At 43.6% G+C, this 288,358-nt stretch overlaps 2 protein-coding genes across 2 annotated transcripts; both read left to right on the top strand.

Moving 5' to 3' along the window:
• The first annotated feature begins 78,493 nt into the window (after window positions 1-78,493).
• On the top strand, window positions 78,494-91,893 carry CCDC28A (coiled-coil domain containing 28A). Its single transcript, XM_069725942.1, has 6 exons — window positions 78,494-78,582; window positions 80,853-81,039; window positions 82,965-83,125; window positions 88,574-88,728; window positions 88,959-88,981; window positions 90,471-91,893. Exons 2-6 carry the CDS (start codon window positions 80,882-80,884, stop codon window positions 90,523-90,525), a joined length of 552 nt encoding a protein of 183 aa, XP_069582043.1. The 5' UTR covers window positions 78,494-78,582; window positions 80,853-80,881; the 3' UTR covers window positions 90,526-91,893.
• A 6,961-nt stretch (window positions 91,894-98,854) lies between these two features.
• Window positions 98,855-275,441, top strand: ECT2L (epithelial cell transforming 2 like). Its single transcript, XM_069725941.1, has 23 exons — window positions 98,855-98,869; window positions 154,778-154,983; window positions 157,888-158,000; window positions 166,389-166,551; window positions 167,423-167,666; window positions 208,514-208,647; window positions 208,987-209,114; window positions 210,109-210,247; window positions 210,318-210,486; window positions 217,321-217,449; window positions 219,311-219,403; window positions 220,929-221,114; window positions 221,232-221,335; window positions 221,458-221,580; window positions 233,421-233,510; window positions 237,112-237,326; window positions 245,130-245,277; window positions 245,812-245,885; window positions 247,356-247,512; window positions 247,838-247,903; window positions 252,752-252,840; window positions 256,113-256,285; window positions 275,247-275,441. Exons 2-23 carry the CDS (start codon window positions 154,804-154,806, stop codon window positions 275,375-275,377), a joined length of 3,048 nt encoding a protein of 1,015 aa, XP_069582042.1. The 5' UTR covers window positions 98,855-98,869; window positions 154,778-154,803; the 3' UTR covers window positions 275,378-275,441.
• The last annotated feature ends 12,917 nt before the right edge of the window (window positions 275,442-288,358 follow it).

The following is a 288,358-nucleotide window of genomic DNA, read 5'->3' as shown; positions in this document are numbered from 1 at the left end:
TGGATACTATACAGTATATTATGTTTATGTGAAAGGCAATTACAAGTTCTGAAAAATTCTGGGCTAAGAATGACAGACATATGAAATACTTTTATAGGTTCAGATTGTCTGCACTGTCCCCACTTTGGGCCTACATCTTGCAGACAACCATGTATTCCATTCTCTCACCCTTAACCGTAAAGTCATCCATGGTGCTGGACCCATATTCTAAAAAATTCTGGAAGCCTATAGGTGAATAATTTCAAGGCCACCTAAAAAAAATCTGAACCTCCCTTAACTCTCACTCAACGAAACCTTACCAATTATGTCCTTTTTGACATTTTATAGGAAATATTAGATTGAATACACACCCAAAAGATTTAGATGTGAAACTGGTACATCTTAAACCCACGTGGTAGGCTACCAAAGATGCACACCTGATGAGCTAACTCGATCTTTTGTCACAATGCCATATGTCCGACATATATGTCTAACAAATACTGTGAAATTCTCATTTGATCCTTATAATATTTTAAAGAAATATTTACTAATATTTAGAAAAATTTTTAGAAAAAAACTATATATAAAGGAAATTCATCTTTGGAATGTAAAGACACTGTACTAAAACTACAGAGATAGCTTACTTATTAACTATAGTGTGTATTTTTCACAATGTAATTGGATGACAATTATTGGGCTCGGCTCATCTCAAGGGAATTTCATCATCTTTGGTTAATAAAGCTGTATGCGAATTACATGGTCTAGTAAAACCAGTTACCATAAAGAAACATGCCCAAACCGGAGATAATTCAGCTCATTTTTATGGGATTTTAAAAGTTAAAAAAAGTAATAATTAAGTTAGTAGACATGCAGGAGCATGATAACCCACTGGATTGTTGGGTTGAGCTCAAACATAATAACACAACACCCTGTTCTTTTGGTAATGGCCCCTCTATAGCTAAAGTAGTTGTGCAAAAGCTTTTGCTCTATATTAGCATATGGAATAGGCAGTGGATCTTGTTCTACAAACACAATAACAAGAGTGCTTTATAGCATTTTTACATTTAACTACCTCTGGACGAGAAATGGGAGAGTAAAAGTCAGTACAGTTGAAAAGTCAAACTTTCAGAAATTAAAATATACCTTCATCCTGTGTTTCCATATCTGCATGGATAACACCTCTTGAACTGAGTTCGAAAGTGAGTTTGGTTATTGTGACTACACAGCATTTATCTTAATTAACCAGATGTCTATTTTCAGTAATGGTACCGTTACACTAAACGATTTACCAACGATCATGACCAGTGATACGACCTGGCCGTGATCGTTGGTAAGTCGTTGTGTGGTCGCTGGAGAGCTGTCACACAGACAGCTCTCCAGCGACCAACGATGCCGAAGTCCCCAGGTAACCAGGGTAAACATCGGGTTACTAAGCGCACACTACATTCCTTCCGGTGCCTGTCATGTCCCTCGCCGTCAGCTTCCCGCACTGACTGTGAGGGCTGGCCGTAAAGCAGAGCACAGCGGTGACGAGTATGTAGTGTTTAGTCCATAATCAGCCATTTTGCCGTCCACTTCCGGACTTTAGCATGTGAGCTGGAGTGGTCGGATAAAGCCCTCATCCCTGTATTTTGGAGGGGGCTGGCTGACCATGTGAAGGACACTTTGACCACTAGGGAGACTCACGCCACACTGGAGGAGCTAATATGTTGTGAATTCAGCTGTTGGGCTCCCTCCGGTGGTTGTAGAGGGTAATGCAGTTGTGCCTGGACTGCAGGAGTGGACATGTGTATCTACTAATTGCAAAACTGACTGGGGTATATAGCTTTGCAAAAGAGGGGAGAAGCCAGCGCAGCCTAAGGTTAAGACGCAATACATAAAGTGCAAGTGCACATATTAATTTCTAACTGTATTTTCAAAATGAGACATTTAGCAAACAATTGATCAATTCTTTGAGCCACCCCCACTCTTCACGGCATTCTCATATTGGGGCAGTCCTATACTACGTTTTTTTTATATTCGCTGTGCCATAAAGGCCTCCTAAATGAACTAAAAGCAGGACCACATTAAATGCAAGCTGTACCTGGAGCATTACTGAGTCACCCCCATGGAGCCAGAGAAGGCAAGCGAGGATAAAGGTTGACCAGGTCCAAACAGACATTTCAGATCCAACCTCCACACTGCCCATCCAGAACCACAGATAAAGAGTGAGACAGGCTGAGACACACGTGCATAATTAAACAAAGCCTAAGGCTTTGATACAATCTATACCAACTGGGCAGTTCCTACAACTTCGGAGACTGTGCTCTACGGAGAGTGATTTTCTGGCGCAGGCACAGGAACTGAAAGGTAGGTTAGTAGAACGTGGGTATAGTAACCACATGATAAAAAAGGCCTTTAATAGGGCCAAACATGCGTCCAGGCATGGGCTCCTATATGAGTCTAAAGTCAAAAAAGATCAGGAGATTGTCAGATTCGTTACTAACTTCCACTCTCAATTTCCCATGATGAGGAGAATCTTGGATAGGTCCTGGCATATTTTAAAAGCGGACCCAATAATCTCTCGGTTTATTCCTGAGAGGGCAGGCATTGCGGCCAGGCGGTCCAAGAACCTACGTGATCTGTTGGTTCATAGCCACTATTCTAGTGAGCCGAGAACCACATTCTTGGATAATTCAACGAAGCAAGAAAAGAAAAGAAAACAGTGCGGCACTCACCCTTAGGAAGCTGTGAAATCGTGCTCTTTATTGGAGATAGATATTTAAAACATCCGTTAGGACATCAGGTCTATGAGAGGGTGCGGGAGTGGAGTGTGGACGACGGCCGTTTCGCACTCTGTGTGCTTCAACGGGTCCAGATCATCGATTACCATACGTCACTTCCTTATAAAGGATTTCTGACGTGTGTTTGCCTCCCCTTCACCTGCTGCGATCGCGGTCTTGCGCTGAGGGTGCTATGGATACGGAACGACACTTCCGGTTTTCGTGTGTTACGTACTTCCGGTCTCGGCCTTTTTAAACTCACGGTTTATGCATTATGGTATGCCCCCTGACGAAAGTGCTTCACCGAAACGCGCGTTGGGGCGGACGCACATCCCCTGGACACCCTGACCGCATCAGTTGTAAGTAATTACTACTATTATGCATTTATGAGATGTGGGAACTGCTGGTAATTATGGTAACTATGATATATGGGGAGATCTCCGCAGTTCTGGCCCCTTAGCTCTTTTTTCAGCGGCAATTGCTTTTGATATAATGGTGGCCACATACCAATTTGGTATGGAGTGGGTATGTCCAGGGTCTGTGCTCCCCTGCGTTCTCTGTGCATAGCATTTTTTAGGATATGGTTCATATACTGTACTTCATTTCTGTTCACAAGTGTCTGTCATATTTTATTAATAAAGTGGATTTATATTTTTTGCATATAATCTTGACTTTAGTATCGTTCTTTTTGTGGTGTGTTGTTTTCAACATTGACGATTAGTCATATTGTCCTCTGCTATTTGGGTCTTATTGAGGACTACCTTTATAATGCGGTTACGCCTTATGAGCTATTGTTCATGTCAATAACTAAGCCAGCTTCCTTTTTTGTCACAGGCCATTTATAGACCGAAAAGGGGTCTGACTTAGCTAGTAAAATGAGAATTCATTCAACCCCCTTCACAGCAACAATAAGATGCTGCCCAAGAACACTCCCTGTGTGACTCTGCTATGTATCTGAGCCGGTGCTTGAAGGTGAAGATTTGGGCATCATTAGAGTAGCATAATTTAATAATTTAGGCTGATTTAAAAACATTTATACAAAAGTTTTATAAACATAAAATGCTGTCAATGTGTGACAGGGGCAAACACTGACAGTTTGGGGCCCCTGTGCAAGAAATGTGTTTGGTTCCCCCTTCTTTTATGATGACAAAGCTACATATATATGTATAGACACACACAAACATGGATATATATATATTACATAGTCTCTTTTGCCATGAATATTGCCGTCCCTTATTACCCAGGTCCCTCTCTTGTTATATACAGCACTGTCCCTTACGTATCGGATTATATAGAACCCTGTCTTTATTACATACCATCCTCTCTTGTTACGTGTATAATGCAATGTTGGCTGATGGAGCATGGGAAAGCTTCTTTTTTAAGGGAGGAGCTGATGAACGGGTCGTCTGGTAAGGCCGGCCTCACACTAGCGAGTTTTACGGACGTATGAGAGGTGCAGAAAATACGGATTGCATACGGTACAATGATTCTCTATGGCCCAGCTCCTATCTGCCGTATTTTACTGATCTGTATTATACGGTCTTCTATGGCCGTAGAAAATCGCAGCATGCTGCGTTTGTCACCGTATTGCGCCAAAAATACGCCAATGAAAGTTTATGGGGGCAAGAAAAATATGGATTACACACGGACCAACAGTGTGACTTGCGAGAAATACGCAGCGGTGTTCTATAGAAAAGCCGGTAATTCAGTGCGGTGTACAGTAAAATCACACTGACAGGTTAGAATAGAATAGCTAAGATAAATGTCTACACATAGTATAGGGGTATATATATATATATATGTCAGTGAGACACATATATGTATATATATTATTACTTCATACAGCGCTAGATAGCTTAAAAGCCGGTAATTCAATTGCCGGCTTTTCCTATCTCCTTCTCAAACCCGACATGATATGAAACATGGTTTACATACAGTAAACCATCTCATATCCCTTTTTTTTTTGCATATTCCACACTACTAATGTTAGTAGTGTGTATGTCCAAAATTTGGGCGCTCTAGCTATTAAAGGGTTAAATCGCGGAAAAAATTGGCGTGGGCTCCCGCACAATTTTCTCCGCCAGAATGGTAAAGCCAGTGACTGAGGGCAAATATTAATAGCCTGGAGAGGGTCCACGGTTATTGGCCCCCCCTTGGCTAAAAACATCTGCCCCCAGCCACCCCAGAAAAGGCACATCTGGAAGATGCGCCTATTCTGGCACTTGGCCACTCTCTTCCCATTCCCGTGTAGCGGTGGGATATGGGGTAATGAAGGGTTAATGTCACCTTGCTATTGTAAGGTGACATTAAGCCAGATTAATAATGGAGAGGCGTCAATTATGACATCTATCCATTATTAATCCAATAGTATGAAATGGTTAAAAAAAACCACACACATTATTACAAAGTATTTTAATGAAATAAATACGCAGGTTGTTGTAATATTTTATTATACTGGTAATCCACCTGAAGACCCTTGTCAACTGGAACAAATGTAAAAAAAACAAACAACAATATTCCATACCTTCCGACGATCAGTCACGTCCCACGCTGTAAATCCATCTGAAAGGGTCAACTAATTTTACAAGCAGAAGCCTGCTAATGCAGCTGCCCCTGCCTGTAAAAACCCGGCGAATGAATGGTATGTAGGTGAATGACCTGTAGTTACCTCGAGTTACGGTGATGCGCCCTCTGCTGGATGTCCTCATATGAACTCGAGCCTAGGAACCTTTCTGAATATATGTGTGCCATCCAATAAAAAAATCTGGCAGCACACAGACATTTCACACAAATGTGATAATGTAGAATAAGGGATTTTACAAAAAAACATTATCACTCCACATCACACAGTAAAAATACTGAATAATATCTACATCCAAGCACTTACCGCTGACGTTTTCTCCTGTTTCGTCTCCATCTGGTCAGACCTTCATGTCAACATCTCCCAGCCATGACTCATCTTGCCACGATGATCTGAAAATAACAAGGTCACATATATTGTATACATACATCTCCCTCCTGAGTACAGATATGTACCCCACCATTAATATGCTATTAGTCACGCAACATTAGAAATATAATGTGATAAGCAGCACTGTTCCCCCCATTAACTGTAATCTCTGACTCCTAATAATATAAATTATTTAGTCTCTGACTCTCCCCAATTATCTGTAAAGCTATGTGCACATGGAAAATATGCAAGGTTTTACAGTACAGGAAAAGTGAATGAGATCCCTGAAGTCTCATAATAATAATAATAATAATAATCTTTATTTTTATATAGCGCTAACATATTCCGCAGCGCTTTACATTTTTGCACACGTTATCATCACTGTCCCCGATGGGGCTCACAATCTAAATTCCCTATCAGTATGTCTTTGGAATGTGGGAGGAAACCAGAGTGCCCGGAGGAAACCCACGCAAACACGGAGAGAACATACAAACTCTTTGCAGATGTTGTCCTTGGTGGGGTTTGAACCCAGGACTCCAGCGCTGCAAGGCTGCTGTGCTAACCACTGCGCCACCGTGCCTCATGCACAGGTTGCTTATTTTTTCCATGCAGATTTGCAGCAGATTAAAATCTGTATAATGTTAATTCTTGCAGCGTACTTCACCCTTACTAATGGGGGAAAATACGTAACAAAACAATGGCAAAAATGTGAAAAAAAATTAATGTATTTTACGCAACTTTGTTCCTGCCAACACATTAGGATATGCAGAAGAATTTTCTGTCCTGTGTTCCTTCCCCCCCCCCCCCCCCCATTCATTATAAGTTCTTGATTTTGAGGTGGCAGAACACTCGCCACTACATCATCATTACAAGTCCCTGACAGCGTCTTCTCCCACCTTTCAGTTCATTATAAAGGGTCCTTTGCACCTTTGCCGTGTAGATCTTGAGAAATTCATTTATAATGTATGTTATATGCTAATGATTTCTCCCAGGCTTCGGGGCGTGCGGTAACTGAAAGAAATCCCTGCCTCCTGAATTCATTATAACGGTACCCTCCTCGCATTAGCGTCACACTTACCTGTTCGGCGCTGTAATCCCGCGCATGCGCCATGCACATTTACGTGAACCTTGTCTGGCTTTCTATGGGCAGTGTCTGCATTGATCTTCTGCAGGTGCGGGGAGTCACATTAAAGTGGAAAAATGTTCTGCAACGATTTTTCTTGGTATGATTGTTTTACATGACAAAAATCTGGCATTTTTACTAGGCTGCGTAGACTTCTTACAGCCACCGGAGGCCACATCTATGGGACAGCACACCTACACAAGCTCTGTAGAAATTTTGGATGATGACAATACTCAATCATATACTGGACCTTGTGCCTTTCTTGTCACATCACTGTAAATAGGCACTGTTCTGCCCAATATGATCTACTGGGAGGCACGTTGATATTTAGAGTAACATTTATTATAATAAAAGCCTACATACTGACTGTTTGTTGTCAGCTGTAGTATAACACTATTGCCAGTTCTCTGAAATGGGGGAACATGCCAAATTATTTCCAGATGCCTTAATCATAGTGTCTGGATCCTGAATGCTTTATATTGCATTGATAATGTATTGCATGCGGCGCTACTTGTTAAATCGTTTGTGTCAAAAGTACATTCAGCTTCAGAACATTGGAAATTACATTTAGTCCAAAGTGAACTCTTAAGTAAGATTTTACACTCTATAGAAGAGAGAGGACCCTGCTGACCAGTGGCATAACTGGAGTCCAATGGGCCCTGATGTAAAATTTTGACCTGGGTCCCCGCTTGCATTTTGGTCAGATGTATGGGTCTTTGCAGTATTATAGATCCTATAAAGACATATGTATTCATCCCCCATGTGAAAATGTTCACCATCCTTGCAATAATCTCCCCCATCCTGGGCCCCTTCCAGTAATAATGCCCACCGTTCTGCCCCCTAACCAATAATATTTTCTTCCATCCTGGACCCCTTCCTGATATAATGCCCCCCATTCTGGTATAATGTCTCCCATGATATTATAATGTCCCCCATCCTTCTATAATATCCCTCATTCTGCTATAAAGTCCCCCATTCTGGTATAAAGCCCCCCATTCTGGCATAATGTCCCCATTTTGGTGTAATGTCACACATCATGCTATAATATCCCCCATCCTGGCATAATGTCCCCATTCTCTTACAATGTACCTCATCCTAGTACAAGGTCTCCCATCCTGGTATGATATCCCCATTCTGGTATAATGTCCTCCATTCTAGTATAATATCTCCCCACCAGCCAACACAGACAGAAGAGGGCCCATGTAGAAGAACAGTATATGAGCCCCTTTCAGGCCAATAGTTTGTCATAATGTACAATTATCCATGCTTTGAAGGCGAAAATGCCATCACTGCCATGCACAGCGTGTTACTGGCAAGGTACTGGCCTTTGATTGGCCGGCGGCATGTATTGCTGTGCAGAGAGCCGGCTGCCTGATTGTGCATCCAAGGAGGCCTCTATACCACACAGGCCCTCTCACATTCGCACCCTCTGTGATCGACATTGTTTGGCCCCTGCTGCTTACACTCTACAGGAAAAAGGACCCTTCTGACCATAAGAGCTTACATTCTACAGGAGAGAAAAAAAGAGAGGACTTTGCTGACCATAAGAACGAAATCTCTACAGGAGAGAGAGGACCTTGCTGACCAGTGGAATAACTAGAGTCCAATGGGCTCCAATGCAAAAATTTGACCTAGGCCCCCACTTGAATTTTGGTCAGATGTATGGGCCTTTGTAGCATGACAAATTTTTTGCCCATGACAAGGCTCCAACCTGCAAAGCTGATCTGGCAACAGAAATCAGAGAAAGTTGGAGCCATATTGGTGAAGAGTACTGTTTGACACTCATTATATCCATGCCTCAGAGACTGCAAGCTGTTATAAAAGCCAGAGGTGGTGCGACAAAATACTAGTGATGTTTTGGAGTGTTTTTGTTTGTTTGTTTTTCAGGATTCTATAATTTTTTCCTCAGAATTGAATAATTCCATAATTTTTTCCCTATGCTTGGTTAAAAAAAGTAACCATTACTGACTACCACATTTTTTGTTCTTGATTTCTTTTAGTGTTTCTTAAAGCCAGAAAGTTGCCATCTGAAATGACTTTAGTTTTGTGCCATGTCTGTGATCTGCTTTTTTTCTACAAAATTAAACAACTGAATGAACATCCTCCAAGGCCGGTGATTCCATAATTTTTGCCTGGAGTTGTAGTACTTACGCATGCACAGCGTTGCTAGTAAGCGCTGATAAAGAGACTTACCGCTATGTGCACTGACTACCTCAATTTGTGGCCAAATATATCGTCTGAACTCTGAACATCCCACGTCTGGTGAATGTGCACTATACTATACTTCAGTAAGTCAACATTCCAGTATATCCTAAATGACAAAGAAGGGTGCCTTGTTGTGCTCTCTGGTATAGTGGGGTGCTGAAACAATGGTGCATACATGCCCACCAAACTGGATTACTGCAGGTGGACCTTACCTACAACAACAAAATTCCTACCTAAAGGTGACACATCGAGGAGATGTAAGTTCCTGTTCTTTGAACCATGAAATACAATCAAAAATATATTTTTTGATCATGCATCAACTTAACAATAGTTCCCTTAATGGGAACATCCCTGTAATGGAAAATACCATGTAAACTAAATATTTGTAATTTCTGCGAGGAGAAACAAAGCAAGAAAGCGGAAAGAAACATTGGGAAAGTTCTTCTAGCTTCCATACAGCACCATCTAGTGGTTTTAGGTATTTTATTGGTCTCCCTGTTCTCTCCTTGCTCTATAGAACAGTGAAAGAGAGAACCCCACTGATCGTAAAAGCTTACACTCTACAGGAGATAGAGTGGACCCTGCTGACCATAAGTGACCATAAGTGACACTCGCCACATGGAGAAACCTTACCCCTTAGATCTCTTTTTACTGAACACTTTGGAAGTATAATATTTTGTTAATTGATAAAATGTGGATATATACCCACTAAATAGAGTTAATATATAGGAATAAGTGGGGTGAGGGGGATGCCCATCGAATTGCAAAGCAGCAGAAGGTATGGTACACACCTGTCAATTGTGTACTGCAGAAAGGATTGCAACCAATAAAGAATAATTCCTCGCACAGTCATTTGTATGAAGCACAATTATATATAGGGATCAGCTGTAGTGCTGGGGTATTATTCTTTATTGGTTGGAACGTTTTGTTTATTATTTGTGGAAAATGAGAAAAACCAGTGCCAAACAACTTAAAACATACATTTTCAAGCCTACTCTGTGGACCAGCAACACCTGAAACGATCAGCGTTGTACAAAGTCCAGGCCAAAGAGGAAAATAGGTGGCACTCAGTGATGCAGTAAATCAATCCCTTCTTTTTTCAATGCAAGTAGTACATGGATGCAGGGGAGCAGGTGCAGCGAAGGACGACGGCCGTTTCGCATCGATCAGACACTTCAACAGGTCCTGTTGAAATAACATACTTAGTAGCGCTGTATATAGATTGTCACGACTAACAATTACATTCAGTGTTAATGTAAGGATATATTAAAGGGGTATTCTAGTAACATAGTAACATAGTAACATAGTTAGTAAGGCCGAAAAAAGACATTTGTCCATCCAGTTCAGCCTATATTCCATCATAATAAATCCCCAGATCTACGTCCTTCTACAGAACCTAATTGTATGATACAATATTGTTCTGCTCCAGGAAGACATCCAGGCCTCTCTTGAACCCCTCGACTGAGTTCGCCATCACCACCTCCTCAGGCAAGCAATTCCAGATTCTCACTGCCCTAAGAGTAAAGAATCCTCTTCTATGTTGGTGGAAAAACCTTCTCTCCTCCAGACGCAAAGAATGCCCCCTTGTGCCCGTCACCTTCCTTGGTATAAACAGATCCTCAGCGAGATATTTGTATTGTCCCCTTATTCTAATTACAAGAAGTTAACATTTATCCTTGAACTGTCGAGCATGTCCATTCTGATGGAGGAGCAAGTGTGCCATTCTGTACTGGAAGTTTCATCGATTGGACCCCAACCGAACTAGAAGAATAGTTCATAACGTCTACAAGAAGGGGGTTTTGACCCCTGAGACCTGTCAATGATCGCCAGAAAGGCACACTTCACCTCACGATTAGGATGGAGCATTCGTGCCCATGCAAAGGATAGGTGGTAACTTCTAGATTAGTGGGGTCCAACTGCTGAGAACCGCAATGATCGCCAGAATGGGACACTTTGCTGTTGTGAATTCTGTGGCAGAGCTCCCTCCTGTGGTCACAAGTGGTACTTCGGCTGATTCTCTCTGGGAGCTTCCGTTTGTGGAGGAAAGTGGTACTGCGGCTTCTGAGTTTCCTCCCTCAGGTGATCTGGTGAGGTCGTTAGGTGCTTCTCTACTTAACTCCACCTAATGCTTTGATCCTGGCTTCCTGTCAATGTTCCAGTGTTGGACTTGTTTTTCCCTGGATCATTCCTGTGGCCTGCTGCTCTGCATAGCTAAGTGCTTCTTTGCTATTTGTTTGCTATTTTTTCTGTCCAGCTTGTCTAATTGTTTTGCTGGAAGCTCTGGGACGCAAAGGGTGTACCTCCGTGCCGTTAGTTCGGTACGGAGGGTCTTTTTGCCCCCTTTGCGTGGTTTTCTTTAGGGTTTTGTGTAGACCGCAAAGTTATCTTTCCTATCCTCGCTCTGTTAAGAAAGTCGGGCCTCACTTTGCTGAATCTATTTCATCCCTACGTTTGTCTTTTCATCTTACTCACAGTCATTATATGTGGGGGGCTGCCTTTTCCTTTGGGGTATTTTTCTGAGGTAAGGTAGGCTTATTTTCTATCTTCAGGCTAGTTAGTTTCTCAGGCTGTGCCGAGTTGCATAGGCAGAGTTAGGCGCAATCCACGGCTGCCTCTAGTGTTGTTTGGAGAGGATTAGGGACTGCGGTCTGCAGAGTTCCCACGTCTCAGAGCTCGTTCTATTATTTTGGGTTATTGTCAGATCACTGTATGTGCTCTGACCGCTATGTCCATTGTGATACTGAATTGTCTATCACAACAGTACAGGAAGCCAAAAGTGCTAATGATTCTCAATAGAGGGAAAAAAGAAGTTCTGAGACCATTTTTTTTTCTTTGCACTGTGTTTTGCCTTTTTTTTCCCCTAGACATTTGGGTGGTTCAGGACACAGGTGTAGCAATGGACATTAAAGGTCTGTCTTCATGTGTGGATCAGCTCACGGAAAGAGTTCAAAATATTCAAGATTTTGTGGTTCAGAATTCTTTGTTAGAACCGAGAATTCCTATTCCAGATTTGTTTTTTGGAGATAGAACTAAATTTCTGAGCTTCAAAAATAATTGTAAACTATTTCTGGCTTTGAAACCTCGCTCCTCTGGTGACCCAGTTCAACAGGTTAGGATCGTCATTTCTTTTTTGCGTGGCGACCCTCAGGACTGGGCATTTTCTCTTGCGTCAGGAGATCCTGCATTAAGTAATATCGATGCGTTTTTCCTGGCGCTTGGATTGCTGTACGATGAGCCTAATTCAGTGGATCAGGCAGAAAAAATTTTGCTGGCTCTTTGTCAGGCTCAGGATGAGATAGGGGTATATTGTCAGAAATTTAGAAAGTGGTCCGTGCTCACTCAATGGAATGAATCTGCGCTGGCAGCTATATTCAGAAAGGGTCTCTCTGAAGCCCTTAAGGATGTCATGGTGGGATTTCCTATGCCTGCTGGTTTGAATGAGTCTATGTCTTTGGCCATTCAGATCGGTCGACGCTTGCGTGAGCGTAAATCTGTGCACCATTTGGCGGTATTACCTGAGCTTAAACCTGAGCCTATGCAGTGCGATAGGACTTTGACCAGAGTTGAACGGCAAGAACACAGACGTCTGAATGGGCTGTGTTTCTACTGTGGTGATTCCACTCATGCTATCTCTGATTGTCCTAAGCGCACTAAGCGGTTCGCTAGGTCTGCCACCATTGGTACAGTACAGTCAAAATTTCTTCTGTCCGTTACCTTGATCTGCTCTTTGTCATCGTATTCTGTCATGGCGTTTGTGGATTCAGGCGCTGCCCTGAATTTGATGGACTTGGAATATGCTAAGCGTTGTGGGTTTTTCTTGGAGTCCTTGCAGTGTCCTATTCCATTGAGAGGAATTGATGCTACGCCTTTGGCCAAGAATAAGCCTCAATACTGGACCCAGCTGACCATGTGCATGGCTCCTGCACATCAGGAGGTTATTCGCTTTCTGGTGTTGCATAATCTGCATGATGTGGTCGTGTTGGGGTTGCCATGGCTACAAGCCCATAATCCAGTATTGGATTGGAAATCCATGTCGGTGTCCAGCTGGGGTTGTCAGGGGGTACATGGTGATGTTCCATTTCTGTCAATTTCGTCATCCACCCCTTCTGAGGTTCCAGAGTTCTTGTCTGATTACCGGGATGTATTTGATGAGCCCAAGTCCGATACCCTACCTCCGCATAGGGATTGTGATTGTGCTATCAATTTGATTCCTGGTAGTAAATTCCCAAAAGGTCGACTGTTTAATTTATCCGTGCCTGAGCACACCGCTATGCGCAGTTATGTGAAGGAATCCCTGGAGAAGGGGCATATTCGCCCGTCATCGTCGCCATTAGGAGCAGGGTTCTTTTTTGTAGCCAAGAAGGATGGTTCGCTGAGACCTTGTATAGATTACCGCCTTCTTAATAAGATCACGGTTAAATTTCAGTACCCCTTGCCATTGTTATCTGATTTGTTTGCTCGGATTAAGGGGGCTAGTTGGTTCACCAAGATAGATCTTCGTGGTGCGTATAATCTGGTGCGTATCAGGCGAGGCGATGAATGGAAAACTGCATTTAATACGCCCGAGGGTCATTTTGAGTATCTAGTGATGCCATTCGGACTTGCCAATGCTCCATCAGTGTTTCAGTCCTTTATGCATGACATCTTCCGAGAGTACCTGGATAAATTCCTGATTGTGTACTTAGATGACATTTTGATCTTCTCGGATGATTGGGAGTCTCATGTGAAGCAGGTCAGAACGGTTTTTCAGGTCCTGCGTGCTAATTCTTTGTTTGTGAAGGGATCAAAGTGTCTCTTTGGTGTGCAGAAGGTTTCATTTTTGGGGTTCATCTTTTCCCCTTCTACTATCGAGATGGATCCTGTTAAGGTCCAAGCCATCCATGATTGGACTCAGCCGACATCTCTGAAAAGTCTGCAAAAGTTCCTGGGCTTTGCTAATTTTTATCGTCGCTTCATCTGCAATTTTTCTAGTATTGCCAAACCATTGACCGATTTGACCAAGAAGGGTGCTGATTTGGTCAATTGGTCTTCTGCTGCTGTGGAGGCTTTTCAGGAGTTGAAGCGTCGTTTTTCTTCTGCCCCTGTGTTGTGTCAACCAGATGTTTCTCTTCCGTTCCAGGTCGAGGTTGATGCTTCTGAGATTGGAGCAGGGGCTGTTTTGTCGCAGAGAGGTTCTGATTGCTCAGTGATGAAACCATGCGCTTTTTTTTCCAAGAAGTTTTCGCCTGCTGAGCGAAATTATGATGTGGGCAACCGAGAGTTGCTGGCCATGAAGTGGGCATTCGAGGAGTGGCGTCATTGGCTTGAAGGAGCTAAGCATCGCGTGGTGGTATTGACTGATCATAAGAACTTGACTTATCTCGAGTCTGCTAAGCGGTTGAATCCTAGACAGGCTCGTTGGTCGCTGTTTTTTGCCCGTTTTGACTTTGTGATTTCGTACCTTCCGGGCTCTAAAAATGTGAAGGCGGATGCTCTGTCTAGGAGTTTTGTGCCCGACTCTCCGGGTTTGTCTGAGCCGGCGGGTATCCTCAAGGAAGGAGTAATTGTGTCTGCCATCTCCCCTGATTTGCGGCGGGTGCTGCAAAAATTTCAGGCTAATAAACCTGATCGTTGTCCTGCAGAGAAACTGTTTGTTCCTGATAGGTGGACGAATAAAGTTCTCTCTGAGGTTCATTGTTCGGTGTTGGCTGGTCATCCTGGAATCTTTGGTACTAGAGAGTTAGTGGCTAGATCCTTTTGGTGGCCATCTCTGTCGCGGGATGTGCGTACTTTTGTGCAGTCCTGTGGGATTTGTGCTCGGGCTAAGCCCTGCTGTTCTCGTGCCAGTGGGTTGCTTTTGCCCTTGCCGGTCCCGAAGAGGCCTTGGACACATATCTCTATGGATTTTATTTCAGATCTTCCCGTTTCTCAAAAGATGTCAGTCATTTGGGTGGTCTGTGATCGCTTTTCTAAGATGGTCCATCTGGTACCCTTGTCTAAATTGCCTTCCTCCTCTGATTTGGTGCCATTGTTCTTCCAGCATGTGGTTCATTTACATGGCATTCCAGAGAATATCGTTTCTGACAGAGGTTCCCAGTTTGTTTCGAGGTTTTGGCGAGCCTTTTGTGGTAGGATGGGCATTGACTTGTCTTTTTCCTCGGCTTTCCATCCTCAGACTAATGGCCAGACCGAACGAACCAATCAGACCTTGGAAACATATCTGAGATGTTTTGTTTCTGCTGATCAGGATGACTGGGTGTCCTTTTTGCCTTTGGCTGAGTTCGCCCTTAATAATCGGGCCAGCTCGGCTACCTTGGTTTCGCCATTTTTCTGCAATTCTGGGTTCCATCCTCGTTTCTCTTCAGGACAGGTTGAGTCTTCGGACTGTCCTGGTGTGGATACTGTGGTGGACAGGTTGCAACAGATTTGGACTCATGTAGTGGACAATTTGACCTTGTCCCAGGAGAAGGCTCAAGGTTTCGCTAATCGCAGACGCCGTGTGGGTCCCCGACTTCGTGTTGGGGATCTGGTTTGGTTATCTTCTCGTCATATTCCTATGAAGGTGTCCTCTCCTAAGTTTAAACCTCATTTCAATGGTCAGTATAGGATTTCTGAGGTTCCTAATCCTGTGTCTTTTCGTCTGACCCTTCCAGATTCTTTTTCCATACATAACGTATTCCATAGATCATTGTTGCGGAGATACGTGGCACCTATGGTTCCATCTGTTGACCCTCCTGCCCCGGTTTTGGTGGAGGGGGAGTTGGAGTATATTGTGGAGAAGATTTTGGATTCTCGTGTTTCAAGACGGAAACTCCAGTATCTGGTTAAATGGAAGGGTTATGCTCAGGAAGATAATTCCTGGGTTTTTGCCTCTGATGTCCATGCTCCCGATTTTGTTCGTGCCTTTCATGTGGCTCATCCTGGTCGGCCTGGGGGCTCTGGTGAGGGTTCGGTGACCCCTCCTCAAGGGGGGGGTACTGTTGTGAATTCTGTGGCAGAGCTCCCTCCTGTGGTCACAAGTGGTACTTCGGCTGATTCTCTCTGGGAGCTTCCGTTTGTGGAGGAAAGTGGTACTGCGGCTTCTGAGTTTCCTCCCTCAGGTGATCTGGTGAGGTCGTTAGGTGCTTCTCTACTTAACTCCACCTAATGCTTTGATCCTGGCTTCCTGTCAATGTTCCAGTGTTGGACTTGTTTTTCCCTGGATCATTCCTGTGGCCTGCTGCTCTGCATAGCTAAGTGCTTCTTTGCTATTTGTTTGCTATTTTTTCTGTCCAGCTTGTCTAATTGTTTTGCTGGAAGCTCTGGGACGCAAAGGGTGTACCTCCGTGCCGTTAGTTCGGTACGGAGGGTCTTTTTGCCCCCTTTGCGTGGTTTTCTTTAGGGTTTTGTGTAGACCGCAAAGTTATCTTTCCTATCCTCGCTCTGTTAAGAAAGTCGGGCCTCACTTTGCTGAATCTATTTCATCCCTACGTTTGTCTTTTCATCTTACTCACAGTCATTATATGTGGGGGGCTGCCTTTTCCTTTGGGGTATTTTTCTGAGGTAAGGTAGGCTTATTTTCTATCTTCAGGCTAGTTAGTTTCTCAGGCTGTGCCGAGTTGCATAGGCAGAGTTAGGCGCAATCCACGGCTGCCTCTAGTGTTGTTTGGAGAGGATTAGGGATTGCGGTCTGCAGAGTTCCCACGTCTCAGAGCTCGTTCTATTATTTTGGGTTATTGTCAGATCACTGTATGTGCTCTGACCGCTATGTCCATTGTGATACTGAATTGTCTATCACAACACTTTGCTCCCTTTGGAGTGGTCATGCACAGGATGGGTGATAACTTGCGGATTGGTAATAACGTCTACAGAGGCGTAGCTAGGGTTTTGGTTTAGGGGGGGCGAAGCTTCTGAGTGGGTTCCTAACCAGGTAACCTTGATAACAACTGGGTGACGCACCCTAATAGTGGTGGAGAACCTCAGCAGATGACCGCACTATTACTGAAAATAATCTCTATATAAAGACCAGCACTGATATTACCGCCATATGGTCAGTGGTAGATACCACTCCTACAGAACATATAAGAGATCACAGCACAGTTACAGATAATGTCTTACCGCTGATGTCCTTTCTGATGGAATAGTTCACTTTTCCCGACTTTTCCATATGGCCCAGACCGACATGACAACTTCTCCAGCCAGGACTCGGCTGCAGAGAATACAACAAAGCCACATCTGACTTCTCATATTCCAGCCCAATCACCATCTATTCCCAACCTGCACAAACTCCTCATCCTACTGATACCCCAATACTAAGCCACTGCTGCCGTATGTGCCCCTATTACTGCCCCTGATACCCCAATACTGAGCCGCTGCTGCCATGTGTCCCTATTACTGCACTTGATACCCCAATACTGAGCCGCTGCTGCCATATGTGTCCCTATTACTGCACCTGATACCCCAATACTGATCCACTGCTGCCATATGTGTCCCTATTACTGCACCTGATATCCCAATAATGAGCCGCTGCTGCCGTATGTGTCCCTATTACTGCACCTGATACCCCAATACTGAGCTGCTGCTGCCATATGTGTCCCTATTACTGCACCTGATACCCCAATACTGAGCCGCTGCTGCCGTATGTGTCCTTATTACTGCACCTGATACCCCAATACTGAGTCACTGCTGCTGTGTGTGTCCCTATTACTGCCCCTGATACCCCAATACTGAGCCGTTGCTGCCGTATGTGTCCGTATTACTGCACCTGATACCCCAATACTGAGCCGCTGCTGCCATATGTGTCCCTATTACTGCACCTGATACCCCAATACTGAGCCGCTGCTGCCGTATGTGTCCCTATTACTGCATCTGATACCCCAAATACTGAGCCGCTGCTGTCCTATATGACCCTATTACTGCCCCTGATAACCCAATACTGAGCCGCTGCTGCCGTATGTGTCCCTATTACTGCACCTGATACCCCAATACTGAGCCGATGCTGCCATATGTGTCCCTATTACTGCACCCGATATCCCAATACTGAGCCGCTGCTGCCGTATGTGTCCCTATTACTGCTCCTGATACCCCAATACTGAGCCTCTGCTGCCGTATGTGCCCCATATTACTGCATCTGATACCCCAATACTGAGGCGCTGTTGCCGTATGTGACCCTATTACTGCACCTGATACCCCGATACTGAGCCTCTGCTGCCGTATGTGTCCCTATTACTGCACCTGCTGTGTGGTTCTCTGTACCCTCTAAATTCTAAAGTAACCCTCTATAATATAGTAATGCCGGGTGCAAGTGCCCTAGAAAACAGCGCCCACATTTTGCCCCCTAGAAAGTAATATTGCCCTGTGTGCCCCTTTGATAGTCACAGTAACCTGAGTTCCCCTATAACAATAAGTGTCCACTTTACATTTAATAATGTCCCGAGTCTCCCCCTGTACAGCTCCCCTATACACAGTATGATGCTCTCTTATACACAGTATAAAGCCCCCTCACTGTATAGTAGCACCCACACAGTTTACTGACCCTTTAGTAGCTTCCAAACTGTTTGATGGCTCCAGCACTGTATAATGGCCCCTTCACTGTAATTTCCACACTGTATGATGGCCCCCATAGATAACCTCCATATAGTATAATGTTCCAGATAATCCTCAATATAATACAAGGCAGATCCTGTATATAAGGCAGCACCCCCCATAGGCAGATCCTGTATATAAGGCAGCACCCCCATAGGCAGATCCTGTATATAAGGCAGCACCCCCCCCAAAGGCAGATCCTATATATAAGGTAGCACCCCATAGGCAGATCCTATATATAAGGCAGCATCCCCCCATAGGCAGATCCTGTATATAAGGCCGCACCCCCCATAGGCAGATCCTGTATATAAGGCAGCACACCCCCCATAGGCAGATCCTGTGTGTAAGGCAGCCCTCCCATAGGCAGATCCTGTATATAAGGCAGCACCCCATAGTCAGATCCTGTACATAAGGCAGCCCCCCATAGGCAGATCCTGTATATAAGGCAGCACCCCCCATAGGCAGATCCTGTATATAAGGCAGCCCCCCCATAGGCAGAACCCTGTATATAAGGCAGCCCCCCCATAGGCAGATCCTGTATGTAAGGCAGCACCCCCCCATAGGCAGATCCTGTATGTAAGGCAGCACCCCCCATAGGCAGATCCTGTATGTAAGGCAGCACACCCCCCATAGGCAGATCCTGTATATAAGGCAGCACTCCCCTATAGGCAGATTCTGTAAGGTAGCACCCCCTAAAGGCAGATCCTATATCTAAGGCAGCACCCCCCATAGGTAGATCCTGTTTGTAAGGCAGCACACCCCCCATAGGCAGATCCAGTATATAAGACAGCACCCCCATAAAAAAACACAATAAATACTCACCTCTCTTCCTCCTTGTTCCAGCGGCGCTCCCTGCTCCCGCTCATCTCCTGACAGCGGGCACCGGGCGGTGACGTCATCGCGCCCGCTGTCAGATGATGTGGGGGATGATGGGAGAAGGAGCGCAGCTCTCCTTCCCTCATCACCGCGGTCAGCTGACCTTGTGATGATGGCGGGGGGCCCACTGCTGGCAGTGGGCCCCCCGCCTGCTCAGGGGCTCACTGCTGGCAGCGGGCCCCCCGCCTGCTCAGGGGCCCCATAGCAGAAGAGCAGGGAGATTGATTCTCCCTGCTCTGCCGCAGAATGTATCTGTATCAGCGCGCTGATACAGTTGCAGTGGCGTAGCTCCGGGTGGGCCCCCTCAGAGCACCTGTCTCGGGGCACCCGCCCCCTCTGCCCCCTGGTAGCTATGCTACTGAACGTCTAGATTGGTGGAGTCTGACAACTGAGAGCCCCAGTGATCCCAGAAAAGAACACGTTGGTCCCCCATCAGACTGGGGAAATGTAAAAGTAGGTATCATTTTGTTATACAGTTCATGTGGCACTTACTACTGATTTATTTAATTATTTAAAAGGGTTGTTTTTCACAGTAAAAGCTCTATAGACAACACCAGAAAAAATAACGTAGACGTAATTATTATGCTTTGCCTAATTAGTGCCATCATATTCCACAGTGCTTTATAGACATTGTCATCACTGTCCCCATTGGGGGCTCACAATCTAGATTCCCCATCAGTATGTCTTTGGAGTGTGGAAGGAAACTGGAGTATCTGGCGGGAACCCACACAAACACGGAGAACATACAAAGTCCTTGCAGATGTTACCCTTGGTTGGGTTTGAACCCAGAACCCCAGTACTGCAAAGCTACCTTGTAATAATCTAATAATAATATAATAATTTCCTAACAAATCTGTTTCAGAAATTCTAAAACTAAAATGTTAGTAGTATATTTCTAAAGGGGGTTAGAAATACAGGAAATACATAGAAACAGGAAATACAAAACCAGGAAGCACTGAAAGCTTTTAGACCATATGACAATGAGTACACAATATGTATACGTGCTTCCGAGTTCTGCTCTTTACTTATTTACTTCTGACTAAGACTTCTTCTAAAACCTCATGATTCATTTTAATGTGTGACTATTCACATGGACTAATATAACACGTGTACACTACACTCAACATTGAAATTGTAACACCAAGAAGGAAAAGTCGTAGATTTATGGAAATCACAGAATGGATAGACATGTTAATTATATGTAAATGACGAATAGATGGAAACAACATTTTCAAAACATTTCAAGTAAGAGCTACATGTACAGAAATAACTTACATCACTTGGCTATTATCAATGAGGTCATTACTGGCCGTCTGAGGAATGTTCTGCCACTCTGAATGAATTGGGCTTGCTAATCATCGAGAACCTACCAGTGGCCGCTCCCTATGTGATTGTCAACCAATGATGTGCCAGATGTACTTGATGGGAGACAAGTCCAGCAAGGTTTAAGGCCATGTTAACATGTTTAGGCCATGTAGGCTGCTCATAGTAGAACCAGCAGCATGCGGCCTGGTGTTGCCTTGTTGACATATTGCTCCTTGGACATTTAAGAGAAACAGCCTATCACTGCTTCGATGACCAAATCAATGTAACGTAGAGTTAGCGTACCTCGAATAAGCTGTCAGGCTGCTATACATTACGCAACCTCTCACCATAATCCAGGGAGTAGGACAGATGTGGTGTTTGATCTCCAGATCAATTTCCAGCAATCATGGCATCCAAGAAAAAAAGTGGGATTCGTAGCTGAAGAGGAAAAGCCTCCATTCTAGTCTCCATTGTCATTTTTCTCCGTGCCATGATAGTATTTGAGGGCAGAGGAGTGAGGTCAATGCAACACCTGTAGCTGGACACTTCGCTCCTAGCCCAATGTTGTGCAAACACTTTCTTATGGCTTGTTTAGACACTGTTTGACACCTTACGGTTGTGGCATGTGATGATCCATTTCACATGCAGTAAAGAATGGATTAATTGTGGAATCAATGATACAGCAATTTCTCCAAAATGTCTCAGGAGCCATATTTAATACAACAAAGCAAGGCCGCAAGTTGCTCGTACTAATGTGAGCAACAAAATAAAAACAACTAATAATGTTGTGCACCTTATCTATTTAGCTATCCACATGCAGGTATAAAACAGTCAGGCCCATGTCTTTCTTTGACCCGCCTTTCTGTTTTGAGGCCTGCTGTCACGTAGCAAGGTGAGTTACTAGAGTAAGGGACCATCATGATTGGGTACACCTTGTCGCATTGGGGTAGCTTTTGCCCTTTAACTAAGTACCCTATGTTATTTGTTATGAACAGGTGATTCAGAACCACAATGGACCTAGTGGTTAAGAGCACACAAAGTGACCTCATAGTTACTAACATAGGACGAGCTCTGAGACGTGGGAACTCTGCTGACCGCAATCCCTAATCCTATCATACCACACTAAAGGTAGCCGTGGAGCGCTCCTGACCAGACCTATGCGCCTCGGGCACAGCCTGAGAAACTAGCTAGCCCTGAAGATAGAAAAATAAGCCTACCTTGCCTCAGAGAAATTCCCCAAAGGAAAAGGCAGCCCCCCACATATAATGACTGTGAGTAAAGATGAAAATACAAACACAGAGATGAAATAGATTTTAGCAAAGTGAGGCCCGACTTACTGAATAGACCGAGGATAGGAAAGATAGCTTTGCGGTCAGCACAAAAACCTACAAACAACCACGCAGAGGGGGCAAAAAGACCCTCCGCACCGACTAACGGTACGGAGGTGCTCCCTCTGCATCTCAGAGCTTCCAGCAAGCAAGAAAAACCAATATAGCAAGCTGGACAGAAAATATAGCGAACAAAAGTAACACAAGCAAAACTTAGCTTATGCAGGGCAGACAGGCCACAAGAACGATCAAGGAGAAAGCAAGACCAATACTGGAACATTGACTGGAGGCCAGGAACAAAGAACTAGGTGGAGTTAAATAGAGCAGCACCTAACGACTTAACCTCGTCACCTGAGGAAGGAAACTCAGAAGCCGCAGCCCCACTCACATCCACCAGAGGAAGCTCATAGACAGAACCAGCCGAAGTACCACTCATGACCACAGGAGGGAGCTTGACCACAGAATTCACAACAGTACCCCCCCCTTGAGGAGGGGTCACCGAACCCTCACCAGAGCCCCCAGGCCGACCAGGATGAGCCAAATGAAAGGCACGAACCAGATCGGCAGCATGAACATCAGAGGCAAAGACCCAGGAATTATCTTCCTGACCATAACCCTTCCACTTAACCAGGTACTGGAGTTTCCATCTCGAAATACGAGAATCCAAAATCTTCTCCACTATATACTCCAACTCTCCCTCAACCAAAACAGGGGCAGGAGGATTAACGGATGGAACCACAGGTGCCACGTATCTCCGCAACAATGACCTATGGAATACGTTATGGATGGAAAAAGAAGCTGGAAGGGTCAAACGAAAAGACACAGGATTAAGAACCTCAGAAATCCTATACGGACCAATGAAACGAGGCTTAAACTTAGGAGAGGAAACTTTCATAGGAATATAACGAGATGACAACCAAACCAAATCCCCAACACAAAGTCGGGGACCCACACAGCGCCTGCGGTTAGCGAAACATTGAGCCTTCTCCTGAGACAATGTCAAATTGTCCACCACATGAGTCCAAATCTGCTGCAACCTATCCACCACAGTATCCACACCAGGACAGTCAGAAGACTCAACCTGCCCTGAAGAGAAACGAGGATGGAAACCAGAATTGCAGAAAAACGGCGAAACTAAAGTAGCCGAGCTGGCCCGATTATTAAGGGCGAACTCAGCCAAAGGCAAAAAGGACACCCAATCATCCTGATCGGCAGAAACAAAACATCTCAGATATGTTTCCAAGGTCTGATTGGTTCGTTCAGTCTGGCCATTTGTCTGAGGATGGAAAGCCGAGGAAAAAGACAAATCAATGCCCATCCTAGCACAAAAGGCTCGCCAAAACCTCGAAACAAACTGGGAACCTCTGTCAGAAACGATGTTCTCCGGAATGCCATGTAAACGAACCACATGCTGGAAGAACAATGGCACCAAATCAGAGGAGGAAGGCAATTTAGACAAGGGTACCAAATGGACCATCTTAGAGAAGCGATTACAAACAACCCAAATGACCGACATTTTTTGAGAGACGGGGAGATTTGAAATAAAATCCATAGAGATATGTGTCCAGGGCCTCTTCGGGACTGGCAAGGGCAAAAGCAACCCACTGGCACGAGAACAGCAGGGCTTAGCCCGAGCACAAATCCCACAGGACTGCACAAACGAACGCACATCCCGCGACAGAGACGGCCACCAAAAGGATCTAGCCACCAAATCTCTGGTACCAAAGATTCCAGGATGACCAGCCAACACCGAACAATGAACCTCAGAGATAACTCTACTCGTCCATTTATCAGGGACAAACAGTTTCTCCGCTGGGCAACGGTCAGGTCTATTAGCCTGAAATTTTTGCAGCACCCGCCGCAGATCAGGGGAGATGGCAGACAAAATTTCCCCCTCTTTGAGAATACCCGCCGGCTCAGACAAACCCGGAGAGTCGGGCACAAAACTCCTAGACAGGGCATCCGCCTTCACATTTTTAGAGCCCGGAAGGTACGTAACCACAAAGTCAAAACGGGAGAAAAACAGCGACCAACGAGCCTGTCTAGGATTCAACCGTTTGGCAGACTCGAGATAAGTCAAGTTCTTGTGATCAGTCAAGACCACCACGCGATGCTTAGCTCCTTCAAGCCAATGACACCACTCCTCGAATGCCCACTTCATGGCCAGCAACTCTCGATTGCCAACATCATAATTACGCTCAGCAGGCGAAAACTTCCTGGAAAAGAAGGTGCATGGTTTCATCACCGAGCCATCAGAACTTCTTTGCGACAAAACAGCCCCTGCTCCAATCTCAGAAGCATCAACCTCGACCTGGAACGGGAGCGAAACATCTGGTTGGCACAACACAGGGGCAGAAGAAAAACGACGCTTCAACTCTTGAAAAGCTTCCACAGCAGCAGAAGACCAATTGACCACATCAGCACCCTTCTTGGTTAAATCAGTCAACGGTTTAGCAATACTAGAAAAATTATTGATGAAGCGACGATAAAAATTAGCAAAGCCCAGGAACTTTTGCAGACTCTTCAGAGATGTCGGCTGAGTCCAATCATAAATGGCCTGAACTTTAACAGGGTCCATCTCGATAGTAGAAGGGGAAAAAATGAAACCCAAAAATGAAACCTTCTGAACACCAAAGAGACACTTTGACCCCTTCACAAACAAAGAATTCGCACGCAGGACCTGGAACACCATTCTGACCTGCTTCACGTGAGACTCCCAATCATCCGAGAAGACCAAAATATCATCCAAGTATACAATCAGGAATTTATCCAGGTACTCTCGGAAGATGTCATGCATAAAGGACTGAAACACTGATGGAGCATTAGAATGCCCGAATGGCATAACCAGGTACTCAAAATGGCCCTCGGGCGTATTAAATGCTGTTTTCCATTCATCGCCTTGTTTAATACGCACAAGATTATACGCACCACGAAGATCTATCTTGGTGAACCAACTAGCCCCCTTAATCCGAGCAAACAAATCAGACAGCAGCGGCAAGGGGTACTGAAATTTGACCGTGATTTTATTTAGAAGGCGGTAATCAATACAAGGTCTCAGTGAACCATCCTTCTTGGCCACAAAAAAGAACCCTGCTCCCAATGGCGACGACGACGGGTGAATATGACCCTGCTCCAAGGATTCCTTTACGTAACTCCGCATAGCGGCGTGCTCAGGCACAGACAAATTAAACAGTCGACCTTTAGGAAACTTACTACCAGGAATCAAATCGATAGCACAATCACAATCCCTATGCGGAGGTAGGGCACTGGACTTGGGCTCATCAAATACATCCCGGTAATCCGACAAGAATTCTGGGACCTCAGAAGGAGTGGATGATGAAATAGACAGAAATGGAACATCACCATGTACCCCCTGACAACCCCAGCTGGACACAGACATTGATTTCCAATCCAAAACTGGATTATGGACTTGTAGCCATGGCAACCCCAACACGACCACATCATGCAGATTATGCAACACCAAAAAGCGAATATCCTCCTGATGCGCAGGAGCCATGCACATGGTCAGCTGGGTCCAGTACTGAGGCTTATTCTTGGCCAAAGGAGTAGCATCAATTCCTCTCAATGGAATAGGATACTGCAAGGGCTCCAAGAAAAACCCACAGCGCCTAGCATACTCCAAGTCCATCAAATTCAGGGCAGCGCCTGAATCCACAAATGCCATGACAGAATAGGATGACAAAGAGCAGATCAAAGTAACGGACAAAAGAAATTTCGACTGTACCGTACCAATGGTGGCAGACCTAGCGAACCGCTTAGTGCGCTTAGGACAATCGGAGATAGCATGAGTGGAATCACCACAGTAAAAACACAGCCCATTCTGACGTCTGTGTTCTTGCCGTTCAGCTCTGGTCAAAGTCCTATCGCACTGCATAGGCTCAGGTCCATGCTCAGATAATACCGCCAAATGGTGCACAGATTTACGCTCACGCAAGCGTCGACCGATCTGAATGGCCAAAGACATAGACTCATTCAAACCAGCAGGCATAGGAAATCCCACCATGACATCCTTAAGGGCTTCAGAGAGACCTTTTCTGAAAATAGCTGCCAGCGCACATTCATTCCATTGAGTGAGCACAGACCACTTCCTAAACTTCTGACAATATATCTCTACCTCATCCTGACCCTGACACAGAGCCAGCAAATTTTTCTCTGCCTGATCCACTGAATTAGGTTCATCATACAGCAATCCGAGCGCCAGAAAAAACGCATCAATATTACATAATGCAGGATCTCCTGGCGCAAGGGAAAATGCCCAGTCTTGAGGGTCGCCACGTAATAAAGAAATAATGATCTTAACTTGTTGAACTGGGTCACCAGAGGTGCGGGGTTTCAAAGCCAGAAACAGTTTACAATTATTCTTAAAACTCAGAAACTTAGCTCTATCTCCAGAAAACAAATCAGGGATAGGAATTCTTGGTTCTAACATAGAATTCTGAACCACAAAGTCTTGAATATTTTGTACTCTTGCAGTGAGATGATCCATACAAGAAGACAGACCTTTAATGTCCATCACTACACCTGTGTCCTGAACCACCCAAATGTCTAGGGGAAAAGAAAGACAAAACACAGTACAGAGAAAAAAAAATGGTCTCAGAACTTCTCTTTTCCCTCTATTGAGAAGCATTAGTACTTTGGGCCTCCAGTACTGTTATGAACAGGTGATTCAGAACCACAATGGACCTAGTGGTTAAGAGCACACAAAGTGACCTCATAGTTACTAACATAGGACGAGCTCTGAGACGTGGGAACTCTGCTGACCGCAATCCCTAATCCTATCATACCACACTAAAGGTAGCCGTGGAGCGCTCCTGACCAGACCTATGCGCCTCGGGCACAGCCTGAGAAACTAGCTAGCCCTGAAGATAGAAAAATAAGCCTACCTTGCCTCAGAGAAATTCCCCAAAGGAAAAGGCAGCCCCCCACATATAATGACTGTGAGTAAAGATGAAAATACAAACACAGAGATGAAATAGATTTTAGCAAAGTGAGGCCCGACTTACTGAATAGACCGAGGATAGGAAAGATAGCTTTGCGGTCAGCACAAAAACCTACAAACAACCACGCAGAGGGGGCAAAAAGACCCTCCGCACCGACTAACGGTACGGAGGTGCTCCCTCTGCGTCTCAGAGCTTCCAGCAAGCAAGAAAAACCAATATAGCAAGCTGGACAGAAAATATAGCGAACAAAAGTAACACAAGCAAAACTTAGCTTATGCAGGGCAGACAGGCCACAAGAACGATCCAGGAGAAAGCAAGACCAATACTGGAACATTGACTGGAGGCCAGGAACAAAGAACTAGGTGGAGTTAAATAGAGCAGCACCTAACGACTTAACCTCGTCACCTGAGGAAGGAAACTCAGAAGCCGCAGCCCCACTCACATCCACCAGAGGAAGCTCATAGACAGAACCAGCCGAAGTACCACTCATGACCACAGGAGGGAGCTTGACCACAGAATTCACAACAGTTATTTACTACTTTTTATTTTCTTACTACCGTGCACATATATCAATTGCTTTTACTCTAGGTTGTGTTTGTCTGTTAGTGACCACAGTGTAAATGTGCGTCTACACATTGCACTTATATGAACATTAGTTCTTATAAAGCACTTATATGAGCTTTAGTTCTTTGTATGTTTGGGGGGTGTCTTCCCACTTTCCCCTTTGGGCTATGCTTTCAATGGGCAGATGTAAAACATAGTCAGGCCCAATTCCTTCTCTGCCCCCTGTCTATTTTGAGGCCTTCTGCCACATTGTGATGTGAGTTACTAGAGTAAGAGACGATAATGATTGGGTACACCTTATCACAGTGGGATGGCTTTTACACTTTTTTTTATTAAAAAAAAAAGTCAACTAAGTACCCTAAGCTTTTATTCTAGGTTATGTTCGGCTATTAATGGCCACAGTGTGAATGTGCACCTACATATCACACTTATACCAACAGGTGTGCTTGCCCATGTTTTCAGTTTTTCGATATATCAATAGTTGATACAGACTTGTCACAGACACGACATGTTCATCAGCACAGAATACACTTTTGGGCCGACTGCTTGAAATGACTCTGAAATCCCCCTCTCTACCATGCAGATCGTACAGTAGCGACCGAAAGTTTTGCATTTTTTTCAAAGTGTGATTGCGTCGGTCTTGTTGTTGTGATGCCATTTTCCTGGTGATTTTAGTAAACTGGAAGCAAATGGTTGTCAGCTAAAAGGATGAAAATTGTGTTTGACATTGCTTTATCCCTTTATATGTTAGTTTTCAATATTTGCTGGGACAAATGTTTTGCATATTTTGTCATGGATAGTCAAGTTTTGCTTACAATTTTTTTTTCTTTTTTAGTCAAAACATGGCAAAGACAAAGCCAAATATATCACCAGATGTCAGGAAGCTTATTATTCTGAGAGTGAAGTCAGGTAAAAGCCAAAAAAGAGGTAGTTATGGAATTCAACTGCTCTCAGAGGCAAGTGTCAAGAATAATATAGAAAGAAATAGAAGGTTAAGGAACAGCTGACAAACCTTGAAGTGGACGACCACTGAAAACTTCCTCCAAAGTTGATCACAATATTAAGAAAAAGTCTGATGTCCATAAAAGTGCTATACAGATTTTGCACAAAATGAATCAAGAATATGGGGTCAAAGTGAGTCGCCAAACTGTGGTGGGATGGCTAAGAGTAGTAGGGTTGAATGCACAAGTTCCAGTCAAGAAGCCTTTCATCTCTGCAGAGAACCGGAAGGTCCGACTTGAGTTTGCCAAAGAACACAGTCAATGTAAAGAGGCAGATTGGTCTAAGATGTTGTGGTTGTTGTGAATTCAAGTTCAATCTGTTTGGTATTGATGGCAAGCACTATATATTCTGCCCATTTGGAAAGTATGATGATGTTAGGTACCAACCACCTACAGTGAAACATGGTGGTAGCAATGTTATGGTTTGGGGGTGTTTTTTTGCATTTGCCATTGGCCCTCTGCATAGATTTAATGGAAATATGAATGCTACTGTGTACAAGGATATAGTGGAGAGTGTAATGCTGCCACACGGTAAAACCAAATTAGGCAGGGGCTGGAAATTCCAGGAAGACAATGATCCTAAGCACACATCCAGTTTAGTGAAAAATGGGTTACCAAAGAAAAATAATCGCCTGTTGCAATGACCAAGCCAATCACCTGATTGAACCCTATAGCGCACCTTTGGGATGAGGTAGGGTGACCAGTTGGGGCCTGTATCCAAAACAATAAAGATGATATGCAAATGGAATGGAGTAAGATCCCTCAGGATGTCTTGAATACCCAAGTCACGTTGAGGCCCCGCGGGTTGGGGTGTGGTGCAGTAATTAAAGCAAGAGGTTATGCTACAAAATACTACGTTATGGCATTGTAAAAAATGAATTACTATCTATGTTGTGATCAATAAATAGTATATGCAAAACTTGTGGCAGTCAGTTTACTTTAAATTTCTGTACCTATATTCTAAAGCATTTTGGTTAAAATTAAGGTCTTGCATGATGACAACTTCATGCACTTACAATTCATCACCAAGAAAATGGCATCACAACAACTAGAGAGAAGTAATCACATTTTAAAAAAAATGCAAAATTTTGGTCGGCACTGTACAGTATGCAAATCAACAATAATAATTTTATTTATATAGCGCCAACATATTCCACAGCACTTTACATTATAAAGTTAACAACATAAACTTTATCACTGTATACATAGGTCATATCTACACTGTATACATAGGTCATATGTACAGTATGTAATCTAATAGGTTACTTGGATCAATCCATAATAAATGGATGCTAGTGCAAGTTATTAGCTCCAACTATAGTTTGGTCATTTAGGACCCATTATTGAGCCTGTGTTTGTTTTGTATTAGAGGTGGGGATGTCTACGACTGAGCATGTTTTAACATTTATGCAGCCTGTTCCTGAAATGTGAAAAGGATCTGGGGAATTCCATTCTTTCACACGTGTTGTGCTATCTAATCTTCAGAACCCAACATAATAGTACTAAAAGTACTTTCTTGAAAAGTATAATGTTGCAGAGTATATATACTAGATTCCTTGATAAGGCGTTGATCCAGGGAACTAGTCTGATTGCCGTATGTGGAGTCGGGAAGAATTTTTTTCACCAGTGTGGAGCTTACTCTTTGCCACATGGGTTTTTTTTTTCCTTCCTCTGGATCAACATGTTAGGTCATGTTAGGTTAGGCTGTGGGTTGAACTAGATGGACTTAGTCTTCCTTCAACCTTAATAACTATGTTACTATGTAAAAGTGAAGGAAGCTTCAGTCAATGTGCATTTTAACATGCTCTGTGCATCTACATGTAGAAAAATTTCGAATTAAAGAGCTAACATAGAACTACCTTGGAGACTCTGTACTTCTTTTTAAATCATAGTCATGTTAAAAAAACTGAAACCACAATACTTCATATATCGCTCCTCAATACATAGTAACATAGTAACATAGTAACATAGTTAGTAAGGCCGAAAAAAGACATTTGTCCATCCAGTTCAGCCTATATTCCATCATAATAAATACCCAGATCTACGTCCTTCTACAGAACCTAATAATTGTATGATACAATATTGTTCTGCTCCAGGAAGACATCCAGGCCTCTCTTGAACCCCTCGACTGAGTTCGCCATCACCACCTCCTCAGGCAAGCAATTCCAGATTCTCACTGCCCTAACAGTAAAGAATCCTCTTCTATGTTGGTGGAAAAACCTTCTCTCCTCCAGACGCAAAGAATGCCCCCTTGTGCCCGTCACCTTCCTTGGTATAAACAGATCCTCAGCGAGATATTTACGCTAATAATATATGATACGAGATATTTACGCTAATAATAATATGATAATACGAGACTTTCTAAGAAAGAAGAAGGAATTAAAAAGAATTTATGACTTGAAGTGGAACTGTCAATGATGTAGAAGCATGTGATGAGTAAAACACTCCAGACATTGTATACACTTCTAAGGAGATAAGGCTGTGAGAGTACACAAGGTTTTGTACAAATGTACTTTGTGTGTATAGTGGAATGTTCCTGGGAATAAAAATTGTAACATTTGTGGTTTGCTTCTGCATTTCTTGTATTGAGTGTGAGCCTATGAGGTTTCAGAATATTAAACTTATGTTTTAAAGATGTCATTATTAAATAGGTGGAGCGCCCCCTGACACAGGGCCACAGGTTCTCTCGGTACCAGTCCTCTCTGTCTCAGTCCTAGGATTGTCACGGTGGCTGGACCCGGTCCGTGACCCTGCTAAGGGGCGCCCAATGAAAGGGTGGTAAAAGTTGTTAGGTGTTTGTGACGCCACCTGTGGTGTTCGGTCAGAGTGACCGACGCTGCTTGGGGTCCGCTGGGGGTGATGTGATAGCAGCTAGATGGCATATCTTCCCATAGGTGAAGTAGATCCCCACGGCTTCCCAGTGGTGTATGTGGCGATGGTGTGAGGCACAGTTAATAACGAGGACACAGGGTTGCAGTCTCTTTACCTCTTTACTGGTGACTTCAGGATCCTCAATCCGGAGCACTGTCAACAGGGCTGGCTGAGACCGGCCGGTCCGAAGGCACATCCAGAGTTCCCTTTGCAGGTGGAAATCAGTGCCTACCAACTAGCGCCTGTGTGTTGCAGTCCTTCCCTGCTGAGCATTCGGGATAGTCCTCACAACTGTCATTTCTATTCTGATGTTCTGCTTTGTCCCCCTGTTTGTTATGGCTAGGACGCACCCGTTTGACGGGAAGGCTCGGAGCTATTCTGGGACCCTAGAGACGGCCCTCTCCACGCTTGCCCCCTATGTCTTCTTAGGTGATGTATGTTAGACAGCCAACCTGTAATCAACTGTCCTGCCTCTGTTTGAAGTACTGCTTGGAGTCAGTTACTTCCTCGGTGTTTTGGCCTCAGTAGGATGTTGCCGATCTCGGGGTACGACTCCTACTGGTTCTCCTTTGTGCTTTGATCTCGTTTCTCACTTCTCCACAATATACTTTGCTTCGTGTCCTTCCTTTAGATGCCGCCGCAAGGCCCCTCTGAATCTTCCCCGCAACACCCCCTGCCATGAGATGTTGCCTGGTCAAAACCCAGCCAGCTTCTGACTAACTTCCTATCCAATCCCCAGTTTTACCAAAGTGTGAGGAGTGGCCTAATAAATAGAACCTTTTGCTCCCTCTAGTGGCTGGAGTGTGAAGTGTAGTGTGTGACTGTGATACCTGGTCAGGTGAACTCCTTTAGTGCCATCAGACGTACCATCACTCCCCTTAGTGGCAGAGCGACATTACTGCAACGACCAGGTCTCTGGGGCGCTGCATAGGTATAATGTCTGTTTTTGATAGAATTAAAAGGGTTTTCTAGCATAGTATTCAATGGCATATGGTCAGTTTAGCCCATACTTTATGATAGGGGTCAGTCTGATCTCTGAGTACCTACCTGGTCTACAGGGCTGGTAAAACACCACTGCTCCTAAAGGTTATCTTAGGACTAAATTGTAATTCTCTGTACAGCACAAAGTGGAAATTGATACGCTAAGGCTTCTTTCATACTTCCGTCGGTACGGGGCCATCACAAAGCATCAGCGCAACGTACCGACGGACAGTGGAGATTTTCTGCACAACATGGGCAGCAGACGCAGTGTTTCAACGCGTCCGCTGCCCATAGTAAACTCCCAGGGAGGAGGGGGTGGAGTTCCATCCACGCATGCCCAGTTTAAAATGCAGGACACGACATACAAAAAAGTTCCCTTCAACGTTTTTTCACTGCGAGGGTCTGCCAAATACCGACCCATCCAGTGCACGACGGACGCGACATGTGGTCATATGTCGTGATCTGTCGGCAATACAAGTCTATGGGAGAAAAACGCATCCTGCGGGCACATTTGCATTGCAATGCGTTTTTTTCCCCAAAACGAGGCATTGTGACAGATCTAAAAAGACGGAAGTGTGAAAGTAGCCTTAGGAGGAAAATCTGGAGGGGCGAAGATCAAAGCCCAAGGTGATCTTTTCGCAAGTATTTTTTATGGGATTTCCTAACTGAATTTGCTGATTCCATAATTTCTTTGCATCACCTAATGACCCTTAGCTTTTGTTTAAAATTTTGTAGACATCGCATCTCCTGACATCTCTGGCCATCCAGTATATTTAACCCCTTATCCAGGCACTTTGGTGAAAAGGGATGATTTGCCCTGAATGTGCACAAGCAATGAGGCCCCATTCCACACCATGCTAAAACCCCTGCTGTTGTGAATTCTGTGGCTGAATTCACTCCTGTGGTCACAAGTGGTACTGCAGCTTCTGAGCTTCCTTCCTCAGGTGTTCTGGTGAGCTCGTTAACTGCTTCATTACTTAACTCCGCCTGATGCTGCTATCCTTGCTCCTTGTCAATGTTTCAGTGTTGGATCTGAGCTTCTCCTGATTGTTCCTGTGACCTGCTGCTCTGTATAGCTAAGTGCCTTTTGCTTTTTTGTTGCTTTTTTTCTGTCCAGCTTGTCTTTTGTTTTGCTGGAAGCTCTGAGACGCAAAGGGTGTACCGCCGTGCCGTTAGTTCGGCACGGTGGGTTTTTTTTTGCCCCCTTTGCGTGGTTTTGCTTTAGGGTTTTTTGTAGACTGCAAAGTTCGCTTTACTGTCCTCGCTCTGTCCTAGAATATCGGGCCCCACTTTGCTGAATCTATTTCATCCCTACGTTTTGTCTTTTCATCTTACTCACAGTCATTATATGTGGGGGGCTGCCTTTTCCTTTGGGGAATTTCTCTGGGGCAAGTCAGGCCTATTTTTCTATCTTCAGGCTAGCTAGTTTCTTAGGCTGTGCCGAGTTGCCTAGGTAGTTGTTAGGCGCAATCCACAGCCGCTTTTAGTTGTGTTTAGGATAGGATCAGGTGTGCAGTCTACAGAGTTTCCACGTCTCAGAGCTCGTTCTTGTATTTTCGGGTATTTGTCAGATCACTGTGTGCGCTCTGATCGCTAAGCACACTGTGTTTCTGGATTGCCTTCATAACACCTGTCATTAGCAAACATAACAGTACAAGGAGCCAAACTAATGATTCTCAATAGAGGGAAAGAAAAAGTTCTGACATCATTTTTTTTTTTCTGCTCTGTGTTCACTTTTTTTTTTTCCCCCTAGACATTTGGGTGATTCTGGACACAGGTGTGGACATGGATATTCAGGGTCTGTGCTCTTCAATGGATAATCTCGTTATAAATGTACAAAAAATTCAAGATACTATTGATCAGAAATCTATGTTAGAACCAAGAATTCCTATTCCTGATTTGTTTTTTGGAGATAGAACTAAGCTTCTAAGTTTCAAAAATAATTGTAAGCTATTTCTGGCCTTGAAACCTCATTCTTCTGGTAATCCTATTCAACAGGTTTTGATTATTATTTCTTTTTTGCGCGGCGACCCTCAAGACTGGGCATTTTCTCTTGCGCCAGGAGACCCTGCATTGAGTAGTGTCGATGCATTTTTCCTGGCGCTCGGATTGCTGTACGATGAGCCTAATTCAGTGGATCAGGCTGAGAAAAATTTGCTGGCTTTGTGCCAGGGTCAGGATGATATAGAAGTATATTGTCAGAAATTTAGGAAATGGTCAGTACTCACTCAGTGGAATGAATCTGCGCTGGCAGCTTTGTTCAGAAAGGGTCTCTCTGAGGCTCTTAAGGATGTCATGGTGGGATTTCCTATGCCTGCTGGTTTGAATGAGTCTTTGTCTTTGGCCATTCAGATCGGTCGACGCTTGCGCGAGCGTAAATCTGTGCACCATTTGGCGGTACTGCCTGAGGTTAAACCTGAGCCTATGCAGTGCGATAGGACTATGACTAGAGTTGAACGGCAGGAATACAGACGTCTGAATGGTCTGTGTTTCTACTGTGGTGATTCCACTCATGCTATTTCTGATTGTCCTAAGCGCACTAAGCGGTCCGCTAGGTCTGCCGTCATTGGTACTGTACAGTCCAAATTCCTTCTGTCCATTACCTTGATATGCTCTTTGTCGTCGTTTTCTGTCATGGCGTTTGTGGATTCGGGCGCTGCCCTGAATCTGATGGATTTGGATTATGCTAAACGTTGTGGGTTTTTCTTGGAGCCTTTGCGGTGTCCTATTCCATTGAGAGGAATTGATGCTACACCTTTGGCCAAGAATAAACCTCAATACTGGGCCCAGCTGACCATGTGCATGGCTCCTGCACATCAGGAAGTTATTCGCTTTCTGGTGTTGCATAATCTGCATGATGTGGTCGTGTTGGGGTTGCCATGGCTACAAACCCATAATCCAGTATTGGATTGGAATTCCATGTCGGTATCCAGCTGGGGTTGTCAGGGGGTACATGGTGATGTTCCATTTTTGTCGATTTCGTCATCCACCCCTTCTGAGGTCCCAGAGTTCTTGTCTGATTATCAGGATGTATTTGAAGAGCCCAAGTCCGATGCTCTACCTCCGCATAGGGATTGTGATTGTGCTATCAATTTGATTCCTGGTAGTAAATTCCCTAAAGGTCGATTATTTAATTTATCCGTGCCCGAACACGCCGCTATGCGCAGTTATGTGAAGGAATCCCTGGAGAAGGGACATATTCGCCCATCGTCATCACCACTGGGAGCAGGGTTCTTCTTTGTAGCCAAGAAGGATGGTTCGCTGAGACCGTGTATTGATTACCGCCTTCTTAATAAGATCACTGTTAAATTTCAGTATCCCTTGCCATTGTTATCTGACTTGTTTGCTCGGATTAAGGGGGCTAGTTGGTTCACTAAGATAGATCTTCGTGGTGCGTATAATCTGGTGAGAATCAGGCAAGGAGATGAATGGAAAACTGCATTCAATACGCCCGAGGGTCATTTTGAGTATCTAGTAATGCCGTTCGGACTTGCCAATGCTCCATCTGTGTTTCAGTCTTTTATGCATGACATCTTCCGTGAGTATCTGGATAAATTCCTGATTGTTTACTTGGATGACATTTTGATCTTCTCAGATGATTGGGAGTCTCATGTGAAGCAGGTCAGAATGGTTTTTCAGGTCCTGCGTGCTAACTCTTTGTTTGTGAAGGGATCAAAGTGTCTCTTCGGTGTGCAGAAAGTTTCATTTTTAGGGTTCATCTTTACCCCTTCTACTATCGAGATGTATCCAGTTAAGGTCCAAGCCATCCAGGATTGGATTCAGCCGACATCTCTGAAAAGTCTGCAAAAGTTCCTGGGCTTTGCTAATTTTTATCGTCGCTTCATCTGTAATTTTTCTAGCATTGCCAAACCATTGACCGATTTGACCAAGAAGGGTGCTGATTTGGTTAATTGGTCTTCTGCTGCTGTGGAAGCTTTTCAGGAGTTGAAGCGTCGTTTTTGTTCTGCCCCTGTGTTGTGTCAGCCAGATGTTTCTCTTCCGTTCCAGGTCGAGGTTGATGCTTCTGAGATTGGAGCAGGGGCGGTTTTGTCACAGAGAGGTTCTGATTGCTCAGTGATGAAACCATGTGCTTTCTTTTCCAGGAAGTTTTCGCCCGCTGAGCGTAATTATGATGTGGGCAATCGAGAGTTGCTGGCCATGAAGTGGGCATTCGAGGAGTGGCGTCATTGGCTTGAAGGAGCTAAGCATCGCGTGGTGGTATTGACTGATCATAAGAACTTGACTTATCTCGAGTCTGCCAAGCGCTTAAATCCTAGACAGGCCCGCTGGTCGTTATTTTTTGCCCGCTTCGACTTTGTGATTTCGTACCTTCCGGGCTCTAAAAATGTGAAGGCGGATGCTCTGTCTAGGAGTTTTGTGCCCGACTCTCCGGGTTTATCTGAGCCAGCGGGTATCCTCAAGGAAGGAGTCATTGTGTCTGCCATCTCCCCTGATTTGCGGCGGGTGCTGCAAAAATTTCAGGCGAATAAACCTGATCGTTGTCCAGCAGAGAAACTGTTCGTCCCTGATAGGTGGACTAATAAACTTATCTCTGAACTTCATTGTTCGGTGTTGGCTGGTCATCCTGGAATCTTTGGTACCAGAGAGTTAGTGGCTAGATCCTTCTGTTGGCCATCTCTGTCACGGGATGTACGTACTTTTGTGCAGTCCTGAGGGATTTGTGCTAGGGCTAAGCCATGCTGTTCTCGTGCCAGTGGGTTGCTTTTGCCCTTGCCGGTCCCAAAGAGGCCTTGGACACATATTTCGATGGATTTCATTTCTGACCTTCCCGTTTCTCAAAAGATGTCAGTCATTTGGGTGGTCTGTGATCGCTTTTCTAAAATGGTCCATCTGGTGCCCTTGGCTAAATTGCCTTCCTCCTCTGATTTGGTACCTTTGTTCTTTCAGCATGTGGTTCGGTTGCATGGCATTCCTGAGAATATTGTTTCTGACAGAGGTTCCCAGTTTGTTTCGAGGTTTTGGCGAGCCTTTTGTGGTAGGATGGGCATTGACCTATCCATTTCCTCGGCTTTCCATCCTCAGACTAATGGCCAGACCGAACGAACCAATCAGACCTTGGAAACATATCTGAGATGTTTTGTTTCTGCAGACCAGGATGATTGGGTGTCCTTTTTGCCGTTGGCTGAGTTCGCCCTTAATAATCGGGCCAGCTCGGCTACCTTGGTTTCTCCATTTTTTTGCAATTCTGGGTTCCATCCTCGTTTCTCTTCAGGACAGGTTGAGTCTTCGGACTGTCCTGGTGTGGATTCTGTGGTGGATAGGTTGCAGCAGATCTGGACTCAGGTAGTGGACAATTTGATCTTGTCCCAGGAGAAAGCTCAACTTTTCGCTAATCGCAGACGCCGTGTGGGTCCCCGACTTCGTGTTGGGGATCTGGTTTGGTTATCTTCTCGTCATATTCCTATGAAGGTTTCCTCTCCTAAGTTTAAACCTCGTTTTATTGGTCCGTATAGGATTTCTGAGGTTCTCAATCCTGTGTCTTTTCGTTTGACCCTCCCGGACTCCTTTTCCATACATAATGTATGCCATAGGTCGTTGTTGCGGAGATACGTGGCACCTATGGTTCCATCTGTTGAGCCTCCTGCCCCGGTTTTGGTGGAGGGGGAATTGGAGTATATTGTGGAGAAGATTTTGGATTCTCGTGTTTCTAGACGGAAACTCCAGTATCTGGTTAAATGGAAGGGTTATGCTCAGGAAGAAAATTCCTGGGTTTTTGCCTCTGATGTTCATGCTTCCGATCTTGTTCGTGCCTTTCATGCGGCTCATCCTGGTCGGCCTGGGGGCTCTGGTGAGGGTTCGGTGACCCCTCCTCAAGGGGGGGGTACTGTTGTGAATTCTGTGGCTGAATTCACTCCTGTGGTCACAAGTGGTACTGCAGCTTCTGAGCTTCCTTCCTCAGGTGTTCTGGTGAGCTCGTTAACTGCTTCATTACTTAACTCCACCTGATGCTGCTATCCTTGCTCCTTGTCAATGTTTCAGTGTTGGATCTGAGCTTCTCCTGATTGTTCCTGTGATCTGCTGCTCTGTATAGCTAAGTGCCTTTTGCTTTTTTGTTGCTTTTTTTCTGTCCAGCTTGTCTTTTGTTTTGCTGGAAGCTCTGAGACGCAAAGGGTGTACCGCCGTGCCGTTAGTTCGGCACGGTGGGTTTTTTTTTGCCCCCTTTGCGTGGTTTTGCTTTAGGGTTTTTTGTAGACTGCAAAGTTCGCTTTACTGTCCTCGCTCTGTCCTAGAATATCGGGCCCCACTTTGCTGAATCTATTTCATCCCTACGTTTTGTCTTTTCATCTTACTCACAGTCATTATATGTGGGGGGCTGCCTTTTCCTTTGGGGAATTTCTCTGGGGCAAGTCAGGCCTATTTTTCTATCTTCAGGCTAGCTAGTTTCTTAGGCTGTGCCGAGTTGCCTAGGTAGTTGTTAGGCGCAATCCACAGCCGCTTTTAGTTGTGTTTAGGATAGGATCAGGTGTGCAGTCTACAGAGTTTCCACGTCTCAGAGCTCGTTCTTGTATTTTCGGGTATTTGTCAGATCACTGTGTGCGCTCTGATCGCTAAGCACACTGTGTTTCTGGATTGCCTTCATAACACCTGTCATTAGCAAACATAACACCCTGCTATGCCGTCTCCTGTGGCAACAGCGCCGCCATCAAGACAACTACCACTACAACCACCACTACTGTCACTCCTACCTGCACCTTCACAAGGACCACAGTGTGCACTGTTACAACCACAGAAACTATTGTGGCCACAGAGCCAACTCCAACGGTAACCTGTGCTAAGGTTACCCGTGAACTGAACTCAGTGGGCACTCAGACCCCCATCTGGAGTGAGGGAGCCCAATATGTAGCACCTGGTAGCCGCCAGTACCCAGAAGGACTACCTCCACCGGTGCTACCACCAGAGTTGCAATAAAAGAACACACAAAAAGAATGTAAATAGTTCTCAAACCTTCCTTTTTCTACTTTAAACCCGCCTAGGATTAATTCTTAAAGGGGTCCTCAGTTCTAGGAGGATCCCAGGAGTTTGCACCAGTTGTGGCACAAAGTTCATCATTGTTTCAAAGAACTGCAGAATCATGAACTGCGCATGATCACAAACTGTACTTGTAAATAGACCTTCTTAAGGGTGCTTCCTACTGGTTTTACAATGGAGGCTTTTTCAGAGACTGCCTCCATTGGAGACTACTACTAATCTTGTTGTAAAAATTGCTTTGCTTTTCAGACCTGAAAAAAACCTCGTTGGTGTGGCAGAATTCCAGGTCAGGATACACGTCTTGTAGCCCACCCAAGACCAACGTTGGGAGTTCGTTACGGGTCCCTCGCATCACGTCACTCATGTTGCTAAAACTGACTTGAATATTGATGATGTGATTGTTTGCACTACCTCATTGAAAGACTTGAGTTCGCCCTTAAAGGGAATGTTGAATCTTTGCACTTTGTTAAGAAGTTGGTGTATTACAGGATAATATAGCAAATAAAGTTAGAAATTTAGCTTCAGATAGTAATAATGTTTGCATAAAGTTAAAGTTAGATAATCTGGTATGATGTACTTTGAATAAAATTAAGGTTAAGATAAATGATAGGTTGAATAAATTGAAGGAAAATGCAGTGAGCCTGTGGGGGTTGCTAGATAGTCCTGCATGTGTAGAAGAATAAAGAAAAATGTTGAATTGCATTCTGAGATTCTATATTAGTATACCCTTAGAGGGTACTTGCACTTAATAGATAGTATACCTGTTCGGGTAATTGTGTTTTATAGCTAGTTAATACTGTTTCCTACTTGTATTAAAGTCGTACGCACAATGTAAATATGTTGTTATTGTTATGTAACGTTCAAGTGTCCTCACCTCCCATTAAGGGAAGCACAGTTACATTAACTTGTTTTATAGCATTTCAAAAATTTTCCATGTCTTTTTGCTAATGTATTGTTGTTTTCTTTTCCCAGTCCCAGAGTACTGGATTTAACGAGGGGTGGGGGGCATGGGTTATAGTGCAGCGCCCCAGGGTCCTGGTCGTTGCAGTAATATCATTCTCCTCTAGGGGGCAGTGATGTTACGTCTGAAGGCAATAAAGGAGATCACTTTACCAGGTATCACAAACCATGCAACACACTTCACATTCCAGTCCACCAGGGGGAGCTATGCTCCTATTTATTAGGGCACTCTTCACAATTAGGTAAAACTGGTGGTCTGGATAGGAAGTTAGTCAGAAGCTGACTGGGCTTCGCTCAGTGAGTTCCTGTCAGGCGCTAGAGGAAGGAGGAACATCTAGCAGTTGCCAACAGAGTGGTCCCTGACAGGGGTGGGATCCTGTCAGAGGCCTAGACAGAAGGCCACGGAGCTGTGCCTGCCTGACGTGCGGCAGCATCCTAAGAAAGAGACACGAACAGCGAATTGTATTGTAGAGGGTGAGAAACTAAGTCATAGCAAAGGGAGAGGGAACCAGAAGGAGTTCTGCCCTATACAGACTGCCTCCTTCTGAGGCGCAGGATCCGGTAGCCGGAACACCGGAAAAGCAACAGTCTCTATGCCTTGCTCCAGAGACCGGCAGGACAGCTAATTCCATGTTACCTACCTGACCTATACCCAGGAGGCACGGTGGCAACTTGTGGGGGCTGGGGCATGCTAGAGTCCCTGTAAAAATCCTCAGGCCACCAGTCATATGGGTTGTTACTATCCATCTGGGGGACAGAGAGAGACATAACATCTAGAACATCTACAACAGTTATGAGGACCTTATGAGAGGCTCAGCAGTAAGGTACTACAACACCCAGGCGCTAGAAGAAAGCTACTGATTTCCACCTGGATAAGGGGACTCTGGATTTGCATTCAGACCGGCCGGACTCTGCCTGCCCTGTGATCTGGTGCTCTGGACTGTGGATGCTGAAGCCTTCACTAAAAAAGGTAAAGAGACTGCAACCTCGTGTCCTCGTTCTTCACTGCGCCTTACACCATCCACCATCTACATACTGGGAAGCCCTGGGGACATACTTCACCTGTGGTAAGGTATACCATCTAGCTGCCATATCATCACCCCAGCGGACCCCTAAGCAGCGTCGGTCACCCTGACCGAATACCACAGGTGGCGTCATGAACATATCCCTTTAAAGACCTTTCCCTTTTATTAACGGACGTCCCGAGGGCCACGGACCGGGTCAGCCACCGTGACATCCCCCTTGAGAACCGAAGGACCCGGTACCGAGTACCCCACTGCCTTCGGGGGCGATCCACATGAGTACAAGAAATCCGACACTACGGTCTTCTAGTCTCTCTCTGTTACGGTAAATCAGTGACAGAACGCCCCCTTCTACGAGAGACTTCTGGAATCTCAGGGCCGGGTCTATCATGGTGTTTAGCATGAAAAGACCAGATCAACCTGGCCGCAAGGACTTCAGATGCTGGTACACGCATTATATCTTCAGAACCATAACCCTTCCAGTTTATCAGATACTGAAGCGACTGACAAACCAAGTGAGAATCAACTGTCTTGGCTATCTGAAACTCCATATTCCCATCAACAATAACCGAGGATTGAGGTGCTGGTGATGGTTCAGAAGATGCAACATATTTTTCCAGCAGAGACCATGAAACACGTTATGAATCTTAAAGGTGGGTGGCAAAGCAAGGCGGATTGCTATAGGATTGACGATGACAACAATCTTATAAGGGCCGATGAACCTGGGTTCCAGTTTCCAATAAGGAACCTTCAACTAAATGTTCCTCGAGGACAACAACACCAAATCTCCAAACATCTCCGATCAGCCACACGTTTATATTTGGAACACATCCTCTTCAAATTATTCAAAACCCCTTTCCACACAGATATAATGGATGATGAAAACTGTTTCTCTTCAGGTACTCCTGAAGAATAATTCATTTTAAAAGAGCAGAACTGAGGATGAAACTCATATGCGCTGAAGATTGGGATCTTACCAGTAGACTCATGACAACAGCTATTAACTGTAAACTTAGCTATAGGTAAGTAAATAACACAATCCTCCTGCTTCTCAGGCACAAAGCACCTAAGATAAGTCTCAAGATTCCGGTTAACATGTTTACTTTGCCCACTAGACTGTGGATGAAAGGCTGAACAAAACAACAGGTGGATCTCCAGATGAGTGCAAAACGCTTTCCAAAATTTGACAATAAATTGCATCCACCTTAATGTTCTTATTCCCCGGCCTATATGTTACAAAAAAAGTTAAATCTGGTGTAGAACAACAACCATCTTTCCTGTCTAGGCATCAGACACTTTGCAGATTCTAAATATAAAATTTTTTTATGACCAGTGGTTGCCATAACCGGATGAACTGCCCCCTGAAGAAAATGAATCCTCTCTTCAAAAGCTCACCCAATTGACAAGGGTTCCATGTTACCAATGTCATTGTTTTTCTCAGCGGACGACAGCTTCTTAGAAAAATACAGTTATGCTCAGAAGTTTACATACCCCGGCAGACTTTTTGCTTTCTTGGCCTTTTTTCAGAGAATATTATTGAGTCGCCCCCAAGGCAGTGGGGTACTCGGTACTGGGTCCGGTCGCAAATGGGGGATGTCACGGTGGCTGCGACCCGGTCCATGGCCCTGGGCCTAACGTTAAAGGGGAAAATGTTCAAGGTTTGTCGTGACGCCACTTGTGGAGTTCGGTCAGTAGTTGGACCAATACTGCATTAAAGGGGTCCCCTGGGGGATGTTGCGGCAGCACAGATGTTACACTTCCCACAAGTGAAGCGGGGTCACCAGGGGTCCTATGGGGTAGGGCGTAGATGGTATAGCGGGTGAATAAATGAGAGGAGACAAGTTGTAAGTCTTTACCTGGTTTACTTGTGGTTGACAGGCCAGAATCCAGGGCACGGGCACAGGTGATGGTGGTCCGGCCGGCTCAGAGGCAATAGAAGGTTCCCTTCTCCAGTAGAGATCCGAGAGCCTTTCCAACTAGCGCCATTAAAGGTGAGGTCCCTGCTGCCTGAAGCTTCCTACAAGGTCCTCCAGTTTCCCCCTGTCCTGGGACAGGTACCTGCATGACAGGCAACTTGAACCTTTTTGCAGGGACTCTAACATGCCCCGGGCTCCTCAGGTGCTGCTGCGTCTCAGGTGTGGTGCGGGCAGTTAACATGTAGTGTAGTGCCCTCCGCTTCTGCTCTGTGTCCTAGAGTCCCACAAAAGCCTCGGGCTCCCGGTTCCCGGAATCTGCGCTCCAGCTCTGAAGTTGCCCTGCCACAGTTCCCCTCTGAGCTCTGTTCCTCTCCTGTGCTCCTTCCCTTCCGGCTACTCCACATACAACAACCATTCCTGGTCTTCCTTCTTCCAGAGGCTGCAGCTCCCTCATGGCTGCCAGGCCTCTCTGTCTCTCCTCTGCATCCCTCCTGGACGTCTGTTCTCCTTGGTCTCCCTTGACCAACTCCCTAGCTCCTCCTCCAGTTCAGGATACATAAAGCCTAGGGAAGCTTCCCTGAATCCGGGTACTGAGCTCCCCCTCCGGGCCTGGATTCAGAATGTGTTGCATGTGTGTGCCTTACCTGGTGAAGAGAATTCTATTGCCTCTGAGCATGACATTACCTTCCCTGAAGGAAAGGCAACATCACTGCAGCGACCGGTTACCTGGGGTGCTGCATTATTATTATTTTTTTATAGCGCCATGTATATGAATGATAACACAACAACATTTTCTCCACACATGGTTAGTGGTTGGGTGAAGCCATTTATTGTCAAACTAGTGTGTTTTCTAGTTTTAAATCATAATCACAACCCAAAACATCCAAATGACCCTGATCAAAAGTTCACATACCCCATTTCTTAATACGTGTATTGCCCCCTCTAACATCAATGGTAGCTTGAAGTCTTTTGTGGTAGTTGTGGATGAGGTTCTTTATTTTCTCAGATGGTAAAGCTGCCCACTCTTCTTGACAAAAAGCCTCCAGATTCTGTAAATTCCTGGGCTGTCTAGCATGAACTGCGTGTATGAGCTTTCCGCAGAGTTGTTCAATGATATTGAGGTCAGGAGACTGAAATGGCCACTCCAGAACCTTCACTTTGTTCTGCTGTAGCCAATGACAAGTCGACTTGGCCTTGTGTTTTGAATCGTTGTCATGTTGGAACGCCCAAGTCCGTCCCATGCACAGCTTCTGGGCTGATGAGTGCAAATTTGCCTCCAGTCAGTATTTGCTTTTGACGTGCTGCATTCATCTTTCCTTCAACTTTGACCAAGTTTCCTGTGCCTTTGTAGTTCACAGATCCCCAACACATTAGCGATCCACCTCCGTGCATTACAGTAGAAATCGTGTTCCTTTCATCATAGGCCTTGTTGACCTCTCTTCAAATGTAACATTTATGGTTGTGGCCACAAAGTTCAATTTTGGTCTCATCACTCCAAATTACCTTGTTCCAGAGGTTTTGAGGCTTGTCTCTGTGATGTTTTGCGTATTGTAGGCGAGATACTTTGTGGCATTTGTGCAGTAATGGGTTTCTTAAGGCGACTCGACCATGCAGCCCATTTTTCTTCAAGTGCTTCCTCATTGTGCATCTTGAAACAGCCACACCACTAGTTTTCAGAGAGTCCTGTATATCAGCTGATGTTACTGTGGGTTTTTCTTTGCATCCTGAACAGTTTTCCTGTGTGGATGACATTTTCATTGGTCTACCTGACCGTGGTTTTGTTTTTATATAGCTCCTGATTTTCCATTTGTTAATCCCAGTTTGAACACTGCTGACTGGCATTATCAATTCCTTGGATATCTTTTTGTATCCCTTTCCTGTTTTATACAGTTCAACTACCTTTTCCCATAGATCAGTTGAGAATTATTTTGCTTTCCCCATGACCCACAATCCAGAAATGTCAGTGGCTGTATGAAAGATGCAAAAATATGTCTGGATCCCAGAAACTCACTCAACTTTTATGCACACACTGATTACAAGCAAACAGGTCACTGGTGAGGATGTCACCTTTAGTAGCCATTGAAAACCATTTGTGTCAGCTTCTGTACATGTTATCAAGCCAAATCACAAGGGTATGTGAACTTTTGATCAGGGTCATTTGGACGTTTTGGGTTGTCATTACGTTTTAAAAAGAGAAAACACAGTAGTTTGACAATAAATGGCTTTACCTAACCACTAACCATGAGTGGAGAAAAAGTTTTGGTGTTATCATTCATATTCTCTGAAAAAAAGGCCAAGAAATCAAAAATTCTGCAGGGGTATGTAAACTTTTCAGCACAAGTGTATGCACACTGACGCCATTTACTAGAAGACACATCCTGTGACAATACAGCCCCCACTTCAGACGTGTCAACTTCTACAATAAAAAGCTGAGTGACGTAATGCTGAAAAAGAAGCGGCGCAGAGGCATAACACTTTTTCAAGGTATCAAACACTTCTCTGCACAGACTGGACCAATTTAAAAAGTCCATCCCTTTCGTGATCAGAGGTTTGGCCACTACCAAAAAGTTTTTGATGAACTTATGGTAGTAGTTGGTAAAACCGAAAAATCTTTGTAATGCCTTTAAGTCCTCAGGACAATCCCAGTGTAGAACCGCCCTGACTTTCGCCGGATCCAGGCCAAAACCAGTGGACGATAAGAAATAATCCAGAAAAGAGATCTTCTGAACCGAGAACATATATTTCTCTGGTTTGACAAATAATTTATTGTCTCTGTGTATCTGTAAGACTTGCCTGACATGTACTTGATGTGACTCAAGGTCAGGTGAATAAATTAATACATCATCAAGATGCATCACAGTAAATCAACCTGCCAGGTGACTATAAAATGTAACTTACAAAGTGCTGAAAGACAGCGGGAGCATTAATCAACCCAAATGGCATCACAAGTTTTTCATAGTATTTCTCAGGTGTATTCAAGACTGTCTTCCATTCATCCCCCTACTTAATTTGAATGAGATTATACGCCCATTCTGAGGTTCAGTTTAGAAAAACATTTTGCTCCTACAATCTGGTTAAAGAGGTCCGGGTTGTGAGGGAGAGGATAGGGATCTTGACCCTTGATCCGATTAAGTTTGCAAGACTCTAGGCAAGGGCATAACCCCCATGTTATTTCTGAACAAAGAAAAATCCTGCAGCAACGGGAGATGAAGATGGTCTGATATGACCCTTCTCCAGACTTTCAGAGATATAGTCCTTCATGGCCTGCCTCTCTGGACGAGATATATTATATAACCTGCTTTTTGGTAGCTTAACCCCAAGAATAACGTTAACGGCGTAATCTATAAGGATGATGGGGAGGACGTTTTTGGCACCCCTGTTCCGAAAACACATCCCCAAAGTCAGATAGGTATTCATGCAAAGACTGGGTACCCACCATCGCTAGCTAGGTGCCCAAGCAATGTCCTCGAAAATATTCACTCCTCCTTACCACCTCCAGAGTCTGCCAATCTACCACAGAGTTGTGCAGTGTAGGCCAAGTTAGTCCAAGAACCACAGGAGAGGGCAAGCCTTCTAGCACATAGCAATCAATAAACTCTGAGTGCATGTACCTGTAGATGTATCCCTCAAATGACTTGAGTGAAATACCCATGGCTCCAGGGTGCAGAGTTAATGATGACTATCCCCATTGGTCTTGACAATGTATATGGTTTGAGGCCCTGGACCTGGACGAACCTAGCATCGATCAAATTAAACCCCATCCTACTGTCCAGAAAGGCTGAAGTAACCACCTTATTTTTGTTCAGATGGATCTCAGCCGGAAAAAAAATTGTGACCTACCCACAGAAGAAATATGTGCACCCGGGTTGCCATCCAACCTTAGTTTTTCAGTGGCTGTTTACCGTGTGGTAGGGAAGGACAAGCACCCACAAAATTAACCTTTCCCTCACATAAAAAACACTCCGCTTTACGCCAAACTACAGTTGGACCAATAGAACAATTCGCTCACCCTAACCGCATGGGTTCCTCAGTAGACTCAGACAATGGTTAACTTGACCCCAGCCCCTCCCCTCCCCCACAAATTGGAGTGCCTCTTTATGTCTCTGGCAAACACACTCGTCCATATGGATAGCCATAGAAATGACCGCCTCAAGGGAAACTGGAGTCTCATAAAGAGCAAAGGCATCCTTTACCCTTACAGAGAGCCCTTGACGGAATAGGCTACGGAGCGTGGGGTCATTCCACTTAGTATCTGGGGACCACATCTGAAACTCGAAGCAATACTCTGCTGGCTGTCTTCCTGCTGAAGCTAACGTAGCGTAGACTCACTAGGGAGATGCGGTCGGGGTCGTCGTGTATATGACCCAGCATTTGAAAAAATATCTCAGTTGTCCAAAGTCCGCCGTGAGAGAAAATGCCCAGGCTTGGGGGTCACTCTGAAGTAAAGAAATTACGATCCCCACAAGTTGCTCCTCGGTTCCTGAGGAGTGAGGATGGAATTTAAAGTAAAGCTTACATGTCTGTCTTGATTGCAGCGTCTCGGTCTCCAACGGTGGTACCGACAACAGCGGCATGTGATGTCCTGGGGTCGCCCTGTGTAGGTGGAGGACCAGTTCCATGATGCAGGCAGAGAGTCTTTGCTGTACTAGGCGGGTTCCCGTTCCTGCGTTTTCCTTATACTGATCTCAGCTCTATATGCGATACCGCTGGAGCGTGGCTCTGCTCTGCAGTGTATGCGGGTGAGGAGTCGGAATACTTTGGCCCAGTCACCTGATCTCGGCTAGGCCACACGCACGCAGCAGTCACTGGTCTCACGTGTGAGTCATCTCCAGGAATGGAGGGTGACGGGTGCATAACAGTCTGATGTCCGCGAGCAGTGGACACAATCACACGGGATGTGCAAGGTGGCCTACGCTCACAAGATGCTCCGCTAACAAGGCCTGCAACTCACCCTGCTGCGCGCTCCGTCTTTCCGACAGGACTCCTGTCTTTTTCCCATGCGCAGCCCTTTTAATCTCTGACCAGCCCCCTGTTAACAAGTGCATAGGTCGGTCCAGGCCAGAAAGCTCTCCCCTGTGCAATATTGGTGACGGTCCCGACAGTTCCGGAACCAGCGCCAAAGACATACCCCCGGTTCGGTTCATCTTCTTACATTGACAAAGGGACAAACGGAATAATAAGACATGATCACATAAGCACTCTATAAAGTACAAGGTAACATTGCGATTGAATGTATATAATGACAAAACAAAGAAGAAGGAAGGATGGATAAGCTGCAACATTATATTAAGCCAAAATATACATTTCTGTGTATATAGTTAAAAATATTTCAAATAAAATAAAATTATGCCAGGTGAAATATATCTCAAGTACATGCCTTCATATGCTGTATTTCAGTAATTCAGGTATAACATACTTACCTCAATCTGTTTCATATTTTCTTAGACTTTTGCTCTTTCACCATTTTAGTGATTTGCAGTCACCCTTACCTGTACTTGACCTGGTGCGCTCTTATTTGAGATATACTTTACTTGGCATAATTTTATTTTATTTTGAATGTACATACACTGTTCTTGGTAACTAGCAGTTAAACGGCTGTTAATGCCTTATGTCTCAACTTAACGGGCACCACTCTCAGCACTAGGCCCATCCCCGTCATACTCTTTGTAAACAACTCTGATCGTTACACTGGCCCAGCAGGGATATTTCCTGCTAGGCCACAAGTCCTAGATTTGAGTGTCACTGGGCATACATTACAATGAAACCCTGCAAAGTGACCTGGATGAAATTGCACCTCCTATATATAGAACAACTCGGCACAGACGGCGACAACCGTGGCACATGCTGCAAACACGTTTCCTGCAGCGGTGCTCCAGGTGCGCCGAACGTCTGTAGAGAAAATCTAATCTACCCGAAGATTTCATCCATTACAAGTTCATGCTTAAAACATACAACTCTGTCCTTCACCTCTCCAAACAAACCTATTTCAACACCCTCATAACCTCACTGTCCAATAACCCTAAATGTCTCTTTGACACTTTTCATTCCCTACTCAACCCAAGATTGCAGGCCCCAACCACGGATCTCCGCACTGACGATCTGGCCAACTACTTCAAAGAAAAAATTTACCACATCTAACAGGAAATTATCTCCCAATCCCCTCATATCATGCACTGTCCTCCCTCCCCCACTGCATCTAGCTCACTCTCTGACTTTGAACCAGTCACAGAAGAAGAAGTAATCAGGCTCCTTGCATCTTCTCTCCCGACCACTTGCACCAGTGACCCCATTCCGTCACATCTCCTCCAGTCCCTTTCCCCTGCTGTCACCTCTCACCTAACAAAAATATTCAACCTCTCTCTCTTCTGGTATCTTTCCCTTCTCATTTAAGCAGGCCATCATACATCCATTGCTTAAAAAACCATCCCTTGACCATAACTGTGCCGCTAATTATAGACCTGTCTCTAATATTCCCTTCATCTCCAAAGTCCTCGAACGCCGGGTCCACTCACATCTTATCCGCTATCTCTCAGATAACTCTCTTTGGGACCCTCTTCAATCTGGTTTCTGCTCTTTACGCTCTACTGAAACCGCCCTCACTAAAGTCTCTAATGATCTACTAACAGCTAAATCTAATGGTCACTACTCCATGCTAATTCTCTTGGATCTCCCTGCAGCATTCGATACTGTGGATCATCAGCTCCTCCTCACTATGCTACACTCAACCGGCCTCAAGGACATCGTACTCTCCTGGTTCTCCTCCTATCTCTCTGACCGCTCTTTCACTGGTTCCTCCTCCTCTCACTTTCCCCTTACTGTTGGGGTTCCTCAAGGATCAGTCCTAGGCCCCCTCCTCTTCTCTTTGTATACTGCAGCTATTGGAAAACAATCAGTCGATTTAGTTTCCAGTACCATCTCTATGCTGATGACACCCAATTATACACTTCTTCTCCTGATATCACGCCTGCCTTTTTAGAAAACACCAGTGATTGTCTTACCGCTGTCTCTAACATCATGTCCTCCCTCTATCTGAAACTGAACCTGTAAAAAAACTGAACTGAACATGTTTTCACCCTCTGGGCTATTGTAACTCTCTACTAATCAACCTCCCTCTTACCAAACTCTCCTGTCTCCAATCTGTCCTGAATGCTGCAGCCAGGATCATATTCCTCACAAATCGTTATACCGATGCCTCTACCTTGTGCCAGTCATTACACTGGTTACCCATCCATTCCAGAATCCAGTACAAACTTATTACCCTCATCCACAAAGCACTCCATGGCTCAGCACCGCCCTACATCTCCTCCCTGGTCTCAGCCTTCCACCCTACCTGTGCTCTTCGTTCTGCTAATGACCTGAGGTTAACATTCTCAATAATCAGAAGCTCCCACTCCTGTCTCCAAGACTTTTCACGTGCTACGCCAATTCTTTGGAATGCACTACCCAGGTTAATATGATTAATCCCCAATCCCCACAGTTTTAAGCGTGCCCTAAAAATGCATTCGTTCAGACTGGCCTACCGCCTCAACGCACTAACCTAACTATCCCTGTGTGGCCCATTCAAAAAACTTAAACCAAAATCAGGTTCCTTGCATCATGTTCTCATACACTTTATGCATTTAATTAGCCCTCTGTGTCTATACTGTTACATATTTAGGCAGTTAACTGGTTCATGCAGCCTTACATGAACACCCGATTTATTACACTATGGCTGGTTCGAACAACAAAAGCAATTGTTACCATCCACCTCTCGTGTCTCCCTTTTTCCTCATAGTTTGTAAGCTTGCGAGCACTGCTCTCACTCCTCTTGGTATCTGTTTTGAACTGTGTTTATTGTTATGCTGTAATGTCTGTTGTCTGTACAAGTCCCCTCTATAATGTAAAGTGTTGCGGAATATGTAGGCGCTGTATAAATAAAATTATTATTATTATTATAATACAGTGCGCTTGGTGCTCTGGGCATCTTTGATCCCTGAAGCACAACCCCAGCCCACACCATGTACTGTACGTCTACACTAAGAATAATGGCCCACAGGAACGGTCCTCTGCTACATCCTTATTGTCTCCCAAACCTGGTTCGGATCTGGTCACGGTCTTCTACTGGTGCGGAGTACAGATTTTCTATTGGCGTGGGGTACAAATCTTCTACTGGCGTGGAGTACAGATCATCTACTGGCCCAGGGTACAAATTTTCTACTGGCACGAGGTATGACTCTTCCTCACAGCTTAGGCCTTATTTGGCATCTGTTCGCTTTTGGATCCTTCTGTGGCTATAAACCCACCTAGCAGCCACACTACTTGTCTTGGTACAGGTTTTGGCACCAACTGCTTCTTTTTGGTCTGGCTGGGTCTTTCATAATTAGTAACTGTGACACAGGTGTCACCTGACTTGGTGTCTTCAAATCCTTCCTGTGGGAATATGGGTTCCAACTATTAGGTTCCTACTACTTTAATTCTCCCTTTATTTTCACTTTGGCCTTTGGCAGGGTTTGCTTGCAGTTACTCAGCTGGAATCAACTCTACTCATTTTTTCTCTTGTCCACTTCCTTACACTGACTCAAGAGTCTGCTTTTTTTCCCCTGCCATTCCTGAGAGGTTTCCTCAGTAGTCCAGCCTGAAAACGGGAGAAGTGTAAGGGGGGATCTCTGTCACAGTGGTAAGTTGTATATCTCCTTAGCCCCTTACCATGGTCATTACAGCTTAACAACATGACTTGTTTACCCATCCTGTCTGACCTCTCTGCTCCTGACCACATCTATATTTGCTGATCATTTGCTGCCTGCCCTGACTTCAAACTATCTGATTATGTCTCCTTTTTTGCCCCTATGTTCCTGGAACCCATGCCTCTAACCCTCCGCTTAGCTGCTGCAGACTCGGGGACTGCCCTGGAGTTGTACATGGTGACTACAGGCAGCAAACCCTATCCTCGCTATGAAAACCCAGTAGTCAGTTAGTTACGCCCCTCCAGTGTAAGCCCACCCCATGGCGGAGATGAAGCCCTGTAGAAGTGTTTTTTTAATTCTAGTTAGCTTAGGGTACTGTGAAGCCTCATTCAGTTTTTTTTACTTGATTTTCAAGGATAGAACACATATCCATTATAGTCTATGGGGCTATTCAAGTGTCTGTGTTTTTTGCAGACCATGTGTTCGTTCAAAAATTATGCAGACATGTCAGGGTTTTTTTTATCAGTGTCAAGGATGAAGAGTGGAAGATGGGAGTGGTAATCTACACTTGCTGGGAGACTTCCAATAGGATCCAACAGATGTGATGCCAGCTGAATCTAAAATGGTTTTGTTTGTTAGGCTTCTTTCACACTAGCGTCGGAATCTCCCCGTCGCAATGCGTCGGGGAGAGATTCCGACGCTAGCGTTTAACGCTTTGCACAATGGGTGCAGCGGATGCATTTTTCCGGCGCATCCGCTGCCCCATTGTAAGGTGCGGGGAGGTGGGGGCGGAGTTCCGGCCGCGCATGCGCGGTCGGAAAAAGCGGTCCGTCGGGAGAAAAAAACGTTACATGCAGGGTTTTTTTTTCCCGACGGTCCGCCAAAGCACGACGCATTCGTCGCAAGACGGATGCGAAGTGTGCAAATCCGTCGCAAATGCGTCGCCAATAGAAGTCTATGGGGAAAAAACGCATCCTGCAAGCACTTTTGCAGGATGCGTTTTTTCTGCAAAACGACGCATTGTGACGGATTTACAAAAAACGCTAGTGTGAAAGTACCCTTAGTTTGTGGTTCTCCAGATGAAGAAGTTAGTCCAACTTCAAAACGCGTTGATAATAAACCACTGTTAGGTTCCGCTGGCTGTTGGATCATAATGGAAATCTCCCAACAAGTGCAGATTACCACTCCCATCCTCCCAACTACTATCTATATGACAGTTTTCTTCTGTCCTGGGGGTGCTGCAGCAGCTAAATTTGCTTTGATGCTTCAGTTGAGGGTTTCACAGCTCCAGAAGGCGAGCAGTTCCCTGATATCATATACATTTATCTTACTGAATAAGACCTTATTTGCGCTTGTTTTCTCCCAATTTTACCAAGTATAAAAAGTAGCGATACAAGTCTATGGGTCCGTGAACATTGCGGACAGCACATGGATGGCATTAGTGTGCAGTCCGTCTGCTGCCCCACATTAATATTGCAATGGATAGGAGAAGCATTGTAATTTATATATTTATCCATATGTGAAAATCACTAATGAGACACTAACAACTGACAACTGACCAAACACTGATGAAACTCGGATAAAAAATACTAATAACACTTGTACCATTTTTTACATATGTTAAAAATCTCGGATGTTTTAATGAGGTCTTAAAAGGTCTAGTTTTGAGAGGAAAACCTACAGACCTCTGAATCATGTACTCTAAACCAACAACACGCAGTTATACTACTTTTATCAAAATTCTCCATTAAAACATTAAGTAGAAAAAAAAGTTTACATATAGCACATGGTAAATTATATTATTATTATTATTATTATTATTATTACTATTTATTATTATAGTGCCATTTATTCCATGGCACTTTACATGTGCAAAAAAGGGGTGTCATGGGTTTACCACGACAGAGAGGAGCCAGAAGCCTGCATTATCTGATGTCTCCTACTCCTGCACTGATTAGAAGCACTTCACCTTGATATTAAATGGCGCAGTTTCTTTCAGCATTGCAGGGGTTAATCTGCTCTGTTGAGAGCTCCTGGAAGCTTTCCTGTGATAAAGCTCTCAGCTGTGCAATGTTAGCCACTCCCATCTCCTATATAACCTGTGCCCTGGCTAGCTCTCATTGTCAGAGCTAGCTTTTGCTGGAGGTTGTTGGTTATTGTTGGAGAAGGCGTTTGGTGGATTTATCTGTGCCCGTTGCTAGGTTCTGAATTTGTGATAATTCCCTTTCTTCTCCTACTTTGGTTTAACCCCAACCTGCACTCCTCAGTGCACTCTTCTGTTGTCTTTGTGAGTATATTTGTATTTTGATATTTTCTATTACCCCTGTTCATATTACCTTATTAGTCAGGTTGGTGTTTTATAGTGCATTACTACTCCCCTCTTTCCTGGGTGGGGGAAGGGTACAGACTGAAGGTGGATTCAGGAGTTAAGGCAAGGTATGACGCCCTGGCATCTTCACCATCAGAAGTAATCCAGCGAACAGGGCGAGCTACGGTGCCCCTAGCAGTAGGGACAGAGAAGGAGCCACTCATCCCAGGACACCCGATAATAGAGTAGTGACAAGCGGTATACAAAATAAAAACAAGTACAATAATCATGAACAATACAAGTCACCAACTGGTACAGAAGGAGAGAGGACCCTGCCTGTGAGGGCTCACAGTGTACAAGGGATGGGTGAGAATACAGTAGGTGAGGGAAGAGCTGGTCATGCAGCGGTATTATGGAACGAGGGTTACTGCAGGTTGTAGGATGTCGGAAGTGGTGGGGCTTCAGGTTCCTTTTTGAAGGTTTCCACGATAAGCAAGAGTCTGATAAGTTGGGGTAGAGAGTTCCAGAATAGGGGGGATGCACTGGAGACATTTTGTATGTGATTGTGAGAAGAGGAGATGAGAGGTGAGTAGAGATCTTATGAGGATCGTATGTTGTGTGCAGGTAAGTACCGAGAGACTAGGTCACAGATGTATGGAGGAGACAGGTTGTGGATGGCTTTGTATGTCATGGTCAGATGTGAGGTGCTGGTGTAACGGGTTAAGTGGCCCCAGTACAACATGCTAAAACTTCACTGTGTTCTCTTAGGTTCTGGTGACGCAAATATTTATTAGGATCAAGCCCATGAAACAAGGGAGGAAAAATTATAATGCAAAGCGACAACTTAACATTTGTAGATGTTTCGACCCATCCTGGGTCTTAATCATTATGTAATAGAGTGCAGGGTTGAGTATGTCACCACGGAACAGACAGACCAACTGTTGAGGGGAATTTATTAACAGGAGTAAGATTCTCCTCGCAGGGAGTAAACAGGGAGTTATTAGAGATAAAACCAACAGTAAACAGTTAAGCAGAATCGAAATGGTTAACGAGTGTTCTTGTAATTTATCAGTCCAGGGAGGTCCTGACTGGAGGGTCCATATTCCAATGTGGGTATAGTGACCAGCAGCGCTTGAGATCCTGAAGTCTCTCCTCTGTCTCCTGGGAACTGGAGACTCCGGGGTTAAATCTTTTGAAATAGGAGAACAATAACGGAGCATTGATGAAAAAATATCACAAATATTTATTAAATAAATAGTATCAATACAGCGTGAAATTAAACATCACTTATATCATGCAGTAACATACACAGATGCAATGCCTAGAGATGCTGAAACCCTCCTCCCCAAAATACCCACAAATAGTACTCCCACAGTGGAAAATGGCGCAACCTCCCCCCCTCCAACGTGGCAGAGAGAGAAGGGAAGGGTAACATAAGAGCAGGCGCACTATAATAGGCAAGTCACAAACGGCGTAGCTCAATAAAAAATTGCACATATCCCAAAGTCAATGTCCCAAATGGGATCAGAGAGAAAAGTAATATAAGAGCAAACACCCATAAATGAACAAGCCGCAGTGAGCCAAGCTCAATAGCCAGTGCCCATAGCCCAAAAGCAGCGTCCCTCAGTAGGAAAAAGCGACCGCTGCTGAAATAGAAAATTAGTAATGAGGACCGGGCTTACCAACAGTGAGGGCAAAGTGGGGAGACAGCCGGGCAGGGGACCCCGACGCGCATTTCGCGGAAACACGCAGCCGCTTCCTCAGGGAGATGCTAGACCTGGGGCCTCCCCCAACTGCTTGGTATGCCCTTTCCGCGCTACCGTGTGACATCCTGCTGACTACGCCAAGTGTAATAGAGTGCAGGGTTGAGTATGCCACCACGGAACAGACAGACCAACTGTTGAGGGGAATTTATTAACAGGAGTAAGATTCTCCCTGCAGGGAGTAAACAGGGAGTTATTAGAGATAAAGCCAACAGTAAACAGTTAAGCGGAATCGAAATGGTTAACGAGTGTTCTTGTAATTTATCAGTCCAGGGAGGTTCTGACTGGAGGGTCCGTATTCCAATGTGGGTACAGTGACCAGCAGCGCTTGAGATCCTGAAGTCTCTCCTCTGTCTCCTGGGAACTGGAGACTCCGGGGTTAAATCTTTGCAGTCTTTTCTCCCAGTGCAGTTGGAAGCAGGAAGTAACACAGCACACTGCTGCAAGTCTCTGTATATTAGGCTGGCAGTCTCTCTCTCTGCAGCAGCAATGCTACACACACATTGAGCAGTTTACTTTATCACACTCAGGGGTCCTGGCTTGTCACTGCGGTCACCGGGGCTGCGTGCTCAGGTCACTGTCAGGGGATACGTCTTCTCTGATTATGGAGGCTTCCAAGTCCATACTCTCACATCCGGCCTTCACTACAGCTGGTATGTCAGCCTCAGTGCCCTCACGGGGAGCACTCTCTTTCGGGGAGCACGGTGCTGCAGCCTGCACTCTTTCTACCGCGCTGTCCCCTCTGTCTCGCGCGCTCTGCTCTTCCACTCTTTTCTGACCGCACCTCTCTCTCTTCCTCTCTGCCCCCAGCAGTCACATGGTCCCTTCTGTCCAGGGCAGAAAGTCTTCCCCGAGCAACCCAGCTGTCTGACTAAGTGGTTCCAGGTAAGGAGCAGGGAAAGCAACCTCCTTACATTCCCCCTCTCTTGAAGCTCGCCATTCCACGGGCGGGAGGACTCTTCGTTCTTCTCTTTGCTCCTTTGAAGGGAGTCAGATACCTGCAATTCTCGCATCTCCTTCTGCCTTTCTTTTTTCACATACTGCCAAAGTAAATGGTCTAGGAGTTGTTCATCAGTCAGGTTGAGATATTCTTCCTCTACCTCGTCGGCAGCCATAGAAGAAAATTCATCAGACGAATTTTGTGTTGTCACATTAGATTTTCCAACGGCATCCACTGTTCTCTTTTTCTTCTTCTTTTTGGCTTTGCTGCTAGCAGATGCTTGCATAGACGATTCGTCATTTCGCTTGTTGTTATCGGAAACTTTAGGGACTTCTTGCCCGGCCTCCTCAGTCTGGGGGTTGAGTACAAGTAATTCTTCTCCATAGCTCCCCCTCTATTTGACAGGAGCATTCTCTTGAAACTAGAATCAGATGGATTAAGACCATGCAGACCGGACTCTTCGTCATCTGTGCCGGGCTCTGCGGGTATCACTTCCCAGGACTTCTCAGCCATATGCCCTGTCTCATGCAGCTGTTCTATTTCCTCTGTCCGATCAGGAACTGGTGAGCTGACAGCCAGCACACTCTTCACCTCAGGGGATGACATCAGTGGTTCCTCCTTCTCATCGACTCGGACCTTGAAAATGAGCGTCGCAGGAACACTTGGCTCTTTCTCCCCTTCTCCTGGGCATCCGACATTGTGTTACTGTCTTGCTCTAGGTGGGGATCTTCTCTTCCTGCCGTACCACTCTCTCCAGGGGTGACGTTCCCTCCAGTTAGCAGGACCCTCAGAGGGGTGAGCGTATCTCTGCCACTGCTCTTCTCGGGTAGGGCAATTTCTGGACATGTGTCCCACCCTTCTGCATGACCAGCACTCATGTCTGTGTCTGTCTGGAGGGCACTTCAGTCTGGATCATCGACCTCGGCGGGAGACATCTCTCATCTGCTTTTGCTCTTCACTTCAGGATACCGAGTTACACTCTGGGGCCACCACTGAAGCCTTCTTCATGCTGCGCACCTCTCAGCTATCTCTTTCTGGCTGCTTCCACACGTTACCTCGGGGTATGCGACTGGTCCCCAAAATGGCAGTCAGGGCTTTCCTCAGACTCTCAATCTCTTCCCAGATTCTTCTTATCTTCAACCGGGAATCCCGGGTTCATGTCATCTCCTCTTCATTCTGACTGGGTGCCGAGTGGCACTAGTCTCACTTTGGGGGCAGTCTCTCTTTCTCGCACCGGAGGGCTGTACCCGCTTAACCTCTTTCTTCAAGTCTTGTACCCATTGAGGGGCGGTTACCTCCCCGCTCCATACCTTCCCCACTGACACTACCACCCCTTGCTCTTGCTCGCGTGTGCGTGCCTCACTCCCGACCTCAGAGAAAGTCATATCTAGCTTTAGACGCATGCACTCTCGCAGAGCCTGTTTCATCAACACATCTCGCAAGCCTGTCACCAGTTGGTCTCGTAGCACAACGTCAATTGACCTCACACCTACACTGTCCTTCTGTATAATGACAGTATGAAGCTCCTGCAGTGCATTCATATTTTGCGTCACGGTCTCCCCCTCTCTTTGTACCTGGTGAAACAGTCGCATGCGCAGCTCCCCTACGTCAGTGGGGTCCCCATGTGTCTCCTCAAGTATACGTAATACTTTGTCCAGGGTATCTCTCGCCTGGGGGGGTCTGAGCATAACAGAGTCCCGTGCATCCCCCTCTAGGGCCATCACAGCTATTTCCACCTGCAGAGCTGGCGTCGTAGGATGCATCCGCATCATCCCTCGGATGCGCTCCGTCCAACTCCACAACATGACATTGCTCCCTGAGAATTTTGGCAGGTTAACTAACATGGCTCCCAGGGAGATGCTAGACCTGGGGCCTCCCCCAACTGCTTGGTCTGCCCTTTCCGCGCTACCATGTGACATCCTGCCGACTACGCCAAGTGTAATAGAGTGCAGGGTTGAGTATGTCACCACGGAACAGACAGACCAACTGTTGAAGGGAATTTATTAACAGGAGTAAGATTCTCCCCGCAGGGAGTAAACAGGGAGTTATTAGCGATAAAGCCAACAGTAAACAGTTAAGAGGAATCGAAATGGTTAACGAGTGTTCTTGTAACTTATCAGTCCAGGGAGGTCCTGACTGGAGGGTCCATATTCCAAAGTGGGTACAATTGCGTCGTTGTTTATTGAGGTTTTAAGCAATGGGACACGGAAAACCCAGTTCAGGGTACTATAAATGAATTGCTGGACAGCTATCAATGCTGGGTGTGGGATGAGGAGTGTTTGGTATCCTTTTTACTGCTGCACTCCTGCATACCTCCCAAGTTTTGAAGATGGGAAAGAAGGACAAAGACTGCGGCACGCAATGCGGCAAATTTTAGGCCACGCCTCTGACCACACCCATTCATAACTAGTCACACCCATATCCACGTCCCAACCACACCCATTTAGCACTGCTGATCACACTGTTTCATAAAGAATAATTCTAAACAAAAAAATATGGCTACACAGTGCTCCATACTGTATAATGGCCACACATGATGCTCCATACTGTATAATGCCCCCACATGATGCTCCATACTGTATAATGACCACACATGTTGCTCCATACTGTATAATGGCCCCACATGATGCTCCATACTGTATAATGACTGCACATGATGCTCCATACTGTATAATGGCCACACATGATGCTCCATACTGTATAATGGCCACACATGATGCTCAATACTGTATAATGGCCACACATGATGCTCCATGCTGTATAATGGCCCCACATGATGCTCCATACTGTATAATAGCCCCACATGATGCTCCATACTGTATAATGACCACACATGTTGCTCCATACTGTATAATGGCCCCACATGATGCTCCATACTGTATAATGACTGCACATGATGCTCCATACTGTATATTGGCCGCACATGATGCTCCATACTGTATAATATCCGCACATGATGCTCCATACTGTATAATGGCCACACATGATGCTCCATACTGTATAATGGCCACAAATGATGTTCCATACTGTATAATGGCCACACATGATGCTCCATACTGTATAATGGCCATACATGATGCTCAATACTGTATAATGGCCACACATGATGCTCCATACTGTATAATGGCCCCACATGATGCTCCATACTGTATAATAGCCCCACATGATGCTCCATACTGTATTATGACCACACATGTTGCTCCATACTGTATAATGGCCCCACATGATGCTCCATACTGTATAATGACTGCACATGATGCTCCATACTGTATATTGGCCGCACATGATACTTCGTACCGTATAATGGCCACACATAGCTACTCCTACACATGCGGCTGCACTCCGTACACTTTGCACACACGGCTCCGTTCCGCACACACGGCTCCACTCCATACACCTCATACACACATGGCTCTGCTCCATACACCTCGTACACATTTAGCTCCGCTCCATACACCTCATACACACACGGCTCTGCTCCATACACCTCATACACACAATGCTCCGCTCCATACACCTCATACACACACGGCTCCGCTCCATACACCTCGTACACATTTAGCTCTGCTGCATACACCTCATACACACACGGCTCCGCTCCATACACCTCATAAACACAAGGCTTTGCTCCATACACCTCGTACACATTTAGCTCCGCTCCATACACCTGACCTCGTACACACACGGCTCCGCTCCATACACCTCGCACACATTTAGCTCCGCTCCATACACCTCATACACACACGGCTAACTGCACAGACTTCTCCATACCTGATACGTCGATCTGCAATCACAGCAGCAGAGGCCAGTAACAGAGGAGGCTGTGAGTGTTTCCATCCCACCCTGCTTGGCCCCACTCATTCCACGTACGATTAGTTTACTAGCCAGGCATGGTTAGCTCAGCAGTCCACTGGTCTGCTGCTTATTGTGGCACCCAGGGCTGTGTTCGGCAGATAAGCCCTGGAGGTGGTGACTGACTGTGTTGTAACTTATGTACCTCAAAGAACAGAAGTGTCCCCTCTCAGTGTCTCCCTCTCTGAAGTTCTGTACCGCACGCACACTGGAAACTCACTCAGGAACATACCGGGAAGGGGCGTGGCCTAACACAAGGGGGCGTGACACGTACCTCAAAAATGTCCCCTCTCTCCCTCTGAGCTGTACCATGCACACTGGAAGAAAAACAGACTGCAGGGGAAGGGGCATGGCTTAACACAAGGGGCGTGTCAGCTGCTTCTCCTGCTCTCTGAGGGAAACAGAGCGTCCCATGCTGGACAGCGGGGGAAAGCATCAAAACCGGGACAGTCCCACACAATGAGGGATGGTTGGGAGCTATGCTCCCGCGCCTGACTGAACCAAGGCAGAGGACAGGTCCAGGAGGAGGACAGAGTAGTGTCAATTGGATTTGGCAGTTAGTAGGTCATTGGTGACTTTAGTCAGGGCAGTTTCAGTTGAATGGTGCTGTCGGAAGCCAGATTTTAAGTGCTCAAAGAGGAAGCAGGAGGGGAGATGGGAGAAGAGTTTAAAATGGACATGTTGTTCCAGTAGTTTTGAGGCATAGGGGAAAAGTGATATGGGGCGATAGCTAGATTTAGAGGATGGGTGAAGAGAGGGCTTTTTAAGGATGGGTGTGTTAGGTCTCGAGTTCCCGCTTCTGCACAGGGGGAATCTCGAGCCATCTCCGCTGCGGTCTCCCATTCTTATCCAGCCGCAGTGGAGTCTGCTCAGCAGGGACGTCGGTCCCAGCGTCTTGCTCAGTCTCACTCTGTACAGAGAGTTACTGCTGCTTCTTCAGCTTCTGCCATTAAAGCCAGTGCTGGTCAGCAGCGAGCAGACTTCTCTGGGACTTGTCTGCACACACTGAGCATGCCCAGGGCAAGATCTCCCGTTGGAGATCGAGGGTCATGTGCTCAGGCCCTGCAGTACATTCCATTGGTCCTCTTGGCAGGTCTTGGAAGGGCAAAGTTTCTGTGGCCACTTCCTGTGCTGCAACTATATAAACTGCGCATGACCGCACGGCCATGCGCTAGTGTACATTTGCATACGTGTGTTTGTTGTGAGTGCAAGTCGTCCTTGGATACCCCTTCCCTATTGAATGTCTGTTCGCGGAAGGTGTATGGTTGCTATCTAGCGCCCGACTTATCCAACAGCACGAATCACACATTACAGCGTCCAGTTGCTGTGACCGCCAGTACGGCGCCGTGCACTTCCTCTGTGCTTTCCTTACCCAAGCCTGGGTGGTTAGTGGTGTTCGTCAGTGCGGCACCGCATGCACTCTTGTGCCCTAATATTGTTATTGAGCTTCCTTACACACCCAGTTGCAGTGTTGTGCCAGCAAGGGTCTAATCGGACTTCAATCCTAGTTGGGGTTGAGTTCGTAGACTACTTGCTCGCGCTCTATGTGCGGTACCGCGATCCTGTGACGCAACAGGATCGCTTCCTTCACGCTGGGTGAAGTTTAACCCACGTGTGTATACTTATGAGTACCGCCATATAGTCCGTCATTACTTGGCAGCAGGTTCCATCTCTGCACGGTGGACCCCGGGCTGCGAACGCACCATACTCTATCTGTCTTAGTATTTGGTGCGTTCCGCTAGCCCTAACATTACACTAGCGCCAGGGTCTGGCTAGTAATGACGGACAAACAGCAATCCTTGCGGTATATCCAGCAGCTGGAGGGTAGGTTGGCGGCTCTTGAGAGCGCAACCTCAGCTGTGGATGTTACCGCAGTTGCTGTACAGGCTGCTAAAGTGGCTGCAGCAACCCTGTCCATTGCCACCCCTGCTCCGACATTTTCTCGCCTCCCGCTGCCAGAAAAATTTTCTGGTGATAGCAAATTTTGTAGGGGATTTGTGAGTCAGTGCTCTATTCACCTCGAGCTCCTGGCTGCACGTTTTCCCACAGAGCGGGCTAAGGTGGGATTTATAGTGTCTCTCTTGTCGGACAGGGCATTGGAATAGGCTACGCTGCTGTGGGAGCGTGGCGATCATGTGGTGCAGAGTGCTCCGCTGTTTCTGAGCACTCTGAAACAGGTCTTTTTAGGACCTCAAGTCACCCATGATACTGCGCTCCAACTGCTGGCAGTGAGTGCGTCCTTGGTCAGTCATTTTGCCATCCAATTTCGCACTTTAGCTTCTGAGCTGGATTGGTCGGATAAAGCTCTTATCCCCATATTTTGGAGGGGCCTGGCTGACCACGTTAAGGACGCTCTGGCCACTAGGGAGATTCCTGCCACACTGGAGGAGTTAATAACTGTCTCCACTCGAATTGACCTCCGTTTTAACGAGCGGAGGTTAGAGCGAGCCCAGTGTAGGCAGAGGTTTCGGCTGGCTCCTACCTTCGCCAAACCTCTGGAATCTCCGGTCCTGGTTCCTGAGTCACATGAGGCCAGGGAAGTGTCACAAGCGGGATCTAAGTCCCGGACCGCTTGTGCACTCAAGGTCTGTCATGTTTGCCAGCAGTCAGGACATCTAGCCACCAGATGTTCTCAGCGGTCGAGGAAACGTCAGCGTCTAGTGGTAGTAGGTGGAGGTACACTAGACACGGCGACGTTTGCCTCTAAATTGTCCTTTAAGGGGACAATTACTATAGGCTCATTCTCCCACTCGGTAGAGCTCTGCGTGGATTCTGGGGCGGAGGGCAATTTTATGTCTTCTGCCTTCGCCCAACGTCACGCAATACCCCTGGTTATGCTAGCTCAACCAGTAACGGTACGAGTGGTGAATGGGTCGACACTGCCCTCACAGATAACACACCAGACCATCCCTTTTACTCTGTCCATGTCGCCATCTTATCAGGAGATTATATCTCTGCTCGTCATTCCTGAGGGAATTGATGAGGTCCTGTTGGGAATACCTTGGCTACGGTACCACTCTCCTCATATCGAGTGGTCCTCTGGCAGAATCCTGGGATGGGGCGAATCTTGTGGGGGTAGGTGTCAGAGGGAGTGCGTTCAGGTTGCTACTACAGAGGTACCCGCAGATCTTTCCTCTCTCCCCAAGCAGTATTGGTCTTATGCAGACGTGTTCTCCAAAAAGGCGGCGGAGATCCTTCCGCCCCATCGCCCCTATGACTGTCCTATTGATCTCTTGCCTGGTGCTGAGCCTCCCCGGGGTCGGGTCTATCCGCTATCTCTCCCGGAGACGGAGGCAATGTCACAGTACATCCAGGAAAATCGGGCAAGAGGATTCATTAGGAAGTCAGTGTCACCTGCTGGGGCAGGGTTCTTCTTCGTGCAGAAGAAGAATGGGGAATTGCGTCCATGCATAGACTACAGGGGTCTTAATGCCATCACCGTTAAAAATAAGTATCCTTTGCCCTTGATATCTGAGCTCTTCGATAGGCTTCGGGGAGCAAGGGTATTTACTAAACTAGATCTGCGGGGTGCTTACAACCTGATTCGCATCCGTGAGGGGGACGAATGGAAGACGGCTTTTAACACCAGGGATGGGCACTATGAGTATCTGGTGATGCCCTTCGGGCTCTGTAATGCCCCAGCCGTTTTCCAAGACTTTGTGAACATTATCTTCCGGGATATGCTTTCCACCTCGGTCGTAGTCTATCTGGATGATATTCTCATCTACTCTCCAGATATTGACTCCCACCGGAGAGATGTTTGCAAAGTCTTCGACCTCCTACGGGCAAACTCCCTCTATGCCAAGTTGGAGAAGTGTATGTTTGAGCAGGAGTCCTTACCTTTCCTAGGCTACATCATCTCTGCCCAGGGATTGGCTATGGTTCCTGCCAAACTACAGGCTGTGATGGACTGGCAGGAACCCCATTCTCTTAAAGCGGTGCAGCGCTTTATGGGGTTCATTAATTATTATCGCCAGTTCATTCCGCACTTCTCAACTTTGGTAGCTCCCTTGGTTGCCCTCACCAAGAAGGGGGCGAATCCCAAATTGTGGTCTGAGGAGGTCTCCAAGGCCTTTAACTCTATAAAGTCACACTTCGCTAGCGCTCCCATCCTACATCGCCCCGATGTTGATAAGCCATTTATCATGGAGGTGGATGCCTCTTCTGTTGGTGCTGGAGCAGTCCTCTTCCAAAAGGATGCTCAAGGTCGGAAGCATCCTTGCTTCTTTTTCTCCAAGACCTTCTCACCAGCAGAGAGGAATTATTCCATCGGGGACAGGGAGTTGCTAGCCATGAAGTTGGCTTTCTCGGAGTGGAGACATCTCTTGGAGGGAGCACGTTTTCCCTTCCAAGTCTTCACAGACCATAAAAATTTGGTGTACCTTCAGACAACCCAGCGGTTGAATTCTCGCCAGGCCAGATGGTCCTTATTCTTCTCCCGGTTTCATTTCACCCTCCATTTTCTTTCTGGGGAGAGGAACATTCGGGCCGACGCTCTCTCTCGCTCCATTGTGTCATCTGCGGAGGAGGAGGAGGAGCCTCGGCTTATTGTCCCCACCGAGAGCTTGAGAACTGTGGCCCCGGTTTCGCTAGAGTCTGTGCCTCCGGTCAAGACTTTTGTACCATCCAGTTTGCGACCGGAGGTTCTCTCTTGGGCACACTCGTCCAGGGTGGGTGGACATTTTGGTACCAAAAGGACATCTGAGTTACTGGCGAGGACATACTGGTGGCCGCATATGGCTCGTGATGTCGCAGAGTATGTTCGGGCGTGTGTCTCTTGTGCCAAGAACAAGACTCCTCGGCAACGGCCAGCTGGTTTGCTTTATCCTCTGCCGGTGGCGGACAGGCCCTGGGAGATGGTCGGGATGGACTTTGTGGTGGGCTTACCCAAGTCTCGTAACTGCACCATTATCTGGGTGATCACCGACCATTTTTCCAAAATGGTGCACTTGGTGCCTCTTCCACGGCTACCTTCTGCACGGGCGTTGGCTGTCTTGTTTGTCAAGCATATCTTTCGCCTACACGGTATGCCAGACAAAATTGTTAGTGACCGGGGTCCCCAGTTTGCGTCTCGATTCTGGAGAGAGCTTTGTCGTCTACTCAGTATTGAGTTGAATCTCTCTTCGGCATGTCATCCCGAGACGAATGGGTTGGTAGAGAGGGCCAACCAGACCTTGGTCACATATTTACGACATTTTGTTTCTGCCAGGCAGGATGACTGGGCATCCTTGCTACCGTGGGCAGAGTTTGCACTTAACAATGCCGTAGCCGACTCCACCGGTCAGACTCCATTCCTCCTAAATTACGGCCAGCATCCGCGTGTTCCTGTGCCCATGCCTGTGTCTTCTGCTGACTCCAGGGTGGCAGACTGGGCTGTGGAGGCACGGGACATTTGGGACCGCACGCAAGATGCCATTCGGGCCTCCAAGGAGAGAATGAGGTCCTCCGCCGATGTTCATCGGGGCCCCGCTCCGACCTTTGCTCCTGGCGACTTGGTGTGGCTCTTCGCCCGTAACATCAGGCTGCGAGTTGAGTCCACTAAGTTTGCTCCTCGCTACTTGGGTCCCTTCAAGGTTCTTGAACAGGTTAATCCTGTGGTCTATCGTTTGGCTCTTCCTCCACGCTTGGGTATCACCGACACCTTTCATGTGTCCCTCTTGAAACCCGTATACATGTCCCGGTTTTCCGAGTCATCTGCTGGGACATCGGGTTCGTCTACGGACGATTACGAGGTGAACGCTATTTTGGGGTGCAAGGTGGTACGCGGCAAAAAGTTCTATCTGGTGGATTGGAAGGGTTATGGCCCAGAGGACAGGTCATGGGAGCCTGCTGAAAACATTCGGGCCCCACAGCTCATTGCTGCCTTCGAGCGTAGCGAGGCCCAAGGAGGGGGGGTAATGTTAGGTCTCGAGTTCCCGCTTCTGCACAGGGGGAATCTCGAGCCATCTCCGCTGCGGTCTCCCATTCTTATCCAGCCGCAGTGGAGTCTGCTCAGCAGGGACGTCGGTCCCAGCGTCTTGCTCAGTCTCACTCTGTACAGAGAGTTACTGCTGCTTCTTCAGCTTCTGCCATTAAAGCCAGTGCTGGTCAGCAGCGAGCAGACTTCTCTGGGACTAAGTCCTTGTCTGCACACACTGAGCATGCCCAGGGCAAGATCTCCCGTTGGAGATCGAGGGTCATGTGCTCAGGCCCTGCAGCACATTCCATTGGTCCTCTTGGCAGGTCTTGGAAGGGCAAAGTTTCTGTGGCCACTTCCTGTGCTGCAACTATATAAACTGCGCATGACCGCACGGCCATGCGCTAGTGTACATTTGCATACGTGTGTTTGTTGTGAGTGCAAGTCGTCCTTGGATACCCCTTCCCTATTGAATGTCTGTTCGCGGAAGGTGTATGGTTGCTATCTAGCGCCCGACTTATCCTACAGCACGAATCACACATTACAGCGTCCAGTTGCTGTGACCGCCAGTACGGCGCCGTGCACTTCCTCTGTGCTTTCCTTACCCAAGCCTGGGTGGTTAGTGGCGTTCGTCAGTGCGGCACCGCATGCACTCTTGTGCCCTAATATTGTTATTGAGCTTCCTTACACACCCAGTTGCAGTGTTGTGCCAGCAAGGGTCTAATCGGACTTCAATCCTAGTTGGGGTTGAGTTCGCTGACTACTTGCTCGCGCTCTATGTGCGGTACCGCGATCCTGTGACGCAACAGGATCGCTTCCTTCACGCTGGGTGAAGTTTAACCCACGTGTGTATACTTATGAGTACCGCCATATAGTTCGTCATTACTTGGCAGCAGGTTCCATCTCTGCACGGTGGACCCCGGGCTGCGAACGCACCATACTCTATCTGTCTTAGTATTTGGTGCGTTCCGCTAGCCCTAACAGGGTGTGATCGAGGCATGTATATCTAAATTATTGGTGAAGTGTCTGACACTATCCAGAGTTCACATAAGATATACTAAAATAAAAGAAAACAGCCGCACTCAAACAAATTATGCTTTGCAAAAGTAGTAGTGCATTTATTCACATGTGTAGAAAAATAAGGAAAAAATATATCATACAGCAGGCTAATAATGGCAAAGTAACGTTTCGACCCTGCTCAGGGTCTTTCTCAAACTTCACTGAAAAATAAATATACAAACAAAAGTAGGGTATGTGTCCACGTTGAGGAATACATCCGGATTAGCTGCGGATTGAACGCTGCGTACAGCCGCAGCTTTAGCTCTGTGGACCCCGGGGGACGTGACAGACATCAGAATGTGAGTATGTATTGTTTTTTTTTTAACTTTTACAATGGTAACCAAGGTAAATATCGGATTACTAAGCGCGGCCCTGCGCTTAGTAACCCGATATTTACCCTGGTTACCCGATATTTACCCTGGTTACAAGTGAACACATCGCTGGATCGGCGTCACACACGCCGATCCAGCGATGACAGCAGGTGATCAGCGACCAAAAAATGGTCCTCATCATTCCCCAACGACCAACAATCTCCCAGCAGGGGCCTGATCGTTGGTCGCTGTCACACATAACGAGATCGTTAGCGGGATCGTTGCTACGTCACCAAAAGCGTGACGCTGCAACGATATCGTTAACGATATCGTTATGTGTGACTCCAGCTTTAGAGAAACAGGCCATACAGTCACTTAGAAATAACAAAAATATAATCATCAAGCCTGCGGATAAAGGTGGGGCTATTGTCATTCTTAATCGGATAGACTACATCAGAGAGATAATGAACCAATTATCCGACACACAGAAATACAGAAAGATCTCTTATGACCCCACCCATGACATTAATAGGAAGACTGAATCAACACTGAAGAAATATTTGACCTCCAATACTATAGATCAAAGTACAGTAACCTTTCTCATTAATCAGCATCCCGTCACTCTGTTTTTTACACCCTACCCAAGATACACAAATCCCTCAGTAACCCCCCCCCCGGCAGACCCATAGTCACATCCACAGATTCCATCCTGTCCCTCTTGTCAATATTCCTGGAAAAAATCCTCACTCCACTCACAAAGAAAACAAGATCCTTTATCTTGGACCCCGGTCATTTCCTCGAGACCATTAAGAAATTCACTAATCTTCCACAGTGTATTTTGGCCACGTTTGATGTCAAAAGCATCTATACAACATACACTTGGCATTAAGGCAGTGCAGGACCTCCTGAACACTTCCAACCTTCCACACAATTCTCAACAACTATGTTTGGACCTACTCACTATTGTTTTATATAACAACCTTTTTCTTTTCGGTGATCAATATTATCTGCAGATTTGCGGCACCGCGATGGGCTCGAACGTAACGCCTGCGTACGTAAATTCATATATGGATGCATTTGAATGCTTCTTTGGCTACACAAATGACCTATTTAGAGCCCACGCCAAAAGTTGGATCAGATTCATAGATGATATCTTCTGTCTTTGGGATGGTACCCCAGAGAGTTTGTCTTCTTTCCACAATTTCCTTAACTCAGTGAGGCCTGAACTTCAATTTACCCTTAGCTGGGATCTTACTAAGATTATGTTTCTAGACACATTGGTCACCATGGAGGAGATGGGCAAGCTCACAACGGATATATTTACTAAACTGACCAATTCAAATAATTTCTTACTTTATTCCAGTTATCATCCGAGATCCACCAAAAGCAGCCTTTCCCGCTCACAGTTTCAAAGAGTGAAAAAAGTAGTTTCTGATAGGAATTTAATACAAACTCGCCTTAGTGAAATGTCTGATTGTGGTTGATTGTGCTGGTTGATTGTGACTTGTAGGATCGCTACTTCCAACAGGTGGCGCTATAGAGTTTAAGTCCTCTTTTTCCCAGAAGAGGCAATTTGCACATGAAATGTCTGACAAATTCAGAGACAGGAATTACCCAGAACAACTTCTAGAGAAAGACAGAGGGTTCTAGAACCCCTCCCTCCCTAAGACCGTCCACCAGACCTAAACACATCCCCTTCATTCATACTCATCACCCGATAATGCCTAAACTCTATAATGTCATAAACAAACATTGGCCACTCCTTCATAGAGCATATCCCAAGGTAGAAGCCTTCAAAATTCCAGCGCTCATGTGCAAACGAAAGCCTCCAAACCTCAAAAACAAATTAGTAAGAGCTGACATTGGCAGTTTGACTAAACATTCCAAACAGAATTTTATTGGGACGGAACGAGTGGGCACTTTTCCGTGTTTGGGATGTGCTTGTTGCTCTGACGTAATTAAAGGCGAAGACATAACTCACTCCCATACTGGTAAGAGATATAAAGTTAGAGGGGTTTTTTTACATGTGAATCAAACTTTGTGGTATACGCGGTCAAACGCCCTTGTGGCCTTCTCTACGTAGGCGAGACAACGCAGCACGTCTGTGACAGTATATCTAGTCACAAATCCACGATTAGGTGCAAAAAAACATGGCTCCTCCTTCCACAGCACTTCTCAGTGGCCAAATACTCGGTTTCACAACTAAAATTCCAAGTAGTGGAACAGGTTGAAAGACCCAGAAGGGGTGGTGACCACATCAGACTACTCAAAGAAAGGGAATCTTACTGGATACACACACTGCAAACTCTCTCTCCCAAGGGTCTCAACAGAGAATTGGATCACTTAAATTATTCATTCGCCACCGCTGGGGTGTACTCTGTCCATTTAACTATGTGTAAACCATATGATTGGGGATGCGTTTATTGTTATTTCATACATTATGTGTGATATATTTTGTGGTGGATAGATGCAAACATATGTGAGCCATACTTCTCCTTCTAACTTTGTTTTCACTTTTCTAGACTCACTAACTCTACGAGCAATGCTCATAGTTCCCCCATGGGTAAGTGCAATTTTCTAACCTAAATGGTTATTTTTTCTTATTTTTTTCTCTTTTTTATTTATTTATTTATTTTTCCTAGCTTATTTTTTCTTATAATTTTTATTTTATTTCACTCTCTTCATCATTTTTTTGAATTTGTGGTTCATATACTCGATTTCTTTTGATTTTTTCTATTTTTTTTAATTTCTTGATTTTTTATTTTTATTTTCATTTTCATTTATATTTTCAATTTTGTTTTCAATTTTATTTGTTTTTTTCATTTTTTCCATTTTTTAAATTTTTTTTAAAATTTTTCTGCATTTCTTTATTTTAACTTGTTTTTCATTTTTTTTACTTTTTTCATTTCTTTTGTTTTTTTTATTTTTTGGGCTCATCTTTTTCATTACTATTCTTACCAATTTTATTTTTCCAGTGTTTTCATTCTCCTTTTGCCATCTCATTTCCATTCATTTAACCAAAAATACCGGTTTTTCTACCAAACCACTTTCATACCACACAACACCATCAACGAATAATTTATTTATTAATTTATTATTTTTTATTTTTTTCTACTATTTTCTTTATTTATTTTTTCATTTTTTTTAATTTTTGTTCATTTTTTCTATATTTTCTTCCAATTTATTTGCATAATTTCTCTATTTTTTGTAGGTACTTACCCCATTTTTCAGTTACATACCCCTTTCAACTTTAAGTATTTTTCTTTTTGGTTCATTATTCCAAATACCGAAATATCAGAATATCATTACCCTGTTTTCATAGCCTATTCTGCTTCACTGCCAATTTTTTTACAGCACAGATACACTGATCTCCATACTACTACACACTGCTCTCCACCGTACGCGCCGCGCATGCGCAGTGGCACGGTATAGATACCTAGACACACAAGATTCCAAGCCTCATCTTCATTCTCTGCATTACGCATGCGCGGCAACTGCAGCGCGAACACCACTCTCCTCATTCTGACAGTCACAGCCTCATTGTGACTACGCGGTATACAACCCCTGGCAAAAATTATGGAATCACTGGCCTTGGATGATGTTCATTCAGTTGTTTAATTTTGTAGAAAAAAAGCAGATCATAGACATGGCACAAAACTAAAGTCATTTTAAATAACAACTTTCTGGCTTTAAGAAACACTTAAAGAAATCAAGAACAAAAAATGTGTTAGTCAGTAATGGTTACTTTTTTTAACCAGGGATAGGGGAAAAATTATGGAATCACTCATATCTGAGGAAAAAATTATGGAATCACCCTGTAAATTTTCATACCCAAAAATAACACCTGGATCAAATTAGATCTGTGCATCTAAAAAGGAGTGATCACACCTTGGAGAGCTGTTGCACCAAGTGGACTGACATGAATCATGGCTCCAACGCGAGAGATGTCAATTGAAACAAAGGAGAGGATTATCAAACACTTAAAAGAGGGCAAATCATCACGCAATATTGCAAAAGATGTTGGTTGTTCACAGTCAGCTGTGTCTAAAATCTGGACCAAATACAAACAACATGGGAAGGTGGTTAAAAGCAAACATACTGGTAGACCAAGGAAGACATCAAAGCGTCAGGACTGGAAACTTAAAGCAATATGTCTCCAAAACAGGAAATGCACAACAAAACAAATGAGGAACGAATGTGTGGAAACTGGAGTCAACGTCTGTGACCGAACTGTAAGAAACACCTAAAGCAAATGGGATTTACATACAGAAAAACTAAATGAAAGTCATCATTAACACTAAATAGAAAAAAACAAGGTAGCAATGGGTTAAGGAAAAGCAATGGTGGACTATGGATGGCTGGATGAAAGTCATATTCAGTGATGAATCACGAATCTGCATTGGGCACGGTGATGATGCTGGAACTTTTGTTTGGTGCCGTTCCAATTAGATTTATAAAGATGACTGCCTGAAGAGAACATGCAAATTTCCACAGCCATTGATGATATGGGGCTGCATGTCAGGTAAAGGCACTGGGGAGATGGCTGTCATTACATCTTCAATAAATGCACAAGTTTATGTTGATATTTTGGACACTTTTCTTATCCCGTCAATTGAAAGGATGTTTGGGGATGATGAAATCATTTTTTTCAGGATGATAATGCATCCTGCCATAGAGCAAAAATTGTGAAAACATTCCTTGAAAAAAGACACATAAGGTCAATGTCATGGCCTGCAAATAGTCCAGATCTCAATCCAATTGAAAATCTTTGGTGGAAGTTGAAGAAATCAGAGAAAGTTGGAGCCAGATTGATGAAGAGTACTGTTTGACACTCATTAAGTCCATGCCTCAGAGACTGCAAGCTGTTATAAAAGCCAGAGGTGGTGCATCAAAATACTACTGATGTGTTGGAGTCTTGAGTTGTTTCTTTATTTTTCATGATTCCATAATTTTTTCCTCAGAATTGGGTGATTTCATAATTTTTCCCCTATCCTAGGTTAAAAAAAGTAACCATTACTGACCACCACATTTTTTGTTGTTGATTTCTTTTAGTGTTTCTTAAAGCCAGAAAGTTGCCATTTTAAATTACTTTAGTTTTGTGCTATGTCTGTGATCTGTGTTTTTTTCTACAAAATTAAGCAACTGAATGAACATCCTCCAAGGCCGGTGATTCCATAATTTTTGCCAGGGGTTGTGTAAGAACCACTGCCACCAATGCAGGCAGACACCAGCATAGAAGCAGGGTATCTTACCACTCTACCAAACGGAGGTCAGTACCAGAGGATCTATATGCACCCCCTGCAGGATCATTACTTCCTTTTTTTCTTTTTTCTCATTTTATTTATACATCTTACCAGATTCCTTTCTTCCCACAGCCCTTAAAGGGACCTTACCTACTTTTTCCTACGCAACACTTCAGGTTGGTCATTTACTGATTTTTATCCATATACCTTGCTATTAAGGCTCGCACTATCCACCACCGTTTATTGACTTAGGTTTTTATCCATGCATTCGTTATTTACCCTAATTTGCATTATATTACAATGTCTAGCCTATAAAGGGCCGCAGTCTGGATCCCTCGGATAGCAGTCTACTATATATAAAGGTTTTCTTGGGATTGTCATTTGCCTTTTTTTCTGTATATTTGCATATAGGTACTTTTATGTTGTTTTATCATGTCAAATTCATGTCAAATTCTATACAGAACACTAATTTTGTTTGTATATTTATTTTTCAGTGAAGTTTGAGAAAGACCCTGAGCAGGGTTGAAACGTTACTTTGCCATTATTATCCTGCTGTATGATATATTTTTTCCTTATTTTTCCACCACTTTTGCGAAGTATAATTTGTTGGAGTGCGGCTGTTTTCTTTTATCTGATATTTTTGGGTTCTGCCAAGTACAGCCTGCACCGCCCAGTGAGCAGAGTGCGCTTCTTTTTTATTCATCCTCATAAGATATACTGGCTACTGCTTCATCGGACTCTTCTCATTAATTTTCTCCACTAATTTGCATATATTGCCCTCTACATTAACTTATTTTCTGTATCACCATGAGCCCCATCAGCATAAACACATGCTTGTGGTTACCTGCTTCCACCAGAGGGAGCATGGGAGCTCAATAATAAACCTGTTTGATGAAAGCTTCAGTGCTCCCTCTAGTGGTGGCTGCAGGTAATAGCAATCAATAGTCATGAAATACAACACTAGATAAGATCCAGCTTCAAGTGTTCAGAAATTGCCAGCAACACGGATAGGATAAAGCCAACACCAGTGTGCCGATACCTTCACTCTAGTGTATTTTCAGTCCGACTGTTGAAAGAACTGACATTACATGGACAGCACTCGGACCAATGTTATTCAATTAGGTTATTCAGATGAGCATTTTTTTTTCATGGACCGAATCAGTGCTTGTAAAAAATTCCAGCATGCTTTCTCAATATGTTAGGCCTGTTTCACACGTCCTGATATTTCCAGTACCGGAAAAACCAGTACCGGAGATATCAGTGTCCCTGTTTGTAACACTTGCGGCACACGTGGGGCAACGGTGTGCTGCATCAGTACCATACGTACTAGCAATAGGGAAGCAGCGGTACTGTTAGACGACACAACATTCTCCCCTGCTCTACCGGTGATCAGCGCGAGAAGGGGAGAATGTTGAGACATATATAACTGACAACTGCGAGAGCAGACGGCGGTTGATGGGAGTACTACTCCCATCAGCCAACACCTGCTGCAGCTAATAACAGTGAGAGTAGGCGGCGGCTGATGGGAGAATTCATCAGCGCGGGGACCCCTCTATTCTTGATAACAAGCCTTACTGAAGCTGACAGCTGAGGGTTGCAGCCCGCAGCTGTCACTTTTGCCTGGTTGGTTATCAAAAATACAGGGGAACCCACGCTGGTTGTTTTATTTATTTATAGCGTAGGTGGCGGCTGATGAATACTCTCAACAGCCGTTGCCTGCTCTCACTGTTATTAGCGGCAGCAGGTGTAGGCTGATGGGAGTAGTAGTCCCATCAGCTGCCGCTTGCTCTTGTTGTTATCAGTTGAATATAACATTTAACATTCTCCCTCCTTGCACTGATCGCCGGCAGAGCAGGAGAGAGTGAAGGCAGCCACCTTCAGCACCCAGGAACAGCGCTTACTGTAGTGCTTCTTCCCAGGCGGACATTCATGTGTCATCAGTGTTCAGGATGTTTTGCGGCCCATGCTGCTAGTAAAAACAGACATGTTAAGGCCCCTTCACATTAAGCGACGCTGCAGCGATACCGACAACGATCCGGATCGCTGCAGCGTCGCTGTTTGGTCGCTGGAGAGCTGTCACACAGACCGCTCTCCAGCGACCAACGATGCCGGTAACCAGGGTAAACATCGGGTAACTAAGCGCAGGGCCGCGCTTAGTAACCCGATGTTTACCCTGGTTACCATCCTAAAAGTAAAAAAAACAAACACTACATACTTACCTAACGCTGTCTGTCCTCCAGCACTGTGCTCTGCACTCCTCCTGTACTGGCTGTGAGCACAGCGGCCGGAAAGCAGAGCGGTGACGTCACCGCTCTGCTTTCCGGCTGACCGACGCTCACAGCCAGTACAGGAGGAGAGCAGAGCACAGCGCTGGAGGACAGACAGCGTTAGGTAAGTATGTAGTGTTTGTTTTTTTTACTTTTAGGATGGTAACCAGGGTAAACATCGGGTTACTAAGCGCGGCCCTGAGCTTAGTTACCCGATGTTTACCCTGGTTACCAGTGAAGACATCGCTGGATCGGTGTCACACACGCCGATCCAGCGATGTCAGCAGGGAGTCCAGCGACTAAATAAAGTTCTGGACTTTCTTCAGCGACCAACGATCTCCCAGCAGGGGCCTGATCGTTGGTCGCTGTCACACATAACGATTTTATTAACGATATCGTTGCTACGTCACAAAAAGCAACGATATCGTTAACAATATCGTTATGTGTGAAGGTACCTGTTAGGACTGGCGGAACGCACCAAGACAGATGGTATAGATGCGTTCGCAGTCCGGGGTCCACCGTGCAGGTGAAAACCTGCTGCTAGCAATTAGCAGACTATATGGCGGTACACTAGAGTATACACGCGTGAGTTAACCTCACCCAGCGTGAAAGAAGCAATCCTGTTAAGGCACAGGACCGCGGTACCGCACCTAAAGCGCGAGCAAGTAGTCAGCGAACTCAACCCCAACTGGGATTGAAGTCCGATTAGACCCTCGCTGGCACTACACCACAACTGGGTGTGAAATGAAACAGAAGAGCATGCAGTGCCGCACTGACGAACGCCACTAACCACCCAGGCTTGGGTAAGGAAAGCACAGAGGAAGTGCACGGCGCCGTACTGGCGGTCACAGCAACTGGACGCTATAATGTGTGACTAGTGCTGTAGGATAAGTCGGGCGCTAGGTAGCAGCCATACACCTTCCGCGAACAGTCATACTATAGGGTAGGGGTATCCAAGGACGACTTGCACTCACAACATACACACATTAGCAATTGTTTGACAATACTAGCGCATGGCCGTGCGGTCATGCGCAGTTTATATAGCAGCAGCACAGGAAGTGGCCACAGCACTTTTCCCCTTTTAGGACCTGCCAAGAGGACCAATGGAATGTGCTGCAGAGCCTGAGCACATGACCCTCGATCTCCAACGGGAGACCTTACGCTGGGCATGCTCTGTACGTGCAGACAAGGACTTGGTCCCAGAGAAGTCCGCTCGCTGCTGACCAGCACAGACTTTAATAGCAGAGACTGGAGAAGCAGCAGTAACTCTCAGAACAGAGTGAGAATGAGCAAGACGCTGGGACCGACGTCTTTGCTGAGCAGACTCCACTGCGGCTGGACAAGAATGGGAGACCGCAGCGGAGGTGGCTCGAGATTCCCCCTGTGCAGAAGCGGGAACTTGACCCCTAACAGTACCTTTAGTGTATTTTTCCCATGGACACACGGTCTGTGGAAACACAGTGACATGTGCACTGACCCATTTACTTGAATGGGTCTACGTATGTCAGTGTCTCTGGTATGTGTGAAAACTGTCACCACATGGTTGGGACACACTGACCTCTGAAAGAGGCCTTAGGCTAGGGTCACATTGCGTTAGAGCAATCCGTTTAGCGCTAGCGGATTGCGCTAACGCAATGTTTTCTATGGGGCTGCGGTCGGGGTCGCGGTAACGTCCCCGCTCTCGCAGATCCCCGATCTGCGAGAGCGGGGAACGGACCGCGGGCGCGCCTCAGACGCTGCAAGCAGCGTCCGCGGCGCGCCAGGAATCCCCGGCGCGTCGCTAGCGCGTGCCGAACATGGCACGCGCTAGTGAAGCGCGTTCCCATTAGCGTGAATGGGCGCGTTAACGGCCGCGTTGCACGGCGTTAATTTTGCCGTGCAACGCTGTCCGTTTAACGCGGTCCCATAACGCAATGGGAACCCAGCCTTAGATGAAGCCACTGAAAAACAAATTGGATCCCCTACAGATCAACCGTATAGTATCTGCTTTTAACAATACATTGCAATTCTCTATAGGAAACTGCATCTGGCCTTGTAAATGTGAACAAGTAAAAGATGGATCTCATACAGATTGGATCCAGTGACAATGGAGATGAAAAATCACCTGTTTTTTCTGAATGGAATTCGGACAGTTTACGGTCTGAGAATAAATACTCGCCTCATGAAATACTTGGATTCGTATTATCACTCGATGGCTGCAGAAAGAACAGATCACATACAGGTTAGTGTCCGCATGACGTGGGTTTTACACAGGTTCCAGTATAATTATTCAGTTAGGAAACTTATTTGTCCTTTATTAAAAATTGTTCATGTAAAAGCTGAATGCCATACACATGTAGAAAACGGACATATGGCGGCACATAGGACAGACACATGGATGCAATACGGATAAGTGGGCAGTGTTCACAGCCTATGCCAATCACTGCTGTACGGGCAGACGTCAGCTATGTCTATGGCCACATTCACACGGTCAGTATTTGGTCAGTATTTTACCTCAGTATTTCTCAGCCAAAACCAGGAGTGGGTGATAAATACAGAAGTGGTGCATATGTTTCTATTATACTTTTCATCTGATTGTTCCACTCCTGGTTTTGGCTTACACATACTGAGGTAACATACTGACCAAATACTGACTGTGTGAACGTGGCCATATACACGTGCCCATTCAGGTCCTCATTTGTCATGCACTTCTGTATAACATAATAGTGGCATCCTGGACACAAGACACTTGCAGGCTGTGGAAATGACTGCTGAGCTCGTCACTGTTTTCTTAGTGCTGGCGCAATTCCTGCTCTGTCCACTAGGTGTCCGCACAACCTGCTTTTCCTCCCAGCCCTGTCACTTGTTTTGCTAGGAACCTTGATTCACAGCCGTTGTTTCCCCATGTCCGGGGTGCTCAGCAGACAGCACACTGCAATGTCTAAGCCTGAGAACGCCTGAATGGTGAGTCTCTATGGGAGTTGCTATGCATTCTGCTTGGTGTGTGGCGAGTGTCCGCTGTGGGTGTACTCTGTGCTCTGCTTCCTCAGACTTGTCAGCACGTCATAGGCTCGCTGCCATAGCATACTGGGACTTGTAGTTCCACACTTCATATAAGCACAATGGTGGTCAGCAGGAAGTTTTAGAGTCTATGAGGAAGAGTTATTGACATCAGGAAAAGCGTATACATATGTAGCTGACAGTGAGGTCACTGGTTCCTACTGAGGCTTGTGTTATGTGCAGGTGACACATACATAGTATTATACTATGGCCACAGTCACACTAGCAGTATTTGGTCAGTTTTTTACCTCAGTATTTGTAGCCAAAACCAGGAGTGGGTGATAAATCCAGAAGTGGTGCAAATGTTTCTATTATACTTTTCCTCTATTTGTTCCACTCCTGGTTTTGGCTACAAATACTGAGGTAAAATACTGACCAAATACTGAGTGTGAACACGGCCTAATAGCCACATCAATGATGTAATTACACCCACTAACCAGGCCCTCAAACACGGAAACTGAGCCAAAAACATTGCATTGGGTGCCACGTCCCAGCCAGTCAGCAGCTCTGACAATGATCACCTGACCTAATTCAGTTGCTCACTGCTGTGTTTCGTTAGGGACAGTTTTCATAGTGATGCCATCATTTGGGTGATAGCTGCTGTACGATGGCCACGTGGTCTGCCTGAGGGTCCCAATTTGGACGGTTCCCCTTGCTGGTGCCTGTGGAAAAAAGAAATAATTCTCAGCTCTTGTACACAATTGCCTACTTATTTAAAGGGAACATGTCATCATAAATAACTCTAAGCTGCAGGTACGGGGTTAATCTGCAGGTTAACAGTGTTATGATGCTGCCTGGCGCATGCGCGCAGCCGAGTACAGCGGGGAGTAAATGATCTTTATTCTACCGCCAGTGTTCGGTATTGAGGGCAGCACCGGTTCAGTCACCACTGAGTATACAGAGCGGCCGCTGTAACCGCATCCCCGGCCGTGACTGACAGCTGGCCGCAATGTAATCAGGGGCGCAGCTCTGTGTACTCAGTGGTGACTGAACCAACGCCGCCTCCATGACTGAATACCGAATGCTGGCAGGAGAATAAAGATCATTTTCTCCCCGCTGCATTCAGCAGCAGCATATTACTGTTAACCTGTAGATTAACCCCATATCTGCAAGTTAACAGCATTATTCCTGGTGACAGGTTCCCTTTAAAGGGAATCTGTCACCTAATGTTGGCCCTATAAGCTTTCTGTAATGCTGTAGATAATAAGCCCCCGATGTAACCTGAAAGATAAGAAAAACAAGTTAGATTATACTCACCTGGGGCGGTCCGGGTCCGGCGCCTCCCATCTTCATAGGATGACGTCGTCTTCCTTGCTGCCATTGCGGCTCCTGCGCAGGCGTACTTCTCTGCCCTGTTGAGGGCAGAGCAAATTACTGCAGTGCGCAGGAGCCGGGCCTCTCTGACCTTTCCCGGCGCCTGCACACTGCAGTACAGAGCAGCAGGGCAAATCAGTACGCCTGCGCAGGAGCCGCAACAGCAGCAAGGAGGATGACAACATGTGAGGTGCCGGACTGCGACGCCCATCGGACCAGACCACCCCTGGGTGAGTATAATCTAACTTGTTTTTCTTATCTTTCAGGTTACATCGGGGCTTATCTACAGCATTCCAGAATGCTGTAGATAAACCCCTGATGGCGGTGGCCGAAGCTTATAGGGCCAAAATTAGGTGACAGATTCCCTTTAATAGGGGGATACACAACTACCATCACTGGAGAACCATGGAGCATTACATAAAATGGAATCTGTCAGCAGGTTATTGCTGCCCCATTTCAGAGCATCCTAATGTAGGTGTGATTTATACAGCGCTCGTGAATATGGTTGATTACATGGCAGTGGTTTGCTAGTCTTCTACTGATAATTTCCTGCTGATACAACAGTGCTTTTATCAAAACTACAGCAAGTATCCCAATAAGTGACACATAGCTGGAATCAGGATCCCTGTTTCTACTTTATGCTGGTCTCCGTTTAGGGAGCAGAAACCTGGTGATAAACTCCCCTTAATACTTGGCTGCAATGTAGATATACACTCCTCAATATGTAGAACACGACAACAAAAATTAATGGTGGGTTGCTGCATTGCAATATGGGTAGAGAAAGTGGGACGTCAAGGTGGTTCTGTTGCTCAAAATAAATTCCATTTGGAAGAGTTTTAACACCTTTGTCTTCATTCCAGCAGGAAGATAGGAAGGAAGTTTGGTCTCAATGGATGAGAGGAAGATGAAAAGGAGGAGTCCCAAGTCCTCCACTAGTCACCCTCCACCTCTTGTCAACTCTAAGAAAAACTCTGTGCCGCTCAGCAGGAGCACTGGCTTCTCAAATGTTGCACCACAACCAACCGGGCAAAAGCCAAAGCTGAAAAGGTGAGTGTGAGTTATGGGTTGGGAGACAAGATCTCGCTGTAACTTTGCGGAAATATTGTGGCCAACCTGAGACACATCCTGAAACAACTCACAGGGCAGAGCCACGTTAGATATTCAGGTGCAAGAACTGCATATGTAAGTTCATTGACAACGTCAGGCCTAATGGCAGGCTTATCACAAAGGATTTGTTTTGTCTGGAGTGTTCCTTTTAAAGAACATGAGCAACTTTTTGTTTTTTGTTTAAAGGGACTGTCGGCACAGAATGACTATTCAAACCAAGTATAGGTGCTCAGTGCACTCTTGGCATGGCCGAACATTTAATGGCGCCTTCTCAGCTGTTTGTTTCCATGTATCTTCACCCCAACTCCTTTTTGACAGCTCTGAATTTATAGGGCCAGAGAAGGGCAGAGATAGATGGAAACCAAGCAGGTGGGAATGTGCAGTAAATTATTGGCCCTGCCTTTTTGCAGGAAGTGCCTGTACTTGGTTTGAACTGTCATTCTGTACTAACAGTGTCCTGTTTAATTCATACTGTAGACTTCCATACAAATATTCCACAATTTGTCTTCCACAGACTGTAAGTATCATAGCCGGCAGCGGAAGAAGTTACCGGTCATATCCATTAGTGTGCTGGTCTGATGGCTATGGGCTGTATCCCTAACCTCATATCTCCTGATCTTTTATGAGGCCAGTTTTACACCCCTGTTTTTGTCATTTTTAACCGCCTCACTTTTTTATATTGTAAACAAAAATACTGATCTATTGTAAATTCATAGAATCATAGAATGGTAGAGTTGGGAGGGACCTCTAGGGTCATCTGGTCCAACCCCCTGCTCAATGCAGGATTCACTAAATCATCCCAGACAGATGTCTGTCCAGCCTCCGATGACTTCCATTGACGGAGAATTCACCACCACTTGTGGCAGCCTGTTCCACTCAATGAACACCCTCACTGTCAAAAAGTTTTTTCTAATATCTAATCTGTGTCTCCTCCCATTCAGTTTTATTCCATTGCTTCTCCTCTTTCCTTGTGCAAATGAGTAAAATGCCGATCCCTCTACACTGTGCCATCCCTTCAGATATTTTAGACAGCTAATAAGTCTCCTCTCAGTCTTCTCTTTTGTAAGCTAAACATTGCCAGATCCTCTAACCGTTTCTCTTAGGACATACTTTGTAGTCTGCTCACCATTCTGGTTGCTCTTTTCAGAACTTGCTGATACAATCTTATGCAACAGATACACTTTAAAGCAAGAATATCAATTTTTTAATCATAAACAGATGCAAAAGAAATGCAAGGTATATCGTTTCTCAAGAAGTTGTCAAAATTAGAATTAAGCGAACCTGAACTGTAAAGTTCCGTATTCGTACCAAACACCTAGTGGCCTGTTCTGAACACTGACTTCTCCCGGAAGTCCGTTTTAGAGTTCAGAGGAGAGAGATGACCATTTTACAGCACCAAACTTTGGGTCCCCATTGACGTCTATGGGTTCTGGTTCACGTTCGGGTAGAGTTTTGGGACCCAACCCGCACTTTTGACTAAAGTCTGGTCAAACCCGACGAACCAGATCATCCACAAGCTTGCTCATCCCTAGTCAAAATGTCTCCTAGTCATGTGAAGACCTCTGATAACAGGGCTGTAACTAGCCAGTGACCGTCCCATACCCAGGACAGGTTTTTATCCTCTCAATGGTGACCGTGAGGGATCCCATTGAATGTCTGCAAGCAGACATTTTGGAAACTGTGTGGCTTTAATACAGAAAGTACATTAAGAAAACCAGAAAACATTTTTTTAATATACAATGGATAAACTTGATTTACTGGAATTGAAAAAGGCCATCTAGAAATCTTTCTAAGGATTTGTTTTGCATTTCTCCATTTTGGGTCTGAACTGTTTTGTATTTAATTTTTTCAATTTTCTTTTTCAGAGCCATTAAGGAGAAATCAAAATCTCAGGGAGAAAGTAAAGGCGCTGCTTCTGCACCTATTCAGCACTCTTTCCTTACAGATGTTTCTGATGTTCAGGAGATGGAGAAGGGCCTTCTGAGTCTGTTGAATGACTTCCACTCAGGCAAACTTCAAGCTTTTGGTAAGTATTTCCAGCATTAGTGATTACAGAGATAGTAATGACTGTGTGTGTACTATAAATATATATATATATATATATATATATATATATATATATATATATATATATATATATATATACAGTGGGGCAAAAAAGTATTTAGTCAGTCAGCAATAGTGCAAGTTCCACCACTTAAAAAGATGAGAGGCGTCTGTAATTTACATCATAGGTAGACCTCAACTATGGGAGACAAACTGAGAAAAAAAAATCCAGAAAATCACATTGTCTGTTTTTTTAACAATTTATTTGCATATTATGGTGGAAAATAAGTATTTGGTCAGAAACAAAATTTCATCTCAATACTTTGTAATATATCCTTTGTTGGCAATGACAGAGGTCAAACATTTTCTGTAAGTCTTCACAAGGTTGCCACACACTGTTGTTGCTATGTTGGCCCATTCCTCCATGCAGATCTCCTCTAGAGCAGTGATGTTTTTGGCTTTTCGCTTGACAACACAGACTTTCAACTCCCTCCAAAGGTTTTCTATAGGGTTGAGATCTGGAGACTGGCTAGGCCACTCCAGGACCTTGAAATGCTTCTTACGAAGCCACTCCTTCGTTGCCCTGGCGGTGTGCTTTGGATCATTGTCATGTTGAAAGACCCAGCCACGTTTCATCTTCAATGCCCTTGCTGATGGAAGGAGGTTTGCACTCAAAATCTCATGATACATGGCCCCATTCATTCTTTCATGTACCCGGATCAGTCATCCTGGCCCCTTTCCAGAGAAACAGCCCCAAAGCATGATGTTTCCACCACCATGCTTTACAGTAGGTATGGTGTTTGATGGATGCAACTCAGTATTCTTTTTCCTCCAAACACGACAAGTTGTGTTTCTACCAAACAGTTCCAGTTTGGTTTCATCAGATCATAGGACATTCTCCCAAAACTCCTCTGGATCATCCAAATGCTCTCTAGCAAACTTCAGATGGGCCCGGACATGTACTGGCTTAAGCAGTGGGACACGTCTGGCACTGCAGGATCTGAGTCCATGGTGGCGTAGTGTGTTACTTATGGTAGGCCTTGTTACATTGGTCCCAGCTCTCTGCAGTTCATTCACTAGGTCCCCCCGCGTGGTTCTGGGATTTTTGCTCACCGTTCTTGTGATCATTCTGACCCCACGGGGTGGAATTTTGCGTGGAGCCCCAGATCAAGGGAGATTATCAGTGGTCTTGTATGTCTTCCATTTTCTAATTATTGCTCCCACTGTTGATTTCTTCACTCCAAGCTGGTTGGCTATTGCAGATTCAGTCTTCCCAGCCTGGTGCAGGGCTACAATTTTGTTTCTGGTGTCCTTTGACAGCTCTTTGGTCTTCACCATAGTGGAGTTTAGAGTCAGACTGTTTGAGGGTGTGCACAGGTGTCTTTTTATACTGATAACAAGTTTAAACAGGTGCCATTACTACAGGTAATGAGTGGAGGAAAGAGGAGACTCTTAAAGAAGAAGTTACAGGTCTGTGAGAGCCAGAAATCTTGATTGTTTGTTTCTGACCAAATACTTATTTTCCACCATAATATGCAAATAAATTGTTAAAAAAACAGACAATGTGATTTTCTGTATTTTTTTTCCTCAGTTTGTCTCCCATAGTTGAGGTCTACCTATGATGTAAATTACAGACGCCTCTCATCTTTTTAAGTGGTGGAACTTGCACTATTGCTGACTGACTAAATACTTTTTTGCCCCACTGTATATATATATGTGCTTTCTAGCAATATTCCTGAAATTTGTCACTTAGTACAATCAAAAGTAAGAAAAAATAATCAAGAATTGTTGTTTTAGTAAATTTCAACTCCCAAATTGTGTGATAAAAAATTTGTATGCACCAATGAAAACTACAGTTTGTCACATAACAAATTATGCTTTCATAACCTATTAACCCCTTAACGACCAGAGGTATTTTTGATTTTGCATTTTCATTTTTTGCTCGGCTTCTTCCCAGAGCCATAACTTTTTTATTTTTTGTCAATATGGCCACGTGAGGGCTTATTTTTAGCGGGACTAGTTGTACTTTTGAACAACACCATTGGTTTTAACAGATCGTGTACTGGCAAATGGGAAAAAAAATTCCAAGTGCTGTGAAATTGCAAAAAAGTGCAATTCCACAGTTGTTTTTTTTTTCACTATGTTCAAGAAATGCAAAAACTGACCTGCGAATAAGATTCTCCAGGTGATTACGAGTTTATAGACACCAAACCGGTGTAGGTTCTTTTTTATCTAAGTGGTGAAAAAAAAATCCAAACTTTGTTAAAAAAATAAATAAAAATTGCGCCATTTTCATATACCCGTAGCGTCTCCATTTTCGTGATCTCAGGTCGGGTGAGGGCTTATCTTTTGCGTGCCGAGCTGGCATTTTTAATGATACCACTTTTGTGCAGATATGTTCTTTTGATCACCCGTTATTGCATTCTAATGCAATGTCGTGGCGACCAAAAAAACTTAATTTTGGTGTTTTGTCTTTTTTTCTTGTTACACCGTTTAGTGATCCGGTCAATCCTTTTTTTATTGCTAGATTGGGCAATTCTGAAAGCGGCAATACCAAATATGTGTAGGTTTGTTTTTTTATTTTTTTTATTTTTTTGTTTTATTTTGAATGGGGCGAAAGGGGGAAGATTTGAACTTTTATGTATTTATTTTTTTATTTATTTTTAAAACTTTTTTTTTTTACTTTTGTCATGGTTCAATAGTCTAGAGGAGACTAGAAGCTGCCATAACCCAATCAGCTCTGCTACATACAGGCGATGATCAGATCACCTGTATGTAGCAGAATAGCTCACTTGCTTTGAGCGCAGACCACTGGGCGGCACTCATAGCAAGCTGGCAGTGGCACCCATAGAGGTCTCCAGGAGACCTCTGGTTGTCATGCCAACCCATCGGTGACTCGCAATCACGTGATGGGGTCACCGATGGACAGATTTCCGGCGGGAATGCCGGAAGTGCATGTTAAATGCCGCTGTCAAGAGTTTGACAGCGACATATAATGGGTTAATACAGGTGGTCCACCTGTGGCTGTTCCGGGCACATGTCAGGTGTTCAAAACAGCTGACATGTGCCGGGAAAGATGTGGGCTCACCGCAGGAGCCCACATCAAAAGGAAGGTGTCTGAGATCAGCGTACATTTGTGTCCGATGTCGGAAAGGGGTTAACAGAAGAATGTAAATCCTCAGAATATGGCATAGAAACAAATTTCTTCATTGATGTATTTATTGTGCAAAAATAATGAAACTAAATGAATTTGATATCATCATAATTGTGCTGGCCCAAATAATTAAATTATCACTTCATTTGAGCACCACATCAGTAGCAAAGGATTTGAAAGGTTTTTCCCCAGATACGAAGTTATCCATAGAATAGACGGTAACTTACTGATGGCTGAGGGTATGACCACTGCAAGCGATACCCAGAACAAGGCTGTGGAACCTGGCCCTGCAGAGCCACATCCTTAATAGAGTAGAGGTGCGCATGCTTGATGTCTGCTCCATTCATTGTGTAAGGGACTGCTGGAGAAAGCAGAGTACAAGCATTCCCGGGGTTATGAATTAGACATGTACTGTAGGTTTGTTCATAAACTTGGTATGTATATAAGTTGGTTCAGGTCCGGGGAAAAAAACCTAAAAACTAATACCTCACCGACGCATCGCTGGTCTCTCCGACCATCCTCCAGCTCACTGCCCTCCATCCGGTGGTCTTCTTTGTCTTGAGGCGTACCACATCTCCTGGCTTCTTCACTATAGGCCAGTACGCATAGCTAAAGGCTACTGCGTGCCATAAAGGTGCGATGCTGACACAACCTTTTGATGCATGGTGAGATTCAGTGCATGACAGCAGGAAGAAGAGTAAAGAACGACGGCTGGAGAAGTCATCGTGAGGTGAGTATATAACTAGGAGTTGTAAATCTGGGACTCCCTGTTCAGTATTTGGCTATTTACAAAGTATCACCAATTCTGCTTTATCAGGAAAGATATATATCTTTGTACCGTGTTAGCAAGTAGAAAACCAGTCAATATTGAGAGTCCTCAGTGGTTGATGCCTTTTAATGATTAACTGAAAAGATGGTAACAAATAGCGAACTTTCAAGACTACTCGGGTCTCTGAAGAGTCACTTATTGCTTATATTGTGTATGTGACTCTTCCCATTTAGTGTTCTATGCCTGACCTAGAGACCTGAATAGTCTTGAAAGCTTGTCTTTTCAGATTGTTGATACTTTTTAATGACTATTTTCATCTTCTCTGAAGAACAGTAGAGCCAGGTTTTTTGAATCTGCAAGTGACACATGGAATGTTCTATTTCCCAGTTAATAACCTGGCGTCCTCAGGGGCCAAGGCACACGTTAGTGGCGGCACACGTTAGTGGCGACACGCGTTGGGCACTCTTTGCCCTGTCAGCCGCATGGACCTTTTGTTGACCCAGGTTATTATGCTCTCTTTTTGGCACACACAATTGATATCATAAATGTGCTTTATACAGGCACTTTCTTTTCTGTATTTCCATCTTCCCCAGCAACGTTGTTCCATTAACCCAGCATTGGTTTCATCATGATCTATCTTGTGTTGAATAAGGTTCTAAATGGCTGATATTCTGATATCTTCTACCTATATTTGCCATCCTTTCGTTGCTCAGTTCATCTCTTTTATTTAGTTATCAGGATGTGTATTTGATTATCTCCAGCAACGTAGCCTAGCTGACACCTATGCTTGATTCATTTACTTGCTGCAGGGGGTAATTTCCAGTGAGTCTCTTGTGAGAGATTTATGTATTAGGGTCTTGTGTGTATTCTACCTGGGCTATATTCACTGTATATGAGAGGCTATACTCTTTACGGTCTGCCGGACAGGGTTGATCAACTTACCCTGTTGTTCAGTTAGTCTTGTTATTGACTTTTTAATTGTTTTTCTCTATTTTTCTTTGTGTAGATGTTCATTAATAAAGAACTTGTTTTATTGTATACTGTCTGGTGATGTCATTTCATATGGCTTGTCTTTTTCATTGTAATAGTTTAAATTACTTTCCACAGGTGATCCCAGCATTATTTGGAGTGGTGCCTTCTGCCCTGTCTCTTTGTCTTAAAGATTGCAAATGAACAACGGAAGGATTCCGCTCTGTTGCCCGCTTGTGCGGTCGTCACTTGACTGCAAGTATGTCATTTGTATACTTAAGTTCATGTGCCGACTAGCAACTGTTCCTGCCTCTCTGTGTACCACTATTGAGACGTGGATAAGAATCTAGTCGGCACATGACTATAAGTATGACAACCAACCAAGCAGGCAACATAGTGGATCCCTGACAGTGTGCAAATACCAGACACTCTGTAGTTACATGTAGTGACTACAGAAATGTATGTTCAGCCCGGAAAACCCCTTTATGTCCCAGTATATACTATCACTCTAAGCCTGTGCATTGTTGTTCTTTCAGGTAATGAGTGCTCGATAGAACAGATGGAACATGTTCGCGGGTTGCAGGAGAAGCTGGCGCGTCTGCATTTAGATTTGTATGGTGAACTGGAGGAAATGACAGAAGACAAACGCAAGATGGCCAGGGATTCCAATCTAGACAGACTTCTCTCGGACGTATGTGTGACTATAGACAATACGCTGGTCAATGATATTTATAGTCGTTTCAAAGTATAGCCCATGTTTTAGTGCAGCCATTACTTTGATTTTGTGTGGTAAGCAAGCCATTCCCAGGCATTATCTGTACCAAACACTGGTAGCTACATTTATCTATGATTGCTGTGCTTGTATGATCAATCTGTTATATGACATATTTTGTTAACAAGTTTTTTCCTTTTTGCTTGCAGCTAGAAGAGCTGAATTCCTCTATGTATCCTTTTCATTTCATGGTTTCCCAACCTTCATATTGTGTGTACATAGCTGAAACAGTGCACGTATGTGTGTCTGTACATCTAATAACTGTAAAGTACACCATGCATATAAGGCTATGTTCACATTTGCGTTGTTGGGCACAGCGTCGTCGACGCAACCAACAACGCAAAACACAAATGTTTTTTGACGCATGCGTTGCCTTAAACTAGTAATGTTCTTGAATTTTGGCGCAGGGAAAACGCTACAAGACGCTACAAGCGTCTTCCGCGCCCTGTCTGGTGCGTCAAATTGACGCATGCGTAGTAAAACGCAATACAACGCATACCAGCGCATGTCCATGTGCCCCCCCCCCCATGTTAAAGATAGGGGCGCATGACGCATGCGTCGGTATGCGTCGACGACGCTGCACCCAACAACGCAAATGTGAACGTAGCCTTAGATTGTCAGCCAAACTCCCATTTGGCTAACAGCTACAGTGGGGAAAGTAAGTAATTGACACACTGTTGATTTGCAAGGTTTCCCACCTACAAAGTATGGAGGGCTGTAATTTTATTGTAGGTACACTTCAACTGTGAGAGACACAATCTAAAAATAAAAAACAGAAAATCACATTGTATGATTTTTACATAATTAAGTTGCAATTTATTGCATGAAATAAGTATGTGCTCATCTAACAACCAGCAAGAATTCTGGCTCAGAGACCTGTTAGTTTTTCTTTAAGAAGCCGTTCTCCTCTGCACTCATTACCTGTATGAACTCGTTACCTATTGTTGACTGGAAAACGGCAGTAAAATAGACAGCACAAAAATGCTATTGAAAAAAAGTATCAAAGTCAAAAATGAGTACAGGAGACGGAAAAAAAATGGTAAAAAAGACACTTTAGATTAAAAAAAAATACATCAGTGTTTCCTAAACCATCTTCCTTTTGAAAAACTCAGTGGAATGCACATACCCTTATAGTTCAACCAAAATCGGGCATATGAGACTCATGTTATTTTAAATTCAATGTCTATAGACTTTTAGTGAAGTACTAAACTAGTGGATGTGAAAAGCTGTCCAAAATAATTTTTAAAACCATAGTTTTTGAGGGCAACATCCTATGTTTGACCTCCTGCTAAAAAGGACATTTGAGAGGAGCCTTGTGAGGAGTACCCACCAATTGGCACAATTGAGGATGCCTCATACTATTCTCATTGTTGAAGAGACAATAAAAATAGACAACAGCCAATTCGCCAAATTTTTCTGTTCTAGCTCGATGCCAGTGTCTGAGGACAATGCAGCTCTACCAGAAAATAGAAGCAAATGTTGCACGTCACCTGAATGGTGAAGTGTCCTAGCAAGTTGTAGAGAAGACCTTCCTGGTCTGTGGACTATTGTATATAGTAGATTTACTATGTTCCCTATTCCTGTGAGAAGCCAGACGTCAGTGATGTGGACTTTTAAGTAAATTTTTTGTTATCTAGTCTACCCTTAACTTCTCAATTCAGACAAAAACTTCACCTGGCAGATGCCCAAGATATCCCAAAAACCACAGCTAACTGAAGACGTGATCTCACATGCTTATTGAACACCATATATCATGTGCTATCAGTATTCTGTACAGTGTCTATTTGTTAGTAAAGCTGCTTTGTGAAATGATCCATTCATATCTTCCATACCTCATATTTTCACACGAGTGAAATACATGATTAAAGTATAAGCGGTTTCAGTCCCGATTTGTGAAATTCATGATCTTGGGGGACGTGGACTGTGACCACCCAAATAGTCAGTTGAATTCATTCCTTTTGCGATGATGTAGCATGTACAGAATAGCTACTGCACAGAAATCTACTGTATCATTGGTCCAAATATGTGAAGCGTTTGATAAACTTGATACTGTTGTTATATGGGGTATTGCAATACCATTCTGTCTCTTTGGGAATGGCTCGCCCAGCCTATGTATCCATGTTGTTTACTTGCTGACAATCAAACGCTACTGTGTATAGTAAGAGGCAGATGGCGTGGGTGGCACTGCTGCACCTCCACTGTGTATATAGTTTATAAATACAAGCAGAATAGTATATGCTTTTTATTGGAGTGTTTGCAGCAATGATTTATTGGAGGTTTGTTTCATTTTGATATTTAAAGTTAATTTCTAGCCAAAAACAGAAAAGTTTGCATTGGTATTGGACGTCCCAATTACCCTTCTTTTCCCTGTGGTCTGTTTTGAGAATTTCATTATTCTCCAGGTAGTGCTGGACGGACGGGGTCTGCTCATAACCTACAGCCTGGAAAATGGTTCCTTCCGGTAACTAGAGGCCCCCATGGTCATTAAAGTCAGATCAATAAAACTGATTTCCTGGATAGGGGTTGTCGGGACATAATAATGGGGCGGATTATACGTACGCCCAATCTTTTTTCATTTCATTGCAGATAAGCTGCAGCCAGAAGTGGCTGGCAATGATAATCTTCTTTCTTCCAATTGAAAACCAATGAGCACTCTGCTCACTAAATCACTCGAGTGCATGGGGAAGTCGGAAGAGATTGCTACTTGTGAAACAAACGTTCTGCCGACCGCTATCTCATGTGTACAGCCAGCTTTAGAGCTATCCCTCACAAGTTTATTATTAACTTTTCAGGGCAGATAAGACACCGCCAAAATGTCTGGCGTCGTCTTTTTCATTTTTATGTGTGGAAAACAGATAAATGTACAGACGTCCCAATTGTTGTTTAGCATTTGGTTGACAACTATCAAAGGTTATGGGGCACTGTAAGACACATAAGAGTAGCACTAAGGAGTCCAAACAAAAGTCATTCTATTTTGGCAGGAATTTGCCTTTAAAAAAGATGGTAATACCAGCATTCTAGTATATTATGACATTGCTCATTTTTCTGATTGCATTTACCAAATAAAAACAATTTACAGCTTTCTCTTGTTGTTGTTTTTTTCATAGCTTTATTTAATTGTAATAGAATAAGTGACTTTTTCACCGGACACTATTGGATCCAAACAATACATTATTATTCTATATGTAATACATAATTATTTAGTTTGTTTTGGTATCTTTTCCACGTAAGTTGATTTAGCAAAGGCTAACAATTGCTATTACGGCTCCAGAAAATAAAGGTTGTCCCTTTAAGGGAACCTGTCATGTCACTAAACGCTATTAATGTGCAGATCTGAAGTCAATTTGCTGGTTAATTGCATTCCCAAAGCTGTGTGGCCGCCTCACTGAAAGTACGGATACCAGAGGGAAATTAACTTTATTTCCCCTACAGCCTTCGGCTTTCAGCAATAGTGAAGTGCCAGCGTGGCTTCAGTCACTGTATACAGTCAGCAGCGGTTGTAAGCACGTCCTGACACGTTGGCTGACAGCCGGCTCAGCTGTGTATCGGTGCGATCCAACTGTCATTAAATATGCCAGGGTGCGCTTACAGTCACTGTATCACGACTCGGCTGTCCGGTGACCCGGGACCAGGGGCTCCTTCCCTGTCCCTAACACTAGGGGGCGTCCTAGCTCACCCTATTGCCCAGGATACTTCTGAAGGTGAAGATGCCGGGGCCTCCACTCTTGCCTTATCTCCTGAATCAGCCTTCTGTATGTTCCCTTCCCCCACCCAGGAAGGAGGGGAGCTGCGGTGTACCGCAGTACATCAACCTGACGAATAAGGCAACACAAATCAGGTGTAACAGAAAATACCAGGCATACAAATATACACTCACATATAACAGAGGAATGCATCGGGGAGTGGAGGATGGGGAAAATCCAAAGTAAGTGGAGGGAAGGGGATTATCACACTTAAAAACTAAAACAGTCACTGATAACTCCTCCAAAACTCCTCATATAAGCTAAACACCTCTCCTCAAAGCCATGCCTCATAAGCTAGCTTTGACATGGGTTTCACTCAAGACCCAGATTATATGGAAGGCAATATCAATAGCCTTAAATATCAAGAAGTATTAGCTACCTCTTATATTCCAAATTATAAAGGGGGTCAAATTCTGCAGCAGGATGGTGCTCCATCTCATACATCCATCTCTACAACAAAGTTCCTCCAGTCAAAAAAGATCAAGGTGCTCAAGGACTGGCCAGCCCAGTCACCAGACATGAACATCATTGAGCATGTTTGGGGTAGGATGAAAGAGGAAGCTTGGAAGACAAAACCAAAGAATCTAGATGAACTCTGGGAGGCATGTAAGACTGCATTCTTTGCTATTCCTGATGACTTCATTAATAAATTGTATGAATCATTGTTGAACTGCATGGATACAGTCCTTCAAGCTCAATATCACATTACTTTCTGTGGGCGACAAAACTTGTCTTGCCAAAATCTGACCATTCTGTGTCCATTAACTGATCAATATTTCTGCATTGATGCCAATTTATTTTCTTAACCTAAACCACATTTTGGAGGGTTTCAGCTTTCAAAAGAATAATTTATACAACCAATGGATGAATTTAACGTCGGGTTATAAGCTTTTATTTACATAATATGGATAAGCAACATAACTTCTGTCAGGGAGTGTATACTGAGCAGTGACTGTAGCCACTCCAGCATGCCTCTATGACTGAAAGCCAGAGGCTGCCGGTTGGAATAAACCTCATTTCCTCCTGGAAGCCGTGCTTTCAGTTTAGCTTTAGATTGCTATTAACCTGCAGATTAACACCATATCTGAAGGTTAATTGCATTTTGGGACATGACAGGATCCCATTAAGCAAGTACGGTAAATAACAGAAATATACCATTTTCAATTCTTTACCCTCTTAGATTTCTCCTTGTAGTTGTGTTACAGGGTTTCTCTGCAGTCCTGTTTCTTACCAGTAGAAATGGTAGGGGTTCTCTGCACCATTTCCCCTCTGTTCCGCCATTGCCTGCGTGTGCTTACTTCCTACCCATGCTAGGCCCCTTGTGCCTTCTGCTGGCAAGAAATTACACACCGCATATTCCTGGCTGCTGCATGTACTTATGCATTAATCTGCGCACACAGATCAGTGCTGAAGAAACTTTTTTTATTTTTAAATTGACCTGGCGACAGGGTTTTATACAGTCATGTACTGCTACCTGAACCACCTGTATGTAAAAAAAAAAGCAGAGTAGATCGACATTAGGACAATTTCTTCATTTACCTGTGTTTACATTTAAGATTGTACTATTACTTACCGGATATATAGCAGATCTGTTTATGACTGATCAATGGTTGCATGACGTAGTCTCATGTAGAAAGCCAATTTCTACAATTCTGGCCACTGTCACTTTATGATGTTATAGTTCTGCAACGCTTCAATGGATCCTACTGATTCTAAGATTGTTTTTTCATGGCATATTGTACTTCATGTTAGTGATAACATTTCTTCAATATAACTTGGCGTTTATGAAACAAAAATGAAATTTGGCAAACATTTTGAAAATTTAGCAATTTTCTAAATTTTAATATTTGTGCCCTTAAATCAGAGAGTCATATCGCCAAAATAGTTAATAAATAACATTTCCCACATGTCTACTTTTACATCAGCAAAATTTTGGAAGCATAATTTTTATTTGTTAGGACGTTATAAGGGTTAAAATTTGACCAGCGATTTCTCATTTTTCCAACAAAATTTACACAACCATTTTTTTAGGGACCACCTCACATCTGAAGTGAGTTTGGGGGGTCAATATAACAGAAAATACCCAAAAGTGACACCATTATAAAAATTGCAGCCCTCAAGGTGCGCAAAACCACATTCAAAAAGATTATTAACTCTTTAGGTGCTTCACGAGAACTAAAGCAACGTGGAAGAAAAAAATGAACATTTTACTTTTTTCACAAAAAATTTACTTTAGAGCCAAGCTGTTTTATTTTGACAAGGGTGTCAGGAGAATGTGGGCCACAATTTGTTGTGCAATTTCTCCTGAGTATACCGATACCCTGCCACAGTTTGGGCGAATGTCAGGGCTCAGGGGAGGGAGCACCGTTTGACTTTTTGAACTCAAAATTGGCTGGAATCAATGGCGGGCACCATGTCATGTCTGGAGACCCCCTGATGTACCCAAATAGTGAAACCCCCAATTCTAACTCCAACCCTAACACAGACCTAACCCCAACACACCCCTAACCCTAATACCAACCATAACCACAACACCACCCTAACCCGAACACTACAACATTAACCCCAACACAACCCTAACCCTAGCCCAACCTTAACACTAGTTCTAACCCTAGCTCTAACCCAAACTTTATCCCCAACCCTAAACCTAGCTCTAACCCTAATGGAAAAATGGAAATAAATACTTTTTTTATTTTATTATTTTTAAGGGGGTGATAAAGGGGGGTTTGATTCACTGTTTTTTATTGTGATCACTGTGATAGGCCCTATCACAGTGATCAAAATGAACCAATAGGAGAAATCTACTGTTGCCGAGTGCCGGCCGACAGATCTCGGCGGCTGCACAGCGCATGCGCCCGCCATTTTCTTCTCAGAAGAAGATGCCAAGGGCTGGGGGACACCGGAGGTACTGGGGGAGACTTGGGGAACCCCTTTTCTCTTTCCTCTGATGTGCTAGATCATATCAGAGGATAGAGAAATAAATAGGAAATCAGAGCCGAGACCCCGGAGATTTTCCGATGCTGGAAGGTGCTATAACCTTATTTCTCAGCGTCGTTAAAAAGCGGCGCTGAAGAATAAGTACCCGTATCTGCCGCAGTTAACAGACGTATCTGCAGTCGTTAAGGGGTTAAAGAATGGCCTAATCTCTAAGCGCTAAGCAATGTAGAACCAGTTTTCTAATAAGCAGGTTCACAGAATCCTAGGAATCAGGTAATACATTGGTAAAGAAATCCCTTCTTCCTCATTCACACATTTAAGTACAGCCTCGAAGGTCATCACTTGGGGGCCAAATTTTAACATGGCATATACATAAGGAATTAAATAATCTGTCAGTACAAAATGACTGTTCAAACCAAGGGCACTCACTACAACCTCGGTATGGTTCTGTAATACAAAAAAGAATGTACAAAAAGAGTACAATGTCCACAGCACGTAATTCAGTAAAAAATATATAAATTTATTAAATGACTCAAAAGTATATCAATCAATATTACTAATAAATAACATCAAGCTTTAGAATCAGGTAGACATGTGGCAGCAGTGTCTGCAACAAATCATCTGTATCAATATAGTATCATGATTTCAGTATATGTTAGAGTAAGTAGGGGAGAATATCCTATAGACTAATATCACCGCTAAAGTGCGCATAAGAATTTTTCAATCCTCAAGAAACCCCCATTGCTGTCTACAAGCGCTTACTCATGATAAATAGAGCAGGACCCGACCCGCGCCACGCTGCCGTTGACGCGCATTTTGCTTACGCTTCTTCAGAATGCATTCTGAAGAAGCGTAAGCTAAACGCACGTCAGCATGGCGTACCGTGGGTCCTGCTCTATTTATCGTGAACCAAAAGTTTGGACACACCTTCTCATTTAAAGATTTTTCTGTATTTTAATGACTGTGAAAATTGTAAATTCACACTGAAGGCATCAAAACTATCAATTAACACATGTGGAATTATATACTTAACAAAAGAGTCCAGAAGGAGGTCAACAACTGCGCTGCCTTCTTGATAAGTTTGTAGAGCTCATTAGCGTCAGATACTCGCACACTACTGCCCCAGCATATGATAGCAAAAAAATGGTGCTTGCTGCAACGGACTGGTAGAACATTTCCAGCATTTTACTGCACACATTGATGACCTGAGCTTCCGAAGAAAGTACAGTCTGCTCATTCCCTTCTTGTAAACCTTTTCTGTATGACACCTCCAATCGAGTTTACTGTCAAGGTGAACCCCCAAATATTTGTAGCTCTCAACCATCTCAACCTCCTGGCCAGCAATATTGATCGGTAAGTAATCCTCCTTTTTCTTTCTATAACTTACCACCAACTCCTTGGTTTTCTTTACATTTAGTTCTAGACAGTTAGTCGAGCACCAATCCACAAAGTCAGAAACCACCCTTCTATATTCCTCCTCCCCCTGGCCCCCCCACAATGCCCCCTGCAATCACCGAGTCATCAGAGAATTTTTGGAGGTGACAAAAATCTGATTTATACTGAAAGTCAGCTGTATACAATGGAAAGAGTAAGGGCGACATCACTTTACCCTGAGGGGCTCCAATACTGCTCCGTACACTGCCAAATACCACCTTCCCCATCCTTACAAACTGCGGCCTGTCCGTCAGGTAGTTGTTTATCCAGTTCACCATCCCGTCTTCTACCGCCATATCAGTCAACTTATTACATAGTAAGGGCGGCTGTAAGGTATTGAAAGCACTTGAGAAGTCAAAGAACATGGCGCGCACTGCAGTTCCATCATTGTCCAAGGATGAATGTACTGTATGTAGCAGAGACACTACAGCATCAACCCCCAATCTCTGCTGGTACGCAAACTGCAGGGGGTCAGTAACAGCTCTCGGACACAAGTAGGCGAGTATTATTCTCTCCAAGGACTTCATATCATGTGATGTTAAGGCCACTGGATGATAGTCTTGTAGGAAGTTGGAAAAGTGGTGTTAGGCATCGACACCAGGCAGGTGGTCTTCCACAGTTCTGGTACACCCTGTGATTGAAAGCTCCAGATAAACAGGTGCTGGAAGACGGTACACAGTTGGTTTGCACACGCTCTGAGGACACGTGGGCTGAGGCCATCAGGCCCAGCTGCTTTGCCTATAACAAGTTTACTAAACTGTTTTCTCACGTCGCTTTGAGAGACAGTGAAAGCAGGCAGCTTATCCCCCAATGTCAATGCTGCCGATCCTTTCCCAGCTCCATCCCCCATTCCTGATAGTGTTGGTGAAGCTGTTGAAAAACTCGTTCATTTCATTAACCAAGGGCAGATCCACTTCCCCACGCTCCGGCTTTGCCTTAAACCCAGTTAGCTGTTTCATGCCCGGCCACACCTCCATGGAATTGTTGTGTGACAATTTATTTTCTAATTTAATTCGGAACACCTCACGGGCATTCTTAATTTCCCCCTTTAAATCCCTTTGTATCAATTTCAGATTCTTTGTATCCTTAATTTTAAATGCCATTTTTTCTTGTTTAGTAAGTGGTTCAATTCTTTTGTAATCCAAATGTTCTATGCTTTACTTCTAGACTGCCTAAACTGTAAAAAACATTATGGAAAGTGAACTGGATAAAAACACTATCATGATTAGGGGGGAATAAATAAAAAATTGCATATCTTAAAATTCCCCCCAAAAAATTTGCGATTCAACAAGCAGTTTTCACCAATTTTCTGGCATAAAACAGCTTAAAATGTCACACAATTTTGTGCAGCTTGTGCCTGTGCAAACAATTACCGACTTTTGGAGTGTTTGGCACTTTTGGCTAGATGTGCCAACATTTTAAAACATTGGCTGAGCTTAAGCAAAAAATGCATCATCATTTAGACCAACAAGATGGTGTAAATTACGACAGAAGAGAGCTCCAGTCCATGCAAGCCTCTTAATGAATTTACTCTTCATAACGACTGCCATACAATATGCCATTGTTTATGAATCACGGTCAATGTGTGAATAGGATTTTAGCTAATAACACATATGTTAATCCATTGGCCTGGTTTCTAAATAGTTAATTAAAATGTCTTCATTGTTTGTGCGATTGTTCACTGCAGAATAACACAAATTAAAGTGGGATATTCAAAAGAGGAATCAGTAATGTTGAGAGGAATATAAAGATTATTAGGAAAAGTTGTCTTGGTATGCTTTGAAGCTCTTATCTCTTCATCCGTGTACAAATAATTGCTCATCTGATCACCCAGCCAACTATAACTATATTTCATCGTGTCAGATCTGAGGCAAGGAGCGTCTGTAAGTCCCCTAGGTAACACAATGCAGTTCCACCCCTTCCAGTAGACAGACGATCTCCGACAGGTAAGGTCATGTTCTTACAGCATTAGTAGTTGGGCAAAGTTTAGTTGTGTTGGATACACTTGTGTTAGATGGCTGAATTAATAAATTGTGTTTAGTATATACCTAATTCTGTGGTGAGAAGAAGTATATTCTTGTATTGTAACAGTGGTCTCTAGTTTTCTGTACTTTTATATATCTTGTAATGCATTTGGTAACTAAGACAAGTAAACGATATTGTGCAATGTACGTTCAATAAAGGGAGGCAGATTTCATAAGGATGGCAGAATTTGCTGCTGGTGTCTAAAAACTAATATTTTTAATAAGAAGTCTGATATTAAATTGTTTAGGAAGAAACAACAAAAACTTTAAAAAGTGTGTCTCTGACTCCAAATGTATACTTCAAACTAACCGCTTAACCTGTTAGGCGACAGAGCAACAATTAAAAACGTTTTAGTTTCTAAATTCGTACCACCAAAGAACTTAATTGTGATATGCACGTGACGGTGCTGAGTGCACCCCGAGGCATGGCTACACACTTTGGCACACCAATCCATCTACTTATTTAGATTGCCACCAATCCTTCTATATTATAGCTTTCTCAGAGCTGGAGCTGTCTGCAGATATACCTCCATTATGTGTGCACTGTCCGTATGCAGGTGTGAGCACAGAAATCGCTCTCTCCTCGCTGCTGACATCGCTCCCAACAACTATACCCAATCGATGACAGCAGAGACAAAAAAGTGATTTCCGTGCTCACTCCTTCACTGAAGTGACAGCAGTGGAGTTGATCCATGTCAGCAGCCAGGAGGGAGTGTTTTGTGTTCTGTCCCCTGTGTAGAGACAGTGCGCACATAACGGAGATTTATCTTCAGATAACGCTGTCAGTCAGCATAGGACCTATTACTAGAATGTACTGACAAGCTCATTTGCATATTATAATAAAGTTATTTGTGTGAAACGGAGGAAGAAATGTAAAAAAAAAAAAGGAAAAAAGAATGCTTTTTATTGTTGCACCATTTCTTACAAGGCTATGTCGTTAATTCAAAGTGTAAATTTTGGGGTACCAGTCTCACTTCAACTCCTTTACGACCTTAGAAATATCATTATGCCCAGGTGACGTGGTATTTACCAACCTTGGACGTTTGGATATGTCTAGGCGATTTTGTGCTCACAGAGGCTGTGCGTGTTCGCGATCGCCGCCGGGGGGGGTCTTCACTTGATTCTGATAGCTAACAACCGGCTCTTAGTGCCAGGAGCTTTGCCCGCACCGCTCTCAGGACTTTAAACCCATAAATACTGTGCTCCTGCATTGCTATACCTAATAACTGTGATCAGACTGGAGAAATTGAAAGTCCCATAACGAGTCTAAGTAAAAAAAAATTGTAAAAATATTTTTTTTTAAATCACACTATAAAAAAAAATAATAAAAAAATATATTGTACCCATAAATATTATTTTGAAAAACAAAAAAAGCAAAAGTACACATATTGGTATTGCCGCTTCCGGAACAACCCAACCTTTATAACTGTACCACAAGTTAACCCCTATCCCCTCCCCCCCAGGCTGTTTGCACGTTAAAGACCAGGGAAATTTTTATAATTCTCACCACTGTCACTTTATGAGGAAAAAACTTTGGAACGCTTCAATGGATCCCATTGATTCTCACACAGTGGTAAAATTTCTTCGATATAACGTGCGTTGATTTGTAAAAAAAATTGAAATTTGGTGAAACGTTATGTCACACAAAATAGTTATTAAATAACATTTACCACATGCCTACTTTACATCAGCACAATGTTTGAAACAATTTTCTTTATAGAGGGGTCTATATGGCAGAAAATACCCAACACTAACACCATTCTAAAAACTGCACCCCTCAGGGTATGTGCACACGTTGCGGAAAGGTGTGCAGATTTTTCCGCACTGATTTTGGTAAATCCGCAGGAAATCCGCACTGCGAAATTACTGCGGATTTACCGCGGATTTTGTGCAGATTCCACCTGCGGTTTTACACCTGCGGATTCCTATTATGGAGCAGGTGTAAACCGCTGCGGATTCCACACAAAGAATTGACATGCTGCGGAATAAACAACGCAGTGTTTCCGCATTTTTTTCCGCAGCATGTGCACTGCGGATTTTGTTTTCCATAGGTTTACATGGTACTGTAAACTCATGGAAAACTGCAGTCAATCCGCAGCGGCCAATCCGCTGCAGATCCGCAGCAAAATCCACAACGTGTGCACATAGCCTTAAGGTTCTCAAAACCACATTCAAGAAGTTTATTAACCCTTCAGGTCCTTCACAGGAATTTTTGCAATGTGGAAGAAAAAATTGAACAGACTTCCTGGACTTCGTCTGCTCTCTGTTCAGCGGTGTCCTTTTTTCCAGAAGTGCACAAAACTGTGGCCGACAGCACTTTTATGCAATCCTAATAAAAAGATGGACACCACAGAATCACAGGTCCTATGGCATCCATAGTGCCGCCATCTGCCTCATTATAGGAAATCTCCCACCGCAGGTTCTGTCTGAATCCCGTATTTCAGAGATTTACACAGAAACCACGTTGTAAGTGCTCAGCGCAGAGCGCAGGATAAATGTGAGCTGAACTTACTGTGATCTTTCGGAGGCAGAATTTAAAAATCAACAATATTTGAAGAACTGATTTAATTAATTTTTATGCCGTTCTTCGTGCAGTAAAAGTGATTGGGCGACTTTATTCTTCGGGTCGGTGCGATTACAGCGATACCAGATTTATATTGAGCATTTCTGTTTGGCTGCTGTCACACACTAAAAGACACTTTAAGAAAAAACAAAAAACAAAAAACAAATTTTTGCATCGCCATATTTTGAGAGCTATAATTTTTCCATATTTCGGCAGCAAGTCATGTGATGGCTTATTTTGGGGGGGCAAGTTTATGTTTTTATTGGTACCATTTTCGGGTTCATGCCATTTTTTGATCACTTTCTATTCCGATTTTTGGGAGGCAAAACAAAAAATAATTAAGAAATTTTTTTTTGGGGGGGTTTATGTCGTTTTGCATATGATAAAATTGATCAGGCAACGTTATTCTTCGGGTCAGTATGTTTACACCGATACCACATTTATATATATATTTTTTAAAGTTATGGTGCTTTTGCACAATAAAAACAGTTGTATACATTTTTTTTTAATTATTTTTGCATCGCTTTATTTTTAGAGCTGTAACTTTTTTATTTTTTGGCTGATGGAGCTGTATGGCAGCTTGTTTTTTGCGAGGCAAGATGGCGTTTTCAGTGGTACCATTTCTATTTGCATTTGATAGCGTTTTATTCCACTTTGATTGGTGGTAGATGATAAAGTATTGTTTTTTGCCTCGTTTTTTTTTATGGTGCTCACTAAAAAAGGGGTTTTCCCAGAAACAAAAGTTAATTTCAATCAATAGATCTTGGAACAATAATATCTGCCACAATTAGATGTGTATAAATAAAATGTTCCTGTGCTGAGATAATCTTATAAATGTGCCCCTGTTGTCTGATCATACCATATCTCTTGCACGATCACACAGCACACAGCAGGGGCACATGCACAGGAACATTTTTTTTTCCAATTGTGGAAATTATTATTATTCCAAGATCTATTGATTAACCTTCGTCCGGCTGAGTAGGTACAATTGTAACTATTCCGTTTTAAAATTGCAATAACTTTTTTTTCGAAAAGCCGTAGAGGACTGAAATTTCGTTACATCTCTGCAGTTTTAGTCCAGAATATATTGGCCAAATTTCAATAAAATATATATGAAGGTACAATTGTACCTCTGCAGCCTGTTAACGTTGTAAAATTATGCAGTCTGACGAAGGTTAAGATTGTTTTGTTCATGGGAAAACCCCTTTACGAGAGAGCGTTCAGCTTTTTAAGTAAATTTAGAAACCAACATATCTTTTCATCTCCAAGTTTTTATCCTGTTATCATTTCATTTTGAGGCAGTTGATGGTATTGATGTTTAACCCCTTTCTGACATTAGACGTACTATCCTGTCGAGGTGGTCTGGGCCCCTATGACCACCAACGGGATAGTATATCATCACCGGTCAGCCGCGCTCACAGGGAGAGCATGGCCAGGTGTAAGCTAATTATGACAGCTGACATCCGGCACTATGTCCCAGGAGTGGTCACTGACCGCTCCCGGCACATTACCCCTCAACACTGCGATCAAACATGATCGCAGTGTTCCAGCAGCATAGGGAAGCATCGCGCAGGGAGGGGGCTCCCTGTGTGCTTCCCTGAGAAACTCAGAACAACGTGATGTGATGTCTCCTCCTTCCTCCTTCCTGCAAGCCCTGGATCCAAAATGGCCACAGGGGTCCTTCCGGGTCCTGGAGGGAGGTGGCTTGCAAGTGCCTGCTGAGAGCAGGCGCCGGCAAGCCTCCTGCACTGCCTCTCAGATCGCTGATCTGACACAGTACTTTGCAAAGAGTCAGATCAGCGATCTGACTTTACACAGTGATGTCCCCCCTGGGACAAAGTAAAAAAGTTAAAAAAAATAAAAATTAACATGTGTAAAAAAATAATAATTCCTAAATAAAGAAAAAAAAATATTGTTTCAATAAATACATTTCTTCTTGTGTATATATATATATATGTATATAAACAATAAAAGTACACATATTTAGTATCACCGCGTCCGTAACGACCCAACCTATAAATCTGTCCCACTAGTTAACACCTTCAGTGAACACAGTAAAAAAAAAAAACCTAGGCAAAAAACAATGCTTTATATTCATACCGCCGAACAAAAAGTGGAATAACACGCGATCAAAAAGATGGATATAAATAAACATGGTACCGCTGAAAACGTCATCTTGTCCCGCAAAAAACGAACTGCCACACAGTGTCATTAGCAATAAAGTTATAGCCCTCAGAATAAAGCGATGCAAAAATAATTATCTTTTCTATAAAATTCTGCGTTGACAAAGTAAAACGGCGCTCCTTCCCTTCCAAGCTCTGCTGTGCCCCAAACAGTGGTTTACCCCCACATATGGGGTATCAGCGTACTCAGGACAAATTGGACAACAACATTAGGGGTACAATTTCTCCTGTTACCCTTGGGGAACATAAAAAATTGGGGCGAAAAGATCATTTTGGGGAAAAAAATATGATTTTTTATTTTTACGGCTCTACATTATAAAGTTCTGTGAAGCACTTGGGGGTTCAAAGTGCTCATTACACATCTAGATAAGTTCCTTAGGGGGTCTACTTTCCAAAATGGTGTCACTTGTGGGGGGTTTCCACTGTTTAGGCACATCAAGGGCTCTCCAAACACCACATGGCGTCCTATCTCAATTCCAGTCAATTTTGCATTGAAAAGTCAAACAGCGCTCCTTCTCTTCTGAGCTCTGCCATGTGCCCAAACAATGGTTTACCCCCACATATGGGGTACTCTGGACAAATTGTACAAAAACTTTTGGGGTCCAATTTCTCCTGTTACCCTTGGTAAAAGAAAACAAATTGGATCTGAATTAATTTTTTTGTGAAAAAAAGTTAAATCTTAATTTTTTTTAAACATTCCAAAAATTCATGTGAAGCACCTGAAGGGTTAGTAAACTTCTTAAATGTGGTTTTGAGCACCTTGAGGGGTGCAGTTTTTAGAATGGTGTCACTTTTTGCTATTTTGCTGGTCAACTTTTAACCCTTATAACTCCCTAACAAAAAAAAATTGGTTCCAAAATTGTGCTGATGTAAAGTAGACATGTGGGAAATGTTACTTATTAAGTATTTTGTGTGACATATCTCTGTGATTTAAGGGCATGAAAATTTAAAGTTGGAAAATTGCGAAATTTTCAAAATATTCTCCAAATTTCCATTTTTTTCACAAATAAACACAAGTAATATAAAATAAATTCTACCACTGTCATGAAGTACAATATGTCACAAGAAAACAATGTCAGAATCATCGGGATCCGTTGAATCATTCCAGAGTTATAACCTCATAAAGGGACACTGGTCAGATTTGTAAAAATTGGCTCGGTCATTAAGGCTACTTTCACATTTCCATCGGTACGGGTCCGTCGCAATGCATCGGGCCGACGTACCAATGGACGTTGTGAAATAACTGCAAGACGTGGGCAGCGGATGCAGTTTTTCAACGCATCCGCTGCCCATTCTGCAGTCCGGGGAGGAGGGGCGGAGTTTTGGCCGCGCATGCGCAGTCAAAAATGGTGGACACGTCGCACAAAAAAAGTTACACTGAACGTTGTTTTGTGCGTCACGTCTGCCAAAACACGACGGATCCGTGGCACGACGAATGCGACGTGTGCCCATCCGTCGCTAATACAAGTGTATGGGCAAAAAACACATCCTGCAAGCACATTTGCAGGATCCGTTTTTTGCCCATAAAGACGGAAGTGTGAAAGTAGCCTAACGTGCAAACCACCCTTTGAGGTAAAGAAGTTAAGTAAACACTGTTACCTTTGTAAAGGGCCTTTTGTAGTGTGATATTGCACCAGCCACAGCATATTCTTTGTGTAAACGAGTCCTTCTTATGTTCCGTACATGTAAATGAGAGTAGACGAGCACTGATTGACTTCCTGTCAGCAGCAGTTGCTGACAATTTATTACTGTATAAAAGGATTCTTAGGCTAAGTTCCCACGATGACATGTTATGCGGCATATTTAACCCCTTAAGCCCCGAGGGTGGTTTGCACGTTAATGACCTTGCCAATTTTTACAATTCTGACCACTGTCCCTTTATGAGGTTATAACTCTGGAACGCTTAAACGGATCTTGGCGATTCTGACACTGTTTTCTCGTGACATATTGTACTTCATTTTAGTGGTAACATTTATTCGATATAACTTGCGTTTATTTGTGAAAAAAACGGAAATTTGGCGAAAATTTAGAAAATTTCGCAATTTTCCAACTTTAAATTTTTATGCCCTTAAATCACAGAGATATGTCACGCAAAATACTTAATAAGTAACATTTCCCACATGTCTACTTTACATCAGCACAATTTTGGAACCAAAATTTTTTTTTGTTAGGGAGTTATAAGGGTTAAAAGTTGACCAGCAATTTCTCATTTTTACAACACCATTTTTTTTTAGGGACCACATCTCATTTGAAGTCATTTTGAGGGGTCTATATGATAGAAAATACCCAAGTGTGACACCATTCTAAAAACTGCACCCCTCAAGGTGCTCAAAACCACATTCAAGAAGTTTATTAACCCTTCAGGGGTTTCACAGGAATTTTTGGAATGTTTAAATAAAAATGAATATTTAACTTTTTTTCCACACAAAATTTATTTCAGCTCCAATTTGTTTTATTTTACCAAGGGTAACAGGATAAAATGGATGCCAAACGTTGTTGTACAATCTGTATTGAGTACGCTGATACCCCATATGTGGGGGTAAACCACTGTTTGGGCGCATGGCAGAGCTCGGAAGGAAAGGAGCGCCATTTGACTTTTCAATGCAAAATTGACAGGAATTGAGATGGGACGCCATGTTGCGTTTGGAGAGCCCCTCATGTGCCTAAACATTGAAACCCCCCACAAGTGACACCATTTTGGAAAGTAGACACCCTAAGGAACTTATCTAGATGTGTGGTGACCACTTTGACCGACCAATTGCTTCACAGAAGTTTATAATGCAGAACCGTAAAAATAAAAAATCATATTTTTTCACAAAAATGATTTTTTCGCCCCCAATTTTTTATTTTCCCAAGGGTAAGAGAAGAAATTAGACCACAAAAGTTGTTGTGCAATTTGTCTTGAGTGCGACGATACCCCATATGTGGGGGTAAACCACTTTTTGGGCGCAAAGCAGAGCTCGGAAGGGAAGGAGCGCCATTTGACTTTTCAATGCAAAATTGACTGGAATTAAGATGGGACGCCATGTTGGTTTGGAGAGCTCCTGATGTGCCTAAACATTAAAACCCCCCACAAGTGACACCATTTTGGAAACTAGACCCCCTAAGGAACTTATCTAGATGTGGTTTGAGAGCTTTGAACCCCCAAGTGTTTCACTACAGTTTATAACGCAGAGCCGTTAAAATAATTTTTTCTTTTTTCGCAAAAATTATTTTTTAGCCCCCAGTTTTGTATTTTCACAAGGGTAACAGAATAAATTGGACCCCAAAAGTTGTTGTCCAATTTGTCCTGAGTACGCTGATACCCAATATGTGGGGGGGAACCACTGTTTGGGCGCATGGCAGAGCTCGGAAGGGAAGGAGCGCCATTTGGAATGCAGACTTAGATGGATTGGTCTGCAGGAGTCACGTTGCATTTGCAGAGCCCCTGATGTACCCAAACAGTACAAACCCCCCACAAGTGACCCCATATTAGAAACTAGACCTCCCAAGGAACTTATCTAGATGTGTTGTGAGAACTTTGAACCCCTAAGTGTTTCACTACAGTTTATAACGCAGAGCCGTGAAAATAAAAATTCTTTTTTTTTCACAAAAATGATTTTTTAGCCCCCAGCTTTGTATTTTTACAAGGGTAACAGAATAAATTGGACCCCAAAAGTTGTTGTCCAATTTGTCCTGAGTACGCTGATACCCCATATGTGGGGGGGAACCACTGTTTGGGCGCATGGCAGAGCTCGGAAGGGAAGGAGCGCCATTTGGAATGCAGACTTAGATGGATTGGTCTGCAGGAGTCACGTTGCATTTGCAGAGCCCCTGATGTACCTAAACAGTACAAACCTCCCACAAGTGACCCCATATTAAAAACTAGACCTCCCAAGGAACTTATCTAGATGTGTTGTGAGAACTTTGAACCCCTAAGTGTTTCACTACAGTTTATAACGCAGAGCCGTGAAAATAAAAATTCTTTTTTTTTCACAAAAATGATTTTTTAGGCCCCAGCTTTGTATTTTTACAAGGGTAACAGAATAAATTGGACCCCAAAAGTTGTTGTGCAATTTGTCCTGAGTACGCTGATACCCCATATGTGGGGGGGAACCACTGTTTGGGCGCATAGCAGAGCTCGGAAGGGAAGGAGCGCCATTTGGAATGCAGACTTAGATGGATTGGTCTGCAGGAGTCACGTTGCATTTGCAGAGCCCCTGATGTACCCAAACAGTACAAACCCCCCACAAGTGACCTCACATTGGAAACTAGACCTCCCACGGAACTTATCTAGATGTGTTGTGAAAACTTTGAACCCCCAAGTGTTTCACTACAGTTTACAACGCAGAGCCGTGAAAATAAAAAATCCTTTTTTTTCCCACAAAAATGATTTTTAGCCCCCCAAATTTTTATTTTCCCAAGGATAACAAGAGAACTTGGACCCAAAAAGTTGTTGTCCAATTTGTCTCGAGTACGATGATACCCCATATGTTGGATTAAACCCCTGTTTGGGCGCACGGGAGAGCTCGGAAGTGAAGGAGCACTGTTTTACTTTTCCAATGCAGAATTGGCAGGAATTTAGATCGGACGCCATGTCGTGTTTGGAGAGCCCCTGATGTGCCTAAACAGTGGAAACCCCCCCAATTATAAATGAAACCCTAATCCAAACGCACCCCTAACCCTAATCCCAACTGTAACCCTAACCACACACCTAACCCTGACACACCCCTAATTCTAATCCCAACCCTAATCCCAACCGTAAATGTAATCCAAACCCTAACCCTAGCCCTAACCCTAGCCCTAACCCTATCCCTAGCCCTAACCCTAGCCCTAACCCTAATGGGAAAATGGAAATAAATACATTTTTTTTAATTTTATTATTTTTCCCTAAGGCTAGGTTCACATTGCGTTAGGGAAATCCGTTTAGCGCTAACGCAATGTCTTTTTAGGTGTCGTGTTTAGTGGTCGCGTTAACGTCCCCGCTCTGGAAGATCGGGGATCGGACCTCGGGCGCGCCGCGGACGCTGCAAGCAGCGTCCGAGGCGCGCCACAAAAGAACGGCACCTTGCTAGCGCGAGCCGAAAATGGCACGCTCTAGCGATGCGCTACACCCGAAAATCACATTGCTGTCAATGGGTGTGCTAACGGACCCGTTGCACGGCGTTAATTGTGACATTTTCGCCTTGCAACGCTGTCCGTTAGCGTTAACCCATTAACGCAATGTGAACCTAGCCTAACTAAGGGGGTGATGAAGGGGGGTTTGATTTACTTTTATAGCGTTTTTTATATCGGATTTTTATGATTGGCAGCCGTCACACACTAAAAGACGCTTTTTATAGCAAAAAAGTTTTTGCGTCTCCACATTTTGAGACCTATAATTTTTCCATATTTTGGTCCACAGAGTCATGTGAGGTCTTGTTTTTTGCGGGACGAGTTGACGTTTTTATCGGTTACATTTTCGGACACGTGACAGTTTTTGATCGCCTTTTATTCCGATTTTTTTGAGGCAGAATGACCAAAAACCAGCTATTCATGAATTTCTTTTGGGGGAGGCGTTTATATCGTTCCGCGTTTGGTAAAATTGATGAAGCAGTTTTATTCTTCGGGTCAGTACGATTACAGCGATACCTCATTTATATCATTTTTTTTATGTTTTGGCGCTTTTATACGATAAAAGCTATTTTATAGAAAAAATAATTATTTTGGCATCGCTTTATTCTGAGGACTATAACTTTGTTATTTTTTTGGTTATGATCCTATGTGGTGGCTCGTTTTTTGCGGGACAAGATGACATTTTCAGCGGTACCATGGTTATTTATATCCGTCTTTTTGATCGCGTGTTATTCCACTTTTTGTCCAGCGTTATGATAATAAAGCGTTTTTTGGCTCGTTTTTTTTTTTTTTTTTCTTACGGTGTTCACTGAAGGGGTTAACTAGAGGGCCAGTTTTATAGGTCGGGTCGTCACGGACGCGGCGATACTAAATATGTGTACTTTTATTGTTTTTTTGTTTTTTTTTTAGATAAAGAAATGTATTTATGGGAATAATATTTTTTTTTTCTTCTTTATTTAGGAATTTTTTTTTTTTTTTTTTTACACGTGTGGAAATTTTTTTTTTTACTTTTTCACTTTGTCCCAGGGGGGGGACATCACAGATCACCGATCTGACAGTGTGCACAGCACTCTGTTAGATCGGTGATCTGACATACAGCCGGGCAGGATTAGAGCTGCAGTTGCAGCCTGATCCTGACCCGGAAGTGCTCCCTGCAGGACCCGGATGCAGCCCCGCGGCCATTTTGGATCCGGGGACTGCAGGGAGAAGATGCTCGGTACACGGTGAGTACATCACCGTGTACCGATCGTCTCAGGGAAGCACGCAGGGAGCCCCTTCCCTGCGTGATGCTTCCCTGCACCGCCGGCACACCGCGATCATCTTTGATCGCGGTGTGCCGGGGGTTAATGTGCCGGGAGCGGTCCGTGACCGCTCCTGGCACATAGTGCCGGATGTCAGCTGCGATAGGCAGCTGACACCCAGCCGCGATCGGCCGCGCTCCCCCCGTGAGCGCGGCCGATCGCATATGACGTACTATCCCGTCACTGGGAATTAAGTCCCAGGTCACCTGGACGGGATAGTATGTCATATGGGATTAAGGGGTTAAAAAAAAAATGCAAGTAACCTATTTTACTTAATGGATGCAGAAATGGTTTAAAAAATCTTCAGCATCAAAAACTCATCGTGGGAACGTAGTCCTGGTTCCCTCAATGAGCTTTTGGTGATTTCTGCGCCTATTAAGTAAATTAGATTACTTGTTTTTTATCATTGCATTTTTTTTGTGTTTTTCACACTGCGGTGTTAGTCTCTTTTCGATATATCATGTTTTAAATAAAGCTGCTTTGATTTTGATACTTCCTCGTATTTGACAAAACTGTATAGATGCTGTCATAGGTGGATTACATTTGTTTTTTATGTGTTTTGGAAACGCACTAAAATGCATGTGTTTTTACCTGCGGATTTTCCGCATCTAATGCAAATCTATGGGAAAAATCTGCACATAAAACTTAGCATACTCACAAGAGAATTTGACATGTTGCAGGTGTAGTACATGCTGAAAGTAAGATTACACTGAAGTAAAAGTTTAGAAAAAAAAAATTGGGCATGAGATTTCTATAAATCCCATCCACTTTGCTTGAACTGTAAGAAGCTGCATTGTTGACATAAAGGGAAAGTATTATCAAAAAATGACCTGTAGTTTGAATCAAGTTTTTTATGTTTTATGTATTTATTTTATAGCACCACTCCAGTGTTTGTTCTTTATTGCACCGCTGAAGTGGTGCCCCATGACTCATACTCATCTACCTCTGCCTTCATCGTTTTCCAGCGTCGCTCCTGTCGGTCTTCGACAAAAAGAGATCTACCGGGAGCTACAGTGTTTCATAAAGTGGCGCAGAGGTCACTTTTCAGTACAAGTCTATTGGAGCCTGGTTCTGGCTTTCATAGAATTGCATTGAGCTCTTGTGACTTAGCAGCTTCTCACTGGCCGGATGTCAGAAACTGTCACAAGATGGCACTACAAGACCAGAGCAGTGCAGAAAAACGGGATGACGCTGGACGGGGAGTATATGACCAGGGGACTTAGAGTTACAGCGCCAGTCCAGTGCTGGGACAAAAATGCTGGAGTGATGCTTTAAATTTGGCAGTGTTTTGTATCTTCTTTTTCATATCACTATCTTAATTGAAAATATAACAAAATTTGTATTCTTGCTATTTTCATTCTATCCAATCCAGTTTTTCCTCTTTGGAATCATCCTTAGGCCGTGTTCACACGTTCAGTATTTAGTCAGTATTTTACATCACTATTTGTAAGCCAAAACCAGGAGTGGGTGAAAAAAAAATGCAGAAGTCGTGACATGTTTCTAATATAAAAAAATAATAATAAAAATAAAGAGAACACTAAAATCCCACATCCTAGATATCACTGAATGAAATATTCCAGTTGCAAATCTTTATTCATTACATAGTAGAATGCGTTGAGAACAATGAAACATAAAATTGATCAATGTAAATCAAAATTAATATCCCATGGAGGTGTGGATTTGGAATGATACTCAAAATCAAAGTGAGAAATTAAATTACAGGCTTATCCAACTTCGATGGAAATGCGTCACGACAAGGAATTGATGCTCAGTAGTGTGTGTGGCCTCCACGTGCCTGTATGACCTCCCTACAATGCCTGGGCATGCTCCTGATGAGGCGACGAATGTTTTCCTGAGGGATATCCTCCCAGACCTAGATTAAAGCATCAGTCAACTCCTGGACAGTGTGTGGGGCAATTGTTATGATCAGGTGGCCTTGGAGCAGCATGAAAACTTTCACTGTAGTAGGTGGTAACTATACTGACCGCAAACCCTGATCTAACACCGCAACTAGAAGTAGCCGTGTGGTGTGCCTAACAAAACCTAGACACCTCGACACAGCCGGAGGACTAAATACCCCTATAGATAGAAATAGGAATTCTACCTTGCCTCAGAGCAGAACCCCAAAGGATAGGCAGCCCCCCACAACTATTGACTGTGAGTAGTAGAGGAAAAGACACACGCAGGCAGGAAACCGGATTTAGCAAATGAGGCCACACTAGCTAAACAGGAAAGGATAGGACAGGATACTAAGCGGTCAGTATTAAAAATCCTTCCAAAAATATCCACAGCAGAAAATACAAAAACTCCACCATCTAACTAAAGATGTGGAGCATATATCTGCAACTCCAGAGAATCCAACAAGACTGAGAAAACACTGACACAATCTAAGCTGGACAAGAGAAAAACAAATGAATAGCACAGAATATAACCACACTGCATGTGTGCCACAGAAAAAGAAACAGACACTTATCTTTGCTGAATTGGCAGCTAAGCAGGAGAAGCCAGAAAGTGATCCAACACTTCACAAGAAACATTGACAACTGGCAAGGACTAAAGAATTCTGCACACCTAAATATCCCAGTCAGAACTGCAATCAGCAGATACACCTGGCCAGGACTGTGACTCAGAGACAACTACATTCCCACCTACAACCACTGGAGGGAACCCAAAAGCAGAATTCACAACAGTACCCTCCCCCTTGAGGAGGGGTCACCAAACCCTCACCAGGGCCCCCAGGACGATCAGGATAAGCCAGATGAAAGGCACGGACCAAATCAGCAGCATGGACATCAGAGTCAAAAACCCAAGAATTATCCTCCTGGCCATAACTCTTCCATTTGATAAGGAACTAAAGCCTCCGCATCGAAAAACGAGAATCCAAAATCTTCTCAACCACATACTCCAACTCTCCATCAACCAACACAGGGGCCGGAGGATCAACAGAGGGAACAACGGGCACCACATATTTCCGCAATAAAGATCTATGGAAGACATTATGGATAGCAAAAGAGGCCGGAAGCGCCAAACAAAAAGACACCGGATTAATAATCTCAGAAATCTTATAAGGACCAATAAACCGAGGCTTAAACTTAGGGGAAGAAACCTTCATAGGAACATGACGGGAAGACAACCAGACCAGATCCCCAACCCGAATCCGGGAACCAACACACCGACGACGGTTAGCAAAACGTTGAGCCTCCTCCTGAGACAACACCAAATTGTCCAGCACATGAGCCCAAATCTGCTGCAACCTGTCAACCACAGAATCCACACCAGGACAGTCAGAAGGCTCAACCTGCCCAGAAGAAAAACGAGGATGAAAACCAAAATTACAAAAGAAAGCCGAAACCAAAGTAGCCGAACTAGGCCGATTATTAAGGGCAAACTCGGCCAATGGCAAGAAGGCCACCCAATCATCCTGATCAGCAGACACAAAGCATCTCAAATAAGTCTCCAAAGTCTGATTAGTTCGCTCGGTCTGGCCATTTGTCTGAGGATGAAATGCAGAAGAAAAAGACAAATCAACGCCCAGCCTAGCACAAAAGGCCCGCCAAAACCTAGAAACAAACTGGGAACCTCTGTCGGACACAATATTCTCCGGAATACCATGCAAACGAACCACATGCTGAAAAAACAACAGAACCAAATCTGAAGAGGAAGGCAATTTAGGCAAATGAACCATCTTAGAGAACCGGTCACAAACAACCCAGATAACAGACATCTTCTGGGAGACCGGAAGATCAGAAATAAAATCCATCGAAATATGCATCCAGGGCCTCTCAGGGACTGGCAATGGCAAAAGCAACCCACTAGCACGGGAACAACAAGGCGTGGCCCGCGCACAAGTCCCACAGGACTGCACAAAAAACGCACATCACGCGACAAAGGCCACCAAAAGGACCTACCAACCAAGTCTCTGGTACCAAAAATGCCAGGATGACCAGCCAACACGGAACAGTGAACCTCAGAAATCACTCTACTAGTCCATCTGTCAGGAACAAACAGTTTCCCCACAGGACAGCGGTCAGGTTTGTCAGCCTGAAATTCCTGAAGAACCCGTCGTAAATCAGGGGAAATGGCAGAAAGGACCACCCCTTCTTTCAGAATACCGAACGGTTCTAAGACCTCAGGAGAATCAGGCAAAAAACTCCTAGAGAGGGCATCAGCCTTAATATTCTTAGAACCCGGAAGGTACGAGACCACAAAATCAAAACGGGAAAAAAACAAGGACCATTGAGCCTGTCTAGGATTCAGCCGTTTGGCAGACTCGAGGTAAATCAGATTCTTATGATCGGTCAAGACCACAATACGGTGCTTAGCTCCCTCAAGCCAATGTTGCCACTCCTCAAACGCCCACTTCATAGCCAACAACTCCCGATTGCCGACATCATAATTGCGTTCAGCAGGTGAAAACTTACGGGATAAGAAGGCACACGGTTTCATTAAGGAACCAACAGGATCCCTCTGAGACAAAACGGCCCCTGCCCCAATCTCAGAAGCGTCAACCTCAACCTGAAACGGAAGAGAAACATCTGGTTGGCGCAACACCTGAGCAGAAGTAAATCGACGTTTAAGCTCCTGAAAGGCAGAGACAGCCACAGAGGACCAATTCGCCACATCAGCGCCTTTCTTCGTCAAATCGGTCAAGGGTTTAACCACGCTGGAAAAATTAGCAATGAAAAGGCGATAAAAATTAGCAAAACCCAAAAATTTCTGAAGGCTCTTCACGGATGTGGGCTGAATCCAATCATGAATGGCCTGAACCTTAACCGTATCCATCTCTATAGACAAGGGAGAAAAAATAAAGCCCAAAAAAGAAACCTTCTGCACCCCAAAGAGACAATTAGACCCTTTCACAAACAAAGCATTGTCACGAAGGATCTGAAATACCATCCTGACCTGTTGCACATGAGACTCCCAATCATCGGAAAAAATCAAAATATTGTCCAAATATACAATCAAGAATTTATCAAGATAAGTCCGGAAGATATCATGCATGAAGGACTGAAAAACAGATGGAGCATTAGAGTCCGAATGGCATCACAAGTGATATGGAAATTTGGGTTGGATAAATCTACCCGTGTGTGCTGCGGCCGCTCCCAATTATTTCTGAGCCCTTAAAGAATGAGTCTGACACGTGGTGACAGCTTGACATTCAATCAAAGACTGGCCATTTATTTCCTGATACATAGTTTTTATAATAGCATATAGAAAGGTGTGGTTGGGGCGGTTAGTTAATTAACATACAATTCAGTTATTGGTTATCTGACATATATGGAATATTGTGATTAATGCGCATATGACTGCTGATTATGCAACTAAAATGTAGCTCTCGGTATGTAGGGCAAAGTTGAGGCATCTGACCAGGACTTAGTTGAGACAACTCATCAGCACTTAATACATCTGGAGATCTTCTGCTTTTTTGGTGGAAAACACCGAACAGTCTGTCTGGCTTATATTAGTTTATGTCAGCCATTTTAAGCAATTGATTATAAAGTAGCTGAGTAGATAGATATATATATTTGCTTTGTGTAAGTATATGTGATTTAAAGGAATATACATGCAAGTGAGATCTACATGATATAAATATTTCTATCACAAGCCCCCCTTAGATATCACTTGCCCTAAGCCTAGCCTCCTGTCCCAAAGCGCTGCAACTCTTTTGTGCTGCCGGCGATCCGACGCAAACCTAGGGTCTACGCCCTACACCGTACAGTCTTTCGCAATGAGCGATCAGGAGATCTGTCCCTAAACGGGGGTAGAAACATGCATGGTCTCATATTGGCGACTCTGTGCGATCAGTTCCACATATTCGTCGTCATCAGGATTGGAGGAGCCATCAGGTGGGTGAATCTGAATTCGGATAGGTTCGTCCAGGAGGAGATGCGGCATCAAGTTTGTTGTTTCCTTGACTGTCTTTTCCATCATCAGGATCATTCTGGCTTAGGCGTATCTTCTGGTATGGGAGCCTTCTTGCAGTGCGATGCGTGGATCCAAGTGGGCCTTCCCTCTAGTTTCACAGAGGTTGGTGTCGTCAGCAGCACTTGGAAGGGACCGTCAAATCTGGGGTCGAGCGATCTCCTCACAAACTTCTTCACCAACACCCAGTCTCCTGGTTTCAGGGAGTGTGAACCGGGTACCGATCCTGGATCTGGTAATGAAGAGAAAACTCGAGAATGGATGTTAGCAAGTTTCTTGGTGAGTTCAATTACATAAGCAGACAAAGTATCATATTGCATTGTCAACTGCTGAGGGAAGAATACCCCTAATCGAGGGCTGGACCCAAACAGAATCTCATGAGGTGACAACTTTTCTGGGCCCCGGGGAGTGTGCCTGACACTAAACAGTACGATGGGGAGTGTTTCATGCCATGGTTTGCTTGTCTCTTGGGCAACTTTTAACATCCTGTTTTTGAGTGTCCCATTCAGTCTTTCTACTTTCCCGCTACTCTGGGGGTGGTAGGGAGTGTGTAGGCCTAAGTCTGACCCTACTGCTGACCAGATCTCCCTTGTGAGGTTTGCTGTGAATGCGGGCCCCTGATCACTCTCTATCACTTCTGGGACCCCGTATCTGCACACGATCTCTGAGAGTAGCTTCTTTGCAGTAGTCTTTGCTGACTGATTCCTCACTGGGAAAGCTTCTGGCCATCCTGAAAACACGTCCACGACCACAAGGGCATATTCGAATCCTCTACTTGGCGGCATCTGGATGTGGTCTATCTGGATCCTCTGGAAAAAGTACAGCGGTCTGGCAAGATGATGTGTGGGAACTTTCTCCATTCTTCCAGGGTTGCATTTGCCGCAGGTCAGACAGCTGCTAGTGAACTTGGCTGTTAGGGTGGAGATCCCTGGAGCGAACCAGTAAGCACCAATCAGATCATTCATCTGTGTCTTTGATCTGTGCGTGGGCCCATGTGCCCACTGGACCACCATAGGGTACATGCTTCGGGGTAAACAGGGTTTGTAGTCCATTGAGTATACTCTTCCTTCTTGATGTGTTGCACCCTTCCGCATCCAATTCTCCTTCTCCTCCTTTGGGGCTTGTTCTTGCAACTTCTTGAATAGATCCCAAGACGTCATCTCATCTGGTGTCTTGTCCTCAGTTGCCACGTAGTAGCCGTCCGGCTCCACGACCTCTCCCATTTCTCCATACTGTCTTCCTTTTGCGGCTTCTTTGGCTGCCATATCCGCCATGTTGTTGCCCCGTGCCTCTACTGTGTTCAGTTTTCCATGTGCTTTGACCTTCAGTACTGCCACCATTTTTGGGAGTTGGAGTGCGCTCAGTAGGTCTTTAATAGCTCCATGATGCTTTACGGTTGTTCTGCTTGCTGTGATGAAGTCTCTTGCAGCCCAGATGGGTCCGAAGTCGTGTGCTATGCCATGCGAATACCTTGAATCGGTGTAAATGTTCGCAGTTTTGCCTTCTGCAATCTGACAAGCCTTCGTCAGCGCTATCAGTTCTGCTTCTTGGGCTGACAGGCTAGGTGGTAGACTCCTGGACCACAGGATTTCTTGATTGCTGGTCACTGCACATCCCGTGTGAAATCTTCCTTCATCATCTGCAAATCTGGAGCCATCTACATAGAGGATCAACTCTGGGTTGGCCAGTGGCTCTTCTGCCACATTGGGTAGTCCTGCTGTTTCCTGTTGCATGATGCTGAAACAATCATGATCATCTGGTCGGAGCAAATCCAGATCCTTGTGGAAGGTATCATGCAGATTTTGATCTGGAGGGTCCATATCTGTATCCCCCCTTGGGAGTGGGAGTAGAGTGGCCAGATTGAGGACTGTACATCTGGAGATGGTGACGTTGTCAGGCAGTAGTAGTGAGCACTGTAGACGAAGATGTCTTGCGGTGGAGAGATGTTTTGGCTGGGTTTGATTGAGAATTGCTGAGATGTCATGTGGAGCCAGGATTTCCAGTGGATGTCCAAGAATGATGTCAGCTGTTTTGTCCAGGAGGGCGTGTGCTGCAAATACTGCTCTCATGCAGGAGGGGGCTCCCCTTGCAACTGGATCCAGGCAAGCTGAAAAATAGCCTAGAGGTCTCTGTCTTCCCCCGTGAGTCTGGGTCAGGACTCCAGTAGCATGGCCTTCTTTCTCCATCAGGTAGAGACGGAATGGCTTCTCGTAGTCGGGTAGGCCTAGCGCTGGCGCTGAGACTACTGAGTCTTTTAGCTTCTTGAACGAACTGAAGGCCACATCTGTTAGCAGGAACGGGGTTACGCAGTCATACAGAGGTTGCATTAGGACTGCGGCATCAGGGATCCAGGTTCTGCAGTACGATACTAGACCAAGAAAAGCTTGTAGTGCCTTTGGAGATGTTGGGGGAGCCATCCTCTCCACTGTGGTCTTCCGGTCATCTGTCAGGTGTTTAGTCTGGTGAGCAATGCAGTGCCCAAGGAATGTAACTCGCTTCAGACACCACTGGACTTTGTTCTTCGAGACCTTGCAGTGTTGTTTCGCCAGGTAGAGTAGGAGAGACACGGAATGTGCTTTACACGTGTCAAAGTCAACTGCACAAAGGAGTAGATCGTCCACGTATTGTAGCAGGGTCACTTCTGCATGTTCTGTGATCCAGTTGGCGAGAACTGTGGACATTGCTTTGGTGAATTGCGAGGGGCTGTTCTGGGCCCCCTGGGGCATCACCGCCCATGTGTACTGTGCCCCCTGATGCGTGAAGGCAAACAGGAACTGGTCATCTGGATGGAGGGGAACACTGAAGAAAGCATTTGCCAGGTCGATCACCGTGAACACTGTTGCTGTGGAAGGCACATTTGAGAGCAGGGTGTGTGGATTCGTCACAATTGGAGTTTCAAATACTGTAGCGTCATTCACCGCTCTTAGGTCATGTACCATTCTGAACTTGGCTGGCTCTCCTTTTACAGTCTTTTTCTTTACAGGGAAAAGCGGGGTATTGCAAGGAGAGGTGCAAGGGACAACGACCCCTATTTCCAGGAACACCTTCAATTGGTCTGAGACGGCTGGACAAGGGATACTGGGCCTTACGAGGATATGGAGTACCTGGCTTGAGTGATACCCACACCGGGGCAACTTGAAGTTTTCCTACATCTTGGGGTCCCTTAGACCATAGACTTTCTGGTACTACGTCCAGTACCTCCTTGGGTAGGCCTTCATGGGTTGTTTGAGGTTCCTGTAAGGCTGCCAGCATGACTGACTCTTCCTGGGTCAGAGGTGAAGAAAGGGTCACGGTCCCATCTTCCTGGAACACTATGGTTGCTTTTAGTTTCTGTAGAAGGTCTGCCCCCAGTAGGTTGAGTGGGCAGGTTCTTGACACCACAAACTGGGACAGGATAGAGTGTCCTGGCTGAGTGCACATGCTCAGAGGCTTTGTAAGCTGAGAATTTCTGACTTGACCGTCGATGCCTACGCAAGACACAGAGGATTCTGATAGGCAGGTAGGGTCAGGGAGTTCCACATGTCTCATCACACTTCTGGCTGCACCAGTGTCCACAAGAAAAGACCTGACAACGCCATCCACTTTCAGGGCAATTTCAAGTATTGGTCCTGCAGACGGGGTTTTACATGTCAGGAGCGTAGTGTCTTGCAGACCTGGCTTGCTTACCCCTGTCCCATGGACGGGGTACTTCACTGCCTTCTGTACTTCTTCCTTGACCTGTTTCTCTGGACCAACTCTTGGGTTGCATGGGTGCTCTGCACTGGTTCCAGAAATGGCCAAACTTGCCACAGTTGCTACACTTGACACTTCTTCTGTCTTTGTAGGGTGGTTGCGCTTCCAGGTCAGTGGTCACCATGAGAGGGGCTGTCTTCTGCATTCCTGGTTGGGACTCAATCCCTTTGGCTACTGTGGACAACGGCATGACGGACACTATAGCGGCAGCGGGGTCCGGCCTGCTGATTGAAGCTGCGGTGGTAAGATGGGGCCTGCAGGTGCGTCCGTGGCGAGGTCCGGGGGTGCCATGAGACCGGTGGCTGCATCCAACCCAAGGTCTTGGGGCATTACAGGGGCTGCGGCTGCATCTGCCATCACTTCTTCCCCCTGCTTTGACATAGCTTCTCCCCTTTGCTAACCTTGAGGTTGGTGTCTCCTCTCCGGAGTCTGCAGCGGTTCTTCCGGTGTGTCGTTCGGCACTTTGCAGCGTCTTCACTTCTGGCTCCCCTTCCGGCGTTCTCAGCAGCACTGCACCCGTTTCCTTCTTCGCGCTCTTTGTGGTGCTATAATGGCAGCAGTTTTGGTGACAATTGACAATACACAGTCTCCTAGGTGCACATAACCTGTTTTGCTGGGTCAGTCCACTGCTATTGACCTGTTCTCGGGCCTAGCCACTATCAGTGGTTTCCTGATTGGCTGTCTCAATCCATGCACAAAGGCCTGTGCCCACATCTGTCTGTGTATCTGATCATGAATGGTGAAGCCCAGGTCCTGGAAAACCTGCATTACTCTGCCATGGAACTTCTCCACAGACTCTGTCTTCTCCTGACTCATGTCATGTAAGCTGAGGGCCTGTCCGGCCAGCCTGCCTTTGGCCCACTCTCTGAGTTGTTCAATCAGCTTCGGCCCTGACTCCCAGGCATGTACGTCTAAGTCTGCTGAAAGCTTGAAGTGTTCTTTCATGATTGGCCAGAAGGCATCACCTGCCTTTATCTCCATCACTGCCCACAGATCATTCCAGGTGGCTGCATATGTGCGCTGGTTCTGCTGCATTCTTCTGTAGAATGGCATGGGGTGCATCTCTGGATCTGGAAGATTGTTGAGGATGCTGGTCACCTGACTTGGGGTGAAGTGCACATAGTGTAATGGTGGTGCTTCTATCTGCCCCTGTCTCCTAGGTGCCCTGTCTCTCTCTGGAGGCGTGGGTTTTTCTTTCTAGTACTGGGTAGCATGTATGAAGTCCCCTCTTCATCCTCATCAGAGGAATAGTTGTGATAGAGTGCACTGGGGTCCTGCAGTGGCTGATAAGCGGTCTTGGATATTGTCTTTTTGTGAGAGGATGTGTCCCCACCCTGCTGAGGCTGTGGAGGATTATAGTTCCATTGTGGTGTGAATGTTGGCTGCTCTGACCGGGGATACTGATCACCATCTGATGGTGATGCCTGTCTCCCCCCCCCCCCCCCCCTGTCCCCGGACCTGAGCTGCCTGCAGCCGGGTTTGCCTGGGGGAAGCCTGCTGCGGCTTGGGGGGTGCTTTCTACTGGGGGATCTCCACCCTCCTCCCCCGATACCATGACTGTCAGAGGCTGGGCTGTATTGGGAACATAGAATGTGCCTTGTGCTGTGAGCACTGGATACTGAGACACCACACTGCCTGGACTCGGCACCTGCCTGACAGGCAGCAGATCAGGAGAAGGAGAGTGTGACACAGAGTAAGGAAAAGATGGGTGAGTTAGAGGAAGGGGAGAGTGCTTCAGAGAGAGAGAGAGAGGAGGAGATGAAAAGTGTGAAGGAGGTGGGTGTGGTGTAGGAGGAGGAGGTGAAGAAGAAGAAGAAGGAGGTGGGTGTGGTGTAGGAGGAGGAGGTGCGGAATAAGAAGAAGGAGGGTGTGGTAGAGAAAGAGGAGGAGGTGAAGAAGAAGAAGAAGAAGAAGAAGGGTGTGGTGTAGGAGGAGGAGGTGCGGAATAAGAAGAAGGAGGGTGTGATAGAGAAAGAGGAGGAGAAAGAGGTGGAGATGAAAGAGGAGGAGGAGAGGGCAGTGCAGAAGACAGAGAGTAAAAAGATGGAGGAGAAAGACAAGAAGAGAATTCCTTCTTCTTTGATGCAGCCCATGTCGGCATTGTCAGAGTAACAGTGCCATCTCCCTGTACCAAGTTTGGGCGGGGCGCACCACATGCTGAGCAAGTCTCCCTGTACAATGGATTCTGCTGAGTGCAGACTGCACACACCCAATATTTTTCATCCCCATAAGGGGGAGGTGCTGATGGTTTAACACCTTTCCCTACTTTGTACACATAAAAATCACTTCCTGACTCCTTCACATATCTTTCAGTGCTCCCTAGACGTTGTAAGTCTGTAGCCACCTTATACCATGCTGTTACAGTGGGCAGCAAGTTAGTATCAACTAGCTTTCCTTTCTTTCTTTTTAAGACATCATGCCACTCTGCAGCTCTAAGTCTGCCTCCCTTATGGATTTCACATACTTTCATGAGCTGCCTGTAGTTCTTCACATATCTGACACCTTCATGCTGCGCTACTATTTGAGGAGCCGTTTTCTCATCAGGAAGCAAAAGGCTCTCCTGTTGCTTGGCCAAATTATTCCCCATTGCAAAAAGAAAAAAAGAAATAAAAAACACAACAACAAAAATCTCAAGTAGGTAAGTATATAAAAACACGAAAAGTAGAAGAAAAAAGGGAGCTTTCAAAAAAATTGATGCAAGATGTTGAAATCAAAACATAAAAGAACCATAAAAAAACTGGGTACACGATCCAAAACTCAGGATCTTCACAGAGAAGGAAAAAAAATAAATAAATAAAAACCCCTTTTAAACAAAAAGGTGAAGAGACAGAAAAGAAAAGAAACTTTGAAAAACTTATAAAAAGTCTAAAAACTTAAAAAATGTAACAAAAAACAGAAAATAAAATAAAATTAAAACGGCTTCTCCTCTCCCCCCTCCTTTTTTTTTTTTTTTCTGTACGCAGCGCTCAAATGCAGTCAGACACACTTCCCCTTTTTACCAGCAGCTGCTGTTATACCAAAAATCACGTATGTCACAGCAAAAAATGATAGATATCATTTAGTTTCACCTCTTCAAATAAATGTCATATATATGCAAAAACAGAAAACTTAGCAACAAAAAAGAATAGAAAAAAAAAGACAAAAAAAAAAAACGGTTGTGACCGTGTGATTTACAATGCATATATTTCTCCTAACTGCATGGAGGAGGGGAAGTTCTAAATAGAGAACAGACGGGGAGAGAGAAGAGAGAAAAAAAAACTTCTTTTTCGATTCTACACAGTTAAGCGACAGTACGTGACATTAACAGACAAAGAACATTGACATCCAGGAGATTCGACACCCTCTATTATTTTGTGACACGTGCAGGAAGCTCTGGGAAACAGACTACTGCCAATCACACTGAGCACACCTATGCCCAGGCCACCTGAGTGAGAAACACAACAGGTGGGATTTCTACCACCCCGTTCCAACCTATCTAACTAGATAGTCGGCACTACGGGAATCTGCAGTAGCCCTCTAAGATATCACTACCCGTGCCTGGAGCCTGGGGTCAGCTGCCCCGGGATTAACTATCCCTCCTTTTTTTTTTTTTTTTTATATAAATATTTCTATCACACAAGGTATTCAAAATGGCCTTCGGGCGTGTTAAACGCAGTTTTCCATTCATCACCCTGCTTAATATGAACAAGATTATATGCCCCCGAAGGTCAATCTTCATAAACCAACTAGCTCCCTTAATCCTAGCAAACAAATCGGAAAGCAAAGGTAAAGGGTATTGAAACTTAACCGTGATCTTATTCAAGAGGCGATAATCAATACAGGGTCTCAAGGAACCATCTTTTTTAGCAACAAAAAAGAACCCCGCTCCCAACGGTGAAGAAGATGGTCGAATATGCCCTTTCTCCAAAGACTCCTTAATATAGCTCCGCATAGCGGTATGTTCAGGCACAGACAGGTTGAAAAGTCGACCCTTAGGAAACTTACAGCCTGGAATTAAGTCAATAGCACAATCGCAGTCCCTGTGCGGTGGAAGGAAACTGGACTTGGGCTAATCGAATACATCCTGAAAATCAGACACAAACTCTGGAATTTCAGAAGAGGAAGAAGAGGGGATTGACATCAAAGGAACATCATTATAAACCCCCTGACAACCCCAACTAGTCACAGACATGGACTTCCAATCCAACACAGGATTATGTACCTGCAACCATGGAAAACCCAGCACGATAGCATCATGCAAATTATGCAACACCAGAAATCGACAATCTTCCTGATGGGCTGGTGCCATGCGCATGGTTACCTGTGTCCAAAACTGGGGCTTATTTTTAGCCAAGGGCGTAGCATCAATGCCCCTTAAAGGAATAGGGTTCTGAAAAGGCTGCAAGGGAAAACCACAACGCTTGGCAAATTCAAAGTCCATTAAGTTCAAGGCGGCGCCTGAATCCACAAACGCCATGACAGAAAATGATGGCAATGAGCAGATCAAGGACACAGATAACAAAAATGTAGGTTGTACAGTACTGATGGTAATTGAACAGCGATCCTCTTTGTCCGCTTAGGGCAGACAGAAATGACATGAGAAGCGTCGCCACAATAAAAACACAACCTATTCTGACGTCTGAAACCTTGTAGTTCCATTCTAGACAGAATCCTATCACACTGCATTGGCTCAGGAATTTGCTCTGAGGATAACGCCACAGCGCGCACAGTTCTGCGCTCCCGCAAGCGCCGGTCAATCTGAATGGCCAGAGACATAGAATCACTCAGACCGGAAGGCGTGGGAAACCATAACCATAACATCTTTAACAGATTCAGAAAGACCCTTTCTGAAAATTGCCGCCAAGGCATCATTATTCCATTTAGTCAACACCGACCATTTTCTGAATTTCTGACAATACAATTCTGCCGCCTCTTGACCCTGAGACAGGGCCAACAAGGTCTTCTCAGCTTGATCCACAGAATTAGGTTCATCATATAACAATCCCAAAGCCTGAAAAAAGGAGTCTACATCAAGCAAAGCCGGATTCCCAGATTCCAGGGAAAATGCCCAATCCTGCGGGTCGCCACGCAGCAGGGAGATGACGATTTTAATCTGCTGAATGGAATCACCGGAGGATCGAGGTCTCAAAGCAAAAAACAGTTTACAGTTGTTTTTAAAACTCAAAAATTTGGACCTGTCACCAAAAAACAAATCAGGAGTAGGAATCTTCGGTTCTAAAACAGGAGTCTGAACAATATAATCAGAAATACCCTGTACCCTAGCAGCAAGCTGGTCTACACGAGAAGCTAATTCCTGAACATTCATGCTAGCACAAGGCTCTTCAGCCACCCAGAGATAAAGAGGGAGGAGAAGACAAAGTAGACTGAAGAAAAAAAAATGGCTCAAGACCTTTCTTCCCTTCTTCTGAGATGCATTTAACTCATTATGGGCCAGTTGCACTGTTGTGATCAGGTGGCCTTGGAGCAGCATGAAAACTTTCACTGGAGTAGGTGGTAACTATACTGACCGCAAACCCTGATCTAACACCGCAACTAGAAGTAGCCGTGGGGTGTGCCTAACAAAACCTAGACACCTCGACACAGCCGGAGGACTAAATACCCCTATAGATAGAAATAGGAATTCTACCTTGCCTCAGAGCAGAACCCCAAAGGATAGGCAGCCCCCCACAAATATTGACTGTGAGTAGTAGAGGAAAAGATACACGCAAATGAGGCCACACTAGCTAAACAGGAAAGGATAGGACAGGATACTAAGCGGTCAGTATTAAAAGTCCTTCCAAAAATATCCACAGCAGAAAATACAAAAACTCCACCATCTAACTAAAGATGTGGAGCGTATATCTGCAACTCCAGAGAATCCAACAAGACTGAGAAAACACTGACACAATCTAAGCTGGACAAGAGAAAAACAAATGAATAGCACAGAATATAAGCACACTGCATGTGTGCCACAGAAAAAGAAACATACACTTTTCTTTGCTGAATTGGCAGCTAAGCAGGAGAAGCCAGAAAGTGATCCAACACTTCACAAGAAAAATTGACAACTGGCAAGGACTAAAGAATTCTGCACACCTAAATATCCCAGTCAGAACTGCAATCAGCAGATACACCTGGCCAGGACTGCGACTAAGAGACAACTGCATTCCCACCTACAACCACTGGAGGGAACCCAAAAGCAGAATTCACAACAGGCAATGTGGCATTGGTGGATGGAATGAGACATGATGTCTTAGATGTGGTTGATTGGATTCAGTTCTGGGTAACAGGCAGGTCAATCCATATCAACAATACCTTTATCTTGCAGGAACCGCTGACACACTTCAGCCACATGTGGTCTGGCATTGTCCTGCATTAGGATGAACCCAGGGCCAACCACACCAGCATATGGCCTCGCAATGGGTTTGAGGATCTGATCCCGATACCTAATGGCAGTCAGGGTACCTATGGCTAGCACATGAAGGGCTGGGCGGCCCTCCAAAGAAATGCCTCCCCACAGTATTACTGACCCACTGCCAAACCAGTCATGCTGGAGGATGATGCAGGCAGCAGAACGTTCTCCCCGACGTCTCCAGACTCTGTCACATGCTCTGTGTGAACCTGCTCTCTTCCATGAAAAGCACAGGGTGCCAATGTTGAATCTGCCAATCTTGATGTTCTCTGGTAAATGCCAATCGCTCTGCATGGTGTTGAGCTGTAAGCACAACACCCACTTGTGAACGTCTGGCACTCATACCACCTTCATGGATTCTGTTTCTGACACTTTGAGCAGACACATTTATGTTAGTGGCCTGCTTGGGGTCATGTTGCTGAGCTCTGGCACTGCTCCACCTTGCACAAAGGAGGAGGTAGTGGTTCTGCTGCTGGCTTGTTGTCATCCAACAGCCCCCTCCATGTCTCCTGGTGTACTGGCCTGTCTCCTGGTATCTGCTCCATGCTCAGAACAGTGCTGACAGACACAGCTACTCTTCTTTCCACAGCTCACATCGCCATACCTGATGAGCTGCGCTACCTGATCAACTTCTGTGAGTTGCAGACACCGCCTCATGCTACTGTACCTCTAGGGGCAAGATCAATTCCAAAATGCCAAAGTGACCAAAACAGCAGCCAAAACAGATGAGAGCAGATAAATCGTCTGAGGTCACCCCTGAAGAGCCACTCCTTTATAGGGGGTGTCTTGCTAATTGCCTATAATGTCTACCTGTTGTCTGTTCTATTTGCACAACAACAGGAGAAATTGATCCACAATCAGTGTTGCTTCATAACTGGACATGATGATTTCACAGAAGTGTGATTGACTTGGAGTTATATTCTGTTTAAGTGTTCAATTTATTTTTTTGAGCAGTATATTATACTTTTCCTCTGACTGTTCCACTCCTGATTTTGACTTACAAATACTGAGGTAGAATACTGAACATGTGAACATGGTTTTACTGTTGTTTCAGGAAGAGTTTACAGCATATTATCACAGGCAGGATTACAATGACAGGTAACACCTCTATGCACAATTGATAACACAGGATCCACCAATCACAAATTGAAATGTCATAGCTGACCCGCCTACCCTCCCTTCACAATGACCTTTGCACATGCTCATTAGATGCTTCAGTACAAAAAAATTAGCTTCAGGATCCAACCATTGTGGTTAGGTACATGTATTATTTGCTGAAACAGGAAGTTAGAGTATAAAAAAGCCCTATTGGCTAGTGCAAAAAACTGCAAGATTTTTATACTTAATCTAGATTGATATATATGACAAAAAGTGTTGTGAATTCTGTTGTCGGGCTCCCTCCTGTGGTCATGAATGGTACTTCGGCTGGTTCTGTCCATGGACTTCCTCTGGTGGGTGTTTCTGAGTTTCCTTCCACAGGTGACGAGGTTAATTAGTTAGCTGGCTGCTCTATTTAACTCCACTTAGATCTTTGCTCCATGCCATCTGTCAATGTTCCAGTATTGGTCTAGTTCACTCCTGGATCGTTCTTGTGACCTGTCTTCCCAGCAGAAGCTAAGTTCCTGCTTGTATTTCTTTGGTTTGCTATTTTTCTGTCCAGCTTGCTATTTTTATTGTTGTCTTGCTTGCTGGAAGCTCTGGGACGCAGAGGGAGCGCCTCCGCACCGTGAGTCGGTGCGGAGGGTCTTTTTGCGCCCTCTGCATGGTCTTTTTGTAGGTTTTTGTGCTGACCGCAAAGCAACCTTTCCTATCCTCGGTCTGTTCAGTAAGTCGGGCCTCACTTTGCTAAATCTATTTAATCTCTGTGTTTGTATTTTCATCTTTACTCACAGTCATTATATGTGGGGGGCTGCCTTTTCCTTTGGGGAATTTCTCTGAGGCAAGGTAGGCTTTATTTTTCTATCTTCAGGGCTGGCTAGTTCCTTAGGCTGTGCCGAGTTGCATAGGGAGCATTAGGAGCAATCCACGGCTATTTCTAGTGTGTTTTGATAGGATTAGGGATTGCGGTCAGCAGAGTTCCCACGTCCCAGAGCTCGTCCTTTATTATCAGTAACTATCAGGTCATTCTGTGTGCTCTTAACCACCAGGTCCATTATTGTCCTGACCACCAGGTCATAACAGTACAGGTGGCCCAAAGTACTAATTCATCTCAATAGAGGGATAAGAGAAGTTCTGAGACCATTTTTTTTTCTTTGCAGTGTGTTTTGTCTCTCTTTTCCCCTTTACCTCTGGGTGGTTCAGGACACAGGTGTAAACATGGACATTCAAGGTCTGTCCTCTTGGATGGATAATCTCACTACAAGGGTACAAAACATTCAAGATTTTGTGGTTCAGAATCCGATGTCAGAGCCTAGGATTCCAATTCCTGATTTGTTTTTTGGTGATAGATCTAAGTTCTTGAATTTCAAAAATAATTGTAAATTGTTTCTTGCCTTGAAACCTCGCTGCTCAGGTGACCCTGTTCAACAAGTAAAGATCATTATTTCTTTGTTACGTGGTGACCCTCAAGACTGGGCATTTTCCCTTGCGCCAGGAGATCCGACATTGCGTGATGTTGATGTGTTTTTCCTGGCGCTTGGATTGCTTTATGACGAACCTAATTCAGTGGATCAGGCAGAGAAAATCTTGCTGGCTCTGTGTCAGGGTCAGGATGAAGCGGAGATATATTGTCAGAAGTTTAGAAAGTGGTCTGTGCTCACTCAGTGGAATGAATGTGCCCTGGCAGCAATCTTCAGAAAGGGTCTCTCTGAAGCCCTTAAAGGGAAGGTGCCACCAGTTTTCTTGTATTTTGTTTTTTTGTGAAATTAAGCTTAAAATAGTAATTAAAATGTATTAATGCAATGTTTGCACTGTTTGCAAACATTTCTTTATGAAAAATATTATATATTTTTCAACAAATATACATATTTACCACTAGGGGGAGCATTTTCCGTTTTAGACCTCCAGCAGCTATAGTGAGATTTAGCAGCTCTGCCCCAGGGATATTAGACCACCCAAAAGGGGAGGGAAATGGTGATGTCAGCAGTTACTGCCCCAATTTTGCTTCTAACAGTAAGAATGAAGAGCAGCATCACAGGGCAGCACCATTTTGTGTGTGACTGCCCTGTGACCTGCTATCACCAGCAGTTACTGCATCAGAGGCACAGCTTGTTTACAGAGGAGCAGAACACAGTGGGCTCAGCAGCATTTTTTGTGAATAACATTCTTGCCATCCCCCTTCCCCCACCTTAATCCCTGTCCTGTCAGCTGCCCTGCTCTCTCTCTCCAGGTGTCACAGGGACTGTGTGTGAGGGGGAGGGGGAGACATGGCAGGAGAAGAACACAGGGCAGCTTGTGAGAGCAGAGGACGTGTGCATGCTTGGAGTACAGAGGAGCAGTGAGGGCTTCTTCTGTCCTGTGATAGAGAGCACAGGGCTATAATAAAATGGCAGCTAGTCACACCTACAGCAGTGAGTTGTGCAGCCCACAGAGGCGTGCCCAGCTCACTGCTAATGCTGCTGCAATGTTACAGATAGGGTCCGTGCCGGTCTATTATCTCCTATGTCCATGGTATGCCGTAATCTGACACTGATAGTGCCCTGCTACTGCTGCAAAACCAAGATGTCAGCCCCCAGTGCATTCTTTAAACTCATATAACACATGAAATCTGTTTCACATGCATTTCAAACTTGCTTACAGCAGCATGTTATGCTACATTACAGTGATTTATTAATGACCTACAAACGCGGTACCTTCCCTTTAAGGATGTCATGGTGGGATTTCCCATGCCTGCTGGTTTGAATGAGTCTATGTCTTTGGCCATTGTTAAAAATCGTTATTGCGCAAAAATATCTAATCAAGACTTAACCAGGTGCGTTATTCTTAAAAGAAAAATGTCATGATTTTCTGAAGAAAGTATAGTGGTTTATTGACTAGTCCACAGAAAAACCAAATTGCGGAAAACATAAAAGGTAGATGAAACAATTACAAACAGAGTGTCCATGTGTAGATATCAGCGCTTTTCTTGTTACTCATCTTTCCAAGGTCCTGAATGGTAGAAGTCATCTGTCTGTGTGGAGTTTGAAGTCATCATAGCATGGAGTAGCTAATAGCTGTTGTTCCTCGTGTCTTGTCTCATGTCCATGGAGAATGATGGTGAAGGAAGGGAGGTGACCGTCCCACGTGACAAAAAGCCCCCACACCCTCCTAAGAGACGTTTATATATGTTCAACACTGATCACGTGTCTTCTGTATATGGAGTTAACTTACACTCTGAGCTACATACACAGAAATAGCTTTTGATAGTGTCAGCAAGAAACCATGTGCTCGGTACAGAATAAAAATAAGAATAATTAATATTTAACAATTCCCCCTTTTGAGGGTGACAGACATTGATTGGAACCCTCAAATTAAAATATTAATAAAATCTTCTTTCTTCTTTGGCAAAATGATGTAATAAATAGTAATATCAATAATATTGTTTTATGTTCTCAATAATATAATGATATGTAAATTCATGTTATGGTAGGCCATGACTAATATTCATATAAAATATATAATTATACTTCCCTATATCTACTTGAAGCATCTCAGGTCTGATGTTATCTGATGTCATCTGGTCTTCATATTGATGTCTTCTTCTTTTAAACAATTTTTAATATAAGTTTTTTGAAATAGATGATAGCATGTAGATATGTAGAGTCTGTGTGTCATGTGTCAATCAAAGTCCATAAATTCAAATGTTGATAAGAAAACAAAGTTCATAGATGAAATGTAGCTTTAATATCTGTGCAGTGTCACCTTTATAGACTTGGACTTACATTGGCTCGCCTTGGAAATCATCTGGAATCCTCAAATCATCCACGCTGGTGTTGGAACAGGTGTGACGTCTTTGGTCAGCACAGCAAGGGTTACATTGACTCTTCCTTGCCAAACATAGCACCATAACCAGTCCTTAGTGCACAGGACACATGTCAGGGTTATTACCTGAGTGTTCACCAGCTTTCATGGAAGTCTTATAGGTGATAGGAAACCACTGGATCGTGATAAGAACGTAATAACACAGTTCATCTTTGATACTGTACTCATAGTCAGTGATGGATGCTGTAGTTGTGAATGGTGACATGAATTGTATTTGACACAGTCTATTATTACTCAGAAATCAGAACATTGTTACCTTGTGGAACTTCTGGATAACGGCTTTTCTTCTTGCAACTTTTAAGAATCAATTGAATTTAGAAAAATGTAAAGTCTTTATTAACGTCTTTAGTATCTTGATTGAAGTCTTCATTCCCTATTCTATACCAAATCTGGTAATTTCCCTAACTTATAATATCACAGCGTACCATAGCAATCAATAATATCCATATAATTATTAAATGATATTAAAATGGAGTTTATATTTGGAAAGTAAAATAATAATAATAATAATAAATGATAGTATATTATTAACCATATTTTTCATGTGATTGGACATTTTTATGTCATAGGTGTAATTTTTTTTTGAACCCATAGATGTCAGTGTGTCTTTTATGTAACAAGTGCTGATATTTAGTATTAAAACTTTATTAATTTATGTTCAGTAGACCAATAATATGTAAGTATGTATAGCCATGAACCAAAATAAGTATATACAGGTCCTTCTCAAAAAATTAGCATATAGTGTTAAATTTCATTATTTACCATAATGTAATGATTACAATTAAACTTTCATATATTATAGATTCATTATCCACCAACTGAAATTTGTCAGGTCTTTTATTGTTTTAATACTGATGATTTTGGCATACAACTCCTGATAACCCAAAAAACCTGTCTCAATAAATTAGCATATTTCACCCATCCAATCAAATAAAAGTGTTTTTTAATAACAAACAAAAAAACCATCAAATAATAATGTTCAGTTATGCACTCAATACTTGGTCGGGAATCCTTTGGCAGAAATGACTGCTTCAATGCGGCGTGGCATGGAGGCAATCAGCCTGTGACACTGCTGAGATGTTATGGAGGCCCAGGATGCTTCAATAGCGGCCTTAAGCTCATCCAGAGTGTTGGGTCTTGCGTCTCTCAACTTTCTCTTCACAATATCCCACAGATTCTCTATGGGGTTCAGGTCAGGAGAGTTGGCAGGCCAATTGAGCACAGTAATACCATGGTCAGTAAACCATTTACCAGTGGTTTTGGCACTGTGAGCAGGTGCCAGGTCGTGCTGAAAAATGAAATCTTCATCTCCATAAAGCATTTCAGCCGATGGAAGCATGAAGTGCTCCAAAATCTCCTGATAGCTAGCTGCATTGACCCTGCCCTTGATGAAACACAGTGGACCAACACCAGCAGCTGACATGGCACCCCACACCATCACTGACTGTGGGTACTTGACACTGGACTTCAGGCATTTTGGCATTTCCTTCTCCCCAGTCTTCCTCCAGACTCTGGCACCTTGATTTCCGAATGACATGCAAAATTTGCTTTCATCAGAAAAAAGTACTTGGGACCACTTAGCAACAGTCCAGTGCTGCTTCTCTGTAGCCCAGGTCAGGCGCCTCTGCCGCTGTTTATGGTTCAAAAGTGGCTTTACCTGGGGAATGCGGCACCTGTAGCCCATTTCCTGCACACGCCTGTGCACGGTGGCTCTGGATGTTTCCACACCAGACTCAGTCCACTGCTTCCTCAGGTTCCCCAAGGTCTGGAATCGGTCCTTCTCCACAATCTTCCTCAGGGTCCGGTCTCCTCTTCTCATTGTACAGCGTTTTCTGCCACATTGTTTCCTTCCAACAGACTTACCATTGAGGTGCCTGGATACAGCACTCTGGGAACAGCCTATTTGTTGAGAAATTTCTTTCTGGGTCTTACCCTCTTGCTTGAGGGTGTCAATGATGGCCTTCTTGACATCTGTCAGGTCGCTAGTCTTAAGGCCCCTTCACATTTAGCGACGCTGCAGCGATACCGACAACGATCCGAATCGCTGCAGCGTCGCTGTTTGGTCGCTGGAGAGCTGTCACACAGACCGCTCTCCAGCGACCAACGATGCCGGTAACCAGGGTAAACATCGGGTAACTAAGCGCAGGGCCGCGCTTAGTAACCCGATGTTTACCCTGGTTACCATGCTAAAAGTAAAAAAAAACAAACACTACATACTTACCTACAGCCGTCTGTCCTCCAGCGCTGTGCTCTGCTTCTCTGCACTCCTCCTGTACTGTCTGGGAGCCGGAAAGCAGAGCGGTGACGTCACCGCTCTGCTTTCCGGCTCACAGCCAGTACAGGAGGAGTGCAGAGCACAGCGGTGGAGGACAGACGGCTGTAGGTAAGTATGTAGTGTTTGTTTTTTTTTACTTTTAGCATGGTAACCAGGGTAAACATCGGGTTACTAAGCGCGGCCCTGCGCTTAGTTACCCGATGTTTACCCTGGTTACCAGTGAAGACATCGCTGGATCGGTGTCACACACGCCGATCCAGCGATGTCTCCAGGGAGTCCAGCGACGAAATAAAGTTCTGGACTTTATTCAGCGACCAACGATCTCCCAGCAGGGGCCTGATCGTTGGTCGCTGTCACACATAACGATTTCATTAACGATATCGTTGCTACGTCACAAATAGCAACGATATCGTTAACAATATCGTTATGTGTGAAGGTACCTTTACCCATGATGGGGGTTTTGAGTAATGAACCAGGCAGGGAGTTTATAAAAGCCTCAGGTATCTTTTGCATGTGTTTAGAGTTAATTAGTTGATTCAGAAGATTAGGGTAATAGGTCGTTTAGAGAACCTTTTCTTGATATGCTAATTTATTGAGACAGGTTTTTTGGGTTATCAGGAGTTGTATGCCAAAATCATCAGTATTAAAACAATAAAAGACCTGACAAATTTCAGTTGGTGGATAATGAATCTATAATATATGAAAGTTTAATTGTAATCATTACATTATGGTAAATAATGAAATTTAACACTATATGCTAATTTTTTGAGAAGGACCTGTATATATGAATGAATGAGTGAAAGAATTGTTGTATTTAACTCAGAATTGAAATTTTCTTATATAATGAAACCATATGATCACTATATTTGATAAAGCAATATGCTTGTAGACATTACTCTATTAAATATTGATTTTTTCTTGATGAAAAATAAGAATGAAAAATAAAAATTGAAAGAAAAGTGGAAAAAAATGAAAAATAAAAATGAGAATAAAAAATAAAAATAAGGCCTTAATATGTTGATGACAAATGCTGAGATTATGTCTCAGTAACACATTCCCTTAATACTTCCTCATGTAGATGTTGTCATAACCTTGGATCACCAAAATATTGAAATTATGCAACTTTGCATATAATACCCTTCATTAGAGGAAAAAATGACTTTTATAATATTTATTGTTATTATATCCAATAATACCTTATTCATATTTCTTCTTTATTAAAATGTGTGAAGAAGAGGTATTGATGAAATGTGATGATGTGATCAGGATCAAAAACACATTTCCCCCTTAGTATCAAAAAATATTATTTTGTGAAAAAATTAATTTGTAAAAACCCAAGTGAAAAATCATTATTTTTATAACTGTCATATCAACTTGTGCCATATATTTGTTTGAAGATGTGTACTCATCTATGTAACCATAAAGAAACACTGAATATGAAAAAAATTATAATTTGGAAAATGTTATTGTACTTATTCACTAATAATCACTAAAGAAATATATGTTGAATAATAATATTTAAATATATCTTAATATTCTAATAATTTAACTGAATCTTATTTTCTCATTAACACAAGGGTTTTTTTTTTTTGTTTTTTTTCAAACATACCATAAATCATGAGGCCTCAGTCAAACTGTGCATACACATTCCACATTCCACATACCACGCTCTGGTCACTCTTACATTGGATTCACACTTAGCAGCTGCCCATACACTTCTGTCATCTGTCACATGTGACACACATATAGACGTTCAAACTACATATTTCACATACAAAGAATACACATATATTAACCCAAAATATTGTATCCTAATTATTAATCAATGCGCATTGTAATCTATTAAATTTAGTATTCTAATATTCCTTTGAATATTCCCCAAATATTATGTAACAGTATGTTTTAACCTATAGAAAGGACTCCTCCATTCACAAGAAACCCGAGTTGAATGTTTCAACGCTATTTCGGTACAAGCCTGTTACTGAAACCATTTGAATGTAAAGGCTGAGGAAAATTCCTAAAATTAAAACAAGGCTATATGATATCTTTAACTTACATATGTCACACCATGCAGTGGGAGGAGAAAAACACATAATGTTACAGAAAAACATGTAGTACACACATTTTTAGGTTATTAGATATATTATTTATTTTTAAGTGTTAAATATATATATATCATGCAGTTAATATAGCTTCCTGTGTGAATAAGACATAAATTCATGAAACAGGTATTTTTTGTTCAATCCTCGCTTTGAAAGTAAAATTCTGAGGGAAAATGAAAGATAAAGGTTAATTTCATATTTATTTCAAAACAAAATAATTTAGATATCTTATACATATGTATATATTTAATAAATGTATTTAATTGTAATTCTAAATATTTTTTACTGGAGTAAATTTTAATTATTTCACTATATATACAGTGGGGCAAAAAAGTATTTAGTCAGTCAGCAATAGTGCAAGTTCCACCACTTAAAAAGATGAGAGGCGTCTGTAATTTACATCATAGGTAGACCTCAACTATGGGAGACAAACTGAGAAAAAAAAATCCAGAAAATCACATTGTCTGTTTTTTTAACATTTTTTTTGCATATTATGGTGGAAAATAAGTATTTGGTCAGAAACAAACAATCAAGATTTCTGGCTCTCACAGACCTGTAACTTCTTCTTTAAGAGTCTCCTCTTTCCTCCACTCATTACCTGTAGTAATGGCACCTGTTTAAACTTGTTATCAGTATAAAAAGACACCTGTGCACACCCTCAAACAGTCTGACTCCAAACTCCACTATGGTGAAGACCAAAGAGCTGTCAAAGGACACCAGAAACAAAATTGTAGCCCTGCACCAGGCTGGGAAGACTGAATCTGCAATAGCCAACCAGCTTGGAGTGAAGAAATCAACAGTGGGAGCAATAATTAGAAAATGGGAGACATACAAGACCACTGATAATCTCCCTCGATCTGGGGCTCCACGCAAAATCCCACCCCGTGGGGTCAGAATGATCACAAGAATGGTGAGCAAAAATCCCAGAACCACGCGGGGGGACCTAGTGAATGAACTGCAGAGAGCTGGGACCAATGTAACAAGGCCTACCATAAGTAACACACTACGCCACCATGGACTCAGATCCTGCAGTGCCAGACGTGTCCCACTGCTTAAGCCAGTACATGTCCGGGCCCGTCTGAAGTTTGCTAGAGAGCATTTGGATGATCCAGAGGAGTTTTGGGAGAATGTCCTATGGTCTGATGAAACCAAACTGGAACTGTTTGGTAGAAACACAACTTGTCGTGTTTGGAGGAAAAAGAATACTGAGTTGCATCCATCAAACACCATACCTACTGTAAAGCATGGTGGTGGAAACATCATGCTTTGGGGCTGTTTCTCTGCAAAGGGGCCAGGACGACTGATCCGGGTACATGAAAGAATGAATGGGGCCATGTATCGTGAGATTTTGAGTGCAAACCTCCTTCCATCAGCAAGGGCATTGAAGATGAAACGTGGCTGGGTCTTTCAACATGACAATGATCCAAAGCACACCGCCAGGGCAACGAAGGAGTGGCTTCGTAAGAAGCATTTCAAGGTCCTGGAGTGGCCTAGCCAGTCTCCAGATCTCAACCCTATAGAAAACCTGTGGAGGGAGTTGAAAGTCCGTGTTGCCAAGCGAAAAGCCAAAAACATCACTGCGCTAGAGGAGATCTGCATGGAGGAATGGGCCAACATACCAACAACAGTGTGTGGCAACCTTGTGAAGACTTACAGAAAACGTTTGACCTCTGTCATTGCCAACAAAGGATATATTACAAAGTATTGAGATGAAATTTTGTTTCTGACCAAATACTTATTTTCCACCATAATATGCAAATAAATTGTTGAAAAAACAGACAATGTGATTTTCTGGATTTTTTTTTCTCAGTTTGTCTCCCATAGTTGAGGTCTACCTATGATGTAAATTACAGACGCCTCTCATCTTTTTAAGTGGTGGAACTTGCACTATTGCTGACTGACTAAATACTTTTTTGCCCCACTGTATATATATAAAAATGCAGTTAATATAATCTCTACTTATACAAATATGCTACAGTATTTACTGTATACTATATTAATATATGTAACTGCAGAATTATATTGAATAGAATAATTACATTAATAAATAATACATTGTATAACTCATCATATAATATAATTACATTTTTAGCCAATTCCTATCCCAAAATGTAGCTAAATGCTTTATTTAGTAAGGTCAGTTTTAACCCTATGGACTCTTTGAAGAGCTGCTGTGATAATGGAGTGTTCAGCTGAGCTCCCCCTGGGATACTCACCTGCTTTCGTCTGTCAGTCTCCGCCATCTTTACAGACAGATCTGAGCCTTCAGATTTTAAATCTTTCAGAGAAATATCTTTAATAGACTCCTGAATCTTTTCATAGGGTTTATAGCAAATATGTAATTTTCTTCGTACTTCATAGATTTGATTTTGGAACAGATTTGAAGATTTTGATTTTGGCTTTTGATAAGATTGAATTCTGCCTGGTTTCAAAGACTTAGTAAAATTTGTTTTCCTTTCAAGATTCTCGTGTTTTCTAGAAAAATCTAGGGATTTTGCGCATTCGTATAAGGAATTTTTCTGTGAAGCAATTATACGAGATACAGGATTTAAGAATTTAAATTTGTTTACAAAACAATTTATCATGGATTGTTGATTCAAATTCGTACAGACCAATTTATAAATCCTTTCAAAAATGGTCATAAAAGTAAAGGTACATTCTTCCCGGCCAATCTTCAATTTTAGAAGAATATCAAGATCTGGATAATTTTCTTTCAATCCACAGAAAATCAAAATTCTTAATCTTTCTACATCAGTCATCTTTTCGTGGAACTCATCAGTCTGAATTTTTAATGAATATCTTCTAATAAAATTTACTGGCAGCCAAATTTTGAACAATTTATTTTTTTCTTGATTAGTCAAATCAAACTTATCAGCAAAACTCTCAAATATCTCTGAATTTCTGCACACATGGATTTTGCCATCATATGCAGGAATGGTTTTGCATAATTTTAACAGGATTTTCCTAGATTTAAGTTGGAGTTGGGCCTCTGAGTCGTCTATTTTTAGTGGCCCTTGTACATCTGTCCCTCGTAGATCATCTTTGTCAATTGTCATGTCTCCTTCACTTCCTCCATCTTGTTTTTCATCTTGTGTCACAAAGTCAATGTCACTTTGGGTGGTCATCGTCATTACAGATACGTGTGTCATCTCTTGCTCACTCTTCTCATTACAGTCAATCTTGGGAACATCATTAGTTTCCTTAGAAATTCTTTCTACACTGTCTTTTTTGGACTTCTCTGTCACAAACTCGTTAAATACATAAACCATATGTAAAATATTTTTCAGTTGTTCTTTTTTTTTTTTCCTAAACATTAGCTTAGAATCTAATTTCAAATTCGAATTCGCTATTCTGCATTCTGCAAATAAATTAGACCAAAATATTTCTAAGCTAGATCCGTACAAACTTACAAATTCTATCTGACTTGATTTAGCATATGAATTAATCAAATCCATTTGTCTTACCTTGAAATCTCAGCTTGTAATCCCTTTGCTTTTACAACGCTGGGCTCCGGACTTCAGCACGGCTATTTTCAGCACATCTATCTTCAGCACTACCAGTGCTTGCTGTCAATCTGTCTGACACCTGTTAAAGTCTCTGTAATTCGTAGGTTCTTGTATGAGTTCTTTGTGACTTGAAATTTTGAAGTGGAATTCCTGAATACTTGCACAATCTAGCGGAACTCTTCTGTCTTCCCCCGTGTGCAAGAAGAAGGAAATTCACGCAAAAATAGCACAAAAAATCAAAACTGGCTGGCTAGGCCAAATGTTAAAAATCGTTATTGCGCAAAAATATCTAATCAAGACTTAACCAGGTGCGTTATTCTTAAAAGAAAAATGTCATGATTTTCTGAAGAAAGTATAGTGGTTTATTGACTAGTCCACAGAAAAACCAAATTGCAGAAAACATAAAAGGTAGATGAAACAATTACAAATAGAGTGTCCATGTGTAGATATCAGCGCTTTTCTTGTTACTCATCTTTCCAAGGTCCTGAATGGTAGAAGTCATCTGTCTGTGTGGAGTTTGAAGTCATCATAGCATGGAGTAGCTAATAGCTGTTGTTCCTCGTGTCTTGTCTCATGTCCATGGAGAATGATGGTGAAGGAAGGGAGGTGACCGTCCCACGTGACAAAAAGCCCCCACACCCTCCTAAGAGACGTTTATATATGTTCAACACTGATCACGTGTCTTCTGTATATGGAGTTAACTTACACTCTGAGCTACATACATAGAAATAGCTTTTGATAGTGTCAGCAAGAAACCATGTGCTCGGTACAGAATAAAAATAAGAATAATTAATATTTAACAGCCATTCAGATCGATCGACGCTTGCGTGAGCGTAAAGCTGTGCACCATTTGGCGGTACTATCTGAGCATGGGCCTGAGCCTATGCAATGTGATAGGACCTTGACCAGAGCTGAACGGCAAGAACACAGACGTCGGAATGGGCTATGTTTTTACTGTGGTGATTCCACTCATGCTATCTCCGATTGTCCTAAGCGCACTAAGCGGTTCGCTACTTCTGCCACCATTGGTACGGTACAGTCTAAATTTCTATTGCCCGTTACTCTGATTTGCTCTTTGTCATCCTATTCTGTTATGGCATTTGTGGATTCAGGCGCTGCCCTGAATTTGATGGACTTGGAGTATGCTAGGCGCTGTGGTTTTTTCTTGGAGCCCTTGCAGTATCCTATTCCATTGAGAGGAATTGATGCTACACCTTTGGCCAAGAATAAGCCTCAGTATTGGACCCAATTGACCATGTGCATGGCTCCTGCACATCAGGAGGATATCCGCTTTCTGGTGTTGCATAATCTGCATGATGTGGTCGTTTTGGGGTTGCCATGGCTACAGGTTCATAATCCAGTATTGGACTGGAAATCTATGTCTGTGTCCAGCTGGGGTTGCCAGGGGGTACATGGTGATGTTCCATTTTTGTCTATTTCGTCTTCCACTCCTTCTGAAGTTCCAGAGTTTTTGTCGGATTATCGGGATGTATTTGATGAGCCTAAAGCCAGTGCCCTACCTCCTCATAGGGATTGCGATTGTGCAATTAATTTGATTCCTGGTAGTAAGTTTCCTAAGGGCCGATTGTTCAATTTATCTGTGCCAGAACACGCCGCAATGCGGAGTTATATAAAGAAATCCTTGGAGAAAGGCCATATTCGCCCGTCGTCATCACCGTTAGGAGCAGGGTTCTTTTTTGTGGCCAAGAAGGATGGTTCTTTGAGACCTTGTATTGATTACCGCCTTCTTAATAAAATTACAGTCAAATTTCAGTATCCTTTGCCGTTGCTGTCTGATTTGTTTGCTCGTATTAAAGGGGCTAGATGGTTCACCAAGATAGATCTTCGAGGGGCGTATAATCTTGTGCGTATTAAACAAGGTGATGAATGGAAAACAGCATTTAATACGCCCGAGGGCCATTTTGAGTACCTGGTTATGCCATTCGGGCTTTCCAATGCTCCATCAGTATTTCAGTCCTTTATGCATGACATCTTCTGAGAGTACCTGGATAAATTCCTGATTGTGTATTTGGATGATATTTTGGTCTTTTCGGATGATTGGGAGTCCCATGTGAAGCAGGTCAGAATTGTGTTCCAGGTCCTTCGTGCGAATTCCTTGTTTGTGAAGGGGTCAAAGTGTCTCTTTGGAGTTCAGGAGGTTTCATTTTTGGGGTTCATTTTTTCCCCTTCTACTATCGAGATGGACCCTGTTAAAGTCCAGGCCATTTACGATTGGACTCAGCCGACATCTGTGAAGAGCCTGCAAAAGTTCCTGGGCTTTGCTAATTTTTATCGGCGCTTCATCGCTAATTTTTCTACTGTTGCTAAACCGTTGACTGATTTGACCAAGAAGGGTGCTGATGTGGCCAATTGGTCTTCTGCAGCTGTAGAGGCTTTTCAGGAGTTGAAGCGTCGTTTTTCTTCTGCCCCTGTGTTGTGCCAGCCAGATGTTTCGCTCCCGTTTCAGGTTGAGGTTGATGCTTCTGAGATTGGAGCAGGGGCTGTTTTGTCGCAAAGAAGTTCTGATGGCTCGGTGATGAAGCCATGTGCTTTCTTTTCTAGAAAGTTTTCGCCTGCTGAGTGTAATTATGATGTTGGTAATCGTGAGTTGTTGGCCATGAAGTGGGCATTCGAGGAGTGGCGTCATTGGCTTGAAGGAGCCAAGCATCGCGTGGTGGTCTTGACAGATCACAAGAATTTGACTTATCTTGAGTCTGCCAAAAGGTTGAATCCGAGACAGGCTCGATGGTCGTTATTTTTCTCCCGTTTTGATTTTGTGGTTTCGTACCTTCCGGGCTCTAAGAATGTGAAGGCTGATGCCCTGTCAAGGAGTTTTGTGCCTGACTCTCTGGGTGTTCCTGAGCCGGTGGGTATTCTCAAAGATGGGGTAATTTTGTCTGCCATCTCCCCTGATTTGCGGCGGGTGCTGCAAAAATTTCAGGCTGATAGACCTGACCGTTGCCCAGCGGAGAAACTGTTTGTCCCTGATAGATGGACTAGTAGAGTTATCTCTGAGATTCATTGTTCAGTGTTGGCTGGGCATCCTGGAATCTTTGGTACCAGAGATTTGGTGGCTAGATCCTTTTGGTGGCCGTCTTTGTCACGGGATGTGCGTTCTTTTGTGCAGTCCTGTGGAACTTGTGCTCGGGCTAAGCCCTGCTGTTCTCGTGCCAGTGGGTTGCTTTTGCCCTTGCCGGTCCCGAAGAGGCCCTGGACGCATATTTCTATGGATTTTATTTCGGATCTCCCCGTCTCTCAAAAGATGTCGGTCATTTGGGTGGTTTGTGATCGCTTTTCTAAGATGGTCCATTTGGTACCTTTGTCTAAATTGCCTTCCTCCTCTGATTTGGTGCCATTATTTTTCCAGCATGTGGTTCGTTTACATGGTATCCCGGAGAACATCGTTTCTGACAGAGGTTCCCAGTTTGTTTCGAGGTTTTGGCGATCCTTTTGTGCAAGGATGGGCATTGATTTGTCTTTTTCCTCGGCTTTCCATCCTCAGACAAATGGCCAAACCGAACGAACTAATCAAACTTTGGAAACATATCTGAGATGCTTTGTTTCTGCTGATCAGGATGATTGGGTGTCCTTTTTGCCGTTGGCTGAGTTCGCCCTTAATAATCGGGCCAGCTCGGCTACTTTGGTTTCGCCGTTTTTCTGCAATTCTGGTTTCCATCCTCGTTTCTCTTCAGAGCAGGTTGAGTCTTCGGACTGTCCTGGTGTAGATACTGTGGTGGATAGGTTGCAGCAGATTTGGACTCATGTGGTGGACAATTTGACATTGTCCCAGGAGAAGGCTCAACGTTTTGCTAACCGCCGGCGCTGTGTGGGTCCCCGACTTCGTGTTGGGGATTTGGTTTGGTTGTCATCTCGTTATGTTCCTATGAAGGTTTCCTCTCCTAAGTTTAAGCCTCGTTTCATTGGTCCGTATAAGATTTCTGAGGTTATCAATCCTGTGTCATTTCGTTTGGCCCTTCCTGCTTCTTTTGCCATCCATAATGTGTTCCATAGGTCGTTATTGCGGAGATACGTGGCGCCTGTGGTTCCATCCGTTGATCCTCCTGCCCCGGTGTTGGTTGGGGGGGAGTTGGAGTATGTGGTGGAGAAGATTTTGGATTCTCGTGTTTCGTGACGGAAACTCCAGTACCTGGTCAAGTGGAAGGGTTATGGTCAGGAAGATAATTCCTGGGTTTTTGCCTCTGATGTTCATGCTGCCGATCTGGTTCGTGCCTTTCATTTGGCTCATCCTGGTCAGCCTGGGGGCTCTGGTGAGGGTTCGGTGACCCCTCCTCAAGGGGGGGGTACTGTTGTGAATTCTGTTGTCGGGCTCCCTCCTGTGGTCATGAATGGTACTTCGGCTGGTTCTGCCCATGGACTTCCTCTGGTGGGTGTTTCTGAGTTTCATTCCACAGGTGACAAGGTTAATTCGTTAGCTGGCTGCTCTATTTAACTCCACTTAGATCTTTGCTCCATGCCACCTGTCAATGTTCCAGTATTGGTCTAGTTCACTCCTGGATCGTTCTTGTGACCTGTCTTCCCAGCAGAAGCTAAGTTCCTGCTTGTATTTCTTTGGTTTGCTATTTTTCTGTCCAGCTTGCTATTTTTATTGTTGTCTTGCTTGCTGGAAGCTCTGGGACGCAGAGGGAGCGCCTCCGCACCGTGAGTCGGTGCGGAGGGTCTTTTTGCGCCCTCTGCGTGGTCTTTTTGTAGGTTTTTGTGCTGACCGCAAAGCAACCTTTCCTATCCTCGGTCTGTTCAGTAAGTCGGGCCTCACTTTGCTAAATCTATTTCATCTCTGTGTTTGTATTTTCATCTGTACTCACAGTCATTATATGTGGGGGGCTGCCTTTTCCTTTGGGGAATTTCTCTGAGGCAAGGTAGGCTTTATTTTTCTATCTTCAGGGCTAGCTAGTTCCTTAGGCTGTGCCGAGTTGCATAGGGAGCGTTAGGAGCAATCCACGGCTATTTCTAGTGTGTTTTGATAGGATTAGGGATTGCGGTCAGCAGAGTTCCCACGTCCCAGAGCTCGTCCTTTATTATCAGTAACTATCAGGTCATTCCGTGTGCTCTTAACCACCAGGTCCATTATTGTCCTGACCACCAGGTCATAACAAAAAAGTACATGTAAAGAATAGGTACATTTCCCTTCAATTGTTAAAATAACTGTGTAAGAAAATCTATGAAGGTTAGAAAATATAAGTGTCACGCACAGTGTAGTACAGACTAAGTGCAACACAAAGGGATAAGTAGAAGTGGCGCCCAACACTAGGGAACCGGGGAGTGGAGACCCCTAGGCAGATCTAATGTCACCCTGTCTGCCCTAAGAGACCTAAATATGTTCCGCACCTATTGCAGAGCAGGAAACCTAGTCCCTGTCAGACCCTAGCGGTACGCCCTGCTTAGGGAAGGAAGGGGTTACACTAGTTGAACCCCACTAACAATAAAGACAGCTAGGATACACAAAACAAGGTGAAACTTAGCTAGCTTAGACTCAGAGAGAAACACTGTCTTCCTTCAAACTCCAAAGAGGACACTAGCCGACTGCTGCAGCTCCAAGCCTCAAGAGGGAAGTGCAAATAGAAAATAACACCAGCAACTCCCAATAAGAAGTTGGGAGTCATAAACACTCAGATCCAAGTGACACCATTAAGGCCAGGGAGGTGGCCACTAGTCTGCAAGGCCAACTACTGAGACCTTCTGCAGCCAGATGCAGTGCTATTGTCTGAAGCCCCTGACATACCCGTGACAGTAAGCTTGTCATTCTACTAAATGGTTTTTGAAAATGTTAGGCTTGAAAACTAGATGTGGTTCCTCGGCAATGCTCAACGGAGTTTGAGATTTCAGAAGCCGATACTCTAAAAAATCCTCTTCCAAAGTGCTTGGAAAACTGTTCCTATTCATTTCTATTGGAAATCAAATTTGCTGCTTATAGGAGGAGATTTTGGAGCTTTTCTTCCCTGAAGAAGTTATGAAACGCACATTGTGGAAAAAAATTGCATGTCACTTCTTTGAACAGGTTCCAGGTGAAATCTGCTCCAAACGTCCTACTATCAAATCAAAATGCTGCACAAAACATGTCAGGAAAAAAAACACCTCTTCAGATAAGGAAAAACTCCTAAAAAATATTCCATCCACAATAAGAACGTTTCCTGAAATTGTTTCCTCTTGTAAAGTCTGCTGTAGTTAAACACCTCAAAAACCTCTGTATAAACATAACCTTACATTGCTGATAAATCCAAACTTCTTCCTTATTAGCTTTTGATTAAAAAAGGAAACAATCTCTGTCAAAAAAGAAAAGAAATTGTAACCCCCAGAGCGAATGTGATTAAGAAAACTAATTAAGCCTCAAGCTATGGAAAAGACAGAATTCAGCACAAATATCCCTTTTTTGAGTAATGGTAATATCTTATGCTGGTGCTACTTCTGTAAGGTTCTAGCCATTTTTATGCTTTATAACACAATTTGAGCATAGTTTGAGTTTTTACCATGCTGAAATAGTATTATTATGTATTATTATTATAGTGCCATTTATTCCATAGCACTGTACATGTGAAAAGGGATATACTTAATAGAAAACAAGTACAATAATCTCAAACAATACAAGTCACAACTGGTACAGGAGGAAAGAGGACCCTGCCCGCGAGGGCTCACAATCTACAAGGGATGGGTGAGAATACAAGGATACAGTAAGTGAGGGTAGAGCTGGTCGTGTAGTGAATTTGTGGTTACTGCAGGTTGTAGGCTTGTCGGAAGTGGTAGGTCTTCATGTTCCTTTTGAAGGAACTTTGCAAGTTATAGTTAAATTAGTGACGAAATATACAATTGGTGGAGAAAGGCTGGACTTGATGAACTTTGGTCTTTTTTCAACCTATTTAACTATATAACTATGAGACTTTTTAACTAACCATATCTCCTCTGGAGAAAGACACTTATCCTTCTTAGAGGCGTAGTGAAGAAGAGTCTAGTAGTCCTGATCTTGGAGTGACGCTTGATTGGCTATGCACTCCTGGATAAGGAATTGTTGGATCGGTACATCCGTATGGTTTATGGTTTCTCTAACAAACAAGTTAGTTAAGGCATTTCAAAGGTTTGGAAACTGTTTTAACAGACAGTATTCTATAACATTAGTAACTAACAATCTAGTGAGAGCTGGATTGGCTGAGTGAAAACTACTTATGAGCAAGTTTTAAACTATCATAAGTGTAAAATAGAGACAGGATTAATAGACAAAAGCTCTAGGAGGAGTAGGTGGGTCCTGTGGTCTGCAGTGATCTTCTTTTGGTTGTTGTCAAGATGAGGCTGATGGTGGTGAGGATTGGTCCAAAAGCCGTAACTTGGTTAGACAACGTTTAGCGCCCTCAGGTGAGAGGAATGTATGGACTACGTCGAGATGAGTGAAAATCAGTTTGAATAGGAACCCCCAGTGGTAGATGATATTTTTAGAGCAGAGAATTTCCAGACACGGTTTCATGGCCCGTCTCTTGGCAATTGTAGTGTGAGCTACGTCTGGTAAAAAATCATAGGAGTAGCTTTGGAAATTCAGAAGTGAGAAATTTCTTGCCACTTGTAGGAGTTGTTCCTTTGTTTTGTAGAATTGCATTTTGAGAATAATGTCTTGAAGTGGGCCATCCAGCTTGCCCTTATTCAGCGCTCTATGGATGCGACCCATCTCTATGCATTCACTAGAAATTCCCAGTAAAAGCTCTTGATAGAGCTGTAGCTGTGGATTGGAGGTCTGTTATTGTCTTGGGCAGGCCTCTGATGCGGATACCACTGCTGCGGCCACGGTTTTCACAATCCTCCATCTTATTGTTAAGGGAGTAAATTTCTTCATGAAGCTACTCCATCTCTTTTTCATGGGTGATGAGGGCTGCAGAGCTAAATTCCATCTTATCCTTGAGATCAGATGTTCAGGATACCTGTTCCCTGATTTCTTTGGAAAGTTCTTTGGTTAGTTTATCCAACATTTTGGATAACTCAGAATTTAAGATAGACAGGAATGGTGTGAGTAGTGCTTGCTTGGCCCGGGGTGGGAGTCCTTGTACTGGATGCTGTAATAATTTCTGAGTCAATCTCGTCTGGCAGGGAAGAGCAAGCTGATTCAGCTGGAGAGTGTGGACCAGAGGACATGTTGTCGCCGAGATTTGTTGACGATGGGTTCCTATGGTTAGGATTCACTGAGATGGTTCTACGTGACGTTGACATGAGGGCATCTGTTCTAAATAGGATAATCTGGTTCTTTCTCCCCAGCTCAAGTCGAACGGAGTCAATGGGAGGGCATATTACGCATTGCTCTATACAGGGTAGAGTGGGGGTGCGGATTAAGTCATCACAAAAGTCTCGAGCTACAGCCTGTCAGAGTTTGAGTAATTAGGCAAGCGTGATTTCAGATCAGAAATGCTGAATTGCCTATACGATCTCAAAAGAGTACTAATAGTGGCCATATGTCCTGATTTGGTGTGCAGGTCTTTTAAGTGGCCACTACGTGTCAGCAGAGTACTACTGGGCCCACTTAATTGAGTTAGCGCTTGAACTGCCTCCAAGTTTCCCTGGTGATGCCAAGGAGCAGCCAGGCCTGCTCTGCCTGTCTGTTTGGGAGGGTTGAGGAGCCCACAGTGCAGGGGGGCCTTTACTGAAGGTGCCTTACCCCCAACAAGTTTCCCAACCCACTGAGGTTGGTGGCAAGGGATCCACAAAGGGATCACCCTCGAGTTGGACCTGATCGGCGGGGAGAAGGAAGGTTGCCGCCCTGCAGATAAGGGAATTCCTTTTTTGTTTAAAAGCACTGCTGAGTGAAGGGTTCTGCTAGCACTCTAAGCACTCCCGGTGACGGCTGCTCTGCAGCGTGAGGACTCGGGGGTATTCCTCAAAGTCTCACTCTAACTACCACTGTCTTCTGCTGGAGGTCTGGGTCTCGCTGCAGGCAGAACCAGCTGTCTTCAACTGAGGAGACTGCAGGTGTGTGATGGAGAGGCTGCGGCTGCAAGGCTGTAGAAGTCCCCGGTTTCCCACTATGTCACAGTCTTGGCGATACGGCCCTGGGTGGGCTCATATGGAAGCTGGGTCCTGCGATGAAGGAGGGAGGGTGTTCTGGACTGTAAATAGCCTTTATTCTATGAGGATTGCCAAGGATTAGAAGTCCTGTGTACGGAGCTTGCTCTGGCACGTCAGGCCCCCTTGAATGCTTATATTAAGGATACAGGAAAGATATATATCTTTGTACTGTGCTAGCCAGGAGATAGAAAAATATTTAAAATTAAGAGTCTTCAGTGGTTGATACCTTTTAATGGCTAACTGAAAAAATGGCAACAAATTGCAAGCTTTCTAGACTACTCAGCTCTCTTGATCAGGCACAGACTAATACAAATTCTGAAGAATCACAAATGGTTCTGTGTTGTGATGCCCCCACAAGGTCTGAGGAGCAGATTCTTTAATTGATGTGAAAAGACATAAATCCATGTGATACATTCATTCCTGCACTGAGTGTGTCAAAGGTTGGCCAAACATTTTTGTATCCCTGATCGCAGCACCATGTGTCATGATTCCAATGGCAGGGAATCACAAAAGGACAAGCACAAACGAGCTCTAGGGTGATGGAACCTGAGCTGACCGCAACCCTAAACCTGAACACACAAATAACAATAGCCGGGGAACGTGCCTACGTTGATCCTAGACGTCTCGCACCAGCCGAAGATCTAACTTCCCCTATTAGAAGAAACACAGACCTCTCTTGCCTCCAGAGAAATACCCCACAGAAATAGCAGCCCCCCACATATAATGACGGTGAAATGAGAGGAAGGCACATACACAGTATGAAAACAGATTCAGCAAAATGAGGCCCGCTAAAACTAGATAGCAGAGGATACAAAAGTAAACTGCGCGGTCAGCAAAAAACCCTTCAAAAAACCATCCTGTAATTACTTGAACTCATGTTCCAGCTCATGGAACATGAGGAGCAATTACAGCCCACTAAAGCAACCAGCAGCAAAGAGACAATTATATGCAAGCTGGACAAGACAAAAATAAAGCAAAACGTGGAACAAGAAAATCAAAACTTAGCTTGTCCTGAAGATTACTGAAGCCAGAAGCTGAGGTAAAAAAAACACTCTGATAACCTTGATAGCCGGCGGGGAAATGACAAGAAAGCCCGGTTAAATAGGAAACTCCCAAATCCTAATAGAACAGGTGGACACCAGAGACAGCAGAACACAAATCACCCAGTACCATCAGTAACCACCAGAGGGAGCCCAAAAACAGAACTCACAACAGTACCCCCCCTTGAGGAGGGGTCACCGAACCCTCACGAGAACCACCAGGGCGACCAGGATGAGCCCTATGAAAAGCGCGGACCAAATCATCAGCATGAACATCAGAGGCAACCACCCAAGAATTATCCTCCTGACCATAACCCTTCCACTTGACCAAATACTGGAGTTTCCGTCTGGAAACACGAGAATCCAAGATCTTCTCCACAACATACTCCAATTCTCCCTCCACCAGCACCGGAGCAGGAGGCTCAAGCGAAGGAACAACAGGTACCTCATACCTCCGCAACAACGACCGATGGAACACATTATGAATAGCAAACGATGCCGGGAGATCCAAATGAAACGACACAGGGTTAAGAATTTCCAAGATCCTATAAGGACCGATGAACCGAGGCTTGAACTTAGGAGAAGAGACCTTCATAGGAACAAAACGAGAAGACAACCACACCAAGTCCCCAACACGAAGTCGAGGACCCACGCGGCGACAGCGATTAGCAAACTGCTGAGCCTTCTCCTGGGACAACTTCAAATTGTCCACCACATGACTCCAAATCCGATGCAACCCATCCACCACCATGTCCACTCCAGGATAATCAGAAGGCTCCACCTGACCCGAGGAAAAACGAGGATGAAACCCCGAATTACAAAAGAAAGGAGAAACCAAGGTAGCAGAACTAGCCCGATTATTAAGGGCAAACTCGGCCAGCGGCAAAAAGGTAACCCAGTCATCCTGATCAGCAGAAACAAAACACCTCAAATAAGTTTCCAAGGTCTGATTAGTTCGCTCCGTCTGGCCATTCGTCTGAGGATGGAATGCAGACGAAAAGGACAAATCAATGCCCATCTTAGCACAGAACGTCCGCCAAAATCTAGACACAAACTGGGATCCCCTGTCAGAAACGATGTTCTCCGGAATCCCATGCAAACGAACCACGTTCTGGAAAAACAGAGGGACCAACTCAGAGGAGGAAGGCAACTTAGGCAAGGGTACAAGATGAACCATTTTAGAAAAGCGGTCACACACAACCCAGATGACAGACATTTTTTGAGAGACAGGGAGATCCGAAATAAAGTCCATGGAAATGTGCGTCCAAGGCCTCTTCGGGATAGGCAAAGGTGACAACAATCCACTGGCTCGAGAACAGCAAGGCTTAGCCCGAGCACAAACCTCACAAGACTGCACAAAAGAACGCACATCCCTCGACAAGGAAGGCCACCAAAAAGACCTGGCCACCAAGTCTCTAGTACCAAATATTCCAGGATGACCTGCCAACGCAGAAGAATGGACCTCGGAGATGACTCTACTGGTCCAACTATCCGGAACAAACAGTCTCTCAGGCGGACAACGATCAGGTTTACCCGCCTGAAACTCCTGCAAAGCACGTCGCAAGTCTGGGAAGACGGCCGACAAAATCACCCCATCCCTAAGGATACCAGTGGGCTCAGAATTTCCAGGGGAGTCAGGCACAAAACTCCTAGAAAGAGCATCCGCCTTCACATTCTTTGAACCTGGCAGATATGAAACCACAAAATTGAAACGAGAGAAAAACAGTGACCAACGAGCCTGTCTAGGATTCAGACGCCTGGCAGACTCAAGGTAAATCAGATTTTTGTGATCAGTCAAGACCACCACACGATGTCTAGCACCCTCCAGCCAATGACGCCACTCCTCAAATGCCCACTTCATGGCCAAAAGTTCCCGATTACCCACATCATAATTCCGCTCAGCGGGCGAAAATTTTCTAGAAAAGAACGCACATGGCTTCATCACCGAGCAATCGGAGCTTCTCTGTGACAAAACCGCCCCCGCTCCAATCTCGGAAGCATCAACCTCAACTTGGAAAGGAAGTGAAACATCAGGCTGACGCAACACAGGAGCAGAAGAAAACCGGCGTTTAAGTTCCCGAAAGGCCTCCACAGCCGCAGGAGACCAATCAGCAACATCAGCACCCTTCTTAGTCAAATCCGTCAAAGGCTTAACAACACTAGAAAAATTAGTTATAAAACGACGATAGAAATTAGCAAAGCCTAAGAACTTCTGCAGACTCTTAAGAGATGCAGGCTGCGTCCAGTCACAAATAGCCCGAACCTTGACGGGATCCATCTCAATAGTAGAAGGGGAAAAAATATACCCCAAGAAAGAAATCTTCTGGACTCCAAAGAGACACTTTGAGCCCTTTACAAACAAGGAATTAGCCCGCAGGACCTGAAACACCTTCCTGACCTGCTGAACATGAGACTCCCAGTCATCAGAAAAAAACAAAATATCATCCAAATACACAATCATAAACTTATCCAGATATTCACGGAAAATATCGTGCATAAAGGACTGGAAGACTGAAGGAGCATTAGAAAGTCCGAAAGGCATTACCAAATACTCAAAATGGCCCTCAGGCGTATTAAATGCGGTTTTCCACTCATCACCTTGCTTTATTCGTATAAGATTATACGCACCCCGAAGATCAATCTTAGTGAACCATTTAGCCCCCTTAATGCGAGCAAACAAATCAGTCAACAAAGGCAAAGGATACTGATATTTTACGGTAATCTTATTCAAAAGACGATAATCTATACAAGGCCTCAAGGACCCATCTTTTTTGGCCACGAAAAAAAAACCTGCTCCCAAAGGGGACGAAGATGGACGGATATGTCCCTTTTCCAAGGACTCCTTAACATAATCCCGCATAGCAGTATGCTCTGGCACTGACAGATTGAACAAACGACCTTTAGGAAATTTACTACCAGGAATTAAATCTATAGCACAATCGCAATTCCTGTGAGGAGGAAGCGAACTGAGCTTAGGCTCCTCAAAAACATCCCGATAATCAGACAAAAATACAGGAACCTCAGAAGGAGTAGATGAAGCGATAGAAATCGGAGGTGCATCATCATGAACCCCCTGACATCCCCAGCTTAACACAGACATTGTTTTCCAGTCAAGGACTGGATTATGAGTTTGTAACCATGGCAGACCAAGTACTAGAACATCATGTAAATTATACAATACCAGGAAGCGAATCACCTCCTGATGAACGGGAGTCATACGCATGGTCACTTGTGTCCAGTACTGAGGTTTATTCATAGCTAAAGGTGTAGAGTCAATTCCCTTCAAAGGAATAGGGACTTCCAGAGGCTCAAGACTAAACCCACATCGCTTGGCAAATGACCAATCCATAAGACTCAGGGCAGCGCCTGAATCTACATAGGCATCGACGGAAATGGATGATAATGAGCAAATCAGAGTCACAGACAGAATGAACTTAGACTGTAACGTACTAATGGCAACAGACTTATCAACCTTTTTTGTGCGTTTAGAGCATGCTGATATAACATGAGCTGAATCACCACAATAAAAGCACAACCCATTTTTCCGCCTATAGTTTTGCCGTTCACTTCTAGACTGAACTCTATCACATTGCATTGTCTCAAGTGCCTGTTCAGAAGACACCGCCAAATGGTGCACAGGTTTGCGCTCCCGTAAACGCCAATCAATCTGAATAGCCATAGTCATAGACTCATTCAGACCCGTAGGCGCAGGGAACCCCACCATAACATCTTTAATGGCCTCAGAAAGGCCATCTCTGAACTTTGCAGCCAGGGCGCACTCATTCCACTGAGTAAGCACTGACCATTTCCAAAATTTTTGACAATATATTTCTGCTTCATCTTGCCCCTGAGAGAGAGCTAATAAAGCTTTTTCAGCCTGAATCTCCTGGTTAGGTTCCTCATAGAGCAAACCCAATGCCAGAAAAAACGCATCCACATTAAGCAACGCAGGATCCCCTGGTGCCAATGCAAATGCCCAATTTTGAGGGTCACCCCGCAGGAAAGATATAATAATCTTAACCTGCTGAGCAGGGTCTCCGGAAGAGCGAGATTTCAAAGAAAGGAACAGCTTGCAATTGTTCCTAAAATTCAGAAAACTAGATCTATCTCCAGCAAAGAACTCTGGAATAGGGATTCTAGGTTCAGACATAGGAGCATGTACAACAAAATCTTGTATATTTTGAACCTTAGCAGCAAGATTATTCAAGCTGGAAGCTAAACTCTGGACGTCCATGATAAACAGCTAAGGTCAGAGCCATTCAAGGATTAAGAGGAGGAAAAAAAAAAAATCAGCCTGGCTGCAATTAAGGCTAGGCAGCAACCTCAGAAGAGATAAAAAAAAAAAAAAACTTCCTCAGACTACTTTTCCTCCTACTTCAGCCCAAACATTTTGGCCGGCTATACTGTCATGATTCCAATGGCAGGGAATCACAAAAGGACAAGCACAAACGAGCTCTAGGGTGATGGAACCTGAGCTGACCGCGACCCTAAACCTGAACACACAAATAACAATAGCCGGGGAACGTGCCTACGTTGATCCTAGACGTCTCGCACCAGCCGAAGATCTAACTTCCCCTATTAGAAGAAACACAGACCTCTCTTGCCTCCAGAGAAATACCCCACAGAAATAGCAGCCCCCCACATATAATGACGGTGAAATGAGAGGAAGGCACATACACAGTATGAAAACAGATTCAGCAAAATGAGGCCCGCTAAAACTAGATAGCAGAGGATACAAAAGTAAACTGCGCGGTCAGCAAAAAACCCTTCAAAAAACCATCCTGTAATTACTTGAACTCATGTTCCAACTCATGGAACATGAGGAGCAATTACAGCCCACTAAAGCAACCAGCAGCAAAGAGACAATTATATGCAAGCTGGACAAGACAAAAATAAAGCAAAACGTGGAACAAGAAAATCAAAACTTAGCTTGTCCTGAAGATTACTGAAGCCAGAAGCTGAGGTAAAAAAAACACTCTGATAACCTTGATAGCCGGCGGGGAAATGACAAGAAAGCCCGGTTAAATAGGAAACTCCCAAATCCTAATAGAACAGGTGGACACCAGAGACAGCAGAACACAAATCACCCAGTACCATCAGTAACCACCAGAGGGAGCCCAAAAACAGAACTCACAACAACCATGGACATGAAACTACTTGTATTAAAAAGTAACTTCAAATCCAAGAGAGACAGAAGGGTCTGGGAGTATAAACTCATGACAACCTTTGACACACTCAGTGCAGGAATGAATGTGTTGCATGGAATTTGCTGCTCAGACCTTGTGGGGGCATCACAACACAGAACCAGAACCCAATCAAAGCACAATGAAACTTTCACACTCCTTATCTATGAACTGTTACAATATTTACAGGCCACAACTGTTTATCCCTCTCCCATAGTGATAGTTCTGCTTCACATCACTTGTCTTATCTATTGCATTATTTATGTGCTGTGTTGTGTATAAATATGGGATTCTTCAGATTTTCTATTAGTCTATGCCTGATGAAGAGACCTGCGTAGTCTCGAAAGCTTGCAATTTGTTACCGTCTTTTCAGTTAGCCATTAAAAGGTATCAACCACTGAGGACTCTCAATTCTAAATATTTTTCTATATTAAGGATAGGCTATCAATAAAACATAGTGGTCATCTCTTTAATGTTACATGTCTGCTATCACTTGCATTGTTAGAGAATGTCACTTTACTGTTTCAGAAGTTAACCTGTCTGTAGTAGAAAGTATGACCAGTCCTCGGAGACAAATCCCACACAGCGTAAAACGATGGCAGCTGGAAAGTCTTGGCCTCCATGGCGGAGAAACGGAGATGGCAATCAGAGACCGCATAAACCCAGATCAGACCGTGAGCATGACAAGATTTAGTGCTTGGACACCAAAGGCAAGCAAGTCCGCCAACAAGCAGGTACTTGGAGTATTTATCCCAATTGGAACCATGGATGAACCCAAACAATAAGGAATGAGATCAGTGAAACAGTTAATAAAAATGATTTAGGACAGATAGAAGGTGGGTGACCATCTATGCGACCACCAGGTCTACAAACCAGGTTACACTTTATCCCTTTATTATTTTTCTTGAATTTTTGGTCTCGGGGTAAAAAAAGCAATAAAACTGCATGTTTACAATGCATTGTGTTTTATTAAAAAAGACAACCAGTTAAATTGAAGTTGTCTTTGTGTGGGTTCAGTTTGGGGCACTAGGGCTGACCATACATATTGTTTCACGCAAGCATTTCAGATTTGAATGGCTGCTCATAGACAATTGGCTCTATTAGAGAGTAAAGTTGGCCATACACATTACATGGCTGTCTGCTGAACAATGGTTCTAGTCAGCTATCTATCCTAACTCCCCCATTTGCACAAAAGATCGGCTTTAATGTGTTCTCTATGAGAAAGCAGCTGCCAAACGCCTCTGACAGAGGCTTGTCTTCCCACTGAACAGAAGGATCAGCTGTTAAGTTTGAATAGGCCTGATCACTTTCTCCTGACAGATGAAGAGAATCAGGAGGCCCCCATACACATTAGATGGTGGCCAACTTTTATCAATATGTGTGCTGATGCCTTGCTATGTGTAGCACAAGTGATCAGATGATGGCAGCTTCAAGTCCCCTAAGGGGACTATAAAATACAGTAAAAAGTTTAAAAAAAAAATAAGTTTTTAAAAATAAGAAAAAGTTAAAATCAACCCCATTTTGCCCAATTAAAAATACATATTTGGTATCGCTGCATTCGTAAAAGTCCGATCTATCAAAATATATGTCATTTGTGTATAAACCCTAAAGGTACGTGCAAGTCCTTTAGATGTGTGTGAAAGCGCAGACTTTTAAAGGTGGAAGATGCTACAAGGCACACTGGCGTCTTTTGTCCTGGAGTGTCTTTTTGGTGTCTTTGTGGTCTTTCCTGTGTGCTTTTTGCTACATTTTTGGATCCTGGTTTTTTTATACTTGCATAGACTGGTAGCTTTAATCACCAAAAATGCAGCAAAAAATGCTGAAAAGAATAGAAAAATGCTGCAAAAAAACAAAACAAATGAAAGAATAGACATGCTGCGTTTTCAAATTCAATCAGGGAAAAAAAACAAGCGTGTGCATGAGATTTCTGAAATCTTATAGCTTATGATGACACTGCAAAACTCAGCTGCTGGCAGGGGGCGCATCCATGTACCCATCAGCTCAATGATGACGTGATGACGCAGCATCGATGGCCTGCCATGACAACTCTCCTGTGAATGCCATCCTGAAGCTGGCGTCCATAGGAGATCGAGATTTTAGCTATATATGGTACAGCACAAGTGATCAGATGATCACATCTTCAGGTCCCCTATGGGGACTATTACATTTATATACAGTAAAAAGTTAAAAAAACACAAGTTCAAATCAACCCCCCTTTTTGTCCCATTAAAATTAAAACAAAAAAACAACATATTTGGTGTCGCTGCATTAGTAAAAGTCCAATTTATCAAATCCGACTGGTAAATGATGTAACAAGAAAAGAAGTTGAAGCGCTAGAATTATGGGGTTTTGGCCATTACAATAAAAGAAAACCTATACATCTTTGGTATCTGCGTAATCAAACTGACCTGGAAAATCATATTACCAGGTCAGATTTACCGTATACTAAACATGGTAAATATTTTTTTTTTTTTTAAATGTGAAATTGCCCTTTTTTTGCAAATTCAATGAACTTTGAATTTTTTCTTTCCTGCTTTCCAGTGCATCTCACGATAAAATAAATGATTGACTTTCAAAAGTACAACTCGTCCCGCAAAAAATAAGCACTCGCACGGCTATATTGGTGGAAAAATTAAAAAGTTATGACTTTTGAAAGAAGGAGAGTTAAAAACGAAAACGGAAAATCGCCCGGGGGGTGAAGGGGTTAATTTCTTTTAACCTCTTCAGGCTTTAAGAAGATACTTCAGGAACAACAGTCTCTGTGTTTTCTTCACGTGTCTTCTGCTTCAAAATCTGTGCGGGTGTGTCGCCTTCTACGAGACGTGTGCACACACCGTATGGCAGCGTTCATACATGCCAATCACACTTAGAAAGTTGACCATTATGTTACATTCATTTCAGAAATCAGATTTTACCTGTGAATTCAGAATGTTGAGAATGAAAGATCAGTCCAGGAGGAGAAAGAAGCGTATTTCTCTAATAAGTTATATTACAAAATTAAAAAACATTTTTCTTCATTTATATAAAAAATTAAAATGACAGTTACTCTTTAACTGCAGCAGCCCTGTGTCGGTGAAGTTTTTTTGACTGTTTCCCTGCTCACTCTTGCAGGTGACGTATAACATTGATGGCCTATGTTTAGGATAGGTCATCAATGTCTGATTGTTGGGTGTGCAACACTCAACACCCCCATCGTTCAGCTATTCTTGGTGTCGGCAGTAGGTGGACCTGCTTAGTTCCGCTGCTCCATCCATGGAATAGTGGCCATGACCTGGTGCTATACATGTGCTCCCTATTGACTTTAATAGGGGGCAGATGTGTAATACCCAGCCACAGCCACTATACAGTAGATGGAGCTGAACTAAGCAAGTCCAGCTACCGCCGACACCAAGAATAGCTGAATGGTGGAGCCAGGTGTTGGACCCCGACCAATCAGATATTGATGACGTATCCTAAATATGTTTCCATGTTGCCGGGAGGGTATCAGCCAAGCAATAGCCCATATAGTATACATTTGATGTCTATACTGTGACTTTAGATCATGAGTTTAACACCATCAACTTTCATCATATTATCATAAATTTTAATAGCGGGAAAGATACACATTGCTTTTAATCTTTGTGCATGTTTGTTTGCAGCTATTCCAAGAAAGGGTTAATCTCACAGGACACTGGTATGATTTGTGGACTGATAAACAGCGTATCCAATTTCTACATGCCATTTTGGCAAGGAGCAGCCGGTCACAGCTGAAGTAAGTAACGAGGACAGCTCGGTAATAATGGGGTACATTTAGGCTAAAGTCATTTGTGGCGTGTTTGTTGCAAAAATGTTTCAGACTGTTGCGTTTATCTGAGTAGGACTTTCCAAAATCCGTGTACATTCTGCAGAAATAACTCTTCACGGGCATGGATGGAACCGATTTGAAGTTGTGAACTTTTTGTAATGCCTGCCGGGTTTTTCCTGGAGCATCTTTTTTTGGTGTCATATGCATTGATTTACTGCCTGTTTTTTGTTGTTTTGTTTTTTATGTATAAAATAGCAAAAACTGTCTGAAGAACGGTCAGGTCATATACAGTTAGGGCCAGAAATATTTGGACAGTGACACAAGTTTTGTTATTTTAGCTGTTTACAAAAACATGTTCAGAAATACAATTATATATATAATATGGGCTGAAAGTGCACACTCCCAGCTGCAATATGATAGTTTCCACATCCAAATCGGAGAAAGGGTTTAGGAATCATAGCTCTGTAATGCATAGCGTCCTCTTTTTCAAGGGACCAAAAGTAATTGGACAATGGACTCTAAGGGCTGCAATTAACTCTGAAGGCGTCTCCCTCGTTAACCTGTAATCAATGAAGTAGTTAAAAGGTCAGGGGTGGATTCCAGGTGTGTGGTTTTGCATTTGGAAGCTGTTGCTGTGAGCAGACAACATGCGGTCAAAGGAACTCTCAATTGAGGTGAAGCAGAACATCCTGAGGCTGAAAAAAAAGAAAAAATGCATCAGAAAGATAGCAGACATGCTTGGAGTAGCAAAATCAACAGTTGGGTACATTCTGAGAAAAAAGGAATTGACTGGTGAGCTTGGGAACTCAAAAAGGCCTGGGCGTCCACGGATGACAACAGTGGTGGATGATCGTCGCATACTTAATTTGGTGAAGAAGAACCCGTTCACAACATCAACTGAAGTCCAGAACACTCTCAGTGAAGTAGGTGTATCTGTCTCTAAGTCAACAGTAAAGAGAAGACTCCATGACAGTAAATACAAAGGGTTCACATCTAGATGCAAACCATTCATCAATACCAAAAATAGACAGGCCAGAGTTAAATTTGCAGAAAAACACCTCAAGAAGCCAGCTCAGTTCTGGAAAAGTATTCTATGGACAGATGAGACAAAGATTAACCTGTTCCAGAATGATGGGAAGAAAAAAGTTTGGAGAAGAAAGGGAACGGCACATGATCCAAGGCACACCACATCCTCTGTAAAACATGGTGGAGGCAACGTGATGGCATGGGCATGCATGGCTTTCAATGGCACTGGGTCACTTGTGTTTATTGATGACATAAGAGCAGACAAGAGTAGCCGGATGAATTCTGAAGTGTACCGGGATATACTTTCAGCCCAGATTCAGCCAAATGCTGCAAAGTTGATTGGACGGCGCTTCATAGTACAGATGGACAATGACCCCAAGCATACAGCCAAAGCTACCCAGGAGTTCATGAGTGCCAAAAAGTGGAACATTCTGCAATGGCCAAGTCAATCTCCAGATCTAAACCCAATTGAGCATGCATTTCACTTGCTCAAATCCAGACTTAAGACGGAAAGACCCACAAACAAGCAAGACCTGAAGGCTGCGGCTGTAAAGGCCTGGCAAAGCATTAAGAAGGAGGAAACCCAGCGTTTGGTGATGTCCATGGGTTCCAGACTTAAGGCAGTGATTGCCTCCAAAGGATTTGCAACAAAATATTGAAAATAAAAATATTTTGTTTGGGTTATGTTTATTTGTCCAATTACTTTTGACCTCCTAAAATGTGGAGTGTTTTAAAGAAATGTGTACAATTCCTACATTTTCTATCAGATATTTTTGTTCAACCCTTCAAATTAAACGTTACAATCTGCACTTGAATTCTGTTGTAGAGGTTTCATTTCAAATCCAATGTGGTGGCATGCAGAGCCCAACTCGCGAAAATTCTGTCACCGTCCAAATATTTCTGGCCCTAACTGTATTTTAACCGCTTTGCATCTTTCGAAGTCTGAAGAGGTTAAAAGACTGAACATATATAGAAGAATGCAAAAAGTTGTTTTTACACTAAAGTGCAAATGTTCGTTCTTTTTAGCGCTAAGTTCTTTTTCAGGCGGGTTTCAGAGCAGGCATGACAGAAAAAGATGTTGCGTGAACATACCTTTAAAGTACCATAAAGTCTTACAGACCACTGAACAATATACCACGTCCTCCTGCTTCACCTGCCAAAAGATTCCCTAACATGGTGCACAACAGGGTGTCTATACAGTAGTCAATAAAGCCAGGTGATCTGTGGGGTATTCCCTATTGTTTTAGGGTGGGGAAGCGTGAAAAATTGCAACAGACATGGCATGCAAGTAGTAGACGTGATCCCACATGTTGTAGGTGGCTACATGTATCCAAAACTCCGGCCACTGTGGTGGTCAATGGCTGTACAACTTTAATACTAAATTAAATGGCCATTTCCCATCATGAGTGGGCAGGCTTTCAGCTTTGTGGCCAGCTGCATGTGTGGTCTCACACTGATGTATTTTTCTTCTCTAAACCTATGTGAATGTATATGTAGTGTAGTGTCAGTCTGTTAAGATACTATCCGATTGCCATCTTCGATGGTTTCCAGCTGTTTTCTGTTGCTTTTCTTACTCACATGATGACAATTCAGGCTCTCTGGAACATAAGGCAATCTGTGTTACCCTGTAGTGTATTTAACGATGCAAGCACATGGAGTGTCAGAATGATATAAATGATGTTATTAATTATTTTCTGATGATTGCTCTGCTACGCTGAACGCACCTGGCCACATAAATCATCAAGTTCCAATGCTGGCAGCTCCCTATGTAATTTTTGACCTATAACGTCTCAGATGTGCTTGATAGGAGACAAGTCTGGAGATGCTGCAGACCATGGTGCAATGTTTAGGCCATGTAGGCTGCTCACAGTAGCACAAGCAACATGTAGCCTGATGCTGTCGTGTTGAAAAACAATTCCTGGGACCCTTTGGAGAAATGGCCTTACCACTGGCTCCACTTGATCCATTCTGTACTGCTAGTGAGGTTGGACATCACATCACATACCAAGCCTACAGCATCAAACAAACCATAAGAAGGTGTTGGCATGACATTAAGGTATGAGCCAGATGTCTAGCTATAGGTGTTCCATTGACCTTTCACAACCACTCTCAAAGGTTATCATGGTTCAGAGCAGTATGACAATGGAAGCTTGAATGGAGGTCTATCCTCCTTAGTGATGAGTCCCACATTTATCTTGGATGCAGTGATAGCTGGAGATTGGTCTTTAGACCCTGGGGGCAACGTCATTAAAAGGTCCACACAAGAGAACATCACACCATTCCTACTGCAGGGATTATCGTGTGGGATGGCATAATGTACAGTAGCTGAACCTCTCTAGTTTTTACTCCATGTACATTAACTATTTGCTGTTAAGTTAATTTAGCTATGGAAATGATAGTATGGTCATTTCTCCAAAGTGTCCCAATAGCCTTTTTTAAACATTACAACATCAGGCCACTGTTATCATCATGTAGCAACTTACTTGGGAAAATAGGTAGCACACTAAACACTGCAGCTGACCAAGCTAAAGATCTTTACCCTGCAGTCCCTAATGGTTCCTGAGTGAGCTGAGAAAGCCCTAACCACAGACTAGAGTATGGCAACTCGGACCTGTGCTGCCTGAAAGGCCGTTGACCACTTCACATTCCTCCTAAAGAGCTAGAGGGCAGAACAGAGTGCAAATTACCTATAGAATGGAAAGTGTGCTGATATAGAAAGAGATTCCAGAGTGAGTAAAACTATCCATGAAATACAAAATAAAGGATTAAGTACGTACTGCTGGAGAAAATGCCACCGACTTCATAAAAAGAAACAGAAGATAGGTGCAGGGTAAAGAACATAAACAGCAGAGAGATAAACCCTAGCTGGTCTTTCACTGACTGGCTTAAAGTACAGCAGTATGGCTGGACATCCAAATGAGAAAATCACCACGAGGAAATACCAAGAGGGAGAAAGTATATAAAGCTGCACCCGAAATGTGATAGGGCAGACAAATGAGTAAGTGAAACACCTGTTACCCAAAAAAGACTGAAGCAATGAAAGCAGAAATTAAACACCTGGAGAAAACATGTATCTGCTGTGGTTTGGTCGCCAGAGAAGCCGACTGCAAAGCACAAGCTCAAGTGTTCAAAACCAGACGCATGACAGCCATGTGTTGATTGTGCTACTGTGAGCAGCCTGCTTGGCCCAAACATGTTGCAATGCTTGTCTCCCATCAAGCATATCTGGGATTTCATCGGTCAACAATTACAAATCTAGTTGCCAGCAGCAGATCTTGATGATTTCCATGCACAAATGCATTCAGCAAGGTAGAACATTCCTCACAGGGCTGCCACTAGAAATTTCGGGGCCCCATACTGGCAAAATTTTCGGGGCCCCCCTGAGACTCCGCCCAGGCTCCACCCCAGCCCCGCCTCCAGGCTCCACCCCTCGAACTGTCCACAGTCCCACCGCTCTCTCTTGGAAAAACTCCACTTCTCACCAATCACTCATTAACAGTTCCCATCACCAGATCACATACATAGCAGGCAGCTTTTGTTTTGGCCAAAAGATTTTTTAAGCCGCCACCATAACACGGTAGACACTTTTGGCCAGGCCCTACTCTACTGTAACCTATTAAATATTTGTTAAAATATGCAATACAATTTAGGTATATTTTTATTTATTTTTTAATTTTTAAAATGACCAATAATATCACATAGAAGGAACAAATACCACAACACCATGACCAGATGACATATTACCACCACAGTGATCGAATAATATCACATACAAGGAACAAATACCACAACACCATGACCAGACCACATATTACCACCACAGTGATCGAATAATATCACATACAAGGAACAAATACCACAACACCATGTCCAGACCACATATTACCACCACATAGTGACTGAATACTACAATTCTGATCAGTAATTTCAAAAAAGCACCATACTATCACCATAAGTGCCATTATACACAGGAGATCTGTACTTAGTATGCAGTGTCTGTGTACAGATAATATAGTGATCACTAGTGAAATTATACACAGGAGCTCTGTATACAGTGTATAGTGTCAGTGTATAGGTAACACACTGACTCACCAGTGACGTCTCTAGGTGAAGTCCTTCATCTTTCATCCAGCACAGACCGCCATCATTTCATCCAGCCAGGACTTCTCTCTGCAGGAAATAACACAGTTATCTCGAGCTCCGCTTGCAGAACACATTACTTAATTTTTCACAACTTCTACATTACACCACATGAAGAAGGCGACATAGTATCACTCTATACAGTAACAGGACCGCCCCCCATTTAAAACAGTATACTCAAAAAATAAAATAAATACATCACTGCAGTAATAATATCCCTAAATTAGCCCCTATGGTATTAATAATATCCCCCAGCCTGGCCCCGTGTGTCTCATTCCTGGCGTCAGCCAGATGTTCTCCCATCCTGCCCTCATGAGTATCCATTCTGCCCCATATGATCTCCCCATCCTGCCCCATATGATCGCCCCATGTGATCTCTCCATCCTGCCCCATCTGTCTCCATCATATCCATCCTGCCCCATGATCCTGCACGATCTGTCTCCAATTCTGCCCCCAGTGTCTCCAATCATGCCCCATGTCTCCATTCTGCCCCCTATGTCTCCAACCATGCCCCCATGTCTGCAATCCTGACACTTGTCTCCAATCATGCCCCCTGTGTCTCCATTCTGCCCCATCTGTCTCCAATCCTGCCCCATCTGTCTCCAGTCATGCCCCCATGTCTTTCATCCTGCCCCGTGTCTCCAATCATGCCCCGTATCTCAATTCTGCCCCGTGTCTCGCATTCTGCCCCAATGTCCAGCATTCTGCCCCTGGGTCTCACAGTCTGCCCCTGTGTCCAGCATTCTGCCCCTGTCACTGTGTCCAGCATTCTGCCCCTGTCACTGTGTCCAGCATTTCTGCCCCACTGTGTCCAGCATTCTGCCCCACTGTGTCCAGCATTCTGCCCCACTGTCTCCAGCATTCTGCCCCACTGTGTGTCCAGCATGTTGCCCCACTGTGTGTCCAGCATTCTGCCCCACTGTGTGTCCAGCATTCTGCCCCACTGTGTCCACCATTCTGTCCAACTGTGTCCAGCATTTCTGCCCCTGTGTGTCCACCATTCTGTCCCACTGTGTCCAGCATTTCTGCCCCACTGTGTCCAGCATTCTGCCCCACTGTCTCCAGCATTCTGCCCCACTGTGTCCAGCATTCTGCCCCACTGTGTCCAGCATTCTGCCCCACTGTGTCCAGCATTCTGCCCCACTGTGTCTTGCATTCTGCCCCAATGTCCAGCATTCTGCCCCTGTGTCCAGCATTCTGCCCCACTGTGTCCAGCATTTCTGCCCCTGTCACTGTCTCCAGCATTCTGCCTCACAGTGTGTCCAGCATTCTGCCCCACTGTGTGTCCAGCATTCTGCCCCACTGTGTGTCCAGCATTCTGCCCCACTGTGTGTCCAGCATTCTGCCCCACTGTGTGTCCAGCATTCTGCCCCACTGTGTGTCCAGCATTCTGCCCCACTGTGTGTCCAGCATTCTGCCCCACTGTGTGTCCAGCATTCTGCCCCACTGTGTCCAGCATTCTGCCCCACTGTGGCCAGCATTTCTGCCCCTGTGTGTCCACCATTCTGTCCCACTGTGTCCAGCATTTCTGCCCCTGTGTGTCCACCATTCTGCCCCACTGTGTCCAGCATTTCTGCCCCACTGTGTCCAGCATTCTGCCCCACTGTGTCCACCATTCTGTCCCACTGTGTCCAGCATTTCTGCCCCTGTGTGTCCACCATTCTGTCCCACTGTGTCCAGCATTTCTGCCCCTGTGTGTCCAGCATTCTGCCCCACTGTGTCCAGCATTTCTGCCCCTGTGTGTCCAGCATTCTGCCCCACTGTGTCCAGCATTCTGCCCCACTGTGTCCAGCATTTCTGCCCCTGTGTGTGTCCACCATTCTGTCCCACTGTGTCCAGCATTTCTGCCCCTGTGTGTGTCCACTATTCTGCCCCACTGTGTCCAGCATTTCTGCCCCACTGTGTCCAGCATTTCTGCCCCACTGTGTCCAGCATTTCTGCCCCACTGTGTCCAGCATTCTGCCCCACTGTGTCCAGCATTTCCTCCCCTGTGTGTCCAGCATTCTGCCCCACTGTGTCCAGCATTTCTGCCCCTGTGTGTCTACCATTCTGTCCCACTGTGTCCAGCATTTCTGCCCCTGTGTGTCCACCATTCTGCCCCACTGTGTCCAGCATTTCTGCCCCACTGTGTCCAGCATTCTGCCCCACTGTGTCCACCATTCTGCCCCACTGTGTCCAGCATTTCTGCCCCTGTGTGTCCACCATTCTGCCCCACTGTGTCCACCATTCTGCCCCACTGTGTGTCCACCATTCTGTCCCACTGTGTCCAGCATTTCTGCCCCTGTGTGTCCACCATTCTGCCCCACTGTGTCCAGCATTTCTGCCCCTGTGTGTCCATCATCCTGCCCCCCGGGCCCCCCTGGATCGCAGCTCTCAAAGAAAAGAAAAACCACAACTTCTTACCTGGCCATGCTCCTGCGCCGGGCGAAGATCCCCCCAGGCTCCACACAGACGCACTCGCCGGGCCCGGCGGCTGACAATGACGTCAGACGCCGGCGAGTGGGCACTGCGGCCCTATTCAGCTGCCAGCCTCAGACTGGCTGGCGGCTGTTAACTATTGACGTGCGGGCGCGGGCCCGCACGTCAATAGTGTGCCGCTGCCGCAGCGCCTGCAGGGGGGGCCCGGTGACCAGATGAGACAGGGCCTGATGCGGGCCCCCTCTGCTCACCGGGCCCCATACGCCAGTCACGGCTGTCATGCCCTGATGGCGGCCCTGATTCCTCACACACTATTAATAACTTCATTGATAACATGCCAAGGAAAGTAAGTGTGAGCATTTCTGCACGTGACGCTCCTTCTCTATGAGTAACTGAATAACTTAAAATGTTTTGAAAATGTTGTCTTCTTTTTTATCATTTGCACATCAGTAACATGTATATCCATCTACTGATTTCCAGAAATACCTCTTTTCTTTCTTGATGTTGCAATTTCAATGTTGAGGTGTGTATAAAGAAATAAAATACTTTATTGGACTGAAAGTATTAATTTTGCTGGCTTACAAGTTTTTAATTTGTACTTTATCGAATTTCCCGTGTATAAGAAAATATAGGCACATTTATGAGACTCTAACATGACAGCCATTTTAACCCCTATGCACACAATGATGTCACTACATCAGTATTTCCCACTAAGCCACTGTATGATTGTGAATACTGCGTATCAGCTATAGATTAATCCTTGCCTCATAGATTTATTCAGGACTGGTTTTCTGAAGAGGTTCCTGTTACCAAGGTGGATTTTACCACAGTCTTACCCAGGACTCTCTCCCTGTACATCCTGTCGTTCCTCAATCCTCATGACCTGTGTTCTGCCGCACAAGTCTGTTGGCACTGGAAGTTCCTCTCCGAACAGGTATGGAGTGAGTTAAAACATCCACTCTATGGATGACAGTATGCAGTTAGCTCCCTATAGTGGCAGCTGCAGGACACCAGCATGTTCCCATTAAAGGGATTGTCTAACAAAAACTAGTTATGCCCAATAGGTGATAACATGTTGATCGTAGGGATCCAACCACTGGGACGCACACCAATCGGCAGAGTGAGGCACTTTTATCCCAGTTAGAATGGAGCAGCAGTACGCATGTTCGGCCACTTGCCTATACATATCCTTGGTAGTGATGAGCGAATATACTCGTTACTTGAGATTTCTCGAGCATGCTCGGGTGACCTCCCAGTATTTGTTAGTGCTTTGAGATTTAGTTTTTATTGCCGCAGCTGAATGATTTACATCTGTTAGCCAGCATAAGTACATGTGGGGGTTGCCTGGTTGCTAGGGAATCTCCACATGTACTTATGCTGGCTAACAGATGTAAATCATTCAGCTGCGGCAAGAAAAACGAAATCTCCGAGCACTAAAAAATACTCGGAGGACCCCCGAGTATGCTCGAGAAATCTCAAGTAACGAGTATATTCGCTCTTCACTAGTCCTTGGGGCTAGCAAGCGCTGTTCTTGGGTTTTAACTAGCAGCCACATAGAGAATGAAGAGAGTGGTGTATAAAAATTCCCTGATTTACGGATCAGTGTAGGTCCCAGCGGTGGGGTTTTATCCTGACATCCTCCAAGTTGCTTTAAAGATATACTATGAAATGAGTGCAGAATTTTAGAGCTAAAACAGAATGATAAAAGGTGGAGATTTATTTTAAGGTATACCGAAGTCACTCTATAGTGCAACTATTCGCCAGCTATCTAGTATAACTGAATTGTGTCATCTTCATTTTTCCAGGATTGCCTATGGATGCCAAAATGCTTGAAGTTTGGTTGGTTTTTGCCATATACTCCAGCAGACAATGAGTATGGTGCATGGAAGAGACATTATATTTCATGTGCTTGTAGTCTGGATTATCTCACACCAAGGGAAGCTGCTGAAACCTACGGCACATTAAATGAGAATAGAGAGGAAAATGAAGAGAAACTACGGGAAAAATGGCTACGCAGGATGCTCCGAGATAGCCTTGCACTGGAAAAAAGTGAGCTGCCTGGTTCTACAGATATTATATACAGTGCCTTGAAAAAGTATTCGAACCCTCCACATTTGGTCACATTATACCCATAAACTTATAATATATTTTATTTGGATTTAATGTAATATACCAACAGAAAGTAGCAAGTATTTATGAATAGTACAGGAATTGATACATGGTTTTCTAATTATTTTAAAAATATAAATATGAAAATTGTGATGTGCATTTGTATACCGCCTCCTGAGTCAATATTTTGTAGGTCCACGTTTCACCGCAATTACTGCTGCATGTCTTTTGGGGGAGGTCCCAACCAGCTTTGTACATCTAGAGGCTAAACATTTTTCCCATTCTTCTTTGCAAACTAGCTCAGTGAGATTGGATGGAGGCGCCTGTGAACAGCAATTTTCAAGTCTTGCCACAGATTCTCAATGGGGATTATGTCTGGACTTGGACTGGACCATTCACACACATTCCATTGTAGCTCTGGCAGTATGTTTAAGGTCATTGTCCTGCTGGAAGGTGAGCCAATGCCCCAGTCTCAAGTCTTTTGCAGACTCTAACAGGTTTTCCTCCAGGATTTCCCTGTAATTAGGTTCATCCATCTTCTCATCAACTCCGACCAGGTTCCCTGTCCCTGCTGAAGAAAATCATCCCCACAGCATGATGCTGCCACCACCACCATGTTTGACGGTGAAGATGGTGTTTTCGGTGTGTTGGGCAGTGTTAGTTTTTCATCACACATAGCGTTTTGCATTTAGCCCCAAAAGTTTTAATTTGGTCTCACCCGACCAGAGCACCTTTTTCCATATGCTAGCTATGTCAACTATATAGCTTTTTGTAAACGGGACTTCTTATGGCTTGCTTTAAAAAATTGCTTCTTTTTTGCCACTCTTCCATTTTGGCCAGATTTATGGAGTATATGACAACTAGCTGTACTGTGGACAGATTCTCCGATCTGGGCTGTGGATCCATGCAGCTCCTCTAGAGTGACCATTGGCCTCTTGGCTGCTTCAATTACTGTCTTTTCGAGTGAACACATTACTTCTTTTAACTGCTTCTTGTGCACAGCATTGTTGTTTTTACATTAGTGTGCACTATGTTAATTTTTTGCTGCAGTGTTTGGAATTTAGCTGATAAATATATTAACCCCTTAACGACCAGGGGTATTTCAGTTTTTTATATTTCAGTTTTTGCTCCCCTTCTTCCCAGAGCAATAACTTTATTTATTTTTCAGTCAATATTGCCATGCAAGGGCTTGTTTTTTGTGGGACAAGTTGTACTTTTGAACGACCCCACTGGTTATAACATATTGTGTACTATAAAAGGGGAAACAAAAATCCAAGTGTGGTGAAAATGCAAACAAAGTGCAATTCCACGGTTGTTTTTTTTTTTACCTTGTTCACTAAATGCTAAAACTGACTTGCCATTATAATTCTACAGGTCATTACCAGTGATGAGCGAATATACTTGTTGCTCGGGCTTTCTCGAGCACGCTCGGGTGGTCTCCGAGTATTTGTGACTGCATCCACAAAAACTAAATCTCCTAGCACTCACAAATACTTGGAGACCACTCAAGCGTGCCCGGGAAAACCGAACAACTAGTATACTCCCTCATCACTAGTCATTACGAGTTTACAGAAACAAAGCATGTCTAGGTTCTTTTTTATTTAAGTGGTGAAAAAAATTCCAACATTTGTTAAAAAAAAAAAGAAATGGCGCCATTTTCCAAGACCTGTAGCGTCTCCGTTTTTCATGATCTGGAGCTGGGTGAGGGCTTATTTTTGCACGCTGAGCTGACATTTTTATTAATACCATTTTGGTGTAGATACTATCTGTTCACCCGTTATTGCATTTTATTGCAACGTAGCGGCGACCAAAAGAATGTAATTCTGGCGTTTTGAATTTTTTCTTGTTTCACCGTTTACCAATTGGGTTAATTCTTTTTTTTAGAAATCAGGCGATTCTGAATGTGGCGATACCAAATATATAAAAATATGTATATTTGTTTTTTTCTAATGGGGCAAAAGGAGGGTGATTTGAACTTTTATATATTTTGCATTGTTTAATATTTTTAAAAACATTTTTTTACTTTGCTTCAATAGTCTCCATCGAAGACTAGGAGCTGCAGTACTTTGATCGCCTCTGCTAGACACAGGCGATGATCAGATCACCTGTGTGTAGCCGAAATGCTCGCTTGCTATGAGCCCCGACCACGTGGTGGCGCTTGTAGCAATCCAGGAATGACAACCATAGAGGTCTGCTTCAGACTTCTGGTTGTCATGCCAATCCATCGGTGACCCATGTTCATGTGACGGGGTCACCGTTGGTCGGGATTAGCAACGCGCTTCCGGTAAGCGTGAGTTAAATGCCGCTGTCAGAGATTGACAGTGACATTTAACTGGTTAACAGCCACGGATCGCGATTCCACCCGTGGCAGTTGCAGGCACATGTCAGCTGTACAGATCAGCTGACATGTGCCCGGAAAGGTGTCGCCCAACGTCGGAAAGGGGATAAAAAGTTTTTGTGTTTCATATTACAACCCTTCCTCAGCTTTACCACTAACCAAAACAAGGTACACAATTCATGTTATATAGTGAGTAAAGCACAAAATACATTAATGTATCTTCCACATCAGAAAAAAAGATTTAGCATGCATACTTACAAAGGAAGTATACAGTGGGGCAAAAAAGTATTTAGTCAGTCAGCAATAGTGCAAGTTCCACCACTTAAAAAGATGAGAGGCGTCTGTAATTTACATCATAGGTAGACCTCAACCATGGGAGACAAACTGAGAAAAAAAAATCCAGAAAATCACATTGTCTGTTTTTTTAACATTTTATTTGCATATTATGGTGGAAAATAAGTATTTGGTCAGAAACAAAATTTCATCTCAATACTTTGTAATATATCCTTTGTTGGCAATGACAGAGGTCAAACGTTTTCTGTAAGTCTTCACAAGGTTGCCACACACTGTTGTTGGTATGTTGGCCCATTCCTCCATGCAGATCTCCTCTAGAGCAGTGATGTTTTTGGCTTTTCGCTTGGCAACACGGACTTTCAACTCCCTCCAAAGGTTTTCTATAGGGTTGAGATCTGGAGACTGGCTAGGCCACTCCAGGACCTTGAAATGCTTCTTACGAAGCCACTCCTTCGTTGCCCTGGCGGTGTGCTTTGGATCATTGTCATGTTGAAAGACCCAGCCACGTTTCATCTTCAATGCCCTTGCTGATGGAAGGAGGTTTGCACTCAAAATCTCATGATACATGGCCCCATTCATTCTTTCATGTACCCGGATCAGTCGTCCTGGCCCCTTTGCAGAGAAACAGCCCTAAAGCATGATGTTTCCACCACCATGCTTTACAGAAGGTATGGTGTTTGATGGATGCAACTCAGTATTCTTTTTCCTCCAAACACGACAAGTTGTGTTTCTACCAAACAGTTCCAGTTTGGTTTCATCAGACCATAGGACATTCTCCCAAAACTCCTCTGGATCATCCAAATGCTCTCTAGCAAACTTCAGACGGGCCCGGACATGTACTGGCTTAAGCAGTGGGACACGTCTGGCACTGCAGGATCTGAGTCCATGGTGGCGTAGTGTGTTACTTATGGTAGGCTTTGTTACATTGGTCCCAGCTCTCTGCAGTTCATTCACTAGGTCCCCCCGCGTGGTTCTGGGATTTTTGCTCACCGTTCTTGTGTTCATTCTGACCCCACGGGGTGGGATTTTGCGTGGAGCCCCAGATCGAGGGAGATTATCAGTGGTCTTGTATGTCTTCCATTTTCTAATTATTGCTCCCACTGTTGATTTCTTCACTCAAAGCTGGTTGGCTATAGAAGATTCAGTCTTCCCAGCCTGGTGCAGGGCTACAATTTTGTTTCTGGTGTCCTTTGACAGCTCTTTGGTCTTCACCATAGTGGAGTTTGGAGTCAGACTGTTTGAGGGTGTGGACAGGTGTCTTTTTATACTGATAACAAGTTTAAACAGGTGCCATTACTACAGGTAATGAGTGGAGGAAAGAGGAGACTCTTAAAGAAAAAGTTACAGGTCTGTGAGAGCCAGAAATCTTGATTGTTTGTTTCTGACCAAATACTTATTTTCCACCATAATATGCAAATAAAATGTTAAAAAAACAGACAATGTGATTTTCTGGATTTTTTTTTCTCAGTTTGTCTCCCATAGTTGAGGTCTACCTATGATGTAAATTACAGACGCCTCTCATCTTTTTAAGTGGTGGAACTTGCACTATTGCTGACTGACTAAATACTTTTTTGCCCCACTGTATATATACACAAATAAAAATATAGATAGTATGGCCCAGATTCATCTGCCCCGGCTATTTTCTCTCTGGTCTTGATCAGGGGACATGGTGGATTCAGACGTTAGTGATTCACAAGGAAGTGCACTCCTTTTCATGAATCTGGAGCTTCTGATGAGTGACAGGTGCCTCCGTTTGCCATGCCAAAAATATTACACCAGTCAGGGACTGGAGTGAGATTTCTTGCGTAGTGAACACCACAGCTAGTCATGAATTAGACAAGCTGTAGCGTTACACCCCACTATGCCCTTGTCCAGCCCCAGCTACACCCATTTCAGCAGAGGTGGGAGAAACTGGTGTTAAAACACCAAGAGTTGCAAAATGTTGCCACAATTCCAAGTTGCGCCACAATTTTCACATTTTCAAAGTTTTTACCCAACTCTTTGATCATAAAAGTTATCATGAATCGGGTGTTATATGTGTATCATTATTCCCTGTTTCTGGAGCAAAATTGGGGACACCATGTCACATTTGCAGAGCTCCTAAATGTCAAAACAGCAGAAAACAGCTAGAATTGATCCTTTTTTGGAAATTAAACCTCTAAAAAAATGCATTCAAAAATTGAAATAGGCCAGTCTATCTTATTATAGTAAATTATTCCCTCTGGCTTTTCACCTGTATTGCGTTTTTTGAGGATTTAGTCAGAAACCCCAAGTTAAATGCTCAAAATAAAGCACAGGATAAAAGTGAACTAAGTGTTATACTGAATTTTGGGAGATGGAATGAACAAATCAACAGCAGTTCAAGAATTATTGTTGTCTTTTTTGCCATTCATTGTGAAGTATTAGTGATAACACAGCTTTATTTATTGGGTCAGCATGATTACACCAATACCAGATTTATATACAGGTGATTCTCACAAAATTACAATATCACCAAAAAGCTAATTTAATTCAGTTGTTCAATCCAAAAAGTGAATCTTATATATTAACCCCTTCCCGACCTTTGACGCCACGTAGGCGTCATGAAAGTTGGTGCCAATCCGACCCATGACGCCTATGCGGCGTCATGGAAAGATCGCGTCCCTGCAGGCCGGGTGAAAGGGTTAACTCCCATTTCACCCGATCTGCAGGGACAGGGGGAGTGGTAGTTTAGCCCAGGGGGGGTGGCTTCACCCCCTCGTGGCTACGATCGCTCTGATTGGCTGTTGAAAGTGAAACTGCCAATCAGAGCGATTTGTAATATTTCACCTATTATAACTGGTGAAATATTACAATCCAGCCATGGCCGATGCTGAAATATCATCGGCCATGGCTGGAAATACTAATGTGCCCCCAGCCCACCCCACCGATCGCCCCCCCAGCCCCCCGATCTGGCCGGTACACTGCTCCGGCTCCCCTCCGTCCTGTGCTCCGCTCCCCCCCGTGCTCTTGTCCGCTCCCCCCGTGCTCCAATCACCCCCCCGTGCTCCAATCACCCCCCCTGCACTCCGATCCACCCCCCCCGGTGCTCCGTTCCACCCCCCCGTGCTCCATTCCAGCCCCCCCGTGCTCCGTTCCACGCCCCCCGTGCTCCGTTCCACCCCTCCCGTGCTCCGATTCCACCCCCCCCGTGCTCCGATCCCCCCCCCGTGGTCCCCCCCAACCCCATCATACTTACCGATCCAGCCGGGGTCCCGTCCGTCTTCTCCCTGGGCGCCGCCATCTTCCAAAATGGCGGGCGCATGCGCAGTGCGCCCGCCGAATCTGCCGGCCGGCAGATTAGTTCCAAAGTGCATTTTGATCACTGAGATATAATCTATCTCAGTGATCAAAATAAAAAAAATAATAAATGACCCCCCCCCCCTTTGTCATCCCCATAGGTAGGGACAATAAAAAAATAAAGAAATTTTATTTTTCCACTAATGTTAGAATAGGGTTAGGGGTAGGGGTAGGGTTAGGGTTAGGGTTAGGGGTAGGGTTAGGGGTAGGGTTAGGGTTAGGGTTAGGGGTAGGGTTAGGGCTAGGGTTAGGGCTAGGGGTAGGGTTAGGGGTAGGGTTAGGGTTAGGGCTAGGGTTAGGGTTTCGGTATGTGCACACGTATTCTGGTCCTCTGCGGATTTTTCCGCTGCGGATTTCATAAATCCGCAGTGCTAAACCGCTGCGGATTTATGGCGGATTTACCGCGTTTTTTCTGCGCATTTCACTGCGGTTTTACAACTGCGATTTTCTATTGGAGCAGTTGTAAAACCGCTGCGGAATCCGCACAAAGAAGTGACATGCTGTGGAATGTAAACCGCTGCGTTTCCGTGCAGTTTTTCCGCAGCATGTGTACAGCGATTTTTGTTTCCCATAGGTTTACATTGAACTGTAAACTCATGGGAAACTGCTGCGGATCCGCAGCGTTTTCCGCAGCGTGTGCACATACCTTTAGAATTAGGCTATGTGCACATGGTGCGGATTTGGCTGCGGATCCGCAGCAGTGTTCCATCAGGTTTACAGTACCATGTAAACATATGAAAAACCAAATCCGCTGTGCCCATGGTGCGGAAAATACCGCGCGGAAACGCTGCGTTGTATTTTCCGCAGCATGTCAATTCTTTGTGCGGATTCCGCAGCGTTTTACACCTGTTCCTCAATAGGAATCCGCAGGTGAAATCCGCACAAAAAACACTGGAAATCCGCGGAAAATCCGCAGGTAAAACGCAGTGCCTTTTACCCGCGGATTTTTCAAAAATGGTGCGGAAATATCTCACACGAATCCGCAACGTGGGCACTTAGGGTTAGGGTTGGAATTAGGGTTGTGGTTAGGGTTAGGGGTGTGTTGGGGTTAGGGTTGTGATTAGGGTTATGGCTACAGTTGGGATTAGGGTTAGGGGTGTGTTGGGGTTAGTGTTGGAGGTAGAATTGAGGGGTTACCACTGTTTAGGCACATCAGGGGTCTCCAAACGCAACATGGCGCCACCATTGATTCCAGCCAATCTCGTATTCAAAAAGTCAAATGGTGCTCCCTCACTTCCGAGCCCTGAAGTGTGCCCAAACAGTGGTTTACCCCCACATATGGGGTACCAGCATACTCAAGACAAACTGCGCAACAATTACTGGGGTCCAATTTCTCCTGTTACCCTTGTGAATCTAAAAAAATGCTTGCTAAAACATAATTTTTGAGGAAAGAAAAATGATTTTTTTATTTTCACGGCTCTGCGTTGTAAACGTCTGTGAAGCACTTGGGGGTTCAAAGTGCTCACCACATATCTAGATAAGTTCCTTGGGGGGTCTAGTTTCTAAAATGGGGTCACTTGTGGGGGTTTCTACTGTTTAGGCACACCAGGGGCTCTGCAAACGCAACGTGACACCCGTAGACCATTCCATCAAAGTCTGCATTTCAAAAGTCACTACTTCCCTTCTGAGCCCCGACGTGTGCCCAAACAGTGGTTTACCCCCACTCATGGGGTATCAGCGTACTCAGGAGAAACTGGACAACAACTTTTGGGGTCCAATTTCTCCTGTAACCCTTGGGAAAATAAAAAATTCTGGGCTAAATAATTATTTTTGGAGAAAGAAAACATATTTATTATTTTCACGGCTCTGCATTATAAACTTCTATGAAGCACTTGGGGGTTCAAAGTGCTCACCACACATCTAGATAAGTTCCTTTTGGGGTCTAGTTTCCAAAATGGGGTCACTTGTGGGGGGTTTCTACTGTTTAGGCACATCAGGGGCTCTGCAAACGCAACGTGACGCCCGCAGAGCATTCCATCAAAGTTTGCATTTCAAAACGTCACTACTTCAATTCCAAGCCCCGGCATGTGCCCAAACAGTAGTTTACCCCCACATATGGGGTATCACCGTACTCAGGAGAAACTGGACAACAAATATAGGGGTCAAATTTCTCCTGTTACCCTTGGGAAAATTAAAAAATTCTGGGCTAAATAATTATTTTTGAGGAAAGAAAACGTATTTATTATTTTCACGGCTCTGCATTATAAACTTCTATGAAGCGCTTGAGGGTTCAAAGTGCTCACCACACATCTAGATAAGTTCCTTTCGGGGTCTAGTTTCCAAAATGGGGTCACTTGTGGGGGGTTTCTACTGTTAAGCCACATCAGGGGCTCTGCAAACGCAACGTGACGCCCACAGAGCATTCCATCAAAGTCTGCATTTCAAAACGTCACTACTTCACTTCCGAGCCTCGGCATGTGCCCAAACAGTGGTTTACCCCCACATATGGGGTATCAGCGTACTCAGGAGAAACTGGACAACAACTTTTGGGGTCCAATTTCTTCTGTAACCCTTGGGAAAATAAAAAATTCTGGGCTAAATAATTATTTTTGAGGAAAGAAAACGTATTTATTATTTTCACGGCTCTGCATTATAAACTTCTATGAAGCACTTGGGGGTTCAAAGTGCTCACCACACATCTAGATAAGTTCCTTTCGGGGTCTAGTTTCCAAAATGGGGTCACTTGTGGGGGGTTTCTACTGTTAAGCCACATCAGGGGCTCTGCAAACGCAACGTGACGCCCACAGAGCATTCCATCAAAGTCTGCATTTCAAAACGTCACTACTTCACTTCCGAGCCTCGGCATGTGCCCAAACAGTGGTTTACCCCCACATATGGGGTATCAGCGTACTCAGGAGAAACTGGACAACAACTTTTGGGGTCCAATTTCTTCTGTAACCCTTGGGAAAATAAAAAATTCTGGGCTAAATAATTATTTTTGAGGAAAGAAAACATATTTATTATTTTCACGGCTCTGCATTATAAACTTCTATGAAGCACTTGGGGGTTCAAAGTGCTCACCACACATCTAGATAAGTTCCTTTGGGGGTCTAGTTTCCAAAATGGGGTCACTTGTGGGGGGTTTCTACTGTTAAGCCACATCAGGGGCTCTGCAAACGCAACGTGACGCCCACAGAGCATTCCATCAAAGTCTGCATTTCAAAACGTCACTACTTCACTTCCGAGCCCCGGCATGTGCCCAAACAGTGATTTACCCACACATATGGGGTATCAGTGTACTCAGGAGAAACTGGACAACAACTTTTGAGGTCAAATTTCTCCTGTTACCCTTGGGAAAATAAAAAATTGCAGGCTAAAAGATCATTTTTGAGAAAATAATTTTTTTTTTTATTTTCATGGCTCTGCGTTATAAACTTCTGTGAAGCACTTGGGGGTTCAAAGTCCTCACCACACATCTAGATTAGTTCCTTTGGGGGTCTAGTTTCCAAAATGGTGTCATTTCTGGGGGATCTCCAATGTTTAGGCACACAGGGGCTCTCCAAACGTGACATGGTGTCCGCTAATGATTGGAGCTAATTTTCCATTTAAAAAGCCAAATGGCGTGCCATCCCTTCCGAGCCCTGCCGTGCGCCCAAACAGTGGTTTACCCCCACATATGGGGTATCAGCGTACTCAGGACAAACTGGACAACAATATTTGGGGTCCAATTTCTCCTATTATCCTTGGCAAAATAGGAAATTCCAGGCTAAAAAATCATTTTTGAGGAAAGAAAAATTATTTTTTATTTTCATGGCTCTGCGTTATAAACTTCTGTGAAGCACCTGGGGGTTTAAAGTGCTCAATATGCATCTAGATAAGTTCATTGGGGGGTTTAGTTTCCAAAATGGGGTCACTTGTGGGGGAGCTCCAATGTTTAGGCACACAGGGGCTCTCCAAACGCGACATGGTGTCCGCTAACAATTGGAGCTAATTTTCCATTCAAAAAGTCAAATGGCGCGCCTTCCCTTCCGAGCCCTGCCGAGTGCCCAAACAGTAGTTTACCCCCACATATGAGGTATTGACTTACTCGGGAGAAATTGCCCAACAAATTTTATGATCCATTTTATCCTACTGCCCATGTGAAAATGAAAAAATTGAGGCGAAAATTTTTTTTTTGTGAAAAAAAAAGTACTTTTTCATTTTTACAGATCAATTTGTGAAGCACCTGAGGGTTTAAAGTGCTCACTAGGCATCTAAAAAAGTTCCTTCGGGGGTCTAGTTTCCAAAATGGGGTCACTTGTGGGGGAGCGCCAATGTTTAGGCACACAGGAGCTATCCAAACGTGACATGGTGTCCGCTAACGATGGAAATAATTTTTCATTCAAAAAGTCAAATGGCGCTCCTTCCCTTCCGAGCCTTACCATGTGCCTAAACAGTGGTTTTCCCCCACATGTGAGGTATTGGTGTACTCAGGAGAAATTGCCCAACACATTTTAGGATCCATTTTATCCTGTTGCCCATGTGAAAATGAAAAAATTGAGGCTAAAAGAATTTTTTTGTGAAAAAAAAGTACTTTTTCATTTTTACGGATCAATTTGTGAAGCACCTGGGGGTTCAAAGTGCTCACTATGCATCTAGATAAGTTCCTTGGGATGTCTAGTTTCCAAAATGGGGTCACTTGTGGGGGAGCTCCAATTTTTAGGCACACGGGGGCTCTCCAAACGTGACATGGTGTCCGCTAAAGAGTGGAGCCAATTTTTGATTCAAAACGTCAAATGGCGCTCCTTCCCTTCCAAGCCCTGCCGTGCGCCCAAACAGTGGTTTACCCCCACATATGAGGTATCAGCATACTCAGGACAAATTGGACAACAACTTTCGTGGTTCAGTTTCTCCTTTTACCATTGGGAAAATAAAAAAATTGTTGCTAAAAGATAATTTTTGTGACTAAAAAGTTAAATGTTCATTTTTTCCTTCCATGTTGCTTCTGCTGCTGTGAAGCACCTGAAGGGTTAATCAACTTCTTGAATGTGGTTTTGAGTACCTTGAGGGGTGCAGTTTTTAGAATGGTGTCACTTTTGGGTATTTTCAGCCATATAGACCCCTCAAACTGACTTCAAATGTGAGGTGGTCCCTAAAAAAAATGGTTTTGTAAATTTCGTTGTAAAAATGACAAATCGCTGGTCAAATTTTAACCCTTATAACTTCCTAACAAAAAAAAATTTTGTTTCCAAAATTGTGCTGATGTAAAGTAAACATGTGGGAAATGTTATTTATTAACTATTTTGTGTCACATATCTCTCTGGTTTAACAGAATAAAAATTCAAAATGTGAAAATTGCGAAATTTTCAAAATTTTCGCCAAATTTCCGTTTTTATCACAAATAAACGCAGAATTTATTGACCTAAATTTACCACTAACATGAAGCCCAATATGTCACGAAAAAACAATCTCAGAACCGCTAGGATCCGTTGAAGCGTTCCTGAGTTATTACCTCATAAAGGGACACTGGTCAGAATTGCAAAAAACGGCAAGGTCTTTAAGGTCAAAATAGGCTGGGTCATGAAGGGGTTAAAGTCATTACAGAGTGATCTTTTTCAAGTGTTTATTTCTGTTATTGTTGATGATTATGGCTTACAGCCAATGAAAACCCAAAACTCATTATCTCAGTAAATTAGAATACTTTATGACACCAGCTTGAAAAATGACTTTAAAATTCGAAATGTTGGCCTACTGAAATATATATAGTAAATGCACTCAATACTTAGTCGGGGCATCTTTTGCATCAATTACTGCATCAATGTGGCGTGGCATGGAGGCGATCAGCCTGTGGCACTGCTGAGGTGTTATGGAAGCCCAGGTTGCTTTGATAGCAGCCTTCAGCTCATCTGCATTGTTGGGTCTGGTGTCTCTCATCTTCCTCTTGACAATACCCTATAGATTCTCTAAGGGGTTAGGGTAAGGCGAGTTTGCTGGCCAATCAAGCACAGTGATACTGCTTTTTGTTTTGTTTACATTTGTTTTTATATTATGCCTGTGTTTTTACATATTTTTTGTAGGTTTTTTTTTTTTTGCTACAATTTTATTGAACTTTTTAGTACCACTATATGGTTTAATTGTTTTTTACTTCAATGGATGGACCGATAAACTGAATACTTCAGTATTGCAGTGCATGAGATCTGTTACATTTATATTGACACATCCTATTAGACTCTAATTATGGCAGGGTCTAGGAGGCCATTGTGCCTGGCAGACCCCAAGGTTATTAATTGGACTATGAGGTTCCCATTGCAAGGATTGAAACGTCACGATTGAAGTGTACCGATGAGGTTAAAGAGGGAGCTTGTTCCCTCTGTGAAGCGTCTAGATGCTACTGATGCTATTGACAGCGGCATCTAGGAAATTAAATGGTCATGATAGGTGCTGACAGTGACATTAATCTTGACGTATTCAGGAGGGTGTATAACATCTTACTTCAAAGTTTAATAGCTGGCTTTGATCTTCTCAGGCACAAATGAGAAGACCAGAGCCAGGAAAGAAGGCTAAACAAATGAGTTTCACTGTGATTGGTCTGTCTGTATGAACAAATCAATCACGGCGCTAGGCAGGGCCAAAGCTAATTGATCCCCGGCCAGCTAGCTACATGTCTCCAAACTATCTGGGCTCTATATAAGCAAAGGATCAAAGCCCCGAGAACGCTTTATGTCCATTAAACTCCATATTGCACTCTATTGCAGACATGTAGGAAATGCTTCTCCTCAAGCACACTGACCAACTGAACAGGAGTAATATGATTAAAAGTGGATCTAACATCAGATTTCACAATACAGCTGCATACATTATTAGGTATAACCAGAGAACTGAAAAAACCCTTTAAAATATAACTTTTAATAAATGCTGAGTAAAAAATACCCATAAAACCAGGTCAGGAGACAGTAACACCTTAATCTATCTTAACACAGACAATGAAAGGATAGAGACTAAACGGTGGGGGGGGCGTGATCTTTCCCTCACTCACCCTACCTCACGCGGAGGTTGGCACCCTAAAATCGATGTGGCGCCCCCACTCGTCGACGGCTCTCCCTTATGACCCTACAGGATCTTATCCAAAATGAAACCACCACCACACCATAACTTAATATAAAGTGTACAAATACTTATAAGGTGTAAAAAGATAGTTTTAAAGATCTAATGTGGGATAGTTTCCACAAGAAGAGGGTCCTGTAGACTGTAACCCTTCTATTGATCTTTATATAAGATAGGTGCACAAGGTGTCTAATGTATAGAGGCAAAATAATCAATTGCAATATACAGTAATCATAGGCCTTTTATCAACACCTCATGGTATACCCTAATCATAGGCACAGTGTATTCACAGGAGTATACCTTGTGTTAGCAGATGTACTACAGAGACAATCTTATGCCAACATAACAAACACTAGCACCTCTCAGATAATAAGACAATGGTCAAAAAATAAAGGATGTACTCATCCATATGCTGCCGCCCACCCGACGCGTTTCCCCCCAGGTAAATACACCAGGGTTCATCAGGGGAAGGAGTGGGGCCTCTAGCGGACCGGGGAAGCTATAATAAGCTGCGTCCCGAAGTAACCGCTCAGCAAATCCGGGGCAACTGTAATGAGCTGCGTCCCGGAATGACCGCTCTCAGTGAAGGGCTGCACGTGTCTTACCAGAAGGGCTTTCTTATACACCGCCATTCCAGAGCGTCCGACGAAACCGGAAGTGGCGCTTAATCTATGACGCCAGAGTACTTCCGTTCTGTGGAGCACATAGCGTTCCACGCTGGTCTATCTAACTTGTACCAAGCCTCATACAAGCTTGCTGGCCTGCATGATCAGGACATACTCGGCCAATAGAGCTCACCGCATTGTAAACTGGTCAGAAAAAACAGAAGGCGGTACCAGGCATTGTATATCATACCGCAAATGTACACGAGCTCAAATAATACAAAACTTTTAATAAAACAATGACCTAAACCAAAAAGAATATATATATAACGGGGAAGGTAATGTTTTGTGAAAAAAATGACCGTGCAGCAAAAATGAAATCAGTGAGAGGGTCCACAACTGACCATCATACAAAATAAGTATGATTACATTTTAGAAAGACCTATTAGTTATGTTCACACCATAAGGTACTGAACAAATTGGTGGTCACTAAAAGGACCTATACCAATAAACAGTTTTCATCTTTTAAACCAAAATGAACACTACTTTAAATAAAACAGGTAAAGCTAAGTTGCTCGTTTAATCCCAAAGGGGACATGGAGTCAAGGAGGTAAATCCACCTAGTTTCTCGTTGTAATATCTTTCGATCCCAATCACCTAGCCTGACAGATTGAGGGACGGTCTCGATCACTTGAAAGTAAAAAGATGTTAGGTCACCTTTATGCTTCTCCACCATATGTCGTGCCAACGGGGTATCCCTTTTATGTTTAATGTCCCCTATGTGTTCACTTATCCTTATTTTTAACTGCCTTTTTGTTTTTCCCACATAATTTAAAGGACAGCTACAGGTACACAGGTAGACAACCCCCGCCGTTACACAACTAGCAAAATCTCTATTTTTGAAAATTCGTCCTGTTGTGGCACTAGTAAAGGTATTAGATTGTTTAACATATTGGCACACTTTACATCCCCTACATTTAAAGGTACCTATACCCCTCTGTTCTAACCACGTACCACCTGTTTTCTGAGGTTGGAGATGACTATGAACGACACGATCCCGTATCGACTTTCCTCTCCTATATGTCACCGAAGGAATCTTAGGGATATAATCCACTATATCAGGGTCAGCCCTCAGGACATTCCAATACCTTCCCAGTATACTCATCATTTTAGGATTTTGATCATCATAAGTAGCAATCAAACGGGTAACATTACCCTCTTCCTTTTTTGGTCTAGGTGTAAGTAATTGCAGACGATTAGAATTCCTTGCAATCTCATATCCTTTTTCTATCACATGTTCGGGGTACCCTCTGTCTTTAAATCTCTTTTTTAGAATATGAGCTTGATGATCAAAATCCTGTAATGAGGAACAATTACGCCAAAGTCTAAAAAATTGGCCTTTTGGGATCCCTTTCTTTAAACTAGTGGGATGATAGCTCTCCCATCGTAGAAGACTATTAGTTGCCGTTTTTTTTACGAAAGATGGTGCTATTGATGGTACCCAACTCTCCTCTCCACAACCGTACGTCCAGGAATGAGATAGAATCACCCCCTACTTCATGGGTGAATCTAAGGCCCAAATTATTGACATTTAAATGTGCCACAAATTCCTTAAATGTACCTTCATCACCCGACCAAATAACCAAAATATCATCGATAAAGCGTCCCCAAAAAACAATATGGGGACACCACTCGTCATCATCTTCTCTGAACACCATCGTCTCCTCCCACCAGCCCAGGAGCAAATTAGCGTAAGTTGGGGCACATGGACTCCCCATCGCTGTGCTCCTGAGCTGGTGGAAGACCCTCCCATCAAAAAGAAAAAAATTATGTGTTAATACATATCTAAGCAATCTCATCAAGAAATCATTATGCTGAAGACAGTGATTACCCCTTGCTCTAAGATAATACTCAACAGCTTCCAAACCTTTGTTATGTGGTATGCTGCTATATAAGTTTTCAACATCTATAGATGCCATGATGGTGTTGTGGTCAAGGTGAACACCATCTAACTTTGTAAGTAAGTCAGAGGTGTCTCTAATAAATGATGGTAAAGAATACACAAAGGGACGTAATATCTGGTCAAGGTATACACTTGAATTTTGACACAATGCATCTATACCTGCCACAATCGGGCGCCCTTTCAATGGATCCAATCCCTTATGTGTCTTGGGTAGGGAATAAAAAGTCGCTAATGTAGGACATTTTGGATACATATAATCAAATTCACTCCTGGATACAAGACCGCCTTCCAAAACTTCTGTCAGTAATCCATTTAATTCTGCTTGGTAGGGCAATGTGGGGTCTTTTTTAAGTATCTCATAGGTTGTAACATCAGATAGGATATTTTTACACATAGTTAGATACTGTGACCTATCTAAGACCACCACATTGCCCCCCTTGTCAGACGGCTTAACAACAATGTTATGATCCTTCTCTAAGGAGGCAAGTGCCTCCCATTCATGCTTCTCTAGATTGGGTTCTGGCGTACTTAACCTTGGTTTTATTTTCTTAATTTCATCAGTGACCAAGGTCAAGAACATATCGATGTTACCATAATTTCCAATAGGGGGTGCTCTTTTGCTTTTGGGTTTAAGCTCTGAGTATGGACCCTCTCCACTGTGTCGTGCACCTTCCTCAGCTAAACCAGCCAGTAACCTCACATCCTCCAGTGAGTCAGATGATATACCCAATTGCTGACACTGTAAACTATCTTTTTGAGAAAAGAATTTCTTCCATTTTAACTTTCTTACAAAAAGATTAAGATCTTTTATCCATATGAACGGATCAAATTTAGTAGTTGGAACAAATGACAAACCATGGCTCAATACCATTTTTTCTGAAGAAGACAAGGTATGAGAAGAGAGATTAATAATACGTTCTGCTCCCCCATCCTCTATATTACCATTTATCTTCTCTGATTTTGAGGAAATCGTGTGCATAAATCGTATGAGGGAATATCTCTCCGCTCTAAAAAAGTAAGAGAAGAGGAAGCAGAGGAGGAGGAGGCTGAGCCATTTGATGGACCAGCTCCCGGGGCGGTCTGATAGTTTTGCCCTGGTCTTCTTTCCTTCTGACCACCTCTTGACCATTTTTTATATGCTCCTCTCCTGTTATACTGCCCCCTCCCTCGACCACTACTTTGGTGGTATTGTTGCCTAACTTCAGTATCCGACAAATCAATGTCTGAGGACGAGATATCTCTAATGGGGGCAGTGTTACCCTCTAAAAATGCATAAGCCTGCTTATCTTTAAAGTCTGCAAGATCTCTTAGAAACCGTTTATGTTTCCTTTCTTTAAGAATATTTTGATACCGCTCCACTGATGTTTTTAGAGTGGATTCTTTATTAGAAAAATCAGGATCTGATTTAAATTTGAGGGCTTCCCCTATTAGTTCCTCGAGCCTCTTTGTCGTATGTTCCAATGTAAGCTTTTCCTCCTCCAACAACAATTTCATAAACCGTATTGAGGAGGCTATGGACTCTTTTTCCCACTTAGTTAAGAGTGTGGGTGTCTGGCATCTAATCGCAGGGACTAGCGAGATTCTAAGACCCCTAGGTACAATGTTCTGTTTGATGTAATGCTCGATTGACTGCACCTCCCACCAAGATTTAATGTTGTTTTTATAAGCCAACGTTAGATCAGAGAAGACAGATTTAATATTTGGTTTGTCCGTACCCAAATTGGCAGAGGGGACTTCAGAAAAAACCTCCTGCGCATCACTTAGCCATTGTGTAGTGTTCACCGGTCCAGACAAAAAACTGGCCATATCAAATCAAGTTGTAACCAAAAAACAATACATACAGGGTATAATTTAAAGGTATAACCAGAGAACTGAAAAAACCCTTTAAAATATAACTTTTAATAAATGCTGAGTAAAAAATACCCATAAAACCAGGTCAGGAGACAGTAACACCTTAATCTATCTTAACACAGACAATGAAAGGATAGAGACTAAACGGTGGGGGGGGCGTGATCTTTCCCTCACTCACCCTACCTCACGCGGAGGTTGGCACCCTAAAATCGATGTGGCGCCCCCACTCGTCGACGGCTCTCCCTTATGACCCTACAGGATCTTATCCAAAATGAAACCACCACCACACCATAACTTAATATAAAGTGTACAAATACTTATAAGGTGTAAAAAGATAGTTTTAAAGATCTAATGTGGGATAGTTTCCACAAGAAGAGGGTCCTGTAGACTGTAACCCTTCTATTGATCTTTATATAAGATAGGTGCACAAGGTGTCTAATGTATAGAGGCAAAATAATCAATTGCAATATACAGTAATCATAGGCCTTTTATCAACACCTCATGGTATACCCTAATCATAGGCACAGTGTATTCACAGGAGTATACCTTGTGTTAGCAGATGTACTACAGAGACAATCTTATGCCAACATAACAAACACTAGCACCTCTCAGATAATAAGACAATGGTCAAAAAATAAAGGATGTACTCATCCATATGCTGCCGCCCACCCGACGCGTTTCCCCCCAGGTAAATACACCAGGGTTCATCAGGGGAAGGAGTGGGGCCTCTAGCGGACCGGGGAAGCTATAATAAGCTGCGTCCCGAAGTAACCGCTCAGCAAATCCGGGGCAACTGTAATGAGCTGCGTCCCGGAATGACCGCTCTCAGTGAAGGGCTGCACGTGTCTTACCAGAAGGGCTTTCTTATACACCGCCATTCCAGAGCGTCCGACGAAACCGGAAGTGGCGCTTAATCTATGACGCCAGAGTACTTCCGTTCTGTGGAGCACATAGCGTTCCACGCTGGTCTATCTAACTTGTACCAAGCCTCATACAAGCTTGCTGGCCTGCATGATCAGGACATACTCGGCCAATAGAGCTCACCGCATTGTAAACTGGTCAGAAAAAACAGAAGGCGGTACCAGGCATTGTATATCATACCGCAAATGTACACGAGCTCAAATAATACAAAACTTTTAATAAAACAATGACCTAAACCAAAAAGAATATATATATAACGGGGAAGGTAATGTTTTGTGAAAAAAATGACCGTGCAGCAAAAATGAAATCAGTGAGAGGGTCCACAACTGACCATCATACAAAATAAGTATGATTACATTTTAGAAAGACCTATTAGTTATGTTCACACCATAAGGTACTGAACAAATTGGTGGTCACTAAAAGGACCTATACCAATAAACAGTTTTCATCTTTTAAACCAAAATGAACACTACTTTAAATAAAACAGGTAAAGCTAAGTTGCTCGTTTAATCCCAAAGGGGACATGGAGTCAAGGAGGTAAATCCACCTAGTTTCTCGTTGTAATATCTTTCGATCCCAATCACCTAGCCTGACAGATTGAGGGACGGTCTCGATCACTTGAAAGTAAAAAGATGTTAGGTCACCTTTATGCTTCTCCACCATATGTCGTGCCAACGGGGTATCCCTTTTATGTTTAATGTCCCCTATGTGTTCACTTATCCTTATTTTTAACTGCCTTTTTGTTTTTCCCACATAATTTAAAGGACAGCTACAGGTACACAGGTAGACAACCCCCGCCGTTACACAACTAGCAAAATCTTTATTTTTGAAAATTCGTCCTGTTGTGGCACTAGTAAAGGTATTAGATTGTTTAACATATTGGCACACTTTACATCCCCTACATTTAAAGGTACCTATACCCCTCTGTTCTAACCACGTACCACCTGTTTTCTGAGGTTGGAGATGACTATGAACGACACGATCCCGTATCGACTTTCCTCTCCTATATGTCACCGAAGGAATCTTAGGGATATAATCCACTATATCAGGGTCAGCCCTCAGGACATTCCAATACCTTCCCAGTATACTCATCATTTTAGGATTTTGATCATCATAAGTAGCAATCAAACGGGTAACATTACCCTCTTCCTTTTTTGGTCTAGGTGTAAGTAATTGCAGACGATTAGAATTCCTTGCAATCTCATATCCTTTTTCTATCACATGTTCGGGGTACCCTCTGTCTTTAAATCTCTTTTTTAGAATATGAGCTTGATGATCAAAATCCTGTAATGAGGAACAATTACGCCAAAGTCTAAAAAATTGGCCTTTTGGGATCCCTTTCTTTAAACTAGTGGGATGATAGCTCTCCCATCGTAGAAGACTATTAGTTGCCGTTTTTTTTACGAAAGATGGTGCTATTGATGGTACCCAACTCTCCTCTCCACAACCGTACGTCCAGGAATGAGATAGAATCACCCCCTACTTCATGGGTGAATCTAAGGCCCAAATTATTGACATTTAAATGTGCCACAAATTCCTTAAATGTACCTTCATCACCCGACCAAATAACCAAAATATCATCGATAAAGCGTCCCCAAAAAACAATATGGGGACACCACTCGTCATCATCTTCTCTGAACACCATCGTCTCCTCCCACCAGCCCAGGAGCAAATTAGCGTAAGTTGGGGCACATGGACTCCCCATCGCTGTGCTCCTGAGCTGGTGGAAGACCCTCCCATCAAAAAGAAAAAAATTATGTGTTAATACATATCTAAGCAATCTCATCAAGAAATCATTATGCTGAAGACAGTGATTACCCCTTGCTCTAAGATAATACTCAACAGCTTCCAAGCCTTTGTTATGTGGTATGCTGCTATATAAGTTTTCAACATCTATAGATGCCATGATGGTGTTGTGGTCAAGGTGAACACCATCTAACTTTGTAAGTAAGTCAGAGGTGTCTCTAATAAACGATGGTAAAGAATACACAAAGGGACGTAATATCTGGTCAAGGTATACACTTGAATTTTGACACAATGCATCTATACCTGCCACAATCGGGCGCCCTTTCAATGGATCCAATCCCTTATGTGTCTTGGGTAGGGAATAAAAAGTCGCTAATGTAGGACATTTTGGATACATATAATCAAATTCACTCCTGGATACAAGACCGCCTTCCAAAGCTTCTGTCAGTAATCCATTTAATTCTGCTTGGTAGGGCAATGTGGGGTCTTTTTTAAGTATCTCATAGGTTGTAACATCAGATAGGATATTTTTACACATAGTTAGATACTGTGACCTATCTAAGACCACCACATTGCCCCCCTTGTCAGACGGCTTAACAACAATGTTATGATCCTTCTCTAAGGAGGCAAGTGCCTCCCATTCATGCTTCTCTAGATTGGGTTCTGGCGTACTTAACCTTGGTTTTATTTTCTTAATTTCATCAGTGACCAAGGTCAAGAACATATCGATGTTACCATAATTTCCAATAGGGGGTGCTCTTTTGCTTTTGGGTTTAAGCTCTGAGTATGGACCCTCTCCACTGTGTCGTGCACCTTCCTCAGCTAAACCAGCCAGTAACCTCACATCCTCCAGTGAGTCAGATGATATACCCAATTGCTGACACTGTAAACTATCTTTTTGAGAAAAGAATTTCTTCCATTTTAACTTTCTTACAAAAAGATTAAGATCTTTTATCCATATGAACGGATCAAATTTAGTAGTTGGAACAAATGACAAACCATGGCTCAATACCATTTTTTCTGAAGAAGACAAGGTATGAGAAGAGAGATTAATAATACGTTCTGCTCCCCCATCCTCTATATTACCATTTATCTTCTCTGATTTTGAGGAAATCATGTGCATAAATCGTATGAGGGAATATCTCTCCGCTCTAAAAAAGTAAGAGAAGAGGAAGCAGAGGAGGAGGAGGCTGAGCCATTTGATGGACCAGCTCCCGGGGCGGTCTGATAGTTTTGCCCTGGTCTTCTTTCCTTCTGACCACCTCTTGACCATTTTTTATATGCTCCTCTCCTGTTATACTGCCCCCTCCCTCGACCACTGCTTTGGTGGTATTGTTGCCTAACTTCAGTATCCGACAAATCAATGTCTGAGGACGAGATATCTCTAATGGGGGCAGTGTTACCCTCTAAAAATGCATAAGCCTGCTTATCTTTAAAGTCTGCAAGATCTCTTAGAAACCGTTTATGTTTCCTTTCTTTAAGAATATTTTGATACCGCTCCACTGATGTTTTTAGAGTGGATTCTTTATTAGAAAAATCAGGATCTGATTTAAATTTGAGGGCTTCCCCTATTAGTTCCTCGAGCCTCTTTGTCGTATGTTCCAATGTAAGCTTTTCCTCCTCCAACAACAATTTCATAAACCGTATTGAGGAGGCTATGGACTCTTTTTCCCACTTAGTTAAGAGTGTGGGTGTCTGGCATCTAATCGCAGGGACTAGCGAGATTCTAAGACCCCTAGGTACAATGTTCTGTTTGATGTAATGCTCGATTGACTGCACCTCCCACCAAGATTTAATGTTGTTTTTATAAGCCAACGTTAGATCAGAGAAGACAGATTTAATATTTGGTTTGTCCGTACCCAAATTGGCAGAGGGGACTTCAGAAAAAACCTCCTGCGCATCACTTAGCCATTGTGTAGTGTTCACCGGTCCAGACAAAAAACTGGCCATATCAAATCAAGTTGTAACCAAAAAACAATACATACAGGGTATAATTTAAAGGTATAACCAGAGAACTGAAAAAACCCTTTAAAATATAACTTTTAATAAATGCTGAGTAAAAAATACCCATAAAACCAGGTCAGGAGACAGTAACACCTTAATCTATCTTAACACAGACAATGAAAGGATAGAGACTAAACGGTGGGGGGGGCGTGATCTTTCCCTCACTCACCCTACCTCACGCGGAGGTTGGCACCCTAAAATCGATGTGGCGCCCCCACTCGTCGACGGCTCTCCCTTATGACCCTACAGGATCTTATCCAAAATGAAACCACCACCACACCATAACTTAATATAAAGTGTACAAATACTTATAAGGTGTAAAAAGATAGTTTTAAAGATCTAATGTGGGATAGTTTCCACAAGAAGAGGGTCCTGTAGACTGTAACCCTTCTATTGATCTTTATATAAGATAGGTGCACAAGGTGTCTAATGTATAGAGGCAAAATAATCAATTGCAATATACAGTAATCATAGGCCTTTTATCAACACCTCATGGTATACCCTAATCATAGGCACAGTGTATTCACAGGAGTATACCTTGTGTTAGCAGATGTACTACAGAGACAATCTTATGCCAACATAACAAACACTAGCACCTCTCAGATAATAAGACAATGGTCAAAAAATAAAGGATGTACTCATCCATATGCTGCCGCCCACCCGACGCGTTTCCCCCCAGGTAAATACACCAGGGTTCATCAGGGGAAGGAGTGGGGCCTCTAGCGGACCGGGGAAGCTATAATAAGCTGCGTCCCGAAGTAACCGCTCAGCAAATCCGGGGCAACTGTAATGAGCTGCGTCCCGGAATGACCGCTCTCAGTGAAGGGCTGCACGTGTCTTACCAGAAGGGCTTTCTTATACACCGCCATTCCAGAGCGTCCGACGAAACCGGAAGTGGCGCTTAATCTATGACGCCAGAGTACTTCCGTTCTGTGGAGCACATAGCGTTCCACGCTGGTCTATCTAACTTGTACCAAGCCTCATACAAGCTTGCTGGCCTGCATGATCAGGACATACTCGGCCAATAGAGCTCACCGCATTGTAAACTGGTCAGAAAAAACAGAAGGCGGTACCAGGCATTGTATATCATACCGCAAATGTACACGAGCTCAAATAATACAAAACTTTTAATAAAACAATGACCTAAACCAAAAAGAATATATATATAACGGGGAAGGTAATGTTTTGTGAAAAAAATGACCGTGCAGCAAAAATGAAATCAGTGAGAGGGTCCACAACTGACCATCATACAAAATAAGTATGATTACATTTTAGAAAGACCTATTAGTTATGTTCACACCATAAGGTACTGAACAAATTGGTGGTCACTAAAAGGACCTATACCAATAAACAGTTTTCATCTTTTAAACCAAAATGAACACTACTTTAAATAAAACAGGTAAAGCTAAGTTGCTCGTTTAATCCCAAAGGGGACATGGAGTCAAGGAGGTAAATCCACCTAGTTTCTCGTTGTAATATCTTTCGATCCCAATCACCTAGCCTGACAGATTGAGGGACGGTCTCGATCACTTGAAAGTAAAAAGATGTTAGGTCACCTTTATGCTTCTCCACCATATGTCGTGCCAACGGGGTATCCCTTTTATGTTTAATGTCCCCTATGTGTTCACTTATCCTTATTTTTAACTGCCTTTTTGTTTTTCCCACATAATTTAAAGGACAGCTACAGGTACACAGGTAGACAACCCCCGCCGTTACACAACTAGCAAAATCTCTATTTTTGAAAATTCGTCCTGTTGTGGCACTAGTAAAGGTATTAGATTGTTTAACATATTGGCACACTTTACATCCCCTACATTTAAAGGTACCTATACCCCTCTGTTCTAACCACGTACCACCTGTTTTCTGAGGTTGGAGATGACTATGAACGACACGATCCCGTATCGACTTTCCTCTCCTATATGTCACCGAAGCAATCTTAGGGATATAATCCACTATATCAGGGTCAGCCCTCAGGACATTCCAATACCTTCCCAGTATACTCATCATTTTAGGATTTTGATCATCATAAGTAGCAATCAAACGGGTAACATTACCCTCTTCCTTTTTTGGTCTAGGTGTAAGTAATTGCAGACGATTAGAATTCCTTGCAATCTCATATCCTTTTTCTATCACATGTTCGGGGTACCCTCTGTCTTTAAATCTCTTTTTTAGAATATGAGCTTGATGATCAAAATCCTGTAATGAGGAACAATTACGCCAAAGTCTAAAAAATTGGCCTTTTGGGATCCCTTTCTTTAAACTAGTGGGATGATAGCTCTCCCATCGTAGAAGACTATTAGTTGCCGTTTTTTTTACGAAAGATGGTGCTATTGATGGTACCCAACTCTCCTCTCCACAACCGTACGTCCAGGAATGAGATAGAATCACCCCCTACTTCATGGGTGAATCTAAGGCCCAAATTATTGACATTTAAATGTGCCACAAATTCCTTAAATGTACCTTCATCACCCGACCAAATAACCAAAATATCATCGATAAAGCGTCCCCAAAAAACAATATGGGGACACCACTCGTCATCATCTTCTCTGAACACCATCGTCTCCTCCCACCAGCCCAGGAGCAAATTAGCGTAAGTTGGGGCACATGGACTCCCCATCGCTGTGCTCCTGAGCTGGTGGAAGACCCTCCCATCAAAAAGAAAAAAATTATGTGTTAATACATATCTAAGCAATCTCATCAAGAAATCATTATGCTGAAGACAGTGATTACCCCTTGCTCTAAGATAATACTCAACAGCTTCCAAACCTTTGTTATGTGGTATGCTGCTATATAAGTTTTCAACATCTATAGATGCCATGATGGTGTTGTGGTCAAGGTGAACACCATCTAACTTTGTAAGTAAGTCAGAGGTGTCTCTAATAAACGATGGTAAAGAATACACAAAGGGACGTAATATCTGGTCAAGGTATACACTTGAATTTTGACACAATGCATCTATACCTGCCACAATCGGGCGCCCTTTCAATGGATCCAATCCCTTATGTGTCTTGGGTAGGGAATAAAAAGTCGCTAATGTAGGACATTTTGGATACATATAATCAAATTCACTCCTGGATACAAGACCGCCTTCCAAAACTTCTGTCAGTAATCCATTTAATTCTGCTTGGTAGGGCAATGTGGGGTCTTTTTTAAGTATCTCATAGGTTGTAACATCAGATAGGATATTTTTACACATAGTTAGATACTGTGACCTATCTAAGACCACCACATTGCCCCCCTTGTCAGACGGCTTAACAACAATGTTATGATCCTTCTCTAAGGAGGCAAGTGCCTCCCATTCATGCTTCTCTAGATTGGGTTCTGGCGTACTTAACCTTGGTTTTATTTTCTTAATTTCATCAGTGACCAAGGTCAAGAACATATCGATGTTACCATAATTTCCAATAGGGGGTGCTCTTTTGCTTTTGGGTTTAAGCTCTGAGTATGGACCCTCTCCACTGTGTCGTGCACCTTCCTCAGCTAAACCAGCCAGTAACCTCACATCCTCCAGTGAGTCAGATGATATACCCAATTGCTGACACTGTAAACTATCTTTTTGAGAAAAGAATTTCTTCCATTTTAACTTTCTTACAAAAAGATTAAGATCTTTTATCCATATGAACGGATCAAATTTAGTAGTTGGAACAAATGACAAACCATGGCTCAATACCATTTTTTCTGAAGAAGACAAGGTATGAGAAGAGAGATTAATAATACGTTCTGCTCCCCCATCCTCTATATTACCATTTATCTTCTCTGATTTTGAGGAAATCGTGTGCATAAATCGTATGAGGGAATATCTCTCCGCTCTAAAAAAGTAAGAGAAGAGGAAGCAGAGGAGGAGGAGGCTGAGCCATTTGATGGACCAGCTCCCGGGGCGGTCTGATAGTTTTGCCCTGGTCTTCTTTCCTTCTGACCACCTCTTGACCATTTTTTATATGCTCCTCTCCTGTTATACTGCCCCCTCCCTCGACCACTGCTTTGGTGGTATTGTTGCCTAACTTCAGTATCCGACAAATCAATGTCTGAGGACGAGATATCTCTAATGGGGGCAGTGTTACCCTCTAAAAATGCATAAGCCTGCTTATCTTTAAAGTCTGCAAGATCTCTTAGAAACCGTTTATGTTTCCTTTCTTTAAGAATATTTTGATACCGCTCCACTGATGTTTTTAGAGTGGATTCTTTATTAGAAAAATCAGGATCTGATTTAAATTTGAGGGCTTCCCCTATTAGTTCCTCGAGCCTCTTTGTCGTATGTTCCAATGTAAGCTTTTCCTCCTCCAACAACAATTTCATAAACCGTATTGAGGAGGCTATGGACTCTTTTTCCCACTTAGTTAAGAGTGTGGGTGTCTGGCATCTAATCGCAGGGACTAGCGAGATTCTAAGACCCCTAGGTACAATGTTCTGTTTGATGTAATGCTCGATTGACTGCACCTCCCACCAAGATTTAATGTTGTTTTTATAAGCCAACGTTAGATCAGAGAAGACAGATTTAATATTTGGTTTGTCCGTACCCAAATTGGCAGAGGGGACTTCAGAAAAAACCTCCTGCGCATCACTTAGCCATTGTGTAGTGTTCACCGGTCCAGACAAAAAACTGGCCATATCAAATCAAGTTGTAACCAAAAAACAATACATACAGGGTATAATTTAAAGGTATAACCAGAGAACTGAAAAAACCCTTTAAAATATAACTTTTAATAAATGCTGAGTAAAAAATACCCATAAAACCAGGTCAGGAGACAGTAACACCTTAATCTATCTTAACACAGACAATGAAAGGATAGAGACTAAACGGTGGGGGGGGCGTGATCTTTCCCTCACTCACCCTACCTCACGCGGAGGTTGGCACCCTAAAATCGATGTGGCGCCCCCACTCGTCGACGGCTCTCCCTTATGACCCTACAGGATCTTATCCAAAATGAAACCACCACCACACCATAACTTAATATAAAGTGTACAAATACTTATAAGGTGTAAAAAGATAGTTTTAAAGATCTAATGTGGGATAGTTTCCACAAGAAGAGGGTCCTGTAGACTGTAACCCTTCTATTGATCTTTATATAAGATAGGTGCACAAGGTGTCTAATGTATAGAGGCAAAATAATCAATTGCAATATACAGTAATCATAGGCCTTTTATCAACACCTCATGGTATACCCTAATCATAGGCACAGTGTATTCACAGGAGTATACCTTGTGTTAGCAGATGTACTACAGAGACAATCTTATGCCAACATAACAAACACTAGCACCTCTCAGATAATAAGACAATGGTCAAAAAATAAAGGATGTACTCATCCATATGCTGCCGCCCACCCGACGCGTTTCCCCCCAGGTAAATACACCAGGGTTCATCAGGGGAAGGAGTGGGGCCTCTAGCGGACCGGGGAAGCTATAATAAGCTGCGTCCCGAAGTAACCGCTCAGCAAATCCGGGGCAACTGTAATGAGCTGCGTCCCGGAATGACCGCTCTCAGTGAAGGGCTGCACGTGTCTTACCAGAAGGGCTTTCTTATACACCGCCATTCCAGAGCGTCCGACGAAACCGGAAGTGGCGCTTAATCTATGACGCCAGAGTACTTCCGTTCTGTGGAGCACATAGCGTTCCACGCTGGTCTATCTAACTTGTACCAAGCCTCATACAAGCTTGCTGGCCTGCATGATCAGGACATACTCGGCCAATAGAGCTCACCGCATTGTAAACTGGTCAGAAAAAACAGAAGGCGGTACCAGGCATTGTATATCATACCGCAAATGTACACGAGCTCAAATAATACAAAACTTTTAATAAAACAATGACCTAAACCAAAAAGAATATATATATAACGGGGAAGGTAATGTTTTGTGAAAAAAATGACCGTGCAGCAAAAATGAAATCAGTGAGAGGGTCCACAACTGACCATCATACAAAATAAGTATGATTACATTTTAGAAAGACCTATTAGTTATGTTCACACCATAAGGTACTGAACAAATTGGTGGTCACTAAAAGGACCTATACCAATAAACAGTTTTCATCTTTTAAACCAAAATGAACACTACTTTAAATAAAACAGGTAAAGCTAAGTTGCTCGTTTAATCCCAAAGGGGACATGGAGTCAAGGAGGTAAATCCACCTAGTTTCTCGTTGTAATATCTTTCGATCCCAATCACCTAGCCTGACAGATTGAGGGACGGTCTCGATCACTTGAAAGTAAAAAGATGTTAGGTCACCTTTATGCTTCTCCACCATATGTCGTGCCAACGGGGTATCCCTTTTATGTTTAATGTCCCCTATGTGTTCACTTATCCTTATTTTTAACTGCCTTTTTGTTTTTCCCACATAATTTAAAGGACAGCTACAGGTACACAGGTAGACAACCCCCGCCGTTACACAACTAGCAAAATCTCTATTTTTGAAAATTCGTCCTGTTGTGGCACTAGTAAAGGTATTAGATTGTTTAACATATTGGCACACTTTACATCCCCTACATTTAAAGGTACCTATACCCCTCTGTTCTAACCACGTACCACCTGTTTTCTGAGGTTGGAGATGACTATGAACGACACGATCCCGTATCGACTTTCCTCTCCTATATGTCACCGAAGCAATCTTAGGGATATAATCCACTATATCAGGGTCAGCCCTCAGGACATTCCAATACCTTCCCAGTATACTCATCATTTTAGGATTTTGATCATCATAAGTAGCAATCAAACGGGTAACATTACCCTCTTCCTTTTTTGGTCTAGGTGTAAGTAATTGCAGACGATTAGAATTCCTTGCAATCTCATATCCTTTTTCTATCACATGTTCGGGGTACCCTCTGTCTTTAAATCTCTTTTTTAGAATATGAGCTTGATGATCAAAATCCTGTAATGAGGAACAATTACGCCAAAGTCTAAAAAATTGGCCTTTTGGGATCCCTTTCTTTAAACTAGTGGGATGATAGCTCTCCCATCGTAGAAGACTATTAGTTGCCGTTTTTTTTACGAAAGATGGTGCTATTGATGGTACCCAACTCTCCTCTCCACAACCGTACGTCCAGGAATGAGATAGAATCACCCCCTACTTCATGGGTGAATCTAAGGCCCAAATTATTGACATTTAAATGTGCCACAAATTCCTTAAATGTACCTTCATCACCCGACCAAATAACCAAAATATCATCGATAAAGCGTCCCCAAAAAACAATATGGGGACACCACTCGTCATCATCTTCTCTGAACACCATCGTCTCCTCCCACCAGCCCAGGAGCAAATTAGCGTAAGTTGGGGCACATGGACTCCCCATCGCTGTGCTCCTGAGCTGGTGGAAGACCCTCCCATCAAAAAGAAAAAAATTATGTGTTAATACATATCTAAGCAATCTCATCAAGAAATCATTATGCTGAAGACAGTGATTACCCCTTGCTCTAAGATAATACTCAACAGCTTCCAAACCTTTGTTATGTGGTATGCTGCTATATAAGTTTTCAACATCTATAGATGCCATGATGGTGTTGTGGTCAAGGTGAACACCATCTAACTTTGTAAGTAAGTCAGAGGTGTCTCTAATAAACGATGGTAAAGAATACACAAAGGGACGTAATATCTGGTCAAGGTATACACTTGAATTTTGACACAATGCATCTATACCTGCCACAATCGGGCGCCCTTTCAATGGATCCAATCCCTTATGTGTCTTGGGTAGGGAATAAAAAGTCGCTAATGTAGGACATTTTGGATACATATAATCAAATTCACTCCTGGATACAAGACCGCCTTCCAAAACTTCTGTCAGTAATCCATTTAATTCTGCTTGGTAGGGCAATGTGGGGTCTTTTTTAAGTATCTCATAGGTTGTAACATCAGATAGGATATTTTTACACATAGTTAGATACTGTGACCTATCTAAGACCACCACATTGCCCCCCTTGTCAGACGGCTTAACAACAATGTTATGATCCTTCTCTAAGGAGGCAAGTGCCTCCCATTCATGCTTCTCTAGATTGGGTTCTGGCGTACTTAACCTTGGTTTTATTTTCTTAATTTCATCAGTGACCAAGGTCAAGAACATATCGATGTTACCATAATTTCCAATAGGGGGTGCTCTTTTGCTTTTGGGTTTAAGCTCTGAGTATGGACCCTCTCCACTGTGTCGTGCACCTTCCTCAGCTAAACCAGCCAGTAACCTCACATCCTCCAGTGAGTCAGATGATATACCCAATTGCTGACACTGTAAACTATCTTTTTGAGAAAAGAATTTCTTCCATTTTAACTTTCTTACAAAAAGATTAAGATCTTTTATCCATATGAACGGATCAAATTTAGTAGTTGGAACAAATGACAAACCATGGCTCAATACCATTTTTTCTGAAGAAGACAAGGTATGAGAAGAGAGATTAATAATACGTTCTGCTCCCCCATCCTCTATATTACCATTTATCTTCTCTGATTTTGAGGAAATCGTGTGCATAAATCGTATGAGGGAATATCTCTCCGCTCTAAAAAAGTAAGAGAAGAGGAAGCAGAGGAGGAGGAGGCTGAGCCATTTGATGGACCAGCTCCCGGGGCGGTCTGATAGTTTTGCCCTGGTCTTCTTTCCTTCTGACCACCTCTTGACCATTTTTTATATGCTCCTCTCCTGTTATACTGCCCCCTCCCTCGACCACTGCTTTGGTGGTATTGTTGCCTAACTTCAGTATCCGACAAATCAATGTCTGAGGACGAGATATCTCTAATGGGGGCAGTGTTACCCTCTAAAAATGCATAAGCCTGCTTATCTTTAAAGTCTGCAAGATCTCTTAGAAACCGTTTATGTTTCCTTTCTTTAAGAATATTTTGATACCGCTCCACTGATGTTTTTAGAGTGGATTCTTTATTAGAAAAATCAGGATCTGATTTAAATTTGAGGGCTTCCCCTATTAGTTCCTCGAGCCTCTTTGTCGTATGTTCCAATGTAAGCTTTTCCTCCTCCAACAACAATTTCATAAACCGTATTGAGGAGGCTATGGACTCTTTTTCCCACTTAGTTAAGAGTGTGGGTGTCTGGCATCTAATCGCAGGGACTAGCGAGATTCTAAGACCCCTAGGTACAATGTTCTGTTTGATGTAATGCTCGATTGACTGCACCTCCCACCAAGATTTAATGTTGTTTTTATAAGCCAACGTTAGATCAGAGAAGACAGATTTAATATTTGGTTTGTCCGTACCCAAATTGGCAGAGGGGACTTCAGAAAAAACCTCCTGCGCATCACTTAGCCATTGTGTAGTGTTCACCGGTCCAGACAAAAAACTGGCCATATCAAATCAAGTTGTAACCAAAAAACAATACATACAGGGTATAATTTAAAGGTATAACCAGAGAACTGAAAAAACCCTTTAAAATATAACTTTTAATAAATGCTGAGTAAAAAATACCCATAAAACCAGGTCAGGAGACAGTAACACCTTAATCTATCTTAACACAGACAATGAAAGGATAGAGACTAAACGGTGGGGGGGGCGTGATCTTTCCCTCACTCACCCTACCTCACGCGGAGGTTGGCACCCTAAAATCGATGTGGCGCCCCCACTCGTCGACGGCTCTCCCTTATGACCCTACAGGATCTTATCCAAAATGAAACCACCACCACACCATAACTTAATATAAAGTGTACAAATACTTATAAGGTGTAAAAAGATAGTTTTAAAGATCTAATGTGGGATAGTTTCCACAAGAAGAGGGTCCTGTAGACTGTAACCCTTCTATTGATCTTTATATAAGATAGGTGCACAAGGTGTCTAATGTATAGAGGCAAAATAATCAATTGCAATATACAGTAATCATAGGCCTTTTATCAACACCTCATGGTATACCCTAATCATAGGCACAGTGTATTCACAGGAGTATACCTTGTGTTAGCAGATGTACTACAGAGACAATCTTATGCCAACATAACAAACACTAGCACCTCTCAGATAATAAGACAATGGTCAAAAAATAAAGGATGTACTCATCCATATGCTGCCGCCCACCCGACGCGTTTCCCCCCAGGTAAATACACCAGGGTTCATCAGGGGAAGGAGTGGGGCCTCTAGCGGACCGGGGAAGCTATAATAAGCTGCGTCCCGAAGTAACCGCTCAGCAAATCCGGGGCAACTGTAATGAGCTGCGTCCCGGAATGACCGCTCTCAGTGAAGGGCTGCACGTGTCTTACCAGAAGGGCTTTCTTATACACCGCCATTCCAGAGCGTCCGACGAAACCGGAAGTGGCGCTTAATCTATGACGCCAGAGTACTTCCGTTCTGTGGAGCACATAGCGTTCCACGCTGGTCTATCTAACTTGTACCAAGCCTCATACAAGCTTGCTGGCCTGCATGATCAGGACATACTCGGCCAATAGAGCTCACCGCATTGTAAACTGGTCAGAAAAAACAGAAGGCGGTACCAGGCATTGTATATCATACCGCAAATGTACACGAGCTCAAATAATACAAAACTTTTAATAAAACAATGACCTAAACCAAAAAGAATATATATATAACGGGGAAGGTAATGTTTTGTGAAAAAAATGACCGTGCAGCAAAAATGAAATCAGTGAGAGGGTCCACAACTGACCATCATACAAAATAAGTATGATTACATTTTAGAAAGACCTATTAGTTATGTTCACACCATAAGGTACTGAACAAATTGGTGGTCACTAAAAGGACCTATACCAATAAACAGTTTTCATCTTTTAAACCAAAATGAACACTACTTTAAATAAAACAGGTAAAGCTAAGTTGCTCGTTTAATCCCAAAGGGGACATGGAGTCAAGGAGGTAAATCCACCTAGTTTCTCGTTGTAATATCTTTCGATCCCAATCACCTAGCCTGACAGATTGAGGGACGGTCTCGATCACTTGAAAGTAAAAAGATGTTAGGTCACCTTTATGCTTCTCCACCATATGTCGTGCCAACGGGGTATCCCTTTTATGTTTAATGTCCCCTATGTGTTCACTTATCCTTATTTTTAACTGCCTTTTTGTTTTTCCCACATAATTTAAAGGACAGCTACAGGTACACAGGTAGACAACCCCCGCCGTTACACAACTAGCAAAATCTCTATTTTTGAAAATTCGTCCTGTTGTGGCACTAGTAAAGGTATTAGATTGTTTAACATATTGGCACACTTTACATCCCCTACATTTAAAGGTACCTATACCCCTCTGTTCTAACCACGTACCACCTGTTTTCTGAGGTTGGAGATGACTATGAACGACACGATCCCGTATCGACTTTCCTCTCCTATATGTCACCGAAGGAATCTTAGGGATATAATCCACTATATCAGGGTCAGCCCTCAGGACATTCCAATACCTTCCCAGTATACTCATCATTTTAGGATTTTGATCATCATAAGTAGCAATCAAACGGGTAACATTACCCTCTTCCTTTTTTGGTCTAGGTGTAAGTAATTGCAGACGATTAGAATTCCTTGCAATCTCATATCCTTTTTCTATCACATGTTCGAGGTACCCTCTGTCTTTAAATCTCTTTTTTAGAATATGAGCTTGATGATCAAAATCATAAACAATCTAATACCTTTACTAGTGCCACAACAGGACGAATTTTCAAAAATAAAGATTTTGCGAGTTGTGTAACGGCGGGGGTTGTCTACCTGTGTACCTGTAGCTGTCCTTTAAATTATGTGGGAAAAACAAAAAGGCAGTTAAAAATAAGGATAAGTGAACACATAGGGGACATTAAACATAAAAGGGATACCCCGTTGGCACGACATATGGTGGAGAAGCATAAAGGTGACCTAACATCTTTTTACTTTCAAGTGATCGAGACCGTCCCTCAATCTGTCAGGCTAGGTGATTGGGATCGAAAGATATTACAACGAGAAACTAGGTGGATTTACCTCCTTGACTCCATGTCCCCTTTGGGATTAAACGAGCAACTTAGCTTTACCTGTTTTATTTAAAGTAGTGTTCATTTTGGTTTAAAAGATGAAAACTGTTTATTGGTATAGGTCCTTTTAGTGACCACCAATTTGTTCAGTACCTTATGGTGTGAACATAACTAATAGGTCTTTCTAAAATGTAATCATACTTATTTTGTATGATGGTCAGTTGTGGACCCTCTCACTGATTTCATTTTTGCTGCACGGTCATTTTTTTCACAAAACATTACCTTCCCCGTTATATATATATTCTTTTTGGTTTAGGTCATTGTTTTATTAAAAGTTTTGTATTATTTGAGCTCGTGTACATTTGCGGTATGATATACAATGCCTGGTACCGCCTTCTGTTTTTTCTGACCAGTTTACAATGCGGTGAGCTCTATTGGCCGAGTATGTCCTGATCATGCAGGCCAGCAAGCTTGTATGAGGCTTGGTACAAGTTAGATAGACCAGCGTGGAACGCTATGTGCTCCACAGAACGGAAGTACTCTGGCGTCATAGATTAAGCGCCACTTCCGGTTTCGTCGGACGCTCTGGAATGGCGGTGTATAAGAAAGCCCTTCTGGTAAGACACGTGCAGCCCTTCACTGAGAGCGGTCATTCCGGGACGCAGCTCATTACAGTTGCCCCGGATTTGCTGAGCGGTTACTTCGGGACGCAGCTTATTATAGCTTCCCCGGTCCGCTAGAGGCCCCACTCCTTCCCCTGATGAACCCTGGTGTATTTACCTGGGGGAAACGCGTCGGGTGGGCGGCAGCATATGGATGAGTACATCCTTTATTTTTTGACCATTGTCTTATTATCTGAGAGGTGCTAGTGTTTGTTATGTTGGCATAAGATTGTCTCTGTAGTACATCTGCTAACACAAGGTATACTCCTGTGAATACACTGTGCCTATGATTAGGGTATACCATGAGGTGTTGATAAAAGGCCTATGATTACTGTATATTGCAATTGATTATTTTGCCTCTATACATTAGACACCTTGTGCACCTTTCTTATATAAAGATCAATAGAAGGGTTACAGTCTACAGGACCCTCTTCTTGTGGAAACTATCCCACATTAGATCTTTAAAACTATCTTTTTACACCTTATAAGTATTTGTACACTTTATATTAAGTTATGGTGTGGTGGTGGTTTCATTTTGGATAAGATCCTGTAGGGTCATAAGGGAGAGCCGTCGACGAGTGGGGGCGCCACATCGATTTTAGGGTGCCAACCTCCGCGTGAGGTAGGGTGAGTGAGGGAAAGATCACGCCCCCCCCACCGTTTAGTCTCTATCCTTTCATTGTCTGTGTTAAGATAGATTAAGGTGTTACTGTCTCCTGACCTGGTTTTATGGGTATTTTTTACTCAGCATTTATTAAAAGTTATATTTTAAAGGGTTTTTTCAGTTCTCTGGTTATACCTTTAAATTATACCCTGTATGTATTGTTTTTTGGTTACAACTGCATACATTATTAACTACATATTTTAGATCTGATTCAGATGTTGTATTTACTTTGAAAAGTCATGAAGGGCTGTGCAATAATTTCTGAAAATGTAACTCAATCTCCATCTTCCCAGCCTAAATGACAGCTCCTTGGTGTCTCTCCCGATGTTGAGATCTCACACTGCTCAGTACAAGCTGCAGCTGTCAGCCAGGCAAGGAGGGAAGAGCTTGAACTCATCAGCGCTTTCATTCTATAGCTGGACTCATACAATGCTTATTATAATATCAGAACTATGCAACCATACATTGATCTGGTCTAAGAGATCAGTTTGTTAAAGGGACACTGTCACCTGAATTTGGAGGGAACAATCTTCAGCCATGGAGGCAGGGTTTTTGGGTTTTTGATTCACCCTTTCCATACCCGCTGGCTGCATGCTGGCTGCAATATTGGATTGAAGTTCATTCTCTGTCCTCCATAGTACACGCCTGCGCAAGGCAAGATTACCATGTGCAGGCATGTACTACGGAGGACAGAGAATGAACTTCAATCCAATATTGCAGCCAGCATGCAGCCAGCGGGTAAGGAAAGGGTGAATCAAAAACCACAAAACCCCGCCTCCATGGCTGAAGATTGTTCCCTCCAAATTCAGGTGACAGTGTCCCTTTAATGTATGCAGTTTATATGATCAAATCTGGTGACAAATCCACTTTAATTTATAGAGAAATTCTCATTGAGCAAGTGATTTAGTACATCACGTGCCCTTCACCCATATCTAGGTTACAGTAGTAGGATGGAATATAGATTGTATTACCTTTTAAAGGGAATCTGTCAGGATGTTTTTGCTATGTAATCTAAGAGCAGCATGATGTAAGGTCATCAAGTCAATAAAATCAGTATTTTATCTGTTGGAGATTATCACTACAGGACTAGGTGTCTTGTGCCTCCCAGTCAACTGCTTTATATAACTTCACCCCTAACACTGATGAGCGAGTATGCTCATTACTCGCGTTTCTCCGATGCTCGGGTGGTCTCCGAGTATTTCGGCGTGCTCAGAAATTTACTTTATGTCAACGCAGCTGAGAAACCACAAAAAATGACATAAGGTCTAATATCAAATATGAGAACCAACAAATTACAAAAAGACCTAAAACAATAACTTTTAATTATAATGATTAAAATCTCATAGGAAAAACCACACAAAAAAATGGTCAAACACTTAGTAATGCAGGCTATCTTCCTATACAGAATATATATGTAAAAAGATGTGTAATTAATAATTACAAGAAAATGGACTAGGGAGGATAGAGGTGCCTTTTCCTAATAGATTCCCTTCCCTGCAGCAGAGGTTGGCACCCTGGGATAAGATATGGTGTCCCCCTCAACGTAGGCTGACCCTAGGAGACCCTAACAAGGTATCCCTACCAAAAAAGCCACCACCAAACACACCAAAAATTGAAAATAAAAGTGCTGTTAGCAAGAAATTTATGAAGCCGCAACAGGTTCTATGGAGTTTATCACAATAGGTATCTCCTCGGTATCCTGACTATTAATGGTGTCTAGATATAAGAGTAAATGATGCAGATCAACAAATATTGCCACAATTCTGTGTTAGTTATTAATAGTCATTGCTTCTACTCACAGAGATATGGCAGTTCTTAGATGATATAGTTATTAGTGTAGATATTGGCCACAGATTATTTGTAATGTTTAAACCAGACTAATGTTCAATAAATAAAACAGTCTTGGTGTACAGAGAATAATCTGTGCATTTATCTGGGTATCACACAGTGTTTTGTTTTCACCAGAGAAAAAACAAAGTGTAATATACTGAGTAGACCTATATCAGGGCATAACAGCATCATCACCAGAAATATATGGGCATCAACGCCAGAGATAGCAAATAATTATTCAGCCGAAGTCTGCATAGTGTCACATAGCAAATGAACTCATGCATTGAAGTAAACCTATATATAAGAACATAGGGGCATCATCGCCAGAAATAACAAAAAATGGATCACTTTTGCATATTGTCATATATAGAATATATGTGCAGACATAAAGGCGTCATCGCCAGAGATATAAAGGCATCATTGCCAGGGATATCATCAAGAAAGGATCATCCCAATCAGCAAATGGCAGGGCCGGACTGGCCATTGAGCACTTCTGGCAAATGCCAGAAGGGCCGGTGGCAGTAGTGGGCTGCTCGCCAGCGCTGACTCCCCCCCCCAGCGCCGACTCACCCCCCCCCTTGCCAGCGCCGCCGCATTCAACTATACCAGCGTCTATGACGCCGGTACATTTGAATGCAATGATGGAGGAGAGAGCGTCAGCTGACACTCCCTCTCCCATCATTCCTCGCTCTGCCTCTGACACAGCGGTTGCGCGATGACGTCATATCATCGCATACCTGCTGTGTGTCGGGCGGGCAGACTGCAGTTGCTGAGACCGGAGCCGGGAGCATGAGGAGAGTGTTTTTTTTTCCGTTTTTTTTAAATATATCAATGAGTGATAACTGGATTGTGGGGCTATTAGGGGGCTGTATTACATTCTATGGGGGCTGTGCTGCATTACATTCTATGGGGGCTGTGCTGTATTACATTCTATGGGGGCTGTGCTTTATTACATTCTATGGGGGCTGTGCTGCATTACATTCTATGGGGGATGTGCTGTATTACATTCTATGGAGGCTGTGCTGTATTACATTCTATGGGGGCTGGCAGCATTACATTCTATGGGGGCTGGCTGCATTACATTCTATGGGGGCTGGCTGCATTACATTCTATGGGGGCTGGCTGCATTACATTCTATGGGGGGCTGTATTACATTTTCTGGGGGCTACATTATATTCTGTGGGGTGGCTGCATTATACTCTGGGGTGGCATCATTATGCTATATGTGGGCTGCATTATACTGTATTGAGGACTATGGGGAGTACATTATACTATATTAAGAACTATGGGGTGCATTATACTATGGGAAGTGAATTGTACTACATGGATGACAATGGCGGGGCATTATACTATATGGAGCACTATGAGGAATGTATTATACTATTTGGAGGACTGAGGAGTGTATTATACTATATGGAGGACTGTGGCAGTACATTATACTATATGGAGGACTGAGGAGTGCATTATACTATATGGAGGAACTGCACTGTATTTTAGTATATGGAGGACTATGAGGAGTGTATTATACTATATGGAGGACTACGGGGAGTGTATTATACCATATGGAGGACTGAGGAGTGTATTATACTATATGGAGGACTGAGGAGTGTATTATACTATATGGAGAACTGAGGAGTGTATTATACTATATTGAGGACTGAGGAGTGTATTATACTATATGGAGGACTGAGGAGTGTATTATACTACATGAAGGCCTATGAGGAGTGTATTATACTATATGGAGGAGTGTATTCTACTATATGGAAGACTGAGGAGTGTATTATACTATATGGAGGACTGAGGTGCACATTATGATATATGGAGGACTATGGGGTATATTATACTAAACAAGCAAAATGCTGCATATTCATCGAGTGAGTGGATTGTTTATGTGGGAACAGAAATCCTTGTTCTCAGCAGCACATCGCCAGTGTAAACTGTAAATGTGCTGCTGATAACATGATATTGTATGGGGACAGATTGAGCTAATTGTGATTGTTCTGTTCCCTTCATTCTTTCTCAGTTGGTGTAAAGAGGCCGGGAAACAAGCGAACGACTTCAGTATTGTTGATCACACTTGTTTAGTGGCCTGAGATCAGCACAGAAATGCTTCGCAGGGAGACCAGGCAAGGATGATGACAGATGCAGTTAGCTCCCGGCGCCTGGGAATAGTGCTAACTCTACTGCTTTTCCCAGCCGCCAAAGCATTTAATTCTGGTATGTGTAATGATTTTTAGAGTTGATGTCAGCTGCGTAATGTCAGCTGCTATCAATCCCTGGTGTAAGTAATGGAGAGGTGTCTATCAGACATCCCCAGTACTAGCCCAGACCTGAAGAGCAGTGACAGAAGTAACAATACCGCTCTTCACAGTCGCCGAGCTCAGCGCAAGACCCGGAATATCTGAAGAGCGGTCGAAGTACTGATGTCACCGCTCTTCAGAGTTACCGGGTCTCGTGCTGTGCAGCGGAACCAAAAGTGGCTGTAGGCAAAGTTTATGGAGCATCAGAATGAGGTTATCTACGAGATCCAGTTATGTAGGTAAAGTAGCGGCTTTTCTTGGTACTGCAACTAAAAGCCATAAATAGGACTGAGCTGTAATGCTGGATACCGCAGTAATTATATGTTATATAGTTGTGTTACCCTCCCCTCACTTCTTGTAACCTGCAAGTGTACAAAGATATTATACAGTCACCATGTGACAAGTGGGCCTGTGTAACTTCAAATGCCAGGGCTTAATTTTAGTCCCAGTCCGGCCCTGGCGAATGGAATATAAACAAAGCAAACAAATATCAGCACATCAAACAGCACCAGTGGGTTTGTCATAATACACTTATCTTAAGGGATTAATGTCCCTTATAAACTCCATAGAACCTTTTGCGGCTTCATAAATTTCTTGCTAACAGCACTTTTATTTTGAATTTTTGGTGTGTTTGGTGGTGGCTTTTTTGGTAGGGATACCTTGTTAGGGTCTCTTAGGGTCAGCCTACGTTACGTTGAGCGGGGACGCCATATCGTATCCCAGGGTGCCAACCTCCGCAGCAAGGAAGGGACTCTGTTAGAGAAAGGCACCTCTATCCTCCCTAGTCCATTTTCTTGTAATTATTAATTACACATCTTTTTACATATATATTCTGCATCGGAAGTTAGGCTGCATTACTAAGTGTTTGACCACACTATAAGGTACCCTACCATTTTTTTTGTGTGTTTTTTTCCTATGAGATTTTAATCATTATAATTAAAAGTTATTGTTTTAGGTCTTTTTATAATTTGTTGGTTCTCATATGTCTACGCAGCTGCATGATTTGCGACTGCTAGACAGCTTGAATACATGTTGGGATTCCCTAACAAACAGGCAACCCCCACATGTATTCAAGCTGTCTAGCAGTCGCAAATCATGCAGCTGTGTTGACATAAACTAAATCTCTGAGCACGCCCAAAATACTCGGAGACGACCAGAGCGTGCTCAGAGAAACTCCAGTAACGAGCGTACTCGCTCATCACTACGGCCAATCAGTAGTGTGGGCGGAGTTATGCAGGGCTCAGCATTCTGAGCCCTGCTAGATAAACAGTGATCATATCAACACGTCGGCTAGCATGTGACACATTGCTGGAATGAAGAAGCTCTGAATACTGATAGACTTTATACCTTTTGGACGCTGTATCAGACCTAACATTTGATGTACTGTGTCTTCAGTGCTATGATACATCCTTTCTTTTTTTAGGAGAGCTTTTTAAAACTAGACCACCTTGGATGAGTGGAGCATGGAAATCAGCAATAAAATCCAGCTTATCACTAAGTCCATCAATAAGTATGACTGACCGGGCAGCTTTACAGGCTGAGATCTGGCTCATCAAGGTGAGAATAAATGTCTCTGTTACCAATACACAATACATTATGCAACTTCCTAACATATGTTGTAGTTCAGATCTTCCCTATTTAGAACCTTGCTTGCTGTCAGGTCATAGAAACATTATGCAATTCTGTTACCAGTAAAGGTAATATAGGACATTTCTGTATAGTGTGGTCGTGCCTATACTGACTATTCAATGACAAAACATATTAATTAGGAAATGAATCCACACAGAATTGTCAGACTTCTTCAGATTAAAAAAAAAGCTGGACATTCAGTTTAAAAATTCTGTTTTTACACATATTGTTCATAGATTATATTTCATCTATCATATAATATTTTAGGGTCAAGACAAAAACTCAGAAAATACTCTTACAAATCGGATTAGAGAAGAAGAAAACCGCACTCCCAGTTTCACATTAGCTCAAGAAAAGAAACTTGTAGAGATGTCCATAAACGCACTGCCTAAAAGGTATATATACTCTTAGATCGAGAATTGGGGCAGATTAAATGGTCACTTTTAGAAAATGTGATCTCATTGAATGGATGATGTGCTAAATAGATAATCGCAAATCACTTTAATTGAAAAATGATGTCTTACTCTATAAACCACTCTAAAATGCTAAAACTATGGGCGTGATTCATCAAGGTGTTTATGCCACAATTCTGGCATAAAACGCCTTCCTTCAAATGTTGCAAAATTATTTTCATTTTCGTACCGTTTTGCCAAAATGAGTGGAACAACATGACACATGCAATACATTTGTTTAAAGGGGTATTCCCATCTCCAAGATCATATTCCAATATGTAGTAGGTGTAATAATAATAATATTAGCAAATACCTCCAATTAGAAATGTAGTATAGTTCTTCTGATTCACTATGTCATTAACCTCATGTGCAGGGCACTGCAGGAGCTTAGGTATCCATGGTTATGACCACTAACAGCTAACTAACTAACTGTCATGAAATTGGAAATTAGAAGAACTATACTACATTTCTAATTGGATGTATTTGCTAATATAATTTTTATTATGCCTACATTACTACATATTGGGATAGGATTTTGGACATTGAAATACACCTTTAATATATCATTTACCAAGGCAAACATTTGTCTTCCTAATTTTTTGTTCTTTGTTTTTAAGACTCATCACAATTAATGTATATGAATAAGAAAGGGTTTAGTGAGATTTGAAAAAGGATTTTTGTTATCGTGCTGAAATCTTCAGATTGTATGAAATCTAATGAAAAGCAGTTCTGATTACGGCACTTGACAGTGGCGCTACTCAAAGCTTGAAGACCTCTGGCCCCAACTATAATGGGTCTTTAATGATATTTGTTTTCTCCTATGAGCCAAAGTACCATTTGGGCTGGCAATGCATGGAATGAAAAAAGCTATATTTATTACTAGAAGTACTCACACATCATGTGTCGTATGTGGACTTCATAGTTGTCCTTTTTTCAGGAAGAATGTAGCTGGATTTGACAACTACCCAGCCACATCCACCCGGCAGCACCACAGTCTCCGTTATCAGTATGCAGCACTGTGCCCCACTAATCTACTGCACCTGGTGCTGATATCTTCCCATATACCAGCGTATGAGGTACTTCTACTTAACGTGTAGCTTTGATCATGTTACATACCAGAAAGCTCATCTCCCTTGGTTCCTGCAGGTCCTTCTAGATAGTGTGAAGCCCAGCGTGATACCTATAGTTTATGACGACTGTGGAACGACACCCGAAAGTCTGCTCTTCTGTGTGGAAAAAGCGTTGGATGGACGCACGGTACAGAGCATTGGGATTATTGCAGATGGAGATTCTCAAGAAATACACTTATTACAGAGTAAGAAATGGTGATAAAATGTCAATACTGGAGAGCTGGTCAGGGCATTGTGTAGGACTGGTCAGGCCATTATGTAAGACTGGTCAGGGCATTGTGTAGGACTGGTCAGGGCATTGTGTAGGACTGGTCAGGCATTATGTAGGACTGGTCAGGGCATTGTGTAGGACTGGTCAGGCCATTATATAAGACTGGTCAGGGCATTGTGTAGGACTGGTCAGGGCATTGTGTAGGACTGGTCAGGCCATTATGTAGGCTTAGTCAGGGAATCGTACAGAAGATATGTGAATCATTTGGACTTTGAAGGTACTATCATAAAAAAGAAAGTACGGTAACTTATTTAAAATACTGCATTTTTCACTTTAATCAACATTTGAGCCACTATTTGCTTAAAGAATAGCCACTGTCTTTTTTCAGCGATCTGTTAGCGTTTTTGCTTCAAAAACCACTAGTGGTTTCTTCATTGTTGAATGAACTTAAAAATACATCCATAAATTATATTGATATTACTATTAAAGGTGATGTCCCCTACTGAGTAAATTACAGCCCTGGGGTAAAGAATATGATAACAAAAACTTCCATGCTTGCAGCAGATGGACTGCTGGCTAACTGAAAGGGGATGTCTGGAATTCTGATTGCCTCCCACACTTCATAGATATAATGTACTTGATAAGCAATATAGATTATGAGGCCTAGTGGGGACACTGATGATAATGTCTGTAAAGTGCCACGTAACATGTTGCCGCAATAGAAGCAAGCAAAATAAATGAAGACCATGGCAACGACAGAGAGGCAACGCCGGACTTGGGGAGTTTAGTATTGTGGAGATGCTATGGTCAGTGGGTGCTCTTATCTGCTGGCTTGACTGTCTTTACAAAGACCGCATGGACCAGGGCTCATCCCATTGAACTCCTGTACCTTTTTCCCATAGGCGGAATACTACTCAGACAACACGGGGGAGGGGGGTTAACACAATGGGTGATACTTTATTGGATCACCAACAGTTAATAACATATAGTACAGCCCAAGCAAATAAAGAAAATGTTTCAGGAACATCAACTACCTCAACCAGTGAAAGCAATGAAAGGAGGGAGAAGTGAGGTCAGCACAGCCGTCCAGGTAATCATAAGAGACACTTTATTCAGTTCTCAAAGCATAACAATTGTATAAAAACAACCTGATGCATTTCTGGGACGTCAGTGACCTTAGTCATAGCCCCAGTGGCAGCCCGTTTTGGGTGGGCACCCACAGAAAGGGGGTAACGTAAAACTTAGGAAGCTGACAGAGTACATTGAGGTATGTGGCAATGGGGAACTGATTGTCCCAACCTGGGTTCTTCAAATGTCTTTGAGGGTTCAGTGATGGTCAGTGGAGCAGATCTGTATTCCTCCAGTTGGTGGCATGGTTCCTTGGCTGCTGTCTTGTAGAGTCTCACTGGAAACAGAGGCAGATCCCCCTATTATAGTCCACATCTCTTATTCAGAGATTGAGGGAAGGTGGGTAAAGAAAAATCTTCATTGTTCGAGTGTTCAATTAACCTGCATATTTTGTCCTTCAATGGTTACAAGAGTCAACCTGCAGGCTTATACAAACATACAACATACAGGCTCATATGTTATTTTCTCAGAGTGCTTTTGCATTGCGTTCTTGCCCACATTCAGTGGCCCTGTCAGGACTTGTGTCCAAAACTCCCCCAAAACGGGATTCAGGCATATGCACCGACGAGGCAATAGACTATAATTGTGTTGACAGAGTCAACGTGTGCTCTGATGTGCATCATTTTCAAGCATATACGCTTACTGCAAGCGGTCACTCAAATCTAGTAGCCTGCATCTGGGTGTCCACCTCCGGTAGGCGTATGTGCCCGAAAATGATGCACCACAGAGCACGTTGACTCTGTCGGCACCATTTAAATCTATGGCTCTATCTACGCTATGCCCAAATCCCATTTTGTGGGGTGTTTGTACGCAAGTCCCGATGGTCCACTGAATGTGGGAAAGAACACAAAGTGAAAAGAGCCTTCATGTTTATGGTGAAATAAAAATTAATTCCAGACAGCCCCTTCAATTATCAGATTACAGATCCTTTTAAAGCCTGTAGAAAGGGGAGAAGCACTGTAAAATGCAGGCAGAAACGGGAAAACAGTGCTGAAGCTCATAGCAAGTATGTTCTCTGACTACAGTACTGGATTCAGAGCTACAGTGGCATGTAAAAGTTTGTTCAACCTGATCAAAATTACTGCTATTGTGAATAGTTATGCAAGTTGAAGATGAAATTATCTCGAAAAACCCTAAAGTTAAAGAAGACACATTTCCTTTGAATTTTAGGCAAAAAAAAATTGTCTTTTTTTTTTTCATTTTAAAAATTACAAAGAGGAAAATGGGCTGGTGCAAATGTTTGGGCACCCTTGGAGATTTGTGTGCTCAGATAACTTTGACTAAGATTTCAGACCTTAAATAGCCTGTTAGGCTTATGGCTTATCATTATTAGGAGAGGTCAGGTGATACAAATTTCCCAACTTCATAAAACCCCGCCTCCTATGACCTTGTGCCAAAAAACAGCAGCCATGGGTTCTTCTAAGCAGCAGCTTAGCACTCTGAAAATGAAAATGGTGGAGGCCCACAAAGCAGGAAAAGGCTATAAGCAGATAGCAAAGCGTTTTCAAGTTGCCCTTTCCTCAGTTTGAAATGTAACTAAGAAATGGCAGTTAACAGGGACAGTGGAGGTCAAGTTAATTTCTGGAAGACCAAGCAACATTTCAGTGAAAGGTGTTCGTAGGCTTGCTAGAAAAGCAAATCAGAATCCCAGCTTGACTGCAAAAGATCTTCAAAAAAATTTAGCAGGCTCTGGAGTTGTGGTGCATTGTTCTAGTGTTCAGAGACACTTGCAGAAATATAAACTTCATGGAAGTGTCAACAGAAGAAAACCTCTCCAGCATTAGAAGTTTGCAAAAGAACATCTAAACAAGCCTGATTGACCAATGAAGTTAAAATAGAATTCTTTGACCACAATGATAAAAGGTATGTGTGTAGAATTAAGGGCACAGAATTTCAGGAATAGAACATCTTGCCAACCATTAAGCATGGGGGTAGATCAATCATGCTTTGGGGTTGTGTTGCAGCCAATGGCACGGGGAACATTTCACGGGTAGAGGGAAGAATGGATTCAATGAAATTTCAACAAATTCTTGATGCAAACATTACACCATTGGTTAAAAAAAAAGCTGAAGATGAAAAGAGGATGGCTTCTACAAATGGGTAATGATCCTAAAATAGACTACCTCAATAGGCACAAGCTGAAGGTTTTACAATGTCCCTCATAGTTCCCTAATTTGATCATTGAAAATCTGTGGCTAGACCTCAAAATATCAGTGCATGCAAGACGACCCAGGAATCTCACAGAACTTGAAGAATTTCCCAAGGATGAATGGATGAAAATCCCTCAAAAAAGAATTGAAAAGCTCTTGGCTGGCTACAAAAAGCATTTACAAGCTGTGATACTTTCAAAATGGGGTGCTACTAGTTATTAACCATGCAGGGTACCTAATGTTTTGCAAAGGCCCATTTTACTTTTTGTAATTCTTAAAAAGATAACAAAATTAAAAGGCAACAAAATTAATAAAGGGGATGGGAGAACTACAATACCCAGATAGATTAGCGAAATTAGGATTATTTAGTCTAGAAAAAAGACGACTGAGGGGCGATCTAATAACCATGTATAAGTATATAAGGGGACAATACAAATATCTCGCTGAGGATCTGTTTATACCAAGGAAGGTGACGGGCACAAGGGGGCATTCTTTGCGTCTGGAGGAGAGAAGGTTTTTCCACCAACATAGAAGAGGATTCTTTACTGTTAGGGCAGTGAGAATCTGGAATTGCTTGCCTGAGGAGGTGGTGATGGCGAACTCAGTCGAGGGGTTCAAGAGAGGCCTGGATGTCTTCCTGGAGCAGAACAATATTGTATCATACAATTATTAGGTTCTGTAGAAGGACGTAGATCTGGGGATTTATTATGATGGAATATAGGCTGAACTGGATGGACAAATGTCTTTTTTCGGCCTTACTAACTATGTTACTATGTTACTATGTTAGATTGTTATATATATATACCGTATATACTCGAGTATAAGCCGAGATTTTCAGCCCAAATTTTTGGGCTGAAAGTGCCCCTCTCGGCTTATACTCGAGTCACGGTCGGCGAGTGAGGGGGAGAGAGGGCTGAGGCATACTCACCTAGTCCCGGCGATCCTGGCGCTGTCCCTGCAGTCCCACGGTCTTCGGGTGCCGCAATTCTTCCCCTGTTCAGCGGTCACGTGGGACCGCTCATTAGAGAAATGAATATGGACTCCACTCCCATAGGGGTGGAGCCGCATATTCATTTCTCTAATCAGCGGTAACGGTGACCATTGATAGAGGAAGAGGCTGCGGCACCCGGAGACCAGCTGTCCAGGAGAAGGAGCGGGAAGCCGGGAGCAGGTAAGTATCGCATATTCACCTATCCCTGTTCCACACGCCGGGCGCCGCTCCATCTTCCCGGCGTCTCTCACACTGACTGTGCAGGTCAGAGGGCGCGATGACGCATATAGTGTGCGCGGCGCCCTCTGCCTGATCAGTCAGAGCGGAGAGACGCCGGGACGAGACGCCGGGAGCTGCAAGCAAGAGAGGTGAGTATGGCATTTTTTTTTTTATTGCAGCAGCCACAGGCAGCATTATATATACCGGTAGCACAGCTTTATAAGGAGCATCTATGTGGCACAAATGAACGGTGCAGAGCACTATATGGCTAAGCTTTATAAGGAGCATCTATGGGGCACAAATGAACGGTGCAGAGCACTATATGGCAGAGCTTTATAAGGAGCATCTATGGGGCACAAATGAACGGTGCAGAGCACTATATGGCAGAGCTTTATAAGGAGCATCTATGGGGCAATAATGAACGGTGCAGAGCACTATATGGCAGAGCTTTATAAGGAGCATCTATGGGGTAATAATGAACGTTGCAGAGCACTATATGGCACAACTTTATATGGCACATCTATGGTGCAATAATGAACAGTGCAGAGCACTATATGGCACAGCTTTATATGGCACATCTATGGGGCAATAATGAACGGTGCAGAGCATATATGTGGCACAGCTTTATATGGAGCTTCTATGGGGCAATAATGAACAATATGGAGCATTATATGTGGCAAAGCTTTATACAGAGCATCTATGGGGCAATAATGAACGGTATGCAGCATTATATGTGGCACAGCTTTATACAGTGCATCTATGGGGCAATATTGAACGGTATGCAGCATTATATGTGGCACAGCTTTATATGGAGCATCTTATGGGGCAATAATGAACGGTATGGAGCATCTATTTTTATTTTTGAAATTCACCGGTAGCTGCTGCATTTCCTACCCTAGGCTTATACTCGAGTCAATAAGTTTTCCCAGTTTTTTGTGGCAAAAGTAGGGGGGTCGGCTTATACTCGGGTCGGCTTATACTCAAGTATATACGGTATATATATATTTTTATATATACACATATTTTTTGGCAAGAATACAAAGGAATCTTTAACTTTAGGCCTTTTATAGATCTTCAGCTTGCTTAATTGTTCACAATAACAGTAATTTTGACCAGGGGTGCCCGAACTTTTACATGCCACTGTACACTGCTCAGTGCTGCTGCATAATGTTCTCCACACTGCTGCTGATGGACATGTGTTACACAGAGACACACTAGCCAAAGGAAAATCAGAAAGTAGAGAGAAATCGTGCAGAGAGTTAAAAAAAATGCAGGCTACGAGACACATTAATTGTGTTCCTTTTGGACACATATAACCGCTTGTTCAGAAACATTATCTGAAAAATACTGGTACAATTTAGGTATATAAATCCAACTGCTTATCAGATTAAGAGCACAGAAATCAGCTGTGATGATGATGTGACACGACCCAACGGGGCTTGGGTCAGCAGACGTGCAACACACTAGCAACAAGATGGAAATGGGGAGAAGAAGGCCCAACTGATAGGGAAATGGGAGATGGTCACCACCTGAGCTCAAACCTGAGCCTTTCACGGCACTTCCCTAGCGCCCTAAGTGGGTCCTTTTCACCACTACCATCAGGAACCTCTTCCCTCGCTGTCACCTAACACTGCCCCGGCTAGTGCACTGGCCGGCAAGGGGCGCTAGCCTCACCACTGTAGATAATACCAAACAGGGGACAGTGACAAACACGAAAGGGATGAGGTAAAAAAACAACTTAGCTTCAACTTCCTCTGCTGCACCACACAGCAGAATAAAGGCAACGGGATCGCGAGCTCACAAAACCAGCTGATACACCACAGCAGCCAGCGAGCTCCTTCCTCCAGGCTTTGTCACCATAGATTGCTCTATCACTGACAGTCAGCTGATGTATCTGGTGACCATTTAAAGGATAATTGGAGTGGTCACCACCCACATCAGCTGACTTAGCCACACTGCAGTTACAGCTCATCGCCAGCGGGGGAAAACAGATATTAACCACTGCTGGTCCTGAAAGGAAAAAGTTATATTTAAAACAGAGAGAAACTAGAGCTGCCACGAATCCAAATATGGGTCGTGACCTAAGCCTTTACATCGGCCCCCTCTGGACTGATTGTCATGCACCCCCATGTGCCATATAGTCACATTCTATGGATTGTAATGTATCTGGCTTTGGAAGGAAAAAGTGTGAAATCTCATCAAGGCCATTGTATAGAGAACAGCATCCACTCTTGAATGCATGTAAGGCTTTTAGTACTGAGAGTGCATATATGATAAAGCATTACTAATCAATCATTTCTTTCTGATTTCTATTTACCAGGCATAAGAATCAGTTCCCAGAGTGTTCTGAGATCTGACATTAGGGAGTTTTGGGAGAAACTAGGAAGCTGCGTGCAGGCAGAGAGAGATGGTGGCCATATTGACATATTTGTCCCACTAGCAGCTTCAGGTATGACAGATTTGATTGAATCATGTCATAGTAATTACTAAAACTTAACTAAAAAAATCAACAATATGTGAAATATCTAGCCTAAAGTAATCACAACGACTTGTAATAAATTGTGAAATAAAGCCGACCATACATATCAGATGCTGAGGAACGATGCTTGGACCAATAGCCATCTCAGACACCTCTCTCCCACACATGGGGGCACCCCTGTGTTCTCTATGAAAGAGCTGCCGATAGACATATCTGCTGGTGGCTTATCTGTGGGAGAAAAAATCGGACATTCTCTATCGACATCTCCTCCGACGATCAGTTGTCCGGTGCAATCATATGAATTACATTGTCGGCCAAATCCATCTACTGGCTTTTATCTACCCATCTGTGACTGTCTAATAATCCAGCATCTACCAATAGTAAGTTCCATTAGTTTAACCTCTATCTGACCTCGGACGGGATAGTACGTCCGAGGTCAGATCCCCTGCTTTGATGCAGGGCTCCGCGGTGAGCCCGCATCAAAGCCGGGACATGTCAGCTGTTTTGAACAGCTGACATGTGCCCGTAATAGGCGCGGGCAGAATCGCGATCTGCCCGCACCTATTAACTAGTTAAATGCCGCTGTCAAACGCAGACAGCGGCATTTAACTACCGCTTCCGGCCAGGCGGCCGGAAATGACGTCATCGCCGACCCCCGTCACATGATCGGGGGTCGGCGATGCGTCAGGATGGTAACCATAGAGGTCCTAGAGACCTCTATGGTTACTGATCACCGGTGGCTGTGAGCGCCACCCTGTGGTCGGCGCTCACAGCACACATCCATTTCTGCTACATAGCAGCGATCAGCAGATCGCTGCTATGTAGCAGAGCCGATCGCGTTGTGCCTGCTTCTAGCCTCCCATGGAGGCTATTGAAGCATGGCAAAAGTAAAAAAAAAAGTTAAAAAAAATGTGAAAAAAATAAAAAAAATATAAAAGTTTAAATCACCCCCCTTTCGCCCCAATCAAAATAAATCAATAAAAAAAAAAAAATCAAATCTACACATATTTGGTATCGCCACGCTCAGAATCGCCCGATCTATCAATAGCGAGAAAAAAATTAGAAACGCCAGAATTACGTTTTTTAGGTCGCCGCGACATTGCATTAAAATGCAATAACGGGCGATCAAAAGAACGTATCTGCACCAAAATGCTATAATTAAAAACGCCAGCTCGGCACGCAAAAAATAAGCCCTCAACCGACCCCAGATCATGAAAAATGGAGACGCTACGAGTATCGGAAAATGGCGCAATTTTTTTTTTTTTTAGCAAAGTTTGGAATTTTTTTCACCAGTTAGATAAAAAATAACCTAGTCATGTTAGTTGTCTATGAACTCGTACTGACCTGGAGAATCATAATGGCAGGTCAGTTTTAGCATTTAGTGAACCTAGCAAATAAGCCAAACAAAAAACAAGTGTGGGATTGCACTTTTTTTGCAATTTCACCGCACTTGGAATTTTTTTCCCGTTTTCTAGTACACGACATGCTAAAACCAATGATGTCGTTCAAAAGTACAACTCGTCCCGCAAAAAATAAGCCCTCACATGGCCAAATTCACGGAAAAATAAAAAAGTTATGGCTCTGGGAAGGAGGGGAGTGAAAAACGAACACGGAAAAACGAAAAATCCCAAGGTCATGAAGGGGTTAATGTATATTTTGCTTTCTTACGCTGTTTTTTTTTTTACATATAAGGGCACACATTACATCGGATCTTCAATGCAATCTTCACTTATTCTAATAGCTTCTCATCGTCACGTGTTCTGTGCCCTAAAGTCTACCATGGCTCATGCACAGATTCTAGTCTGCCCTAATGTTTTACATTGCATTGCAGAATCTGGAATGGAAATTCTTGGGCATCTTTCTCAGATAGCTGGGGTCCCCTTTTCGTCCCCATCTGGAATTGCAACAGGATCCTTCCATAATAGTAAGTTTTGGCCTGAAATTTTCAACAGTTGGCATTTGTTGCATTAAAAGAAGGAACAGCTAAGATCATTGAATCACAATATTGGAGGTACAAGAAAAATCCTCTACTTCGTACTACATTAATCTGATATTCTAGATAACTCCTCACTTTGTATGTTTCAGATTTTGTCTTTAGTACTCTATAGTTTATTTTCTCCCAACCACATCTACAATAATCCCGGGAAAAATAATTACAAATGAATGCAAATAGCATAGCTAAAGCCATTTCAGCGTAATTCACAATCATCAATAAAGGTTTAATAAAATTGTTAGCATAAAAAAGTAGCTGTTCTTGTGGCATAAAAATCTGGCTGATTTTGTAATGAACATGCGTATTGATATTTCATTCCATTGGAAGGGTAAAATCCTCTTTAAATAATTTGGACTATAAATTGGCTCTTATTAGTACAGTGTAGTACTGTGCAAAAGCTTTAGGCAGGTGTGGAAAAAATGTTGCAAAGTAATAAAGGTTTAAAAATGAAATGTTAATAGTTTATTGTTATCAATTAACATAATGCAAAGTGAATTTAAAAAAAAGGAAAATCTAAATCAAATTAATATTTGGTGTGACCACCCCTTGACTTCAAAACAATATCTTTTGTTCCTTCACTTTGCTAATTGATAGAAATAGACTATTCATTCTTCGATTTTTTAAACTATTCTTACTTTGCAGCATTGTTTTGCACAATAATGTATATTTTTGCACATATATACCTTTAGTATATGGCCATGATTCATCATTGCTTTTGCATCCTTTTTTTTGTCTAGTTTTGTGACTGTTCGCGCCTTTTTTGTCTGCACCCAATTCATTATACTATTTATGCTTTTAAGTCTATTTTATATGTGTTTGCCTGATGTTTTTGCCTAATTCATCAATTGCAACATTTTAAAAAGTCACAATATTTGGAGCAACTACACTTTAGTTCCCTTAGTATATTTTTAAAACCTCCAGCATTTGGCAACATTTTTGCCCTATTTTGTAAAAAGTGCACCCATTTACGTTTGGAAAAGTTGTTCAAGTAAAAAAAAAAAAGACCATATTTTACTTTGTGGCAAATTCATGAATAACGTGCGCAATTTTGACAAATGTGGTACAAAAATAGGCAAATAATACCACATGACAAAAAAGGTAAGTGACTTAAAATAAAGCACAAATGGTGACTCGGTGCCTATGTATAGAATTGTAATTGAATGTCTGTTATGTCCTGTATTGGAAGGATTGTATTCCTTGGGTGTCTTTTTTTTTAATTATGAGGAGACTAATATAAAACAGGATTTGATAATGAATAATAGAATAATGGCATCTGAAGGAACACTTTAAATATCATGATTCTTTTTAGATTAGTATTACCATGACTTTGGTTCTGGAGCTCTCAGCCCCTACATTTTTCACTTAAATGCCAGATACTATTGGAGACTACTAACATTGGTGCATTTCTAGAATGTAATGGTGCTGTATTCTGCCAGCATTAATATATCAATATTAGTCCTCAGTGAATGGCTGCCTGTCCCCCAAAAGAGTGGATCTCCTCCTTTTACATACTTCACTGATATGAAGCTACAAGCCTGGTGTAGACAAGCTGGCGTAATCGAAGAGGCTCTACAAGTGGTCAGGAAGCAAATGAAGAAGTATCTAGCTGATCTTCAGAGGAATGTCTCCGGAAAGATAATAGGTATTTAGCCTGCGGTATAAGATTATTTTCTATATGACATAGATACTTAATGTTTAGCTGCTTGAATACTTCCACTGGCTGTATGAATCATGAATATAATGTTTTCTTTCAATGCAGGGCAGTTCATGTATGATGCAATGCCAATGGTAAAGGTGCTGACCAACCATGAGGTTGGTGAGGCTTTAACTGAGGCTTTGGTGGAACTTTCTAAGGAGAAAAATGTATGTATATGCAATAAAATGGCAAGAGATCAAATTATAGATGGGTAGTCTTCAAGAAGCTAGGAATAATGCTTTGTTGTTTTATCTTGGTTGTCTTGTTCTTTTTCTTATCTTAATTACAGGACCATCCTTTGGAGTTCCTTTCTGTTTGTCTGTTAAAGAAATGTCGCAAAAACAAAGAGATCAGGCATCAGCTGCTGTTATCAGAGGGAAATATAGATGATACACTGTCAGCATGTTTGAAGGTAAAGACTTACCAGAGATAGACACTAACAATGGAAGACCTCTCTGTGCAAGAAATGTATTTATACCTATGATTTCAAAATCCTAATTTGGTAGTAAAGATGGTAAGTGCCTCACCACTGAGTTTACCTGATATGTGAAATATCTCCAGTGTCACTATTCAGGTTTGGATTCGTGACAGCTCTGGTTCCGCTGTAAGTTAAATGTAGTTTTTTCCTTTCAGGCCAGCAATGGTTAAATGTCAGTTTCCTTGCTGGTCAAATAGTCATTTGACGCATCAGTTAACTCTCTGGTTGCAGTCGTGCTTCTGCTGTGTTTGTGGAGTTTGTGGTCCTGGCGCCATATTCTCAACAGTGTGGTGCTTTTCAGCGGGGACAGTGTCAAGTTCTATTTTTTATTTTTCTGTCTGTCTTATTGATGTCTCTCTCCCTGTGTTGTTCTCCATCTGCAGTGGTGAGGCTAGCGTTCTTGCCGGTCAGCGCACTAGCCAGGGAATAGTGAGGAGACAAACAGGGTTTAAGCACAATACAGCGGTGGGGGGAAGAACCTGCTTAGGGCATTAGGGGAGTCTAGGGACAGGCACAGGTTGGAGCTCAGGAGATGACCCATCCCTTGTTCCCTACTCTGATGGCCTTCCTCTCCCCATTCCATCCCATTGTTTGGTGTTACCTTAGTTGTCTGAAACCAACTTGTGATGTCTAATAGCTTACCTAACTGAAACATACTTTAGCTTCCATAACCCCTTCACCACTGAAGCCTGTTTTAACCTTTGTGACCAAGCCAAATTTTACAATTCTGGCCAGTGTCACTTTATGTGATAATAACTCTGGAATGCTTTAATGGATTCCACTGATTCTGAGACTTTTATCGTTACATATTATACTTCATGATAGTGGTAAAATGTGTTCAATAAGACTTTATTTGTGAAAAGAAATGGAAAATGTTGAAAATTTTGCAATTTTTTAAACTTTTAATTTTTATGCCCTTAAACCAGAGCGTTATGTCACACAAAATAGTTCATAAATAACAATTCCAACATGTCTAATTTACAGCAGCACAATTTTTGAAGCATAATTTTTTTTTGTCAGGAAGTTCGAAGGGTTAAAAGTTGACCAGAGTTTTCTTATTTTTGTAACAAAATTGAGAAATTTATTTTTTTAGGGATCACATCACACATGAAGTGACTTTGAGGGGCTTATATGATAACATTCTAGAAACTGCACCCATCAAGGTGCTCAAAACAACATTCAATAAGTTTATTAACTCTTCAAGTGTATCACAGGAATATTTGCAATGTCGAAGGAAAATACGAACATTTAACTTTTTTCAGCAAAATGTTGCTTTAGACACAAATGTTTTTATTTTCACAAGGGTGGCAGGAGAAAATGGACCCCAAAACTTGTTGTGCAATGTCACCTGAGCATGCCAATACCCCATATGTGGAGTACTGTGTGACTTTTTGAACTCAAAATTTACTCTAATCGAGATTGGACACCATGTTGCGTTTGGAGAGCCACTGATGTGCTTAAACAGTAGAAAAACCAACAAGTGATGCCATTTTAGAAACTAGACCGCTCAAGGAATTTATCTAAACATGTGATGAGCACCTTGACTCCCCAGGTGCTTCACAGAATTTTACAACGTTGGTCTGTGAAAATGAAGACAAATATATTTTTCCCACTAAAATTATGTTGTAGCCCCCATTTTTCATTTTAACAAGGATAGCAGCAGAAAATGGAGCCCAACATGTGTTGTGCAAATTCTCCTGAGTACACTGATACCCTATATGTGGTCAAAAAGTACTTTTGAGGAACAGTGCAAAGCTCAGAAAGGAATAAGCACCATTTTCGAGTTCAGATTTTGCTGCACTGGTTTGAGGGTGCGATGTTGCATTTGGAGAGTTTCCGAGGTGCCAGAACAGCAGAAACCCCTCATAAGTGACCCCATTTTACAAACTACACCTCTCAATGAATTCATTTAGGAGTGCAATAATCATATTGACACCACAGGTGTCATGGAATTGTACTGTATACCATTGGGCAGTAAAGCAAAAATAACTACATTTTTACCACCAAAATTTTCTTTTAGTCCCAGATTTTACATTTTCACACATGAAAGTGGGTAAAAATTACACCAAAATTTGTCCCAAAATTTCTGCTCAGCACAACAATACCTCATATGTGGCTGTAATGTTAAACTATACAGTGAGACTCGGGAGGGACATAGCGCTATTTACCTCCTTTAGTGCAGATTATCCTAGAATGGTTTGAAGCCTCCATATACAGTATAGAGCCACTAAGTGCTAAAAGAGCAGAATTCACTCTCAAGTATCCCTATTCGGGAATTTGAGAAACAGAATCTGGACTAAGCAAATATTATTCATTACACCATAAGGAGAGTAAGACAGATATCTAGCATAGAAGATGGTGACATATACCTGCTAGAACGTGAATGGCAGACCATTTGGAAATAATTAGAAAACCCAATAGCAGAAACAGCAAATATATGGTTATAGAAGGTCAGAAACCAAATGTTTAAAAAAGTGAAAAACCTTTCTTTCACAAGCAAATGGTTACATGGCGGCACTGAAGAAAACGGGTCCCCACACTACATAAAGATACAGGAAAGATAAATATCTTGGTACCGTGTTAGCCAGTAGATAGAAAAATATTTAGAATTGAGAGTCTTCAGTGGTTGATACCTTTTAATGGCTAACTGAAAAGATGGTAACAAATTGCAAGCTTCGAGACTACACAGGTCTCTTCATCAGGCACAGACTAAAACAAATTCTGAAGAATCACATATTTATACACAACACAGCACAGAACTGTCATTATGGGAGAGTGAATGTTTTATTGTCCTCTGATTGGGGTCTGGTTCTGTTATGATGACCCCACATGGTCTGAAGTGCAAATTCCTTAATTGATTTAAAAAGACAGAAATCCATGCGACACATTCATTCCTGCACTAAGTGTGTCAAAGGTTGTCATAAGTTTATACTCCCAGATTCTCCTGTCTCTCTGAGATTTGAAGCTACCTTTCAATACAAGTAATTTCAGGTCCATGGTGCTATGATCAGGCATACAAAAATGTTTGGCCACAGGTAGATCCATTCTTTTTTCTTTTATTGTATGGCAGTGAGAATTTATCCTTGTTCTCAGCTTTTGCCCTGTCTCCCCAACATACAGACCCCTAGTTGGACATTTAGTACAAATAATTAAGTACACCACATTAGATGTGATGCAGCTGAAGGTACCTGGGATCTTGTAGTCCTGATGTGAATTGGGGATCTTTATCTTGTCCGTGGTCATTATAAATGGACAGGTTTTACATTTTTTCTGGTTGCAAGGAAAGGATCCTGCAGCTGTTGGAGAGGAAAGGGAGCTTCTGACAATGATGCTTCGTAGATTTGGGGGCTGCCTAAAACACAGTAGTGGGGGTCTGGAAAAATGGATTGTAGTCGGGCATCTTTTTGTAGTAAAGGTTGTAATTTCCGTGCAGCTCCCCTTAGCACCTCCAGATTTGGATTGTAGGTAACTACTAGAGGTACCCGGTTATTTTCTTCTTTAGCTTTGTAATGTAGCAGGTGATTCCTTGATATTCTAGTGGCTCTTGTGATCTGGTTTTCAATTGTTCTTGGATGGTAGCCCTTTCTGAGGTGACCAAGGTGTTCTTACCTATCCATGGGGTTGGAACATATACGACTGTATCTGATGGCTTGGCTGTAGACAATAGAGTTTTTTATGTGTTTTGGATGGAAACTGTCCACGAGAACAGCAGGGCTTAGCCCGAGCACAAGTCCCACAGGACTGCACAAAAGAACGCACATCCCGTGACAAAGAAGGCCACCAAAAGGATCTAGCCACCAAATCTCTGGTACCAAAGATTCCAGGATGACCCGCCAACACCGAACAATGAACCTCAGAGATAACTCTACTAGTCCATCTATCAGGGACAAACAGTTTCTCCGCTGGACAACGGTCAGGTCTATCAGCCTGAAACTTCTGCAGCACGCGCCGCAAATCAGGGGAGATGGCAGACAAAATTACCCCCTCTTTGAGAATACCCGCCGGCTCAGGAACACCCGGAGAGTCAGGCACAAAACTCCTTGACAGGGCATCAGCCTTCACATTCTTAGAGCCCGGAAGGTACGAAACCACAAAATCAAAACGGGAGAAAAACAGCAACCATCGAGCCTGTCTAGGATTCAACCGTTTGGCAGACTCGAGATAAGTCAAATTCTTGTGATCCGTCCACGCGATGCTTGGCTCCTTCAAGCCAATGTCGCCACTCCTCAAATGCCCACTTCATGGCCAACAACTCTCGATTGCCAACATCATAATTGCGCTCAGCCGGCGAGAATTTTCTAGAAAAGAAGGCACATGGTTTCATCACCGAGCCATCAGAACTTCTTTGCGACAAAACAGCCCCTGCTCCAATCTCAGAAGCATCAACCTCGACCTGAAACGGGAGCGAAACATCTGGCTGGCACAACACAGGGGCAGAAGAAAAATGATGCTTCAACTCCTGAAAAGCCTCTACAGCCGCAGAGGACCAATTGACCACATCAGCACCTTTCTTGGTCAAATCAGTCAACGGTTTAGCAACACTAGAAAAATTAGCGATGAAGCGACGGTAAAAATTAGCAAAGCCCAGGAACTTCTGCAGGCTCTTCACAGATGTCGGCTGAGTCCAATCATAAATGGCCTGAACTTTAACAGGGTCCATCTCGATAGTAGAAGGGGAAAAAATGAAACCCAAAAATGAAACCTTCTGAACCCCAAAGAGACATTTCGACCCCTTCACAAACAAGGAATTCGCACGAAGGACCTGGAACACCATTCTGACCTGCTTCACATGAGACTCCCAATCATCCGAAAAGACCAAAATATCATCCAAATATACAATCATGAATCTATCCAGGTACTCTCGGAAGATGTCATGCATAAAGGACTGAAACACAGATGGAGCATTAGAAAGCCCGAATGGCATAACCAGGTACTCAAAATGGCCCTCGGGCGTATTAAATGCTGTTTTCCATTCATCGCCCTGTTTAATTCGCACAAGATTATACGCCCCTCGAAGATCTATCTTGGTGAACCAACTAGCCCCCTTAATCCAAGCAAACAAATCAGACAGCATCGGCAAAGGGTACTGAAATTTGACTGTGATCTTATTAAGAAGGCGGTAATCAATACAAGGTCTCAAAGAGCCATCCTTCTTGGCCACAAAAAAGAACCCTGCTCCCAACGGTGATGACGACGGGCGAATATGACCTTTCTCCAAGGATTCCTTTATATAACTCCGCATAGCGGCGTGCTCTGGCACAGATAAATTAAACAGTCGGCCCTTAGGAAACTTACTACCAGGAATCAAATTAATAGCACAATCGCAATCCCTATGAGGAGGTAAGGCACCGGATTTGGGCTCTTAAAATACATCCCGGTAATCTGACAAAAACTCAGGGACTTCAGAAGGAGTGGAAGGCGAAATTGACAGCAATGGAACATCACCATGTACCCCCTGACAACCCCAGCCAGACACAGACATAGATTTCCAATCCAATACTGGATTATGGACCTGTAGCCATGGCAACCCCAAAACGACCACATCATGCAGATTATGCAACACCAAAAAGCGAATATCCTCCTGATGTGCAGGAGCCATGCACATGGTCAATTGAGTCCAGTACTGAGGCTTATTCTTGGCCAAAGGCGTAGCATCAATTCCTCTCAATGGAATAGGATACTGCAAGGGCTCCAAGAAAAAAACCACAGCGCCTGGCAAACTCCAAGTCCATCAAATTCAGGGCAGCGCCTGAATCCACAAATGCCATAACAGAATAGGACGACAGAGAGCAAATCAGAGTAACGGACAAAAGAAATTTAGACTGTACCGTACTAATGGTGGCAGACCTAGCGAACCGCTTAGTGCGCTTAGGACAATCGGAGATAGCATGAGTGGAATCACCACAGTAAAAACACAGCCCATTCCGACGTCTGTGTTCTTGCCGTTCAGCTCTAGTCAAAGTCCTATCACACTGCATAGGCTCAGGCCTATGCTCAGAGAATACCGCCAAATGGTGCACAGCTTTGCGCTCACGCAAGCGTCGATCGATCTGAATGGCCAAGGACATGGACTCATTCAGACCAGCAGGCGTGGGAAATCCCACCATGACATCCTTAAGGGCTTCAGAAAGACCCTTTCTGAAAATTGCCGCCAGGGCACAATCATTCCACTGAGTAAGCACAGACCACTTTCTAAACTTCTGACAGTACACCTCCACTTCATCCTGACCCTGACACAAAGCCAGCAAGATTTTCTCTGCCTGATCCACTGAATTTGGTTCATCATAATGCAAGCAATCCAAGCGCCAGAAAAAACGCATCTACATCACACAATGCAGGATCTCCTGGCGCAAGGGAAAATGCCCAGTCGTGAGGGTCACCACGCAACAAAGAAATAATGATTTTTACTTGTTGAACGGGGTCACCAGAGGAGCGGGGTTTCAAAGCTAGAAACAGTTTACAATTATTTTTGAAATTCAGGAACTTAGATCTATCCCCAGAAAACAAATCAGGAATTGGAATTCTAGGCTCTAACATCGGATTCTGAACCACAAAATCGTGAATGTTTTGTACCCTTGCAGTGAGATGATCCACACAAGAGAACAGACCTTGAATGTCCATATCTACACCTGTGTCCTGAACCACCCAGAGGCTTAGGGGAAAAGAAAGACAAAAAACACTGCAGAGAAAAAAAAATGGTCTCAGAACTTCTCTTATCCCTCTATTGAGATGCATTAATACTTTGGACCAGCTGTACTGTTATGACCTGGTGGTTAGGAGCACCCGGAACGACCTGATGGTTAAACTCACACAGGACAAGCTCTGGGAAGTGGGAGCTCTGCTGACCGCAACCCCTAATCCTATCACACAACTAGAAATAGCCGTGGAGCGTACCTAACACGACCTAGACGCCTCTTCACAGCCTAAGAGCTAACTAGCCCTAAAGATAGAAAATAAAGCCTACCTTGCCTCAGAGAAACTCCCCAAAGGAAAAGGCAGCCCCCCACATACATTGACTGTGAGTTAAGATGAAAGTCACAAACACAGAAATGAAATAGGTTTCAGCAAAGGGAGGCCAGACTTACTAAACAGACTGAGGATAGGAAAGGTATCTTTGCGGTCAGCACAAAACCCTACAAAAAGACTACGCAGAGTGTGCAAAAAGACCTCCGCACCGACTCACGGTGCGGAGGTGCCACTCTGCATCCCAGAGCTTCCAGCTAGCAGGGAAAGATCATGATAGCCAGCTGGACAAGGAAACAATGAACAAATAAATAACTAGCAGGGACTTAGCTTCTGCTGGAGTAGACAGGTCACCAGAAAGATCCAAGAGCGAACTGAACCAGTACTAGAACATTGACAGCTGGCATGGAGTAACGATCTGAGTGGAGTTAAATAGAACAGCCAGCCAAAGAATAAACTACGTCACCTGTGGAAGGAACCTCAGAAGCAGCAGCTCCACTCACAGCCACCAAAGGGAGTCCATGGACAGAACTCGCCGAAGTACCATTCATGACCACAGGAGGGAGTTCGATAACAGAATTCACAACACATAGCACCATGGACCTGAAATTACTTGTATTGAAAGGTAGCTTCAAATCTCAGAGAGACAGGAGAATCTGGGAGTATAAACTTATGACGACCTTTGACACACTTAGTGCAGGAATGAATGTGTCGCATGGATTTATGTCTTTTTACATCAATTAAGGAATTTGCACTTCAGACCATGTGTGGTCATCATAACAGAACCAGACACCAATCAGAGGACAACAAAATATTCACTCCTAATCTAGGAACTTTCCAATATTTATGGACACAACTGTTTATCACTTATCACTCTCCCATAATGACAGTTCTGTGCTGTGTTGTGTATAAATATGTGATTCTTCAGAATTTGCTTTAGTCTGTGCCTGATGAAGAGACCTGTGTAGTCTTGAAAGCTTGCAATTTGTTACCATCTTTTCAGTTAGCAATTAAAAGGTATCAACCACTGAGGACTCTCAATTCTAAATATTTTTCACACTAAATAAAATAAGATACAGTAATTATACAAATACACAAATAATTAAGAATATCCTGAGCCACAAAGAGGCAAGTCATATTTGAATAAAATAAAGTAAAGCATATAGAAGATCTACATTTGTTTCTTGCTGCAGAATTCATAGCCTCAAACTACCAAACACTAATTCTTCATTTTTGTTATCTTTCTTTTGTGTGTTCACTGACTTGTCGCACTAGGCATAATGCTTGACTTTGTCTTATTCAAATATGACTTGATCTTTTGTGGCTCAGGATATTTTTATATAACTTGAGTTGTTATGTTGAAAAGCTCCTGGAACACTTTGGAGAAATGTTAAAGGAATTGTCCACTACTAGGACAATCCCTTCTTCATCTAAATGTTTTGTCTCCATAAAATAAAAAAGCTTATATTCACCTCCCGCTCACGCCACTGTCCCTGCCTTCATAGGAATTGAACATTGAAAGTAGGGCCAGCTCTGATTGGGCACCGGGCTCACGTGTCATAACAACCACACGTGAGCCCCAGGACCACAAGTACACCGTTGGAAAGGCGCCGGCAGAGAGGCGAGTGTAGGCTTTTTTTTTTCATTTTTATCGGGGCAAACATTTAGATCAAGAAGGGGTTGCCCTAGTAGAGGACAGACCCTTTAAGGATCTGAAAGTTATATTCAATATCTGTTCTGGTCTAATAAACCCTCTGCACCCTAATCTAAAAACACTCAACCCCATTTCACGCCACTCTATCATGGAGATTCTAAGACATCTCTTTCATGTTATTAGCAGTCATGTACTAGAATCCTCTTTACTTCTGAGGTGTCTCTCTTTCGCCCCCAACTTCAATTGGCGAAACTGCATGTGGCGGTGAAACGCGCGTCGAGGTGTTCTTCAGCAGGCCTATTTACCCCATACCTCATGTCTACAGGTGATTTTTGATAGTTTCATCTATGTTGAATGTGGTCTAAGCCCATCTACATGTATGCACTTTATTTGTATGACCATGACCTTTACTAGGGAGCTTAGTTTGACATTTTAACTCCTCTTCGGTACCATGTGTTTAATTATATGGATACACACTATATGTATGACTGCAGGATCGTTTTATATTGCGCTTTTCATGTGCTGAAGTAATATTGTGCATAAGTTTATTTCCTTAGCCATTTTTTCTATTTTTTATTTCCAGCACTTGGTATTGAAGTTTAGCTCTGAAACAGATTTCTGTTTCTGATTTGTTACTGGAAATTATTTTCTAACATGATATAATACATATGTTAGGCAGATCTGTTTTCAGTAGCATTTTGCCTGCTTCTTAGTCATTTGTCTCTTGACCCTAATAAGGGACCTGTGGTATATGATTGTTTTGTCACTTTTTTAGATGATTTGTACAATAAAGTTTTTTTTTTTTTTCTTGTGATTGCTCTTTCAGTGTTTTGCTATTGGTGTATGTTCATTTTGTTTTGAAGTTATCTGTGCATAATTGCCTATGAGGAAACTTTTTCTTTTTTGATTTTTATCACAACTCTCACTGATTTGCCCAGGGGAAATTTCCAACATATATGCAGTTATAAACCAACCCCCAATGATACGAATCTACTGTTCATGCTGCAATGGGAGAAGGATCTGGGCCATCAAATGTCATTTGAGCGTAGGTTTCAATACGGTGCCACAATTATCGAAAGCAGTCATTAAGTCAGTTTGGCAGAATATTCCATCAAAATATTACCTTGGACCTACCAGGGTCCCCCTTTTCTTTCCTGAATCTTCATCTTTGTTTCAGGGAATCCCGAACCTTGGCTCCGTGGTAAATATTAGCCGGCACTGCCTCGAAATCTCTGCCTTCTAGAGACAGATATCTCAGCTAATATCTGAGGTGTTATCACCACCATTCCCTAAATCCCCATGAGTTCCTTTTTACTGACGGATAAACCTCCATGTTTTTAAAACCAAGTTCATAAATGTTCTCAATACATCTGAATGGCGGTACATATTCATGTCACCTTATAGTAAAAAGCGCTATACCTCAATGTGTTCCCGTAACAACTGAGTTTGGCATTCTACTACGTATGGCCTTACTACCTGGTTGTCTTTTATTCGAAGCTTGTACTCTATTTTATATATATATATATATATATATATATATATATATATATATATATATATATATATATATATATATATATATATATATTTGAAATAATATATTTAGATATACTGTTTATATAGAAAAAAAAAAATGTGTCCATATGTATACTATTGACCCCTGTGTCGGGAAATTGGTTTTGCACTATATTTGTCTTTATAAGAAGCACATTTTTGTAGGTAAAAATTTATAGTGAAATAAAAAATGGTTGCTATAAAGGGCATGGTAAATTTAAGTGCAATATTTTGGTACAAATGGTAATGTAGGCCAGGTAAGAAGCAGTGTCAGTAGGAGAAACGTGCCTATTGAGTTGAGGACAATAGCTTATTCCACGTATATGCTTTTATTTGACCAAACTATTGATGAATCGCATGTATTGTATTTACTCAGACTTCTTGTATAAAGACTTGTTGCGAGGGCATTTATTCTTGCTCATATGCAGTGATACACTATTTCCCTTCAGACCAAAAAATGGATTCCTATAGATATAGTATGTGTAAAGGAAGAAAAACAAAAACCCAAACAAGCCCTCTCAACTATTTGACAATTAATTCATCAAAGGTTCAGTGTGGGTCACAGTGTGTTTCAGGTTTTTATGTCATTACAATCCTTTATGTTTGACGCCCTTCATTTATATACGGATTCCCTCCAGTTTTACATTACTATATTAGCTACAGTCTCTTTTTGCTACATTTTTGGAGCAGAAACTTGGTGCAAGCTCCAAGCTTTTGAGGAGTTTTGAGATTTTGGAAAGTTTCTGCTCCAAAAACTAAAAAACCTCAGAGTGAATGTACCTTAAAGGAGTTTTCTGTTTTCAGAAATCCCCTCTCCCTCAGCTGCAGAAACAAACTAACTTCTGTACTTACTCTCCCCGGTCCAGCACCGAGTCTCAGCCACTGGTATTTGTTATTGTCTGCAGCGTTCACGTCACTTTGACAGTGCTGCAGCCAATCAGTAAGGACAGCGAGTCTCCTGGAGTAGATGACATGAGCTGAGCTTCTGAGCTCACTGATTGGCTGAAGCTCACACTGAGGTCAACATTACCACATGGTAAGGTTTAAATATTAGACAGTGCAGGACTGTCCCTATCAGAGTTACCTTGACGCGGTGGGATGGCTTTTGTGCTATTTTTGATCAAAAAACAGTATTACTGAAAACTCTGCATTATTTAATTGCACTTTTGCTTTTTTACTTAGTTACATCAGGGTTTTCGCTTACTTTTTTCTCTTGTAGGTTTTAATGTTTTGTGGCCAATGTGAACATGCGTTTAACCTCTGCATGTGTACCAACTCAAGTTAAGCTTAATATTGGGCTGCAGCTCTGAAGACATGACATCAGCGCTGCAGACAATAATACACACTGGGAACAGAGAGGACTCATCGCTGGAACTGGGGGGGAGGCGCGCAAAGCCCAGTTTGTTTTTTAAAACAATCTGTGTCTGGATGCAGAGGCTTCCTGAAAATGGAAAACACTTTTTCATACTTGGAAAACTGTACAGGTGGAAGATTATGAATCCAAGGATGTGTGGAGCAATTCCAGTTTTGCTTCACAGAAACCTTACATTTGCTACCTAAAGACAAGAAAAAAAAGATGTTCTGATATTTTTTCTTTTTGCAGCAGGAAGATAATCTTGAGGTTGACCGGAGTGGCCAAGGTGCTCAGTACCAACGTAACTCTGAAATCACGTTCCAGTCGCTGACATTGCTGGTACCTATTATTACTATGCTCTTAGCTATGATACAATTTGTGGAAAATTCCAAATTCTGATATGTGAACATTAAATACATAACTACCTTATTTTCTTTTTGGTTTACAAAATAAATTTGAGTCTGAAAAAAATCCCAATTTTTTTTTAAAAAAAGGTGTGAATGTTCTAGAATATATTCAGTGTCATATTCCCTGCTATTCTTACTTAGGGTACCGTCACACTATAACATTTCGATCGCTACGACGGTACGATTCGTGACGTTCCAGCGATATCGTTACGATATCACTGTGTCTGACACGCAGCAGCGATCAGGGATCCTGCTGAGAATCGTACGTCGTAGCAGATCGTTTAAAACTTTCTTTCATCGCTGGATCTCCCGCTGTTATCGCTAGATCGGTGTGTGTGACACCGATCTAGCGATCTAGCGATGCGATCCAGCGATGCGTTCGCTTGTAACAAGGGTAAACATCGGGTAACTAAGCGCAGGACCGCGCTTAGTTACCCGATGTTTACCCTGGTTACAAGCGTTAAACTAAAAAAAAACAAACAGCACATACTTACATTCTGGTGTCCGTCAGGTCCCTTGCCGTCTGCTTCCCGCACTGTGACTGCCGGCCGTAAAGTGAAAGCAGAGCACAGCGGCTGTGCTTTCACTTTCACTTTCTGCGCTTAGTTACCCGATGTTTACCCTGGTTACCCAGGGACCTCGGCATCGTTGGTCGCTGGAGAGCTGTCTGTGTGACAGCTCCCCAGCGACCACACTACGATTTGCCTACGATCACGGCCAGGTCATATCGCTGGTCGTGATCGTAGGTAAATCGTATAGTGTGACGGTACCCTTAGTTGAAACTCCCGAAGGCTGGGTAGGTAAGACATATTCGGGTGGCAGGTTCTTTTTAATTTTTCTTTTACAAGAATGACTTACCTCCTTTCCTTTCAATTTGAAAAGAGATTATCCATCTTTGAGGACATTTTTTGTCTTAAATGTATGCATTTGGTGCTAAAAATCATTATTGCAGTTGTGTATCATTAAAAATATTTTTCTCTCACTTTGCCAACCTTAATTGAGCTAAAGAATTGTTACCCAGATAAACCTTTGTCATGGTTTTCTTATGTACAATTAGAACTGTATATTTCAAGTGGTTCGTAAAAGAATGGGAGAAGAGAATTGGGTCTTGCTTCTCTGAGGAGCAGTGGAATAAGGCTGTCTGCTGCTACCTAGAGTGCAAGAAAAAAACTATAAAATTATCACTAGATGGTACCAATGCCCAGCTGATCTACATAGAATATATACCCATCAGTTTCCAAACAATGTTGGAGGTGTGAAACTGCAGATGGTTCTATGCTCCATACATGGTGGAGGTGTCCCTCAATCCATCAACTTTGGAACAAACCTTTATCTGGTGAGGATTTATCTAGAGCTCCCTAGACCAGGCTTCTCTCTATGATTACATGTCCTTTAAAAAATATTAAAAAAGAATTGTAGAAACAGCTATCTGTTCCATTATGCCCAAAAAGATGACACACTAAGATCAAGGTTAACCGTCCACAAATTCCAAGACAGTCTGTAAAAATAGGGCACTCTTTTGACCTGTTCTTAAAAAAAAATTGAAGGCGTCTGTGATTTTTTGAAGCTGAAGAATCTTATACAGATTATTATGACTGTAATTATCAACATTTTACAGTTTACAGTGAATGTGGCTCATGCCTTCATATCATAATTATGGACTGTAGACATGTGTCACTTATAATCATAATGGTTGATTATAGTTTTCCAATGTGTCCGTAAGAAATATTGTTTGTCTGGGATTTTTTGGAGAAAAAATAAGAAGTCAAGTTGGCAACTCTGACCAAGATACGGTAGCTCCTTCTGTACAGGAGTAGGCCTCAAAGATGGATTTCTCATGTAGAATGGAGTGACCAAACTAAATATGAGAGCTTTTACCGAACTTGGCAGAGTTGGATCATGTTTAGAGACTCCAATGAATAATTATCCATGTTCTTGAAATGATTTATTCGATAGATGATGCTATCTTTACCAATTTCCTTCCCTTTTTCTTTTTTTTCCCTTCTCTTTTTTTCTTCTTTATCTGTTTTTCTCACTTTTTTTTTCTTACTTCTCTTTTATTTTTTCATCTTATTGGATTATTTTGTAATTTTAAATAATCTATTAAAGAAACTTTAATAGTTTCTGATTTAATATATTATATAATAATATAATATATAGTAATCATACACTGATGAGATGTGAATATTCTACGAGGTCTCGCTAGATCTCATATATATTATACACTATGGTTTTGCTTGTTTTTCCTTATGTTTCACAAATAACTCACTCTTATCGTATAATGAACAAGTTTTTGCAGAAAATATATATTACACCATTTGCTTTCACAGGCTCATTGTTTCTCTGCACATTCGACTTTTATATAGTCATAAATCAGCTGAGATGCATCAGAAAGACAGATAAAAAAAGTGCCAAACTCCCTGTCCGACCCCCATTGTGGACTGACTAAGGGTACCGTCACACAGTGCAATTTTGATCGCTACGACGGCACGATTCGTGACGTTCGAGCGATATAGTTACGAGATCGCAGTGTCTGACACGCTCCTGCGATCAGGGACCCCGCTGAGAATCGTACGTCGTAGCAGATCGTTTGAAACTTTCTTTCGTCGTCTAGTGTCCCGCTGTGGCGGCATGATTGCATGGTGTAACATATATCGTATACGATGTGCGCATAGTAACCAACGGCTTCTACATCGCACATACGTCATGAAATTATCGCTCCAGCGTCGTAGATTGCAAAGTGTGACAGCAGTCTACGACGCTGGAGCGATATTGTTACGACGCTGGAGCGTCACGGATCGTACCGTCGTAGCGATGAAAATTGCACTGTGTGACGGTACCCTTATAGATTCTTGGTTATCTCATTCAGCAGCCTGACCACACAACAGAGACGCTAAAGAAAGTAAATGGTGCAACATTTTTAACATTTTTAATAAGAATCAATTGCAAAAATTATTTTTAGTCCCAATTACATGCATTTCAGTAAAAAAAAAAATGAAATGAAAAAATGTCACCAAAGTAGGACAACCTTTTAAGAAACAGAATTAAAAACCACTTTATCAACATCTTCTACATGTATAAATGTTTGTACAACTCAATAAATGACCTCCATTTGAGATTTAAAGGTGACCTCTCAACACTTCTGACATGTAATATTTGTATTCTCCATGAAATAACGATTGTGGAACAGATTTTCTTATACTTGTGTTGTGCTGTTTTCTGTTATTCCTCCTATACATGTAGAAATAAGTTGATAACCAGTGTTCCTATACCCCTTGTCAGATTATGGGGGATTCAAATATTTACTAGAACAGCCATATTTGCCAAATGTCGCCATTGCGCATGTGTGATGCTCAGATGCTGTATAGGATCAGCACTGATCTCACCATTGGTTATATACCATCTATCAGATCATCTATCCTTTTATCACAAAATACATCTGAATAAATAAGAACCTCTGCAGATTTTAATGTAGTTGGTAACATTTGGTGAATCTTTATGCTATTAATAAAAGTGTCTTCTTATTTACACAGGATAATAGATTACAAACAGATCCAGGAGACAAACGATCAAAGTTTGCTCGAGAAATTTTACAAAGTGAGAGACAATATGTGCAAATGTTAGAAATCGTAAAAGATGTGTATGCTGCCCCACTTAAAGCTGCTTTGTCATCTAACCGAGCCATCCTCAGCATCGCTAATGTACAAATCATCTTCTCTGATATCCTCAATGTTTTGCAAGTCAACAAGTATGTAAACCAAATATTAAATGGACTTTGATTTGGCTAAGGTAGACCACACCTGTTATAGCTGAAGCTGCTTACCTCTACAGGTCATACCGTTAAGTGATACAATTCCTATTGGTGGTTCCTCAATGAGTATAGATTTATATCATTGTAGTGCATTGAGCTCCACATAGTTGCAACTAGATTGAGTCTATTTTATCATAAAGGGAACCTGTGAGAAACTTAGAAGCTTCTACATTCCGAAACCAATTTAGATGTCTGTATAGGTGTAACGGGGGTGGTGGAACCACTTTGTTGTGATCCGAGGAGAGCCTGGATGGGCGTGACTAGGTGAACACCTGATTTTTGGCTAGAGCTCTGATGATGGGGTTAGACTTGGCTCTCAATGGATGCCAGGTGCTACTCCAGGACAGACCTTGGAGGCAAGGCAGCTGACTCCCACAGGGGCAAGTAGATGAATGGCCAAGACTAGATGGACTTGACAAGTACATGACAGGAGCGACCGGAACACTGGGAGACACGGCTGTTATACAGACTGGCATGGCAGGCGCAGGCAGGTACAGCTGGTACACAGACTGGCAGAGCTGGTTCGGCTGGTATACGGACATGCATGGCTGACATACAGGCTGGCTGGTGCAGGTGGGAACAGCACGAATACAGGGACAAAAGGCAAGTACGGAGAGACAGGTACATGACAGGTAAACTGACTTGTACTGGGGAATTGTCAACTAGAAAGTGTGTTGGAAACAGATCAACCATGTTGCTCAGACACCTCCCATCAGGTGGAGGTGCCTTAAATAATAAGTGTCTCCGAGTCATTGCTAAGGACACTTTAGGATGGTGCACTGTCCCTTTAAGAGGGCAGGAGCACGCACCCCACGCACAGTGCCCAGAGATTTGTAAGCCATGCGCAGACCCCCGCTCCAGCAGCAGCAGGAGAAGTAGGAGTGCAGGACGAGGGCCGCAATGGGGTGTAAGTTGGCATTCTTGCCTGGGGAGGGAGAAAGCGTACAGGGACACTGGCACTGCAGTAACCCTTTAAAACATAAGCAAGTTGATCTATTTATGACCCTAAAGCAATTCTCCAGTAGTGAAAAATTTGTGTTTTGAAATTCTGTATATACAGGTGGTTCTCACAAAATTAGAATATCAACAAAAAGTTAATTTATTTCAGTTCTTAAATACAAAAGTGAAACTCATATATTATATAGAATCATTACAAACAGAGTGAGTTATTTCAAGTGTTTATTTCATCATGTTGATGATAATGGCTTACAGCCAATGAAAACGCAAAAGTCATTATATCAGTAAATTAGAATACTAATCACCATTATATCACCAGCTTGAAAAATAATTTTAAAATCCGAAATATTGGCCTACTGAAATGTATGATCAGTAAATGCACTCAATACTTGGTCGGGGCTCGCTTAGCATTAATTACTGCATCAATGCAGCGTGGCATGGAGCGTGGAAAAATGATAGCATCTGTGCACTATCACTTATCAGTTAGTGCCTATTATATTGCTGTGTTGAAAGGAAAAAAAAATCACCATCAAAATGGCACCGTTGGCTGCGCCTGTGCATTAGAATATATCATGTTCCAATAGGTGCTACTGCGCAAGCGCCTCTGCTGGCTCCTTGTTGCCATAGCCAAAAAAATTTACACTACAACAAAATGGCGCCAGAGGCGATGCATGCGTAGTAGCATCTATCGCGTACCGTGATAGATGCTACAGCGCAAGCGCCTCCACTGGTTTCTTGTTGCTGCAGCCCAAAAAAAATTACACTACAACAAAATGGCATCGGAGGACCAGTGCGTAGGAGCGTGCACACCGAGGAAATCCCCACTGGAGCTAAGAACTCAGTCCCCACGGTAAAATATTTATCAACACTAGAATACATTTTTTTGGCTGCAGCAACAAGGAGGCGGCGAAGGCGCTTGCGCAGTCACATCTATCAGTTCACGATAGATGCTACTGTGCATGCGCCGCCTCTGGCGCAATTTTGTTGTAAAGTAAATTTTTTTGTCTACCGCAACAAAGAGCCAGCGGAGGCGCTTGCGCGGTAACATCTATTGGAACGCAATGGATGTTAATGCGCAGGCGCCATAAATACTTCAACATTGTTGTCGGGATTTTTTTTCAACCCTTAGGTGCTACACAGAAATTAATGCAATTGGAATGAAAAAAAAAATACCTCTAAAATTTTGCTTTAGCCCCAATTTTTTCACTTTTGCAAAAGGTAACCCCAAAAAGTGGAACACACAGCTTGATGCTGACTTTGTTATAAGTGTGACGATACCCTACATGTAGTCAAAGAGTTCTCTTTGGACAAACAGCAGGGCTCAGAACAGAAAGGGCAATATTTTAATTTTTGGAAAACAAATTTGTCTGAAAGAGATGGCAGGCACCATGTTGCATTTGCAGGACCCGTTGTTGCATAGTTTAGTCACAGAAGAAACTTGTGAGAGTAGATTATATGGGCTAATTCAACTTTTATCTACACAGAACATGAGGTACATGCATCAGCTTCCTAATACAGCAGAACAGGAAGTCTGACGGACCTTTTACCAGAGAGGAAGTGAAACAAAGTACAACAAGTATATGCATTACATTCAACTAAGCATATAACAGTAACAACATCGCCATCTACTGTCAAAAAAGTGTAAACTCCTCCTGCACATAAATAAGTCTGTATCTGTTGCATATCTGCCAACAACCGTAAGGTGTCTTAACAGCAGAAAACCCCCTTAAGTGACCCCATTTTGAAACTACACCCCTCAAGGATTTTATCCAGGGGTAGAGTTTTGTACCCACAGGTACTACACATAATTTGATGACATTAAGTCATCATATTGAAAAGTTCATTTTTTTCCACAAAAATCTTGCTTTAGCCCCAAATTTCTCACTGTTGCAAGACGTAACACCAAAAAGTGGAATCCATAGCTTGCTACCGACATTCTTATGCCCGGTGATACCCCACATGTACTCAAAAAGTTCTGTTTAGACAAACAGTAGAACTCAAAACAGGAGGGGCACAATTTGAATTTTGGAACACAAATTTAGCTCTATTTGGAATAGATTGACATATTTGCTGAGCCTGTGTGTTTCTAGAACATAAGAAAACCCCCATAAATGTCTTTTTTGTAATTTTTTTTTTGTAAATGATACCCTCTAATGTAATTATCTAGGGAGGTAGTGAGTAGTTTGATGCCACCATTTTTTATGCAGTTGATGCAAAACAAGATTGAAAAATTACAATTTGCATTTTTTTCACTGTCACATTCATGAATCTTTTTTGTAGATTCTAAGTAGCACACCTCAAATTATAATCTTGTAGGAGGGAAATATGGGGTGTCAATTTGTTAAGGTGATCATAATAGGGGTCATTTCTTGGGGGAGACTTGGGAATTATCACTAAAATGAAGGAATCTCATTAGGGTTTCATAACGAACTGGGGAGATGACAACTGCAAATACAGGGGTGCTGTGGATGGATTCTGTTGCCCAGTAGGAATGGAGAGTGGATTTTTTTTTTACTAAACCCTTCTTGAGGGTAAGGCCCCCAATATTCTTTTATTCTTTTATTTCAGAGACATTTGTGGGGATCCAGGAACAGGAATAAAAGGCAGTGGGTGTTTGGGAAATATATTGTCGGACATATAAATTAGTTTGGTGGGAAATTAATTGTAAAACTTCTGGGGTAACAAAAATTTGGAAAAATTCAAAGGGGGTAAAATTGGTGACATCTAATTGTATTCCAGGGGTTGCTGAAAAAGGGGTGATTTGAGAGGAAAATGCATTGTCAAAATAGCATAATGGAGGGGGCATTGCAGAACTTGGAACTGTCTCTGATGATTCAGCCGTGAGAACTGACTCCACTACCATCAGGAAGAGGAGTCGTCACTGTCTGAAAACTGAAAACTTCAGAAGCAGATTCATTTTCACTCCAGAACTGCCAGAGCAAAGCAGAGTGTGCACCTGTTCTGCGGTAAACATTATGCAGGCCATTATTTTATTTTATTCGAATGCCTAACAAAAAAAAAAAAACATAATCTAACTTATCTAACACTAGTAGACCTAATGTAACAGTAGTAATTTGTATTATTTTTTTATGGTTACACAGTTTCAAAGGTTGAAAAAGACCTAGGTCCACCAAGTTCAACCTTTCTCCACTAAATTAACTATAACCTAAACTACAATGTTATGTGTATAATATATATATATTATATATATATATTTTTTTACTTTTGAAGAAACCCTATCCCTTGAGCTTGAGCCTAACCCTAACCCTATTGCAGGGGTGGGGAATCTTTTTTTTTCTGCCATGGGCCATTTGGATATTTATATATATCATCCTTAGGGGGTTGTACCAATTACGCCCTAACTCCGCCCACAAAATACATCTTGACGGTATCACTGGTGTCAGAACCTAATCTTTCATTGCACATGACTCAGCGTTCACAGAGCAACAAAAAGTTAATGGGCCGGCGACTGTCAAACTACAGCTTTTGGCCCAAGTAATACGGTCCCTGGGAATCTGCCCGGGGGCCGGATAAAAGGTCATTGACGGTCATAAACTGCCCGCAGGCCTGGGGATACCCACCTCTGCCATAAATCCTAACCCTAAATCCTAAACGTGTAACCCAACCTAATGTAAAATAAAGAAAAAAAGAAAAATTTTGCTTCAGGAACAAGAGGAAGAGAGTCGGGGATGGCGGATCCGGTACTAAGGTACCGTGGGGGGCCTGGGGACATAATTTATTTCTCCTCTGACATATTAGCTTATGTCAGAATAGAGAGAAATTATTTTTAAATAGGACATCACTTTTTTTTCAACGAGTAACAGCGATCACGTGATCGGTGACCGAAAAAAATTTGTCTTGATCAAGTTTTCCAGGGTCCCAGCTACCCCAGAAATTCTGATGCTGGGGGCACTATTTACTTATTTCTAAGCACCTTTAAAAAGTGGGACAGAGAAATAAGGCCCCGTAACTGCCATCGTTAAAAGGTGTATCGGCAGTTATTGACATTCCAACACTAAAGCACAGTTTTTTTCTGCCTGATCTTTGTTTATTTTCCTGGAGCTTAGACCGCATAACCACTGCAGCCAGTCATAGTGGTGGTGACATGTTTTATATGTAGTGAGATCATAGAGCAGGTTGTTAGTCATTACATGTCTCACACTGGTAGCGCCCCCTTTCATTTAGCATAAGCTCTGGAGGCAGATTCTCATGCAGATCAATGTCCGGCTGATAGATCTTTACACCTCATTTGCATATTAATAAAACATGGATATCTCTGAAATAAGACATCTCAGATATCAAGGTATCATTTTATTCCACTTTCTATGACCTGTGTGCCCATGTAGATGGTTTAGGATGGTTGATCCATCATACAGATCCCGTTTAATTTTCAATTCACTGGGGACTCTGGGGAGGAGACTAGCTGTTGTGATCTCTGCTATCCAGCAGCATGGAAGATATTGTACAGCAGTGTTGAGCTGTCTCAATGTGAATCAGCTGTGAAGTGACGTAAAAGACTTGTTAGAAAGCTCACCACAATCTTTCCATGTCTCCTGTCTATTTCACCTCTGTGTTCCTCACAGTATAATGTCCTCCTACTTGGATCCAGTTTAGTATAAGGTCCCCACTGAGTCTAAAGGCACCCACACACATTAGATGGAAAAGCTGACTCCAACATTATAAAAGTTCACTAATAGATCCTCAGTGATGCGGAAGAATTTGAAGTCCTGTTTTGTTTTTATCAAGTGTATCAAAAATAGAAGGAAAACCAAACTTATTGATTACAAAATTAATGTCCTACCGTATTGAATATGTACCTCCTAAGTGTTCTATAGTTAGCTGCTCTGAATAAAAAACACTACATAAACCTGTACGTTGTCCGAAATTGGAGTCAGGTGTTTCTCCCATCCAGATGCTGGTTATCTACAGTGGAAGAATGGGAAGATGCCACAGAGTAAGGCCAAAGTCTGACGACCATAATGAGGAGGTGTTTTAACATCTGTATTAAAGCTTAGACATGAAGAGTCAGACATATACAGTGCCTACAAGTAGTATTCAACCCCCTGCAGATTTAGCAGGTTTACACATTTGGAATTAACTTGGCATTGTGACATTTGGACTGTAGATCAGCCTGGAAGTATGAAATGCACTGCAGCAAAAAAGAATGTTATTTCTTTGTTTATTTTTTTTTTAAATTGGGAAAAGTTTTTTCAGAGGGTCATTTATTATTCAACCCCTCAACCCACCAGAATTCTGTTTGGTTCCCCTAAAGTATTAAGAAGTAGTTCGGGCACAAAGAACAATGAGCTCACATGTTTGGATTAATTATCTCTTTTTCCAGCCTTTTCTGACTATTTAAGACCCTCCCCAAACTTGTGAACAGCACTCAAACGTGGTCAACATGGGAAAGACAAAGGAGCATTCCAAGGCCATCAGAGACAAGATCGTGGAGGGTCACAAGGCTGGCAAGGGGTACAAAACCCTTTCCAAGGAGTTGGGCCTACCTGTCTCCACTGTTGGGAGCATCATCCGGAAGTGGAAGGCTTATGGAACTACTGTTAGCCTTCCACGGCCTGGACAGCCTTTGAAAGTTTCCTCCCATGCCGAGGCCAGGCTTGTCCGAAGAGTCAAGGCTAACCCAAGGACAACAAGGAAGGAGCTCCGGGAAGATCTCATGGCAGTGGGGACATTGGTTTCAGTCAATACCATAAGTAACGTACTCCACCGCAATGGTCTCCGTTCCAGACGAGCCCGTAAGGTACTTTTACTTTCAAAGCGTCATGTCAAGGCTCGTCTACAGTTTGCTCATGATCACTTGGAGGACTCTGAGACTGACTGGTTCAAGGTTCTCTGGTCTGATGAGACCAAGATCGAGATCTTTGGTGCCAACCACACACGTGACGTTTGGAGACTGGATGGCACTGCATACGACCCCAAGAATACCATCCCCACAGTCAAGCATGGTGGTGGCAGCATCATGCTGTGGGGCTGTTTCTCAGCCAAGGGGCCTGGCCATCTGGTCCGCATCCATGGGAAGATGGATAGCAAGGCCTACCTGCAGATTTTGGCCAAGAACCTCCGCTCCTCTATCAAGGATCTTAAGATGGGTCGTCATTTCATCTTCCAACAAGACAACGACCCAAAGCACACAGCCAAGAAAACCAAGGCCTGGTTCAAGAGGCAAAAAATCAAGGTGTTGCAGTGGCCTAGTCAGTCTCCTGACCTTAACCCAATTGAAAACTTGTGGAAGGAGCTCAAGATTAAAGTCCACATGAGACACCCAAAGAACCTAGATAACTTGGAGAAGATCTGCATGGAGGAGTGGGCCAAGATAACTCCAGAGACCTGTGCCGGCCTGATCAGGTCTTATAAAAGACGATTATTAGCTGTAATTGCAAACAAAGGTTATTCCACAAAATATTAAACCTAGGGGTTGAATAATAATTGACCCACACTTTTATGTTTAAAATTTATAAAAATTTAACTGAGCAACAAAACTTTTTGGTTTGTAAGATTTATGCATCTGTTAATAAATCCTGCTCTTGTTTGAAGTTTGAAGGCTCTAACTTATTTGCATCTTATTAAACCTGCTAAATCTGCAGGGGGTTGAATACTACTTGTAGGCACTGTAGATCTGCACAATAGCTGTAGATACATATTGGAATGATGTTTTTTTATAAAGACGATAGTTTGATGAATACTGATCCATTTACATTTCCTATAAAAACATGATTTTGTGGCCTCTAATATAAAACCTTATCACAATATTGTGTCTTCATTTAGGCAGCTGTTACGTGAGCTGACTGAACGACTCCAGGAATGGGGGCCCGCACAATGCTTGGGTGATGTGTTTGTCAAGTTTTCATCACATCTCAAGATATACACTAATTTTTTCAACAACTACACAGTAATTCTTAAAACTATTGACAAGGTAAACTTTTCTACGGATCTTTCTCCATAGACAACCTGTTTAATATCATACCCACTGATCACGACATACTGTAGATTCTACCTGGAATAGTTATGGCTTGCCACAGACATTTCATACTTGCTGCAGAAGAAATGTAGTGTGATATGGCGGAGTGGACAATACTATTGGTACAACATGTGCAATAGCACCAGGGCCCAAAAGGTAAGGTGTCAAAGGTAAGGGTGCCCATTGCCACCTCCGGTGGGATTGTGCATCATGATGAACTATTGGACTACAAAGAGCCCATATATTGTTCTTGAACAGAGACCCTCTTCTGTCTATGTCCATTCCTGGTGGTCTACAGATTATTTGCCATTCGTTGAAAGTCACTACTTGGTAGCAGTAGTGTACTATAACTCACAGAGTCTGTTCCAAATGAGGGACCCCTGTTATTGACATCCATAAGTCTTGATGGAGGACCCTCACAAGGATCGACCTATATGGTATATAGGAATGGACCTGTAAGTAAAACTATGATTTTTTCCTTCATTGTAGTGCAGAGAAGCCATGCCAACATTCAGAGCTTTCTTAAAAAGACATGATCAAACGGTCTTAACACAAATGATAAGGTCAGTAAATACTGGGAAAATAGGCATTGTATTATATACTAGTTATCCGTGATTTTGAGCGCCAGGGGTTAGGTTAGAAGTAAATTGGACACAGTGCAAATTTTTAATCTCCCTAAAATGTGACCTATTTTCAGGCTTACAGAATGTGAATGCATACATAATAATGACCGGTCCTGAATCGATGTCTTTTTTGCTATTCACTGACTACTACACAGGGGCAAATGTATCAATACTTTCCAATTTCTAGCTGAAAACATAAGCAGTCTTAATATGCCCAAATTTTGTCATAGAGGTTCATGATGGTTGGCACATCTTTACATTGTCTAGCCTAAGTTCACAGCACATATTTAACTACACCGTGTCACATTTTGACCCACCCCAGAGACGTCTAGGTAGAAACCTGCAGAAGTAATGCATTGTCTAGATGTCTAGAGCATGATACAATTTGAAAAAAAAAAAAGTGAAAAAGTGTCTATTAGTGATGAGCGAACGTGCACGGATAAGGCGTTATCAGAACATGCTCGGGTGCTAACCGAGTGTCTTTTGCTCAAATAATATATTCGAGTCCCCGTGGCTGTTAGACAGCTGCAACCCATGCGGGAATTTCCTAACAAACAGGAAGTCCCTGCATGTGTTGCTGCTGTCTAACAGCCGCAGGGACTCGAACATATTATTTGAGCACGCCAAAGACACTCGGTTAGCACCCGAGCATGTTCTGATAACGCCTTATCTGTGCACGTTCGCTCATCACTAGTGTCTACGTGTAGACGCTTCAATAATTGGTGAAAAATGATGCATCCAGACATAAAGTAATTTACTGGACACACCCACGTTCTTTTTCAGAATGAGAAGACAAGTTTTACATTATAACATTTTCAATGCGGTTTTTAAAAGTAAAAAAAAGGGTAGTCCAGACTTATGATATTTATGACCTATCTTGGGTGTAGGTCATCAGTATCACATTACTGAGGGTGTGAATCTCAGCACCACCAGTAATTGGCAGTTTTTAGCTCTGGTGGCGGCGGGAAGTAAAGAGTGGCCAGTGCAGAGAACGGCAGCTCAGCTCCTAGTCAATATTCCTACTACAATATGAGCTGGGCCGCAGTTCTTGTCAATGGTCATTGCCCAGGGGAAGGATCTGAAAAAATCTGATACTGATGACCTATTAGGACAGGTTGCCATATAATAAGTCAGCACCGCCCCTTTAACCTGTGCCATTTCTGCCCATATAAGGTGAAAGCGGAAAGTGTAACCCGCATTTTCATTTTTAATTAATAAATTAATAGTATAGCTCAAGCAATAGGGCTGCCACATGATCATGTACAGAAAATAATACAATAATCTACCAACCAAAAAATGAAACAAATTGGAAATACCTGGTTTTAAAAATTGCAAATATTACAGACGATACATTTCCTGTACACGACATCAGATCTGAAATGCCTCTTCCAATAACTTCTCCATTCTTAGTTTACAGGAGCTGTTTCTTTTTCCGTCCACTCGCTTTGAAGAATATGTGACTCTCTTGTTCGCTCTCCGCCTACATACTCCTCCAGAACATTCAGATCGTAAGGACCTCAATGCTGCGATACTGCAGCTGAAGCAATACAAGGATTACATCGGACAGGTCGGCATGAGTATGTTACTATGAAAAGACTGACATGACAACAGATAGTTCTTAGAGTTTCTACCTTTATATTACATTGCTATAAGGGGTTTGTCAATCTAGTTTTTGATTTTCATATTAACATTGAGGATAAGACCAGATGGAGCGGCCAGGTCACGGCCCGGTGGAGGCACAATGTGGCCGCAAACTCCAGTAGCAATCAAGGGGTGCGATCTGGTGATTGTTCACTAATAAATACAGCGGCCGGCACATAATTGCTGCTGTAGTTTGTAGCTGCCATCTGGCCGCTCCTTCTGGACTTCTCCTAATTTTTTTTATTTACTAGCTGAAGGCAAGTCTGGAGAAGGACACAGAGCTGACCAACCTACAGAAGATGATTCAAGGATGCCCAGTAAGTAGCAGCAGAGCAACCATTCCTTCCCAATCACTGCCGACTTGGTTGCAATCTAAATCTTTATAGGCACAGAGCAATTTTTTAAAAATGTTTTTTAACAATACAACATAATTTTGGGTGAGTTAAATGAAATACATCAGGAGGAACAATTTGTAGAGATTTCCACAATATCACAATAAATACATGACACTGATATATGGATATTACACATGCATGTCCACACAAGTGCCCAAAGATAAAAAAAAGGAAAATACTCTAATATTATATCAGATATGGTAGACAGCATTATGTTGTGTGATATCATGGTGAGGCTTAACTTTCTAAGGCCTCTTTCACACGTCAGTGTCTTCGGCACGTATGGTGACAGTTTCCACCCGTACCGGAGACATTACACATGTGGACCCATTCAAGTGAATGTGTCTGCGCACATGTCAGTGTGTTTCCACGGACTGTGTGTCCATGGACAAAACACGCTGACATGTCCGTTTTTTTACCCGCAGCATAGACATCCCGCGCACATGCACATAGATGACACACGGATGACATTGTGTAATGACTCTGTTGTTCTGTGTTGGTTCTGATCTCGCTGCAAATCTGTGTGTGATTATGAGAGCAAAGTGTCAGTCATTACATGTCTTTACTGGGGACTCACCCTTTAATTTAAAATTATCTCTGGAGGCAGATTCTCATGCAGATCAGAGTGCGGACCTTAGATCTTAACAGCTAATAAGAAAAACGTGGATATCTCTGGAACAAGACATCTGATCGCAGATATTACAGTACCATTTTATTCAGATTTCTATGACCTACATGCCCATATAGTTGCTACTGCTGACAGTTTAGCTATAACTGGAAATTAATTGGCTGACTTACAAAAAATAAGGGCTGAATGTAACCTGGAAACTAAACTATGTGGGATCTGATAATACCAATAAAGGGGATTGAGGAAAAAAAAAGTACGGGGCTCTGGAGATTGTGTATTAAAAACATGACAAATTTGAAGGCACCAAAAAAAGTGGACTGGCCAATTGAAAATGGGTTTGAAGTTGTTCAAATGAGCAAAAGAACCCTGACTCCATCAAATAACTTACTGTGTTATCCAATTATTCTCCCACTATAGGAAGTCTTGAAATATTGCAATTTATTACGGCCTAAATCCATCCATAACAGAGTTTCCAGAGGGGTACCCATACATCTAAATTTTTTCTTAGTTTCCACCCAGACCTTCGAGGCTACCCTGTTTATGGGGGCAATCTGGCTTCACACTACCAGGGGATTTCAGCACGGGCAGTGCTCCATAGTTAAGCAGTCTGCAATGTAGCATTCAGGGGTCGTAAGAGCACCAGCACCCACTAATAGCCATGGGCCCACGTATTTAAGCTGTCCAATTACTGTAGATAATATAAGAACATATTAGGTATGGCCATATCATCAGCTATCTTAGGGAGCTGCAGCATAGCAAGTTGTAATTTTGATCTAGAAGAGCCCCATATAAAGGATATAAACATGGAATATAGAGAAGGACTGAAGGAACGTGAGACTGGTCTGAAGATGTAATATGTACAAACACTTTGGCTGTATAGTAATGTTAATAAGGCTTATTCTGCCTGCCACTGAGATTGGTAATGAGCTCCATAACTTAAATTTATCTTTAAAAGCAGAGAGAAGTGGTAAAACATTGAGCGATATCATATCAGATGTGTTACATGTGGTTATGATGTTCAGCTACTTAAATTAGGAGACGACCCTTAAACCACGTGTAGTAGAGTTAAGCAAACCAAATCTAGATGGGTACATCAGAAAGGATGTAGTTCAGTTAATCAAAAGTCCTGAGTATGATCCATAGATATTTATCAACTCTCTAGCTTGTGGAATAGATATATCTGGATAATTGGAGGTGTCAGTCATTACATGTCTTTACTTGGGACTCACCCTTTAATTTAAAATTATCTCTGGAGGCAGATTCTCATGCAGATCAGATTGCGGACCTTAGATCTTAACAGCTAATAAGAAAAACGTGGATATTCCTGAAACAAGACATCTGATCGCAGATATTACAGTAATATTTTATTCAGATTTCTATGACCTACATGCCCATATAGTTGCTACTGCTGACAGTTTATCTATAACTGAAAATTAATTGGCTGACTTACAAAAAATAAGGGCTGAATGTAACCTGGAAACTAAACTACGTGGGATCTGATAATACCAATAAAGGGGATTGAGGAAAAAAAAAAAAAGTACGGGGCTCTGGAGATTGTGTATTAAAAACATGACAAATTTGAAGGCACCAAAAAAAGTGGACTGGCCAATTGAAAATGAGTTTGAAGTTGTTCAAATGAGCAAAAGAACCCTGACTCCATCAAATAACTTACTGTGTTTATCCCATTATTCTCCCACTATAGGAAGTTTTGAAATATTGCAATTTATTACGGCCTAAATCCATCCATAACAGAGTTTCCAGAGGGGTACCCACCCATCTAAATTTTTTCTTAGTTTCCACCCAGACCTTCGAGGCTACCCTGTTTATGGGGGCAATCTGGCTTCACACTACCAGGGGATTTCAGCACGGGCAGTGCTCCATAGTTAAGCAGTTTGCAATGTAGCATTCAGGGGTCGTAAGAGCACCAGCACCCACTAATAGCCATGGGCCCACGTATTTAAGCTGTCCAATTACTGTAGATAATATAAGAACATATTAGGTACGGCCATACCAATGGCTATCTTAGGCTACGTTCACACTAGCGTTGTGCGCCGCTGCAAGTTGTAATTTTGATCTAGAAGAGCCCCATATAAAGGATATAAACATGGAATCTAGAGAAGGACTGAAGGAACGTGAGACTGGTGTGAAGATGTAATATGTACAAACACTTTGGCTGTATAGTAATGTTAATAAGGCTTATTCTGCCTGCCACTGAGATTGATAATGAGCTCCATAACTTAAATTTATCTTTAAAAGCAGAGAGAAATGGTAAAACATTGAGCAATATCATATCAGGTGTGTTACATGTGGTTATGATATCCAGCTACTTAAATTAGGAGACGACCCTTAAACCACGTGTAGTAGAGTTAAGCAAACCCAATCTAGATGGGTACATCAAAAAGCATTTAGTTCAGTTAATCAGAAGTCCTGAGTATGATTCATAGATATTTATCAACTCTCTAGCTTGTGGAATAGATATATCTGGATAATTGGAGGTCATTCACATACAATAGGGGATGATCTTCACCAGATTCATGAGTCACTCCTCTTTATATCACATCTGATCACAATGAAGTAGCGAGAGTTTCAATCGCTTAGGCAAACAATATGGGTTACAAGGGACATCCCAGACGGGTACCCATGTGTAGTGTACAGGATGAAGACAAGGAGCCATTTTATTGAACTGAGGCACCGCTATATAAAGCCAAGTTCAGATGTCCAGTCATCATCCATAACAACGGATCCAGCAGCTATCCATTGGCAAAAGAGTTGTGCAGACACAACTGTTTCAACTATTTCAACTGTACCCGTTTTTGTTAACATTGAAATCTAAGGTAAATAGACTAGTTATTGTTCTTTCTGCTTTCTGGCCTTGGGAAGAGAGATCAGAGAAGGAAAACTGCAAGTGATCTCTGGATAAGGCATCTGGGAGGGGAAGGCTACAAGTGTCATCAGGAAAAGAGTCAAAGAACTGAAGAGAAAGTGATATCAGGAAGAGAGATCACAGAGGAGAAATTGCAAGTAACCTAGGAAGAGAGAACAGAGAGGGTAAGCTAAGGGTGACCTCAGGTGAAGGTCAGGGAGAATCATCTGCAAGCGACATCAGGAAAAGAGATTCAGAGAGGGGAAGCTGCCCATAATTTCTGGAAGAGAGATCAGAGAAGGGCAGCTGCAAGTGACATCAGGAAGAGAGGGGCAATTGCAAGTGACATCAGGAAGAGCGATTAGAGAGGAACCTGCAAGTAACATCAGGAAAAGAGATCAGAGAGGGGAAGCTGAAAGTGATAAAAGTTACACAGGTCAGAGAAGGGAAGATACATTTGTCCTCAGGAAGAGGCCAGAGAGGATAATTTACAAGTAACATCAGGAAGAGAGGTTAGAGAGGGGAACCTGCAAGTGACATAAGGAACAGAGGGTAGAAGCTGAGCTGCAAGTGGCATCTCGGAAGAGAGCCTTTCATGGTAATATCTCCTCCTTAAGTTACTTGCAAATTAGCAGAAGAGTATGATATTCAATATCTCAAGTGTTCTGAGAAGCTCTGCAGCCTTCTTGAACAATAGAAAAGGAATTGTCAATACAAAGCTTCAAAAAGAGTTTATTCAATAAATTCCTCAACCACAATTAAAGAGAACCTGAGAGCACTGTTATATAGGGGAAGAGATGCCGATTCCAGAGATGTGTCACCTATTGGGCTGCTTGCAGCAATTTTGATAAGATCACTTTTTTCTGCTGCAAATTTAGCAGTTCTCTGAATGCTGAGCTCTGTATGGCCCCGCCCCCACCCCTGATTGCCAGGATTCTGTGTACACTGTACATTGGCAGAAAGCTGCTTATCTGTTATGGGGGCGGAGTTACACAGAGCAGGAGAACTACATGGCATGAGACAACTAGTCCTCCAGTGATAATCTTCTGCTGATAAAGCACTGATTTTATAAAAACTACAGCAAGCAGCCCAGTAAGTGATACATCATTTTAATCAAGCTCTCTGTGCCTACATTATGCTGCACTCAGATTACATACTCCTGGACAGAGTCCCTTTAATGGTTTTACATTAAAATTTAAGTTCAGGAACCTCTATGACCATCCACAATGGTGCCTAGTTTACACATTTGTTGAAATATTATTTACTTTTTATCTCCCAGAACCTGATAGAAGCAAATAGACATCTAATACATATGCAAGATGTGGCTCTACTGAGATGTGTCAATGAAGACATCAGTGCATCCCTGAGGTACTGTTACAAGCTTGTCTCGGATTGTGGCATGCCACAATACAATGCAGTCCCTCCCGAGGCCAGGGCTTTCCTCTGAGCACCCTGTCAAAATCCTGTTTTTTGGGGGGATTTTAAATGGAAACCAGCAGAGAGCACTATATCTGTCTGAAACTAGCATAAATCTTAAAGCCATGGAAGCCAATCTTTCTCACGCTGACTAAATGCGTCTAGTGTCACACGTTTGCTCAAAGTGATCATTTCAGTAAATAAGAAGTGTTATAATCTGGAAAATGATTTGCCATTCCTAACATACAGTAGTGGATTTCTTTAATCTTGCCAGTAATTGTTTGTCACTTCAATCACTTCTGAATACACACTTGCAAAACACATCAGTAATGGCATTTAACATTTTTTTTTTCATTGCTTTTCAAATTTGGATAATGAGAAGAAAAATTACATGTTCTAAAAGGAGAGAGAGTATTTAATTGTGTGATGAAGTGCTTAAAGGGGTTTTCAACTTTCAGGAAAATGGACCCCAAATGCCCTCCCCTGGACCAGGACTTACTCCTCGACGCTACTTGGATCAAGGTGTTTGGGCTACAGTACTGATGTTGTAAGCAGGTTGAGGGATGCAGTGACGGACAGGAGGCAGAGCAAGGGTTAACAAGTTTATTAACAGGGGAGTACTCCACGCAGGGAGATAAAGGGTTAATCAGGGGATAAAACAGTTCAGTGGCAAAGGATATGGTGAGGTGAAGAATGATAGTAAGGCTATGTGCACACGTTCCGGATTTTTTGCGTTTTTTTTTCTCTTTTTTTTCGGCGGTTTTCCTCTGTAAAAATGCTTAAAAAATGCTTACATTAAGCATCCCATCAATTTAATGGCATTCTGCAATTTTTGTGCCCTTGCGGCGTTTTTTTTTTCAGCGAAAAAAAATGCAGCATGTTGATTAATTTTGCGTATTTTTGGCGGATTTGCCACTATATTATTGCATTGGGAACCTCCGGAAAAAATTTTGTGAAAAATCCTCCAAAAAAATAGTCAAAAAAAGCGGATCTCCTGCGAAAGTAGTCTGGATTTGCTCAGGAAAATTCTGCTAACTTTCCTGAACGTGTGCACATAGCCTAATAGTAACGGCAGTTTTGATGAGAGTCAATGATTCCTAGGTCTATGAAATAGTTAGCGCTGACAACAACTGGCGTGATATCTTTTCCCTGTTGGTCCTGTGGGCATCAATGCCCTGTCTTCAAGCGGCAGCGGTCAGTCTCCGGTACCTTCCGCTGAGCCCTAGTCTATATAATGATGTGGCCGGAAGAGAGTGGGCCACGGCACTGTCTGAGCCTGATGTGGCCCCTGCACGACTCTCCTCACAGTCTCTGTCAGCAGTGGCAGTGCTTGGGCGCGGGCCTACGCTGTACGGATGCTCTGGGACCGAAGCACTCACTGGTCCCTGCTGTAGTGTCTGACAAGTGTACGGCCTCAGTCTTGTACGAGCCCAACATGGCTCATCAAATCTATAATGGCACAGCCAGGGTGCTAGGGTCTGTCCTGTCCCCGGTCACTGTTATGGGGCACGTGTGTTGTACTCACAGACACAGTGCATTTGGCTCCTTGCTCTCTGGTAGTCACCGGTACGCTGCACCTGTCTCTGTAGTTGCCAGGCACACACTGCACATCACTCTCCCTCTCTAATGCCATCTGCTGGCAGTGGGAAATAGCAGACGCTGGCCTGCACGATGCTGGTGCTCCCCGGTCGGAGCACTCCTCTCTCTGGCTGTTGCTGCTAGTCACACATCTCCCCTCAGCGCATCAGTCCCTGTCCTTCTGGTCTGCTCTGCTCTGTTCTGCAGCGGTCCCTCTGCAGGCGATGGGGGCTTTCTCTATGCTACCTGTCGCAGCACTGGAACTCTGTGGTGATGGCAGGGGAGGAAGAACACGACACTCACTCCTGAGTGCTGCTCTGCGTTTGTGCCAAACTGACCTGCGCGCTTCTCTTTTATCCCCCCTGCTGCGTGCACTTTCTCCTCTTCTTTCTCCATCCTCCTGGGACAGCAGGAAGGTCCGCCCCACTCGCGCTTTCCCCTTCCCCCTGGCAATAGGGGAAGGTCCGGCTCACTCAGGCTTTCCCCCGGGTACAGGGGATGCAGCCTCTCTAGTTCCGGACCCGGCACGCAGGTACCCGCAGTGCTGTAGACCCCCTTACGTCATGTCGAGAGCATGCATCAGCGCTGCAGCTAATCACTAACTACAGAGATTCATGCCATGTATCTTGGTTATCGGCTACAGCAGTGATGCACGCTGTCATGGTGACATCACCGCTGCAGCCCAAACACCTAGATCTGAGGAGCAGCATGGTGCTGGTGCTGGACCCATGGAGGAGTGAGTGTATATACTCTGTTATTTTAGGTATTTCACAGTACTTCAGGTCCGCTTTCCTAAAAATGGAGAATCCCTTTAAGAAATGCATGAGTCTTCTCTGCTACATATTTGATATTAGCAAAGTCTTTACAGATGGTTTTGAACAAATGTAAATATAATGGTGGCATGTTCTCCCTTACATGACATGTTAGTGTGTGTGTGCACTTGTTCAAGTCCCTTTGCCGCTGTTCGACAGGCTCAACACATGCAGATGGGGGTCTCGGAACATATTTTTTGAGCACGCTGAAGATTCTCGGTTAGCACCCAAGCATGCTCGGATAACGCCTTGTCCCAGCACGTTCGGTCATCACTAAGGCTGGTTTCACACTTGCGTAGGGCAGAGCTGCGGAGGGCTGCGTAGTTCCTCCCTTAAGCCCCACCCATTGCTGCACTTCATCCATTCAGCTCTGCCTACATCGGCATGCGTCCTGCGTATCTTTAACATTGGGTATGCTGGTCATGTGAATGTATGCGGATGCCTTTGCATGCATTGTTTTGACGCAGCGCCAGTGCAACATGTTGCATTTTGTTGCGGTCGGCGCAGCGTCAAAATGATGCATGCGGAGGCATCCGCATACATTCGCATGGCCAGTGTACCCAATGTTAAAGATAGGTAGGCAGAACGCATGCCGACGTAGGTCGAGCTGAAAAGAAGAGGTGCGGCAGAGGGCAGGGCTTAACAGAGGAACTACGCAGCCCTCCGCAGCTCTGCACAACGCAAGTGTGAAACCAGCCTAATTCTAACAAATCTCATACACATTTCCGATTTTCTAAATTCACCAACAGTGTAGACTTGAATTGTGCAGTCATGATGAAAATTGAGTATAATAGTTCAGCCTATTTTGTACTGACGTTCCCTATGTTTACACAGGATCTATGAGCACATCAGTGACTTGAGTCTCTTTCTCTTCAACGATGCACTAGTGATTTCCAGTCGGCACATTTCCTATGTTCCTTTCAGTCATACATCAAAGACGTCCTACCAGTTTATGGCCTCAGTATCTCTGCCTAGGTTACTGGTGGAAGACAATCCAGATACAAAATGTAAGTTGGAATACACCTGGCTTCTGTCCGTTCTCTTCTTTTAACTACTCCACATTTTGACACATACACTTTATATACTATTTTCATTTTTTTTCTAGTGTTTGTAATATTTTCTAAATTTTAGGTTAATATAAAATGTTAGGTTATAGATTGCAGTTGATGTAGTTGTCTTCTCTCAACCTTAAAAATGTTGAATATATTCCCAGAAGAAAAGATGAGTTCAATTCAAAGTTTTATAAAAATCTTTTGGTAAATCCCACTTGATTTGTACATTGCAAAAGATGGATACTTTTCTGAGTTTTCAGAGCAGACACTCAAAGTTTTTTTTTATTTAAAGTTTTTTGTATTTTTCAGAAGAATTTAATGTTTCTGCTCAAAAACCTCCTAGAAAAACTCTGTGTTCGCATATGCAAATTGCCTCTTCTGAGAAAAAGAGGACTTAAACTCTATAGCGCCACTTGTTGGAAGTAGTGATCCTACAAGTCACAATCAACTCTTTAATGAGTCGTGCAATATGACTTAGGATAAAAGCCAAATCAGTATCTCAATTCGCAGACACGGTGTTTCGGGCTGTTGGCCCTCGTCAGTGCGAAGCATGAGAACTGATTTGGCTAGGTGAGAGGCTCTGGACTGAGGTCTAAGGGGTATCGTTTCTCCTTATGGAGAGTGACATACCAGCTCTGGCTTGTCAAGGTAAGGAGGCTTATTCGCATAGACATTTATTGGTAACTGTATTTTTGAAACAAATACATGTACACAAGCCCATTGGAATATTTAAGGTAAGTTTCCACCATGAGTTCTTTTTTTTTAATTCAAATAAATTTTTATTAAGAATAACAAGATAAATGACATGTTACATTCTCATTTTCAATACAAAGCTTTTTTCTCCCCCTTCAAACATTCCCCTTCAATCCCACCACCCCCCACCCCCACCCAACAAAGCAGCTCACCTTGCTTAGCACTTCCATCATTAGACCAATATACTATCTAATCCCTCGGCTAATAATATAAGCCACATTTAACATTACCATTAATTAGGAACCTTAATTAACTCTCTCTCTATAATACCCCTATCCCATAGCAATCCACGGAGACAACATTTTATTGAACATTTCGATTTTCCCTCTTTTTTTATAAAACCCCTTTTCTAGTGTCAGGCCCTGCTTCACATACTGGAGGAACTCTCCTCTTGACGGCGGTTCTTCCCTAATCCAATTTCGAGCTATTACCTTCCTAGCCATGTATAACAATCTGGCAATAGCTATCTTTAGGTTGTTATCCACTCCAATCTCATCCACACATCCCAACAAGCACACTATAGGATCCCTTGGCACCTTACATCCATACGCACCTTCCATACGACTCAAAACTACCACCCAAAAAGCAGCCAGTCTCGGACACGTCCACATCATATGGAGTATATCAGCATCTGCAGTTTTACACCTCGGGCATTCAGAATCATCACGCAAACCAGCCTTATATAGCACCATCGGTGACTTATAAACCCTGTGTATCACATAGAGCTGTGACAGTCTATACGGTTCGCTCAGTGACAATCGTGGGACCCATTCTAGCACCGACTCCCAAGTCTCATTCTCCATTGGACCCCGATCCCTCTCCCACTTAGCTCTCGCCATTATTGGAAACCCCAATAGGAAAGTGTGCAACAGATCTTTATACAAAGTAGATATGACTCCCCCAGTAGTCCCTTCATTACACACATACTCCAGTACTATATCCCTCTGAATTCCAATACCTCCGTTTCTACTCTGAGCTCCAAAAGCATGCCTCATCCGCAAATACTGAAATTCCCCCACAGTCCCAAGACCAAATTCCGCCTGTAATTGGGAAAATGATTTCAATTCACCTCGCTCAATTATTTGATACACGTATTGAATCCCTTTGACCTGCCATTCTGTCAGTACCCCCAGTGCCTCAAACTCCTGTAAGTTGCTGTTATGCCATAGCGGTGAGAATCTAGTCAAATCCGTGACCCCCCGTATATGTCTCAGCCTACCCCACAGCCTGCGTATCAACAGCACAGTCGGGTATAATTTCCCCAGAGCCCCCAGGGATCCATCCTCCAAACATTGTACTACTGGCCTTCTTTTTGTCACCACTTCCATCAGCCGCTGTACCGCCCCAGATGACCCTTCATGCACCCAGCCTTTTAGATGCTGACTCTGGGCTGCAAGAAAATATATTTCAGGGTTAGGCAATGCCAATCCCCCATCTTCCTTGGGTCGCTGAAGTGTCTCCAGTTTGATACGCGGATGCTGTCTCCCCCATATAAAATTCCTGAACAGAGAGTTAATCTGTCTAAATCTCCCGCGTGGTATCCAGACTGGCGCATTATGAAGAATATACAGTATTTTTGGCATCAAAATCATTTTAATAAGATTCACCCTACCTACCACAGATAAATGCAGTTTAAGCCAAGCATCCGCTTTTGCTTTAAGAACACCTAAGATTGGAGTCAGATTTCTATGTATATAGTCAGTAACAGGCATAGATACCCATATTCCAAGGTACTTAAATTGGCTAGTCACCTCCAGTCGCCCATCCTCCAGTGGCTCCCCACCATCATCATCCACCTTAAACAAGACAGACTTACTCCAGTTTATCCTAAGTCCCGACACCGATCCGAAACGCTCAATAATCCCAATGGCTCCCTCCAAGGACGTACCCGGGTCAGCCAGAAATAGCAGAATGTCATCCGCATACAACGCCACCCTTTCTTCAATCATCCCATATTTAAACCCAGTCACCTCATCAGACCGTCGAAGCTCAGCAGCCAGTGGTTCCACAGCCAGAGCAAACAAAAGAGGAGAGAGCGGACACCCCTGTCTCTTCCCTCTAGCCAGTTGTATGGTCCGTGATAACTCCCCATTTACCCTAACCCTAGCCATCGGCATCGAGTACATTAGTTGAATCCAGGATATGAACTGCGGTCCAAACCCCATACTCCGGAGCACCTGCCAGAGATATCCCCACTCCACACTATTGAATGCCTTATGGGCGTCTAAAGATGCAATAACTCTCTGGCCACAGTTGTCGGATCTGAGTTGCAAATTCATATACAGCCTTCGTAAGTTGATCGCAGTGGACCTATCAGGCATAAAGCCGGACTGGTCTGAGTGCACCAGGCCGGAAATAACACTTGTCAACCTCATCGTCAACACCTTAGCCAGAAGTTTAACGTCTGTAGTAAGCAAGGAGATTGGCCGATATGAATCCGGCTGTGTCGGGTCCTTCCCCTCCTTAGGAATCACCACTATTATGGCCTCCCGCATAGATGCCGGTAGACGACCGCCACTCCTAGCCTCCTCCAGAAGTACCCTTAATTTAGGGATCAGCACTTCCCCAAAGTTTTTATAAATTTCAGCAGGAAATCCATCTACGCCAGGTGCCTTCCCATTAGCCATAGACTGCAGTGCCCGACCCAACTCCTCCTCCGTGATGGGAGCTTCCAAATCTTCTCTATCTATGTCACTCAGCCTTGGGAGCTCCAATTCCTCAAGGAACGCCACCGTGTCCTCCACCGACCCATCTACCTGAGAGGAATATAGGTCCGCATAAAAATCCGCAAAAATGTCCAAAATCTCTGAAGTCTCAGAGACAGCCACACCGCTCCCCGATACCAAAGAATGAACAAAGGAAGTGTTTCTCTGGGCAGAAGCCACCATCGATAGCAAATGACCCACAGATTCGCCCTCCTGGTAAAAAGCCAGATTCATGAATTCCCTCTTCCTTTCAGCCTTACCGAGCAATACCTCCTCCAACTGACTCTGAGCTGCCTCTAGCCTCCTCCCAGCTTCCGGAGTACCCGCTATTACCATCTCATCCTCGGCTATCCTCAGCCCATCAACCGCCAACCTCTCTGTCTCTCTTGATTTCCTCTTACACCTGCTAATATCCCTGAACAGCAGTCCCCTCAAGTACGCCTTCATGGCTTCCCACACAGTAAGAACATCTACACTTCCCTCGTTAATCTCAAAAAATTCCACCAACTCCTTCTTTATCTTTTCCAAGTCCATACTGTGTAGCCAATTAGGGTGAATCTTCCACTCCTTCCTGCTCCCGATCCGTGTCCCCACTGGCCGAAATTCCACCTCAACTGGACTATGGTCTGAAAGAGCCCTAGGTAAATATCTCACGTCCCCTACCATCGTGTCCAGTAAACAGTTACCCAGCGCCAAGTCAATCCTAGACAAAGTACCATGAGCTGGCGAGTAGCATGAGTACGTCCTTTCCCCAATATGTCTAACTCTCCATAAAGCAATCATACCTACTTCCCGGACATAGGTCCCAAACGTAGTGATATGTCCCCCTGTTCTATTCTGGGGATTTTTGTTTTTATCCCAAAAGTCATCACAGATATTATTAAGATCGCCAATAATTAGAGATGGTAACGGTCCCCAACGCTCTACCCTCTCCAGCACCTCTCTTATCTTCTTACTTGAGTATGGGGGCGGAATATACATTGCCGCTATACACATCAACACTCCATTTATTTTACATTTCACCACCACATACTGACCATCCACATCCTCTTTTACCATTACCTCCTCATACTGCACCCCCGCAGGTATTAACACAGACACACCCCTAGAGTACGTCGAGAAAGTAGAATGATACGCCCTCTGTATCCAGCGCCTATTCAATACGTTCACCCTCTCCCGCACTAAATGTGTCTCTAACAAACATATCATTGAGACCTTCTGTTCTCGGACATACTGCAGACTTGCCGCCCGCCGTGTTTTATCCGCCAGACCTCTCACATTCCAACTCAATATTTTAATACAATCTCCCATCATGTGGCTCATCATTTCTTAAAGTATCCAATTTCCCAAGTATGAGCTGCCCCAACCCTCCCACCCCCCCTGCCCCCTCCCAACTTGCCCCCCTAACCCCCCCAGTGTAACGCATTCTTCCTCTCAGCAAGAGTGGGGCTCCACTGCCCACTGCAAACACTCTCCCTTACTTAACCCTCTCCATTCGCGTCCCGCTGCCATAGCAATCACAATTTCCCCCCCAACTTTCACTTTATTGTATCTTAACATTTCAACTTATATTAACATATAGAAAAAGTACCAAACCAGTTCACAGTACCCAGCATAACCCTCCTCCCCCATACTTAGTAGTTGGTACTGTCCCCTCCGGCCATTCCTTCAATATGGCCCAGCAAAACCCCCAACAGTTGCTCAACTCTTTAACCATTGCTAACGAGCGCAGAACTCTCCTTCATCGACAGAGAAAACAAATCCCAACTGGATCTCGCCGAAATGTCAGTCGCCCATTCCCTTAAGTTTTTTCTCATGAGTATCAAGCCACTGGGTAGCGTCCTCCGGTGTCAGGAAAAAGTGGGTCTTATTAAAAGCCACCAGTCTCAGCTTGGCGGGAAACATCACTGAGTCCTGCACTCCCAGCTCCCTCAGTCGCCGCTTGACTCCAGTAAACTTCATCCGCTGCTTCTGAACCACAGCGGAATAATCCGGATAAATGGCGATTTTCTGACCTCCAGCCGTCACATCCTCCATCTCTCTAGCCTTCCTGAGAATAATGTCTCTGTCCCTGTAGTTCAGTATTTTAGCAAGCATGGTACGGGGATTTGCTCCTGGGGCAGGGGGCTGCGGCGGGACCCTATGAGCCCGTTCAACAGCAAAGACTTTTGTCAACACTGTGCTCCCAATCTTCTCCAGCAGCCAATTTTCAACAAATTCTGTGGGATTTCTCCCCTCAGTCTTTTCAGGCAGCCCCACTATACGTATATTATTTCTTCTGGATCTATTTTCCAGATCCTCATTTTTGGCAGCGAGCTCGGCTATTGCTTGGGCGAACTTCTTTTCAGCTTTTTGTAGCTTAACTATGTGATCTTCTGCCGTGCTCACCCTCTCCTCCACCACTCCTATACGTTTGTCCATTTTCTGCAGAGCCGCATTAATCTGTGCCGTGTCCCCTTTAACTTCCTGCATCTGCTGGGCCAAGGAGTTCAGGGATTGCTGACATGAAGAGATCAGTGTGATAACATCTCTAAGGCCGGCTTCACACTCAGCGTATGAAAATACGGTCCGTATATTACGGCCGTAATACGCTGAAATGTCCCGAAAATAGTGGTCCGTAGCTCCTCCGTAGGCAGGGTGTGTCAGCGTTTTTTGCGCATGGCATCCTCCGTATGTAATCCGTATGGCATCCGTACTGCGTGCTTTTCTCGCAGGCTTTCTAGGAAAGTTCCCACGATCTATGAACATCCAGCAGAGGGCGCCTCACCGCAAATGAAGCTAAATATAGCTCATTGATCTATATTTAGACTCATTCCCCGGGGTTTTGCAGCGAGGAGTAGCATTGCATTAGCAAAGCTCCTTGCTGCAAAATGTTTTAACCCCTTCAGATGGATTTACATCGTTGGACGTTACAGATCTGCGGAGGGTAAGTATATTGTTGGTTTATTATGTTTTTTCTTTCACAGAACGAGGGTCTTCAGTGACTGGATTGGGCGTAGAATAAAATACTCCAACAACCATTGTTTTTATTTCATTAAAATAATTTTAAATAATGTGTTTGTGTTTTATTTAACCCTTTACTATAATTGGATTAATAATGGATAGGTGTCATAATTGACGCCTCTCCATTATTAATTAGGCTTAATGTCACCTTACAATAGCAAGGTGGCATTAACCCTTCATTACCCCATATCCCACCGCTACACGGGAATGGGAAGAGAGTGGCCAAGTGCCAGAATAGGCGCATCTTCCAGATGTGCCTTTTCTGGGGTGGCTGGGGGCAGATATTATTAGCCAGGGGGGGGCCAATAACCATGGACCCTCTCCAGGCTATTAATATCTGCCCTCAATCACTGGCTTTACTACTCTGGCGGAGAAAATTGTGCGGGAGCCCACGCCAATTTTTTCCGCCATTTAACCCTTTATTTTAAGAGCTAGAACGGCCAAATTTTGCAGATACACTCTACTGACATTAGTAGTGTGGAATCTGCAAAAAAAATGGAGAGAAGACATGGTTTACTGTATGTAAACCATGTCTCAAATCATGTCGGGTTTTAGGAAGGAGAAAGAAAAAGCCGGTAATTGAATTACCGGCTTTCAAGCTGTATAGCGCTGGAATAAATATTAATATATATACATATATGTGTCTCACTGACATATATATATATATATATACCTATTCTATGTGTACACATTTATTCTACCTATTGGACTGTAAGCTGTCAGTGTGATTTTACTGTACACCGCACTGAATTGCCAGCTTTTCTCTCTAACAGCGCTGCGTATTTCTCGCAAGTCACACTGTTTGTCCGTGTGTAATCCGTATTTTTCACGCTTCCATAGACTTTCATTGGCGTATTTCTTGCGCAGTACGGTGACAAACGCAGCATGCTGCGATTTTGTACGGCCGTAGAAAGCCGTATAATACTGATCAGTAAAATACGGCAGATAGGAGCAGAGGCATAGAGAATAATTGTGCCGTATTTTTTGCGAGTTTTACGGACGTAGTTTCTGCGCTCTTACGTCCGTAAAACTCGCAAGTGTGAAGCCGGCCTAAGAGTCGGCTCCTCTCCCTGTGATATGGCTTCAGGTCCCCCACTAGCCCCAGCCATGCTGCCTCTCTCCTTTCCCCTCTGTACCTCATGCTGCTCAGCCTTGCTTGCTTCCTCCTCCTCCTGGTCAACTCCAGCTCCAGATCCTGGTTCTACCTCCTCAGCAGCCTCCACTCTGGCATACTGCTGCAGCTTTGCGGCCACCTCCATGCGCCGCTGACATGCGGCGTTCTCCTTCTCGGCGTCCTCCCTAGCATCGGAGCCATCTTGGCCGGCTCCTGCATCGCTGGTGCCAGCGTCTTTCTGCCGCCTCCTGGTCATCGCTGCCGACTCCGGACCTGCTGCTCCGCACCGCTGCACTCTCCGGACCTTCAGTCAGCCGGATTTAGGTGAGTTTACCCGAAAATCGGGGTTAAAGCAGGATTTTTGTCCTTCTGGCAGCGGGAGCACTCTTCCCTGCTTCCACTCACATGGCCAGCTAGGACACGCCCCCCTTCCACCATGAGTTCTTGATGCCAAGTATTTCACTATGAAAATGGGAACCATGTTAGGGTTCCAGCAATGTGGATGGGATTTATAGATACCTCATGCCCACTGTACTTCTTTTTTTACGCTGCATAAAGTGATCTGCGCTGCGTGCATGAAATCCTCAATGAGTCAGTTTCTCTTGGGAGTATATTGAGTTTTGTGTGTGGATCTTCCCCATAAAATGGCATTAGATGCAGAAAATCTGCAGGTAAAAACGCTATGCGTTCTATGTGCGTTTCCATTAAGGCCAGATATCAGGAAGTATCAAAACTAGAGTTGAGCGACCTTGACCTTTTTAGAGTCGAGCCGGGTTTCGCGAAACCCGACTATCTCAAAAGTCGGGTCGAGTGAAATCGGCCGATTATGACGTAAAGTCGGGATCGACCGAAACACGAAACCCAATGCAAGTCAATGGGGCAGCATAGTCGGCAGTGAGTGGGGGCCAGGAAAACACCCAGAGTGCCCATTTTAATGTCAAAACCATCCATTCTTCTTAATGAAGCTTGTCAAGCGTAATTTACCTTATAATAATTGGAAGGCATTTGAAATTGGGGGTCATTTGGCTAAAGTTGTGGTGGGTAGGGCTGGTTCAAGTAATTAGTGGGCCCAGGAAATCTGGACCACGTCACGGCAGTGGAGCAGGGAGAGGTAAGTATTTCAACTTTGCAAGTGCTGTGAACCTGAGCAAGCAGGGGGGGCCCACTCGTTGGCATTGGCACTGGCACAGGGCCCCTCAAAGTACAGCGGTGTGTTTGCACGGCGGGGGCGCCTCCCACCGGCAGCAACACTTTTGCGTACCATGAGAGGCCCTGTGCCAGTGACGTCGCCAACTAGTATTCCTCCCCCCACCTGATGAAGGAACCTGCACTTTCATCTGCACCTTCCTGTTTGTCCCCGTGTAAGGTGGTATGGTATGCGGGAAGGGGGACCTGACTTTCAGCAGGGTCACAATCTTGCAGTGTAGCGTGCACGGGAAATGTTGCGTTATGGGTCAATGTACCAGCAGACTCATCTATCACTGGCTGGGCAATGGGCAGGATGAGGAGGAAACACAGATATAGGCCCAAAGAATAAAGTGGGCTAAATGCAGTTCAAAATTGGTAACACAGGACTAATCAGGGGGCATTGCAGTGGAGGACAACTGGAATGAGAGGCTGACACAGAGAGTAGGCCCAAATCAGTAAGTTGTCGAAATGCAGTTCAAAATTGGCAACCGTAGTAAACAGGCGGCACAGCTTTGTTCAGTGGAGGAGAACAGCAAGGAGTGGCAGACACCGATAGTAGGCCCCAACCCAACTAGTAGGCCAAATGCAGTCTAACATTAACAACTACTTAACGAGCGCCTGAAAACGGAATTTCAGGACAGGAAACCAGGAGATCAGCAAGGAGCGGCAGACACCGATAGTAGGCCCCAAACCAACTAGTACGCCAAATGCAGTTGTTCCGTTTAACCACAATTTAATGAGAGCCTGAAGATAGAAGTTCAGGAAAGGCAACCTGGAGAACACCTTGGAGTGGAACACACCATCTCTCTACACCCCATACCCAATTTGTAGGTCTAATGCAGCGTAGTTTCCAACAACTACTAAACGAGAGCATGATGATCGAAGCATTGGCGAGGAAACCTGGGGAACACCTTGGAGTGGAACACACCATCTCTCTACACCCCATACCCAATTTGTAGGCCTAATGCAGCGTAGTTTCCAACAACTACTAAACGAGAGCATGATGATCGAAGCATTGGCGAGGAAACCTGGGGAACACCTTGGAGTGGAACACACCATCTCTCTACAGTGGAACACACCATCTCTCTACACCCCATACCCAATTTGTAGGCCTAATGCAGCGTAGTTTCCAACAACTACTAAACGAGAGCCGGAAGATCGAAGCAATGGAGAGGAAACCTGGGGAACACCTTGGAGTGTAACACACCATCTCTCTACACCCCATACCCAATTTGTAGGCCTAATGCAGCGTAGTTTCCAACAACTACTAAACGAGAGCATGAAGATCGAAGCAATGGAGAGGAAACCTGGGGAACACCTTGGAGTGTAACACACCATCTCTCTACACCCCATACCCAATTTGTAGGCCTAATGCAGCGTAGTTTCCAACAACTACTAAACGAGAGCCGGAAGATCGAAGCAATGGAGAGGAAACCTGGGGAACACCTTGGAGTGTAACACACCATCTCTCTACACCCCATACCCAATTTGTAGGCCTAATGCAGCGTAGTTTCCAACAACTACTAAACGAGAGCATGATGATCGAAGCATTGGCGAGGAAACCTGGGGAACACCTTGGAGTGGAACACACCATCTCTCTACAGTGGAACACACCATCTCTCTACACCCCATACCCAATTTGTAGGCCTAATGCAGCGTAGTTTCCAACAACTACTAAACGAGAGCCGGAAGATCGAAGCTCAGGAAAGGCAACCTGGGGAACACCTTGGAGTGGAACACACCATCTCTCTACACCCCATACCCAATTTGTAGGCCCAATGCAGCGTAGTTTCCAACAACTACTAAACGAGAGCCGGAAGATCGAAGCTCAGGAAAGGCAACCTGGGGAACACCTTGGAGTGTAACAAACCCTCTCTCTACACCACGGAAGGGCTGATTCTTAGGAAGGAAGGCTGTCGGAAAGAAGCAGGGCGCGTCCGAGGGTGATTATATTCTTATTAGGTATATACTCACCCTCGGACGCGCCCTGCTTCTTTATTTGTAATGAATGTTTATTTGCAATGTGGTTTTGACTTACTCTATTTTTTTGGTAAATAATGATTTTATTATTTTCATTGTTTTGCATCTTCTTGGCAATAATATAAAGAAGACGCGACAGGACAACACTCGGTGGATGCCATATCTGTGTTTAAAATTGAAAAAACCTTTCAGTTAACTACTTGCAGGAGAAAGTTATTGTAGCTGGTGGCCATTTTTAGTACTGTACCAGATTTTTGTTGTATGTGTTTGTTTTTAATGTTAAAATGTCTGCATTTGATATCTCTCCAGTATTTTCTTTTTTATAAGCAACATACTTATTTTTATATTTTCTGATGTTGGTTCCAGGGGTACACGGGCAGCAGTGGTGTGGTCAGTGGAGGCCTAGTGGAAGGAGTGACCGCAGACAGGCATCGAAGGCCTAAAATAATAACACATGGCTGTAGGCAATTTTAAATTGGTTCCAGGGGTACACGGGCAGCAGTGGTGTGGTCAGTGGAGGCCTAGTGGAAGGAGTGACCGCAGACAGGCATCGAAGGCCTAAAATAATAACACATGGCTGTAGGCAATTTTAAATTGGTTCCAGGGGTACACGGGCAGCAGTGGTGTGGTCAGTGGAGGCCTAGTGGAAGGAGTGACCGCAGACAGGCATCGAAGGCCTAAAATAATAACACATGGCTGTAGGCAATTTTAAATTGGTTCCAGGGGTACACGGGCAGCAGTGGTGTGGTCAGTGGAGGCCTAGTGGAAGGAGTGACCGCAGACAGGCATCGAAGGCCTAAAATAATAACACATGGCTGTAGGCAATTTTAAATTGGTTCCAGGGGTACACGGGCAGCAGTGGTGTGGTCAGTGGAGGCCTAGTGGAAGGAGTGACCGCAGACAGGCATCGAAGGCCTAAAATAATAACACATGGCTGTAGGCAATTTTAAATTGGTTCCAGGGGTACACGGGCAGCAGTGGTGTGGTCAGTGGAGGCCTAGTGGAAGGAGTGACCGCAGACAGGCATCGAAGGCCTAAAATAATAACACATGGCTGTAGGCAATTTTAAATTGGTTACAGGGGTACACGGGCAGCAGTGGTGTGGTCAGTGGAGGCCTAGTGGAAGGAGTGACCACAGACAGGCATCGAAGGCCTAACATAACAAAAATGTCAATACAATGGTATTGTCAGTGGCAGGCATTGAAGGATGTCAGCGCATAGACTAAACATTGGTGGAGCTGTGAGATAATTTTGCAAGTGTCTTGTGGCCGGCGGTACAGGCCCAGGGCCCCTCATATTACAACGGTGTGTCTGACGTTGGGTGCGCACCACCACCGCCAGAGACACTTTATTGTACTAGGAGGGACCCAGTGGCAGTGCCGTCGACCAAAAGCGGGCTCACCCACCTCTTCAGACAAACTGCACTCTCACGGGTGCTGTCGCCAAGTGTCGATACCACGGCCCCGTGTGGGGAGTTTGGCCATTTAGTGAGGTGTAAACATGTCGTATGCTGGACAATCAGGTGCAGAAAATTACGAGATTGGAAAAGGCATTCAGAATAGTCCACAGGCAAGACCTTTTCATAGGAAAGCTAGGTGTCAGCCGGGCAAGGTGGGGCAAAAGATTTCGAAATCCAGTTGTGGTTCATTTTAATGAAGGTTAGATCATCTACATTTTGGGTAGCCAGACGAGTCCTTTTTTCTGTTAGTATTGAACCTGCAGCACTGAATACTCTTTCTGATAGGACACTAGCTGCCGGGCAAGCAAGCTCCTGCAATGCATATTCTGCCAATTCTGGCCAGGTGTCTAATTTTGATGCCCAGTAATCAAATGGGAATGACGGTTGAGGGAGAACATCGATAAGGGATGAAAAATAGTTTGTAACCATACTGGACAAATGTTGTCTCCTGTCACTTTGAATTGATGCTGCAGTACCTGTCCTGTCTGCGGTCATAGCAAAATCACTCCACAACCTGGTCAGAAAACCCCTCTGGCCAATGCCACTTCTGATTTCTGCCCCTCTAACTCCTCTGGTCTGCTGGCCCCTGCAGCTCGTGTGAGAACGATCACGGGCGCTGTGTGCAGGGAATGCCAGAAGCAAACGGTCAACAAGAGTTGATTGTTTGGTTGCTAATATTAGTTCCAAGTTCTCATGTGGCATTATATTTTGCAATTTGCCTTTATAGCGAGGATCAAGGAGGCAGGCCAACCAGTAATCGTCATCATTCATCATTTTAGTTATGCGTGTGTCCCTTTTGAGGATACGTAAGGCATAATCCGCCATGTGGGCCAAAGTTCCAGTTCTCAAATCTGCGGTTGTGCTTGGTTGAGGGGCAGTTTCAGGCAAATCCACGTCACTTGTGTCCCTCAAAAAACCAGAACCCGGCCTTGCCGCGCCACCAATTTCCAGTGGCCCCGGAAAAGCTTCCTCATTAAAAATATAATCATCCCCATCATCCTCCTCGTCCTCCTCCTCCTCTTCGCCCGCTACCTCGTCCTGTACACTGCCCTGGCCAGACAATGGCTGACTGTCATCAAGGCTTTCCTCTTCCTCAGCTGCAGACGCCTGATCCTTTATGTGCGTCAAACTTTGCATCAGCAGACGCATTAGGGGGATGCTCATGCTTATTATGGCGTTGTCTGCACTAACCAGCCGTGTGCATTCCTCAAAACACTGAAGGACTTGACACATGTCTTGAATCTTCGACCACTGCACACCTGACAACTCCATGTCTGCCATCCTACTGCCTGCCCGTGTATGTGTATCCTCCCACAAAAACATAACAGCCCGCCTCTGTTCACACAGTCTCTGAAGCATGTGCAGTGTTGAGTTCCACCTTGTTGCAACGTCTATGATTAGGCGATGCTGGGGAAGGTTCAAAGAACGCTGATAGGTCTGCATACGGCTGGAGTGTACGGGCGAACGGCGGATATGTGAGCAAAGTCCACGCACTTTGAGGAGCAGGTCGGATAACCCCGGATAACTTTTCAGGAAGCACTGCACCACCAGGTTTAAGGTGTAAGCCAGGCAAGGAATGTGTTTCAGTTGGGAAAGGGAGATGGCAGCCATGAAATTCCTTCCGTTATCACTCACTACCTTGCCTGCCTCAAGATCTACAGTGCCCAGCCACGACTGCGTTTCTTTCTGCAAGAACTTGGACAGAACTTCCGCGGTGTGTCTGTTGTCGCCCAAACACTTCATAGCCAATACAGCCTGCTGACGTTTGCCAGTAGCTGCCCCATAATGGGAGACCTGGTGTGCAACAGTGGCAGCTGCGGATGGAGTGGTTGTGCGACTGCGGTCTGTGGACGAGCTCTCGCTTCTGCAGGAGGACGAAGAGGAGGAGGAGGGGGTGCGAACGGCTACAGCCAATTGTTTCCTAGACCGTGGGCTAGGCAGAACTGTCCCAAACTTGCTGTCCCCTGTGGACCCTGCATCCACCACATTTACCCAGTGTGCCGTGATGGACACGTAACGTCCCTGGCCATGCCTACTGGTCCATGCATCTGTTGTCAGGTGCACCTTTGTGCTCACAGATTGCCTGAGTGCATGGACGATGCGCTCTTTAACATGCTGGTGGAGGGCTGGGATGGCTTTTCTGGAAAAAAGTGTCGACTGGGTAGCTCGTAGCGTGGTACAGCGTAGTCCATCAGGGCTTTGAAAGCTTCGCTTTCAACTAACCGGTAGGGCATCATCTCTAACGAGATTAGTCTAGCTATGTGTGCGTTCAAACCCTGTGTACGCGGATGCGAGGCTAAGTACTTCCTTTTTCTAACCATAGTCTCATGTAGGGTGAGCTGGACTGGAGAGCTGGAGATCGTGGAACTAGCGGGGGTGCCGGTGGACATGGCAGACTGAGAGACGGTGGGAGATGGTATTGTTGCCACCGGTGCCCTAGATGCAGTGTTTCCTACTACGAAACTGGTGATACCCTGACTGCTTTGGCCTGGCAAAGAAACCTGCACAGATACTGCAGGTGGTGCGGAAAATGGTGGCCCTACACTGCCGGAAGGGATGTTGCGTTGCTGACTAGCTTCATTGGCCGAGGGTGCTACAACCTTAAGGGACGTTTGGTAGTTAGTCCAGGCTTGCAAATGCATGGTGGTTAAATGTCTATGCATGCAACTTGTATTGAGACTTTTCAGATTCTGTCCTCTGCTTAAGGTAGTTGAACATTTTTGACAGATGACTTTGCGCTGATCAATTGGATGTTGTTTAAAAAAATGCCAGACTGCACTCTTTCTAGCATCGGATACCTTTTCAGGCATTGCAGACTGAGCTTTAACCGGATGGCCACGCTGTCCTCCAACAGGTTTTGGCTTTGCCACGCGTTTTGGGCAAGATACGGGCCCGGCAGATGGAACCTGTTGCGATGTTGATGCCTGCTGCGGCCCCTCCTCCTCCGCTTCAGAACTGCTGCCGCCTGCACCCTGTTCCCCCAATGGCTGCCAATCGGGGTCAAGAACTGGGTCATCTATTACCTCTTCTTGTAGCTCGTGTGCAACTTCGTCTGTGTCACCGTGTCGGTCGGTCGGAGTCAGCAAGATAAGCCAAAACTTGCTCTTGCTGCTCCGGCTTTAAAAGCGGTTTTCCTACTCCCAGAAAAGGGAGCGTTCGAGGCCTTGTGTAGCCAGACGACGAACCTGGCTCCACAGCTCCAGACTTAGGTGCAATATTTTTTTTCCCACGACCAGCTGATGCTCCACCACTACCACTACCCTCATTACCAGCTGACAATGAACGCCCCCGGCCACGACCTCTTCCACCATACTTCCTCATTGTTTTAAAAACGTAAACAAACTAACGGTATTTGTTGCTGTCACACAAATTACACGGTGAGCTATAACTTCAGTATGATTTAGCTACCCCTTTACAGGTGAGTGAGACCACAACGAAAATCAGGCACAATGTTACACACTCTGTTGTTGGTGGCAACAAATGAGAGAGATGCCACACACGCAGGACTGTCACTGAAGCACAAATGTAAATATTAATCTCCCACTGATTTGATTTTTTTTTTTTTTTTAAGGGAGACTTTAGGAAAAAAAAATAATAGAATAAAATGATTTTTTCAGGAAGAATTTAGAAACCAAATAAAATAAAATGATTTTTTCAGGGAGAATTTAGAAAACAAATAAAACAAAAAAAGGCTTTCTATGGCCCACTGAGTGAGAGATGACGCACACAGGAGTCAGGAGTGGCACACAAGCTCAGAGGCCAATATTTATCTCCCACTGATTGATGTAGTGATTTTTTCAGGTAGATTTGGGAACCCAAATCAAGCTAAAAAAAATAATAGGCTTTCTATGGCCCACAATTGGAGAGAGAGAGAGAGATGGCACACCCAGGAGTCAAGACTGGCACACAAGCAGAAAGGGCAATATTAATCTCCCACTGATTTGTTTTTTTTTTTTTTTTTTTCAGGGAGACTTTAGGAAAAAAAAAATAGAATAAAATGATTTTTTCAGGAAGAATTTAGAAACCAAATAAAATAAAATGATTTTTTCAGGGAGAATTTAGAAAACAAATAAAACAAAAAAAGGCTTTCTATGGCCCACTGAGTGAGAGATGACGCACACAGGAGTCAGGAGTGGCACACAAGCCCAGAGGCCAATATTTATCTCCCACTGATTGATGTAGTGATTTTTTCAGGTAGATTTGGGAACCCAAATCAAGCTACAAAAATAATAGGCTTTCTATGGCCCACAATTGGAGAGAGAGAGAGAGATGGCACACCGAGGAGTCAAGACTGGCACACAAGCAGAAAGGGCAATATTAATCTCCCACTGATTTGTTTTTTTTTTTTTTTTTTTCAGGGAGACTTTAGGAAAAAAAAAAATAGAATAAAATGATTTTTTCAGGAAGAATTTAGAAACCAAATAAAATAAAATGATTTTTTCACGGAGAATTTAGAAAACAAATAAAACAAAAAAAGGCTTTCTATGGCCCACTGAGTGAGAGATGACACACACAGGAGTCAGGAGTGGCACACAAGCCCAGAGGCCAATATTTATCTCCCACTTTTTTTTTTTTTGTTCCAGGGAAAATTTATAAACCCAATAAAAAAAATAATAAATAGGCTTTCTATGGCCCACTATCTGAGAGACAGAGAGAGATGGCACGCTTAGGACTGGCACACAAGCCCAAAGGCCAATATTAATCTCCCTTTTTTTTTTAAGGGAGAATTTATAAAACAAAAAAAAAATAAATAAATAGGCTTTCTATGGCCCACTATTTGTGAGAGAGATGGCACGCTCAGGACTGGCACACAAGCCCAGAGGCCAATATTAATCTCCCACTTTTTTTTTTTTTTCCCAGGGAAAATTTATAAACCCAATAAAAAAAAATAAAAATAAATAGGCTTTCTATGGCCCACTATCTGAGAGAGAGAGATGGCACGCTTAGGACTGGCACACAAGCCCAAAGGCCAATATTAATCTCCCACTGATTGATTTATTGATTTTTTTCAGGTAGAATTTAGAACCCAAATAAAGCAAAAAAAAAAAAAAAAAATGGGCTTTCTATGGCCCACTGAGTGAGTGATGATGCACACAGGAGTCAGGAGTGGCACACAAGCCCTGAGGCCAATATTTTTCTCCCACTGATTGATGTAGTGATTTTTTCAGGTAGATTTTAGAACCAAAATCAAGCAAAAAAATAAATAGGCTTTCTATGGCCCACTGAGTGAGTGATGATGCACACAGGAGTCAAGAGTGGCACACAAGCCCTGAGGCCAATATTTTTCTCCCACTGATTGATGTAGTGATTTTTTCAGGTAGATTTTATAACCCAAATCAAGCAAAAAAATAAATAGGCTTTCTATGGCCCACTGAGTGCGAGATGACACAGACAGGGATGGCACTCTAGCAGAAATGTCAATCATAGGCTATATTCACACTTTGCGGATTTTGCTGCGGATCCGCAGCGGATTTGACCGCTGCGGATCCGCAGCAGTTTCCCATGAGTTTACATTTCAATGTAAACCTATGGGAAACAAAAAACGCTGTGCACATGCTGCAGAAAAATCCGCGCGGAAACGCTGCGGATTACATTCCGCAGCATGTCACTTCTTTTCTGCGGATTTTCAGCTGCTCCAATAGAAAACTGCAGTTGAAAATCCGCAGAAGAAAACGCAGTAAAAACCGCGATAAATCCGCAGTGAAAACGCGCTGCGGTTTTCACTGCGGATTTTGGAATTCTGCTGCGGAAAAATCCGCAGTGGAATCTGCAAAGTGTGAACATAGCCTTAATCTCCCACAAAAAAAAAAAAAAAAAAAAACAGGGAGTGTCCTTCAATTACTATCTCCCTGCAGTAATCTCAGCCAGGTATGGCAGGCAGCAATAAGGAGTGGACTGATGCACAAATTAAATAAAAAGTGTGTACAAACCAAAAAGATAGCTGTGCAGAAAGGAAGGAACAAGAGGATTTGTGCTTTGAAAAAAGCAGTAGGTTTGCACAGCGGCGTACACACAGCAATGCAGCTATCAGGGAGCCTTCTAGGGCAGCCCAATGAGCTACAGCGCTGAGGGGGAAAAAAAAAAAAAATGTAGCTTCCACTGTCCCTGCACACCGAAGGTGGTGTTGGGCAGTGGAAATCGCTACAGCACAAGCGGTTTGGTGGTTAATGGACCCTGCCTAACGCTATCCCTGCTTCTGACGAAGCGGCAGCAACCTCTCCCTAAGCTCAGATCAGCAGCAGTAACATGGCGGTCGGCGGGAACGCCCCTTTATAGCCCCTGTGACGCCGCAGACAGCAAGCCAATCACTGCAATGCCCTTCTCTAAGATGGTGGGGACCAGGACCTATGTCATCACGCTGCCCACACTCTGCGTTTACCTTCATTGGCTGAGAAATGGCGCTTTTCGCGTCATTGAAACGCGACTTTGGCGTGAAAGTCGCGTACCGCATGGCCGACCCCGCACAGGGGTCGGATCGGATTTCATGAAACCCGACTTTGCCAAAAGTCTGCAACTTTTGAAAATGAACGACCCGTTTCGCTCAACCCTAATCAAAACAGCTTAATTTATTTAACATGAAATTCCAAAAAGACAAAAAACACAAGTCATCTAATTTACCAACAGGTGCAGAAATGCTTCAGAAAATCTGCAATATTAAAAAAGCATCACATTATTTATTTTTTTTTTTTTTTAAAGTATATCCTTTTCTTCCAGATGTGAAAAATGCATTCAGGCTCCAAGGTCCAAAGCGTCAGTGGATCTGCTGTACCAGTACAGAAGAGGAGAAGGTCACCTGGCTTTCTGCATGTCAAAGCGCTATTTATGCCAGTATTGAGAAGCCATAAATCCACAATTAGAATTTTCATGTCACTGGATTATAAAAAATAAAAAAAATTGCATTAATACTCTAATACTAATTTTGTATATAATTTATTATATGTAAATCACCTCTAGGGTAAGTTATCAGGCAGCACAGTGCTGCAGAGATCTATGGCTGTCCCATCCGTATTGCACAAATCAACCTCATTCACGTTAATGGAACCGATTTTCAGAGCTGCGAGTGGACACACTGATACTACACACATATTTCCATTCATGGCCTTTATATAGATGATTAAAAGAAACTTAACGTATAAAATTATGTGGTAAACTTTAACCCCTTAGTGATGGATCCAATTTTGGTCTACATGACCAAGCTCTAGTTTTAAACTCTGATATTCTTCTTCATACTCCTGCAATTTTGAAATTCTTGATTTTCATGACACATTGTACTTTGTTACTGGTAAATTTAAGCCAATATGTTTAACGTTTATTCATGAAAATGTCAAAATTTTGCCAAAACTAAAAATGTTGGCAATTTTCTAAATCTGCACTTTTATAACCTTAAATCAGACAGTCATACCTCGCAAAAAAAAAAGTAGTGAATAACATTTAGCTCCCCATGTCTTCGTCACATCACCATCACTTTTCAAACAATTTTATTTTGTTAGGATGTTAAAAGGAATAAAAGTATATCAGCAATTGTTCTTTTTTTTAAAATTTTTTACTAAATATATTTAATGGAACGCTTCACTTTTGGACTGACATTGAAGCACTTGTAAATTAGAAAGCCCCCAAATGTAATTCTATTTTTAAAAAAAATCCCACGCTTCAGAGCATTTTGAACCATAGTCAGGAAGTTTAGTTCCTCGGATGCTTCATAAGAATTAATGCAAAGTTCACTGAAATATTTATTTCCACCAATGTCTGCTTCTTCCTCAGTTTTTCATTTTAACAAGGGGGTAATAGGAAAAAGGACCCTATAATTTGTTACTCATTTCCTCCTAAACGCAGAAATACGCCACGTGTGGTTGAAGTAAAAAAAATATCGGTTGTAGGGTGGGGCTTCAGTATCACTATTTGACTTTTGTAGCACGGAATTTGTGGGGGACATTTACAGAACCCAGAAAAGTAGAAAAACCCTCAAATCGAGACCATTATGAAAATTACACCCCTCAGTGAATTCCTCCGTGGGTGCAGTGAATATTTTGGCCCTATAGAGGTGCTCCCCCCACACCACCCCAAAAAAAGCACAGGGTGGATATTGCAGAATGAAAATTGCAAATGGTGCCCAATATAGTGTGTCCAGCTTGTGCTTCTGAAGAAACACCCCCCTAAATTAAGTGGGTTCTTTCCACTACACCATTGTTGTACATGGGGAAGCGAACTGCGGGGTTGAGAAGAGAGGGAGACCACTTTTCCACTTTGGGCTAGGCTTGGTGGATTTTTCAATAGACTCAGCACTTAACCATGCAGTCTCACCAGGTTTTGTCCTGTTGAAGAGGATCTTGCAAGACCTTGAAACGCGTTGACTTAAATCTGATGAGTGATACCTCCATTTTAATCTCTATATCCATGGTTGTTTCCCTGACCAGTATCTGTGCAGCAGCTGTTATATTGCCATTTAGCAACCTAACAAGGTGAGTGCATCTCTCCTTTTCCTGACACCCTATTGTCACCGGATAAGACCCTAGTGCGCTTTTTTATTTCCCAGTTTCTTCCTTCTATTATCAATCTTTGCATGGAAACTCACTGATGGACAACAGGCCCAGGTGGGGGAGGGGGTTCTTTTTTTGTTGGATAATTTAAAGTTTTTGTTGGTAGCATTTTCAGGTACATAAATAATGTTAAGCCTAGATTCATATTCATCCTGGGATCTACGCTGAGCACTTATGTCGGGATTTCCATCTAAATCCCCAAAACCGTAATGGATGGAGCTATTCACTATAATGAGGCAAATGGAGTCACTTTAGACCCCCTCTGGCTAATTACCACAGTGTCCGAAGAGACTCATTAAGGTGAATTTTTCTGTTGGAGGTTTCATCTTAAGCCCTTCACGACCTTGTGATTTTCCAATTTTTGTGCATTTGTTCTTTTGCTCCTCTTTTTCCTCAGAGCGATAACATTTTTATTTTTCCATCAATATGGCCATGTGAGGGCTTAGTTTTTGTGGGACGAGTTGTCCTTTTGAATAACACCATTGGTTTTACCATAGAACATACTGGAAAATTAGAACAAGATTCCAAATGCAGTGAAATTGCAAAAAGTGTGCAATTCCACAATAGTTTATTTTTATTTACCATGTTCACTAAATGCTAAAACTGACCTGCCATTATGATTCTCCAGATCAGTACAAGTACAAAGATGCCAGACATGGATAGGTTCTTCCTAAATTATGGCGCCATATTCTGAGACCCTTTGCGTCTCCATTTCTCATGATCTGTGTGATGTTATTTTTTGTGCATCGAGCTGATATTTTCATCAATACCTTTTTGGTGTAGATACGATGTTTTGATTGCCCGTTATTGCCTCTTATTGCAAATGTTGGCATTTCAATTTTTTTGCAATTCTGGCAGTTCGATTTTTTTTTCTCATTTTGCCGTTTACTGATCTTATTAATTTACTTTATATTTTTATACATCGAACATTTCTGAACCCAGTGATACAATAATTAAAAAAAAATAAAAAAATACACATTTGGTATTAATTTCAATGGGGGCAAAAATGGGGGTGATTTGAACATTTTTTTAAAAAACTTTTTACTGGCTTCAATAGTCCCCTTAGAAAACTTGAATCTGCGATCATCCGATCACTTGTGCTACACATAGCAGGACTTCAGCCCCGCTACGTGTAGCAATAAACATGATATACACCACAAGCCAGCATTCATAGGAGATTCACAATGACAGGCACAAGAGTCTTCTGAGACCCCTGGCTGTCATTACAACTCGCCTGCGCCTCCTGATCATAACACAGGGGTGCCAATGGGCGGGAAATGTGACGCACTCCCGCCTGGGTGTGTTAAATGCCAGTGATTGACAGCGGCAGTTAACTGGTTAACAGCCGCGGGTGGATCTTGACTTTTAGAGGGACACAACAGCTGATCAGATCATCAGATGCAGGCTGCGATGCTGAGCCAGGCAAGGACATGACCTTAGACGTACAGTATGCATCTATTGTGGGTTTAGAAAAAAAAAAAATCACATCCAGCAAAATGGCAGTGGCACCTGCGAAGTAGCATGTATCTCTTACTGATGGATGCTACTGCTCAAGCTCCACTGACATTTTGCTGGAGGGTAAATAATGTGGCTGCGGCATTTGCACAGTATCATCTATTAGTAAGAGATATGCTACTGCACAGGCGCAGCTGCAATTTTCCTGGATGTAATTTTTTTTCTAAAAACCCACAATATTGCTGTTTTTAAGCTCACATATGCATTATGCCAAATAGGAGGCAGGTCACTGAAGGATTAGTGACCTGTCATAAGCCCATACAGATGACCCGCATCAAAGCCGGGACATGTCACCTGTTTTGTACAGCTGACATGCTCCCGCAATAGCGGCGGGTGGAATCCCAATCCACCCGCTGCTGTTAACTAGTTAAATGGCCCTGTCAAACACGGACAGTGGCATTTAACAAGCGCTTCCGGCCGGAAATGCGCGCATCGGTGACCCCGAGGGGGTCATCGGAGCATTGGCATAACAACCAGAGGTCTCATGCAGACCTCTATGGTTGTTGATGCCAGATTGCTGTGAGCACCACCCTGTGGTCGGCGCTCATAGCAATGCTGTAATTCTACTACATAGGAGCGATCTGAGCATCGTTCTTATGTAGCTAAGCCAATCAGGCTATGCCAGCTTTTAGCCTCCCATGGAGTGAAGGCAAAAGGGCCAACAAGTGCTAAGCATCTCTGGGAACTCCTTCAAGATTGTTGGAAGACCATTCCCGGGTGACTACCTCTTGATGCTCATCAAGAGAATGCCAAGAGAGTGCAAAGAAGTCATCAAAGCAAAAGGTAGCTACTTTGAAGAACCTAGAATATAAAGCAGGGGTGTCAAACTGCATTCCTCGAGGGCCGCAAACCATGCGTGTTTTCAAGATTTCCTTAGCATTGCACAAGGTGCTGCAATCATTGTGTGTGTAGGTGATTAAATTATCACCTGTGCAGTACAAGGAAATCCTGAAAACATGACCTGGTGGCAGCCCTCGAGGAATGCAGTTTGACACCTCTGATATAAGGCATAATTTCAGTTGTTTCACACTTTTTTTGTTAAGTATATAATTCCCATTGTGTTAATTCATAGTTTTGATGCCTTCAGTGTGAATGTACAATTTTCATAGTCATGAAAATACAGAAAAATCTTTAAATGAGGTGTGTCCAAACTTTTGGTCTGTACTAATTTATATATATATATATATATATATATATATATATATATATATATATATGGATTTTCTGAAGTAGTACATTGGGTATCAAGGCATCATGTTACTCAGCCTCCTATGACCTACATGCCCGTCCTGTATAGACGGTTTAAGACTGTTGATCCTACCGAAATCACTCAGGATCAGCAAAGATCACTATACTCCATCAGACTCAAGGACACATTTCTTTGGCTTCTCATCCTACATCTCTGACTGCTCCCTTCAGTGTATTCTTCTGCCAACTCTCCTTCCCCTTAGTATTGGGGTTCCTGAGGGTTCAGTCCTAGGTTCCCTCATCTTTTCTCTGAATACCACTGCTATTGGACAAATCACTGGCCGATTTGGTTGTCAGTACCACCTCTATACTGATGACAGCCACATATTTTCTCCGAACATCAATCCTGCATTACTACAAAATACCATATGCAAATTGCCTCTTCTGAGAAAAAGAGGACTTAAACTCTATAGCGCCACCTGTTGGAAGTAGCAATTTGCAAGAGGCAATTTGCATATTATATTTCCCAGAGGAGCATTGCACGGCGAATAAGCCTCCTTACCTTGACAAGCCAGAGATGGTATGTCACTCTCCATAAGGAGAAACGATACCCCTTAGGCCGGCTTCACACTTGCGAGTTTTACGGACGTAAGAGCGCAGAAACTACGTCCGTAAAACTCGCAAAAAATACGGCACAATTATTCTCTATGCCCCTGCTCCTACCTGCCGTATTTTACTGATCAGTATTATACGGCTTTCTACGGCCGTACAAAATCGCAGCATGCTGCGTTTGTCACCGTACTGCGCAAGAAATACGCCAATGAAAGTCTATGGAAGCGTGAAAAATACGGATTTCACACGGACAAGCAGTGTGACTTGCGAGAAATACGCAGCGCTGTTAGAGAGAAAAGCCGGTAATTCAGTGCGGTGTACAGTAAAATCACACTGACAGCTTCCAGTAGAATAGGTAGAATAAATGTGTACACATAGAATAGGTGTATATATATATATATATATATATATATATATATATATATATATATATATATATATATATATATATATATATATATATATATATATATATATATATATATATATATATCAGTGAGACACATATATGTATATATATTAATATTTATTCCAGCGCTATACAGCTTGAAAGCCAGTAATTCAATTACCGGCTTTTTCTTTCTCCTTCCTAAAACCCGACATGATTTGAGACATGGTTTACATACAGTAAACCATGTCTTCTCTCCATTTTTTTTGCAGATTCCACACTACTAATGTCAGTAGTGTGTATCTGCAAAATTTGGCCGTTCTAGCTCTTAAAATAAAGGGTTAAATGGCGGAAAAAATTGGCGTGGGCTCCCGCGCAATTTTCTCCGCCAGAGTAGTAAAGCCAGTGACTGAGGGCAGATATTAATAGCCTGGAGAGGGTCCACGGTTATTGGCCCCCCCCTGGCTAAAAATATCTGCACCCAGCCACCCCAGAACAGGCACATCTGGAAGATGCGCCTATTCTGGCACTTGGCCACTCTCTTCCCATTCCCGTGTAGCGGTGGGATATGGGGTAATGAAGGGTTAATGCCACCTTGCTATTGTAAGGTGACATTAAGCCTAATTAATAATGGAGAGGCGTCAATTATGACACCTATCCATTATTAATCCAATTGAATGAAAGGGTTAAATAAAACACAAACACTTTATTTCATTAAAATAATTTTAAATAATAACAATGGTTGTTGGAGTATTTTATTCTACGCCCAATCCAGTCACTGAAGACCCTCGTTCTGTAAAAGAAAAAACATAATAAACCAACAATATACTTACCCTCCGCAGATCTGTAACGTCCAACGATGTAAATCCTTCTGAAGGGGTTAAAACATTTTGCAGCAAGGAGCTTTGCTAATGCAGGCTGCTCCTCGCTGCAAAACCCCGGGGAAGGAGTCTAAATATAGATCAATGAGCTATATTTAGCTTCATTTGCGGTGAGGCGCCCTCTGCTGGATGTTCATAGATCGTGGGAAATTTCCTAGAAAGCTCCCAGGCTTTCTAGGCAAGTTCCCACGATCTATGAACATCCAGCAGAGGGCGCCTCACCGCAAATGAAGCTAAATATAGCTCATTGATCTATATTTAGACTCATTCCCCGGGGTTTTGCAGCGAGGAGCAGCCTGCATTAGCAAAGCTCCTTGCTGCAAAATGTTTTAACCCCTTCAGAAGGATTTACATCGTTGGACGTTACAGATCTGCGGAGGGTAAGTATATTGTTGGTTTATTATGTTTTTTCTTTCACAGAACGAGGGTCTTCAGTGACTGGATTGGGCGTAGAATAAAATACTCCAACAACCATTGTTTTTATTTCATTAAAATAATTTTAAATAATGTGTTTGTGTTTTATTTAACCCTTTCATTCAATTGGATTAATAATGGATAGGTGTAATAATTGACGCCTCTCCATTATTAATTAGGCTTAATGTCACCTTACAATAGCAAGGTGGCATTAACCCTTCATTACCCCATATCCCACCGCTACACGGGAATGGGAAGAGAGTGGCCAAGTGCCAGAATAGGCGCATCTTCCAGATGTGCCTGTTCTGGGGTGGCTGGGGGCAGATATTTTTAGCCAGGGGGGGGGGCCAATAACCGTGGACCCTCTCCAGGCTATTAATATCTGCCCTCAGTCACTGGCTTTGCTACTCTGGCGGAGAAAATTGCGCGGGAGCCCACGCCAATTTTTTACGCCATTTAACCCTTTATTTTAAGAGCTAGAACGGCCAAATTTTGCAGATACACACTACTGACATTAGTAGTGTGGAATCTGCAAAAAAATGGAGAGAAGACATGGTTTACTGTATGTAAACCATGTCTCAAATCATGTCGGGTTTTAGGAAGGAGAAAGAAAAAGCCGGTAATTGAATTACCGGCTTTCAAGCTGTATAGCGCTGGAAAAAATATTAATATATATACATATATGTGTCTAATGACATTATATATATATATATATATATATATATATATATATATATATATATATATATACAGTATATATATATATTTTTTTCTTTTTGGGACACATGGATCATTTCTATAGCGGTATGTTGGATTTGCAAGCCTGCGAGAAAACCACGCAGTACGGATGCCATACGGATTACATACGGAGGATGCCATGCGCAAAAAACGCTGACACACCCTGCCTACGGAGGAGCTACGGACCACTATTTTCGGGACATTTCAGCGTATTACGGCCGTAATATACGGACCGTATTTTGATACGCTGAGTGTGAAGCCGGCCTTAGACTACAAAATACCAGTAATTCTCTGCTGTCACTAAAAACAGGATTTTTGGTTGCTTACCGTAAAATCTGTTTCTTGAAGCCTCCATTGGGGGACACAGGAACCATGGGTGTATGCTGCTGCCACTAGGAGGCTGACACTATGCAAATAAAAAAGTTAGCTCCTCCTCTGCAGTGTACACCCCACCGACTGGCATTATACTCTTCAGTTAGTGAGAAAGCAGTAGGAGATAATGAAACAAGGTTGAAAAACCATAACCACAAACTTGAGAACTATAACGTGAGAACAGTCATAGAACAGATAACAACAGAAAACATTGGGAGGGTGTTGTGTCCCCCAATGGAGGCTTCAAGAAACAGATTTTACGGTAAGCAACCAAAAATCCTGTTTTCTTTATCGCCTCTCATTGGGGGACACAGGAACCATGGGACGTCCCAAAGCAGTCCCAAGGGCGGGAAAACGGACTTCCATCAGGTCAGAGGACTCACCACTGCCGCCTGCAGGATCCTTCTGCCTAGGCTGGCGTCCGCCGATGTGTAGGTATGGACCTTGTAAAATTTGGCGAACGTGTGGATGGAAGACCAAGTTGCCGCTTTGCAAAGCTGTAGGGCGGAAGCCCTGTGGTGCACTGCCCAGGAGGCGCCGACTGCCCGGGTAGAGTGAGCCTTAATCCCAGGAGGGGGCACTCTGTTCTTGACCCGGTAAGCCTCTAAAATTGCCGTTCTGATCCAGCGAGCAATAGTCGCTTTAGAAGCCGGCTGGCCTCTGCGTGTGCCATCAGGAATGACGAAAAAAGAATCCGTCTTCCGGAAAGAGGATGTTCTATCCAGATAAATCCTCACTGCCCTGACTAGGTCTAGCTTGTTCAACGATCGCTCCAGAGGATGAGTCGGAGCTGGACAAAAGGAAGGTAGAACGATGTCCTCGTTGAGGTGGAAGGTGGAAACCACCTTAGGAAGAAAAGAAGGTGGAGGTCGGAAGACCACCTTGTCCTGGTGAATGACCAAAAACGGAGGGCGGCAAGACAGTGCCGCCAGCTCGGAAACGCGGCGAATGGACGTGATGGCCACAAGAAAGGCCACCTTCCAAGATAAAACTGATAGAGGAATCTCCCTAAGAGGTTCAAAGGGAGAAACCTTCAAAACGTCCAGTACCAGGTTTAGGTCCCAAGCCTCCACAGGGGCCCTGAACGGCGGGACGGCGTGGGCTACCCCCTGAAAGAAGGTCTTAACCTGTGGCCGAGAGGCCAAGGTCTTCTGAAAGAGGATGGAAAGCGCAGAGACCTGACCCTTCAGGGAACTAAGAGCCAGGCCCGAATCCAGTCCTGCCTGAAGGAAGGCCAAAAGAGAAGGCAGAGAAAAAACCATAGGCGGCACGCGGTTGGACTCGCACCAACGGAAGTAGGCCTTCCAGGTGCGGTAGTAGATCCTGGAAGACGAAGGCTTCCGAGCCTGAATCATGGTGTGAATCACCCGGTCCGAAAGGCCGGACGCTCTTAGAACCGTGGTCTCAACAGCCACGCCGTTAAACTGAGCGACCGAGAATTCGGGTGGCAGATCGGACCCTGGGACAGCAGATCGAGCCTGTCTGGAAGGCACCAGGGAGCGTCCGCGAGAAGGTTGACGAGCTCCGCGAACCAAGCTCTCCTGGGCCAATCCGGGGCGATCAGGATGACCGTCACCCCTTCCGCTTTGATCTTCTTCAACAGTTTGGGAAGTAATGGAAGGGGTGGGAACAGGTAGGGCAGCTCGAACTGTGACCAAGGAATGGCCAGAGCATCGACGCCCACTGCGAGAGGATCGCGGGACCTGGAGACGAATTGCGGAACCTTCCTGTTGATTCGAGACGCCGTGAGATCCACATCCGGAGTTCCCCATCGAAGACAAATCTGATGGAAGACCTCCGGATGCAGGGACCATTCCCCTGCCGCGAGACCCTCGCGGCTGAGGAAGTTGGCGGCCCAGCTTTCTACGCCGGGGATATGCACCGCGGATATCACCGGAACCGTTGCCTCTGCCCAAAGGAGGATCTTGGATACCTCGGCAAGGGCCAAGGAGCTCCAAGTCCCCCCCTGATGGTGACATATGCCACAGCCGTGGCGTTGTCCGTCTGGATCCGGACTGGAAGGCCCCTGAGGATCCTTTCCCAATGGCGGAGGGACAGAAAGATGGCCCGAATTTCGAGGACGTTGATCGGCAGCGCAGACTCCTGCGGCGACCAACGGCCCTGAACCATCAGGTGGCGAAAAACCGCACCCCAGCCGATCAGGCTGGCATCCGTTGTCACCACCTGCCAGTGAACCGGAAGGAAGGACCTGCCCTGGGAGATGAGAGGAGACGTCAGCCACCAGTTGAGAGACCGCTTGACCTGAAAGGAGAGTCTGATCGGCCGATCCAGGGAGAAGACCGACCTGTCCCACTGAGACAGAATGGCTTGCTGAAGGGGTCGAGAATGGAATTGGGCGAAGGGAATCGCTTCCAAGGTAGCTACCATCCTCCCCAGAACCTTCATGGCCGATCGGAGGGAGGGAGGCCGAGGACCCTGGAGCAAGAGTATGTCCCGACAAAGGGTGGATCTCTTGTCTTTGGGAAGGAAGACTCTGGACTGACGAGTGTCGAAGAGCATTGCCCAGAAAGATGATGCGCTGAGAAGGAATAAGGCAGGACTTCTTCCGGTTGACCAGCCATCCGAAACGGGATAAGGTGTCGAGAACAATGGACAAGCTTTCGTGGGCCTGAGCAAAGGACGGAGCCTTGATGAGGATGTCGTCGAGGTATGGAAACAGGACCAAGCCTCTGACCCTCAAAATGGCCATCAGCGCCGCCATGATTTTCGTGAACACCCTTGGCGCGGTTGCGAGACCGAACGGTAGGGCGACGAACTGAAAATGATCTTGTTGCACTGCAAAGCGCAGGAAACGGTGATGTCCGGGAAATATTGGAACATGTAGGTAGGCGTCCTGGATATCTATAGAGCATAGAAATTCCTGAGCCTCCATGGAAGCAATTACTGAACGAAGGGATTCCATCCTGAAGTGTCTCAGGCGAACCCTCCTGTTCAGCAATTTGAGGTCCAGAATGGGACGAACCTTGCCGTCTTTTTTCGGTACCACAAAGAGGTTCGAGTAGAAACCCGTGTACCGTTCCTTTTCTGGGACGGGAACAATTACCCCGGATTTTAGCAGAGAAGCGATGGCTGCGAAGAAGCCTGGAAACAAAGCGGGATCTTTTGGAGGACGAGATTGGAAGAAACGATCCCTGGGTCGGGAGGCGAACTCTATTTTGTATCCCGAGGATACAACTTCCCTGACCCATGCATCCTCTACTGCGGAAATCCAGACGTCCCTGAAACGGAGAAGACGGCCCCCCAACCTGGGAGTTGGGCTGGAGTCTTGCCGAGAGTCATGCGGAAGTGGATCTTCCAGTCCTGGGCCTGGACGATCTACCCTGGGAATAGCGAGGACGCCAGGACGGAGTGGGCCTGAAGGACACTGCCTTCTTCTCTTGACGTGCCTGTGGCCTCTGTTGCTGCTGGGAAAAGGAGTTTGATGCAGCGAAGCGACGAAAAGGCCGAAACGAGCGAAACTGCCGTCTAGGGGGAGGGCGACGAGGTTTAGCCTGGGGGAGAAGGGAACTTGTGCCCCCAGTGGCGTCCTTAATGATCTGGTCCAGCTGGGAACCAAAGAGACGAGAGCCCTGGAAGTGAGGGACTTTTTGGAGGACAAGTCCGCCTGCCAGGCCTTGAGCCAAACGGTCCGGCGGATGGCAACGGCATTGCTGGAAGCCTGAGCCGCACAAGAGGCGACATCCAGGGAGGCGGAAACCAGGTATTCACCCGCGTGGGAAATCTGGTTGGCAAGTTCCGCTAATTGCGCGGGAGGCGCCCCGTCCAGGATACCTCGCCGTAGATCCTTGGCCCATTTTGAGATGGATTTTGAAGCCCAAGTGGAAGCAAAGGCTGGGCATAGCGCTGCTGAAGCCGCTTCAAAGGCAGATTTCGCGAAGGATTCTATAACTCTATCGTTAGAATCCTTCAGAGACGCTCCGCCGGACAGTGGAAGCACCGTGTTGGTGGACAGCCTGGAAACAGGGGGATCCACCGAGGGAGAGACCGTCCAATTGGCGGTAAGATCTGGTGAAAAAGGATATAACACCCCCAGGCGTTTTCCCCTCTGAAAACGTCTGGTCGGATTCTCTCTCTCTCTGGCCAGGATTTCCTCGAATTCAGGATGAGGAGCAAAAAATTTTGAAGGTGGTTTGGCCCGTCTAAACGAAACCGCCTGATCTGCGGGTTCCGTAGAGGGATCCTTAATGCCACAGGTTTGGTTAATAGCCCGAATGAGGTACTGGACCGACTCACTCATGGTGGCGATTTGGCTAGGATCCAGCTCCGAAATCTCCTCTGAGGGCGCATCAGATAAAGCCTCGCCTGACTCAGGGGAGGAGGAACGGTGCGACACCAACCGCGGGGGAGGGCCGGGCGGCGAGATGGAACGCGAAGAGGACTCAGACCGACGTTCCTGTCTGGACCTTTTGTAGCTTGGCAAGGAGGTCTCGGGTGGCGGTTCCTGCGACCCGCTGGCCACGGCAGGGGTCTGCAGGGGTAACCGATCCAGCGCGGACACCAAGGTTTGAGATACCCGTGTTAAATCGGCCACCGATTGTGACAGAGAGGCGGCCCAGCCTGGGATGGGGGGATCACTCTCGGGCGGAACAGTCGGGGGATCCTGGGCGGTGGGAACAATCGGGTTGCTGCAGGACTGACACAGCGGAGAGGACTGACCTGAGGGAAGTTTGCTGTTACAGGACGAACATGCAAAGTACGTGACTAAGGCAGAAGATGAAGAGGTAGGGGGGCGAGAGCGGCCCCCTTTAGAAGACATTTTGAGAGATCCCTGAAGATGCCAGTGGGTTAGGGGACAGTGGGGCAGAGAAGGGTGTCAGTCTGCAGTGCAGCTACTCACGGACCCGGTCCTGGAAGATGTCCCACTTGTTGCTGTATTCTTGCGATGCTGAGCCCACAGAAGATGCGGGCGAAGGAGCGTGGCGCGCTGCGTGAGGTGCTGCGAGGGCTGCTTGCTGTGTGAAGCGGCGCACACCAGCTGAGAGTCCCACGAGGAAGGGGGGCGGAGCCAGACGTAGAGGCGCCGGTGGGCAGGGCGCAGTATGTCGGGCGGGAAAAAGCCCACCCGCAGAAGCGGAAATGGAGAAAGCCGACAACCGGAAGTAGGCCCCGGCCGAAGCCGGGGCCTAAATTAGGGACCGGCGGCCGAGAAAAAAAGGCCGC

This window comes from Ranitomeya imitator, chromosome 5, assembly GCF_032444005.1.
Source record: "Ranitomeya imitator isolate aRanImi1 chromosome 5, aRanImi1.pri, whole genome shotgun sequence".
NCBI classification, from domain to species: Eukaryota; Metazoa; Chordata; class Amphibia; order Anura; family Dendrobatidae; genus Ranitomeya; species Ranitomeya imitator.
The sequence above is the reverse complement of the archived record's forward strand: the minus strand, read 5'-3'. Positions and strand labels throughout refer to the sequence as shown.

Bases quoted from the DNA above. Each gene is read 5' to 3' on its own strand.
- CCDC28A (XM_069725942.1), top strand. From the start codon at position 80,882: ATGGATGAGAGGAAGATGAAAAGGAGGAGTCCCAAGTCCTCCACTAGT. The intron at 81,040-82,964 runs GTGAGTGTGAGT...TTTCTTTTTCAG, and splicing joins CAAAAGCCAAAGCTGAAAAG to AGCCATTAAGGAGAAATCAA. The intron at 88,982-90,470 runs GTATCCTTTTCA...TTCTCAATTCAG, and splicing joins GAAGAGCTGAATTCCTCTAT to ACAAAAACTTCACCTGGCAG.
- ECT2L (XM_069725941.1), top strand. From the start codon at position 154,804: ATGACCAGTCCTCGGAGACAAATCCCACACAGCGTAAAACGATGGCAG. The intron at 221,336-221,457 runs GTATGTATATGC...TCTTAATTACAG, and splicing joins AACTTTCTAAGGAGAAAAAT to GACCATCCTTTGGAGTTCCT. The intron at 233,511-237,111 runs GTACCTATTATT...TTATTTACACAG, and splicing joins TCCAGTCGCTGACATTGCTG to GATAATAGATTACAAACAGA.